The sequence below is a fragment of the Chiloscyllium plagiosum genome, unplaced genomic scaffold (assembly GCF_037043375.1).
Source record: "Chiloscyllium plagiosum isolate Xiang-an unplaced genomic scaffold, Cpla_swu_hap1 HiC_scaffold_51, whole genome shotgun sequence".
Classification (NCBI taxonomy): domain Eukaryota; kingdom Metazoa; phylum Chordata; class Chondrichthyes; order Orectolobiformes; family Hemiscylliidae; genus Chiloscyllium; species Chiloscyllium plagiosum.
In genome coordinates, this window is record NW_028270189.1 from 19727116 (window position 1) to 20015473 (window position 288358).

At 44.3% G+C, this 288358-nt stretch overlaps 2 long non-coding RNA genes across 6 annotated transcripts; one reads left to right on the forward strand and one right to left on the reverse strand.

The window, feature by feature from the left end:
- Positions 1 to 104598: 104598 nt before the first annotated feature.
- On the reverse strand, positions 104599 to 176403 carry LOC148135045 (uncharacterized). 2 transcript variants are annotated; one of them, XR_015755482.1, is made up of 8 exons: positions 176315 to 176403; positions 175209 to 175324; positions 167639 to 169030; positions 150449 to 150583; positions 131171 to 131304; positions 113696 to 113807; positions 106285 to 106942; positions 104599 to 104631 (listed from the first exon to the last, which is right to left on the reverse strand). It is a non-coding gene; the product is annotated as an uncharacterized LOC148135045 (long non-coding RNA). The 2 variants fall into 2 exon arrangements; XR_015755484.1 differs by lacking the exons at positions 104599 to 104631; positions 106285 to 106942; positions 113696 to 113807; positions 131171 to 131304 and adding an exon at positions 144752 to 144802.
- A 16431-nt stretch (positions 176404 to 192834) lies between these two features.
- LOC148135046 (uncharacterized) lies at positions 192835 to 220018 on the forward strand. Of its 4 annotated transcripts, XR_015755498.1 has the most exons (8): positions 192835 to 192942; positions 196020 to 196102; positions 197814 to 197913; positions 199632 to 199688; positions 201276 to 201399; positions 209894 to 210022; positions 214121 to 214239; positions 219224 to 220018. It is a non-coding gene; the product is annotated as an uncharacterized LOC148135046 (long non-coding RNA). The 4 variants fall into 4 exon arrangements; XR_015755499.1 differs by lacking the exon at positions 199632 to 199688; XR_015755500.1 differs by lacking the exon at positions 196020 to 196102.
- Positions 220019 to 288358: the final 68340 nt, after the last annotated feature.

Sequence of the window (288358 nt, forward strand, 5' to 3'; positions counted from 1 at the left end):
TTGTGCCCAATTCTTTGTAGCCCTCGACTCTCTGACGGGTCAAAGTCCACTGACACCCACTCGCACCCCCCAAACATTTCAGTGATTTGGCCTCCCCAACTGTCTGGTCCCAATCATCACTACCCTCTGAGAGAAGGAAACACTCCCCACACATATACCTTGGGCTGTTGACATGGATAGAAGATATGAAAACAGCGTAAAGTGATTGGCCCTGATATCATGACAGTACTTGATTGAGCGAGATGTCAAGGAGACTGAACAAAGTTTAACTTAATGGGAATCAGTTGTAAACTCCCCAATGGTTGAATCATTCAGAACACAATTGGGCTGGTTGACATCAATCCTCCCAGTCCCTGGATATCCCTGTGAGCAATCCTCAGGATGGCTTCTTTGGCACAAACATCTTCAGCTGCTTCATCAATGTCTTTCCCTCTGTCATACGATCAGGGGTGGGGATGTTCTGTGAAGATTATACAATGTTCAGAATAATGAGTCACCTCCTAAAGTACTAAAGTATCAAATCTGGACAACATTCAAGCTTGTGCTGTTGAAATAAAGGTAACATGAATCAAAAGCACTGCTGGACACTAAACATTTCCACGACTAAAAGAAAGAGGAACTCCTTTAGCAACTTTAGCTGGTTTCACAGTAATATAAGAAAGCCATTCAGCCCATCTGATCTGTTGGATAACAAGAGGCACAATGCGTTCACTCACTCCTACCTATTACACAAGGAGACAATTAAAAAAAAAGGTATTGGAATCCAAAATACACACGCAGGAAGCTGGAAGAAGAAAATAAGCAAGGCAGCATCAAGACTTTGAGAAGTGAACGCCTTGGATATAACCCTTCGTCAGGACTGTGGATGGGAGTAAGGAGGTAGAAAGAAAAAGGGGCGGGTGAGGGAGGAGGAGCCAGAGTGGCAAGGTGGGGGATAAGTGAACACAGATGAAGGGTATCAGCGAGTTGTTGATGGGAGGGCTGAATCCAGTTGGTAGCTGGACAAAAGCTTGCTCAGAGGAATGGAAGGGAGGGGAGAGCCTGGGAAGGGAGTCGGGGCATTTGAAGGGAGGTTATTTGAAATTGGAGAATTCAATGTTGAGTTCCCGGGTGTCGGCTGCACAGGTGACAGATGAGATCTTGTTCCTCCAAATTATGGTTTGGTTCATTGTGGCAATGGCGGAGGCCAAGGATGGCTATGTTTGAAAGGGAGTGGGAAAGAGAATTGAAATAGGAAGTGACTGGGAGGTCTTCCATTCCACCTAACCACCCTACCTTTCAGCTGCCAACGGGATTCATCCCTCCAATCGCCCAATCAGGTTGCACACACCACTTGTATCCACATATCCATAACTCACCATCCCCCGATCTCCCCGCCCCAACCACCCCCTTCAGTCTTTATCTGCAGCTCCCCCTATCCACCAATCCAGTTCTGAAGGACATTTATACCTGAAATGTTGACTTTCCCAGCTCATGATGCTGCCTGTCTTGCAGTGTTTTTTCAGCCTTCCGTTTGTCTCCTATGACTCAGGAAGATCGAGTCTTGTCAGCACAACGTGTTAGTAGGCAGGAACCACGGGCTTCCCACTGAAGTCCTTGAATGCCTTCCCTCTGGCCAGGAGGAAGACATTCAGTCCCTCGAGACACTGACACATGAACTGAAGAGGCCATACAGCCCCTCCAAACTGTTACACTGAAATAGTTGCTGCAACACGACAAATCAATAAGGCATAGACTGCACAGACATACTGCTCCATGTTGTTCCTCCTGGCCCCATTGCTAATGGTACACACGTGCTATGCTGACCATGAGGAGGGAAAGTGATTGGTTTGTACCAAGTCCCAAGGAGGCACCTTCCATCTCCGAGATATTATGGACTAGGCGAGACCACTCAAAACACTTTTAAGCAGCAGCCCAGAGCATACCTTTTCAATTTGTTTCGGTAAGTGTACAATGAAAATTACCCAGAGTAATTTAGCTAGATTGACTGGTAGATTTTAAAACAGACAAAAACTTTATTCATAAAATTAAACAATAATACTCAAAGAACAGAATAAAGAATCACAACAGAATTCAACCGATTCAGCTAGACTTAATTATGCTATTCTGAATATATACAATAGTCCCAATGCGCAAACTCCCAATAAAAACCAGTATAAATGGAACACATACTTCCAGGTTGAAGTTGAATATCAGAAAAGAGAGAGAGTTTCCACACAGCTCCCAGTCGAACTTCCCAGGTCAAAACTAAACTGAAAACTGCTCAGCTCAGCTAGTTCAGCAAAAATAGCTCACCACTCTCCGTTCATTATACTGGTCACTTATAAAGCATGACCACTTTGGCCTGAAGTCTCATTTATTTCCATAAAAACAAAAGGCCTCTGAAAATACTTTTCATTTCTGTACCAAACTAGACTGATCTGAGCTTTGCCCCATTTTATTGTACCTCTGAAAAAAATCAAGGACAGAGTCTCCTTGAGCCAATGAACAGCTTTTAGACAAAAAAGGAACTTGCTTTGTGATATGTCTCCTCCCCCTAAAAAAAAGAACCATCGATGCTAAAAGCTGGCTGCATTTTAACCCTTCGAACCCAGTTAGTAGTCTCAACACAAACAGATACACTATACTAACTGTAAACATTCAAACACAAACCTATGCAAATTCAGGCCGCGGTTCACCCACCATCGAACACCTCCGTATCTCATTTGAGTCTCAATAACTCATGAGCTTTCACGTTTTCGCGACCTGCCATATGCATAGTTGTCAGATTGAATGGCTGCAGCAACAAGTTCCATCTAAGCAATCTGATATTTTTGTCCTTAATTATGACATCTTGGAGTGTGCGCTCTATCTACTTCTGAACATGTGCCTATAAGGATGTTGCTTAATCAGAACAGAATCCCCTGTGTCTACATCATGTACAATTATGTTCGTACTTTCCAGTTTATTGCCGCATATCTCTCCACGATATCGTAATAACTCTTTCAGGTCACTTTGCTTTTCTTGTGTAAGGTAACTCAGTAGTTTATCCCAATTTTTGACAACTTTCTCATTGTTCAATTTGATTTGAGGAATGTCCAATTCAGAATCCTGTGAACTTGATTCTTCCTTCTGTGCTGTAATCATTAACACCTTCTCCTCTTGCTTCTCTTCCATTTCAAAATACCTTTTGAGCAAATTCACATGACACACTCTGTGAGATCTCATCCTGTCTGGAGTCCGTACCAAGTAGTTCACCTCATTCAATTTCTTCCCCAATTTGATAAGGTACACTAAAACTTGCTTCTAAAGGCTCAGCTGTTACTGGAAAAAACACCAATACCTTATTCTCAATTGCAAAATTGCGAATTTGTGATTTCTGATCCACTTCCTGTTTCATTGTATGCTGCGATACTTTTAAATGCTGTCTAGCCACCCTCCAGCTCTATTTAAGCGTTCCCTAAAATTTGACACATCGTTCAAATGGCTGGTCTCTGAATTCTGATTTATTAATTTCTCGTTAACCAATGTTAATGGTCCTTTTACTTCATGCCCACAAATTAATTCAAATAATCTGAATTTGGTCAATTCATTCCGTGCGTGTCTGATCACAAAGAGTTCAAAAGGAATTTCCTTATCACATTCATCTGGATAATCCTGACCAAAAGCCCTCAATATGGTCTTCACTGTTTGATACCATCTCGCTCATGCTCACTGTGACTCCGAATACTACGTAGTATATTTGAATTGCTTGATTCTCAAGTTATCAATCACCTACTTGAATAGTTCGGATGTGAGGTTTGATCTGTCTGGATCACTATTAGTAGTCCGTACCTAATTAAAAAAGGAGAATTTTTTTCTACAACTCTTTTAGCTGGAATGCTGCATAATGGGTCTGCCTCGGGAAATCTAATCGACACATCCATTATTGTTAATAAATACTTATTCCCACTCTTGTTTGAGGTAGGGGACCTACACAATCTATCAAGATTCTTGTGAAAGTTTCCTCAAATGCTGGAATCGGTATTAAAGTTGCAGGTTTAATTACTGCCTGTGTGACATGTTTGAGACACTTGGCAATATTCAACTACATCTTTGTGTAGTCCAGGCCAGTGAAAACAGCTTTGCATTTCAGCCTGTAATGTCCTCACCCCGAAATGATATCCAAGTGGTAGCTCTTGTGCCACTCGCAGCACCTCCTTTCTATACCCGAACATGTAAAATAATTTGAAGAATTTCTGTCCACGTCTGATCTGCTTCAATGTACGCTGATCTTCATATCCGCATTACGACATCATTTGTTAAGTAATAACACACAGGAATGCATTCATTTTCTTTCTTGTTAAATATCTTTTGATATAAAATTTTTTAACTCCTCATCTTTCTGCTGTAATTCAATCAGCTTACCAGAGCTACAAAAATGTTCATGTTTTCCTACTTGTTCCTTCTCTGTTCCACCTATCCGATCAAAAAAAAAACTTTCGGATAACTCTACGTCAGCTTCCTTATCTGTGCCTTTATCCTGCTAATACCTGTGCATCTGTGATCTTCTGGTCACGCAATCAGGGGAAATTCATGGTTAAACATTTTCCAGGTTTTCAGTTGCCTGCATCTCCACTGGCTTTTCAACTAGAGTAGGCAGCACGCCTACCAGTGAATCAGCTATATTATTTGCAAGGACAAATTTTATTCGGGAGCTGAGAGTTAGGGGTCCAGTACTCCGACCACACATTCTCCACACTTCTCTGGACTCTCCAGCCACACTTTACATAACTGAGCACTTTTTGCCTCACTATGAATTCCTGTTACCAGCATATTTTCTGGTAATAGTCTCTCAAGAGTGCATAAAGCCTCACCCCTCGGCATTGCAGACTGAAAACATGCTGTGTCAATTAATATTGGAACCTCCTTACCAATTCCTCCTGGCCTATGTGAATAAACTTGACCCTTTCATGTATGTTTTTTATGCAGAATTGGCACATCCACTGATCATCTTGTACACTCTGAGGCAGTTGCCTACCTTCCCTTATGCTTTTTGTTACGAGTCTAACAAAACTTCCAGGCTTGTCTGTTATCCTACATCTGGTTTTCTCCCAGCCCACCAACACTGTGATTTTGTGTGGCCCAGTTTATTACAATTCAAACACCATAGTATTTTAACTTCTTTGTCCCCCTCAAGGTTTTCTTTATTACCGTGGTAAATTATCCTTACGTTCTAAACTGTTATCTACCTTTCCCTTTGCACGCGAGGATATCTCTTTGCTCCAACTTCTGTCCCTCAGAGACCAGAACTGGTTCTGGAAGCCAAACCAAGTTTATAGACCAGTTCATAATCATCAGCCATTTCAGCAACTAACCTTGCTGTTTACACTCTGCTATTCCACCTGAGTTTGCACTACTTCAGGCGGTGAATTTTTGAATTCCTCCAAGTACTAACCTCTCTAAGGGCATTATAGCTTTGCTCGAATTTTAAAGCTCATATCCAACTATCGAAATTAGTCTGTTTGTTCCTTACAAACTCAGTGTAGGTTTGACCAGGATTCCTCATTAGATTCCTGGAAGGTTGCCAATGCAGATAAAATGTTTTTTTAACCTCCTCGTATTCCCCAGATACCTCCTCTGTAGGGATGTGAGTACCTCATCAGTCCTACCTACAAGTTTCATTTGGATCAACAAAACCCGCAATGCCTCTGGCCACTGCATTTGTTTAGACAACGTTTCAAATGAGATGCAAAGGGCATCACATTCTTCTCATCAAATTGAGGCAATGCTTGAACACACACAAACAAATTCTCACTAGGCTTCTGACTACCAGGGGCTTGCTCATCCTCACTCTCGTCCTTACTAAGCGCACCCTCAGACGTTATCTCCAGCCTGTTACACTGACTATCCTTTTTAAGTGTCAGTTTTTGCTATTCAAAAGCTCTCTCTTTCTCTCTCCCCTGTTGCTCTCTCTTTTGCCAATTTTTGTACTCTCTGTTCTCCTGCTCTCTTCCACACACCCCCCCCCCCCCCCCCCCCCGCCCCCGACACTTTCTGCATTTTATCGAAAGTCAAATGTTTCATTTTGGCTGCCCTTTCCTTACCTCTCCATGTTAACTCAAGATGTTTCATTTGCAACTGAATTATTGCCATCTCTATAGGTTCTGATGGTTTTTCCAGCAAGTTTAATTGACGAGCTACTGCTGTAATTATCTCTCCTTTCCTCAGAGATGCAGTCAGTTTCAATTCCAGCTTCTCTGCTAATTCTTGCGACTTGGTCTTATTCACTTTTCGTAAAGTTTCCAAAGTCACTGCATGCACACCCAGGAAACGTTTGGCGACTGAAATAGCCATTACTATTCGAAGCTCTGTCAACCCAATCAAACTAATACCAGAATTAAAGACACGAGCACCTCCCACTCGCTGTTAAAAATCCAGCAATGAGCCCCCAGTCTGTTATGGACGAGGCTAGACTACTCAAAACATTCTTAAGCAAGCAGACCAGTGCATAACTTTGCAGTTTGTTTTAGTCATTATCCAATGAAAGTTACCCGGAGTAATTTTTATTAGATTAGATTAGATTACTTACAGTGTGGAAACAGGCCCTTCGGCCCAACAAGTCCACACCGACCCGCCGAAGCGCAACCCACCCATACCCCTACATCTACCCCTTTTTAACCTAACACTACGGGCAATTTAGCATGGCCAATTCACATAACCTGCACATCTTTGGACTGTGGGAGGAAACCGGAGCACCCGGAGGAAACCCACGCAGACACGGGGAGAATGTGCAAACTCCACACAGTCAGTCGCCTGAGTCGGGAATTGAACCCGGGTCTACGGGCGCTGTGAGGCAGCAGTGCTAACCACTGGGCCACCGTGCCGCCCAATTTAGCCCGGGTGACTACCAGATTTTAACTCAGAGAAAAAACGTTATTCACAAAGTTACACAATGAAACACAAAGAACAGAATAAAGAACCCGAACAGAATTCAACCTAGCCAGCTAGATTTAATTATGCTATTCCAAATACACACAATAGTCCCAATAATCAAACTTCCTTGGAAAACCTTTATAATGGAATGCATGCTTCCAGGTTGAAGCTGAAGGGCAGAAAAGAGAGAGAGTTTCCACACAGCTCCCAGTTGAACTTCCCAGTTCAAAACTCAACTGAAAACTGCTCAACTCAGCTCAACTCAGCTAGCTCAGCTAAAAGAGCTGACCACTCCCCGTTCATTATACAGGTCACTTCTGAAGCATGACGATTTTGGTCTGTAGTTTCATCTGTTTACATTTAAATAAAAGGTCTCTTAAAATCTCTTTCGTGTCTGTACCAAACCAGACTGATCGTTGCCTGGTCCCGTTTTATTGACCCTCTGAAAAACATCAAGGACAGCGTCTACTTCAGCCAATGAACAGCTTTTAGCAAAAAATAAGTCAGAGAAGACAGGCTAGTGTTCTGTATGGAGGTCAGAAGCTGGTGGGAATGGCTAATACTATCAGAGTGTGGCTGATGACAGATTTGTGAACAAAATGACGTTCAATACAGGGTCACATACCAACTGTACATCCAGACGGTGAGACTTCTTTCAGAACCTGGAGCTCTCTCTCAACCAACATGGGGGCTACATAGAGCTCTGTAAACGATCATCGAGTCATAGAATCCCACAACACAGAGACAGGCCCATTATCACAAACTGGTTCATGCTGATCAAAATATCCATCCATGCAAACCCCATTTCCCTGCGCTTGGTCCATATCCTTCTAAACCTTTCCTATCTATACATTTGTCCAAATGTGAAGACACGTATCATGGAAAACATGTTATATCTAATGCTATCCGTATTTTGTTTTGGAAATAATGAGTGTTGATTCATAACACTCCAATGTTAATGCAATCACGTTTCATTCTTTTTGTAGCGTTACAGATTAAACACTCATTTCTTTCACACTCTCCTCATGGTATCATAACCGCAGGGATTAGTCTGGTGAAACTCCATCACACCGTCTCTATGTAGCTAGGAGATCATTGATTATAAATGAATACTGTCTCAAGTACACTCCACAACTGCAGGACGATGTCTTCACACTTATACTTTAATCATTTTGTAATGAACGATGCTACTCATTTATTGTTCTGATTATTTGCTGAGTCATAGAGTCATAGAGATGCACAGCATGGAAACAGATCCTTCGGTCCGACCCATCCATGCCGACCAGATATCCCAACTCAATCTAGTCCCACCTGCCAGTACCCGACTGCTCTGTATGGATTCTGTTAGTGCCCCATGATCAAGGACATCCAGCTCCTTTTCACCAAGAGCACTTCCCATCATCTCACCTTCTCATAAATACAAAATGCGAAGGATGGCATTTTTTGCCAATCATTTATTTGCCTTATGAAGCAAAGTCACACCAACCACAACATCACTGTTGCCATTGGAGTTGATGGGAGATACTGAGGAGGCGATGATCCAGCTGTATTATCTCCGAATATTAATCCAGGGAATCAGGTAATGACCCAGACATTGGATCCGAATCCCACAATGGCAAATGTTGGAAATTGAATTCAATAAAATATTAGTAATTAAGAATCAAATGAAACAATGAAACCATTGTTGATTGTCCTACCTGGCACCCTCATGCCCTTTCGGACAGGAAATCTACAATCTTCAGCTGGGCGGGCTTACATGTAACTGCAGACCAACAGCAATGTGGTTAACTCTCAGTTGCAATTTAAAATAGCCAAGCCAGCTACTCATTTACATCAGTCACTTCAAAGCCAAAAGAAATGAAACCGCATGGACCCCAGCACTGACTACTTACAGCCCACGGACTGCAGTGGATCAGGAAGGCAGCTCACCAAAAGCTTTTCAAGGACAATGAGGAAAGGGAATTAAATGTTGGCCCAGCATCCCATTAATGAATCAAGGAAGATGATCCCACTCAGGGAAGAGAGAAAAACAGACATAAATAACTTTAAACAGGAACTTTGCCATATACCTTACATGGTCATAATTATCAATAATATGGGAAGAGGAGAAACATAAGTAAGGTTTAATTTCATTTTTTATTTCCATCCCAGCTGATCATCAACAATCCCTTTGTTTGCTTCTTTCTCTCTATCTCTCTCTTTCTCCATCTATTCAACTCAGTCCTTCTCCCCTTCATAACAGTTTTCGGTGTCACCAACATCAATCACACTATTTCCCAACTGTGTTCAGTTCTGATGTATGGTCATTAGAATCGAATTGCCAATTCTATTTTTCTCTCGACCGAATGTGGCAGATAGGCTGCCACATCTGCTCAGTTTGTCTGGTACTTTCTCGTTCGTTATTGTTTCAGATTTGTTGCATCATTCTTTGATTTATTTAACCTTTAATTTTGTTATTATTTGGAATGTCTGCATCGCTGACAGGGGCAGCAATCGCTGCTTTCCAGTCTGGAGGATCCTTTCCAGAATCTAACCAGCTTTGAAGAATAATCAGCAATTTTTTCACTCGCTCTACTGCCACCTCCACAATAATCTGGGATGTAGCTCATCAGATGCAGCAATATAGCAACCTTAAATTCAATGAGGTTTTGAAAGACGTACTTTTAGTAATTCTAATTTCCTGCTGTTCCTCATTTTCACCAGTCACTCTGTTCCCCTGTATTTCTCGAAGTTTCTTTCTGTATCTTCCACAGGGAGATGGACACAATATATTGCTCTCAGTGGACAGAGGGGTTCTGTCAGCCAGTGAATATATCGGAGGACTGCACTCCGGTGACGATGGATATGTTAATCACGCCTGCCTGGAAAGTTCCAGAATTAATGCAGTTTAATTAATGGTGAGCATCAGCACAGTCCTGTCACAGTATACTAAAGGAGGGGACACAGCTCAGTGACCACCTCAATTTTGAAACAAACTGGTTTCATACCTGACACCTGGTCCAGCTTAGACAAATGTCCCGGGAAATCCCAGGAGAGATAATGCACTGTCCTGCACCTCCCTATTTATAGAGCTTCCTTTCTGTGGAGCCTCACCTACATTTGTTTATCATGTCCCAGACACTCTGTAAATGCAGGGTATAGAGTGGGGTCACCAGACTCAGCAGCTGACAATACAAACCCGAGATAAGCATCCCCAGAAAATCCACTGATTTTCCAATGACAGGAACAAGTAAATTCCCCACACGGAATGTGCACGCGCTCAGTGTTGAAATTTATTTCTACTCCTGAGTTTCTCTTCCTGGCTGAGAAAGCCGTTGCATCTCTACAGAGTCCCACAGTAACAGTTTCTCTCGCCAAAGAAGCAGTTGACAATGTAACATTACCTTTCTCTATGTATCAGCAACTAGAAGGGCAGCACCAATATTGCTAATGGATTTGATCATCACACTCAGAGAAGAGAGATACAGGGACCCAATTCACTTTAAACAGGAACAAATCTAAATGGACGCTATATTCAGGAATATGGGAAAACGGCGAAATGTGAGAATAACTTGCCATTTTGTTTTCCTTTCAGTTCATCATCAGCAATCCCTTTCCTCACTTTTCATTTATTTTCCTCTCTTTTTCTGGCCATTTCTCCATCCATTCAATTTAAAACTGGCCCCCACCTCTCTCTCCAACCCAACCATCCAGGATACCAGGATAAATAATATTATTTCCCAGCTTGCTTTCAGTTGTGAAACAGGGTCGCTGGACTCAAACCGTTATCTGCATTTCCCCTGACAGAAGCTGCCATACCTGCGAGATTCTCCAACACTTTCAGACGCTGGAGAATTTTATTCTCGAGCTCTAGCACCCACCATTCCTTGGTTTATTTCACCTTTAATGTTGTTGTTTTCCGGGATGTCAGCATCACGGCCAAGGGCAGCATTTGTTGTCCATCACTAATTATACTTGACCACACGGCCATTTGTCAAGACAAAATGGAGCCAACAATTTTGTTGTGGGTCTGGAGTCACACTGAGATCAGACTAGGCAATGATGTTAAGATTCTTTACCAAAGACTATCAGTGAAATAATAAAAATAAATCCTGACGGTTTCTGGTTTCCAAGAGTGAAATTAGGTTTCATTCCAATTTTTGTCATTCGAATTTAAGCTCTGACATCGGCTGTGGTAGGATTTTAAACACTGCTTGGGAAGCACAGCCCTTTCCTCTAAATTCACCGTCTGGGTACATTATCACCCTGATACAGAGTCCTTGTTGCCTATTCCGTAATCCCTAGCCCCTGTCAGAGAGAGATGGCGGGGAAATCAGTTTAGCAACCAACAATCAAAAGGATTTTGGGGGAAAAAAAAGAAAGGGAGTTTGAGAGACAATTTCATGTAAGGTCATAGATTTCAGAATGCTGAAATGAAGACATTTCGACAGCATTCTGCAACACGAGCCAGTATTCCCAGGAATGATAGCTGAAGGGGATATTGGTGTCAGTAAAGATGATGGAGAGTTTTGGATGAGCATTTGTTCTGCAACATTGTAACTGGGTGTGCGGTCAGCAGAGTCTTCGATTCATTGGGCTGCATCTAACAATAATTTGTTTCAGTGACAATTTTATTAATTGTGACTGCGGGATTGTCTGTACGAGGCTGAGCTAGAATCTTGGTGCTATCTTATCGAACTCACCTCATTAACTACCCACTCAATCTCATAATATTCCTCTCATTCAATGCCAGCCCGTTTCTTCAAGTTAAAAAAAATGACTGCAGATGCTGGAAACCAGATTCTGGATCAGTGGTGCTGGAAGAGCACAGCAGTTCAGGCAGCATCCAACGAGCAGCGAAATCGATGTTTCGGGCAAAAGCCCTTCATCAGGAATAAAGGCAGTGAGCCTGAAGCGTGGAGAGATAAGCTAGGGGAGAGTGGGGGTGGGGAGAGAGTAGCACAGAGTACAATGGGCGAGTGGGGGAGGAGATGAAGGTGATAGGTCAGGGAGGAGAGGGTGGAGTGGATAGGTGGAAAAGGAGCTAGGCAGGTCGGACAAGTCCGGACAAGTCATGGGGAGAGTGCTGAGCTGGAAGTTTGAAACTAGGATGAGGTGGGGGAAGGGGAAATGAGGAAGCTGTTGAAGTCCACATTGATGCCCTGGGATTGAAGTGTTCCGAGGCGGAAGATGAGGCGTTCTTCCTCCAGGCGTCTGGTGGGGAGGGATGGGCAGTGAAGGAGGCCCAGGACCTCCATGTCCTCGGCAGAGTTGGAGGGGTAGTTGAAATGTTGGGCCACGGGGCAGTGTGGTTGATTGGTGTGGGTGTCTCGGAGATCTTCCCTAAAGCACTCTGCTAGGAGGCGGCCAGTCTCCCCAATGTAGAGGAGACCGCATCGGGAGCAATGGATACAATAAATGATATTAGTGGATGTGCAGGTAAAAGTTTGATGGATGTGGAAGGCTCCTTTAGGGCCTTGGATAGAGGCGAGGGAGGAGGTGTCAGCGCAGGTTTTACAGTTCCTGCGGTGGCAGGGGAAAGTGCCAGGATGGGAGGGTGGGTTGTAGGGGTGTGTGGACCTGATCAGGTAGTCACGGAGGGAACGGTCTTTGCGGAAGACGGAAACGAGTGGGGAGGGAAATATATCCCTGGTGGTGGGGTCTTTTTGGAGTTGGCGGAAATGTCGGCGGATGATTTGGTTTATGCGATGGTTTGTAGGGTGGAAGGTGAGCACCAGGGGCGTTCTGTCCTTGTTATGGTTGGAGGGGTGGGGTCTGAGGGCGGAGGTGCGGGATGTGGACGAGATGCGATGGAGGACATCTTTAACCGCGTGGGAAGGGAAACTGCCGTCTCTAAATAAGGAGGCCATCTGGTGTGTTCTATGGTGGAACTGGTCCTCCTGGGAGCAGATACGGCGGAGGCGAAGGAATTGGGAATACGGGATGGCATTTTTGCAAGAGATAGGGTGGAAGAGGTGTAATCCAGGTAGCTGTGGGAGTCGGTGGGTTTGTAAAAAATGTCAGTGTCAAGTCGGTCGTCACTAATTGAGATGGAGAGGTTCAGGAAGGGGAGGGAGGTGTCAAAGATGGTCCAGGTAAATTTAAGGTCAGGGTGGAATGTGCTGGTGAATTTGAATTGCTCAATCTCCTCGCTGGAGCACGAGTTGGCTCCAATGCAGTCATCAATGTAGCGGAGGAAGAGGTGGGGAGTGGTGCCGGTGTAATTACAGAAGATCACTGTTCTATGTAGCCAACAAAGAGACAGGCATAGCTGGGGCCCATAGCCCATGGTTACCCCTTTGGTCTGGAGGATGTTGGAGGATTCAAAGTAGAAATTGTTAAGGGTGAGGACCAGTTCGGCCAAACGAATGAGAGTGTCGGTGGAAGGGTACTGTTGGGGACATCTGGAGAGGACAGAACGGACGGCTTGGAGGCCTTGGTCATGGCGGATGGAGGTGTAGAGGGATTGGATATCCATGGTGAAGATGAGGCGTTGGGGTCGGTGAAAAAGAAGCCTTGGAGGAGATGGAGGGCGTGGGTGGTGTCTCGAACGTATGTGGGGAGTTTCTGGACTAGGAGGGATAGGACAGTGTCGAGGTAGATATAGATGAGTTCCTGGTGTGTTGTTATCCTGGTGCCAGGATCAAGGATGTCTCAGAGAGGGTACAGAATGTTCTCACAGGGGAGAGGGGCCCCCAAGAGGTCGTTGTCCACATTAGAACTAACGATATATGAAGGGAAAAGGTTGAGATACTGAAGGGAGATTACAGAGAGTGTGGTATAAATTTAAAAAGGAGGTCCTCAAGGGTAGTAATATCTGGATTACTCCAGGGCTACGAGCTAGTGAGGGCAGGAATAGGAGGATAGAGCAGATGAATGCATGGCTGAGGAGCTCGTGTATGTGAGAAGGATTCATATTTTTGGATCATTGGAATCTCTTTTGGGGTAGAAGTTACCTGTACAAGAAGGACGGATTGCCCCTAAATTGGAAGGGGACTAATAAACGAGCAGGGAAATTTGCGAGAACTGCTTGGGAGGATTTAAAGTAGTAAGCTGGCGGCGTAGGATGGGGAGGGGGGTTTGGGACCCTGCAAGATAGTGAGGAAAGAGAGCAATCAGAGACTGGTACAGTTGAGAACAGAAGCGAGTCAGACTGTCAGGGCAGGCAGGGACAAGGTAGCACTAACAAAGTAAACTGCATTTACTTCAATGCAAGGGGCCGAACAGGAAAGGCAGATGAACTGAGGGCATGGTTAGGAACATGGGACTGGGATCTCATAGCAATTACAAACATATGGCTCAGGGATGGGCAGGACTGGCAGCTTAATGTTCCAGGATACAAATGCTACAGGAAGGATAGAATGGGAGGCAAGAGAGGAGGGAGAGTGGCATTTTAATAAGGGATACCATTACAGCTGTGCTGGGGGAGGATATTCCTGCAAATACATCCAGCGAAGTTATTTGGGTGGAATTGAAAAAAAGGGATGATCACCTTATTGGGATTGTATTATAGATCCCCTAATATTCAGAGGAAAATTGAGAAACAAACTTGTAAGGAGATCTCAGCTATCTGTAAGAATAATAGGGTTGTTATGGTTGGGGATTTTAACTTTCCAAACATCGACTGGGACTGCCATAGTGTTAAAGGTTTAGATGGAGAGGAATTACTTAAGTGTGTACAAGTCAATTTTCTGATTCTGTATGTGGATGCAACTATGAGAGAAGGTGTAAACCATGACCTACTCTTGGGAAATAAGGCAGGGCAGGTGACAGAGGTGTCAGTGGGGGAGCACTTTGGGGCCAGCAACCATAATTCTATTCGTTTTAAAATAGTGATGGAAAAGGATAGACCAGATCAAAGAGTTGAAGTTCTAATTTGAAGAAAGGTCAATTTCGAAAGCTGATTGGAGGCAGATGTTCGCAGGTAAAGGGACGGCTGGAAAATGGGATCCTTTCAGAAATGAGATAACAAGAATCCAGAGAAAGTATATTCCTGTCAGAGTGAAAGGGAAGGCTGGTAGGTATAGAGAATGCTGAATGACTAAAGAAATTGAGGGTTTGGTTAAGAAAAAGAAGAAAGCATATGTCAGGTATAGACAGGATAGATAGAGTGAATCCTCAGAAGAGTATAAAGGAAGTAGGAGTATACTTACTAGGGAAATCAGGAGGGCAAACATGGGACATGAGATAGCTTTGGCAAATAGAGTTAACCAGAATTCAAAGGGTTTTTACAAATATATTAAGGACCAAAGGGTAACTGGGAGAGAATCGGACCCCTCAACGATCAGCAAGACAGCCTTTGTGTGGAGCTACAGAAAATGGGGGAGATACTAAATGAATATTTTCAGCAGCATTTACTGTGGAAAAGGATATGGAAGATATAGAGGGTAGGGAAATAGATGGTTATATCTTGCAAAATGTCCTGATTACCGAGGAGGAAGTGCTGGATATCTTGAAATGGTTATAGGTGGATAAATCCCCAGGGTCTGATCAGATGTACCCGAGAACTCTGTGGGAAGCTAGAGAAGTGATTGCTGGGCCTCTTGCTGAGATATTTGTATTATCGATAGTCACAGGTGAGGTGCCAGAGGACTGGAGGTTGGCAAATGTTGTGCCACTGTTTAAGAAGGGCGGTAAAGACAAACCAGGGAACGACAGACCGGTGAGCTGGACCTCAGTGGTGGGCAAGTTGTTGGAGGGAATCCTGAGGGACAGGATGTATATGTATTTGGAAAGGCAAGGACTGACTGCATCTTGCAAAATGTCTCGATTACAGAGGATGAAGTGCTGGATGTCTTTAAACGGTTAAAGGTGGATAACTCCCCAGGACCTGTTCAGGTGTACACGAGAACTCTATGGGAAGCGAGAGAAATTATTGATGGGCATCTTGCTGAATTATTTATAAAATTGATAGTCACAGGTGAGGTGCCAGAAGACTGGAGTTTGGCAAACGTGGTTCCACTATTTAAGAAGGGCAGTAAAGACAAGCCAGGGAACAACAGACGGGTGAGCCCGACCTCAGTGGTGGGCAATTTGTTCGAGGGAAACCTGAGGGTCAGGATGCACATGTATTTGGAAAGGCAGGACTGATTAAAGATAGTCAACATGGCTTTGTGCGTGGGAAATCATGTCTTACAAACATGATTGAGTTTTTTGAAGAAGTAACAAAGAAGATTGATGAGGGCAGAGCAGTAGATGTGATCTATATGGACATCGGTAAGGTGATTGGCAAGATTCAAACAAGGGCTGCAGATGCTGGAAACCAGATTTTAGATTAGAATGGTATTGGAAAAGCACATCAGTCCAGGCAGCATCTGTCGTGCACGAAAATTGACGTTTCGGGCAAACGCCCTTCACCAAAAGTAGAGAGAGAGTGCCTGTAGGGTGGAGAGATAAATGAGAGGAGGATGGGGGTGGGAAGAAATTTAGCATAGAGTACAATAGGTGAATCGGCGTGGGGATGGAGGTGATCGGTCAGGGAGGAGGGTGGGGGAAGGTAGCAAAGAGTACAATGGGTGAATTGGGGTGGGGATAAAGGTGATAGGTCAGAGACCAGGGTGGAGTGGATAGGTGGAAGGAAAGATAGGCATGTAGGACAGGTCATGGGGACAGTGCTGAGCAGGAAGGCTGGAGGTGGGGTGAGGGGGAAAGGAGAAATGAGGAAACTGATGAAGTCCACATTGATGCCCTGGGATTGAAGTGTTCTGAGGCAGAGGACTAAGCGTTCTTCCTCCAGGCATCGGATGGTGAGACAGTGGCGGTGAAGGAGGCCAGGACCTCTATGTCCTCGGCTGAGTTGGAGGGAGAGTTGAAATGTTGGACCACAGGGTGGTGTGGTTGATTGCTGCGGGTGTCCCGGAGATGATCCCTAAAGCGCTCTGCTAGGAGGCGTCCAGTCTCCCCAGTGTAGAGGAGACCGCATTGGGATCAAGGGATACAATAAATGATATTGGTGGATGTTCAGGTAAAATTTTGATGGACATGGAAGGCTCCTTTGGGACCTTGGCTGGAGATGAGGGAGGAGGTGTTGGCTCAGGTTTTGCAATTCCTGCAGTGGCAGGGGAAGGTGCCAGGATGGCAGGGTGGGTTGTAGAGGGACGTGGACCTCACCAGGTAGTCGTGGAGGTAATGGTGTTTAGGGAAGGCGGAAACGAGTGGGGAGGGAAATATATCCCTGGTGGTGGGGTCCGTTTGGAGGTGGTGGAAATGTCGGCAGATGGTTTGGTTTATGCGAAAGTTGGTAGGCTGGAAGGGGAGCACCGGGGTGGGGGGGTTCTGTTCTTGTTACAGTTGGAGGGTGGGGTTTGAGGGCGGAGGGGCAGGATGACGATGAGATGCGTTCGAAGGCATCTTTAACCATGTTGGAAGGGAAATTGCTGTCTCTGAAGAAGGAGGCCATCTGGTGTGTTCTGTGATGAAACTGGTCCTCATGGAAGCAGATACGGTGGAGGCGGAGGAATTGGGAATATGGGGTTGAAGTTTTGCAGGAGGTAGGGTTGGCAGAGGTGTGATCCAGGAAGCTGTGGGAGTTGGTGGGTTTATAAACAATGTCAGTGTCAAGTCGGTCGTCATTAATGGAGATATCGAGGTCCAGGAAGGGGAGGGAGGTGTCAAACATAAGGGCAGGATGGAATGTGTTGGTGAAGTTGATGAATTGCTCAACCTCCTTGTGGGAGCACGAGGTGGCGCCAATGCATTCATCAATATAGTGGAGGAAGAGATGGGGAGTGATGCCGGTGTAACTACGGAAGATGGACTTTTCTACGTAGCCAACAGAGACAGGCATAGCTGTGGTCCATACGTGTGCCCATGTCTACCCCTTTGGTCTGGAGGAAGAGGGAGGATTCGAAGGAGAAATTGTTGAGGGTGACGACCAGTTCACCCAAACGAATGAGAGTGTCGGTGGAACGGTGTTGTTGGGGACGTCGGGAGACTAAGAAGTGGAGGGCTTGGAGGCCATGTTCATGGTGGATGGAGGTGTAGAGGGATTTGATATCCATGGTGAAGATGAGGCGTTGGGGGCCGGGGAAAGGGAAGTCTTGGAGGAGGTGGAGGGCGTGGGTTGTGTCCCGAACGTATGTGGGGAGTTCCTGGACTGGGGGCTGGGGGTAGGACAGTGTCGATGTAGGTAGAGATGTGTCCAGTGGGGCAGAAGTATGCTGAGACAATGGGTCGGCCAGGGTGGTCAGGCTTGTGGATTTTGGGAAGGAGGTAGAATCGGGCAGAGCGGGGTTCCTGGACTATGACGTTCGAAGCTGTGGGTGAGAGATCTCCTGAGGTGATGACGTTCTGTATGGTCTGGGAGATGACGGTTTGGTGATTGGGTGGGGTCATGGTCAATGGGGTGGTGGGAAGAGGTGACTTCTTTATGGCGTCTGGCTTCAGCAGTGTAGAGGTCAGTGCGCCAGACTACCACTGCACCCCCGTTGAATGCTGTCTTAATAGTGAGGTCGGGATTGGAACAGTGAGAGTGGAGGGCTGCACGTTGTGAGGGTGAGAGGTTGGAATGGGGGAGGGGGGGTAGACAGGTTGAGGCGGTTAACATCCCAGCGGCAAATGGAAATGAAGAGGTCGAGGGCGGGTAATAGGCTGGCACGGGGTGTACAGGTAGATCGAGCGTGTTGGAGGTGGGTGAAGTGGTCCTTGGAAGGTGGGCAGGAGTCCTGATTGTAAATGTGAGCACGGAGGTGGCGGAAGAAGTGTTTGACATCAGGGCGTGTATTAAATTCATTGATGCGTGGGAAGAGGGTGATACAGGTGAATCCTTTGCCGTGGACTGATCTTTCATCCACCGTGAGGGGCAGGTCTGGAGGGGTAGTGAAAACTCAGCAGGGCTGGGAGCTGGGAATCGGTGTCGGGTGTGGAGATGGGAGTGGGGGCGGAGGCTGTAATGGAGTGGGCGTGGTGGTAGGGGGAATGGGGGTGGAGTCATGAGCAGGGGTGGAGTTCGTCTCAGGGTTCTGGGGCGGGGATGGTGACAAGGTTCCCCATGTGAGACTGATTATCAAGGTTAGATCTCACGGAATACAGGGAGAACTCGTCATTTGGATTCAGAACTGGCTCAAAGGTAGAAGACAGAGGGTGGTGGTGGAGGGTTGTTTTTCAGATTTGAGACCTGTGACCAGTGGAGTGCCACAAGGATCGGTGCTGGGTCCTTTACTTTTCGTCATTTACATAAATGATTTGTATGTGAGCACAAGAGTTACAGTTAGTAAGTTTGCAAATGACACCAAAATTGCAGGTGTAGTGGACAGTGAAAAGGGTTTTCTCAGATTATAACAGGATCTCGAATAGATGGGCCAATGGACTGAGAAGTGGCAGATGGAGTTTAATTCAGATAAATGCGAGGTGCTGCATTTTTGGAAAGCAAATCTTAGCAGGACTTATACACTTCATGGTAATATCCTAGGGAGTGTTGCTGAACAAAGTGACCTTGTTCATAGCTCCTTGAAAGTGGAGTCGCAGGTAGATAGGATAGTGAAGGAGGCGTTTGAGATGCTTTCCTTTATTGGTCAGAGTATTGTGTACAGGAGTTGGGCGGTCATGTTGCGGCTGTACAGGACATTCCAATATTGCGTGCAATTCTGGTCTCCTTCCTATCGGAAAGATATTGTGAAACTTGAAAGGGTTCAGAAAAGATCTGCAAGGATTTTGCCAGGGTTGGAGGATTTGAACTATAGGGCGAGGCTGAACAGGCTGGGGCTTTTTTCCCTAGGGCGTCGGATGCTGAGGGGTGACCTTATATGGGTTTACAAAATTATGAGGGGCATGGATAGGAGAAATAGACAAAGTCTTTTCCCTGGGGTCGTGGAGTCCAGAACTAGAGGGTTTAGGGTGAAACTGGAACGATATAAAAGCGACCTAATGGGCAACTTTTTCATGCAGACGTGTATTAAGTGAGTTGCCAGAGGAAGTGGTGGAGGCTGGCACAATTGCATATTTAAGAGGGATTTGGATGGGTGTATGAATAAGAAAAGTTTGGAGGGATATGGGCCGGGTACTGGCAAGTGGAACTAGATTGGATATCTGGTTGGCATGGACAGGGTGGACTGAAAGTTCTGTTTCCATGCTGTACATCTCGATGATTCTATGACTCTATGTGTACCAGTCCCCATTTATCAAGGCCGCTTGTTACATTCTCATGGATCTCCAGAAAACATTTGCATTATTTTACAGACAAAATAGAGTTCGGCTTTAACATGACTATGCTGACTCTCTGTGAAGCTTTTCTATATGGCCTGCAGTCCCTTCCTTAAAAACAGACTCTCACAGATTCCCAGCAATAATGGTTAGGCTAGGTAGTTCCCGCTTTCAGTCTCGCTCGTTTCTTGAAGGCAGGCGCCACATTGGAGGGTCTCCAGTTTCACTGGAACACTCCTTTAATCCAGAGAGTTATGGAATATTTCACACAGTGCCACCAGCCACTCTGTGTCCACTTTTCTTAAAACCAGCTATGAATTGCTGATGACCTGTTACCCTTGGTCTCATCTGTTTGAGAAATGTCTTGTTCCTTTTGTTAGTTCTGGATCTTCCCTCCTATTACCATTTTGTTTTTACCATTGAAATACTTACAGTATCTTCACCTGTGAGGAACGAAGTAAAATATTGGTGTAAATTACCTTTCTGTTCCCTGTATCCAGTGACACATTCCAAATGTCTTGAATATACGTCCTGACTTCCTTTCCACCAAAGATCACACACACCTCTTGAACCCTTCTTACATACATGGAAAAGCTCGTGCTGCTTGTTTTATATTTCTTGCCAATTTGCTTACATCACATCTTTTCTTCCCTTTTCTTTGATTTCAATATTCATACAGTCTTACCACATACAAACAGAATCTTTGGTCCAACTTCTCCATGCCGGCCAGGTTTTCCAAACTAAACTATTCCCATCTTCTTGCATTTGGCACATAGGCCTATAAACGGTTTCCATTCATATGTTTGTCCGAATGTCTTTCAAATGTTGGAGCTGTACTTGCATCTGCCAGTGTTCCTCTGGCAGCACATTCCATAAACACGTCACCCTCTGTGTAAAATCAATTGCCTCTTCCTCCCTTTTAAATCTTCCCTATTCCACCATAAACCTATGGTTCTCTGATTTAATTTTCCTATCCTGTGGAAAAGACCTTGGCTTTTCGCCCTATCCATGCCTCTCCTGATTTTGTAAATTTCTATAATGTCACCCCTCAATCTCCTACACTCCATCTGATACTAACTTCAAGAACAAGCATTTAAAGATCAGCACTGCAAGTTTGAAGCAATGTTAAAAGTGACAGGTAAACAGCACTCAGCCCAAACTGCAGACTGATATTTGTTTTTTTTTTATTATTTATGTTACAATACTGAGGCAGCATGAAAATCTTACTATTGCTAATAGGCCATCAAGCACATGAATTCCTTTGTCTGTCGGCGGTGATGATTTCTTCAGTGAAAATGTATCTCTGGCCAGATCGATATAATACCATATGTTCAACATGTTCCCTCCTGGCCTCCCTATGAACATGTGTGGTTGTGTCTTCTTTATCTTGCACTCAATAGAGAGAACTCCTTTCCCCCATTCACATCTTAATTTAAACTCATTTTATACCATCTTCTCGTTCACCACCGCTAAAAGCCTGTTTATCTGTTGTCGCACCCTCTTTTCCCTGTCATCTATCCCCCACCTCTGGCAAGGGACTAAAATGCCCAGTTTCCAATCATTTTTCTGAGCAAGTGTCAGACTGGACTTGAAACGCTAACTCTGTTTCTCTGTCTCTGTAAATGCTTCCAGACCTGCTGAGTTTCTCCAGAAATGAATAAGCACAGCACAAATGTTCAATTAAACAAATATCTATGAATACTGGAAATTAAAATGCACAAATTGCTGTAGAAAGTGGGAGCTTTGTCGAAGGGTCACTGGATCCGAAAGATGAACTCAGCTTTCACTTCACAAGATGCAGCCAGACTTGCTTAGTTTCTTCAGCAATTTTTGTTTTTGAACATTTTCGAAAGACATGTGTCGAATTTGCTCAAAAGCTCTGTCCAGCACAGAGTGCTGTACATTGGGAAGGGAACAAAAACGCAAAGTGCACAAGTTTATTGGCTCTAAAACGACATAAGGCTGGCATCACTGACATGACAGAGGTCTTAATCATGACCAGGGAGAAAAACAGAGGGAAAAAAAAGCATTCACTTGAAACACAGGAGATGGTATTACGGGAAAGGAAACGTTTCAGATTAATATTTTGAAGTATCTGTGTAATGTAACAAATTGGAGGCATGACGTCAGTGTGAGACCCTCATCAGAATGCGATTATGAAACTGGATGTGTTCGCACATCAGAAACCAGGTTAGGTCACTGAGTACAGGGCTGATAGGTGAACGGGTCTCAGTGTGAACTGGGGGAAAGTCAGAAGAATTGATTTGCAGACATTGCAGCTCACACCGCAGAATTGCGTTCAATCACAATCCATAACTTTTCCTCCAGGATAATCCATGATACTACCATTATCATCAAGCCGAGTAATGGTTCAGTGCCGAGTTTGGGTGAACATGCCAATGTCAGAACCATGTGTATCTAAACCTGATAACAACCGATTAAAGCTACCGCACTTGGCTGGTTACATTATAAACAGCAGACCTACCATCTGGTGGAGAGGGGGAAATGATCCCAAGACAAACAGATAAGATCGAAACTCTGCAGTCAAGCCACATCCTGTCATCAATGTCGATGGATTAATAAACAACTTACAGGAGGAGAGGACTCCACAAATATTCCCAGCCCTGTCCATCAGTGTAAAAGACTAGGATGCAGTATCTGCACCATCCTCAGCCAGAAGTATTGAGTCGATAATCCAACTTACCCACCTCGTGATGCCCACAGAATCCCAGATGCCAGTTTTCAACTAATTCGATTCGCTGCACGTGACATGAAGAAACAGCTGAACACAGTAGATATTACAAAGGCAATGGACCCGGACACCATTCCTGCAATAGGCATCAAGATTGTACTGTACGACAAGCCGTGTCGCTGGGGAATCTGATTCAATCCAGCTCAACTCTGACATCTGCCTGGCCACGTGAAAAGTTCCTCAACTATACCCAGTCCCATAACAAGGGAATGACTACAGTCTGACCACTTACCACGCCCTCGGTCCCGTCGCGATCATCACATTGGTGGGAGTTCTTTTTGACAGAGCTGTCAAGCAACACAGAAATAATGTGCGCAGTGTGGTTTCCGATAGATCCCCATGTGGAGATGGTGCTGTTGTGCAAATGTCACTGGATTACTGATCCATACCAGGATAATGCTCTGGCAGCTGGTGGACGTTGAAAACAATTAATAAAATATCGAGACATAAAACCTGGTGCCAGTAATAGTGACCTTAATCTAATGTCCATTGTAAACATCTGTCCCTTCCCCAATGTACTTTCAGGAAGTGAATCTCCCGTACTTCCTCATCTGGCCTACAAGTGTCTCCAGACACACAGACATGTGATAAACTCTACAATGGTCTCTGAAACAGCCAAGCAAGACACTCAATTGAATCAAATTACTGTGAGTTTTTAAAGGATAAAACCAGACAGAACACCGGCAACGAGTTTTGGAAAAGGGAACGGGAAACACAGTCCTTTCAACCAGACAGATGCTGCCTTCCTAATGTTTAAGAGCTTGTGACAACAATGATAGAGCTTTCGCGCACACTGTACAGGAACATCAGGAAGGGAGCAGGGCATTAGACACTTTTGGCTTTTCCTGTTCTAGCTCATGGAGACATGTTCACTTTTATAATCCTAGTTAATGCATTCTTCAGAAACTCATCAATTCCTGTCTTATACTGCTCAATGATTGACCGTCCAACCCATGCAATCACATAAGCACTGATTCTGCACTGTCATAAATACAGCACGACCTACATTAGTCCCACTTTCCAATACGCGGCACATATCCATGTATGCCATGACACTTCAAGGGCATGACCATGTGTTTATTAACAGTTGTGAGGTTACTTCTGCCAACTGCCCTCTCAGGAAGTGCATTCCGGACCCCAACAGCCTCTGGATGAAAACCAATCCTCAACTCCTCACTAACCATCAAACCCTTCGCTTTAAAATGGCACTCCCTTGTTCTTCGCCCTTTGACTGAAAGGAACAGCTGCTGTCCATCCATCCTGTCCATGCCCCTGGTAATCTTCTCCTTCTGAAGCACGTCCCTCTCAGCCTTCTGAGAGGGCTGAGAGAAAGTAAACAACCCGAACTGATCTACTCCATCCAAGGGAACATCCTGGTGAATCTCCACTGCACCCTCTCCAAAGCAATCACATACTTCTTGTAATGTGGCTCCCAGAACTGTACATAGTATTCCATTTGGCCTAACCAAAGTTCCACATAGCTCTTATAATTTGTGTCTCCATGAATAAAGGCTATGTTTATGGTCGCTATGCTTTGTCAACTTGTGCATTAACCTGTTTAATCACATTCAGGGATATGTGGAGAAGCACCCTCTGAGCTTCCTAGTGTGCTGCTATTCATTGAGTCCTCCCCTGTCTGGTTCCTTCTTCCAAAGTACATCACCTCATATTTATCAGGGTTACATTCCATCGGCCATGATCCACCCATTTGATCATTCCATCTGTATCTTCCTATCATATTAGGCCTTCCTCCTCACTGCCAACCAACCAGCCAAACTTTGTGTCAAACGCAAAATGATTTATCACTCACCCCAACACCTCCATATTCACAGCTGCATCATTTATGAATACTACAAATAATAAGGTTAAAAATAACACAACACCATGTTATAATCCAACAGGTTTTTTTCCGACGCACTAGCTTTCGCAGCGCTGCTTCTTCATCATGTGATTATGACTTTGAAAGTTCGTGCCTCCAAATAAACTGTTGGACTTTCATCTAGTGTTCTGCAATTTGCCAAAGCCAGTCCAACACTGACATCTCCGAATCACAAATAATATGGGACACAGCACTGATCCCTGTGGTACACGATTGGATACCAGTCTCTAGTCAAACAAACAGACTTCTACCAGCAGACCTTCTCTCTCCTACCACTAAGTTGATTTGGATGCAACTTGGCAAGTCACTAATGAGTCCTACCTGTTCCCTGGTTATTCTGTTACATTTGACGTACCTGTAGAATATCTGGGGATTCTCCCTAATCTTGTCCTGCCAGCACGTTTCCATGTTGCTGTGTTCGTCAGTCTCCTTCAAATGAAGAATTGCCTTCTCATTGCAGTCTGAAATGTTCTATCATTTACCTGCCATTATTTGCCGTAAATGTAGAGTAGACAACCAGAGAAAAATCCTGTTTATTTCCACCTTGTCATTTGTTTAGTGACTTTTCTAAATTTCACTATGATCACCTCTCATTTTTCGAAACTCTAAAGAACACAGGCCGAGTTTCCACATCAAGCAATCTCGCCATCTGAGGAATTAATCTGGAAAATGTCCATTGCACATCCTCCGTGGTCAGTATATTCTTTCTCAGATTGGGTCAATACTCTATGTACAGTCTCATTAGCAAGCTGTGAAACTGCTTCAACATGACCTTCCAACTATGTTCTAATTCTCTTAAATGAAGGCGAACCTGACTTTAACTTTCCATTTCTATATATTCCTCCAATTACCATTCAGATTACTTTATTTAGGAATTCACTGCATGAGTTCTTATAAAAAGCCTTCTGAAAATCGAAATATGCCATTTCTATGTTGCAATAAACAAGTTCAAATCATTCTGAAGTTTTTCAAGTATGAAGACTCTGTCAGACTCTATCAGTGTATACTGATTCTCTCCAATGTTGCTGTTAATTTCTAAATATCCAATATCTGATCATATATAATAAATTTCATTAGTTTCCCTACAGATGTCAAGTTAATTGGTCTGCAGTTCTCCACACTATCTTTTCTTCCCTTTGCAGATGCTTGAATCCCTCCCATTCATCTAAAATGCTTGGAACACATTGACTAACTTCCAGCCTCTGCAGAATGTACAGGAAAATAAAAGTCATCGACGCACAATTAATGCGTCTATTGCTGATTTATTTCTAATATTTTGATACGAAGTACAACTGGCTCATCTGACTTAGCAATGCCCAATCCAGCTACAACACTACTATGCCAGCCTTCAACTACTACCTTGTTACTGATATGAATTGACTTTATGTCTTTAGTTCCACAGGTTCCATGTGATCACTTGGTATTTCTCAGCGATTTTCTGGATCTTCCTCCGTGATGACAGATGCAAAGTAACTGGTTACTTTCTTGGCCACTTCCCTGTTCTCCACAATAACCTCTCCTCTCCCGATTATAAAATTCCACATTTGACCTCGCTTTTATTTTGTTTTCTTTGCAATAGAGATTGTAGATTTATGCAGTCTTCGTGTTCTTCTTTCACAGAATCATTAAAAGTCCACAGTGTGGAAAAGGCCCTTGGGCCCAACAGATCCACCCCGCCTCTCCGAAGAGGAACCACTCAGACCCACTCCCCTCTGATTCTACAATTTGCGACGTATGCACCTAATCTACACATCCCTGAACACTTTTGGAAAATAAGCATTTCCAATTCAGCTAACCTGTAAATCTTTGGACAGGGGGAGGAAACCGGAGCACCCGGAGGAAACTCACGCAGACACGGGGAGAATATGGAAACTCCACACAAACAAATTTCTGAGAATTCTCCGGTTTCCACAATGTCTAGAATTCTTCTGAACTCACTTCCTATGATTAATATAATCTTTAATTTATTATGTTAACCTTCATTCAGTCACTTGCCCTTTCTTTGGTGATTCTACCTTAAAGAAACAGACATATTTTTCAGACATTGCAGTATTTCTGTAGATCTCCTGGTCCTGATCAAATGTATCCAAGAACACAGCAAGAGACGAGAGAAGATATTGCGGGGCCCTGGCTGATCTTTTTGCATTATCGCTGTCCACCAGGGAGGTCCCGGAAGACTAGAGGGTAGTGAATATTGTGCCCTTGTTCAAGTTGTGTTTGTGAAGAAGAACCTGTGAACTATAGGCCAGTTAGCTTAACAATTGTGACATGTATGTTCCTTGAGAAGGTTCTGAGAGATAACATATACATGCATTTGAAAAGACACAGTTTCATAAGGAGCAGTCAGCACTGCTTTGTGCATAGGATATCATAGCTCACAATTCTTTAGCGTTCGTTTGAGGAAGTGACCTGGAATGTTGATGAGAGTATGGTGGTAGACGTAGTCTATTTCGGTTTCAGAAAGGCCTTTGATAAGGTTCCACATGATAGGCTGCTCTGAAAGGTTCGATAGCATGGAATCCAGGGGGATCTGGCAAATTGGATACTCAATTTCCTTGATGGTAGAAAGCAGAGTCTAATACTGGAAGGATGCTTGTTGGACTTGAGGCCTGTGACTAGTGGAGTGTCTCAGGGGTCGGTGCTGGGCCTATTACTGTTTGTTATCTATATCAATGATTTGGATGAGAATGTAGAAGGCATGATTGGTAATTAGGCTGATGACAATAAAATAGGCAGTACTGTGAACAGTGAGAAAGGTTATCAGAAATTGCAGCAGGACATTTTTTCAGCTGGGAAGTGGGCCGAGAAATGGCAAATGGAGATTAATATTGTTATGGGTTATTGCATTTTGGAAAGTCAAATCCAGGTCGGAGTTTCGTGGTGAATGTTAGACCCTGAAGGAGTGTAGTGGAACAGTGGGACCTTGGAGTTCAGGTCCGAGGTTCTCTGAAAGTAGTTGCACATAGACAGGGCAGTGAAAAAGGCTTTTGGCACACTGGCCTTCATCAGTCAGGGCACTGAGTATAGAAGTTGGCGAGTTATATTGCAGTTGGACAGGACGCTGTGAGGCATGCACTTGGAGTATTGTGTTCGGTTGTGTTCACTTCGTCATAGGAAGGATGTGATTAAACTGGAAAAAGGACAGAAGAAATGTACACGGATGTTGCCAGTACTCAATGCACGCTGAGCTGTAGGGAGAGTTTGGACCGACCAGAACATTTGCCTTTGACTGTAAGAAACTGATGGGGAAATCGTATAGAATTGCACAAGATCATGAGATAGTGGATAAGGTGAATGCACTCATTCTTTTTCCCAGTTTTGGGAATCAATGACTAGAGGACATCAGGTTAGAGGTGAAAGAATAAAAAGGATCCGAACGGTAACTTTTTAATGCAGATGTTGGTGCACATATGGAATGAGCAGACAGCAGTTTGGTTGAGGCACGTACATTAACAACGCTCAAAAGGCTTTTAGACAAATACGCAGGTAGGGAAGGTTTAGAACAATAAGGGGCAAGGGCAGGGAAATGGAATTAGCAGGATGGACATTTTGGTCGGCACGGACCACTTTGGTCCAAAGGGCCTGTATCCATGCTGCAGGCCTCCATGATTCTATGACTCTAACAGCCATTGCGTGTCTACCACTTCATGCCCAAACATTCTATATTGTATGCTGGTGCCGTGTAAAATATAACATATTAACGCCTCTAGTCCTCAGAGCAAGGTTAATAATGAGTCCTTCTGACCACACAACACCAAATACAAAATAACCTGCTCTCTTGTTTGAGTCACAACATACTCTTCAACCAACCTGTTATACGTTTATGGAATTTATTTTTCACAACATTAGTAGTCACTTAGTTAACACAGTTTAGATGCAATTTGAGATCATGCAGTAATACTGTCGCACCCACAATATTTGCATCTCTAATTTTCAGAGCATATAATGCACAGAATTTGCACGAGGCCATTGGTTTAGATATATAATACACCAATGCTTGCTTCTCCTTCCTATTTTTAAGATCGATCCAAACGGATTCTGTTGAATCTGAGGGACAGACTGTGGCGTTATTAGTGACAGACTTGGAAAAGACATTCGGGAAGGGTCACCTCGATTCTGACATGATCTGAAAAAAAATTACCAGCATCACAGGACAAGCATCGATATCCTCCCCACTCTGTCAGGTTAACTGTCCTCTCTCTGCTCCCTCACACACATTACCTGTTATAGCAACTACCCCCAACAAGGCTCACACTCTATCTCCAAATAAGGCTCACACACTACCACTCTCACTACTGAATTCAGCACCTTCCGCACACCCCTCCCACCCCGCGCACTCTCTCTCCCTTCACTATACTCCCAACACTAATAACACTGCATGGATACAACACTGTGGACTGACTCCCTCCGGGCACCTCACCATTCCCCCTCCCCCTCCTCGTACACCAGCACTAACAGCAGGGCCACTCACTCCCACCATCACTCCCTCCCCCCCCTTTCTCCCATTCCAAGCAAAACGGACTGTAATAGGAGAGAAATGGCCAGGCCAGATGGTGGAGCGCCCGATATCTGATCCCTCGTCCATCACCCCACCCCAAAACAACAATTATCTAATTGCAGAGAGATACAGACACAAAAATATTCCGAGACATATGTAGACACGCTCATATACTGACACTCACAGTGCATACACGGAGATAGAACCGCACACAAGTAGTGGCATACGGAGACATAGACCGTCGCACACAAATAGACACAAGCACAAGTAAAACGCTCAGGCTAATACACAGATGAACCGATGTCAGCACATAAATACACAAACACACAGACACATGAACAAACACACACCAGTGTACACACGGACCCACAGAGACACAGACACTAGTGCTTATAAGACAGAGATAGATAGGTTTTTGATGAATAAGCATGTCAAGAGTAACAGAGAGTAATCAGGAGAATGATGTTGAGAAATCTCTAAGCCACTATTTAATGACATTCAGAGTCGATGAGTCGAATGTCCTAATTCTGCGTTTTTAATGCTCGTGTGGTTTCATGCTATCAGTTATTCTCTTCCTGGGACAGGAGCAGAGAATGAGTTTCATACATATTTGATTGAAAAGAATCAGTGGTACTATTGGACAGGGTTAGAGGACTGAATGGTTTATGTCTATTCCTAATTATTCTGTCCTTGTGTTTCAAAAGAGGTGGCGATTTCATGTTAGGTTAACACAGATTAAAATAACAGGGTCCACGCTGAAATAAGGTCGCCCCTTTCACTTTCGTGTTGTACTATCCCTCATCCTCAGGGAGCAGTGAAGACTCGGGTTTTGAACATATTCAAGGCTGAGCTCGACTGATCTTTGCTGGACGGGAAAGTCAATATTTATTGAGAACAGACAGGAGACGGATGGTCAAACACAATCAGATCAGTCATGATCATTCTGACTAGTGGCGCCGAATGACCAACTGCTGCCCCTACACCATGTGTTGCTCCCTCAATCCACCTTCGAGGCTGTTACAGAGACATGCTGCTGTCCCTACGTCATGTGTTGCTCTCGTAATTCACGGCCAATGCTGTTACAAGGATATACTGCTGTCCCTACCCCATGTGTCGTTCCCTCAAGCCACCCTTCGATGCGGTTACAGAAATATACTGCTGGCCCTACCCGATGTATTGTTCCCTCAATCCACCCTCGATGCTGTTACAGGGATGTACAGCTGCTACTACCCCATATATTGTGCCCTCCATCCACCCCTCGACGCTGTGACAGAGATAGGGGACCTTCTCATTCAGCCAGTCATAATAGTTACCATGAGACTGGAGGAGACCATTCTGCCTATTTAACGAGTTACAGAGGAAAATAGAACTAATCATTTTAGCTCGTTGAGTACATTTTACTGCTCAGGAGCCCATTTAAACTGCGTGAGCTGCTACACAGGAAGCTGTTACTAACAGGAAATAGAGTAGAGATAAATGCTTATTGTCATATTACAAAGCTGTAACTGGTGGAGTGCCTCAGAAATCACTATGGGATCATCAACGATCAATATCTGTGTCAAACATCTGGAGGAAGGGACTGAATATATCAAACAGCATCCATGGAACAGGAGAATCGACGTTTCGGGCATAAGCCCTTCTTCAGGAATGAGGAAAGTTTGTCCAGCAGGCGAAGATAAAAGGTAGGGAGGAGGGACTTGGGGAGAGGCGTCAGAAATGCGATAGGTGGAAAGAGGTCAAGGTGAGGGTGATAGGTCAGACTGGGGTCGGGGCGGAGAGGTCAGGAAGAAGATTGCAGGTTAGTAAGGCGGTGATGAGTTCGATGGATTTGACTGAGACAAGGTCGGGGAGGGGAAAAGAGGAAACTGGTGAAATCCTTTGTGGTTGGAGGGTTCCTAAGCGGAAGATGAGGCGCTCTTCCTCCAACCGTCGTGTTGTTGTGGTCTGGCGATGGAGGAGTCCAAAGACCTGCATATCCTTGGTGGAGTGGGAGGGGGAGTTAAAGTGTTGGGCCACAGGGTGGTTGGATTGATTGGTCCGGGTGTCCCAGAGGTGTTCTCTGAAACGCTCCGAAAGTAGGCGGCCTGTCTCCCCAAAATAGAGGAGGCCACATCGGGTGTAGAGGATGCAATAGATGATGTATTGCATCCTCTGCACCCGATGTGGCCTCCTCTATTTTGGGGAGACAGGCCGCCTACTTGCGGAGCGTTTCAGAGAACACCTCTGGGACACCCGGGCCAATCAATCCAACCACCCTGTGGCCCAACACTTTAACTCCCCCTCCCACTCCACCAAGGATATGCAGGTCTTTGGACTCCTCCATCGCCAGACCACAACAACACGACGGTTGGAGGAAGAGCGCCTCATCTTCCGCCTAGGAACCCTCCAACCACAAGGGATCAACACGGATTTCACCAGTTTCCTCATTTCCCCTCCCCCACCTTGTCTCAGTCAAATCCATCGAACTCAGCACCGCCTTACTAACCTGCAATCTTCTTCCTGACCTCTCCGCCCCGACCCCAGTCTGACCTATCACCCTCACCTTGACCTCTTTCCACCTATCGCATTTCTGACGCTCCTCCCCCAAGTCCCTCCTCCCTACCTTTTATCTTCGCCTGCTGGACAGACTTTCCTCATTCCTGAAGAAGGGCTTATGCCCGAAACGTCGATTCTCCTGTTCCCTGGATGCTGCCTGACCTGCTGCGCTTTTCCAGCAACATATTTTCAGCTCTGATCTCCAGCATCTGCAGACCTCACTTTCTCCTGAATATATCAAAGCCCAATTAGCTTAAACACCAAGCTGGTCATCCAGTATGTCATCAAATGGAGGTCGTGTGTCATCAATGTGATATAGGCAAAGGGAGGTTAGTGAGCATACCTTCTCCAGATATAGCAAAATGTAAGTTGTCTATTTTGGATGGAAGTATAAAACAATGGTAAACAATTTAAGTGGAGAGAGATTGCAGAACTCTGTGATACAGGCGATATTTATGATCCTGGTACACGAATCATATGTAGTTCGTCTGCACTTGCTGTAAGTGATTTGAAAGCTAAGTGGAATGATTGTGTTTCTGGCAAAGGGTACCAGGTTTAATCAGGAATGTTTTACTGCATCTGTACCGGTAAAAGTGAGGAGTGCAGATGCTGGAGATCAGAGTCGAACAGTGTGAGGCTTGAAAAGCACAGACAACCAGGCAGCATCCGAGGAGCAGGAAAATTGACGTCACGGGTATAATCCTTCATCAGGAATATGCCTGAAACATCGAGTCTCCTGTTCGTTGGGTGTGGCTGACATGTTGTGGTTTTCCAGCTTCACATTTTACGAGTCTACATCTGTAGAGGGCATTGCTAAGACCTCATCTGGCACATTATGTGCAGTTTTGATCCCTTAACCTAAAAAAAATGCTATAGAAGCTTATCAACAATGTTTTGTTCACACCTTCCTGGAATGAAGGCCTTTTGTTCTGAAACATTATCAGTTTTGGACTGAGACGAGAAATCCTTTTGAAGCATACACAATTTTGAGAAAAGTCAGCTGGATGCATATTTTCTCTTCTCAGGGAGACAAAAACTATGGAATACATTTTAAGAATAAAGTGTATTATTTTAGCACAGATATTATAAAGATATCAAACGATTTTTCAAAATTAAGCATATGCAAACCAATGATCGCTGGGATCAAGTCCAGCGAGGGAAGGGATCCTGTTGGACCGGTAAAGTGATCAAGTGGATTTAGTGCAGGGATCCAGTACAATGACTGGAGGTATCGAGTTCAATGATCATTGGGATCAAATCCAGCGAGGGAAGGGATCCAGTTGGACCGGTGCAGTGATCAAGTCGATCTAGCACCGGGATCCAGTATGATGACTGGAGGAATCTAGTTCAATGATCGCTGGGATCAAGTCAAGCTTCCTCATTTCCCCTCCCCCCAATTTATCTCACCCCACCCAATCTTTATAATCTGGCATTTCCATGACTGATGCGCCTAGCCTGCACATCCCTGGACATTATGGGTAATTTAGCATGGCGAATCCACCTAACCTGTGCATCTTGGGACTGTGGGAGGAAATTGGAAACTGTAATTGAACACGAATGTCTTGTACCGTGAGGCAGCAGTGCTAACCACTGAGCTACCCAGTGTGGGCAACACAACTTGCCTGCATATTTCAGCGCTTGAAAAGTGACATTTAAGCAGGGAGATTCCATAAGACCCAGACCTGTCATTGAGCGACAAGAGGACGGCATTGAGAACTTGAAGGGCTTGGTCAGGAACAGGATCAGGACATGCATGCCATCGCGACTATAATGTAGGAACACCAAGAGGACATTCAGCCCAGCGAGTGTATAAAGCAGGAACAGAATGTGCCCGATCAGCTACTCATGTCTCTTACACAGCAATTAGCACTGATCTTTTACAGCCTTGTGCCTGTTACACAGGAATTGTGAAAGGAAATGTAGAGGTTATAGAAAGCAAAGAAATTATAATAACCAAATTCATTAGGGAATGAAACGTTGTGAGAAATCCATTGGTATTGAAGACAAATTGTTAGAGTCCATTACGAAAGAATTAATAACAAGAAATTTTCAAAGTCAAGCCAGAATTCAGCACAATCAACATAGTTTTATGAAGAATAAATCATGTTTGAATGATTTGACTCGCTTTCTTAAAAATGTGACGAACAAAGAACAAAGAAAATTTCCAACCCAGGAACAGGCCCTTCGGCCTTCCAAGCATGAGCCGATCCAAACGTACTGTCTAAATCTATCGGTCAATTCCTGAGCTTCTGTATACCTCTGCTCCCCACCTACTCATGAATCTGACCAGACGCATCTTAAATGAATCTACCGTGCCTTCCTCTACCACCTCTGCTGGCAACGCCCACCACCCGCTGTATTAAGTACCTGCTGCATGCATCCCCTTTAAACTTTCCACCTCTCACCATGAAAGCTTGACCTGTCGTTATTGAATCCTTCGCCCTGGGAAAAAGAGCTTGTCTCTATCCACCCAGTCGAGACCCTTCATGATTTTGTAAACCTCAATCAGGTCCCCTCAATCTCCTTTTTTTCTAATGAAAATAAACCTAACCTACTCAACTTTTCTTCATAGCTAGCACCTTCCATACCAGGCATCATCCTCGAAAACCTTCTCTACACCCTCTCCAAAGCGTCCACATCCTTTTGGTAATGTGTCGACCAGAACTGTACACAGTATTCTGAATGTGGCCGAACCAAAGTCTTGTACAATGTTAACATGACTTGTCAGCTCTTATACTCAATACCCCGTCCAATGAAGGCCAGTGTACTATATGCCTTCTTGACCACTCTATCCACCTGTGCAGCAACCTTCAATGTACAATGACCTGCACTCCCATTGTGCAGACCAGATCTCTCTGCCCATCACCTTTTCTCAAGGCTCTTCTGTTCATTGTATAATTCGCTCTCGAATTAGTCTTGCCGACATGCATCACCTCACATTTGTCTGCATTGAACGTCATCTGCCAATTTTCGGCCCAACTCTCCAGTCTATCTATATCCTACGATATTCTCTGACAGTCCCTTATGCTTTCTGCTACTCCACCAATCTTCGTATCATCTGTAAACTTGCTGATCATACCAACAGTGCTCTCTTCCCGATCATTTATATAGATTACAAACAACAGTGTCCCCAATACTGAACCCTGTGGTACACCACTGGTCACCTTTCTCCATTTCGAGAAACTCACTTCAACTACTACTCTGTCTCCTGTTTCTCAACCAGTTCTTTATCCACCTGGCTAGAACACCGTGCACACCATATGACTACAATTTCTCCATTAGTCTCCATTATCAAACGCCTTACTAAAGTCCGTGTGCATGAAATCAACAACCCTTCCTTTCTCTATCAACTTGGTCACTTCCTCGAAGAACTCTATTAAGTTGGTAAGGCACGATCTCTCCTGCTCAAAATCATGTTGCTTATCACTGATAAGCCCATTCTTTTCTTAATATGAATGGATCCTATTCCTCAGTACCTTCTCCAGCAACTTTCCCACCACTGATATCAAGTTCAATTATCTGTAGTTGCTCGGAATATCCCTAGTACCCTCCTTGTACAGGGGGACAAAATGAGCAACCCTCCAGTCCTCCGGCACCTCACATGTATTTAAGGATGCCACAAAGATATCTGTTAGGTCCTCAGCTATTTCATCTCTCACCTCCCTCAGCAACCTGGGATAGATCCCATCCGGTCCTGGGGATTTGTCCACCTTAATAACCTCTAGCGTACCCAACAAATCTTTCTTACTTATGTCAACATGATGCAGACTAATCAAAGTTCTATCTCTAATCTCAACATTCGTCATGTTCCTCTCCTCAGTGAGCACTGATGAAAAGTAATCATTCAGAATCTCACCAATTCTTTCAGGTTCGACACACAGCTTTCCTTCATTATCTTTTAGTGGACCAATCCTTTCTCTAGTTACCCGCTTGCTTCGTATATAAGAATAAGATGCTTTGGGATTCTCCTTAATTCTGCTCGTTAAAGCTATGTCATGACAACTTTTAGCCCGCTTGATTCCTGGTTTAAGAGATGGGCAATGGGGCTCATCAAGATGTATTATATCTCGAATTCCAGACAGCAATGCGTCATGTGCCTCACAATAGATTAATATGCAAGACAAGACCACATGGGGAAAGGAAAGATTTATTTACTAAGAGAGATAATGGGATAAGCAATAAATAAGTACGATATGGAGCCGCTAGTTTTGGACTGCGTCGGACAATGTCAAAATTCACACGACAGTCGCTTAGAGTCCAACGGGTTTATTTGAACACACAAGCTTCCATAGCGCTGCTTCTTTCTTAAGTGTTAGAGAGAGAGAAAGACCTTAGACCCACACGTTATAAGGAAAAGATCAAAGGATTGTGCAACTCATGCACATGAATGGTACACACCTAAGATGGCTCTTAAATCCTTAATCACTTAGAATCGAGGTGTAGGTTTTGATTGATGGATATGCAAATCGCAGACATTATCGATGTAAAGGAGGTGACGCCTCCGATCAGGCAATGTATTTCAGTGGTGAGGTCTTGTTTGGAGTTTGTCTGTGTCTTCATCTGGAGTCAGACTGGGTTTGTTCCGAGTTCAGGAGTTTATAAAATGCCACATTGATTGACTGTCTCCAAATTGTATGTTTTTGGAACAAAATAAAGCGTATCTGCAAATACAAATGCAAATTCACGCCGCGGATTTGTACGTGCATACGTGTGTGCGCGTGTACGTGTGTGTGAGGGGGTGTGCCTGTGTAAGGGGGAGAGAGAGAATGTGTGTAAGTGAGAGAGACTGAGGGGGAGAGTGTGTGTGAGTGTGGGATGAATATATAGTGGGTATGGGTGTGCATGCGTGTGACAGAGCAGAGTGTGCATGTGCGCATGTGAGACGGGGGAGTGTGAGTGTGTGTGTGTGTGTGTGTGTGGAGCGGAGAGCGAGTGTGTGCATGAGTTTATGTAACGGGGAGAGTGAGAGTGTGTGTTTGTCCAGGCGAAAACACAAACAGATACCGCAGATCCCTTTCCCCACAGGCAGTCACTCCATGGTTTCAGAGCTTCCCCTCTCTGCAGCCTCTGCTCCATTTGTTGTTCGTGTTGCAGATCCTGATCCTGTAACTACAGTCCCCGTGCTCCATCCCGAGTGGGGTCACCAAATCCTCAGGTCTCCCAGAATGTCTGAGGCAGCTCACAGCGCAACCTCCAGCAAACCATCCCCAGCACCTCCAATAACTTTTCAATAACAGGAGTCTGTCAGAAGCCCCTCAGCTACAAGCCTAATGGACAGACCAGACCCCTCAAAATATTTTAAAAAGGCAGCCGAGACCCTAACTTTTCCTTATTTTAACTGTCGATGTGAACTGTGCGTTCCACAAATGTTGCAACTGGTCAACCCACTCAACGTTAAGTAATATGTAATCCATTCAAACCCGCCAGTTAAAACACAATCAAACAGATGAACAATTTGAGATAGCTTATCAAGAGGAACACTTACGCAAACAATAGATACAGTGCCTTCTACTAATTAACTGCGCTAATACAGGAACATCCCATAAACATGTTCCTTGACACAAAGGTACATTCAAACCCAGAATATTAGCTGCAGTTCTCCAATCCAGGAAGAAGCATCTTCAAGAGAGGTTTCAGAGAGAGGGGCAGCTCGGGATCATGTATTGAAGCTTCCAACCCGCCTGGGACACCGAGCAGCTTCTGAATGCTGCAGCTGAAATCAAAATGAGAAGATCTGGTCTGGGAGAGCTGGACACTGCCCTACATTTGTTACCACTGTTTTAATAAAACCTAAAGACCTTGTAAGTTAGTTACTTCAGCCGTTTTCAGTCGGCAGTTCGGCATCTCTGCCTTTAAGACTTCTCTTCAAAAAAAATTTTTCAAAATGACAGCATTGTCACATCTCCTCCTTTGACAAAATGAACCATTAATACACAACAGCAGCTTCTTTTTAAACCCATTATTCTTACTCTATTAGTGGACTACAATGCATATGTACGACATTGACAATAAGTATGCAAACATTCACAACTCCATTCTATTTCTGTCTGTATACTCCTGCCACAGAACGCCTCTGTCTTTCTTCATTCAAGTCTCGACAACTTGTCAGCAAGTACAGTTTCTTGTCGTGTCACCTGTATAACTTCCAAATCGAATGGAAGCAATAAAAACCTATATCTGAACAGACCAGATGTTTTCTCCCTAAATTTCTCCAAAGATGTTTAGGCATTATGATCGTACATAGATTTGTCTTGGGCACGTTATTTGCAAGTTAAATGCTGAAATGTTGTGACACAAACACTAAGCTCAAAGTCTCCTTCCCAGATGTGAAATACTTCTGTTGATGGTTTCACCGGACACACCAACCACACGTTACATAATGGAGAAATTTGCATCTCTCCAATAGTTCATCTGAATGGCATGTCTCCTCATTTCTCAGCATCAAGAAATTACATGCCTCTGTACCTCTTAATGTTGTAACGTCTTTTCCTACTAATCCTGGCCTATGCCAGTCAACCTTACTCTCACAGGTGTATATTTTAAGAAGTTCTCATACATTCTTCTCAATCCATCATGGTATCCAAACTTTGATTTATGGACGAACTCATAATCATCAGCCATTTCTGCTTCTAATCTTACCATTGTAACTCTCTGCTCTTCTGCGCGAGTTCTCACTATTGCAGGAAGTGAATTTTTGAACTCCATCGAAAAAAGAACCTTTCTAAGAGTGTCATAGGTTTGCTCAGCTTTTTATACCCTTACCCACCTTTCAAAATTACTTTGATTCTTTCAAACTCAATTTGCGTTTAAATCAGGGACCCTTTTTTAAATTCCTGAAACATTGTCTGTCGGCTTCTGGCACAAGCTAATATGCTTTCTTCACCTTATACTCCCCAGATACCTCCTCCGAAAGGGATACAAACAGCCTGACATACACCCCATTGTCCATGGAGCACCATATGGGACACGCCAGGAAGTGAACAACAGCCTGACACACATCATTTCATTGTCTCTGAGCTTCACCATGCTAGCAGTCGATACACTAGGGAGCCAGAAACCAAGGTCACGGAAAGGTACAGAGGGACAGAGAGATCCACATTAAAGACAGAAACAGATAGTTAATTACCTGAGAACCTGTTGTGGCAATAGGGGGAAAAAGACTGAGCAGTGGAACTAACTGGAGGAGTGAATCCTTCGTGAGCAAAATTATAAGAATGAGAACATTGAATAAAGGTATTTTCAGGTGAATTGAAATGGTTTGTTCAATCAAATTCTGAAACTGCTTCACAGAGCACTTCAAACAATGTACGCTGGTACAAGATGACAGCTCAGCATGGAGAGCTGTGCACGCTATGCTCGTGTTTTGCTCAGTAAACTGCAATATCTGCCCAGCATGGGGAGTATTGAAAAACTTTATTATCATATGGGAATGATGCACACAACAGATTACTGTCTAAAAGGGGAGGATTTCCATCTCCATTGGACCAGCATAAGTGAAGGTGTGTGTTTGCATGTGCATGTGCGCGAGCATGCATGTGTTTGTGTCTGTGTGTGTGTGTGTGATGCACGTGTGTGTGTGTGTGTGTGTGTGTGATGCATTGGGGTGTTGAATGCAAAAATCATTGCATGAGAGAAAATCCACATGAAGTAAAACAGATTAAATATGAACCACTGACAGGGATTTGGATAAATGACACAGAGAGACTGAGGGAAGTTTCATGGACAGATGAGTTAAAGTGCTTCAGAATAGTAAAATAAAGACATTGCCAGTCACAATAGCGATATAGGTCAGCCTGCACAGCAATGTCAGATGGATGGAATTTTGGTGTGAGTTCGAATCGGATTTGTTTCTGCAGGTTTCAACTTGAGAGTGTCAGCAGCAGATTGTGTCATCATTAAGTCTGTATTTCACAGTTCGAGATTCAAACAGCAGATGAGTTAAAACAGTGAAGTACTTTCTGGAGCAGTGTGTAGATAAAGTTAATAATGGTCAGGGCATGGTGTCAGGAATCAGCTCATGACCAAAGGGATCACCAAAGTTCAAACACAACCTGCATGTTTCACCTACACGCACCAACCACCCCCCCCCCCCCCCCCCCCCCCCCCCCCCCCCCCACCACCACCACCACCACCATGATTTGGAAATATACTGCTGTTGCTTCAGAATCGTTGGGTCAAATTTCTGGAATTCCCTCCATATTGGCATTGTGGGTAAACCCACAGCAAGTGGACTGCAACAATTCAAGAGGCAGCTCACCACCTTTTCAAGGGCAAATAGGAATGGGCTATTAATGCTGGACAGCCAGCGATGCCCAAGACCCAGAAATGAATGAAAAAAGATATCGGCCAGGGATGGGATGGAGCCCCAGGAAGAAAATGGAGTTTGTAAACATAATAGACGACAATGACCTCCACACTCCCAATATTTAAATAACAAGCGCAGAGAGACAGTGGTTCATATCTGCAACTGAGTAGGTCAACATGGAGACCCATGAGTAATACTGCCAGATGCAAAGAGGGAGACAAGAATTGTACTGGATTCAAAGTCTCAAAAGGAACACTATTGGGGGCAAGAAGCGTAGACTACACGAAAGAACACAAATGCAGTCGTAACTGGTTTATACAAAAAATATCTGGACAGTGAGACTTACCAGGTATACCAACGATAGACAGGAGAGGATAATAAATATATTGAATAATGCGAAGTGCAACATAAATCCGCCATGATAATGACAACCTACCATAATACATAGAAAGATACCAAATAAAATAGGATAAACTCCTGTCCATTGTTGGAACATTCCAGTCTATTGTTCTCAGATTCTGATCCATTGTTGGAACATTCCAGTCAAATATTCTCCTATTCTGATCCATTGTTGGAACATTCCAATCTAGTATTCTCAGATTCTCATTTCTCCTCGCTTCTGTCTGGAGCTGCTGATCCCTGTTAGTGCTGTTGGTGATTCTCCCGCTCATACTATGGCATAACACATTGAACGGCACCCATTTATGATTAAAAGATGGGAACTCTCCACTGGGGTATTTAGAACCCATGGAGACTGACATTAATTACAATCACTGAACAAACAGGCTCAGTTAACCCCTTCCTTACATCACAGCTCATATCACAATAAAAGGGAATATTTACTCATTCTGGATGGAAAGAATGAGGGTTACTGGATGGACTATGAATTGTACATTTTAAAAATATTTTTCCTTGAATGTACGGGTACTGTAAGAGCACTGCAGGTTTATTCATGTCCCACTCTGTCTATAAAATAAGACAGGGTTTAAATGTCAGACCAGCTGCATAAGATGTCTGATGAGGAAATTTCTGGATACACTAACTCAAGGGAGAAAGTGAGGATTGCAGATGCTGAAGATCAGAGTCGGAATGTGGTGCTAGAAAAGCACAGCCAGTCAGGCAGCATCCGAGGAGCAGGATAATCAACATTTTGTGTGTAAACCTTTCATTGGGAAAGTGGCTTGAGGCCCAAGGTGTAAAGAGATAAATGGGATGGGGTGGGGTTGGTGGGAAGGAAGCTGAGAATGTGAGAGGTAGATGAATGTTCGTCTGTCGGAGAGGAGGGTGGAAGGGATAGTTGGGAAGGGTAATGGGCGGGTAGGACACATCAACAGGGCCGTGCTGAGTTTGAAAGTTAGATTTTGGATAAGGTGGGGGTCGGGAAATGAGAAAACTGGTGAAATCATCATTGATCCCATGTGGTTTCAGGGTCCCAGGGAGGAAGATGAAGCTTTCTTCCTCTAGGCGTCGGGTGGTTAAGGAGTGGAGGTGGAGGAAGCCCAGGACGTGCATGTCAATGGCGGAGTGGGAGGGGGACTTAAATTGTTCAGCTACGGTGCAGTGTGATTGGTTGGTGCGGGTGTCCCACAGATGTTCTCTGGAGTGTTCCGTAAGTTGGTGTCCTGTCTCCACAGTGTAGACGAGTTAACATCGGGAGCAACGGATACAGTGGATGCCACGTGTGGAAGTGCAAAAATCCAATTGACGTGGAAGGTTCCTTTGGGGTATTGGACGGGGGTGAGGGGGCGGTGAAGGTGCAGGTTTTACAACTCCTGCGGTGGCGGTATAAGGTGCCAAAATGGGAGGGTGGGTTGGTGGGTGGCGTGGACCTGACAAGGGAGTCGCGCCGGGAATGTTCTTTATGGAGCACAGGTAGGGTGGGGAGGGAAATATACCCTTGGTGGTGGGGTCTGTTTGTAGGTGGCCCAGATGGGGGACGATGATGCATTGCATCTGGTGGTTTAGTAGGGAGGAAGATGGGACCAGGGTGTTCTTTCCCTGTTGCGTTTGGAAGGGTGGGATTCAAGGGCGGAAGTGCAGGAAGTGGATAAGATGCGCTGGAGGGCATCGTCGACCACGTGGGAGGGAAAATTGCGATCTTTGAAGAAGGAGACCATTTGGGATATACACTGGGTTCAGAGTGTGGTACTGGAAAAGGCCAGCAAGGCTGGCAGCATCCGAGATCGCTTTGCCTGAAACATCGATTTTCCTGCTCCTCGGATACTGCCTGACTTGCTGTGCTTTTCCAGCACCACATTATCGACACTAACCTTCAGTACCTGCAATACTCACTTTCTCCAACACACTAGGTACAGCGACTTCCATAATACTGCCTTGAATTCAGTTCTCCCTGCTTTAGAAAATATGTTGTTAAATTTGAAAGTGTGCAGAAAACTTTTACAAGTATGCTGCTGGTGTTAGGAGTGGGTGATGTTGAGCTACACAGAGAGAACGAATAGGCTGGGGCTATATTCCCTGGAGTGTTGAATCTGAGGAGTGACCTTACTGAGGTTTATCGCAGTGAATCCCAATTCTCCAGGGTGAGCAACGTCAAAGGCCAGGGAAATAGAACAGTTTTACTCACATTTAAGATGGACAATAACACATGGGTCAACACGTTACTGAACGATGGAGATAGATTGAAGAATGGGACTGGCCGGTGGAGTCAGAATTTGGAGGGTCCAACCACAAGAATGAGAACAAAAGTAAAAGCATTGCCATATTAGTTGAAGTCATCAGTTCTATCACATTCTCAATCCACCTCAGAGAACCAGCCCAGACCCCATAAACCCAGAGGAAATATCTGTTCAGAATGGAGCACTGTGCAGACCATGCTCGTGTATTGCTGAACACAACCCGGCAATCGGTCCAGAGTAGAACACTGTGCAGACCTCTGAAGTGATTGATCTATAAACCCAGATGAGACATGCGACCAGGGTGTGGAACTGTGTCCACCACCCCAGTACGTTTCTCAGTAACACTGCATGAGATCACTCACCAGCGTACAGTGTCCTGTAACATTAACCAGCGCTTCCAGGAATGATTGGTGAATGGGATATTGGTGTGAGTTAAGGAGAATTTTGGATTAAAATTTGTTCTGCAGCATTGTAACTGGGAGTAGTGTCAGCACAGACTTCAACCCATTGGGCTGAATCTAACAATAATTTGTCTCAGTGCCATGTTCGTTGAATGTAATAGAGGGATCGTCAACACGAGGCTGAGCTAGTTTTCTGGTGCTATCGTATCAGACTCACCTCATTAACTACCCACCCCTCCCCATGGTGTCCCTCTCATTCAATGCCAGACTGATTCTAACACCCATCATGGCTGGAGGTACTCACCATCGCTCGGATACCCTTTCATATTCCGTGATCCCTGGCTCTGTGGCCAGCTTTAAAAGGCCAACGGGCACTTGTTTGAGCTTTCTCTATTAGGAACTGCCCTGCAAAGTTTACCCCGAGCATGGCAGATAAGGGGCAATTACACCACAGTTTGTCGGCAGAGGCACGGAGGTCCTGGCAGATGGGCTAGTACAGAGGGGGAGCATTCTCTTCCCAGACGGGGGCCACATCACCAGACCCAACGACCATGATCTGAGCTCAGCACCCAGTTGAGTGCAGTATCTGCGGATTGAAGAAATGTCCAGCAATACAGGACAAGCATCAATAACCTTTACCGTTCTGTCAGGATAAGGGTCACCGTATTCTCTCTGCTCCCTCACTCTCACTGTATATCTGTTAGAGCACCTACCCCTGAATAAGGCTCATGCTCCAACATTCTCACTGCTGCATGTAGCATCTTCCCCCTCTCTCTCTGCTTCTCTCACCTCCACTATACCCCCCACACTAACAACACTGCATGGATACAACACTGTGGACAGACGCCCTTCCAAAAACCTCTTCATTCCCCCCTCACACCTACACCAGCACTAACAGCAGGACCTCCCACCCCCAACCTCTTTCCCTCCCTCCCTCCCTCCCACCCATTCCAGGAGAAACAGCCTGGAATAGGACAGAAAGGGCCAAGCCTGGTGGTGGAGTGCCCGATATCCGTTCCCTCACTGGCCATGTGGGGAGGACTCTGGTACGAGCCGGAGAAGACCGGGACGCCTCGTGTGGAGATTCTGAAACATCCACGTCCCACCGACCGAGTAAGGAGCAATGTTCAGTGAAGGGAAATTCTCACGTTAAATCCATTGGCAGTTCCGTTTCCCCGAGCACAACTTAGAAGCCGTGACCCTGATGGCATCTCCCTTTTTTATCGAGCTGCTACAAATGGAATCCAGACGGTGGGCAAGAGGGTGGGCTCACAACACATCGTCACCACCACCTCCCAGGAAGGGAGCACGGAGACTCCGTCCTACACCTCCCCCTTTAAACAGCTCAGATACTGAAACTAATCTGTGATAGTTACTGCTCTCCCCACTTGTCCTGACATCTTCAGTAATCTGTGTTCATACACCCTCTGCTCCTGCACCCACTTTATAACAGCACAGCCTGTTTTCCTTCCAAACTGCATCACCTCACACTGTCTTGCATTGATCGTCGTATGAAATATACCTGAACTCTACACCAAGTTGGCGTTGTCCTGTTGCTGTTGCATTCCATCCTCCACACACTTCACAATTCTTTCATGTTTGCTGACATCCACAAGCATCGAAGTTGTCATAGTGTCACACGCCAGTCAAAATAACTGAAAGAGAATGTGGTGCTGCAAAAGCACATCAAGTCAGAAAGTAAGGACAACAGATGCTGGAGATCAAAGCGGAGAGTTGGTGCTGGAAAAGCACAGTAAGTCAGGCCAGAATCCGGATTTTTGACAGGGCTGATGAAGGGCCTATGCCTACAATGCTAATTCACCTTGTCTTCGGATGCTGCCTGACCTGCTGTGCTTTTCCAGCACCACAATCTCGGTTTTGATCTTCAGCATCTGCAGTCCTTACTTTCCCCTACAGAACAATTCAAATACTGACAGACTCACTGATGTGATCAAGGTGTACACTGATACTAAAGGAGCGTCAGAAATAACAACACACATCCCAAAGAGCCAGAGAAGAAAACTGACATGCTGCAAACAGAGAAATAGAAATAATATTGTACACTATACAGAGTGGGTGAAATAGTGAGAATTTGCCACAGAGAAAGAGAAATACCGATTGACTCCCATGTTTGTCTCATGTCAGTGTTTCTCTGTGTGTGTATTTATTCGTATGTCTACAGCTTCGTTTATGTAATAGTGCATGTAACTGTGTGTATTAGTGTGTGTGCGTGTACCTCTGTGTGGGAATGGTCTGGTGGTCCCTGTGTTGGTTAAAGTGATGGAATTCCACACTCTGCTGGCCTTTCCACTCCATTGCACAGACAGTGGCGGAGGGTGAAAACCATCTGGAAGGAGGGAGGGCAGCAGGTCACAGCATCATACAGACTGACACCAACATCAACAGTACACAGACAGACAGACAGACTCAGTCACACACACACAGACACACAGACTCTCTCTCTCTCTCTCTCTCTCTTTAGACTGGTGTGGAGAGGATTGCATTTGTACTGAGGGTCGTATGGAGAAATGTCGTGCTCCACAGCATTTGTCTTCAGACGTCTATAAATGAACCATTGTGGAAGAAGATGAGATCATTTCATAGCATGCTCTGCACGTTCTGCTACTTGCATTTTATTTGCTCTCCACTCTGACAAATGATAAGTGCGAAAGCATTTTTAATGACCAGCAGGTCAATGTCCACCCCCTGCTCTAATATCTCAGGGACAGCATTGCAAGAGATCAGACAAACTCCTCTCTGTTGCCAAGGCTATTCTTTGAAGCATGAATGTGGGTGGTTCACAGTTATTGATGCATTCTCAGGCAAACGATGAGTTCTCTACTTCCCCGCTGTAGTTCAAAGATGTGCAGATTAGATAGATTGGCCGCGCTAAGTGGTCCATAATGCTTAGGGATGTGCAGCTTAGATGGATTAGCCATGTGAAACGCAGGGTTAAAGGGATGGGAATGATTGTGGGACACTCTATGGCTGTACAGTGTGAACTGGATGGAATGAATTCCAAACTGAATGGATTCTATGAAGCCGACTGCTTGCACAGTGGAGTTGGTGAACCAGCAGAGGATTATATTACATCATTTTAAACATACGAGGAAACAAGATGTTATTCCCCATTTCAATTAATCGCCTGTCCCCAAAACAAGAGAGAACCCATTACACAGCCTTTGAAATAGAGTTTGGTAAACTTTTGATTAATAAGTGAATCAAGGGTAATTGGGAGGAGTGAGGAGTATGTGGTTGAGAAACAAACCATCCATGATCAAGCAGCAGAGCAGATTCGATTAAGCTAATTCTGTTCTTGTTTCTTATGATCCTTTGATATCTGGAAATGGCTTTGTGAGGGTGCTGTGCAGGCTGGCTTTGATCGATATTTAACCAAAATATAGTCAATGGTAATGTGGGGCATGTTTGGCACATTTTGCACATTCTCCCCGTGTCTGTGTGGGTTTTCTCGGGGTGCTCCGGTTTCTCCCACAGTCCAAAGATGTGCAGGTCAGGTGATTTGGCCATGTTAAATTGCCCATAGTTTTAGGTGCATTAGTCAGAGGGAAATGGGTCTGGGTGGGTTACTCTTCAGAAGGTCGGTATGGACTGGTTGGGCCAAAGGGCCTGTTTCCACACTGTAGGGAGTCTAATTTACACTAATTTAATCTAATCGGATCAAATATATTATAAAATAAGCGCCTTCTAATTTAGACTGAGTTAAGGATACTTTTTTCTCCTTGCCGATTTTCACATTCCCAGGGAACAGTGAAGACTGGGTTATTGAAGGTATTCAAAGCTGAGCTGACCTGACCATTGATAGACAACAGAGTCAGTGTTTATTGGGAACAGACAGGAAAAGGATGCTCAGACACAATCATATCAGCCAAGGGCATTCTGCATGTTGCAGTAGGCCTGAGGGGGCGATTGGCCAACTGATTATCCTACCTCCTGTGTTGTTCTCTTGATCTACTCCTCAATGCTGTTACAGAGGGAGAGAAAGACCACATTCAGCCAGTAAGGCAATAAGACAGCGGGGGACCATTCTGACCCTCTAAGGAGTTAGACAGAAACGAGGTGATGGTATTCAGCCCTCCAGTACACACTACACAGCACAGGACGAGGCCATTCAAACTGCCTTCGGTGCTGAGCATTCACAGCAGCCTCCTGAATATAACAGGAAATAGTGCTTCGAGATTAATATTGGTTTGCTGGTTGTAAAACTGATATATATTAATCTCTGAGGTACTCCACTAGTTACAGTTATTTGGATGACCCGATGGATTGAAGCTATATGAGCTAATTTATCAAGATAGTCATTCAATGCTTTGTCAAGTGGACGCAGGGAGTCAGCATTGGGATACAGACAGGGGTGGTTTAGTGCGGAAATCTTCAGCAGTAACTGTTTAATGTGGATTATGAGAGTGAGTGTTTTGGAAGAAGGATATAAAATCAGTAACTGTTTAAATTGTGAGAGATTTCAGAACTCAGTGACACACAAGGATTTGTGAGTACTGTTGTATGACTCATGTAAAGTTAGTCACCATGTGTAGCAAATGATTAGGAAAGTAAATGGAAGGATGCTGCTAAGGGTATCGGGTTTAATCGTAGGAATGTTTTACTGCATTAGTACAGGGCATCGCTGAGATCACGTCTGATGCAATGTAAAATGCTTTGAATCCTAATCTGACAAGAAGAAAGATTCAAACTGAGGAAGGGCACCATTCAGACCCAAAATGTTAACTTTGATTTCTCTTCACAGAAGTTGCCATATCTGCTGAGATTTTCCAGGAAATTCTGTTTTTATTCCTGATTTACAACAGGAAGTTGTGTGCAGAATTTTATATTGATTTTCAGGTTGAAAAACTGAAACCAGTGGAATGCTCCAGGGGTTGGTTTATATCTGTTATCCAACGTGCTTTTGGTTTCTGGAAAAAAAAGATTCATTACATTTAGAAACTTCCAAAGATACTTCACTTTATTGTTTCTGAGTTGAAGGCTTTGTATTGTGAAAGATGTGCATTTTAGGTCTCAGTGTAAGTGTTCTTGCTATTGTACTAAACAAGATCTTGAAAACCGTGCATCAGGTGAATACTTGATGGACTTTTTCTCTTGTTTAGGAGACTAAAACTAGGCAAGTCATTTTAAGAATAAGTATTCACTTTGACTCAGATATTGGAAAGTCATTAACCTTTTTTTATAAAAGGTAAAAGAATCATAGTCACAGAATCGAACATCATGGAACCACACCTTTTATTCAACTAATACTACCAGTCTGAGTTTGGCCCATATCACTCCAAACCTTTCCTATTTTTGTACGTACCCAAACATCTTTTAAATGTTGTAACTGTACCTGCACCCGCCATTTCCTTTGAAAGTGTATTACACACACTAATATCGCTATTTAAGAACAAATTGCCCCGCATGTACTTTTGAAATCTTTCTCTTCTCACTTTAAAATATTCTCGCTGGTTTTGAATTCCTCCGTCTGAAGGAACAGAAACATGTCATTCACCTTATCAATATCCCTCATGATTTTATAATGTAACCCTTGGATTTTCTGCCCTCCAAAGAAATAAGATCCAATCCAATCTCTCCTTATACCCAAATCCCTCCGTTCTTAGTAACATTCCGGTAAATATATTTTAACTCTAACAAGCTTAATAATGCCCTTCCCCTGACTGAGTGATCAGAGCTGGACCCAGTACTCCAAAAGAGGCCTTATCAATGTTTTGTACAACCTCAATATGAAATAACGACACCTATAGCGAAACGTCTGAGTGACGAAGGCAAACGTGCTAAATGCCTTCTAAAATACTTTTTCCACATGTGATACAAAGTTCAAAGAATTATGTACCAAAATCCCTCGATCTCTATGGCCTGAAGTACTACCTTGGACCGTATAATTATTTGTTTTACGTCATGCACTTGTTTATTTTACCAAAATGCATTATCTCACATTTAGTTTATCTAATCTCCATCTGTCACTCCTCAATCCATTGACCTAATTGCACATTATATTTTAGCAATCGCAGACAACTGTCTCACTGCCCAATATAACAGCAATTTTAGTGTCATCTGTAAATGTACCAACCATGCTTTCGATCTTATCATCCTAACGTTTTACATCAATGACAAACAAAAGTCCATCCAGTACTGATCCCGGTGGAACACTGCTTGTTATAAGCTTCCAGAAGAAAGTAAAATCCTCTATTCTGTCTCCTTCTGTAAAACCGAATTTACATCCAGTTGTCAAGCTTACCCGCAATCCCATGTGCTCTAACTTTATTAATTGGTCTACCATGCAATACCTTATCAAAGGCTTTGCTAATGTTCATTTAAACAACATCTACCATTCTGCTACAATCAATCTTTCTGTTTACTTCATTTAAAACAAATTAAAATCATGTTTATAAGACATGATTGGTCTCATGCAAAATCTTTCTGACCAACACAAATCAGCCATTCTCTCTCCATGCATGTAAATCTTATCTTTCAGAATCTCTTCCAACAACTTACTCATCACCAATGTCAGGCACACAGTCTATCGTTTCCATTGTTTTCCTCTGGCCTTTCTAAAGGCGCAGCATTAGCCACCCTCCAGTCCTCCAGTACTTCACATGTGTATAAATGATTCAACTATATCTGCTGGGTTCCCATAGTTTGAAAGAAAAAAGAGCAAAGAAAAATAACGAAGAATATTTCAGCACAGGAACAGGCCCTTCATCCCTCCAAGTCTGTGCTGATCCAGTTCTTCTATCAAAGCATATTTTCTAAGGATCTGTATTCCTTTGCTCCCTGCCCGTTCATATATTTGTCTAGATAGATCTTAAATGATGTTAGTGTGTCCACCACTAACAACACTACTGGCAACGCGTTCCAGGCACCCCTACCCTCTGCATAATGAATTTACCACATATACCTCCCATCAACATATCCAATCTCACTTTGAATTCGTGGCCCCTAGAAATTCAGTACGCCACTCTGGGGAAAAAAAAAACTTCTTGCTATCCACCCTATCTATACTTCTCATGATTTTGTAGACCTCATTCAGATTAACCCTCCCCGGCCTCTGTCTTTCTAATGAAAATAATCCTAATCTACTCAACTTCTCTTCATAGCTTGCACCCTCCATATCAGGTAATATCCTAGTGAACCTCTTCTGTACTCTCTCCAACTCAACCACATCGTTTTGGTAATGTGGGCGATCAGAAATGTACCAGATATAATACTGAACCATAGTCTTATTGAACTGTAACATGACCTGCCAAATCCTGTACTCAATACCTAGTTCGATGAAGGAAATCATTTCATATGTTTTCTTGACAAATCTATTAACCTGCATTGCCACTTTCAGGAATCAAAGGACCTGCACACCCAGAGATCTCTCTGTACATTAATTTTCCTCCGGACATTTCATCTTACTGTATAATTCACTCTTGAATTGGATCTTCCAAAAAGCATGACCTCGCATTTGACAGGATTGAACTCCATTTGCAACTTCTCAGCCCAACTCTCGAACCTACATATCTTTCCTTCCACAACGCCCTGGCACACACATGATCCGGTCCTGGAAATTGATCAATCCTTATGGTTTCTCAGACCTTGCACGCACAACAACACCCAAATCTCTCTGCGCTGGTCTTTTGTTTTCACAATCTTTTTCCATATAAATAATCATTAGCTTTTTTATTGTTCCATCTGAAGTGCTTGACCACACACTTTATTAAAATGAACTCTATCTTCCAATTACACAGTGCAGACTTTTTACATCCTTATCACACCATACACTCCAACCTATCTTTACCATCATCAAAAATGCATTGATTGCATTCTACACGCATCCCCCTCCCCCCCCCCCCCAACAAAAACAACTTTAATACAGAGAGTAAGCAACTGGGAGTCCAAGGGCTGACAGTTGTGGCACTCCACTTATTATGTCTCTCTGAACTCACACAGACATGTTCATCAAGACTCACTCCTTTGTGTCTTCACAAATGTTCAATCTCTGAACAATAACCCACAAGTTCCTACCTTGTGCAATGTACACTTTATATGCGACTTTACAAAATGCTTACCAAATCTAATTACACAACCTAAGGGTTCACTTTTATTATCACTGCTTCTCCTTTTCAGATAACTCTATTGAGTCTCTTTGATTCCATTAAATTATTGTAAATCACACTATAATGGACACGGGCAGTTTCCTAATAGACATAAGGCTACCTGGCCTTTATTTTCCTGCTTTCTGCATTCCTCCCTCCTTGAAGACAGGCATCACAGTAAGACCTTTGAATCCCCTGAAATCCCCTTGGACTGTAGTGATATTTCAACAAATGCCAGGAATAGGTCTAGAGCACATTGCTTCGAAATCCAGGAAACAGACCACTAGGTTTTGGTGGATCGTTTATCCGTAATCATATCCTTTATCAAAGGGGTTGTCCTGAAGTAAGGCCTGCGATCCTTTGGGATATTCTCTGTCGAAACAGTGTTACAACTAATATAAAATAGTTGTTTGAATTATTTGAGAGTTTCCGTTTTTCCTGTGTGGAATTTCCCGATGTCATCTTCCAATTGTTCCAAAACAGGTTTTACCTATTTTATTATTCTTATTTTTATTTCCACATGCAGCCTCGTGCTGTTTTTGTTTATAATTTGCAACAATTGACCTTCCTAAATCAATTGTCCCCAACTTTATTCGATTTACGTCTTTCAGCTTGTGGGCTCTAAAAATATAGTCCCAAACCTCTGGTCTACCAGCAGTTTTCATCATTTGTGCGCTTTTGTTTTCATCGGGTACTCACCCTGACTATATTTGCTAATCATATAAAGTTTACCATCTCATCAATTCCTTTTTGATGTTTTTAAATTTGTTCACGGAATTAGGGAATCATTGGCTAGGTCAGCATTAGTTGCCGATCCCTAATTGCACAGAGGGCAGTTATGAGTCAACCGCATTGCTATGGGACTGGAGTCACATGTAGCCCAGACCAGGTCAGGATGGCAGATTCCTTCCCTAAAGGACTTTCGTGATCCAGAGAGGTTTGTCCAACAATTGACAATGGATTAATGGTCATCATGAGATTCTTAATTCGAGATTGCTTTTATTGAAATAAACTTTCACCATCTGCCTTGGCAGGATTTGAACTCGGGTCCCAGAACGTTATCGGAGTCTATTGATTAACAATCTAGCGATAACACTACAAGGCCATCGTCTCGCCATCATGTTTGATCATTGTGAAATGTTAATTTAAATATCTGCCAACGTTATCAACTGAAATTCCTTTCAGTCTATTTTCCAGCTCATTGTTAGCAACAAGTGCTTAAGCTGTTGATTATAACATAAGAACTAGGAGCAGGAGTAGGCCGTCCAGCCCTTCGACCCTGCTCCATCATTCAATAAGATTATGGCTGACCTTTTTGTGGACTCAGCTCCACTTACTCAACCTCTCACTGTATCCGTTATTTTCTTCCATTTTTAGAAAAAAATATATACCTTACTTTAAAACAGTTTCCTGAATAGCGTCAATTACTTCACTGGGCAAAGAATTCCACAGATTAACAACCCTCTGGATGAAGACATTCTTTCTCAATTTAGGCCTAAATCTGCTTCCTCTAGTCTTGCAGCTGTGCCCTCTTATCCTAGCTTCATACGTCTGTGAAAGCATACAGTCTATTCCTTTCTGATCAATTCCCTTCATTATTTTATATGCTTCTATAAGGTTCCCCCTCATTGTTCTGAATTCCAACTAATATAATCCAAATCTACTCAGTCTCTCTTCATAAATCAACCCTCCTCAACGCCGGACACACCCTCCTCTGCACCTCCTCCAGTGCCTGTACATCCTTTCTCAAGTACGGAGACAAAAGCTGCACACAGTACTGCAGATGTGATCTCAGCAGCACCTTGTACAGCTACAACATTACCTCTCTGCTTTTAAACTGAAGCTCTTTAGCAATGAAGGAGAAAATTACATTTGCCTTCCTAACCACTTCTTGTACCTGCAGACCAAAAGTCTGTAATTCATGCCTGATTCTTCTCAAACCTCCAAGGGGTTTTCCCATTTGGTTCAAGTATGATCAGCTGACGATGACTAACATGGAGTTTCAATGGATTGACAGAGAATAATTGTGAAAGTAATGAGTCAAAGTTGCTGATATCCCTGTCTAACAGGAAGCTTCACGTGTGACGCATTCAGAAGTGAATGAAAATACAAGCAATGACACAGTACCATCAACTGTACAGGGGCTCCAATCATAGTCAAGGAGGGAAACAGAGAGAAAAACATTCATTTTAAGCACAATTCTGGAAGGGAAAACAAATTTGAGGGATCTTTGAGAAAGGACTTGAGGAATGGTACTAATTGGAGATGTGATGCCAGAGAGAGACACTGATCAGAAAGAGAACTTTAAAATGAGATATTACCATAACAGAAGCCAATGTCGGTCAACGATTATAGGGGTGATAAGTGAATTAGACTTCGTGTGAGTTGATGGACAAGCAGCAGAGTTGAGGATAAACTGAGGTTCATGGAGAGTATGAAGTGAGACGCCAATGAGACGATTATTAGAATAGTTGAGATTGGAGCAGACAGAGATATGGATGAAGTTTTCAGAAGCCAAGTGTCGAAGGCAGGGATGCATATGAGGCTGCAATAGAGCTGGGAAATGGGGAAAGTTTTGTTGACAGATGGGAAAATTAGGAAAAAACTCAATTCAGTTTAAAATAGAATGCTGAGATTGTACACAAACTTGTTCAGGCTCAGGTAAAATCTGGGAGATGAATAAAGTTAGTACATGTGGGTGATCACAGCAGAGTTTGATGATATGGGCTCCTGTGTTATAACAGAACAGTCAGTATTGATTAATGCAGGAATGATCTATGGAGCAGAAGGCAGATATAGAAATGAATTTATACAAAAAAGAGCATGTCACTAATTTTATCATTGATATGATACTTAGAATGAGTACTTGACAAATTAAACAATGTTACAGCCTCCAAAAGATTGATCACCAAAACAAAAGCATGGCCTGTGTAAGATACAGAGCACAGCTCCCTCATTTTCTGTGTGCAGAGATGGGGGTGGGGGTGAGTGGTATTGAACATTTCAGTAAGGATGCTGGATTACAGTTAGGCAGGAATTCGTGAGTTTACCTCTTGAATCCTATCTGCAGATTTGGTCAGTCGTTTTTGAAAGTATGCAAATACCTTGTATGCTGCCACAGGAAGTTTACTCAATTGAAACTTCAGATATTCAGGCTATCTTTTGTGAAAAGGTGATAAGCTGGCCTTGTTGACATGAGTGTGCTCAGGAGAGAGGAATGAATTTATAAAGTACTGTATAATATTCACAATGTGCATATGAAAATGAGGATGTAAATTCAAAGTTTGTGAGAAGATTTGTAGCTCGGGTGCTCGTTGCTGTGGTTCTGTTCCCCGAGCTGGAAGTTTTTGTTGCAAACGTTTCGTCCCCTGTCTAGGTGACATCCTCAGTGCTTGGGAGCCTCCTGTGAAGCGCTTCTGTGGTGTTTCCTCCGGCATTTATTGTGGCCTGGCCCTGCCGTTCCGGTTGTCAGTTTCAGCTGTCCGCTGTAGTGGCCTGTATATTGGGTCCAGGTCTATGTGTTGTTGATGGAGTTTGTGGATGTCCACAACTCCGGCAGGGACAAGCCACTATAAATGCCAGAGGAAACACCACAGAAGCGCTTCACAGGAGGCTCCCAAGCACTGAGGATGTCACCTAGACAGGGGACGAAACGTTTGCAACAAAAACTTCCAGCTCGGCGAACAGGACCACACCGAGGATGTAAATTATTGGTGGCTCCACCTACAGTTTTAACATTGCTATTTATCTTTTGATATCATAGATGAGTTGTGTACGATTAAACACTATGCCAAAGAATATACAAACGGAGGCAGCCGAACTGGGAGCATGCCATTCAGCTCCTTGTGCTTACCCTGATTGAATAAGGTCACGCTGAGCTGATTATAGCATTCAACCTGCATTCCCAACTAATCTGCAAATCTGTTCAACCCTTTCCTGACCTAGAACCTATCTACTTCTGCCTTAAAAGGTGTCTAGGGTCTCTGCTTCCACTAAATGTTCAGCTAGAGAAATCGAAAATAAAACCACCTGCAGAAAGGAAAGTTAGTTGCTGTTTGGAATGGGTGATCCCTCATGTTTAACAAATGAACTGTAAGTTTGCATGTTATACGTAAGTTGAAGCATTCTATCCACAGCTAATCTGTCAGGATCCAATAGAATGTTTATCAGACCTTAGGCTAACATAGTCTATTCAACAAATCAAGTCTGCTCCACAATTCATTACCATCATGGCTGATTGATGATACTCAAATCCGCCTTCTTGCCTTATCCCCATAGCTCTTGATTCCCTCACTGCTTAGAAATCTGTCCACCACCTGCTTTGATTAGACTTAGCGACAGGGTTTCAACAGGCCTATCATTCAGTAGCCCTCTGAGAGTGAAGGCACTCCTCATCTCCCTCATTAAGATATGCTCTCTTTGATTGAGGCTATACCCTCTGGTCCTGGACTCTCCCACAAATTGAGACAACCTTGTTAGCAATGAGCCTGTCAAGCCTACTGACAATCTGTTTTTGTTTTCATTGAAATCTCCTCTCATTCTTCCAAACTCCAATGAGTTTTTCACTAAGCTACTCAAGCTCACTCCATAAGAAAATACCTCAATTCTCAGATTAATTCCCTGGAGCTTCTCCCACCTGCTACCAATATGTGTGTTATCTCCTCTACATATTTCTTAGAAAATTAGACCAGAACCGTTCACATTTTTGCACGTTCGTGTAATAGAAACGTGTACATGTTTAGAATGATATTTATTCACCACCACATTTGAAATAATTGCTAATAGTGCATTCGAATTTCCTATAATTGCTGAATTGCATGCCAACTTTCTAACTGTCAAGCCGAGGGCATGAAATTCCTGAGTCTTTTCTCTTGTAAATTAGATTCACTCTTCTATTTTACCTGACAAAGTTAATCAGTACAAGCTTTCCAACGCTATATGTCAGATGCCAACTTTTTGTGCACTCACTTATTTTTTTCTATCTCATGATAAATTCCTTGCATCATCCTCACCATTTGCCTTCCCACTTCTGTTTGTGTTACTCACACATATGGAGGTAGTACTTTCATTTCTATCACCCAACTCATCCTGCGGTTAATAATTCCGGCTCCAGCACTGATCCCTGTGGCACTGCCCTGGTTAAAGCTCATTATCCCAAAAATAGTTCCTAGATGCTTCTCTTTCAGTGGATCCGCTCTGCAGACATGTTATACTCAATTAAACTATCAAGTGAGAGCAAGAATTAAATCCATGCTATTAGTATCGTTCTGTTTGATAGACTAGCTGTCTCAGCAACTGAACTTGCCAACACCCAGTGGCTGATACAACAGAAACATTAACATCGACATTTATATTCAATGTTGTTCACAATAACTGATACAATTCTGTGACGTTGCCTCGTTACTTCTTGTACCTGAATAAAACGTTTTGCAAATAAAGCAGAAGTGCACGCACCAGATTGCATTGCTTTATATAACTCTGTCATCGCTCATCTTATTTTCTTTCTTCTATTGGATGATTTCGCAATTCCTCATCTCAGACATTCGTTTCATCTTGTTCATCTGACCTCCTCATTACGTTTGTCAAACCATAAAAAATGTAATGGAGATGGATTATTTGCATAAATTTATGGGTGGGGGTGCATGTATTCATGTTCCCGTTAAGAAGGGGATTAAGCATTTTTGAGGATAGAGGAGAATGTTGGATACAAATCGGAAAGGAGTCAGTCATGATCTTGTTGAATGTCAGAAAGCGAGGGGGCAAATAGCCCACATCAGCTTCTAGTTTCTATGCATATTCCTGTACAATTACTTTCCAGATGACCTCCTATTCATCAATATTACCTAGAACATGACAGTACAGTATAGGCCCTTCGGCCTTCGATGATGTGCCGACCCACAGAGCCAACTTCAAAAATCCATCTAACCTATACAGATTAGAAATGACAGGTAAACAACACTCAGCCCAAACCTCATACTATGATTTGTTTTTCTCCATGTTACCATACCAAGGCAGCAGGAAACTCTTCCCAGTGCAAAAAAGACATCAAACACCTGAATTCCTTTGTCTGAAGGGGATGATGATCTCTACAGTGAAAACGTATCTCTGGCCAGATCTCTGTAATGAAGGGAATTCTTATACCACACGGTAAGAATGCAGTTACCTTTAGCAGAGTGAAATGTAGACTGAGTATACTTTTTGAAATTTGGATCACTATGTGAATTCAGGGCAAAGGGGGAGAGGTGTTTTCAATAAGGTTTACTCCAAGAAGGAAACTTTCCAGAATGAGATGTGAGTGGAAGTTGTAAAACAGCGTGAATGGAGAGGCCGAGCCACACTGAGACCAGAGGAAAAGTGGCAGCACAAAATGCAGCTTGATGCTAGTGCAGGGAAGGTAGACTGGATCAAAGAGCTTAAGGTGATGTGGGTAGGGACAATATTGTGAGAGAATATGCTTTGTAATTGGAGAGGGAGAACTTGGAATCAGGAAGGGGAGACGAGCAGGGAGGAGGATGGAACAGCAATGGCAGGGGTTTCTGTGATAATTCAGGAATCACAGCTGAAATTCATGCCTAGCATCTGCCAGTAATCCCTGAAATAAACATCCTAAATCTGGCCCGATATCAATGCTCATCAATTTGTGATTGAATAGTATCCTTGAGAGCTTTAGTCAAGCATTGGTGGTTCATCTCCTTATCAAGTCCTTTTTTTTGAGCAGAAACAAATAATTGCTGAGCATTATGGGATATCTACTTGAACGTCTGCCCATGTATACCCAATGACCTTCCTCTGGGTTTCTATCCACATTACGCTTCTGACCAGATGTGAGTCAGAACTCCTCCATTTAATGTCTGGTTCTTTGCAATCATTCAGATGTAACTTCTGCATGTGGCTGAACACATGATCAGCGGAGGGTGACTCCTTTCTCCCACATTGCCGCCCCGACTGCACACTCATTCACTTGTACTGTTTCAAATCAGTCTCCACACAGTTGGAGGCCGGCATGGTGGCTCAGTGGTTCGCACTGCTGCCTCAGAGCACCAGGTACCCGGGTTCATTTAGAGCCTCGGGCGAATGTGTGGAGTTTGCACGTTCTCCCTGTGTCTGCGTGGGTTTCCTCCGGGTGCTCCGTTTTCCTCACACAGTCCAACGATGTGCACGGCAGGTGAATTGGCCACGCTAAATTGCCCATAGTGTTAGATCCATTAGAGCAAAATGGGTCTGCTTGGGTTACTCTTAAGAGGATCGGTATGGACTTGTTGGGCTGAATCTAATCTAATCGGAAAAAATCCTGTCATTGCTGCTCACAATGCAGTATCCTTCACACCAGGGAGACTAAACAGAAACTGCTTTGAGGAACACTCCCACTCTGTTTGTAGGAATAACCCTGACCCTCTCATTGCTTCCCATTTCAATAACCTACCTTGCTCTCATGCTAACATTTCGGTCCTGAGCTGCTTCAATGTTCCAGTGAAGCACAACCCAAGCTCCAATAACACCTCACTTTACACTTTGGTACGTTACAGCCTGGAGGAGTAAATATTCAATTCGATAACTTCACAGCCTGACCCCATTATGACTGTTCTCCATTTTCATACATTCTCTCTCCTAGTCTGGCTATGACGTTATGTGGTTGTATCTTCTTTATCTTGCACTCAATAGAGAGAACCCCTTCCCCTCAATTCGGATCTTTCACATCACCCTCTCGTTCACCACTGTTAAAAGCCTATTTATCTTTTGCCACACTCTCTTTTACGCATCACCCACTCCCTCACCTATGTCAAGGGATTAAAAATCCCATTTTCCAATAAATTTCAGTTCTGAAGAAGTGTCACACTGGACTTGAAATGCTAACTCGGTTTCTCTGTCTCTGCAGATTCTGCCAGACGTGCTGAGTTTCTCCAGGGTTGAATAGGCACAGCACAAATTTTCAAATAAACAAATAATTATGGATACTGGAAATAAAAACACAAATATTTCTGGAGAAACTGGACCTGAAAGATGAACTCTGCTTTCATTCCACAAGATACTGCCAGACCTGCTTAGTTTCTTCAGCTATGTCTGTTTTTGAACTCGGTCCACAGATGTCTGTCAAAGTTGCTCAAAAGCTCTGTCCAATACTGAGCATTGGGTACCAGGGAAGTGAACAGTAACACCAGGTGCACAGATTCCTTGGCTCTGAACGTGCATAAGGCTGCATCACGGGCACTGCAGAGCTCTTAATCATGGTCAGGGAGAGAAACAGAGGGAAACACATTCACTTTAAATATAGAAGATGTCATTACGGGAATGGAAAAGATTCACATGAATATGTTAAAGAATTTAAGTAATGTGACAAATTGGAAGCGTGACACCATGGAGAGATCCTAACAGAATGAGAATACGAAAATGGAAATGCCACCACAACAGAAACCAGGTTAGATCACTGAGTACAGTGCTGATGGGTGAATGGGTCTCGGTGTGAATTGGGGGACAGTCAGTAGAATTGAATGACAGATATTGCAGGTCAAACTGGCAATTCATGTGATGATGTAGATCACAGCAGCAGCAGCAGAATTGTGTTCAATCACAATCTGTAACTTTTTTCCCTGGGATAATCTCTCAATCTACCATTAACATCAAACTGATCCATGGTTCAGTAAGGAGCGTGGGTGAACATACCAGAGTCAGAACCATGTGTACCTAACCCTGATGACAAACCATTAAAGCTATGGTACTTGACCAGTTACATTGCAAATAGCAGGATTAACATCTGATAGAGAGGACAAAATTATCTAAAGATCAACAGATCAGATCTAAGCTTTGCAGTCCTGCCACATCCAATTATAAATGTCAATGGACTACTAAACAACTCACTGGAGGAGAGTACTCCATAAGTATCTCCATCCTAAATAATGGACTGCTCTATACATCAGTGTAAAAGATAAGGATATAGTGTCTGCACCGTCCTCAGCCAGGAGTGTTGAGTGATGATCCAATGGCAATGGGCCCTGACACCATTTCTGCAATAGGACTGAAGACTTGGGCTGCACAACAGTCCGTGTCCCGAGGGAAGCTGTTTCATTCCAGCTCCAACTCTGACATCTCCCAGGCAATGTGAAAAATTACTCAACTATATCCAATCCGCTAAGAGGGAATAACTACAATCTGTCCAATTACCACCCCTTCAGTCCGATCACGATAGTCAAATTAGTGGGAGTACTTTTTGACAGAGCTGTCAAGCAGCACAGGAATAAGCAGCACAGGAACAACCAGCCCAGTGTGGTTTCTGATAGGTCCCCATGTGGCGATTGTGCTGTTGTGGAAATGTCACTGGATTACTAATCCAGAACAGGCTAATGCTCTGGCATCTGATGGAAGTTAAAAACAATTAATAAAATATCGAGATCTATAGTCTGATGTCAGGAATAGTGACTTTGAAGCCAATGTCAATTGTGATTACCATTTTCCTTCCCAAATGTAGTTTCAGGAAGTGAGTCTCCAACGCTTTCCTGGTCTGCCTAAAAGTGACTCCAGATACAAAGACACCATCTATGAAACTTCCAAGCAAGGCACTCAATTGTATCAAACTGCTCATCATTCTTAAAGGATAAACCGGGTCAGAACACCCGGTCTCAGCCTTGTTGTTGGAAATGGGAATGGGAAACACAATCTTGACGTCCCCGCAGAGTCCACCTTTCGAACGTCTGAGAGCTTGTGACACGACTTGCAGAGCTATCCCACAGACTGCACAGAAACATCGGGAAGGGCGGAGGTCATTCAACCCATTCAGCATCCCCCATTCTAGACAGTGGAGAAAATCTCCTCAGTGCGATTTGCCCCATACAGTGTTCATATCATTTAACATGTTTAAACGTCGGGATATATAAAATGTGAACTGCAGTAGTTGCTTTGGTCCATCAATTTTGATCCTCCCTTCAATATACAGGCAGTTCTCCAATAGCGCATGTTTATTAAACACAACTTGTCTGCATCACAATTCGTGAATTGTGCATCCTCTTTATAAAGCGAGCTCCCATTCACTGTAACGCAATTCCATCCCCGGCACCAGCTGATCAGCAAAACCCAGCCTCAGGATCCTCTGTCTGCAAAATGCACCCTCAGTGTGTTCACTAAAGCAGGAATGTAATCTGCTCTGCAAGCCTTGAAACTGAGACTGAAACTAGGAATTGTAAGTTTACATTTAGACGGACCTTTATTTCAAACCGGAATTCCACGTCAGCATCATGTGGTCAGTCGGCTCACGTGCTTTCTGGCGAAGAGCTTGGTGAAAGGTACAGTGCTGTAGTCAGTGACATTAGGGTGAAAGTGCAACATTTACAGCATTGTTTCATTACAATATATGATTTAAAGATTTTCTTAAACTATGCTCGTGTGTGTTAGATTAACTTAAATTTTTGGTTTTTACTGATTTATATTTTGGGGGAGGGGTGGTTTGCCCGTTCCCCACTTTTTCCCATAGACCGCATTATTAATATTGCATGATTTTCTACAACACGGTGTTCCACATGAATACAACTACCGTGTTATTGGAGAAAAACATGGAATGATATCTGATCCTCTATCTTCACACGATACTCCTGCTCTCTGTCTATCCCTTTAATTTCCAGAAATCCTCATTTATTTTCAGTGTCTTGGCTTCCACAGCCTTATGTGTCAGAAAAGTGACCAAGTTCAGCAGTCTCTGAGTGAAGATATTTATTCTCATCTGAATGCAGAGTGCCCTGTCTGTACCTAATGTTGTGGCCCCTTGTTCTTTGACGTCCCAGTCAGGGGAATTATCATCCCTGCTTCCGATCTGTCTCACCCTGTCAGAATTTTGGATATTTCACTGAGATCACCACTCATTTTCCTAAACCCCACGGAATACAGGCCAAGTCGCCTCAAACTCTGTTCGCACAACAAGCCTGTCTTCCCAGAGATCAGTCTGGTCATCCTTCACTGCTCTCCCTCAATGTCAGATTTGTCCTTTATTGATAAGGAGAGCAAAACCGCACAAAATACTGCACAATGTTCGAGATGGGGTCTCACCAAGGGCCTGTACAGCTGCAGTAAGACATCCTTACTCCTATACTCAAATACTCCTGAAATGAAGGTCAACGGGCTATTTAACTTCCAAACTGCTTTCTGTTCCTGCAATATTGCTTTCAGTGACTGGTGTACAAAGACATCCAAATCCTTTTCAATGTTACAGCTATCCACTTGGTGGATCTATGCACACTGGTCAGGGTGTCAGTGCCATTCCCAGTATTGACTTCTGCTTTCAGAACTCACAGCCCTGCATGGCCTTCACAGGTCGGCGCAGAAGGAAGCAAAAATGCAGCTTTAGTTCCTTTATAGATCAACATTTTTCAATCAATCCATTTTCAATTGATCGGCTGGCATTCTACTGTTCCCAACAAAGTGCACAACGTCACATCTCCCCCATTGCTCTCCATCTGCCACGTAGTTGCACAGTCACTCCAGTTGTCTCAATCACCTTGGAGCTTTTTGACATTCTGCTCACCCACTCACAATCCAACATCGTCGTTTAATGCCATCAGCAGACTTGGGAATATTGCATTTGAGACCCTCAACCAAAGATATGATGTGTATTGGGAATAGCTGGTCCCAAACCCCGATCCTTACTATATCCTCCAAGCCTTCCATTCTAAAAAAAAGTTTTATTCCTACTCACTATTCCCTGCCAGCTCTCCCATTCTAAAACCATGACCATATATTAGCCACAGTCCCATAGGATTCAAATTTGCACAACAGGTTTGGGGCTTTATCAAAAATCTTTCTGAAAATCCAATCGTATTGCATTGATAGCTTCTCCATAATTTTGCTAAAATTCACTTTCTCAGATATGATTCCCATTTCATAAATCTGTGTTGACTTTGTCTATGCCCATTATGTTCTGTAACAATACTTTCTCTCGAACTCTTTACTTGGTAATTTCATTCTATTCTCTTTTTCTCACCAGACTAAAATTTCATGGTATTGCTGGGAAGCTTTGTTTTTGCTTTGGTATCTTCTATGAAGACAGAATGAAGTAGTTGCTTCATAGTTCTGCCATTTCCCTGTTCTCCATTCTCCATTCTCTGGTTTCAGGCTGTACTGAGCTGCAATTGCTTTATCTTACCTTTCACACTGGCATATCTTTAGAAGCTATTACAGTTCACCGTATAACTCTCATTGATATACTCTTCGGAAAAGCATCAATTTCTGTCTTAAACATTTAATGATGAGCATTCCACAATCATACAATCACAGAAACACAGACTCCATATCGTTCGCAATACAGCACGATCGACATTAGTCCCACTTTCTGACATGAGGCCCAGAACCAGGCATGTTATGACACTGCAAAAACTCGTCCAAGGACTTTGCATTGTTGTGACAACCATTCTCTCCCTTCCGGACCCCAACATCTTCTGGGTGACAAAATATCTTTAAATTCTCTCTGAACCTCAAGCACTTCACTTGTTCACTTGTTCTTGACTAAAAGGAACAGTTGCTGTCTATCCACTCTGTCCATGCCCCTCGTAATCTTATCCTTCTGAATCACGTCCCCTCAGCCTCCTCTGCTCCAAAGTAAACAACCGAGCTTCTCCAGCCTCTTTCCATTGCTGATTCGCTCCATCCCAGGGAACATCCTGGTGAATCCCCACCAAACCCCACCCCCCTCAGTGTACTGACATCATTTCAGAATGTGGTATCCAGAACTGCACACTGCATACCATCTTGCCCTAACCAAACTCCTGTATAACTCTTATAATCTATGTCTACGACTCCTAAGCCTTTTTAGCTCGACTATTAACCTGTTCATCCACATTCAGGTATGTGTGTGAAAGCACCCTCTGAGATTCCTAGTATGCTGCCATTCATTGAGTCCTCCCCTGCCTGGTTCCTTCTCCCAAAGTGCATCAACTCATATTTATCAGCGTTACATTTCATCTGCCGTCGATCTGCATTTCTGACCATTCCGTCTGTATCTTCCTGCAACATAAGGCCTTCCTCCTCGCTACCAACCACCCGGCCAATCTTTGTGTCCAACTCAAACTGATTTATCACACTATCCCCCACTTTCCCCTCCACATTCTCATCTCCATCATTTATGATAACCATAAATGATAAGGTTAAAAATCACACAAAACCAGGTTACAGTCCAAAAGGTTTATTCGCTAGTACTAGCCTTCGAAGCGCTGCTTCTTCATCAGGTGGTTGTGCACTTTGAAAGTTTCTGCCTCCAATTAAACCTGTTGTACTATAACCTAGTATTGTGTGATTTTTAATGTTGTCGAACCCAATCCAACACCAACTCCTCCGAATCACAAATATTTGCTTGGATCCCTTCCGTTCATCTAAAAAGCTTGGAACACACTTACTACCTTCCATTAGTCTACAATGGCTTCCAGTCTCTGCAGGATGTACAGGAAAATAAAACACAGTCATCGACTACGTAATTAATACTTCCATTGGTGCCTTATTTCTGACATTTTGATACGAAGTAAATCTGTTTTGTCAGACTTAGTAATGCTCAATCTCGTTACATTTTCAAGTACTGCCCGTTTACTGATATAAATTGGCTTTATGTCTTTACTTCCATAAGCTCTATTTGATCACTTGCTTTTCTGGGTGAGTTTCTGGATCCTCCTCCATGAAGACAGATGCAAAGTAACTGGTTATTTTCTTGGCCATTTCCTTGTTCTCCTCAATAAACTCTCCTCTCCCGATTACAAATTTCCACATTTGACATTGCTTTTATTTTGTTTCCTTTGAATTATAGATAGTAGTTTGATGCAGTCTTTGTGTTCCTGTTTGTTAGCATGCATGTTCGCATTTTGATTTCCTTCACAGCTTCATGGCCCTCCTTTTCTGAATCATCAATTTCTGAAAATTCTCAGGTTTCCACAATTTCTGGAATTCTTCTGAAGTCACTTCCTATGATTAATATTATCTTTAATTTGTTACGTTAACCATCATTAAGTCACTTGCTCACTCTGTGGTGTTTTTAAGTTCAAGAAAGACTTTGCAGTACTTCTATAAATCTCCTGATCCTGACCAGATCTATTCAGGAATTCTGCAGGTGGATAAGAGAAGAAATTACGGGAGCTCTGGTTGGTACTTTTCCAACTTTGCTGGGCAATGGGTGAGGTCCCGGAGGACTGGATGATAGTGAATGCTGTGCCCTTATTCAAGGAGGGCTACAAAGATAAACCTGGGAGCTATAGACCAGTAGAACTAACATCAGTAGTGGATAGTTATTTGAGAAGATTCTGAGATAAGATATACCGAGGAAACTCGATTATCCGATTGAGATGGACGGAGCACTACTTCATTCAGATAATTGATTATTCAGTTAATTGATCTACTCTTGGGCTTGGGGTTTTATGTGAAGTCTGCTCTCCATTCAGGAGACAAGGCAAAAGCACACTACGTGCGAGACCCCACCCCGCCTTGTCCACTCCCACCCTGCCCCATTTATTCTCCGCCCACCCCGAACCCAGTCCACTCCCAGCCCGCCCACAACCCCATCCACTCCCACCCTACATCCCTGTCTGCCCCCACGCAACCTCAAACCGCCTGCTCCCACGCCCCTAGCCGCCCGCCCAAATCCTCATCCGCTCTCACCCCATTCCACTGCCCGCCCCCGCCCGCCCCAACCCTTTTCGCTCCAACCCCAACACCGCCCCCACCAGCCCACAACCCTGTTCAACACCACACCCATCTGCCTCTGCCCGTTCTTAACCCTGCAACACCAACATCGGTCCCCTAACACTACACGCCCAACCATCCACACCCATCGTCCAAATCCCATCCACACACCCGCACGCCTCTTACCCTGCGCCCCCAACCCCGCACCCCCAACCATCCCCACCCATCTTCGGACTCCCGTCCTTGCCCCCATCCGCCCCTAGCCCTGTGCCCCCAAACCGGTATCCCCAACCAGCTTCCCCAGGGCAGCCAGACTGTACACCAACACGACAGCTGCTGCTGTCTTTGTGGGGTAAGTCTTCAAATAGCACACACATACACACACACACACACACACACATACACACACACACACACACGTTTTGACAAGATCCACCTTTGCTGTGTACAGGACAATGTTGACCCAGTTATCTGGTGAGGGGGGGTTTAGGGTAAACCCCTGTGTAGAACTCCAGGGAAAGTGTGGGGTGAGAGAGAGAGAGAGAGAGAGAAGGCGGGAGCTCAGTCTTTTGGAGACGGTGCCTGGACTGTTCTTGGCAGTATTTTAGTAAGACAAGTTTTTTTTAATCATTGTACCTACAAACAAAAGACGCAATCAGGGTTGAAAGGCATAATGTTTCTATCGGGACCTTGAGGTCCCCTTCGGATAATCCAAATTTCGGATAATTGATATTTGGACAATCGTGGTTTCTCTGTACATGCACTTGAAAGACAGGGTTTGATTAGCAGCAGTCAGCATGATTTTGTGCAAGAGAGATCATGGCTCTCAACCTTGTTACAGTACTTTGATGAAGTGACGAGGAACAGTGATGAGGGAGAATGGTAAACATAGCCTATATGGATTTCAGTAAAGCCTTTGATAAGGTTACAGAAGATCAGCTACTCTGGAATGTTTGATCGCCTGGAATCCAGGGGGAGGTGGTAAATTAGATACACAATTGGCTTGGTGGTAGGAAGCAGAGGGTAATGTAGGAAGGATGCTTGTCGGACTGGAGACCTGTGAATAGTGAAATAACTCAGGGGTTGGTGCTGGGAACATTGTTTTTTTCCATTTATATGTGTGTGTGTATAATACATAATACTATATATATATATATATATATATATATATATATATATATATATATGTACACGCTCTCATCCACATCATTGATGCATGTAATATGTTTTTTATATATATATAATACATATATATATATATATATATATATAAATATATAATTTACCTACTACATACATCTATGATCTAGATGAGAATGCACAGGCATGATTTGTAAGTTTGATGACGACACTAAAATAGGCAGCATCATGGAGAGTGAGGAAGGTTATTAGGAATTTCAGAAATTTCAGCAGTACCTTGATCAGCTGGAGAAGTGGACTGAGAAATGGAAAATTCAGTTTAATACATATCGGTGTAAGTTCTTGCATTTTAGAAAGTTGAGTCAAGGTTCGAGTTTCATGGTGAATGATTGGGCCTTAAGGAGTTTAGTGGAGCAGAGGGACCTTGGAGATCAGGTGCACGGTGCTCTGAAAGCTGATTCACAGTCGGCAGGGCAGTGAAGAAGGCTTTTGGCACACTGGCTTTCATCAGTCAGAGCACTGAGTATCGAAGTTGAGGAGTTACATCGCAGTTATACAGGACGCTGGTGAGGCATTATTTGAAGCGTCATTGTCAGTTTTGTTCAGTTTGCTATAGGAAGGATGTTATTAAACTGGAAAGAGTGCAGAAGAAATTTACAAGGACGTTGCTAAGGTCTTAATGGTCTGAGCTTTAGGAAGAGGTTGGACAAGCTAGGACTTTTTACTTTAGAGTATATGAGACTGATAGAGATCTTATAGACGCTTAAAAGATCACAGTAGGCATGGATAGAGTGAATGCACCCAGTCTTTTCTTCCCAGGGCTGGACAGCAATGACGGAATAGAGGGCATCATTTTATGGTCAGGGGGTAAGAATAAAAGGGAAACTGACGAGCAATGATTTTTACACACATCTTGGCATGCATATGGAATGAGCTGCTCGGGGAAGTGGTTGAGGTGGATACATTAACAACATTTAAAAGGCATTTGGACAAATAGACGGATAGGAAAGGATTAGAAGGATACAGGGCAAGGCGGGAAATGAGTTTGTGTGAATGGACATTTTGTTCAGAATGGATCAGTTTGAGCTGAAGGACCTGTGTCCGTGCTCTAGGACTCTATGAGTCGAATAACCATTGCTTGTCTCCCACTGAATGTTATATTGTACTTTCCCAATTTACTGGAGTGAACTTGACCCTCTACCCTCCAGGCTTCCATGATGTTTGACCAGAATGTTCACACATTTGATATTGCATGCGGACGCCATGTAAAATGTACCTTATTAACGTCACTATTCCTCAAAAGCTGCTTCAGAGTAAGGTTAGTAATTAGTCTTTCTTACCACACAACACCAACTCCGAAATAACCTGTTCTCAAGTTTGGTTCACAACATACACTTCAACCCACATCATATACACTTACGGAATTTATTATTCACAGCATGTGCAGTCACTTAGTTAACGCAGTTTAGAAACAACTTGAGACCATCCAATAAGACTGCAGTATTCACAATACTTGCATGTGTAATTTCCAGAGCACATGATGCTCAGATTTTCTGCTACTGTTTTGGTTTAGATATATAAAACACCAATGTTTGTTTCTCCTTGCTATTTGTAAGCTCTACCTAAAAATGATTCTGTGAAAGCTGAGTGACACGGTCTGGGTCGTGATTAATGATAGACATGGATAAGACATTCGGGAGGCTCACCTCGACGCTGGGATGGCTGAGATCGGTTCCAGTTGGGAGCAACGAGGCAGTGATGGAAGAGTATTGGCCCAGCGGCAAAGATGGCACCTGAGGATCAGCAACTTCGATGTTGGTGGTCTCTGGTGTAGATGGTAATGAAGCTGGTGTCCAGTAATGGGGGATGCAGGTGTCACCGATAGTAAGGAGCTGACTCAGGACCCATGGATTTTCTTCTAGCTATACCTTTCTTTTTTTTCAGTATTAAAATTATTTAAAACGGTGCCAGTTTGATGCAGAAATGTCTTGTATTTACCCTGTAAAATACATCTGAGAGAAAACTCAAAATCGATATCAAAATATTCCACTCATTGTTTCCTGCCAACTATGCCGTGCTAAGGCCATGTCCATACATTAGCACCAGTTCCATAAGATGTGATGTGCACACTAGTTTTGGGACTTTACTGAAAAACTATCCAAAACTTCAAATGCATTACATCCATTGCTTCACCATAATTAACTAACCAGCCAGTATCTCAAATATGATTCCCATTTCATACATTTATGCTGACGTTGTCTATGTTCATTACTTTCAATCCCAATATTTTCTACAAAACCATATATTTACTAATTTCATTCTTTTTTTTTCCACATGACTTGGGTTTCCTAGCCGTGCTGGGAGTTTTTTTTGTTTTGTTCATTTTTTTTCTGTGAAGACAGAATTGAAGTACTTGCTTCACAGTACCACCATTTCACCGTTTTCCATTCTCCATTCTCTGGTTTCAAATTGCAATAGCCTGCTATTTTTCAATTACTTTCACAATAACATACTTTTGGAAGCTATTGCAATTGAAACATACAACCTTTATGAATACGTGTTTTCAGAACTCAGCAATTTCTGCCTTCGGCTGCTCAATGACTACCCTTCCACAATCATACAATCAGAGAAGAAGATATTCTGCACCATCAGAAATACAGCACGATATACATTATTCCCACATTCCTACATGCAGCCTGTAGGGGGAATATTATTAGACTCTGATGCTGGTCCATGTACTTCTTAACGGTTGTGAGGTGACCCAGGACAACACCCCTCTCAGGGAGTGCATTCCAGACCATAACACTCTCTGGGTGAAAAACAATTGTCAAATTCTCTCTAAACCTCAACGCCTTCACTTTAAACATCTTATCCCTTGTTCTTGGCCTTTTGACTAAAAGGAACAGCTGCTGTCTGTCCACCTTGTCCATGTCTCTTGTAATCTTATCCTTCTGACTCACGTCCCCTTCAGCCCTATATATTCCAAAGTAAACAACCCGAGCTTATCCAATCTCTCTTCATCCCTGATAAGCTCCATCCCATGAAACATCTTGGTGAATCTCCTCTTTACCCCCTCCAATGCAATCACATTCTTACTGTAATGTATCTCCCAGAACTGCACGCAGCATTCTATCTATGGCCTAACCAATGGCGTGTTTAGATCATATTATGTACGCCACGATGAATAAACAAAATGCCTACAGTCCCATGTGCTTTTTTAACTAGCTTATTACCCTGTCCAATCACAGTCAGAGATGTGTGGAGATGTACCCTCTGAGCTTCCTAGTGTGCTGCCATTCATTGAATATTCCCCTGTATGGCTCCTTCTTCCAAAGTGCATCATCTCATATTTATCAGGGCTATATTCCATCTGCCATTGATCTGCCCATCTGACCATTCCATCTGTATCTTCCTGTAAAATAAGGCCTTCCTCTGAACTGTCACCACCTGGCTAATAGTTGTGTCAAACACAAACTTACCTATCACACGCCTCAATTCTCCCCTCACACGACCCCTCCACAGTCACATCTACAACATTTATGAATACCACAAATAATAAAATACACTGCACTGCTCCCTGTGGTACACCAAAAGACACTGGTCTATCTCCATCACATTTTCTGTAATGTGGGACCACATTAGCTGCTCTCCAGTCCTCTGAAACCTCCCTTGTGGTCAGATTTGACTTAAACATTTGGTCAGATCATGTCCTCTCTTGTCTGAAACATTATCCAGTGATACAACTTATTTGGATTTACATCATCCCAACTTGCATCTTAGTTGAGAGCTCTCAATGCATCTTCTCGAATTCTATACCTGCATCCTCTGTCTCCCAGGTAAAACAGATAGGAAGCACTCATGTAATAATCCATCAATGTTCCCCAGCTTCACATACTGATTGCACCCTTGGTTTCTAATTGGCTCTAACTGTTCCCTGCTTATTCTGTTCTACTTGCTGTTTTTTGGTAGAGGGTATTGGAATTCTCTTTAACGTTGCCTGCTGCACTTCTTCAAGCACCTGTATTATTAAGTCTCCTGTGTGTGAATTTTCTAAGTTTCCCTGACATCACCTCTCATTCTTTGAAACAGTACAGAACACGGGTATCATCTCATCCTCACTCCATGCAGCCTGTGCAGAACGCCTTTACTTCTATGTTCCCATTCCCTTTAAATGAAGGCCAACTTCATGTTTAGCTTTCCATTTCCAAATGTCCATCCAGAACGGCTTTGGTTTAATATTATTTACTACTCACTGACTGAGCTCTTAAACCTGAATATCTAACTATATCACACCTACTGGTTTTCCATTGTCTCTGTCTACAAAAACAGCTTCAAACCATTTCAAATAAAGTCATTAAAGATGATTTTTTTTCGGGGGAGATCCAAGATATTAGCGACCCAGTAGATTTGCCCTACTCATCTTTACGGCAGAACCCAGACAAAGTGGTGCATTCACCTTCTCTTTCTTACCCATTGTGGTAAAAATACTGATGCCCTGTATTGCTGTATGTCAGTTGAAGTGAGTAAGGAAAATGACTAAAGGTAAAGGACCACGTGGATCGCAACTAGCAGGCACTGCCATGCAGCAACGGATACGCCTGCGGCCGTGGCGTCGGCCTCTGCGAGCCCACCAGGGGACTTACTATGAGAGCAGAGCTTGGTCATGGAGTAAGTAAACCTCCGAGATAAGGTTGATTCAGAGATGGAGGAGACCCAGACCATGCTGGAACCGATCTCGGCCATGCTGCAGAAGCATGACTAGGAGATCCAGCGTCTCAGACACATGTCATGGAGGTGGAGTAGTGGACTGTGTCCTCTGAAACTACAGTGGAATCTTCAGCAGATCGGGTCCAGGCCTTGGGATGGCGGGTACCGGGCGTGGAGGAGCAGATCAACTTTGAAAATCGAGGCCATCATAAGAATATCTGCCTTGTCGGGCTGGCGGGACGGGAAGAAGAAGGCAGCCCGTCAGTTTCTGGAGTAATGGCTTCGGTAGTTTTTGAAGCTGGAATTCGAGGGGGGCCAGGTGCAGGTCGAGCAGGCCCACCAGATCGCAGTGCACAAGCCCGGGTGAGACCAGCACCCCCGCCCAGCCCTTGTGCAACTCCAGCACTATGGAGAGAAACAAATGGTTCTCCAGCACTGGGGAAGGATCCACAGGTTTTAATATCCAAATGATCATGCATAATGTTTTTCCAGGACCTTTCTACGGCCATGATCCACAAGAGGCAGGCCTTTAATAAGGTAAAAAGGAGGCTGAGGGAATTGAATATTCAGTATACTGTAAGATACCCGACAGTATTACGTTTCAACTACGGAGGGTCCATGTTTAATTTTGACTCACGAGAAAATGCAAAGGATTTCCTGTACACCTTAAGATAGATTGGCTGGCTCAAATAATATGAACAATCATGTTCTCTTTGTTTCCTCTGTGGTTTCCCTCGTTTACATGGTTTTGTTTTTTTTTAATTTGTGGGGGTCCCATTCATTTCTTTTTCTCTCTTTTCTCCTTTCTTCCTTCCCTCCCATTAACCTTTTTTTCTACAATTTCCTTTTTGTTTCTCTCTCTTAGTACGGAATAGGGGTAGTGTTCAGGGGGTGGGGAGGTTGGGGAGGGTTACATTTTTTTCATCAGGACTGCCTTGGATATGGATGGGACGGGTTGAGTGCCCACTTTTAATTTTCTTGTTGTAAGACACATGTAACTTTTTAAAGTTTGTTTTGTCTGGGTTGGCGAGCAGCTTCAGCTAGTAGGAGCCAAGGGGGATTAGTGGGTAGTATGAGCACTCCCTGTGGGGAAGGAGGGAGTATCACCTCTTATTTGTGTTATATGTTGGTTCATTGTACAAGGAGTTGTTAGGAGTTTTGAGTTGGTAGTTTTTGCAGTTGTATTTTCAAGTTTATACGAACTGTTTACCACTTTCTCAGAGTGCGCAATAAAAGGGGTCCTTCCTCACAGGGGGATCACGGGCTGTTTCGGATGGCTATGGCTAACCGCTCGTTTAAATAGTGTACCTGGAACATTAAACGGGAGTCATTCACCAATTGATGCTTTCAGGCCTTAGAAAGGGAAGGGTCGATGTAGCCTTGGTGCCAGAAAAAAAAAGGCATCTAACCGATAAGGAACATTTAAAGTTACAGAAGAGAGTGTTTGACTGGGTGTTATTTTCATCCTTTAATTCAAAATGTAGAGGAGTAACTTTTCTCATTCAGAAGTACCTTCTAGATCAGTTTTTTGGCCAAATTAATGACGAATGTCACCTGTTTCTGATCCATAAAGCTTTAATACAGAGAGGAATATGGGAGAGAGTCATAGAGTCATAGAGATGTTCAGCATGGAAACAGACTCTTCAGTCCAACCCATCCATGCCGACCAAATATCCCAACCCAATCTAGTCCCAACTGCCAGCACCCAGCCCTTATCCCTGCAAACTCTTCCTTTTCATATTCCCATCCAAATGTCTCTTAAATTTTGCAATTGTACCAGCCTCCATCACTTCGTTTGGTAGCTCATTCCATACACGTATCACCCTTGAAAGGTTGCCTCACAGGTCTCTTTTATATCTTTCCCCTCTCACACTAAACCTATGCACTCTAGTTCTGGACTCCCCGACCCCAGGGAAAAGACTTTGCCTGTTTACCCTATCCATGACCCTCATAATTTTGTGTAACTCTCTAAGGTCTCCCCTCAGCCTCCGATGCTCCAGAGAAAACAGCCCCGGCCTGTTCAGACTCTCCCTATAGCTGAAACCCTCCAACCCTGGCAACACCCTTGTAAATATTTTCTGAACCCTTTCAGGTTCCACAACATCTTTCCGATAGGAAGGAGACCAGAATTACACGCAATATTCCAAGAGTGACGCAACCATTGGCCTGTACAGCCGCAACATGACCTCCCAACTCCTGTACTCGGTACTCTGACCAATAAAGAAAAGCATACCAAACGCCTTATTCACTATCTTATCTACCTGCGACTCCACTTTCAAGGAGCTATGAACCTGCACTCCAAGGTATCTTTGTTCAGCAACACTTCCTAGGACCTTACCATTAAGTGTACAAGTGCTGCTAAGATTTGCTTTCCCAAAATGCAGCACCTCGCATATATCAGAATTAAACCCCATCTGCCACTTCTCAGCCCATTGGCCCAACTTGTCCAGATCCTGTTGGAAACTGAGGAAACCCTCTTTGCTGTCCACTACACCTCCAATTTTGGTGTCATCTGCAAACTTACTAACTGTTAATTTTATGCTCGCATCCAAATCATTTATGAAAATGCCAAAAAGTAGAAAGCCCAGCATTGATCTTTGTGGCACTCCACTGGTCAGAGGCCTCCATTCTGAAAAACAACCCTCCACCACCACACTCTCTCTTCTACCTTTGAGCCAGTTCTGTATCCAAATGGCTAGTTCCCCCTGTATTCCATGACATCTAACCTTGCTAATCAGTCTCGCATGGGAAACCTTGTCGAGCGCCTTAATGAAGTCCATATCGATCACATCTACTGCTCTCCCCTCATCTATCTTCTTTGTTACTTCTTCTAAAAACTCAATCAAGTTTGTGAGGCATGTTTTCCCACGCACAAAGCCATGTTGACTGTCCCGAATCAGTCCTTGCCTTTCCAAATACATGTACATCCTGTCCCTCAGGATTCCCACCGCCGAGGTCAGGCTCACCAGTCCATAGTTCCCTGGTTTGTGTTTACCGCCCTTTTTACACAGTGGCACCACGCTTGCCAACCTCCAGTCTTTCGGCACCTCACGTGCGACTATTGATGATACATATATCTCAGCAAGAGGCCCAGCAATCACTTCTCGAGCTTCCCACAGATTTCTCGGGTACACCTAATCAGGTCCTGGGGATTTCTCCAACTTTACCCGTTTCAAGACATCCAGCACTTCCTCCTCTGTAATCTGGACATTTTGCAAGATATCACCATCTATTTCCCTACAGTCTATATCTTCCATATCCTTTTCCACAGTCAATACTGATGCATTTAGTATCTCCCCCAATTTCTTCAGCTCCACACAAAGGCCGCTTGCTGATCTTTGAGGGGCCCTATTCTCTCCCTAGTTATCCTTTTGTCCTTAATATATTTGTAAAACCCCTTTGCATTCTCCTTAATTATATTTGCAAAAGCTATCTCATGTCCTCTTTTTGCCCTCCTGATTTCCCTCTTAATTATGCTCCTACTCCCTTTATACTGTTCTCAGGATTCACTCGATCTATCCTGTCTACACCTGACATATGCTTCCTTCTTTTTAACCAAACCATCAATTTCTTTAGTTATCCAGCATTCCCTATATCTACCAGCCATTCCTTTCACCTTGACAGGAATATACTTTCTCTGGATCCTTGTTGTCTCATTTCTGAAGGCTTCCCATTTTCCAGCCATCCCTTTACCTGCGAAAATCTGCCTGTAATCAGCTTTCGAAAGTTCTTGCTTGATACCGTCAAAATTGGCCATTCTCCAATTTAGAACTTCAATTTGTAGATCTGGTCTATCCTTTTCCATCACTATTTTAAAATGAATAGAATTATGGTCGCTGGCCCCAAAGTTCTCTCCCACTGACACCTCAGTCACCTGCTCTGCCTTATTTCCAAAGAGTAGGTCAAGTTTTGCACCTTATCTAGTAGGTACATCCACATATTGAATCTGAAAATTGTCTCGTACGCACTTAAGAAATTCCTCTCCATCTAAACCTTTAACACATTGGAAGTCCCAGTCTATGTCTGGTAAGTTAAAATTCCCCTACCATACCCCCCTATTATTCTTACAGATAGCTAAGATCTCCTTACAAATTTGTTTCTCAATTTCCCTCCGACTATTGGTGGTGGTGGTGGGGGGGGGGGTCTATAATACAATCCCAATAAGCTGATAATCTCTTTCTTATTTCTCAGTTCCAGCCAAATAATGTCCCTGGATGTATTTCCGGGAATACCGTCCCTTGGCACAGCTATAATGCTATCCCTTGTCAAAAATGCCACTCCCCCTTCTCTCTTGCCTCTCTTTCTGTCCTTCCTGGAACATCAATCTGCCAGTCCTGCCCATCCCTGAGCCATGTTTCTGGAATTGCTATGATATCCCAGTCCCATGTTCCTAACCATGCCCTGAGTTCATCTGCCTTCCCTGTTAGGCTCCTTGCATTGAATACATGCAGTTTAATTTATCAGTCCTACCTTGTCCCTGCCTGCCTTGACTGTTTGACTGACTTCTGATCTCAACTGTAACAGTATCAGATTTATCTCTTTCCTCACTAGCTCCGTGGGTACCCCATCCCCAACTTACTAGTTTAAATCCTCCCGAGCAGTTCGAGCAAATTTCCCTGTCTGAAAATTATACCCCTTCCAATTTAAGTGCTATCCATCCTTCTTGTACAGGTCACGTCTACCCCAAAGGACAGTCTAATGATCCAAAAATGTGAGTCCTTCTCCCATGCACCAGCTCCTCAGCCATGCATTCATCTTCTCTACCCTTCTGTTCCTAGCCTCAATAGCTTGAAGCACTGGGAGTAATCCAGATATTACTACCCTTGAGGACTTCTTTTTAAATTTATGCCCAACTCTCTGTAATCCCCCCTCAGAATCTCAACCTTTTCCCTTCCTATATCGTTGGTTCCAATGCGGACAATGACCTCTTGCTGAACCCTCTCCCCGGTGAGAACATTCTGCACCCTCTCTGAGACATCCTTGATTCTGGCACCAGGGAAACAACACTCCATTCTGTTTTTCCTCTGCTGGCCACAGAAATGTCTGTCTGTACCTCGGACTACAGCATCCCCTAACACAATTGATCTCTTGGAAGCCGATGTACCCCTCATTGCATTAGAGCCAGTCTCAATACCATAAACTTGGCTGTTCGTTCTACGTTCCCCTGAGAATCCATGACCCCCTACATTTTCCAAAATAGCATACCTGTTTGAAATGAGTACATCCACAAAAGACTCCTGCTCTAGGTGCCTACCTCTCTTACCCTTCTTGGAGCTAACCCATCTATGTGACTGTATCTGAGACTTTCCCCCTTCCTGTAATTGCCATCCATCACATACTGTTGCTGTTGCAAATTCTTCATCGCTTCTAATTGTCTATCCAACCGATCCATTTAATCTGATAATGTTCGCATCCAACAGCATTTATGGCAGATATAATCCGCAATAACCCTTAAACTCTCTTTAAACTCCCACATCTGACAAGAAGTACATATCACTGCAAAGGCCATTTTTGCTCCTTCACAATTTACGGACCCAGAAAATAACATCGTCTTATTCCTCTACAAAACACTGCACCAGGTTAAATTAATAGCTATGGCTTTTATTTTAAGTTTAATCAAGAGACGTATCTCCAAAAACATATAATCCAGAAAGAATCCACTATACTCACTACTGCAGCCTTTCTATTGGACAGAATAAAAACAACGATTAACTGATCTGATTCTGTGTTGTGAACTTTGCACAAACATGTTTCTCCAAGATTAGTTGTGAAATTCACTGTTTATTAGTTTTTGCAGACGCACTCCGATGTCCAGCGATACACTAATTCGAAAACAGCAAAGGCAGTAATTGTGCAGGTTCTCTCTCTCTCTCCCGTCCCCCCCCCCCCCCCCCCCCCCCACCCCCAGCACTGTCCTCAACATGTGCTTCTTCTGTCTGTTCTTCCCGCTTTTGAAACTGCTGTTGTTTTGACATTGTTTTTTTTTCCCCAAAGTTCCAAAACAATACAACAGCATATAAAACAGTAATTGCTGCTCCTGGAATTCGAGGAAATCACCTCCAGCATCTAAAATACCTCAAAGAAGGAGCAGCTCTTACAGCCAGAAAGTTGTCCCGTCCTCCATCTTGCCCTTGGTACACCCTTCAAGCTAACGGATGCACTCTCCAGGTTGATGGCCCTTGGGGGGTGTCATACAATTTTAGGGGGAGACTTTAACTGATATATGGACCCCAAGGTGGATAGTGTCTTACGGGTTCTCGACGGTATTTCCCTGCAATCCAGGCAGCTGGTGGATCTAAACAGGGATCTGGGCTTGGTGGATGTGTGGAGATTGTTCACCCTTCGGTTAGGGACTTCACCTTTTTACCTAACCCACATAAGTGCCAAACTAGGATTGACATGTTTTTGCCCCAATGGCCTTTTTGAATTCTGTGCTGTCCTGTAGAATTGGAAAGATAGCCATTTCTGATCATGCAACAGTGTACATGGAGGTTTAGGATGGTGGCAATGGGACAGGCTCGCAGTAGTGGTGCATAGATACTTTCCTCCTGAAGGATAGCTAGTCATAGAGTTGTAGAGATGGAAACAGATCCTTCAGTCAAACCCATAAATGCCGAGCAGATATCCCAACCCAATCTAGTCCCACCTCCCAGCACCCAGCACATATCTCTCCAAACGCTTCCTATTCATATATCCATCCAAATGCCTCTTAAATGTTGTAATTGTACCAGCCTCCACCACATCCTCTGGCAGATCATTCCATATACGTACCACCCTCTGTGTGAAACAGTTGATCCTTGGGTCTCGTTTATATCTTTCCACTCTCACCATAAACCTATGCTCTCTAGTGCTGGACTCCCCGACCCCAGGGAAAAGACTTAATCTATTTCTCCTATCCATGCCCCTCATAATTTTGTAAACCTCTATAAGGTCACCCTCAGGCTACAGGGAAAACAGCCCCAGCCTGTTCAGTCTCTCCCTGTAGCTGAAATCCTCCAACCTTGGCAAGATCCTTGTAAATCTTTTCTGAACCCTTTCAAGTTTCACAACATCTTTCCGATAGGAAGGAGACCAGAATTGCACGTAATATGCCAACAGTGGCCTAACCAATGTCCTGTACAGCCGCAACATGACCTCCCAACTACTGTACTCAATACTCTGACCAATAAAGGAAAGCATACCAAGCACCTTTCTCACTATCGTATCTACCTGCGACTCCACTTTCAAGGAGCTATGAACCTGCACTCCAAGGTCTCTTTGTCCAGCAACACTCCCTTGCACCTTACCATTAAGTGTATAAGTCCTGCGAAGATTTGCTTTCTTATTGAATATTTTTCATGGGATTTTAAAAATTTTGTACATCAGTTTGGATGGCCAGTAATCCAACGGTGCTTTGGGAGACTGCCAAGGCCTATGCAAGGGGTTTGATTATTTCTTACTCGGCGACTCGGAAGCGGTAGAAGGGAGAGCAGCAGTTGACAGAGCGCATTTTGACAGACCGTCTGTAACTAAGTTGCAGCAGATGACAATGCTCCGGGCTGCGCTGAACGCTTCAGTCACCCAGACAGCAAAAAGAGCGAACTCATTTCCAAAACAGAGGGTATTCGAGTAATGTGATAACCCGGGTAGATATCTGGCATACTTGGCCAGAAAGAAGAGTGCCCCCAGTCTATCACATCCATTAGCGTGTGTGCTGTTAAAATCATCTGCGATCCCAGAAAGATTAATCCAGCATTCATGAAGTTCTTTTCTGGGCTCTTCCAGTCAGAGGGCTGTAAGGACAGAATGGCGACAATGAAGCCCTTTTTTAGTACCCTGGACCTCCCAGGTGTAAATTCAGAGCAGGCGTCTCTTTTGAATTCCCCTCTGACAAGCCAAAAGATACAGGAGGCGGTGAGGCAGCTCGAGAGTGGTAAAGCACCGGGCCTAGATGGATTTTAGAGTGAGATTTAAAAGGAGTTCGTAGACATGCTGACTGGGCCAATGTTGGATATGTACAATTCTTCATACAGTCAGGCCTGCCTCCCATCCTCTCCGAGAGAAGGAAATATTTGACTTATTCTCCCGAAGATTGCACTTCATAAAGGCCTTTATCCTTATTAAATGTGGACTTTCATATTTTGGTGAAAATGCTGGCGTTGAAGCTGGAGAAGTTATTGCCCTTCATTGTGAAATAGGACCAGACAGGTTTTATTAGGAGTCACAGGTCATCTAATAATAATAGGAGAGTGCTAATATGGTTCACGTGTGCCAGCAAGGGTCAGTTCCAGGCTTGGTAGTGGATGCAGAGAAAATATTTGACCGGGTGGAGTGGCCGTACCTCTATTATGTCCTGGAATAGTTTGACCTTGGAGAGGCTTTTGCCAGGTGGGTGACAGTATTATCTAGTCACTCATGGTATAAGGTCTGAAAATTTTAGCAATGGCAGAGTCAGCCGTCAAGGGTGTCCTCTTTCACCGTTACTATTTACATTGGTGATTGAGCCGTTGGCAGAACCCATCCGGAGGGACCACAATATTACTGCCCTGGAAATAGGATCAGGAAGGCAAAAGTTCACACTTTATGCAGATGGCGTTCTTCTCTTTCTAACTAACTCGATGATATCTGTGCCCCAAGTGATTAATGTATTTGGATCTTTCTCGGGGTATAAAACCAACTTTATGAAGTCGGAGACCATGCCTGTCTGGGTATTATTAGAGTACCTGATCTTGGAGGTGGAATCCGATTCCCTTTCAGATGGTCAGAGGGAGGTTTCTTGTATTTAGGCATTTATATCACCCCAGCCTTCAATCAGTTAGATAAAGCTATCTTCCGGCAGTTGCTCGAGAACATAAGGCAGGACCTTCAGCACCTTCTATATCCTGGTTGGGTAGAATATCTCCGGTCAAAATGAATGTGTTCCTCCGTTTATTATATCCCAGGCAAATGCACCCTTTGATACTGCCCAGTCAGCCTATACGGAGCTTTACAGTCGGCTTGGATTTTTAATTTAACATCACAGGCGGCCTCTTATGGAGCTCACCCAATTGCAGTTGAGTGATGTGGATTTTACACACTTTAACAAATACCAATTGAGTTCCCTCCTAGCCAATTTGGTTGATTTGATTTGCTAAGACCTGCGGTCAATGTGGTTGGACATCGATGTCTCCCAGACAAAATGTACCCTCATTAATCTGTTGTTCATGGACAAGATACTGACTGTTATGGACCATTGCAGAAATCCAATTGTCCTTAACACTGTTAAAGCATGGAGAATGATGCATTAATGTGAGGGCAATTTACAAAAAAAAACACTTCCCCTTTTACTCCCATTGTAGGATTGATGGATTCTGGCTTTTGGCTCTGGGAGGCCAGAGGAGTTTCCTGTTTGGGAGACTTAATTGGCAGGTGGGCGTGACGTCTTTCGAGCAGCTGAGACAGACATATGAGCTATCTCGGAGATTAGGGATTTTATACAGAGAAAGACTATATTAATGGTTAGTCGCCATAAGTCGAATATGGAGGTGAGAGTGCTTCAGTCCACGTGCACTCTCTCGGTCAGCACTCTCTAGCATTTAATAGGAGGTAGTGTCTCAAAGGACATCGAGCAGCTGTTTGGAGTTTGGGTTCAGCAATTGGGGGTGGAGATGTTCAACAGAGGAGTGGGCAGATATTTGGAAGAATGTCTGGAAGATTCCGATTTGCAATCGCACGCAAGCTATACAACTGAAGGTACTCCACAGGGTTTATTTGGCGTCGGAGTGGCGTGCCAAATTTAAGAACGGAGCGTTCCCAATGTGCCCAGATGTAAAACAGATGTTGGTACGCATTCTCATTGCTTATGGTCATGCCACAAACTTCGTAGTCATTGGGGCCCTGTAGCGAGTGTTTTGGAAGGGGTCTTGGGAACTGAGGTCAAGGTAGATCTGATGTCTGGCCTCTTGGGTTTGCCAAATCACCCATCTTTGGGAAGAAATTATTTATATACTTACATTTTGTGAGAGAAAGAACATTCTGATGAAGTGGCTGTCGGTAAATCCCCCAGGATTCTCGGGGTTGTGTAGGTTAGTTATGGAGCACATCCCCCTGGACTTCCTTACAATTATCGTGCACCAGAAAATAGAACTTTTTGATAGGACGTGGCGGCCCTTTTTGAAACATGTAGGCGCGGACATTTTGGCTATTTTGGTCAGGGCCTTTGTGTAACCATAAGCATTGTGTCTGATGTCCCAGATGCCCCATAGGAGGAAGAATTCTGATCAAACACGGCTTCACAGTGCCAGCTGTCGATACACTAAGGAGCCAATTGGTACCCACAACTGGAACATACAGGAGGGCTCAAGCCATACATCTTGCACATTGTTTCTGAGCTTGATAATGATGTCCATGGGAATCCAGGGATATGAGCACCAACTGCTAGGTTAATGTACAGAAGGACGGATATTCATGCTATAATTGGATGATTACTTGACTGACAAATTGAATAAATGTGGCTCTTCTCAGACAAATAGGACTAGCTGGAGATATCAGACTTTGGGGGCGGCGTCCAATAACAAGAATAAGAACATAAAATAAATATGCTGAGACATGAGCTCAAATGGTCAATTACATCAGATGCCCAATCCGCCACACAGAATCAGACATCATAATCCAGAGGAGATATCCGTTTAGCATGGAGCACAGTGCAGATCAGGTTAGTGTACTGCTCAATACAACCCAGTACACTGTACCGACAGTGCGGACCTCACCAGTCCGTGGGGAGCTGTGCAGTGTATAACAGTGAATTGCTCTGTAAAGTTGGAGCTGTTACCTTCCCAGCATGTAGAGCTGTGTACAACATTCCAGTGCATTGATCCATAAACCAGGAGCAGTAACCCTCCCAGCATGTAGTGCTGTGTACACCAACCCAGTGCATTGATCTGTAAACCAGGAGCAGTAACCCTCCCAGCATGTAGTGCTGTGTACACCAACCCAGTGCATTGATCTGTAAACCTGGAGCAGTTACCCTCCCAGCATGCAGAACTGTGTATTCCATCCCAGTGCATTGAACTGTAAATCAGGAGCAGTTACCCTCCCCGCATGCAGGACTGTGTGCACCACCCCAGTGCAATGATCTGTAAACCAGGAGCAGTTACCCTCCCAGCATGTAGAGCTGTGTGCATCACCCTAGTACATTGTTCAGTAACATTGTGTTAGATCACTGCCCAATGTGGGTAAACTTGCTGGAAGTGACATGATATGCAGCTCCCCTCCATTTACAGCTTCATACTTCCATTGTGCCAAGGGATGTAGCACATCTAGTCAAAAGGAAGGATGAAGTTTACTTAAGGTTGAGGAGGCAAGGATCAGACAGTGCTCTAGAGGGTTACAAGTTAGCCCGGAAGGGACTGAAGAATGAACTCAGGAGAGCAACAAGTGAGCATGAAAAAGTCTTGGTGGGTAAAAGCGAAGATGTTCTGCACGTATGTCAGGAACAAGAGGACGGCCAGAGTGAGGGTAGGGCTCATCACAGATTGTGGAGGGAATTTGCGTCATGAGTTGGAAGAGGTAGGGGAGGTCCTTAATGAATGCTTTGCTTCAGTATTCACTACTGAGAGGGGCATTGACGATTATGTGGAGAGCGTGGAACAGGCTGATATGCTAGAGGGTGTGACGAAAAATTTGAGAAACTCCAGGATAGATAATTTTCCTTGGCCAAACAGAATATAAGCAAGTATTCTACAGTAAATGAAAGAAGAGATTGCTGCGCGTTTGGCAATGATCTTTGCACCCTAACTGCCCACTGCAGACAGGCCAGATGAAAAGAGGTTGGCAAATGTTATTCCCTTGTTCAAGCAATGGAGTAGGGATAATCTTGGGAATTATAGACTAATCAGTCTTACGACAGTGGTGGGCAAAGTATTGGAGAGGATTCTGAGAGACATGATTTATGATTACATGAAAAACCATCGTTTGATAGAGATAGTCAGTATGCCTTTGTGAGGGGCAGGTCATGCCTCAAGAATCTTTTTAAATCATTTGAGGATGTGACAGCACACATTTATGAAGGTAAATCAATGGATGTGATGTATATTTTAGCAAGACGTTTGATAAAGTTACCCATTCAGAATGTAAGGAGGCAGGGGATGCAGGGAAATCTGGTTGTCTGGGTACACAATTCCTGGCCCATAGAAGATAGAGGTTGGTTGTCAATGGAAAGCATTCAGTCCCGCAGAATCAGTTTTAGGACTTCTGCTCTTTGCGATTTTTATTCATGGCTTGGATGAGGAAGTGGAAGTGTGGATTAGTACGTTTGCCAAAAACACAAATGTTGGTGGAGTTCTGGATAACGTTGAGGTATGTTGTAGGTTGCAATGGAACATTGACAAGATTTAGAACTGAGATGATGAAAAGCAGATCAAGTTAAACCTGGAAAAGTGTGAAGTCAGTCACTTTGGAAGGTCGAATTTGAATGTAGAATATTGGGCTAAAGGCAGTATTCTTGGCAGTGCGGAGGAACAGAGGGATCTTTGGGTCCATGTTCAGAGATCCCTCACAGTTGCCACCCCAGGTTGATGTCAAATCGGCAAAAGCGAGGACTGCAGATGCTGGAGATCAGAGTCAAGATTAGAATGGTGCTGGAAAGCATAGCAGGTCACGCAGCATCCGAGGAGCAGAAAAATCAACGTTTCAAGCAGGAGCTCTTCATCATCTGATGAAGGGATTCTGCCCGAAACATCAATTTCCCCTCTCTTCGGATGCTGCCTGACCTGCTGTGCTTTTCCAACATCACCCTAATCATGACCCAAGTTGAGTGGCTGTTAAGAAAATGTATGTTGTGCTGGCTTTCACAAGCTATGGAAGTGAGTTTCAGAGTTGTGAGATTATGCTACAGCTCTATAAAGCTCGGAATAAACCACTGTTATAAAGTTGAAGGTGTGTATAGTATCTTTTAAGAGAGAGTGAATGTTGTTCTGCACTGAGAGCTTGCAAGCACCTGTCATATGACTAGCCAGCAGACCCCAAAGTATACTGGAAAATATAAAGCATGCAACGTTTAGCAGTGAAACAGATACCTTGAGTTTTGGTTGCTGTTTGACAACAATTCGAATTTAACCATTCAGTTTAAATTAGGCCCCGGGATACAAAAGTCAATCGATTTTTAATTTATTGTTTTGCCAACATCCAACCAATGATATGATCAAATATTGAGTGGCATAAAAGAAGCAGGCAGTTCGCGAGTTAGGCTGAGAGTAACTGCCATCTAGTGAGAAACTGCCATGCAAAACTCCCTCTGACAAAGATACCGTTTTTGTATGAAACATGCTTGCACAGAAATTCAGAAGACAACCCAGGAAGATCGTCATCTGAAAGAAAGATGACACTGGAGATGACAGATGCTGTGTGGTTTTGAAATTAAGTTGATGCAATTTTAATATGGGCTTTTCTTATTGGAACATTATGTTGTTATAAATTTGGAGGGCAATTACCAACCATTTCAGACAAAAAGGGGCTTCGAGTTGTGAATAGTTGTTGTTCAATGTTCACTTGAAGAGTTAAGGAATAAATTGATATTATTTATACTTAAAGAGTGAATTTTGAGATTTGTCACTCGTACTTTAACAGCTTACATTGCGAGTTGAGCTTTTCTGGCTGTTTGGTTTAATTAGTGGAAGGGTTCATCGTCATGATGTAACACTACACATTGTGTTCTGTTTTTGTCGCCTTGTCGTAGAAAAATGTGGAAGCTATAGAGAGGGTGCAGAGGATTTCCTGCAGTGCAACGGAAAATTTGACACACACCACACAGAGCAAGTGAAATATTGGGAATGTCACCACGCGAAAACGTAAATACTGGCAGATTCTCGATGTCTGTATAAACATCAGTGTGTCAGTGTGTGTATAATATGTCTGTAGTGATGACAGTGTATCTATGTGTGCATGTGCATCAGTGTATCGGTATGTGTCTCTGTATGTCTGTATTAGTATCTGTGTTACTGCATCAGTTTCTGTGTGTGTATCTATAATCAATAATGTGTGTCTTTGCGTGTCTATATTCGTCTCTGTGTGTACCTGCGTGTCTCCGTGTGTATCCATGTGCATAGCGGATATGTCAGCCTCTGCGGTGTTTAAAGTGAAGCAATGTCCCCTCGGTTGCCCTTCACACTCTACTACATCGACGGCATTCCTGGTGAAGTGCTCCGGCCCAAAACGTTAATTTTCTTATTCCTCGGAAGCTGCCTGACCTGCTGTGTTTTTCCAGCACCACACTCTGGACTCTGATCTCCAGCATCTGCAGACCTCACTTTCTCACATCAGAGTTTCAGTCTGGGAGCGAGCCAGTTCACAGCACCATCCAAACTGACAGCACCGTCACCACACATACACGCACACACACATATCGTCAGATATAGGGAGTATCGTAATTGTACTGAGGACCCGAAGAGTGGAGAATGCTCGTGTAGAGAAATGTCTGCGCTCCTTCTGCAACTTGGAAGTGATTTGTCTTTGAAGATTATTCGTGGCACAGAGTGTACACAATAAAGAGTATTTCCATTGCAACTGCATCCAATGAAGGTCGACTGAAACATTTGTAAAATGATGTAATGCATTTATTGCGCGTTCTTTAACTTGAAATCTTTTGTAATGCATTTTTACAAATTATAAGTGAGAAAGGATTGAAAAGTCCTGAAACTGACCCAGTGATGTTGGTAATATCTCAAGAACAATATCATTAAGTATCAGACGAAACTGCTCTGTGCTTAAAAAGGCTTTATTTGAAAACCCAAGCAGCCATGCAATCTGAGAGATTCACAGAATTTGATGTCCTCTAAGAGAGAAAAACATCTGACATTTGTGCAGTGGAGGCCAGCAGAGAGTGGCATTGTATGGCTCTACACTTAACATTGACAGACAGTAGAGATGGAGGAAGGGGGAGGGTGTTGGTGTCAATTTCTGTGGATTTACCCCAAAAACTACAAAGACCACGTTTAACAGAGATGCAGACAGGGATACACACAAATATACATAGACACATTAAACACACAACACATATAGATACAGGTATAAACACTTACACACTAACACATGCACACTCCTGCCCACAGAAAAAAGTAGTTTATTTAAGATAGAGATAAATACGTTTTTCATTAATAAGGGAACCATTTGATCAGTTGACGAAGGCAAAAGAATGCGGCTGAGAAACATTTCACATGTGATCAAACGGCACAGCAGATCCAATTGGCGAAAGGGCTTAATTCTGCTTCAATTTCCTATTTTCTGAAGTGATTCATTTTGGAAGATCGAATTCAAATGCAGATTACAGGGTCAAAGGTAGCATTCTTGGCCGTGTGGAGGAACAGACTGATCTTAGGGTCCACGTCCTTAGGTACCTCCAAGTTGCCATTCAAGTTGATAGGGGTGTTAAGAAGAATATGGTGAGTTGGTTTTCATTAACAGGGAGATTGAGTTTAAGTGCTGCGAGATTATGCTGTAAAGCCCTGGTTAGACCACACATAGAGTATTGTGTTGTGTTCTGGTCACCCCATTATGGGAAGAAATTGGAAGCTTTCCAGAGGGTGCAGACAGGATTTACCAGGATGTTGCCTGTGCAGGAGGGCATGTCTTATGGAGAATTTCTAAGGGAGCTAGGCCTTTCTCATTGGAGTGAAGAAGGATACGGGATACATAACATAGGTGCAAGATGATGAGGCATTGATAGAGTAGACAACTGGAGACTTTTTACCGGGGTGCAAATGGCTATCACGCAGGGAGCATAATTTTAAAGTGATTGGAGGAAGGCTGAGGGGAGATGTCAGAGACAGTATTTTTTTTCTACAGATAGAGGTAGGTGCATGGCATGCACAGCCAGCGGTGGTAGTAGAATCAGATACATTCGGGACATTCAAGCAACTCTTGGATAGACACATGGATGATAATAAAATGAAGGGTATGAAGTTTAGTTTAGTCTTAGACGAGGATAAAAGGTTGGCACAACATCGAAGGCTGAAGGGCTGTGCTGTGCTGCACTGTTCTATGTTCCAATTTCCTACACTCTTGTGAGCTTATGGTATCTGGAGTTCATCTAACCTCAGTTGAGGCTAAATTTGGTAAGTATTTGATTGTCGGTTGTTAAAGGAAATGTGGATAGGTTTGAGTTTTGAATGGCCTATATCTGTTTCTAATTGATGTGTCCCTTTGTCAAAAGAATGGTGATTGGCTTGAGGGGAACACATTTTAAGAATAAGGGCATTCCCATTTCTGACTGAGACAGGGATGTTCCTTTCTCTTTAGTGTTGTGTGATCTGTAGTGTTCCCACGCCCAAGCAGCATTGAAGACTGGGTTACTAAAAACATTCAAAATTGAGTTCCATAGATCAATGATGAACAAAAGAACCCATGTCTATTGGTAACAGACTGGAAATGGAAGTTTATTTACAATCACATCAACAATGCACATTCTGAATGGAGCTGCAGGCTGTTCCTAACCCATGTCTTGTTCTCTCACTCAAACCCTCGATTCTGTCACAGAGGGAGAGGAAGGTCCAATTCAGCCCGTCAGCAATGAGACACAAGGAGACCTTTTTGCACTCTGAGGATTTACAAAGGAAGATGATAAAGTCAGTCAGCCATTTGAGTACATTACACAGCACACGAGGAGGCCATCCAACCTTTCTAAGCTGCTACACAGGAACTGGGAAGCATTGGTAACTATCAGGATATCGACAGTAGGGATTGATGTTTGTTTTCAGTTTGGAAATCTTGAACGTGGTGGAGTTCCTTAGAGATCAGTGCAAGATCAACAACTATTTCGAACCTGGTAATGATTTGGATGCGGGGACTGATTGGATTGGAGCTCAATTAGCTCAGCCACCAAGATATTCATTCAATAAGATGTCAAGTGGAGGTAGAGAGTCTGTAATGGGGTAGAGACAGGGGAGGTTATTGTGTAAACCTTTAGCAGAAACAGTATAACCTGGGCTAATGAAGTTTATGCTGTGACAAAAGGGTAAAACAACAGTAAACAACTTCAAAGGAGAGAGATCACACAACTCAGTGGTACAACGGGATTTGTGCATCCTAGTACATACATCACACAAAGTTATTATACAAATTGGTAAGTGGTTAGGAAAGTATATAGAATTATTCTATTCCATGCAAAGGCTATCAGAATAGCCTTTTTTTTTACTGCATCTGTACAGGGGCTGCCTGAGGCCACATCTGATGTATTGCATGTAGTGATGATTCCCTAAACTGAAAAATAAATATACTAAATTGATTTTGAAGCTTTGTAAAGATGTACATGTTCCTGGAAAGAAGGCCTTATTCTGTCATACAGCACAGAAACAGACCTTTCGGTTTCACATTGTCCATGACGACTTGATGTCCTCAATTAATCTCGTTCCATTTGCCAGCACTTGGCCCATAACCATTCCTATTCAAGTAGCCATTCAACTGGCTTTTACATGTTGTAATTTTCCCAGCCTTCAACACTTCCTTTGCCAGTTCATTCCATACACTCCGTGAAAAGATTACTTTTATTTCTTTTAAATCTTTCCCCCTCACCTTCAATCTATGTGCCCTAGTTTTGGACTCCCTCAACCTCAGACAATGTCCTTGGATATTCATGATTTCCATGCCCCTCATAATTTTATAAACCTCTACAAGGCCAGAGCACTTCAGGTTTGAGAATGAGAGATTTTCATACTGAACCATATAAGATGTTGAGGAGAGTGCATCAGGTGCTTGGCTGATTGACATTTCCTCTGGTGTGGGAAACTAGAACTAAGGATTCAAATTTAAGAGAACAATGTATTCATTTTGACACATAGTCCAAAGACATGGATTTATTGGACAAAATTATGAGGACACATTCAAACGCATCTTCAAATTATAGCTTATAAATTGCTCCTACATGGATCAGGGAACACGGACGGAGTCATACAATCCTGAGCATATTCAAGGAGGCTTCACTTGGTCCAATTAGGTGGTCAGATAACATTATTGTATATTTCATTTAAAAGTTGGAGAAGATGCAACTAGAGAAGTCACGGCTTATTGTTTCCTTTGTTTCCTTGTTCCTTCTCACAGACACGTATGAGTGGTGAAAACTCATCAGGCATCTTTAGCACTCATGAAGGATTCTTGTTGAGAATTCATTGGAATCTCCACACTGCCAGAAGCAAAGGGAATTCATCCAAATCCAAATGTTCCAGTAAGGAATCCGATTGACAGCAGCTTGCGTGAACAGAATGACCTCAGATGCAGAATAAATTTAATATTTCCTTTTGTCTTGAATTTAACTTTTGCTACAAAACTCTCTTTCAAGCTGATATTCTGCAGAGATTTTTTCTGTTTGTCTTTATGCATGTGTATGTGTGTGTCTGCGTGCACTTGTGTGTGTGACACTGTGAGTGTCTCAGTGTATGTGCCTGTGTATGTGTGTGTTTCTGTATACACAAACTGCGTCTCAGTATACATTGAAAGATAAATATTAATGTACATATTTGTCCACACTGCTTGTCATGTATCTTTCCATTAGGTTGAGTAAGTTTACTCTGGTAAATTACTTTTCCAAATTTAAGCTATTTACCTGACTTGTCCCTAACAAAGAACCTGACCTAGTCTGAGACCTACATCATTGATTATATCACTTACCTAGCTCTATTTAAAATGTCATGACCAATGGAGGAGGGGGACTATAAAATGAAACAGAGACCTTTCCATCCCCAGTCTGAACAGGAATGAGGAAAAATTAACAAAGGGCTGTTTGAGTGGGAATGATCTTCCCCAGAAGTTTGTGGTGCTTGTGGGTTTGCATTTATTGAAAGCCATGCTACTTCGACATTGGATGCTAAAGGACAATGAACTACAGAAAGGAAACTGAGGCAGAAGCCACAATCTGATCAGCCACAATCTTAGTGCCTGGTGGAGAAGGCTCCAAGTGTCTAATGATCAACCCTTCTCCTCTGTCCCATGTTCCTATGTTCGAATGAACCTCTCAAACCTGCTGGACAGGAACAGTTGGAGGTCATTTACCCCAATAACCTGGTGCACAGTAACAGCGGAAATCATTCAGCAGATGAAGACTGTCACACACATTTTGACATGGCGTTGGAAAATATTCTTGGGAAAAGAAAGGGTTGGCAACGGTGGGAAACATCTCACTCCTCTGTCATTTGTTGGTCATGTTGCCGATCCAGATTCACTGTAAATACAGCGCCCATACCTCACCCAGAGATGGGCCACAAAATCATCTGGTCTCTCTGACTGCAACATCCAATAACAGAACTTCCAGGAAAATAACTTACCAATAACAGAATGAGAGAACGTCAGATACACGAATAGGTCATTCAGCTCTTCTGGCCTGTCTTTCCCTTCAATATGATCAGAGCTAATCTGCAAAAGCCTGAACTCTTCTTTTAAGCTCCATCCCTGCAGCCCTCAACATCCTGATGCCTCATATATCCATTGTGCCCCCTTCTAAACATCTTAGTGATCTACCTCCCCTACATCTCTGGAATACAGAAGTCCCGACAGTCACTACCCTCTGTGAGAAGGAAACGCTGCTCACAAAGACACCATGAGCTATTCACATGAATAAAAGATATGAACACACGGTAAGTGTAACTGGCCTGATATCAAGGCAGGATTTCAAGGAACCCGAACAGAATTGAATGCAGTAGGAATGAGTCGTAAACCCCCCAGTGGTTAGATGCATTCAGAGGACAAGGGAAGATATTTGTGGTTGGTGAGGATCAATCATCTCTGTCACAGGATATCTCACGGTGCATCCTCAAGGTAGCTTTCTTCAGCTGCTTCAACGTCTTTCCCACATCATACGGTCAGAGGCGGGAGATGTTCACTGAAGACTGTTAAGAATAATTTGTCACCTGTCCACTGCTGAAGCAGTCCACATCCATGTGCAGCAAGACCTGGATCACATCTAAACTGTGTTGCTAAAGTGAAGGTAACATTCATGTAACAGTACTACTAGAAATTTCTCTTTCCCACAGTTAAGTAAGAGGAGCTCATTCAGCACCTCAAGCTGGTTGCAACAGAATGTATTCAACCCACTGAAACTATTGGTCAAGAATAGGGATAGCCCATTCAGTCCCTCCTACCTATTACACAAGGAGGGAAGGAGTGTAGGCAGCACATCGAGGTGTTAAACAGGAGCCAGGAGTTGCCAAGTCAGGTCTTTGAGTCTCTTCCATGTGACCAGGAAGAGGTCATCAGCCTGTCAAGTCAATTATGTAGAAATAGCAAGATGTCATTGATGCCCCAACATGACAAACAGTGAAGCAGAGACTACACAGATAAACTGTTCTATGTTGTTTCTCCTGGATCCATTGTGAGTGGTACAGGTGTTACTTTAACTTGGTTTACAGAAGGTGAGAAGGGAAAGTGGATGGTTCGTGCCAAGTCTCAACGAAATAGCTTCTGTCTCCGAGAAGACAGACTGGTGTTTCGATGAAGATTAGAAACTGGTGGGAATGGCTTACTCTTTCAGGAGTAAGGTATTGTGGCTGCTGACAGATTTGTGAACAGTGCAGGTTCATACACCAACTGCATATTGAGACAGTGAGAGTTCATTCAGAGCCTGGAGCTACCTCTCAACCAACATGGGGGCTCCGAGCAGGTATGTGAACTATTGGGAATCAAATATCATGGAAAAATGTAATATTTCACCTGACCAGTGTCTTTGTCTTGACAATATGAGTGTTAGTGCATAATCTTCAAGTTTAAATGTAAAAGCGTGTTATTTGCTCTCAGTGCCACGGATTAAACACTCATTTTCCTCACATTTTTCTCACGGTACCATCATCCAGGAATAAGTCTGGTAAAACTATTTTGCACTGTCTCAGTTGCAATGAAATCATTCCTTATAAAGGAGAGAGAATCTGTACTCAGTGGCCTAAATACTGTCCAAGCAACACGCTACAACTGCAGGAAGATGAATTTACTTGAACACTTGAATCATTTTTTAATGAAGGACAACATACCATTTACTGTCCTGATTACTTGCTGGGTCATGTGAATTGTGTAAGTGATAACTGCAGTTCCCAATCTCTCATTTTCTAATAAATTCAAAATGAAACTGACTGTATTTGTTGCTCACGTTCAATTCATTTCTTTGCCTTGTGAGCAGCTGTGGCTACCCGATGAGCAATGACCTTTAGTCCAGAGCAGAATCTTACTCTCTGTATTCTCCCCATTACCCAATTCTCAATCCCTGTAGCATATTCACCCTTTACACAAGGACTTTAATGTTCTTCAATTACCTGTCAAAAGCCTCCTGAAAATACAAATACACTGTTCCCATTGGTTCTCATTTGTCGATGTCACAATCATCATCCTCCACAAACTCCAAGTGGCTTATCAAAAACGATTTCCGGGGATCCAAGATGGCGGCGACCCAGCAAGTCTGAGTCTACAGTGCTCCTCCCAAGACTTGGGCAAAGTGGGTCACCCACCCCCACCACACTCACCAAATTATTCAAAATTGCTTTTGCTTAATGTATTTTGTTGTTTAATATTGAATTTAAACAATTTAATCGTCAGTAAAAATAACTAGACGGAAGGGAGCCCGCAGCTCTCACCAAGCAGGACCCCCTCCCCCTCCCTCTCCAGCTGCGGCAGAGGCATCCGAAGCCGCCCGGGGGGATTTACCTATGGTGGCGAGCCTTGTGGAAATCATCTTCAAACTGGATGCGAAGATCGACGCTTTTATTGAAGAATCCCGAAGTCAATGGGACTCATTCTCGGCCGCGCTGCAAAAGCACGACCCAGACATTAAGGAAATCGAGCGACGAGTCTGAGGGGTGGAGCTAAAGGCCACGACCTCCGAAACTACAGCGCAATCGGCCATGGATCAGGTCCGGAATGGAGGTCGTCGAAAAAATATTCGTTTGCTGGGCCTTCCCGAACGGGAAGAGGAAGGACAGCCTACAGTGTTTCTCGAACAGTGGCTGCCACAGCTTTTAAATCTGGACGCTGGATAAGGATAGAATGGTCCTACCGGGTCGCAATATGCGGGCCTGGCTCGAACCAGCACCCCCGCCCGGTCCTGTTCCGGCTGCAGAGCTATAAGGAGAGACAAATACTCCTAGAAGCCTCTAGAAATCATGGAAAAGATCCCCAAACCATGATCTATAAAGGATCCAAGATCATGTTATTCCAGGAGTTTTCCCCAGCTCTGGTACGAAAGAGGAAGGCATTCAATGAGGCGAAGAAGTGTTTAAGGAACTTAAATATTCAGTAATCCTTATGCTACCCAGCGATGCTACGCTTTAACCATGAAGGATCGGTGTATAACTTCAGATCGCCGGAAAAGGCCAAGAATTTTTGGACTCTCTTAGATAAATTGTAACAGATAATTGATGTTGATTTGCCTTCCACCCATTCCGGTTTATATCCCCCCTTTTAAATATATTCATACCCTTTGTTTACCTTACTGTTTAATATTATCTTGGGGGGTGGGGAGAGGGATTTATTTATTTGTTCTCTACTTAACGATTTTCTCCCCCCCTTATATATATATATATATTAACATTACTAAATAAATCCAGGTGTTGGTGTGGGTGGGGGCATGGGGGTAGGGTGCTCACTGTTAACTCTAGCTTTGTAGTATATTTCCATTGTTCTTCATCCTGTTGAGGAGCATCTGGATCAATAGTGGGGCACTGGTTGGGAGAGGATACTATGGACTTTTGGAAAGGAAGTGATAACCCCTGGGAACCAAGGGGAGAATCTCCGTTTAAATACGTTTTATATTTTTTTAATCTCGAAATAGTTTTTTATTATACTGTTGTGAGTGTATTAGAAAACCTTTATTTTTGTGAATTTTATATGCTCTATGCTCGGGATGTTCTGGATAGGGTTTCCCCTCCCGAGGGGTCTCGGATTTACCCGAACGATTATGGTTGAGAAGTCGGTTAAGTGGTGCACCTGGAATGTCAAGGGGTGTAATTCGCCAGTCAAAAGGAAGAAAATATTATCAAATCTCAAGAAAGAAAGGGTTGACATAGCTCTCCTACAGGAGACACACTTACTGAGTAAAGAACACCTGAAATTACAACAGTTTTGGATTTGATCAGGCCTTTTTCTCTTCTTTAACTCAAAAAGTAGGGGAGTTGTTATTGTTATTCGGAAGAATTTGCCTTTCAAACTCCTAAATCAGACAAAAGACGAATCTGGACGATATATTCTGATTAAAGCCCTTATAAATGGTGAGGAATATGGATTTTAAATTTGTATTGCCCCCCAGCACATCCTTTTAAATTTATAACGGAAGCCTTCTCAAAATTGATGGCTCTTGATGGCGAGGAACAATGAGACATTCCCTCCGTATTGGCGCGTGGACCACTTCTGGATGAAAGATAGTAAATTTGTAAGGTACTTCTCTGAAGAATTTAAAACTTTTTTAGAAATTAATTTAGGTACGGCTAGCAACCCATCAATGATGTGGGAGACCATCAAAGCTTACGTGCGAGGTTTGATCATCTCATACTCAGCGACCCAGAAGAAATTAATCGAGAACAACAGCGTCTGCTCGAAGTTCGCTTAAAAGTGGCTGAAACAGCATACCTTGATAAACCATCTATTATATAATTGCAAAGCATTACGGCCCTTAGGACAGCTCTAAACACCACGCTTATCCAAACGGCTAAGAGGGAAAAAGTATTTGCAAAATAAATGTTATATGAATTTGGCGATAAACCGGGTAGATATTTAACATTTCTTGCAAAGAGAAAGAAGGGCCCTCAAACTATCACGTCTATCAAGGAAAGTACGGGTAATTTCACTCATGATCCTAAAAGGATGAACGCAATCTTTAGAAAACTTTATTCTGATTTGTATAAATCGCAGGATTGTGAGGATAGGACTAGGAGGATACAATCATTTTTTTAAAAATTTGACCATTCCGGAACTAACTCCGGAACAGGTATCGGTCTTGAACGGTCCCCTAACAATCCAAGAAATACTTGACGCAATCAGGCAACTTCAGAGCGGTAAGGCACCTGGCCCAGATGGCTTTCAAGCTGAATTCTATAAAGAATTTACAGGAATATTGGCTGGTCCACTTATGGACATGTATAACTACGCATACAGTCAGGGCTTTCTCCCGCCTTCATTGAAAGACTCAAATATCCCTCCTAACATTAAAGAAGGAAAAGACCCAGAAGATTGGCGTCATACAGACCAATATCCTTGCTAAATGTAGATTTTGAAATCCTTTCTAAAACGTTAGCATTGAGGCTAGAAAGGGTATTACCACATATCATAAAGGAGGATCAGACGGGATTTATTAAGAGCTGTAGACCATCTAATAATATTTGAAGGGCTTTGATTCAAGCCTGCCATCAGGGAAAGATACCAGGAGTAGTAGTCTCATTAGACGCGGAAAAGGCATTCAATAGGGTTGAATGGTCATATTTGTTTGACACATTGGAGAGGTTTGGCGTTGGAAGGGTGATAACCAAATGGGTCACAACATTGTATAGTGATCCCAAACCAGTTGTGTTTACCAATGCACTAGGTTCGGATAACTTCAGTGTGGGTAGGGGCTGCCGTCAGTGATGTCCTCTCTCGCCATTGTTATTTACGCTAATAATTGAGCCACTAGCAGAAGCTATACGGGCTGACCCTAATATAATAGCCTTGAGGATTGGTACAGGTAAACATAAAATTACCTTTTATGCAGATGATGTTCTTCTGTTCCTCAGTAATCCTCTGATGTCCGTACCTTGCCTAATCCAAGTTATTAATACATTTATGCATTCTCAGGCTATAAAATTAATTTCTCAAAATCGGAGGCTATGCCAATGGGTGGCCTTGCTATGATACCCCACTTAGTGGACGGATCCCATTTTCCCTTTCGGTGGTCCCTAGAGGGTTTCTTATATTTAGGCATTTTTATTACCCCAGTCTTTGTTCAGTTATACAAGACTAACTTTGTGCATTTACTGGAAAGGATAAGGCATTTTGGGAAGATTTTCTCTTCCTTCCTCTGTGGAGACAGAACCAACATATTCACCTCACCGGACGGAGATGGCCTCTGTCACCTTGTGAGTACATGAGAGAATCGCACTCTGGCCAAACGGATGCTTCACCCACTCCTGCATGGAAAGTTTCAGAATCAAAACAGTTGATGGGCATTTTGAGTAGTCCTCTCCCTGGTGTGAGACTACAGGTATGCTGGAGCAGGTTTCACAGCTCTGTGACCTCCTCATTGTTGAAATTAACTGGATTCACACTTTGCACATGGAAACCATTCAACATTGGGAAATATTTGTGGAAATCTCAGAAAGGATAGTGTAGTCTCCTGCTCCTTCCTATGCAGTCGCTGTAGACCCAGACTCTCTCCAAACTGCAGTGCCAAAACCTTGTCCAGAGTGGGGACACCAGACCCTCAGATTTCCCTAAGTCATTGTAGTAGTTGATGACACAAACCCAAGAAAACAATCCAGAGAACCTCCTCTCACTTTCCAGTGACGGGTACAAGTCAAATCTCTGTATACACGTCACACCCACTCAGAGTTAAGAAATGATTTTTTCTCCTCAGTTTCTATTCCTGGCTGAAAAACCATTGCAGCTCTGCACAGTCCCCGTGAGCTAAAATACTACTGGTTCTGTTCTCCATGGAAGTAGTTGACAATGTAACTGAAAAACTTTCTGTACCTCAGTCACAATAACAGCAACACTACCATTACCAGTGTAGATACTGGGATTGCGATGGTCTAGGGCTATTATCTCCAGACTATTAATCCATGGGCCCAGCTAACGACTCAAACCTGGACTTGGACCCGCCTCATGAGATTATGGAATTTGAATTCATTGGAGTATTTGGGTTAACAATCTAACGAAAGATTGTCAATTGTTAAATAAAAACAAACATCTGGCCCACTTGTGTCCTTCGTGGAAGGAAATCTGTTATCCTCACGTGGTCAGGCCTACATGTGACACCAGACCCAAAGCAATATGATTGACTCTCAACTGCCCTTTGAAACGGCCATTCCATCCATTCAGTTATATCACGACAAGGTCTCAAAGAAATGAAACTAGACAGATCTAAGCACTGGCAGACTACAACATATGGACTGCTATGGTTCAAGAAGGCAGCTCACCAACAACTTCTCATGGGCAATCCGGAAAGGGAAATATGTACTGGCCCAGCCAGTTACACCCATGCCGCATTAATGAATTAAAGAAGATGACCACACTCAGGAAAGAGAGATAGAGGGGACAAAAAGTATGGAATGTACAAAGACCTTGTTCATTAAAACCCCTGGATTAATGAGCCAGGGACAGAATGAAAATAACATTAATTAGGAGACAGAAAGGAATGGGAGCAGTAGTTGTGGAGATTTGAGGGGAATACAACAATATTTCCATAGTCACCATCACGCCTTCTGGCAGACAGAATGAAATGCAACGCAAAGCAACAAAACTTATTGCATTTGGGCAAGAGAATGCTGATTGCTGATATGGTTCTGTGGGTCAGGGATTAGCATTACATTTTCACATGGCGATTCCAACTTCAGGCAAAGTTCTGTGTGGAGTTTGCATATTGTCGCCACGTCTGCATTTGTTTCATCCCACAGTTCAAAGATATGCAGAATAGGTGAAATAGCCAAGCTAATCTTCTCATTGTGTTCACCGATGTGTAGGTTAGGCACAATAGTGAGGGGTCAATATCGGGGGGTAGAAGAATGGGCCTGGTCAAGTTACTCTTCCAAGGAGCTGTTTCCACACTACATGCATTTGATGAATGCGAACAGGGCAATTTAAAATGGAAAGAATAGTATGCTACATACGTTTTTTAATCACTGGATATGCAGTTCGACAGGGTTGTGCACAGAAAGAACATAAAACATTCCACTGCAGTGCAGACCCTTCAGCCCTCGATGTTTGGCCAACCTATGAAACCAATCTGAAGTCCATCTAAACGACACTACTCCATTTTACATCCATATGCGGTGCTGGATCCTGTGGCTGCTAGACTGCGCTGCAGCAGGTTTTGCGGGAACCAATAAAAGGGAAACCTATAATTGTAATCTTTCTGCCTGCTGCAGATACACCCCTCCATTTCATACATCGGTAAAGATGGTCACTACACAGTCCTTATGGGGAGCAAGGGCTATCTTCACATTTTGCAGACCCTCCATACAATGATATGTACTGAATGGTACAGACTTTAAAAAGGTTGAACAACTAATGATGAGGCATCCATGAGGCACAATGGCCCATCGGCGGCGGCAGCAGCATCGTATTCAGTACAACTCATACAGTCTGCAACTTCCTGGACCGACATACCTCCCACTGTACAGTAACCATCACGGCCCGACATACCTCCCACTGTACAGTAACCATCACGGCCCGACATACCTCCCACTGTACAGTAACCATCACGGCTCGACATACCTCCCACTGTACAGTAACCATCACGGCCTGACATACCTCCCACTGTACAGTAACCATCACCGCCCGACATACCTCCCACTGTACAATAACCATCACGGCCCGACATACCTCCCACTGTACAATAACCATCACGGCCCGACATACCTCCCACTGTACAGTAACCATCACGGCCCGACATACCTCCCACTGTACAGTAACCATCACCGCCCAACATACCTCCCACTGTACAATAACCATCACGGCCCGACATACCTCCCACTGTACAGTAACCATCACGGCCCGACATACCTCCCACTGTACAGTAACCATCACGGCCCGACATACCTCCCTCTGTACAGTAACCATCACGGCCTGACATACCTCCCACTGTACAGTAACCATCACGGCCTGACATACATCCCACTGTACAGTAACCATCACGGCCCGACATACCTCCCACTGTACAGTAACCATCACACCCTGACATACCTCCCACTGTACAGTAATCATCACGGCCTGACATACCTCCCACTGTACAGTAACCATCACGGCCCGACATACCTCCCACTGTACAGTAACCATCACGGCCCGACATACCTCCCACTGTACAGTAACCATCACGGCCCGACATACCTCCCACTGTACAATAACCAGCACGGCCAGACATACCTCCCACTGTACAGTAACCGTCACGGCCTGACATACCTCCCAATGTACAGTAACCGTCACGGCCTGACATACCCCCCCACTGTACAGTGACCGTTACTGCCTGACATACCTCCCACTGTACATTAACCATCGCGGCCTGACATACCTCCCTCTGTATAGTAACCGTCATGACCCAACATACCTCTCAGTCTACGGGAGCCATCAAATGTTTAGCACTGCTCCCTCACAGCGCCAAGGTCCTCAGTTCAATTCTGGCCTTGGGTACCTGACTGTGTGGAATGTGCACATTCCCGCTGTGTCTACATGGGTATCCTAAGACAGTCCAAAGATGTGCAGTTCAGGTGAATTGGCCACATTAAATTGCGAATTGTTTTAGTCATAAGGAAATGGGTGTGTGTGGGTTACTCTCCGGAGTGTTGACGTGGACTGGTTAGGCCGAAGGGCCTGTTTCCACACTGTAAGGAATCTAATCTACTCTCCAAGGTTCAAGTCAGGAATATGATGGAATAATCACTTGACTGAATGAGTGCAGCTCCAACAGTATTCTAGTATGCACTTATTAGCAACAGGCAACACAGTTGCATGGGGAAAATCATGTTTCACAAACTTGATTGAATGTTTTGAGGAAGTGACAAAATTGATTGATGAGAGTGTGGGGCTGGATGTTGGCCGTTTGGACCTTAGTAAGGCCTTTGATATAGTTTCTTATGGCAGGCTCATACAGAAGGTGAAGGGAATTGGGATCAGCGGTAAGATGGAGGGAGAACTGCTTGGCCACTGAAGACAGAGTAGTGGTGGAACAGTGTTTTTGTGACTGGAGATCTGTAAATTGATTGGCGGAGTTGGAGATTGTGAGGATGATTGCCAGAGAATACAGTAGGATATAGGTCAGCTGCAGATTTGGACAAAGAAAACACAAATGTAACTTTGTATGGACAATTGTGACGTGGTGCATTTTGCAAGGTCTAAGGCAGGAGCGAAGTATAAAATGGATGAAAAATACTGATTGCATCAGCATCCGAAGGGATCAAGGTGTACACCATGCAGTTCCCTGAAAGTGGCAACACAGGTTGATAGGGTGATCCAGAAGACTGACGGCTAACTTGCAGACATGTATCGGAGCATGCAGTATGAAAATTAGCAGGCCATATTGCAGCTGTAGGGAAACTTAGTTCGAGGTACATTTAGAATATTGTGTACAGTACCGGTTGCCACACGGTGTTGAAGTGTTGGAGAGGGTATGAAAAAGTTTTACCAAGGATGTTGTCTGGTTTGGAGGGTATTAGCCAGAAGGAGAAATTGAACACACATGGTTTGTGTGCACCTGGGCATCATTGACTATGGGGCTACCTGATAGATATTTACAAAATTATCAGAGGCATAGATAGAAGGACAGTTAGAGGCTTTTTCCCCCCCAGAGTAGAAATATCAAGTTCTCAGGACCGTAGGTTTTAGGTAAAAGAGAGCAAGTTCAGGAGATGTGTTAGGTAAGCTTTTTTTTGGTTTTGGACAGAATGTGAAGGTGCCTGAAACGCACTGATAGAGGGGAAGAAGCCAAGATAGCAAGGAGGGAACAGAATGACATAGAGGGTTTCGGAGCAAAAACTTTTGTTTTAACTTTAGAAAGGCATCATGTGTCAGTGCGGGTTTGCTGGGCTGAAGGGCCTGTTCCTGTACTGGACTGTTCTTTAAGACAATATTTGAGCGCGGGAGTGGCGAGATGCTCACTGAATGATTACTGATGATCAACAGCTACACATTATTGTGGATTCCGCCCCCCCCCCCACCAACCACCATCAACTTGCAGCTTCATTTCCTCCCCCACTGTGGGGAAACTCAATATAGAGAATTTGACATGAAAGTCAGACCTGGTACCTGGTGACTCCATCTCGCCGCTCGCTCCTGCAGGTTTCTATCCAGAACACCAACGTCTTGGGGGAAAATGCATTAACAGAAGCTGCATGTACTCCACACCCACCAATGCTGACATCTGACACATGCCAGCTTCACCATGCATTCCCAGCACATCTCCGACCCCCTAACAATACGCTTCTGTACTTTAATGCTGCAGCTCAGGGTGCACTGACAACTCTCATTGCAATGCTACTGCAAGGACACTGTGCTCAGGGACACACACCCAGCTCATGGATTGTCCCTCTGGGCTGCTCACTCCGTGTTTGTACACACTCACTTTGAGCTGACTTGAATGCTCACAGAATGCCTTATCCTGCCCTCAGCAGTGTTTCCCCTCAGCCAGAGCTACCAGGCTCACCCGCCTGCTGTATTGTCTTGGTGTTTAGCACAGACACAAACCCAGGAAGCTTGATATCATTGTCCACAGTCAGTCACGGTCACGGTGCCCAGCACAGTCAGTCAGGGGGAGTCTCAGATCCCCATCTGGGAGTTTGGACACAATCAGTCAGCCTCTTGTGGTTGTTATGGTCAGGATCCATCCCGTGAGGGGGCGAGAAGCAGAATGTTTGGAGCCCCCTCTCCCTCTCGGCTCTTTCTGCTCTCGTGTAGAGTGTGGAATTGTTTGTAACAGCTGGTACAGACCGAGAGAAGGTGCTGCATTCAGTGAGAGTGGGATAACATGAGCCTTTGTGGGAGGTGGATGCAGTAACAGAGAGACAGTGAGGGCGAGCTCACAAAGTGCAGATGGTGGTACTTGCCATGGTGGAGTGGAGAAGGTCACTGACCTCCTTCCAACACTGCTGGGCATTCATCCAGCAGGCTGGCACCTCACTGACACAGGGGTCAACCACCAACCAAGCTGGCAGGGTATCGTATCATGGCTACCCCTGCCAGTCCTGGAGGAAGATAATGTCCCTCTCGTTCACCATGCCATCCAGCAGAACCTCAGCGGCTTGGTCTCAAAGTTAAGTCCCAGTTTTACCCCCTATGCCATGTCTTGGGCAGTTTCAGATTGACAATCTAAGAGTGTAATGACTTTTTACTAATGGCCCCTGGAACAGGGAGGCTGGTGCATTCTGGGATATCAAGGCAGTGGCAGTTGTTATGATGAAGGGGAAAATCATCGTGTTCGTGTCAGTTGAGAAGATAATCACGTGTGCAGGGAGTGTAGTTAATGAGGCAGATTGGGGATGGTATCATGAGAAAATGCACTTCACCTTTTGGAGAGAAACCCTCCATAAATCCTGACTAAAATGAGACTTGACCAAATCATAAGATGGGTTAGGCTTCTGTCTGTCTGAATCAAAGTAGGGATGCAGTGTGAAATATTGGGAGCAACAAACTTGGAGCGGAGAATTACAAAGGAGATTCAAATCCTTAAAAAGGGGTAACACAATGTTCCAGACTGTTAAAAGGAGCAGGGGGAAAATCCCTGCCTTATAGTTACCTACATTATCCAATCCTCACTGGATGCAGGGATGGTGCTGGAGGCCTGGAGAACGGCTAACACCGCAGCTTTGTTTAATGTGGAACAAGATTTAATAGGTCGCGGCTGGAATTCTGAGACAGTGGATAAACGGTCACTGAGGAAGTCCAGGGATTCCAGGACAGTCGGTCTGGATTTGTGCAAGGAAGATCGTGTGTAATTAATCTGACTGTATCGGTCTGAGGCAGTAACTTGGAACTGCATGTGACTTCTTTGGATTTGACGAGAGATCCCATGGCAGACTGTTTAAAAACAGAAACTATGGGGTCCAGGTGAACGGAGCAAACAACCCAGAGGAGTGCAAGGCAAGGCATTTGGGGACATCAGCAATAGAGAGGAATGTACAATAAATGAGAGTCTGGTCAGTGTGGGCAGATAAATGAAGGTAGCTGGAAACATCAATCTCGTTAATGTAGCAAATGGCACAATTTCCTCTATCAGCCGAAATGCAGAATTTCAGAGCAGGAAACCTATGCTGGAACTGCATAAATAATGAGTTCAGTGACAGCTTGAGGATGGTGTGCAGTTCTGGTCACCCCATCACATGGAAGGATTGAATTGGACTGGAGAGGGTAATTAAAAGATCCGTTACCCTGTGACAGTGGAAGTGCAGTTCTGAGGAAAGATAGGAATGGAGGATGCTGAGAGGAGATTTGATTGGGATGCACATGCTGTCAGGGGCCTGGGTAGAGAGGGAAATAACATCTTGTTCCTGTTGGTAAACTGCTTTACCAGTGGTGAATATTTAATGTAATTGGCTGAAATATCAGAAAAGTGGTGAGGAAAGTTGTTATTTTACCCAGAATATGGTTGGGATCTGGGAGGAACACATGGAAGCCGAGTAGAGGCAGAAACTCTCAAACCATTTTAAAAAGATGCTGGGATCTGCAGCCGAAGGCCTATAGGATCCGGGGAGACAGAACTAGGACTTTAAAAAAAAAACATTACCTCTTGTCCAATGCAGACAGTGGACAGATTGATCTTGTCGAAACTGCTATTTTCTGAAGTTTTCAAAGATTACCAATATCTGATAGAATCAATACGCAGAGATGAGGGTGAGGGCAAGGAGGAGCAGTATGTGAATTGATTAGCATCACAATATTACTGATCGCATCCTTTATACACAATGCTCCTTCACTGCGTTGGCCTATTTATCCTTCCTGTAGAAATGGGGAAAACCTTTAATTATCCAGTTCCCAGTCATGGTCACACTGCAGCCCCATCTCCATAATCCCAGCTACACCTGAGCTGGTTCACCCTGTTTCAAGTTAACATTTCACTGGCCTCGTTGAAAAGTTCCCAGCTTCATTCTTGCCCCATTGAAGGCTGCTCTCAGTCAACTAATGCTTCTCACTCTCAATTATTGCATAGCATTCTCTATCATCATCCTGAACGTTACAATAAAATGATCGCTGCCCCCCAAAACGTTCCCCAATGGATCCACTTACCCCACCTCTTCCCCAAGGACCAGGTCCAACAGTATATGCTCTCTTCGGCTGGACACATACTCCTGCAGTGAGCTCTCCTCCATGTAACCCAGGAACACTCGCCCCTCAGGACGCTGCACCACCAGTAACCCAGTCAATACCTGAATAAATTAAGTTTCTCATTATAACTAATCTGTAATACTGTCTTCGCTCTCAAATGACTCTGCATATTTATTCTCTCCATCGTTTCTTTGGTTGTTGGCTCACAGACTGTACCTCACAGCTTAATTGTACACTTTTTGTTCTGTAGCTCCAGCCAAATTCATTCTGTCCTAGGACGGATCCTCTTTCTCTTGGACTCCTTAACTAACGCTAATCTAAACCAATACTTCTACCTTCATCCTTTCCCTTCCTTTCTATCATTTCAGAATCCCTTATACCGAGCAATATTTAATATCCTGTCCTGCCATTCCTTGAGCCAGCTCTCGGTAATCAGTACATCAGATTTCCACACACCAAACTGCTTCTGTAACTCCGCACACTCCCAGTATTCAGGTCCATGCAGAGGACCTCAGATTAAGGCTTTCTTTCTCACTCCATCTTCCACTGTTAATCGTGTTGTTGTAAGTTAGTACCAACTGTATCTCCCATTATTTTGAGAATCCTGGTACTCTCCTCTACTATTTCTTTTTGGAACCTAAGCACACACCAAGTTATTTACAATCCCTCCAAAAAAAACCGTAAGAAATTCAGTCCCAGCTCTGTCACGTTAGCCCATCCAGTTTGTGCAGTTGCTGTCTTCCCCAGAACCAGTTCCAATGTCCCAGGAATCTGAAGCCCTTCCTGCTGCACCATCGTTCCAGTCACACTCTCATCTACCTAAAACTCTGAGTCCTGTTCTCACTTGGACACGGCACTGGGAGTATTCCAGGGATTGCTACATTTGCAGACCGGCTTGCTAACAATCCAACTTGCTCCCTAAATTCTGACTCCCAGACCACGTCACCCTTCCTACCCAGGTCATTCCTACCAACATGGGCATGATCTTTGACTGCTCACTGTCCCCCAGACGAATGCTCTGCAGACACAGTGACATTCGTAACCCCACTATCCCGGAATGACAGACACGCTGACACCTTCTTTACTTCCCTGACTCCCCTGTGACTATTGCCCCTCCGTCCTTCTCCCTCCCCTCCTGTACAGTCAGGCTGCTTGTGGGGCCACAGACATGGCTCTGACTGCCCTCCCTTGAGCAGCCTACATCTTCATCAGCTTCCAAACTGGGAGATTGAATTGGGAGGGAGACACCAGGATATGCTTGTATTCCCTGACTGTTTCTCTCCGATTGCCTAGACCCCAGACCCTTCCTTCTTCCAGGCCGTCATGACTGTAGGGTGATCTGCTCTGTGTGTGTGCTTTCCACTTAATCTCAGCATCACAGATGTCCCATAGTGTCTCTAGCCACTGTCTGAGCTCCATGACTCGGTGTCCATCTAGGACACGAGCAGGGACTATGACTTCACAATTAACAGAACACATTTTACATCTGACAAACATGGCCTAAAATGCATTTTGTCTCGAGTTACTTAATTAATTACTTAGAATTAAGTTAACATCCAGGAAATAACAATATGCTTAAATCCCTTATTCAACTGTGGCTTACTGAGGGTAATTTATTATATTGGCTCACAATTTTACTTCTCCCTCTTATTTCTGTGTTCAACCCTTATTTCAGAAGTTGAAAAAAATTGCTAACTTATAGCAATTAACTGACAGTCGCTAATAACAGCGAATTTATCAGCCAATGAACTTACAGCATTTTCTGTGATGGCTCTTGTACTTATTTCAAACTCAGTGCAGGCAGGTCCCAGCAGCAGAAAGTTATCTCTGTGACTCCCAGGTACATGTAACCCTCCAGCTCCCACTGCACTCTGCTCCCTCACAGGGTCACCGTCTCTGTGACTCCCAGGTACGTGTACTCCTCCAGCTCTCACTCCACTCTGCTCCTTCACAGGGTCACTGTCTCTGTGATTCCCAGTGATGTGTAATCCTCCAGCTCACACTCCACTCTGCTCCCTCACAGGGTCACCGTCTCAGTGACTCCCAGGTATGTGTAATCCTCCAGCTCTCACTCCACTCTGCTCCTTCACAGGTTCACTGTCTCTGTGATATCCAGGTATGACTAGGCCTCGATCCTCAGTGCTGATTTATATCCTCTCACTTTGGTGCTTCTGTAACTCCCAGGCGTGAGTGAACCTCATGTTCCTGCTTCAAGTAACTCCCTCACATGGTCACACCCTCTGTGACTCGGTGCTGATTTCGCCCCTTCAGCTCTGCTGTTTCTCCAGCTCTGTGGTGCTCTCTCTCAGGTTCTCTCCCTTTGTGACTTCCAGGTAATGGTAGGCCTCAAGCCTCAGTTGAGATGTATAACATCCCATTGCACACTGGTCCCTCACAGGATCGCCGTTGTGCCTGGAAGATAGTGGAAAAGAGGATTAGACAGATCAGAGGGTGTTACAGTGATTGAGGGAGCTGTTGGGGATGGAACAGGTTATCTGGAGAGGTAGGCAGACCTGCAGTGTCTAAAGCAGGTTACTGGAAGATACATGGAGGGTTGTAGGCACTGAGGGAAGCAAAAGAAGTAGAGAGATGGCGGCTTGTTGTTGATGGAGCCTTGTAGAGTCTAAAGGGATTTTTGTGAGCTGCTTACTGAGATGTGAAGACTTCAACAAATTCAAATTGACAGCCAGGGAGTGTTGATTGGCACTGGAGACTGTTGGATGTTACAGAGTTAGAAGACTCGCAGTAACTGGGGGGTGGGGGGGGGGGGCGGTTTACAGATGTTTGAAGCACTCGTGGTGTTCAAGGACCCTCAGAACATAAGGAGGTACAGAGAATGGGAGCATTCTAAATAGTGGGATTGCAGGGGCTGGGAGAACTAGGATGGATGAGGAGGATGAAAAGTACCAATGCAGCACAACCAGCCGCTGTAATTCACAGAGATTTAAGGAAGTGAACCTGTGCTGTCATTGAATACAGTTATATGGCGAGTTACAGGTACTGAGGAGTTACAAATTTAGAAAGGAAGAGGTTATGGGTGATCAGAAGTTTAAACAAGAATACAGAAATTTGAGAGATCACTAGCACAGATGGCAATGGAAGTGGTGAGACATTCTGATGAACAATAAGAGTTGTCGGCAGAGGAGGATGTCACATATACAGGAAGAGCTGCATTGTCTGTATGCAGTTACAGATGTGTGGAGTGATGTAGCGCCTGCTGGAGGGGACACAGATAACAACAGTTCCAATGGCTGGTGCAGTGGTTCAGGAAGGCAGCTCACCACCACCTTCTCAGGGACAACTCCAAATCAACAATACATCCAGCAATGCTCATGACCACGAGTGAATAAATAAATAAATAAATAAAGTATCTACAAGCAGCACTGAGGTCACTCAGGCAGGCCCCTTCAGCAGCACTTCACAAACCCGGAGCAACTATACCCTGGAAGGACAGGAGCTCCAGGTGCATGGTAACATCAGCATTTCCAAGGTGCCCTCCAAGCCACGCTCCATCCTCCTAGCACTGTGTCTGTCCCTACACCTAAAGGACCGCAATGGGTGAGGAAGGCAGCTCCCCACCACCTTCTCCAGGGAATTACAAATGGGAAGGTAATGATGGCCAAGCAAGTGATGGCCACATCACATCAGTGAATTTGTACGAGGGAAACTCATGGACTGTTCATGACCCCTTTGCTTCCTCCACACATCCCACATTCCCATCTCGTTCTGTGTCAGCAACAAACATGGAAGCAGTAGATTTTGTTCATCCATCAAATGCATCGAATCCCTTTGTGAATAGTTGGGGGTCAAGCACTAATCCATTTATTCCCACTTAGTTTTCTGTTAAAGAATTCCCAATCCATGCCAGTACATTCCCTCCAATCCCACATTTGACAATTTTGCTTATCCACATCTTCAGTGGGACCTTGTTGAAAGGTTTCTGAAAACCCCGACAAACCATTCCTCCCTTTTATCTACACTGCTTTTTCCACAGCCAGACAGGAAAACAAACCCAGCAGGGTTTGTGAAATAAAATTTCAGTTTCAGAACAACATGCTTGGCATGGGTAGAGGATTGGCTGATTAGCAGAACACAGAGTAGGTATAAAGGGGTCGTTTTCACGATGGGTACTGGTGATGAGGGGAACTCCGCAGGGGTCAGTGTTGGGACCACACTGTACATGTTATACATTAACAGTCTGGACAAAGGATGTGAGTGGGTACAAGAACTAATTTTACACGAAAGAGCCCAGGATGAAATGTTTGTCATATGAGAAGCTGGTGAAGTCTCTGAGTCTGTACTTGATGAATTTTCAGAGTTGGCGGTGGCAGGATCTCATTCAAACTTACAGAATACTGAGGGGCCTAGATGGAGTGGAGGGGGTGGGGAGATGTTTTCACTGCTGGAGAGACCAGGGCTCAAGAGCACAGCTTCAGAGGGAAGGAACAACCCTTTAGAATGGAGATCTGGGGGAATTTATTCAGCCAGAGGGTGATGAATCTGTGGAACGGTTCCTACCGTAGGGAGGGTTATAGATGAGGGTGACATTTACTGGATAGGGTACAAGAGCTGGAGAAGGTTATGGAGATGATTAGATGGATGGAGATACTAGAGGAGCTTACATTGACAGGGTGAGTGATAGTGAGGGGAGACTGTTACACAGACAGTGAGTCTTGCAGGAACTGGATTGGGAGAGTCACAGGCATTGGATTGGGTTCTACAGATCGGGAGTAATGCAGGGACCTGTTGGATTACACAGATAGGGTGGATTGTGGGGTCTCCACATGTTGAGAGGTTTTCAGGAAGAGGTTACACCGATTACACAGGGATGTTGGAGCTGTCGTAGTTTACAGAGTTTGGGATGTTTGGAGCTGTTTAATTGTTAGAGGGACATTTTTAGGGTCATTAATATGGAACGCAGAGGGAGAGTTTAGATTTTATTAGATTCCCTACAATATGGAAATGGCACTTCGGCCCAACACGTCCACACCAACTCTCCAAAGAGTAATCCACCCAGACACACTTCCCTCTGAATGATGCACCTAACGCTCGGTCAGTTTAGAATGGCCAATTTATCTGACCTGCACATCTTTGGACTGTGGGAGGAAACCCATGAAATGCTGGCCAGCCAGAAACAGCAACATCCCATTGAGTGAATTGAAAACAACATCGTTGGGACCAGTGTCCTGGCAAATTATGTCGGTGGGTTTATGGACAGTGCTTTAATTGACAGAGAAGATGCAGCGACAGGGTTCAGGTGAAAGGAGCTTCCCAATTCCAAAGAGAAAAGGGGACACATTGGAACAGCATGGGAATGTGGCTGAAGACAAGCAGAAAGGAACAGGAAGGGACAGAGGTTAACTAAAACTGTACATCAGTGAATTAGGCTGTGACAGGACATTCTGGGAAAAAGTCAATTACAGTGTTCGTTTTTTTAGAATGAACAATGTATCTGTAATAAGGTAATAGACTTGTGACACCGAGATAAATAAGATTTAGTCACCAGGGAGATGTGGTTCGAGGAGAGGCAAAAGGCAGCACATAAATATTCAATCGTACCCATCCTTGAGGGGTCTCAGGGAGTGTAGGATGGGTAACCCTGAGAGTAATGGGTAACAAAGGCATAACAGAGAAAGCATGTGGCCTCAGATGATGCAGCTGAATCAGTCTGAATGCAGATTATGAGTAACTCGTGTCAAAAACACAAGCAAGAGAACAGTGGTTAGGCTGCCGAACAATATTTCATTGCTCAGCCCTGCTGCACATTCCAGTGAATTCCTGTGTAATGCAAAGGCAATGTGATAATTTTGGGAGACTTCAATCTTTGTCAAAAATGATATTCTCCGAACTCCTCTTCAAGTGTTTGTGTCAGTGTTTCTTTGAATAACACATTGTGTAAATGACCAGGGACGTGACTATCTCAGATCGACCGTTGGGTGATGAAGCTGAGTGAAGGAGTAATGTCACACTGAGATATCTTCTGGGAAATTGTAGTGTAGTGGAATTCAGAGAGATGATGGATTTTTAAACTGACCATAAAGCACACCCTACAATCACAACCAAGCATGTGTTTGATGGGAGAATTGACCAAGGTAAACAGGGGAAACAGTGAAGTTTGTGGCTGGAAATGGACAGTGCTTTAATTGACAGAGAAGAGGCAGCGACAGGGTTCAGGTGAAAGGAGCTTCCCAAATCCAAAGAGAAAAGGGGACACATTGGAACAGCATGGGAATGTGGCTGAAGACAAGTAGAAAGGAACAGTGCAAAACATTTAGTCGTAGAGGTGTACAGCACAGAAATAGACTCTTCAGTTCATCTCGTTCACGCTGCCCACATACGCTAGCATAATTTTGTCTCACTTGCCTGCACTTGGCCCAAATCCCCCTCACCCCTTCCTGTTCGGATACCCATCCAGATGCCTTTTAGATGCAGTAATAGTACCAGCCTCCACCACTTCCTCTAGCAGTTCATTGCATTCTGCCTGAAAAAGTTGCCCCGTAGGTTCCTTTTATTTACTTCCCTTCTCACCCTGAACCGAGGCCGTCCGGTGCTGGACTCCACTACCTCAGGGAAAAGACCTTGTCTGGTAAACCTATCCATGCCTCTCATGATTGTATAAATCTCTATATGGTCACCCCGCAGCCTCAAGTAGCCTCAGCCCATTCAACCTCTCCCTTTAGCTCAAATCTTCCAATCCTGGCAACATCCTTGTAAATCTTTTCTGAAACCTTGCAATTTATACAACATCCTTCCGGTGGGAGGAGACAAGAACTGCATGCAATATTCCAAAAATGGCTTATCCAATGTCCTGTACAGCCACAACATGACCTCCCAACTCCTCTACTCAGTGCTCTGATCAGTAAACGCAAGGAGAATAAACACCTTCTTCACTATCCTATTTACCTGGGATTATACTTTCAAGGAACTATGAACCTGGACTCCAAGGTCTCTTTGTTCAGTAACACTCCCTAGGACCTTACCACTCAGTGCACCAAGATCCTTCTGTATATCAATGTCCCTCAGTATCCTAACTTTCTTCTTGAATTTGACATGACCTCACACTTGTACAGATTACACTTAATTTGCAATTTCTTTGCACATCTTTCCAACTGATCAGTAACCTCCTGCAACCTTGGATCTCCTTGCTCATTCACCCCAACTCCACCAATTTTCAGATCATCTGCAATAATTACCTTTGTGACTTCCTTTCGTTTCAATTGTGTGAGAATGTGTAACCAGACGGCAGAAAATCCCAGCAAGAGCTCACCCATTTAAGATGGAGATGAGGAGGAATGTCTTCACTCAGAGGGTAGGGAATCTGTGGGAATTCCTGACTGCAGGGGGCTGTCGAGGCTGGCTCATTAAGAATATTGACAGCAGAGATGGTCAGATGTTAATGGATCAGGGAAACAAGGGTTTTGTGGAAAAGGCAGGAATGTAGAGTTGGAGAGTATCAGGTCAGTCATGATCTGATTGAAGGGCAGAGCATCCTCAATGGGCCAAATGGCCTCATTCTACTCCGACATCTTATGGTCTTAACTCAAACTCAATATCTGCATTATCACACTATGGGTCTTTCCTCACAAAACTCCTCTAAAATGGGACGATTGGATATTTATTATTACACAGCATTTGAAATCCAATGGACAATTTTGTTGCTGGCTCCTTGATATGATGTTATAGAAAACCATCTCGTATACAATCCAGGATTCCATCCATTACAGCCCTGATCCTCATTAGTTATCCAGTCGGGATGGAGACCACTGTCACACACAGTTACTGCACTGCCCTTGCTACAAGTACATTCAGTGTCCTGACTGTAACCATATTGACATTCCCATCACTGGTTGATTCCTTTAAAGGAATTCCAGCCAATGATTGCTGCAGCTGCTTGTTCATTCCCAGCTCCATCCAAATAGACTCCAAATTTTGATCTTCAGTTCCACGTGGCTATCTCATTAATGCATTAACCCTATCCTTTCTTCACAACTTGTTGGATTTTTGCCTATCCTGCCTAGATCCCAACAACCCTTCAATATTCCCTTCCCAGCGATGGTCATTCTTCAGCTGCATCTCCAGAATGACGGTTCCAGCATATCTATTCACTGTCATTCCATCTGCCTTATGGCGAATGCAGGGTGTCATTCCTCAGTAGTAGGGGGTTAAACAGATGGATAGAGGTTACAGAGATAGGGAGGCTTACAGGGACTCGAGGATTTTCGAGCGAAATCTGGGCAGTAATGTTCATGGGAGAAAGGGGTTTGCGGATTGGAGGAATTTACAGAGGTAGAGGGAGCTGGATTAGATTCTGGAGATAGGGATAGGGATGGATATAGGGAGAGGCAGGCAGACTGAGAGGCACAGACAGGGAGTCTTCAGTAGGAGATTATTGTGTATATTGACAGAGATATGGAAGGTTGTAGTGACTGCAGATGTTTACAGATATAAGAAGGCTTCTAGGTTCAGGAGGCTGCATAGATAGGAAGGCAATGGAGAATGCCAGGTTACTGGGCTGGAGACAGTTACACAAATGGGGAGGGTTGCACAAAATGAAAGAGGTTCCTGTGGTTGGGAGGGTTGGTGGGGAGAGGGCGAGGTTTAAATAGATTAAGATCGAAGATTAGTAGAACAATAAGGAGGTTACGATTTTTTTCACAGGTAAGGAAGGGTTGTAAGAGCTGGAGAAGTTTACCCAGATAGGGATGGATGGAGAGGTTAGAGATAAAACACATTTATATGGAGGGTGGCATTGGTCGGAGGAGCTTACAGGGATAGACAGGGCTCGGCAATTACAGGGATGAAGGAATTTAGTATCTACTGGACAAGTTTAGGAATTAGGGTGTCAGGGATTGGAGAACCTGACAGAGACAGACAGCATTGTGTGTACTAGAGGAGATTCCAAATAGAGGAAGGATTATCGTGACTGTAGTATATTACAGAGATCACTAATAGAGTATGTGCCAAGACTGATGCCTGGGACCTCCAGTGCAGTCTCAGGGAGTTCCAGTACAGCAGACGTGACAGCAGGGCCCTCACAATATGGTGGGAATGAAGCCTAGAATGTTGCTGTTCCTCGCCCAACATTATAACTCTGTCCTGTGTTCCAGGTCTGAATAACGAAGGCCACTACCTCCACCCTGTGCTGTTTACTATGATTGATCTTACCAGCTGTAGGATTTACTGAAGGCTCCAGATCTCCCTCTCCATCTCTCTCTGACTGACCAAGTGTCTTCAATGAGGTGATGGATGAGACAGGAGTTAGAAACGTCCTGATTACCTGCATGAGACATAAATAGACAGAATGGGAAATTAGACTGATGCAGTGAGGATAACTCATGTCGAGTCGCACTGAGTCCAGCAGAGATCACAAAAATCCAAGTCTCCATCCCTGGTCCGTACTGTTGCGGATTGGAGGATTCTTTTGGCTCTGGATCCGGAGGAGCTATAAGAGTGAGAGACGCTGATAGGAGCAGCAATTAGACCCACACAGTGAGGGATACCAAATGGAGACAGACTGAGTGATATCACCAGAGATTTCAGGATCAAACCATAGTGTCAGAAGAAGTGGGTCTGATGCAGTGGGCACTGCTACCAGTACTCAGGGAGGAGTCAGCTATTTTATTGAGATGGTTCAGTGCTGGGATCAGTGTGTGTCCTGGGCAATCATATGACCAGGACAATGTAGTCTGCTTTAAACTGACACAGACAAGGAGGGACAGGGCTCATCTGAAAGGAAATTCCCAATTCCATGGAGAAATGATCAAATATTGAAACATGGGGCTGAGGCTGAGGAAAAACAGGAAGAAACAGGAAGAGACTAAGTTTAACTAAAACTATACATCAGCAGATAGGTTTGTGACAGGAATTTGTGATTTAAAAGTAAATTACTATTTCGTAATTTGAATGCACGAAGCATTTGTAATAAGGGATATGCTGGTGCGACTGTGATTTCTATCTAATCACCATCAGGGAGACGTGGTCACAGGGGTGAACAAAAGGTGGGGCATTAATATTCATGGCTACACAACATTGTGGAAAGTCAGGCAGAGTGGGAAGGAGAATGGGGAACTCTCATCGTTAGGGATAACAATGGGATTATATGTGACCTCAGATTATCAATCATTAGGAAACCAAATTCTGGGTAATAAGAGTCAGAACACAGAAGGTGAAGGGCAGTGTTAAGGCCCCATTACAGCATTACATTGTGAGGCATGGCATTGGACAGGGAATTATTGGAATTTGAAACAAAGACAGTAGGACAACTGAAAGGGGATTCAACTTCCCTATCTCACCATCTCATTGGCGGTGGGTCACAAACCAGGCTGACTCTCTCCCTCTCTCAGGGGAGTCTGTGTGTTGCTGTACAGGCCAACGTGACCTTCCACACTTGGGGCAGAAGGTGGCCGTGGGATGGGAATGGGGATGGGTGAGACGTTGGTGTGACAGCGCGCTCCTTGTGCTGTTTTGTCCTGGATTCCCCTTTTTCTCTGGGTCTCTGACTGTACAAGTCCAGCTCTGGTGCAACACTGTGTATTTCTCCACTTGCTATTCCTAAACTCACTGGCCCACTCTCAGATAATCCTCTTCACTGTCCACTTTACCACCACTTCCAGTCTCACTCACAAACTTGCCAACCATGACTCCTGTATTATCATCCAAACCGTTCATATAAATGATGCACAACAGTGACCCAGCACTGGACCCCATGACACACCGTTGGTCACAGGCCTTCAGTTTGAGCAGCAACTCTCTATGAGCATGCTCTGTCTCTTACCGTCAATCCAATTTTGTTTCCAGTTGGTGAGTGCTCCCTGGTTAGGTGTGATCTAAACTTATTAACCAGTCTTCCATGCAGAACCTTGTCAAAGGCCTTGTTAAAGTTAATGTGGACATCGTCCACTGCTCTGCCTTGATCTATCACTTTTCTACCTCCACAAGCACTCAATCCAGTTTGTGAGACATGGTTTCCCGTGCACAAGGCCATGCTGACCATCGCTGATCCATCCTTGCCTTTCCAAATGCATGATGATCCTTTCTCTCAGAATCTCCTCCAACAACTTACCCCCCTCTTCCATCAGTCTCACTGGTCTGTAGTGGCTGTTGATGATACAAATATTCCTGTGAGGTGCCCTGTAAATTCCTCCCGAGCTTCTCACGGAGCGCTGGGATACATCTGATCATGTCCCAAGGTTTTATCAACCTCCTTTCATTTTAAACCATCCTGTTATCCAATGTGAACATCAATATTTATTGAACTAAATGAACTTTAAACCTGAAGTCTTTTCCCTCCCTCGTATGTGCCTCTGGACATCCTGAATAGGAAACTTGCTCTCGATGGCTAATGTATTTTCCCTGACTTTTTGATGTTCCCTTTCTTAGTCAGAGTCCCAACCTCCTGCTAAACTAGTTTAAACCTTCCAGGCTAACATGAGCAAATCTTCCCGCAGAGATACTGGTGCCCCTCTGGTTCAAGTCTAACCCATCCACCCCAACTCCCCCCCCGGCCCCCCCATACAGGTCACCTCTACCCCAGAAGAGATCCCAATGATCCAAAAACTGAAAACCCTGCCCCCTCCAACACCTCCTCAGGCATACATCCACCCCCCGGCCTATCTTTCTATGTCTATCCTCACTGGGGCATGTGGCACTAGGAGTAATCCAGAGATCACTGCCCTTGAGGTCCTGCTTTTTAACTTCTTAGCTAATGCCTGATACTCATTTCATAGGACCCCCATCCCATTGTGTTCATGAAGAGGGAGTAGTGAAGACAGCAAGTCCAGCGAATACAGATCAGGCGATATTGTGAGTTTGATGAAGAAAACACAGTGCAATAAAACCAGGTGAAGCCATTCACAAGGATAGGGAGTGCAACGGGGTCCTTAGAAATGGCTGTGAAATATCCTTGTCAGATACTATGAAGGAAAAGCCACAAGGCACTTTGTCAGTATAGTTAGAATAAAAGGGTAACTGAGGAAAGGGTGAGGCCTATTAAAAACCAAAGAAACAACCTGTGCATGGAGCTAGAGGAAGTAGGTGAGGTCTTCAATGAATACTTCCCATCTGTATTCATGCAGGAGAAAGACATTGTAGCCGGGGATTTCAGACGGGATGGTAAGGTTCTATAACATTTTAAGATCAATAAGGAGGAGGAACTAAATATTTTCACTGGCATAAAAAGGTGGAGAAATCCCCAGTGCCCAATGAAATGTATCCAGGCTGCTATGGGAGGTAAGAGAGGAGATTGCTGGGCCCTGGTGGATATCTTTAATGCTTTGCTGGCAACAGGTGAAGTGCCGAATGACTGGAGGATCGCTAATGTGGTTCATTTGTTCAGGAAGAGCAGCAGGGATAGGCCAGGTAATTACAGAGCAGATAGTCTGACAGCAGGAGGGAGGGAAATTATTGGAAACCCCTGAGGATGACTTGCAAATGCAAGGATCAACTCTGATTAGTCATCACGGATTTGGTAGAGGAAGATACTGTAGGAGGAATTCAGCTTAGTTTTTTGAAATGGTGTCTACAAACCCCGAAGGGGGCCGTGCAGATGATGTGGGTTACATGGAGTCATTAAGGCCTTTGACAAGTTCCCACATGGAAGGCTGGTCCAAAAGGGAAGAGCCCATGGGATCCAAGACAAGTTGGTAATTTGGATACAAAATTGGTGGATAATCTTTTTCGTGTTTGAAATTGTTTCACCAGTGGGAGTACCACAGGGATCTGTGCAGAAACGATCGCTGGTTATTCTGGGGAATAATAACTTCGATGTGAAAGCAGAAGGTATCATTAGTCGGTTTGCAGATGACATGGAAGGTGAGGGATGTTGTTCACAGTGAGGGGGATGGTCTTAGGCTACAGTCTGATGACGATCAGATGATAATCTGAGCAGAGTTTAGTTCTGATCAATGTGAGGTCATACCCTGTGGGAGGTACGAAAAGCGAAGGACAGACATAATGAATGCTTGGACCTTGTGGAATGGTGAGGAACACAGGGACCTGAGTGGACAACCCAAAGATCCCTGAAGGTGTCAGCACAGGTGGACCGGGTGGGGAAGGCACCTGAATTAGGAGCGGGAGGGGGACCCACATCCTGATGGGGCGAATTACTGGAGCTGCTTGAGAGGATATAATCTAATCTGGTAGGGTATTGTATCTTAAACAGTCGTAAAGCCAGAAAGAAGATTGAGGCTGGTTCACAAGTTAAAGAGAGCCATTTCAAGTGATAAGGCAGGCAAAAACATAGCAGGGAATGGGGAAAAACTGATGATTAAACTGCATTTATTTCAATGCAAGGGGCCTGACAGCTAAGGAAGATGAACTCAGGACATGGATTAGAACATGGGACTGGGATATTATAGTTATTACAGAAACACAGCTGAGGGAGGGGCAGGACTGGCAGTTCATTGTTTCAATGTAGAGGGACGGCAGGAAGCATCGAAGGGGAGGCAAGAGAGGACGCGTGGTGATGGGTTTTGATTGCATGAATCATCCCAGCAGTACTTAGAGAGGATATTCCTGTGGGATCACCCAGTGAAGCTATGTTAGTGGAACAGAGAAATAAGAATGGGTCATCACTTCGATTTGATTGTCCTACTAATCCCTAATAACAAGTGGCAAACTGAGGAACAAATATGTCGGGAGATATCAAATGTCAATCATAATAATAGGGCTGTTATGGTAGGGTTTTTTTTTAACTTTCCATCTTAGACCAGGACTGCCAGTGTTCAGCGTTTGCAGGGGAGGAATTTGGTAATTGATTTCCAGTAAACTTGCAATCAATATATAAATGGCCTGAAAACAGAATTGGGCAAAACCTGACCTCCCTTTGGGAAACAAGGTCGGGAAAGGGACGGAGGTGTTAGTGGGAAAGCATTTTGCCAAAGTGACCACAGTTCTATTAGTTTGGAGGCAGCGATGGAAAAGGACAGGCCTGGTCCACAAGTTCAAGTTATAAAATGGGGCCAGACTAATCTTGATAATATTAGCCAGGAACTCTCAAAAGGTGATTGGGGAGTCTATTTGCAGGGAAAGGGAAGTTTGGCAAGTGAGAATATTTTAAACATGAGATAAATTGAGCGATCACCACCAGCATGTGCCTGTTTATGTGCAGGTCAATACTGACAGCATTCAGAAACACTGGCTGTCTACTGAGGGTCTAGTCAAGGAAAAGGGGGCACATGTCAGGTATAGCCAGCTGGATCAACGGGATCCCTGAGGATCACAGGGGCTGTAGGATGGAAATCAGGAATGCAAAAAGAGGACATGAAATCGCCTCGGCAAAGAATGATGAGTAAAATCCAAAACTGATTTTAGATAATATAGATACAATAAGAGTAAACGATTAACTTGGGACAATGTAGGGGCCCTTAAAGATCAATGAAGCCGTCGATGTGCATGACTTCTGGATATGGCTAAGATCCTAAACAATTTGTTCATTCTAGGACTTACTGTGCACCAAGATTGGGGAACTCAGATTACTACATTACAACACAATTGGAGTACTCTGTGCAATTCTAGTCTCCCTGCTGTCAGAAGGATGTTGTGAACTTGAAAGGGTTTGGAAAAGATTAATAAGAGGTTTCCAGGGTTGTTGCTGAATAGGTTGGGGCAATTTTCCCTGGAGCATCGGAGACTGAGGGGTGAACCTACAGACATTTATATAAACATGTTTATATACATTTACCCCTTCACCTAACACTATGGGCAATTTAGCATAGCCAATTCACCTAACCTGCACATTTTGGACTGTGGGAGGAAACTGGAACACCCGTAGGAAACCCACACAGACAGTTGGCTGAGGCAGGAATTGAACCCGGGTTTCTGGTGCTGTGAGGAAGCAGTGCTAACCACTGTGCCATCATGCCACCCCAAGCAGGGGAGTGGAGAAATCCTGGTAGTTATAGACCCGTGAGCTTTACTTTGATTCTGGGTAAACTGTTGGAAAGGCTTGTAGGGGATAGGATTTATAATCATCTGGAGATGAGTTAGTTGATTAGGGATAGTCAAAACGGTTTTATGAGGGGCAGGTCGTGCCCTCACAAACCTTATTGAGTTCTTTAAGAAGGTAAACAAAGAGATGGATGAGGGTAAAGCACTTGATGTGGTGTATATGTATTTCAGTCAGGCTTTTGTTTAAGATTCCCCGTGGTAGGCGATTGTCGATAATACGGAGGCATGGGATTGTGGGTGATTTTGCAGTTTGGATCAGAAATTGGCGCACTGAAAGAAGGCAGAGGGTAGTGGTTGATGGGAAATATCGATCCTGGAGTTCTGTTACTGGTGGGTACTTCCAGGATGTGTTTTGGATCCACTGTTGCTGTCAAATAAATAAATGGCCTAAATGAGGGCATTGAAGGATGGGTTAATAAATTTGCAGAAGACACTAAGGTCGGTAGAGTTGTGGATAGTGACGAAGGGTGTTGTAGGTTACAGAAAAGTTCAGATAAGCTGCACAGCTGGACTGAAAGCTCGCAAATGGAATTTAATATGGAAAGGTGTGAGGCGATTCACTCTGGAAGGAGTAACAGGAAAAAAGGGTACTAGGATAATGGTAAGATTGTTGGTAGTGTAGATGAACAGAGAGATCTCTATGTCCATGTACAGAGATCATTAAAAGTTTCCACCTAGGTTTATGGATTTTTTAAGAAGGCATTCAGTGTGTGAGCTTGTCTTGGTAGAGGGATTGAGTTTCTGAACCATTAGATCATGCTGCAGCTATACAAACTTCTGAGTGTGGCCACATTTGTTCACACTGCATTACCGGATGGATGTGTAAGTTTAGAAATGATTCAGAGGAGATTTACTAGGAAGTTACCCGGTATGGAAGGAAGGTCTTATGAGGAAAGGCTGAGGGACTTTAAGCTGTTTTTGTTCAAAAGAATGTGTTTGAGGTCAATTAATTGAGACATATAAGATAATCAGCAGGTGAGATGGGTTGGACAGTGAGAGCCTTTTCTCTTGGATGGCGATGCCTACCACAAGGGGAGATAGCTTTACATTGAGGTAGATATTAACATGAATAAATAGATATGGGACAGATGCCAGAGGTAGGTTTTTTACTCAGATTAGCCGGGGCATGGAATGCATAGCCTGCAACAGTGGTAGACTCGCCAATTTGAAGGGGATTTAAACGGTCATTGGATAAACATATGGACAAGAATTGGAATAGTGTTGGTTACTTGGGCTTCAGATTGGTTCCACACGTTGGTGCAAAATCGAAGGCCGAAGGCCTGTAATGCGCTGTCATGTTCTGTGTTCCAGTGGGCATAAATATGAGATGGGAGACGAAAGACATAAAAGCAATTTTAGGAGAAAAGTTTCCACACAGAGGATGGTGCAGTTATGGAATAAATGTTCAGGGGAAGTGGTAGAGAAATGTTCAATTTGGGGGGGGGAGGAGAAGTTTGAAGGGATACGGGTCAAATGCAGGGAAACGCGACTCGTTCATGGACACTGGTCAGCATGGACTAGTTTGGTTAAAGGAAAAGTTTCCGTGCTGCATGGCTCGGTCTCCAGTTACTGGAGGAGGAGACTACCGAGATAAGGCATGTTGTGGACACTGAAGCAATTTACAGCGATAGTGATGGTAGTCCGGAATTCAGTACATTTCAAATATGTGGAGGGAAAATCGGGCTAGGAGGAGATTACAGAGATAGGAACTGTTATAGGAGTTACAAATTATTGAAGACACTGCTGAATAAGCCATGCCATAGATACAGTATTACAGAGTAGTGAGTCTTAGTACAACAGAACTTACAGCAGGAGTGGTGATTGAGCGTGTGGTATGTGTGAACTGTGCTCCCCATCGAGCACTGTATCTGTGTCATGTCCTGTTAGCCGATATTTGGAGCCCTCTCATTGCTCTCTGCTCTGTGCACTGTGAGTGATCTTACCTCACTGCAGGATAAATTGAAGGTTCCAGATCTCCCTGCCCTTTGTCTCTCTGGCTGACCAACCATTTTCAATGTGGTGATGGACGAGACACCCAGCAGTTGGGCAGTCTACTGAGTCAGGACCTTCCTGAGTACCTCCAGGAGACAGAGAAATAGAGAGAGACAGAGAAATAGAGAGAGACAGAGAGAGAGAGACAGACAGAGAGAGACAGAGACAGACAGAGAGAGACAGAGACAGACAGAGAGAGACAGAGAGAGACAGAGAGAGAGAGAGAGAGAGAGATAGTAAGTGATATCACCAGAGTACTGGAAGATATCAGGATCACATAATTATGTTGGAAGAACAGGTTTCGCTTCATCATGCACTGGTATAACCGGTCAGGAATGAGCAACGTGTGAGCAGGCGAAGTGATGGCCGAGGGGTATTATTGCTAGAGCATGTATCCCAAACCTCAGCTAATGTTCAAGGAGGCAGGTTGGAATCCCACCATCTGAAATGGTGGAATTTGAAATCAATAATTTTAAAAATAGTAATTAACAAACCACAAATAAGTATGAGACCATTGCTGATGTACAAATAAACCCAAAAACTTGTCCTTTCGAGAAAGACATCTGCCCATCCTGACGTGGTCTGCACGACATCCCCACAACAAAGTGTGTGCCTCTCAAAGACCCTCTGAAATGGCCGAGCAAGCAACTCAGATCAAGGGCAACTAGGGCTGGGCAAGAAAGGCTGGTCAGCCAGAGACACCCACATCCCATGCCTGATTTAATAAATAATCCATTAGGATGGTCCCACTGGAAATGTTCTGGGATCAGTGTCCTGGCCGATCATGTCAGTAGGTTTATGGACAGGGCTGAAAATGTGTTGCTGGAGAAGCGCAGCAGGTCAGGCAGCATCCAGGGAACAGGAGAATCGACGTTTCAGGCATAAGCCCTTCTTCAGAAATCTTATGCCCTAAACGTCGATTCTCCTGTTCCCTGATGCTGCCTGACCTGCTGCGCTTCTCCAGCAACACATTTTCAGCTCTGATCTCCAGCATCTGCAGACCTCACTTTCTCCTTATGGACAGGGCTTTCAACTGACAGAGAGGATGCAGGGACAGGCTTCAGGTGAAAGGAGCTTTCTAAATCCAGAGAGAAAACGTGGAGCACCGGAACAGTATGGGAATGTGGCTGAAGACAAACAGAACGGAACAGGATAGGACAGAGTTAAACTAAAATTGTACATCAGCGAATAGATTTGTGACAGAAAATTGTGGCAAAGAGTAAGTTGTGTTTTATTTTGAAGGGACAAGGTCGCTGTAATAAGGAAGATGGATTTGAGACACAGAGATAAAAGAGATTTAGACAGCTGGGAGACATGAATACAGGATGAACAAAAATACTCAGTGATTCACAATCTTGTGCAAACTCAGGCAAAACGGACAACGCAAACAATAATGGATAACAAAGGCATTACAGAGAAAGCATTTGGCCTCAGATGATGAAGTAGATTCAGTCTGAATATAAATTCTGGCTACTACTTGCCAAGGACAAAAGTAACAGAACAGTTTTAGCAACCGAACAGCATTCCATTGCTCATCACTGCATTACACAGGAACTCATTGACATTTTTTAACAAGGGCATTGTGATAATTTTGCAAAACTTCAATACTTGTATAATCTGAGACAATCACACGGGCAGCATTGATATTAGAAGAGGATTTCGGACAATTTTTTTCAGTGTTTCTTTGAAAACCACATTGTGCAACTGTTAAGGGACATAACTATCGCAGAGCGGCCGTGTAATGAAACTTAGTGAATGAGTAATGTCACCTGCAGAGATCCTTCGGGAAATTGTGATAAAGTGCAGTTTAAAGAAATATAAAGTTTTAAAGTGAATCACAGAAAGGACAAGCTACAACTAGAAACAAAAAATAGCCAATTATATGAGTTTGAGAGGAGAACTGACCAAGGTAAACAGGCTAAACAGACTGAAATATGTGCCTGTCAATGAACAGTGGAAGACATTTGAAGGAACATGGTAAATCACAACAGAAGGTCATTCGATTGAAACAGTAAAAACCTCAGCAAGAAATTCCCACTGATCCCTTACTCAGGACAAAAGGGATCATACTAGGTCATGAGGCTGAGAAGATCACCAAAAAGTACTTAAAATCCTGAAATGAGAGTGTGTTTTAGGAGTAAATGTTAATGGATTGTAATGGGTCTGCTCGCAGGAGGAGGGCTGTGGGAAGGGGAGCCACGGTCAGGGTTCATTGACATGATAGGAACAGGGAGAGGTGAAGGTGCTGGAGGTGGTCAGAGTGTTACAGAGAGTGGTCAGGGTGTTACAAAGCCAGGACGGATTGCTGCAGCTGGAGGAGTTTGCAGAGGTACGGAGGGACATAGGTATTTTTATATATTCATTCATGGGATGTGGGTGTCACTGCCTGGACTAACATTCTTTGACGCCGTGCTAATTACCCAGAGGGTAGCTCAGAGTCAGCCATATTGCTGTGGGTCTGGAGTCACATGTCGGCCAGACCAGTTTAGAATATTTGATGTCCTTCCCTAAAGGAGGTTAGTGAACTAGATGAGTTCTTCCTACTGATCAACAACGTTTTAATGGTGGCCCCACCAATGTCTTTTACAGCCACAACATGACATCCCAACTCTTACTCTCAATGCTCTACCCAATGAAGGTAACCATCCCAAACACCTGCTTCACCAGCCTGTCTACCTGTGACACCACATTCAAAGAACTGTGTACATGGGTCACTGGGTCACTGACTGACAACAATACCCAGGGGCCGAGCATTAACTGTACAATTCCCACCCTGGTTTGTTTCACCAAAACGGAACACTTCACATTTATTTAATTAAACTCCATCTGCTATTCTTCAGCCCACTATCCCAGCAGTACTGTTCATCCTGTTGAATCACAGATACCTTCTTCACTGTCCACTTTACCACCAAAAACCTTACTTACCAGGAAACCAATATTCCCATCCAAACCATTTATCCAAATAACAAACAACAGGGGACCCACTACACCGCTGGTCACATGCATCCAGTCAGAAAAAACAACATGTATCCCATCACCCTCTGTCTCATACCATCAGGCCAATTTTGTATCCAGTTCCCTCGTTCCTCCTGAATGCCATATCCTTTTTGCAATGATCTGAGCTTATTACCCAGTTTATCAGACAGAACATAGAACACATAACAGTTCAGCCCAAGACCCTTCGGCCATGACTTCAAGCCTATGTTTTATCCAACTGTAAGATCAAACTAACCGACATACCCTTCATTTTACTATTATCCATGTGTCTATCCAAGAGTCTATTAAATGTTTCGAAAGTATCTAATTTTACTACCACCTTTGACAGTGCATTCCAACCACCTACCATTCTCTATGCTCTTATCCATCCTCCAATCACCTTAAAATTATGCCGCCTTGTAATAGCCATTTATTCCATAGGAGGAAAAGTCTCTCACTATTCACTCACTCTGTGCTTCGCATCACCTTGTTCACGGAACAGGAGAATCGACATTTCGGGCATAAGACTTTCTTCAGGATTCCAGAAGAAGGGCTTATGCCCGAAACGTCGATTCTCCTGTTCCCTGGATGCTGCCCGATCTGCTGCGCTGTTCCAGCAACACATTTTCAGCTCTGATCTCCAGCATCTGCGGACCTCACTTTCTCCATCACCTTGTTCACCTCTACCAGTTCACCTTACCCCCTTCTTCACTCCCATGAGAAAAGCCTTAGCTCCCTCAAACTTTTTTAGTAAGAACTGCCTTCCATTCCAGGCAGCATTCTGGTACATCTCCTGTGTACACTCTCTAAAACTTGCACATCCTTCCTGTAAACAGGGGACCAGAACTGAACACAATATTCCAAGTGTGGTCTCACCAGGACGCTATAAACATGCAGTAAAACCTTCCGGCTCTTAAAATCAATCCCCTTCTAAGGGGAGCCAACACAACATATGCCTTTTTAACAACCCTACCAACGTGCGTGGCGATTTTGAGGGATCTATGGACACGGACCCCATGATCTCTCTGTTCCTCCGCACTGCCAAGTATTCTGCCTTTCACCCCGTATTCTGTATTCAAATTCGACCTTCCAGGATGAATCACTACACACTTTTCCAGATTGGACTCCATCTGCCACTTCCAGCCCAGCTCTGCGTCCTGTCAATCTCCCATTGCAACCTACAACAGCCCTCCACATTACCCACTACTCCACCAACCTTCATGTGATTGGCAAACTTACTAACCCACTCTCTAACATTCACATCCAAGTCATTTACAAAAATCACAAAGAGCAAAGTCCCAGAGCCGATTGTTACAGAACTGAGCTCTAGGCTCAATACTGTCCATCTGCTGCCACCCTGTGTCTTCTCTGGGCCATCCAATCCTGTATCCAGACAGACAGATTTCCCTGTATCCCAATCATCCTTTTCTGAATGATCCATCAACATATTCTGTCATATCCTCAAAGAATTCAATAAGATTTTTGAGGCATGACCTGCCCCACACAAACCCATGCTGACTGTCACTAATTTAACTATGGTTTTCCAAGTAGTCATAAATCCTGCCTTTAGGGTCCTCGTCAATAATCTGCACACCACAGACATTAGACCAAATCTGTAATCCCCAGAATTCTACCTCCGTAACATGGCCTGGACTCTACAAATCTTCTCTCCTCTGCCATGTTCCCCAGAAGGGCACTGAAGGGTGGTAAGTGTTACAGAGATAGGGACGGATATCAGGACAGGAGGATTTTGCAGACATTAGGAGGGTTGCAGTACCAAAAGGAGGCTTCAGTAGTTGTGAGGTTTCATGTTGATGAAGGCATTTGAGGAGGGAGGGAGGGAGGATTGTAGGGAAATGAGAGGTTTCACAGTTTAATTGCTTTGTTAGGACTGTAAGAGGTTCCTGAGTTGGGGAGGGTGTAAGCACTGGTGGATATTACATAAACATGTGGTTTTAGTTGCAATGCAGGAAGAGGATTCAGGAGGCTGGAGAGTATGGGGTCTGAACGAGGTTATACAAATGGGAAGGGTTGTCAGGAGTACAGCTGTTTACAGAGACAGCAATGGTCTGATCTGGAGCAGAGGACCCAGATTGGGAGGGATATGGGAACTGGAGGTGGTTTGACAGGGAGGGAGGACCATAGGCCCACAGGAGGTTACAGAAATATGGAGAGCTGTAGGGCTGACGGATTCATGGAGTTGGGAATGTTGGGAGGGATAGAGAAATTTACAGGGATAAGGATGCTTGTAGGACAGGGCTGGATTACACAGACAGTGACTGTTTTAGGGAACTGACCAGATTACAGAGATAAAGAGGTTTGTATCATCTGGCGAAACAAACAGAGATATGGAGGGTCATCGTGACTAAAGATATTTACAGATATAGGAAGGCTTAGGTTCTGGGGGTTATTTAGACATGGAGGCTGTGGAATCTGGATTGGTTTTTGAGAGATTGGGGTAGCAAGCACAGATAAGAGAGCATTGCACAAACAGGAGGAAGTTCCTGCGGTAGGGAGGGTTCGAGTGGAGAGTGATGTTTCAACATATAGGGTTAAGAGCTGGAGAAGGTTATAGAGATGGGTAAATGGATGGAGATACAGGAGGAGCTCACATTGATAGGGTGGGTGATAGTGTTTCAAGGTGGAGATGCTACAGGAAGGATCGAAGGGGAGGCAAGAGAGGACGTGTGGTGGTGGGGTTTTCATTGCATGAATCATTACATCAGTACCTAGAGAGGATATTCCTGTAGGATCACCCAGTGACGCTATGTTAGTGGAACTGAGAAATAAGAATGGGTCATCACTCTGACACGATTGTCCTAATGACCCCGAATAATCAGTGGCAGACTGAGGAACAAACATATCAGGAGATCTCAAATATCGATCATAATAATAGGCCTGTTATGGTTGGGGTTTTTAAACTTTCCAAACCTAGACATGGACTGCCAGTGTTCAGTGTTTGCAAGGGAGGAATTTGGTAATTGTGTTCCAGAAAACTCCCAATCCATATGTAAATGGCCTGAAAAGAGAAAGCGGGAAAACCTGACATCCCCTTGGGAAACAAGGTAGGGAAAGGGACTGAGGTGTGAGTGGGAAAGCATTTTGCCAAAGTGACCCAAGCCTATTAGTTTGAAAATAGCGATGGAAAAGGACAGGGCAGGTCCACAGGTTCAAGTTATAAAATGGGGCCAGACTAATCTTGATAATATTAGCCTGGAACTCTCAAAAGGTGATTGGGGAGTATATGTGCAGGGAAAGGGAAGTCTGGCAAGTGAGAATATTTTAAAACTGAGATAAATTGAGCGAACACCACCAGCATTTTCCTGTTTATGTGCAGGCCAATGCTGACAGCATTAGAAAACATTGGCTGTCTATTGAGGATCTGGTCAAGGAAAAGGGGGCACATGTCAGGTATAGCCAGCTGGATCAAGGGAATCCCTAAGGATCACAGGGACTTCAGGAATACACTTTGGGTAGAAATCAGGAATGCAGGAAGGGTACATGAAATAGCCTCAGCAGAGAATGATAAGGAGAATCCAAAAGTGATTGTATAAAACATATCAAGAGTAAAAGAGTAACTCGAGACAAAATAGTGTCCCTTAAAGATCAATGAGACCATTGGTGTCTGGAACCGCATGATATGGCTAAGACCGTAAACACATTTTTTACTCCAGAACTTATTGTGGACAAAGACTGGGGAACTCAGGGAACAAGAGTCATACGTTAGACCACATTTGGAGTTCTCTGCAATTCCAGTATCCCCGCTATAGGAAGGATGTTGTGAAAGTTGAAAATGTTCAGAAAAGATTAACAAGATGTTGCCAGGATTGTTGCTGAATAAGCTGGGGTTATTTTCCCTGGAGCATCGGAGACTGAGTGGTGATCTGACAGAGGTTTATATAAACATGAGGGGTATGGATTGGGTAAACAGTCAAGGTCTTTTCCCAAGAGTTGGAGAGTCTAAATCTAGAGGGCATAGGTTTAAGGTTGAAGGGACAGCTTTTTTATGCACACGGTGATGTGTATATGGAATGAGTTGAGAGAGAAAGTAGCAGATACTGATACTATGACAACATTTAAAAGGTATCTGGATGGGTATATGAATAAAAAGGGTTTAGAGGTACATGGGCCAAATGCTGGTAAATGGGATGGATTTATTTAGATCTTCTGGTCAGCATGGATGAGTTGGACCAAAGGGTCTGTTTCCATGCTGCTCATCTCTAAAAAGACTGCATGTTTTAGAAGAGGTGGTGCTGGAGATTTTACAACACAAAGGAATGGAAAGCTCCAGGACCTGATTAAGTGCATCACAGGACATTGTGCGACGCGAGGGAAGAAATTGTGGAGCCGCGAGCAAAGATATTTGTACCATTGACAGCCATGTGTGATGTGCTGGACAGGCTGGAGGGTGGCATAGTGGGCAGTGAAGGAGGGTTTTTGAGATTACAAAGCGACCTTGATGAAATGGGTGAATGGGCTGAAAAACTGTAGATGGTACTCAATCTGAAAAAATGCGAGGTAGTGCACTTGGTAAAACAAACAAGGGTAGAGCTTATACAATTAATGTTCGGGCCTCGGTTAGTGTTTTAGAGCGGAGGGACCTCCGGGTTCAGGTACATAAATCTTGAAGCTTGCATCACAGGATGGATAAGACAGTGCTTGGCATGCCTGACTATTGCTCAGTCCATTGAGTGGAGGATTTGGGACGTCATGTTGAGATTGTGCAGACATTTTTGAGGCCTCTTCTGCACTACTCTGTCGAGTTCTGGTCGCACAGTTATAGGGAGGATATTATTAAGCTGCAGGGTGTTCAGCAGAGATTTACCAGGACATTGTTGGATATGGAAGGCTTGAGTTCTGAAAAATGGCTGGATAGGCTGAGTCTTTTTTCACTGGAGCCTGGAGTTTTAGATGTGATATGATAAGAGTTTATTATAAAAAAATGTGATATAGATCTATTGAATGGTAGTTGTCTTTACCGTAGGATGGGGGAGTCTCAAGAGGAGGGACCAGATTTTTAAGGTTAGAAGAGAGAGATGTTCAAAAAAAAAGACATGGGGGCAAATTGTTACCCAGAGGGTGTTTTGATTGTGGCATGAACTTCCTGAGGAAGGGTGGATGTGGTTACAATTACAACGTTTAAAAGACAGAGATAGTAAACGAATATTTTGCATCAGTTTTTGCTGGGGAAAATGATATGGAAGATATAGAATGTAGGGAAATAGATGGTGAAACCTTGCAAAATGTCCATATTACAGAGGAGCAAGTGCTGGATGTCTTGAAATGCATAAAGGTGGATAAATTCCCAGGACCTGATCAGGTGTACACTCGAACTGTGTGGGAAGCTAGAGAAGTGATCACTGGGCCTTTTGTTGAGATATGTGTATTGTCAATAGTCACAGATGAGGTGCCGGAAGACTGGAGGTCGGCTAACGTGGTGCCACTGTTTAAGAGTGGTAAGGACAAGCCAGGGAATTATAGAGCAGTGAGCCTGACGTCAGTGGTGGGCAAGTTATTGGAGGGAATCCTGAGGGACAGGGTGGACATGTATTTGGAAAAGCAAGGACTGATTAGAGATAGAGATTTGTGATTGGTAAATCATGTCTCACAAACTTGATTGAGTTTTTTGAAGAAGTATCAAAGAGGATTGAAGAGGGCTGAGGATTGTAGATGTGATCTATATGGACTTCAGTAAGGCATTCGACAAGGTTCCCCATGGGAGACTGATTAGCAAGATTCTATCTCATGGAATACAGGGAGAACTAGCTATTTGGATACAGAACTGGCTCAAAGGTAGAAGGTGGTGGTGGAGGTTTGCTTATCAGACTGGAGGTCTGTGACCAGTGGATTGCCACAAGGATTGGGCCTAAGAATGGTGAACAGCCAAGGGTAAGGGAGTCCAACACTCGAGAGTACAAACGGGAAGTGAGAGAGCAAAGATTTAAAGAGGGAGCTGAGGGGCAACATTATCCACAGAGGATGGTGCACAGACAGAACAGACTGCCAGGGGCACATGGAGAAACAAGAACAATTACAACATGGAAAAGACATTTGGGCAGGTACATGGAGGGGAGAAGGTTTGAAGAGCTAAGGGCCGAACTCAGGCAAATGAGACTCATTCATTATAGGAAACATGGAGAGCATTGAGGAGTTGTACCACAGGTTCTTTTTCCGTGCTGTATCACTCTGTATCCAGCTAAAGAGGATTACAGTACCGAAATAAAGCATGTTGTAGACACTGAAGCAAGTTACAGCGATAGGGATGGTAGTCTGGAATGCAGTATGTTTCAAATATGTGGAGGACAGTCAGGAAGGGAAGTAATTACAGGGACAGGAACTGTTGTAGGAGTTAAAAATTACTGAAGACGCTGATGCACAAGCCATGCCATAAGCACAGAGATGCAGAGTAGTGAGTCTTAGCACAGTAATGGAGGGAGAACACAGAACAGAAAGATCCCAGGCAGCATTCCCAAACTCTCGTTGGAGGCCTGCTTTCCCCTCTGTTGTCCTGATGCTCACTAAGACAGCACAGGCCTGGATTGATAACTATGAACTCCCCAGTCTGTTTCTGTGCAACGTAAATTAAAGTAGAGGTGGTGATTGAGTCTGGGATGTGTCTGTATTGTACTGTGCTCCCCCTCCAGTACTGTATCTATATCATGTCCTGTTAGCGATGTTTGGAGCCCTCTCATTGCTCTCTGCTCTGTGCACTCTGAGTGATCTTACCTCACTGCAGGATTTATTGAAGACTCCACATCTCCCTGCCCTTTGTCTCTCTGGCTGACCAACCATCTTCAATGAGGTGTTGGACGAGACCCCAGAAATTGGGATGTCTATTGAGTCAGGAACTTTCTAAATACCTACAGGAGACAGAGAAATAGACATAATAGAAAATTAGACTGATGCAGTGAGGGTTACACATGGAGAATGGAAATGAGCCCCACAGATATCTGGAAAATCCCAAACTCCATCCCTGGCCTGTGCTGTTGCGTCTCTCTGGAGTGGAGAATTCTGTTGGCTCAGGATCTGGAGTAACTTGAAGAGCGGGAGGCACTGACAGAGGTAGCAATTAGTCCCACACAGTGAGGGATACCATATGGAGAGAGACTGAGTGATATCACCAGAGTGCTGCAAGACTTCAGGATCACACAGTCATGTTGGAAGAATGGGTTTAGCCTCATATTGCTCTCGTATCAGTACTCAGAGATGAGCAACCAGTGAGCAAAACGAAGTGATGGGGAGGTCTTGCTATAACGATGCAAGGTACAAGTCAGACCACACCTAGATGATAATGAACAGTATGCGTGCCCTAAGGAAAGACATTCTTGTATTGGAGGCAGGCCAGGGAAGCTTCACTCGGCTGATCCTGGAGATGGCGGGATATTCCAATGAGAGGAGGTGGAGTAGATTGCCCTTGAACCTATTGGGTTTTGAAGAATGGGAGAGAAATTGAATGAAACATCCAGGATTCGGAGGGGCTTTGACAGGTTCGATGTCGTTAAGTTAGAAAATCGAACAGAACAGCAGAGTAATAGGCCCTTCGGCCCACCATGGCTGTGCTGACCATGATGCTATTCTAAACTAATCCCATCTGCCTGCACATGGGCGATATCCCTCTATTCTCTGCCTGTTGATGTTTCTGTCTAAATGCCCTTCAAATGTTTGCTCTCGTTGCTACCTCTCCCACCTCCTGAGCAGCTTCTACCCTCTCGATAAAGACAACTGGCCTCATTCATCTCATTTAAAACTTCTCACTCTCACCTTAAACAGATGCGCCCTAGTATTTGACATTTCGACATAGGAAGGAGGATTCCAACTATCCACACTATTCACGCCTCTCCTAATGCTGTATACCAGTATCTGGTCACCCCTCAGTCTCCGATACTCACGCAAAACAATCCAACTGCATCCAACCTCATTACAGTAAACACATTCACATCCAGGCCATATTCTTCCAACCCTCTGTTGCAACCTCCCCAAAACCTCCACATCCTTCCTGTAGCGTAGCGATGAGAACGACACGCAACCTTCCAAACATGGCCAAATGAAGTCTCATTCAGTCACAACATGACATGCAAACGTCTGTACTCAATACTGTGCCCAATAAAGGTAAGCATACCATCCATCCCCTCTCCCACCACATCCTGTTGGGTTGTTATTTTTAGGGAGCTATGGATTTGCTTCCAATGTCTCTCTGTTTATCAATGTTTCCAACTAGTCAATTAGTGCACTTCTCTCTTCCATTTGACTTCATAAATGCATCACTTCACACTTGTCCCGATGAAATTCAATTTGCCACATCTCTGCCCAACGTTCCAGCTGATCGACATAGTGCTGCAACCTTGAACACTCTTCCTCACTGTCCACAATTCCCCTAACTATCCCTAATCATTACATGCCTTTCCAAATGTCGTCTGCAAAATTACCACTCAAACTGCTGACCTTTCCATCTGAATCACAGATATAAATTACACACAGACATCGCAGCACTGATCCTTGTGAAACACCATTGCCCACAGACGTCCAGTCAGAAAGTGACCACTCCACATGCCTCTGTCTACTCTCACCAAGAAAATATTGTATCCAACTTACCAACAAGCATGGATTGTGATTTGATCTTCCAGATCCCCCTTGCTATTTGGAAGCTGTCCATGCAAAATGATTCTATATTTTGATTCCCAGATTAAATTGGCTGTCTGACGAAAGCACTGACTGTGTCCTTTCTTCACAACAAAACGGGACCTTGTTTGGTTTTTTGCTGATCCTGCCTAATTCCCTACAACCCCTCAATAATCACATTGCTGTCATGATCATTCTGCAGCCACACCTCCACAATAACAGTTCGATCATATCGGTTCCCTTCAGTTAATGCTGTCATTCCATCTGCCTTGTTGCAAATGCATGGAGCGTGTCACCGAGAGAGGGCCTTTGAGGGATGGATAGAGGTCACAGAGTGGGAGAGATGTTTGGGGACGCGACAATGTTGCAGGGTTAAACATAGTTACAGTTGCTACAGAATGTTGACAGGAGAAAACCTTTAGAGAGATAAAGCGTCTTTGATTAGACTTCAGAGAGAGGGACGTGTGTAGGGTTGTGGATCGTTACATGGACTATGTTGATCAGGGTGTAGAAACATTCGCATGATTCCAGAACGTCGTACATTTAACAACAGTTGTGGGATCTGGAGAATATCACAGCAATAGGGAGGATGGTATGGACTGGAGAATATTACAGGGAAAGGGAGGCTGGTATGGACTGGAGAATGTTGCAACCACATGGACGATGATATACACTGGGGAATGTTGCAGGGAGAGGGAGGAAGTTGTCGAATGGATAAAGGTAGAAGGAGAGATGATTTTATGTTCTGGAAGGAGTGTCAGACAGAGTGAGAGGTGTGCATGCTGCAAGATGCGACAGGGATAGGGAAGCTTGTAGAGACTGGAGGAGAGAGTCATGGAGAGGCTTGTGAGAGACCAGGTTCACTTATGAACATAGGATGTGTTACAGTGAGCAGAGCCTTTTGCAGATATAAACAAGGATACAATGGCCACAAAGCAGTCACACCTATACATAGATATATAGGAACTGAAGGAATTGAAGAGATTACACAGACTGGGAGTGTTGTATGCAGTGGAGGAGATTAACCTGATAGGGATGGCTTTAGAGACAACATCGTTAGGAAATAATAGTGAGAGCAGGTTTCAACAATTCGGAGGATATGGACCAGAAGTAGCTTTGACAGATAGTGATGGCTGTCAGGTCTGGTGGGGGCTGCACAGTAAAGTGAATTGTAATGGCTGGAAACATTTACACAGATGGGGAGAGTATTAGTGATCGGCAGAATTCACAAAAAACGGGTCTGCAGGACACGACAGAAATGTGAAGAGTTGTATCAACTTGATCGTGTACACAGGCAGGAAAGCTTGTGGGGGTTGGAGCAGCTCAACATGATAGGGAGGGGCATGGAGACTGGAGATGTTGCAGAAAGATTACTATGTTTAATGCTTTAGAACTCTACATAAGTCTGTCCTGGTTCCTTCTTTATGTTTTGAACCGCTGTCGATACACTAAGACCATAAGACCCAGGCGTGGAAGTAAGGCCATTCGGCCCATCGAGTCCACTCCGAATTCAATCATGGCTGATGGGCATTTCAACTCCACTTGCCCGCATTCTCCCCGTAGCCCTTAATTCCTTGTGACATCAAGAATTCATCAATTTCTGCCTTGAAGACATTTCGCGTCCCAGCCTCCACTGCACTCTGCGGCAATGAATTCCCCAGGCCCACCACTCTCTGGCTGAAGAAATATCTCCGCGTTTCTGTTCTGAATTTACCTCCTCTAATTCTAAGGCTGTGTCCACGGGTCCTAGTCTCCTCGACTAACGGAAACAATTTCCTAGCATCCACCCTTTCCAAGCCATGTATTATCTTGTAAGTTTCTATTCGATCTCCCCTTAATCTTCTAAACTCCAATGAATACAATCCCAGGATCCTCAGCCGTTCCTCATATGTTAGACCTAGCATTCCAGGGATCATCCGTGTGAATCTCCTCTGGACATGCTCCAGTGCCAGTATGTCCTTCCTGAGGTGTGGGGACCAAAACTGGACACAGTACTCCAAATGGGACCCAAGCAGAGCTTTATAAGTAGCACATCGGTGCTTTTATATTCCAACCCTCTTGAGATAAATGACAACATTGCATTCGCTTTCTTAATCACGGACTCAACCTACATGTTTACCTTTAGAGAATCCTCGACTAGCACTCCTAGATCCCTTTGTACTTTGGCTTTATGAATTTTCTTACCGTTTAGAAAGTAGTCCATGCTTGTATTCTTTTTTCCAAAGTGCAAGACCTCGTATTTGCTCACATTGAATTCCATCAGCCATTTCCTGGACCACTCTCCCAAACTGTATAGATCCTTCTGCAGCCTCCCCACTTCCTCAGTACTACCTGCCTGTCCACCTAACTTTGTATCATCGGCAAACTTTGCTAGAATGTCCATAGTCTCTTTATCCAGATCATTAATATATAGTGTGAACAGCTGTGGCCCCAACACTGGCTGCCATTCCGAAAAAGAACTTTTTATCCCAACTCTCTGCCTTCTGTCAGACAGCCAATCCTCAATCCATACCAGTGGCTCACCTCGAACACCATAGACCCTCACCTTACTCAGCAGCCTCCTGTTTGGCACCTTATCAAAGGCCTTTTGGAAGTCTAGATAGACCACATCCACTGGGTTTCCGTGGTCTAACCTACTTGTCACCTCTTCAAAGAACTCCAACAGGTTTGTCAGGCACGACCTCCCCTTACTAAATCCATGTTGACTTGTTCTAATCAGACCTTGCTCTTCCGAGAATTTAAAAACCTCATTCTTAATGATGGATTCTAGAATTTTACCAACAACCGAGGTTAGGCTAATTGGCCTATAATTTTCCATCTTTTGTCTTGATCCTTTCTTGAACAACGGGGTTACAACAGCGATCTTCCAATCATCTGGGACTTTCCCTGACTCCAGTGACTTTTGAAAGATCTCAACCAACGCCTCCGCTATTTCCTCAGCCACTTCCCTCAGAACTCTAGGATGTAGCCCATCGGGGCCAGGAGATTTATCAATTTTAAGACCTTTTAGCTTTTCTAGCACTTTCTCTTTTGTAATGGCACTAATATTCAGAGTATTGAGCACAGAAGTTGGGAGGTCATGTTGCGGCTGTACAGGACATTGGTTAGGCCAACTTTGGAATACCGTGTGTAATTCTGGTCTCCTTCCTATCGGAAGGATGTTATGAAACTTGAAAGGGTTCAGAAAAGATTTACAAGGATGTTGCCAGGGTTGGAGGATTTGAGCTATAGGGAGAGGCTGAACAGGCTGGGGCTGTTTTCCCTGGATTTTCAGAGGCTGAAGGGTGACCTTATAGAGGTTTACAAAATTATGAGGGGCATGGATAGGATAAATAAGCAAAGTCTTTTCACTGAATTTGGGGAGTCCAGAACTAGAAGGCATAGGTTTAGGGTGAGAGGGGAAAGATATAAAAGAGACCTAAGGGGCAACGTTTTCACACAGAGGGTGGTACATGTTTGGATGAGCTGCCAGAGGAAGTGGTGGAGACTAGCACAATTCAACATTTAAAAGGTATCTGGAAGGGTACATGAATAGGAAGTGTTTGGAGGGATATGGGTCGCGTGCTGGTTGGTGCGACTGGACTGGCATGGACGTGTTGAACCGAAGGGTTTGTTTCCATGCTGTACACCTCTATGATTCTCTGACGCTAATTGGGGAAGTTTCAAATCACTGCAGGCAGTCAGACACCGAGATAGAATTGTAAGGTCTTTTGGAGGTCCCACAGTTCGGGAGGATTGCATGGACTTGATGATGTTGTACATGGAAGTAGGGTTGTCAGGACTGAAGCTGGGAACAGAGATAGAGAGAAGTGCAGGGGATGAGAGAGATCTGGAGGCTAGTGGTCTCTGGTGGAAGTTCCAGGTAGAGGGATGCTTTTTGGAACTGTTGGACCTTGAAGAGATAGGTAGATTTGGAGGGGCTGGAGGGGTTTACAGAGGCATGGAGAAATGTAGTGACTGGAGCATACGGAGATGGTGAGGGCTGGAGGAGATGGAATAAGTTGGATGGACTGTAGAAACTTGGAGGGGTTCACGCAGACAAGGAGGATTGTCGCAGAGTGAGGAGTTTAAAGAGGTTGGGAGGGTGGAGCATTCTCAGTAATGATTGGTTTGGAACACTGTCCAGACTGGGGGAGGTTTCAGAATGATGAAGGGGTCGAGCAAAAGGAAGTGGTCGTAAACATTATAGGAACATATACCTGTCACTTCGGTGCTGTGCCACTGCGGGTCATCAGGAGGACAGTTGTCCTCATTAAAATGTACAGATCCTCAGGGGAATGGACAGGGTGGATGCTGAAAGGATGCCCACTTCCCCTTATGGGAGAGAGACAAACAAGCAGACTCTGTTTGACAAAGGTGGAGAAGGGGGAGTTGTCTTTTTCTTCCAATGGCCCAAATCTCCTTCAGGTTTGTTCCCACACAGCTCAAAGGAATGCAGTGCGATAACAAAGAGCAAGGTCTTTTTGGAACTGCAGGAGATACAAGACCAAGGCCAGGTTGGAGGGACTGGAGGCAGTGAGAGAGAAGGGAGATGTTCAACAGCTGGAAGGGTTTCCAGGGAGTGGACACTGTCAGGACTGGGAAACATGACACGCTCACTCATGAGAGGGAGATGACGATATGGCACAAGGTCAAACACAGCAGGAGGATCCCAAGCTCCATACCTGTCATTTATTTCTGGAGTTGCTCTCACCCAGTCTGTGCCAAGCCCCACAGAGTCAAGATTAGAGTGGTGCTGGAAAAGCACAGCAGGTCAGGCAGCATCTGAGGAGCGGAAAAATTGACATTGGGCAAAACGTCGATTTTCACGCTCCTCAGATGCTGCCTGACCTGCTGTGCTTTTCCAGCACCACTTAATCGAGACCATGATCTCCAGCATCTGCAATTCTCAATTTTGCAACATACAAACAGCATGAGGTTTCCCAGCTGTTGGTGCTCAGGGCCCAGTGCACTCACCCCTGAACCTGTCAGTGAGGTATTTACACAGTTATACATTCTCCAGAAACACTGTGTCCTAGCCGACATAAATGGTAAATTGACACTCAACTAAGCAAAGATTATCTGCACTCAGATTCCCTGGTGATACAACCCTCTGAGTGATTGTCTGCAGGGAACTACAGAATCCACGAATCCCCATTGCATGGGTCAGGGTCAATGACAAAAGTTTCATTCTTTTAAAAATCACAACTCCTCAATTCCTGCATTTCACATAACTGCCATTTAAAAATATTAAAATAAAGAACATTCTAAATGAAGGCTTTGATTAAGTGAGCTGTGGTCAGTCATGTAGATCTGGAGGTTACCACAATGTACAGACAGTGCTTTCTATCAGGTCAGTGTCAGGCACACAGACAGAATGAGCAAATAGATTCACATCTGAATTCACATCTCCCATCCTGGCAATCTGAAGCTGTGCTCACCCGTTCCGGTAAAGATCTCTAGAAAAAGGACATCAGAGCCAGAAGACTGGAGGTTGGCTATCGTGTTGCTACTATTGAAGGAAGGCAGTAAAGAAAAGCCAGGAAACTATAGGCTGTTAAGCCTGACATCGGTGGGCAAGTTTAGATTAGATTAGATTACAGTGTGGAAACAGTCCCTTCGCCCCAACAAGTCCACACTGACCCGCCGAAGCGCAACCCACCCATACCCCTACATTTACCCCTTACCTAACACTATGGGGCAATTTAGCACGGCCAATTCACCTAACCTGCACATCTTTGGACTGTGGGAGGAAACCGGAGCACCCGGAGAAAACCCACGCAGACACGGGGAGAACGTGCAAACTCCACACAGTCAGTCGCCTGAGGTGGGAATTGAACCCGGGTCTCTGGCGCTGTGAGGCAGCAGTGCTAACCACTGTGCCACCGTGCCGCCCCCACCACTGTGCCACCGTGATGCCCCCACCACTGTGCCACCGTGCCGCCCCCAAGTTGCTGGAGGGAATCGTAAGGGACAGAATGTACATGTATTTGGAAAGGCAAGGACTGATTAGGGACAGTCAACATTGCTTTGTGAGTGGGAAATCATGTCTCACAAACTTGATTGAGATTTTTGAAGAAGTAACATAGAGGATTGATGAGGGCAGAGCGGTGGATGTGATCTCTATGGACTTCAGTCAGGCGTTCAACAAGGTTCCCCATGGGAGACTGGTTAGCAAGGTTAGATCTCATGGAATATAGGGAGAACGAGCCAATTAGTACAAAACTGGCTCAAAGGTAGAAGACAGAGGGTGGTGGTGGAGGGTTGGTTTTCAAACTGGAGGCCTGTGAACAGTGGATGCCACAAGGATCAGTGCTGGGTCCAATACTTTGTATTGTTAACATGAATGATTTGGATGTGAGCATGAGAGGTATAGTTTGTAAGTGTCCATTTGGCAACAAAATTGGAGGTGTAGTCATCAGTAAAAAAGGTTACTTCCGATTACAACAGGATCTGGACCAGATGAGCCAATGGCCTGAGAAGTAGCAGATGGAGATTAATTCAGATAAATGCGAGGTGCTGTATTTTGCAAAAGCAAATCTTTGCAGGACTTATACACGTAATGGTAAGGTCTGACAAAGTGTTGCTGAATACAGTAAAAATTGGAGTGCAGGTTCATAGCTCCTTGAAAGCAGAGTCACAGGTAGGTAGGATAGTGAAGAATGCATTTGGTATGCTTTCTTTTATTGGTCAGAGTATTGAGTACAGGAGTTGGGAGGTCATGTTGTGGCTGTACAGGACATTGGTTAGGTCACTTTTGGAATTTGTGTGCAATTTTGGTGACCTTCCTATCGGAAGGATGTTGTGAAACTTGAAAAGGTTCAGAATATATTTACAAGGATGTTGCCAGGATTGGAGGGGTTGAGCTAGAGGGAGAGGCTGAATACGCTGGGGCTGTTTTTCCCTGGAGTGTCAGAGGCTGAGGGGTGACCTTATTGTGGTTTATAAAATCATGAGGGGCATGGAGAGGGTAAAGAGACAAAGTCTTTATCCTTTGCTGTGGTAGTCCAGAACTGGAGGGCATAGGTTTACGTTTAGAGGGGAAAGATATAAAAAAGACGTAAGGAGCATTTTTCCCCCGCGGAGGGTGCTACGTGTATGGAATGAGCTGTCAGAGGAGTGGTGGAGGCTGAAACAAAGGCATCTGATGGGTATATGAATAGGAAGGGTTTGCAAGAATATGGGCCAGGTGCTGGTAGGTGGGACCAGATTGGGTTGGAATATCTGGTCGGCATGGACGGGTTGGACCGAAGGGTCTGTTTCCATGCTGTACATCTCTATGATTCGAAGAGGGGCTGAATGGTCCAATCGAAAATTATCTGTGGTTCAAATCATAACATCCTCCAGTTTCTGTAATCCATTCTTGGTTCCATCTTGCAGGCTCTATGAATCCCGCTCCCTCTACACTCCTACAGGACCCACGTCCCTTCCCATGTTTGCACCATCCTCCAGGTTCTGCAGCCCTTCCTACCTCTGTAAGATGGCCCGGACTCGACAACTCTTCCTTCCTCTGCAGTGTTCCCCAGAAGGGCATTTACAGAGTTAGGGAGGGATATTGGGACTGGAGGATTTTGCAGGTATTAGGAATATAGGGACTTGAGGAGGTTTCACAGTTTATGAGTGTTGCAGGGACTGGAGGAAGTTACAAAGATAGGGATGGTTTCACATTGGAGGATTCTGAAGGAAAAAAAAAGTTTACATGGTTAAAGGCAGGATACTTAGCAGTGTGCACGAACAGAGGGTTCTTGTGTCCCTGAAGTTACCACCCCAAGTTGAGAGGGTATTAAGAAGGCATATGGTGCGTTGGCTTTCGTTAGCGGGGGATTGAGTTTAAGAGATCCAGGTCTATAGAGCTGGATCTATAGAGCTCTAATTACACCACACTTGGAATACTGTGAACAGTTCTGTTCACCTCATTATAGGAAGGATGTAGAAGCTTTAAAGACAGTGCAGAGGATACTTAGCAAGATGCTGTCTGCACTGGAGGGCATGCCAATTGAAGTTAGGTTGTGGAAGCTAGGCTTTTTCTGATCGTAGTGAAGAAGGAAGAATGGCGACATGATAGAGGTGTACAAGGCAATGAGAGGCATCGATCGCGTGGATAACCAGAGACAACTTCCCATGGCAAAATGGCTAGCACAAGGGGATTATTTTTAAGGCAATTGGCAGAAGATTTAGCTTAGATATCAGAGGTACGTTATTTACACAGAGTGTGGTGGGTGCGTGGAATGGATTGCCAGCCGTGGTAGTAGATTCAGACACATTATGGACATCTAAGCAACTCTTCCATAGGCACAGCGATTATAGCAAAATATAGGGTATGTAGGTTAGTTTAGTCTTAAGAGTAGGATAAAAGGTCAGCACAATATCGAGGGCTGAAGGGCTTGTACTGGGCTGTCCTATTCTATGTTCTAAATAGCGAGGGTTATGAAGGCAGGAAGAGGTTTCGGAAAGCTGAAGAGGATGGGGTCTGAATGAAGAGACACAAAGAGGAGGCGTTGCTAAGGTTGTAAGAGGTAACAGAGACAGAGGGTTGTGGGGACTGGTGGTGGTTTCACAGGGAGGGAGGAGCATCGAGTCACAAGAGGTTACAGAAATGTGGAAAGCTGTAGGGCCTACAGGGGTTTCATGGAGCTAGGGACGTTGGGAGGGATGGATCAGTTTGGTAAGGATGTTGGTAGATTGGGGTGTTTTACACAGACAGGAATGTTTCAGGTGAATGGAGCTGAGTACAGAGATAAAGTGGGTTGTACTGATTGGAAAACCAAACAGACATATGGAGGGTAGTCGTGACTGAAGATGTTTATAGATACAGGAAGGCTGAGGTTCTGCAGGTTATTTAGATATGGAGGGTGTGGAATCATACAGATTTTCCATGTGATAAAGACAGCAATTTTGGTTGGAGACAGTTTCACAGATTAGGGAGCATTAGTAACCTCCTCCAGTTTGGTCAAAGTGGGAAGGGTTGTGGGGAAGGGTGATGTTTACACATGTAAGAGCTGGAGAAGATTATGGGAATGAGTAGATGGATGGAGACACTGGAGGAGCTTACATTGACAGGGTGGGTGCTGGCAATGAAAATATATCACAGACAGAGGGTCTTGTAGGAACTGGATTGGAAGAGTCACAGGCATTGGAATGACTTCTGCAGATTGGGAGTATTACAGGGACTGAGAAGATTGTAGGGTCTCCACAGATTGAGCATGTCTTTAAGAATAGAAGAGTTTATGTAGATACGGAAATCTTAAACCCAATGCATGCAGTCTTCATTTCAAGACCAGAGCCTTATTATCCCACATCAGCCAACGATCCCTAACCCTGCCAGCGTTTCCCTTTATCCCAATGGAGCATACTGGCCCTGGATTCTTGAGATCACACTTTGAAAAGTCTCCCATTTGCCAGTTGTTCCTTTTCCTTCAAACAGACTCACCCAATCGATTAGAATCATAATATGGAGGTGCCGGTGTCAGATTGGGGGTGGACAAAGTTAAAAATCACCCGACACTCAGTTCCAGTCCAACCGGTTTATTTGAAAGCACTAGCTGTCAGAGCACTGCTTCTTCATCAGGTGGTTGTGGAGCACAATCCTAAGGTACAGGATGGCATGTCATGGAATATAATATCAAACAAATTTAGTTTAAGCCTTTCATCTTTACAGTGATGACCAGCGCTTCCAAAGCGAGTTGGATTATAACTGGGCGTTGTGCAATTTTAAATTCACGGCATTGACGCTAGCCAGGTCCTGCAGAATGGCCCCAAACCTGGCCCTGTTTCAGTTTTCCTCTTCAATTTGTGGACCTGCTGATCTTTTTCCATAAGTATATTAAAACGAAGACAGTTATGGGCACTGGACCCAAAGTGCTCTCTGAATGACACTTCACTCACTTGCCCGACCACGTTTTCTGAGGGGAGGTCCAGTGTTGCACCTGCCTGAGTAGAGTAGGGCCCTCTGCACATTGATTTAGGAACATTCCTTGGACACATTTGAAAAATTGCCCTCCATCCAGGTCTTCTTATACTCTAGGTGGCCCAGTCAGTACAGGGAATATTAAAATCTCCAGCCTGCACTCCTCTATTATTCCTATAGTTATCTGCAATCTCTCTACACATCTGCTCCTCTGGTATCTGTTGGGTCTACAACAGTCTACAATACAGTCCCAACAAAGTGACCACCCCCTTCTTCTTTCTAACTTCTAACCATGTGGAATTTTAAATGAATATATGTTTTAAAAATTGGAATTAACAATCCATAAATAAGTATTGATAAAAATCCAAACACTTGACCTTCAGAGAAAGACAACAGTTCACTCTCATGTGGTCTGCACGACATACCCACAGCAAAGTGTTTGCCTCTCAATTACCCTGTGAAATGGGCGAGCCAGCTGCTTAGCTCAAGGGCAGCAAGGGATGGGCAATAAAGGCTGGTCAGCCAGAGACACCCACATCCCATACCTGATTTTTTTAAAAAATCCATTCAGATTGGTCCCAGCACAGTTCCAGTGGAACAATGTCCTGGCCAATCACGTTGGTAGATTTATGGACAGAGCTTTAACCTGACAGAGAGGATGCAGGGACAGGCTTCAGGTGGAAGGAGCTTTCCAAGTCCAAAGAGAAAACGTGAACCATCAGAGCAGCACGGGGAATGTGACCGAAGTCAACAGAAAGGAACAGGATGGGACAAAGTTTAACTAAAACTGTAGATCAGCAAATCCATTTGTGACAGGAAATTGTGGGAACGAGTAAATTATCTTTTTTTATTAATGGACAAAGTCTCTGCAACAAGGTAGATGGATTTGTGACACAGAGATAAAAGGGATTTAGACACCAGGGAGATGTGGTTACAGGGCGAACAAAAGGTGGAACATAAATATTCAATGGTTCACAACCTTGTGCAAACTCAGGCAAAATGGGCAACGCTAACAATGATGGGTAAGAAAGGCATTACAGAGAAACCATTTGGCATCAGATCATGGAGTAGAGTCAGTCTGAATGTAAATTCTGGCTACTACTTGCCAAAGACACAAGCAGCAGAACAGTTTTATGCACCGAACAGCATTTCATGGCTCGTCACTGCAATAAATAGGAATTCATTGGAATTTTTAATAAAGGCATGGTGAACATTTAGTGAAACGTCAATATTCACAAAGTCTGGGACAATCACACTGACAACAGTGATATTGGAAGAGGAGTTCAGAAAATTTTTTTCAGTGTTTCTTAGAATAACACATTGTGCAACTGGCGAGGGACGTAACTGTCTCAGAGCGACTGTTGTGTGATAAAACTTAGTGAATGAGTAATGTCACCTGGAGAGATCCTCTGGGAAATTGTGATAAAGTTCAGTTTAAAGAACTATAAAGTTTTAAAGTGAAACACAGAAAGGACAAGCTACAACTAGAAACAAAAATAGCCAATTACATGAGCTTGATGGAGAACTGACCAAGATAAACAGGCTGAACAGACTGAAATATGTGCCTGTAAATGAACAGTGGAAAACATTTGAAGGAGCTGTGTAAAATACTCAACAAAAGGACATTCCACTGAAACAGACAAAAACTCAGCAAGAAATCCCCACCGGTCCCTCACTCAGGACAAAATGGATCATATTAGATTATTAGGCTGAGAAGATCACCGGGCTTCCTGAAGAAGGGCTAATGCCCGAAATGTCGATTCTCCTGTTTCCTAGATGCTGCCTGACCTGCTGCGCTTTTCCAGCAACACATTTCCATCATCTGAGAAGATCACCACAAAGTACTTAAAATCCTGAAGTAAGAGAGAGTTTTAGAGTAAGTTTTAAAGGGATTGCAATGGGGCTGCTAGCAGGAGGAGGGCAATGGGAAGGGAAATCGTTGTCAAGGTTTATTGACACAATACGAACATGGAGACGTGAAGGTGCTGGAGGTGGTGAGAGTGTTACAGAGAGGGGCCAGGGCCTGAATGGTGTTACAAAGCCAGTATGAATTGCTGCAGTTGGAGGGGTTTGCAGAGGTAGGGAGGGACATATGTATTTTTATTGATTCATTCATGGGATGTGGGTGTCACTGCCTAGACCAGCATTCTTTGACCCCATGCTAATTACCCAGAGACTGCTGGGGCCCTGGTGGATATATTTAATACTTTGCTGGCCACAGGTGAAATGCTGAATGACTGGAGGATCGCTAATGTGTTTCCTTTGTTCAAGAAGGGCAGCAGGGGTAGGCCAGGTAATTACAGAGCAGATAGTCTGACAGCAGGGGGAGGGAAATTATTGGAAACAATTGTGAGGATAAACCGACACTTAAAGGTAAGGATCAACTCGGTTTAGTCATCACGGATTTGGCAGAGGGAGATACTGTCTGAGGAATTCAGTTCAGTTTTTTTTGAAATGGTGCTTAAGTATATTGATGAGGGCAGTGCAGATGATGTGGTTTACATGGGCTTGACTAAGTCCTTAAACAAGATCCAACATGGAAGGCTGGTCCAAAAGGACTGGATGACAAGGCAAGTTGGCAAATTGGATGCAAAATTGGTGGATAGCATACTTTCACCACTGGGTGTACCACAGGGATCTGTGCAGGAACCAGAGAACATTAATAACTCGGATGTGAAAGCAGAAGGTATCGTTAGTCGGTTTGCGGATGACATGAAAGGTGAGGGTGTAGTCCACAGTGAGGGGGATGGTCTCAGGCTACAGTCTGATGTCGATTGGATGATAATCTAAGCAAAGTTTAGGTCTGATCGAAGTGAGGTAACACTCTGTGGGAGGTACGATAAGCGAAAGACAGACATAATGAATGGTAGGACCTTGCGGAGTACTGAGGAATACAGGAACCTTGGTGGACAAGTCCATAGATCCCTGAAGGTGTCAGCACAGGGAGACAGGGTGGGAAAGGCACCTCAACTGAGAGCGGGAGAGGGACCCATATCCTGGTGGGGTGAATTGCGAGAGATGCTTGAGAGGATATAACCTAGTCTGGCAGGGTGTTGGACCTTAAATAAACATAGGCCAGAAAGAAGATTGAGGCTGGTACATGAGTTAAAGACAGCAATTTCAGCAGACAAGGCAGGCAAGAACATAGCAAGGAATGGAGGAAAACTGATGATTAAACTGCATTTATTTCAATCCAAGGGCCAGACAGCTAAGGAAGATTAACTCAAGGCATGGATTGGAACATGGGACTGGGATATTATAGCTATTACAGAAACACAGCTGAGGGAGGGGCAGGACTGGCAGCTCATTGTTTCAAGGTAGAGATGCTACAGGAAGGGGAGGCAAGAGAGGACACGTGGTGGTGGGTAATGATTGCATGTATCATCACAGCAGTACTTAGAGAGGATATTCCTGTGGGATCGCCCAGTGAAGCTATGTTAGTGGAACTGAGAAATAAGAATGGGTCATCATCTTGATACGATCAACTGCTGACCCCGAATAATCTGTGGCAGACTGAGGAACAAATATGTCAGGACATCTTAAATATCAACCATAATAATAAGGCTGTTATGGTACGGATTTTGAACTTTCCAAACCTCGACTGGGACAGCCAGTGTTCAGGGTTTGTAAGGGAGAAAATTGGTAATTTTATTCCAGAAAACTCCCAATCAATATGTAAATGGCCTGAAAAGAGAAAGGGGCAAAACCTGACCTCCACTTGGGAATTAAGGTAGGGAAAGGGACTGAGGTGTTAGTGGGAAAGCATTTTGCCAAAGTGACCACAGTTGTAGTAGTTTGAAAATAGCTTTGGAAAAGGACAGGCCTGGTCCACAGGTTCAAGTTATAAAATGGGGCCTGACCAATCTTGATCGTATTAGCCAGGAACTTTCAAAATGTGATTGGGGAAGGGAATTATTTACAGGAAAAGGGTAGTTTGGCAAGTGAGAATATTTTAAAAGTGAGATAAACTGATCGATCACCACCAGCATGTTCCTGTTTGTGTGCAGGTCAGCGCTGACAACATTCGGAAACACTGGCTGTCTATTGAGGGTCTGGTCAAGGAAAAGGGGGCACATGTCAGGTATAGTCAGCTGCATCAAGGGAATCCCTGAGGGTATACAGGGGCTGTAGGAATACACTTTGAGTAGAAAACAGGAATGGAGAAAGGCTAAATGAAATAGCCTCAGCAGAGAAGGAAAGGGGAATCCAAAAGTGATTGTATCAGTATATTAAGAGTGCACAAGTAACTCAGGACACATAGTGTCCATTAAAGATCAATGAGGCCATCGATCTGTGGAACTGCAGGATATTTGCTAAGATCCAAAACAATTTTTTCACTCCAGAACTTACTGTGGAGAAAGACTGGGGAACTCAGGGAACAAGAGTAATACATTAGACCACAATTGGAGTTCTCTGCAATTCCAGTCTCTCTGCTACAGGAAGGATGTTGTGAAACTTGAAAGGGCTCAGAAAAGATTAACAAGATATTGCCCGGGTTGTTGCTGAATAAGCTGGGGTTACTGTTACTGGAGAATCGGAGACTGAGGGATGACCTGACAGAGGTTTATATGAACATGAGCGGTATGGATTGGGTAAGCATTCAAGGCCTTTTCCCAGAAGTTGGGGAGTCCAAAACTAGAGGGCATAGGTTTAAGGTTAGAGGTGAATGGTTTACAGAGGGACTGAAGGGACAGCTTCTTTACACACATGGTGATGTGTGTATGGAATGAGCTGAGAGAGAAAGTAATGGAGACTGATACAATTACAACATTAAAAAGGTGTCTGGATGGGCATCTGAATAGTTATGGTGTAGACGTATATGGGCCAAATGCTGGAAAAGGGAATGGGATTTATTTAGATCTTCTGGTAAGCCTGGACGAGTTGAGGACCGAAGGGTCTGTTTCTGTGCTGTATATCTCTATGACTTGAAAAGAGTGCATGTTATAGAAGAGGTGGTGATGGAGGTTTTAAAACTCGAAGCTATGGCAAGTCCCAGAACCTGATTAAGTGTATCACAGGACACTGTGGGATGTTAGGGAAGAAATTGTGGAGCCCCTAGCAAAGGTATGTGTACTACTGACAGCCATGTGTGATGGGCTGGCAGGCTGGAGGGTGGCATCATGGACAGTGAAGGAGGTTTTCTGAGATTACAAAGGGATCTTGATGAAGTGAGTGAATGGGCTGAAAAAGTAGAGATGGAATTCAATCTGAATAAATACGAGATAATGCATTTTGTACAACAAACAAGGGTAGAGCTTATACAATTAATGTTAAGGCTTCGGTTAGTGTTTTAGAGCAGAGGGACCTCTGGGTTCAGCTACATAAATCTTGAAGCTTGCAATCACAGGATGGATAAGACAGTGCTTGGCATGCCTGACTATTGCTCAGTCCATTGAGTGGAGGATTTGGGACGTCATGTTGAGATTGCGCAGACATTTGTGAGGAGAAAGTGAGGTCTGCAGATGCTGGAGATCAGAGCTGAAAATGTGTTGCTGGAACAGCGCAGCAGGTCAGGCAGCATCCAGGGAACAGGAGAATCGACGTTTCGGGCATAAGCCCTTCTTCAGGAATGAGGAAAGAGACATTTGTGAGGCCTGTTCTGCAATACTCCATCCAGTTCTGGTCACCCAGTTAACAGGGAGGATATTATTAAGCTGCAGGGCATTCAGAAGAGATTTACCAGGATATTGCTGGGTATGGAAAGCTTGAGTTCTGAAAAATGGCTGGGTCGGCTGAGTCTTTTTTCACTGGAGCCTGGAGGTTGAGACATGATGCTATAAAGATTTATGAAAAAAAATGAGATATATAGGTCGATTTCATGGTAGTTGCCTTTTCCCCAGAATGGGGGAGTCTCAAGAGGCGGGGTCACATTTTTAAGGTTAGAGGAGAGAGATGTTCAAAAAAAGATATGGGGCAATTTATTACACAGAGGGTGGTTTGAGTGTGGAATGAACTTCCTGAGAAAGGGGTTGATGTGGGTACAATTACAACATTTAAAAGATATTTGGATAAACAGGTGAAGAGGGAAGGGTTGGAGTGATATGGACCATCTTCAGACAGCTGGGAAGAGTTTAGTTTTAGATTATGGTGAATATCAACTGAAGGGTCAGTTTCCATGCTGCATGGCTCTATGACAAGAATATGGTTTTATTCCATTATTGAAGAAAGGATCAGGGCTGGGTCCACGGATGTGCATCATCTACAGAAACGATTTGGTTCAAAATATAGGAGTGATTGTGCGAACGTTTGTTGATGATCAAATGAATGGTGTAGTGGGCAGTAAATACGGTTATCAAAGGGGATCGTGACCAACTGGGCCAGTGGACCAAGGAATGAAAGATGGAGTTTAATTCAGCCGTTGGATTTTGTTAAGACAAACCATGGACGACTAATACAGTTAATGGAAGGGCTCTGGGCAGTATTGTCCAACAGAGAGAGAGCAAGAGGTGCAGTTACATTGTTCCTTGGAAGTGGCATACCAGGTGGACAGGGTGGGGAAAGCGACATTTGGCACATTTGCCAACATTGGCCAGCACTTTGTTACATACATTAGGTATATTTGTAACATTGTCCTAAATATTTCCCTTGGGCAGAGGAGGCCACGGGGTGACCTTATAAAGTTTTACAAAACCATGCGGGGCCTAAGAATGGTGAATATCCAAGGGTAGGTGATTCCAAAACTAGAGGGTATAAACGGGAGGTGAGAGACCAAGGATTTAAAGAGGGAGCTGAGGGGGAACATTATCTGCACAGGATGGTGCATAGATGGAACAGACTGCCTCAGGCACATGGGAGAAACAAGAACAATTACAACACGGAAAAGACATTTGGGCAAGTATATTGAGACGAGAAGGTTTGAAGAGCTAAGGGCCAAACGCAGGCAAATGAGACTCGTTCAGTTTAGGTAACATGGGCAGCATTGAGGAGTTGGACCACAGGTTCTGTTTCCATGCTGTATCACTCTGTATCCAGTTAAAGAGGATTACAGTACCGAAATAAGGCATGGTGTAGACACTGAAGCAATTTACAGCGATAGGGATGGTAATCTGGAGTGCAGTACATCTCAAATATGTGGAGGGACTAATCGGGAATGGAGTAGGTTACAGGGACAACTACTGTTATAGGAGTTAAAGATGACTGAAGACACTGGTGCACAAGCCATGCCATAGGTACAGTGTTGCAGAGTAGTGAGTCTTAGTACAGTGTTGGAGAGAGAACACAGAACAGAAAGATCCCAGGCAGCATTCCCAAGCTCTCGTAGGAGGCCTGCTTTAACCTCTGTTGTCCTGATGGTCACGAAGACAGCGCAGGCCTGGATTGATAACTCTGAACTCTCGATGCTGTCGCAGTGCAACATAGGTTAAAGTAGATGTGGTGATTGAGTCTGGGGTGTGCCTATACTGTGCTCCCCTCCAGCACTGTATCTATATCATGTCTTGTTAGCCGATTCTTGGAGCCCACTCATTGCTCCCTGCTCTGTGCACTGTGAGTGATCTTACCACACTGCAGGATTTATTGAAGGCTCAAGAACCCCCTTCCCTTTGTCTCTCTGGCTGACCAACCATCTTCAATGGGGTGTTGGATGAGACGTCCGGCAGTTGGGAAATCTATTCGGTCAAAAACTTCCTGAGTACCTAGAGGAGACAGAGAGATAGACAGAATTGGAAATTAGACTGATGCAGCGAGAGTTACACATGGAGAATGGAAATAAGCCCCACAGAGATCTGGAAAATTCCAAACTCCATCCCTGGCCTAGCTGTTGTGTATCTTGAGAGTGGAGAATTCTGTTGGCTCAGGAACTGGAGTAACTGCAAGAGCGGGAGGCAGCAATTAGACCCACACAGTGAGGGATACCACACAGAAGGAGACTGAGTGATATCACCAGAGTTCTGGAAGACTTCAGGATCACACAGTCATGTTAGAAGAATGGGTTTAGCTTCACGTATCAGTGGTCAGGGATGAGCAACCAGTGAGCAGGTGAAGTGATGGCCTTGTAACATTATTGTTAGGGCATTTATCCAAAACCTCAGCTAATGTTCAGGGGAGGCAGGTTTGAATCCCATCATAAGATATGGTGGAATTTAAAACCAATAATTTTAAAAATAGCAATTAACAATCCATAAACAAATATGAAACCATTGCTGATGTACAAAAATCCCAATCCCTTAGATTAGATTCCATACAGTGTGGAAACAGGCCTTTCGGCCCAATCAGTCCATGCCAACACTCCGAAGAGTAACCCACTCAGACCCATCTCCCTCAGCCTAATACACCTAACATGATGAGCAAATTAGCATGGCCAATTCGCCTGACCTGCGCGTCTTTGGACTGTGGGAGGAAACCGGAGCATCCGGAAGCAATTCACGCAAACACGGGGAGAATATGCAAACTCCACACAGTCACCCGCGGCTGGAATCGAACCTGGAACCCTGGTGCTGTGAGGCAGGAGTGCTAATCACTGAGCCCACTTGCCGTTTCGACAACGAGATCTGATCATGCTCACGTGGTCTTCACGACATACCCACAGCAAAGTGTTTGCATTTCAATTGCCCTCTGAAATGGCCGAGCAAGCTACTCAGCTCGTGGGCAGCTAGGGATGGGCAAGAAAGGCTGGTCAGCCAGAGACACCCACATCCCCTACCTGATTTATAAAAAAATAATCCATTAGGATGGTCCCACTGGAACTGTGCTGGGACCAGTGTCCTGGCCAATCATATCAGTTGGTTTAAGGACAGGGCTTTAAACTGACAGAGAGGATGCAGGGACAGGGTCCAGGTGAAAGGAGCTTTCCAAATCCAAAGAGAAAAGGTGGAGCATCGGAACAGCATGGGAATGTGACTGAAGACAAGCAAGAAGGAACAGAATGGGACAGCGATTAACTAAAACTGTACATCAGGGAATAGGTTTGTGACAGGAAATTGTGGGAACGAGTAAATTATGGGTTTTTTTGAATGGACGAAGTCTCATCAATAAGACAGATGGATTTCTGACACAGAGATAGAAGAAATTTAGACACCAGAGAGATGTGGTTACAGGGTGAACAAAAGTTGGACATAAATATTCAATGGTTCACAACCTTGCAGAAACTCAGGCAAAATGGGCAACGCTAACAATGATGGGTAACAAAGGCATTACAGAGAAAGCATTTGGCATCAGATCATGAAGTAGAGTCAGTCTGAATGTAAATTCTGGCTACTACTTGCCAAGGACACAAGCAACAGAACAGTTTTAACCACTGAACAGCATTCCATTGCTCATCACTGCATTAAACAGGAACTCATTGGAATGTTTTGACAAACACATGGTGACAATTTTGGAAAACTTCAATATTTGTATAATCTGGGACAATCACACGGTCAACAGTGATATTGGAAGAGGAGTTCGGAGAATGTTTTTTTCAGTGTTTCTTTGAAAAACACATTGTGCAACTGGCGAGGGACATAACTATCGCAGAGCGACCGTTGTGTGATGAAACTTAGTGAATGAGTAATGTCACCTGGAGAGATCCTCTGGGAAATTGTGATAAAGTGCAGTTTTTGAAGAAATATAAAGTTTTAAAGTGAATCACAGAAAGGACAAGCTACAACTAGAAACAAAAATGCAAATTACATGGGTTTGAGAGGAGAACTGACCAAGGTAAACAGGCTAAACAGACTGAAACATATGTCTGTAAATGAAAAGTGGGAACCATTTGAAGGAACAGTGTAAAACACTCAACAAAAGAACACTCCATTGAAACAGTAAACACCTCAGCAAGAAATTCCCACTTATCCCTCACTCAGGACAAAAGGCTAGATTATAAGGCTGAGAAGATCACCAAAAAGTACTTAAAATCCTGAAAAGTGTGCTTTAGGAGTAAATGTTAATGTATTGGAATGGGTCTGCTCCCAGGAGGAGGGCAGAGGGAAGGGGAATCATTGTCAGGGTTTATAGACACGTTAGGAACAGGGAGAGGTGAAGGTGCTGGAGGTGGTGAGAGTGTTACAGAGAGTGGTCAGGGTCTGAATGGTGTTACAAAGCCAGTACGGATTGCTGCAGCTGGAGGGGTTGCAGAGGTAGGGAAGAACATATTTAGTTTTATTTATTTATTCATGGGATGTGGGTGTTACTGCCTGAACTAACATTTTTTGACCACACTGGTAATTACCCAGAGGGTAGCTCGGAGTCAGCCATATTGCTGTGGGTCTGGAGTCACATGTCAGCCAGACCAGGTTAGAATATTTGGTGTCCTTCCCGAAAGGAGGTTAGTGAACTAGATGAGTTCTTCCTACTGATCAACAATGTTTTAATGGTGGCCCCACCAATGTCTTTTACAGCCACAACATGACATCCCAACTCTTACTCTCAATGCTCTCCCCAATGAAGGTAACCATCCCAAACACCTGCTTCACCAGCCTGTCTACCTGTGACACCACATTCAAAGAACTGTGTACGTGGGTCACTGACTGACAACACTACCCAGGGCCCGAACATTAACTGTACAAGTAACACCCTGGTTTGTTTCACCAAAATGGCACACTTCACATTTATCTAATTAAACTCCATCTGCTATTCTTCAGCCCACTATCCCAGCAGTACTGTTCATCCTGTTGTATCATATGTAATTTTCTCCACTAACCACTTTACCACCAATGTCAGTGTCACCCAAAAACCTTACTTACCAGGAAACCAATATTCCCATCCAAACCATTTATCCAAATGGCAAACAACAGTGGGCCCACTACACCGCTGGTCACATGCCTGCAGTCAGAAAAACATGTCTTGCACCACCCTCTAGCTCCTACCATCAAGCAACTTTTGTATCCAGTTCACGAGCTCCTCCTGAATGCCATATTCTTTTTGCACTGATCTGAGCTTATTACCCAGTTTACCACACAGAACAGTTCCGCCCAAAACCCTTCGGACATTTCATGCAAACCTTTATTCCAACTGTAAGATCAAACTAACCTACATTCCCTTCATTTTACTATTATCCATGTGTCTGTCCAAGAGTCTAGTAAATGTCCCGGATGTGTCTAATTTTACTACCACCATTGGCAGTGCATTCCAACCACCTACCATTCTCTACCCTCTGATCCATCCTCCATTCACCTTAAAATTACACCCCCTTGTAATAGCCATTTATGCCATAGGAGGAAAAGTCTCTGACTATTCACTCACTCTGTGCCTCTTATCATCTTGTTCACCTCTACCAAGTTGCCCCGCCCCCTTCGTCACTCCAATGAGAAAAGCCTTTGCTCCCTCAACCTTTCTTCATAAGAAATGCTCTCCATTCCAGGCAGCATCTTGGTAAATCTCCTGTGTACACTCTCTAAAACGTGCACATCCTTCCTGTAAAGATGGGACGAGAACTGAACACGATATTCCAAGTGTGGTCTCACCAGGACACTATAAAGATGCAGTAAAACCTCGCGGCTCTTAAAATCGATCCCCTTGCTAAGGAAAGCCAACACAACATATGCCTTTTTAACAACCCTATCAACGTGTGTGGTGATTTTGAGGGATCTATGGACACGGACCCCATGATCTCTGTTTCTCTACACTGCCAAGTATTCTGCCTTTCACCCTGTATTCTGTATTCAAATTCGACCTTCCAGAATGAATCACTTCACTCTTTTCCAGATTGAACTCCATCTGTCACGTCCTGCCAGCTCTGCGTCCTGTCAATGTTCCATTGCAACCTACAACAGCCCTCCACATTCCCCACCACGCCACCAACCTTCATGTGATTGGCAAACTTACAAACCCACTCTCCAACATCCACATGCACATTATTTTTAAAATAAATCACAAAGAGCAGAGTCCCAGAGCCGACTGTTACAGAAAACCACTGGTCACTGAGCTCCAGGCTCAATACTCTCCATCTGCTGCCACCCTCTGTCTACTCTGGGGTATCCAATCCTGTATCCAGACAGACAGATTCCCCTGTAACCAAAATCATCCTTCATTTCTGAATGAGCCATCAACGTATTCTGTCATATCCTCAAAGAATGCAATAAGGTTTGTGAGGCATGACCTGACCCCTCACAAACCCGTGCTGACTGTCTCTAATGTAACTATGGTTTCCCAAATAGTCATACACCCTGTCTTTAGAACCCTCGCCAATACTCTGCACACCACAGACATTCGACCAAATCTGTAATTCACAGAATTCTACCTCCGTAACATGGCCCGGACTCTGCAAATCTTCCCTCCTCTGCCATGTTCCCCAGAAGGGCACTGGAGGGTGGTGGGGATTACAGAGATAGAGAGGGATATCAGGACAGGAGGATTTTGTAGACATTAGGAGGGTTGCAGAGCCAAAAGGTGGCTTCAGTAATTGTGAGGTTTCATGGTGACGAAGGCATTTGAGGAGGGAGGGAGGGAGGATTGTAGTGAAATGAAAGGTTTCACAGTTTAGTTGTTTTGTTAGGACTGCGAGTTGTTACTGAGTTGCGGAGGGTTTAAGCACTGGTGGATATTACATAAACATGTTGTTTTGGTTGCAATGCAGGAAGAGGATTCAGGAAACTGGAGAGTATGGGGTCTGAACAAGGTTACACAGAGAAGAAGGACCATAGACCCACAGGAGGTTACAGAAATGTGGACAGCTATAGGGCCTGCAGAAGTTCATGGAGTTGGGAATGTTGGGAGGGATGGAGAAGCTTACAGGGATAAGGATGATTGTAGGACAGGGCTGGATCACCGCAGGGAGTGTTTTAGGGAGCTGAGCAGATTACAGAGATAAAGATGTTTGTATCGACTGGAAGAACAAACAGAGATATGCTGGGTAGTCGTGACTGGAGATGTTAATAGATGTAGGGAAGGCTTAGGTTCTAGGGGTTATGCAGGTTGTAGAATCTGGATTTTGTTTCAGAGATTGGGATAGCAATTTTGGTCAGAGACAGTTTCACAGGTAAGGGAGCATAGCACAAACAGGAGGAAGTTGTAGGGGAGGGTAACGTTTAAACAGATAGTTGGGTAAGAGCTGGACAAGGTTATGGAGATGGGTAGATGGTGGAGACACAGGAGGAACTTACATTGACATGGGGGTGATAGCGACAGGTGGCTGTTAAATAGATAGTGGGTTTTGTAGGGACTGGATTGGGAGAGGCACAGGCATGGAGTGAGTTCGACAGATCAGGAATACTGCAGGGACCTGAGAGGATTACACTGATAGGGATGGTAGTCGGGTCTCCACAGGCTGTTGGTGTTTAGGGACTGGAAGAGGTTTGGTAGATAGGGAGGGCTGTAAGAGCTGCAGGAGCTTATGGAGAGTTAAAGAGTAGGAGCAGTTCACAGAGGGAGGGTTCTCCGACAGGAGTAGCTTACAGATAGTGAGGGGTATGTGGCCTGAGGAAGTTAAAGAGAGGGGGGTTTTCGGGTCTGGAAGAGGTTACACTGACAGGGACCGTTGAAGAGACTGTAGCAAAAATGCATGGAGAAGGTTACACAGATAGGGAGGTGAGTTGGGACTGAAGGTGAATACACAGACATGGAGGGTTGTATTGTTAGACCGAGCTGAGAGGGACAGGGACTGGTGCAGGGATTTACACAGATAGAGAAGGTTGTATTTTTGGAGAAGGTTACACTGATACAGACAGTGTTAGGGAGTGTTTAGTGGACTACAGAGGAGCTCAGAGACAATGTATTATGGGGAGTGGAGGAGATTACAGACACAGAGATGGCTGTCGGGTTGAAAAGAGCTTCTACAGATCCTCAGTGCTGTAAGGCTGGAGGGAGGTTATAACAGTGCGTGTTGCCAAGAGTTAATTACTTCACTGATATAGAGCAGGTCTCAGCACGTAACTGTCAAAGGGAAGTTGAGACAGTCCAGTTGGGTTTTCAGAGATACAAATATTTATGGGAGTTTCAAGAGGGAACAGTGATTGGGAGTGCTGTACCAAATGGTAATAGTTATAGGGAGGGTTCTAAAAGCAGGAAGAGGTGACGGACATATCGATCTTTGCAAGGACTGGAGAAGGTTATATCGGCAAGGAGTGTTTTAGAGTCTGGAGGAGATGACAGTGTTAAGGAGAATATTGGGGATAAGGCAAGGTGTAGGAGACGGGGATGGTTGACAGGGCTGGACAATAACCTGAATAGAATCGCCATCGTGTGGAACCAGGCCATTCGGCCCAACCAGTACATTGCAAAACTCTGAAGAGCATCCTACCCAGACCCACCCCTCTACCTATACATTAAACCCTGCATTTCTCGTGGTGAACTTACTTCAACCACACATTCCTGAATACTACAGTCAATTTATGATCGCCAATCCTCTGATGGTGCAAATATTGGACACACACACACACACACACACACAGCAAGGCAGCGACACACAAACACACACGGTGAGGGAGATACACGCAGACACACAGCGAGGGAGATACACGCACACACACACACAGTGAGGGGGATACACGCAGACACACAGCAAGGGAAGGACATGCGCACACACACACAGTAAGGGAGATACACGCAGACACACAGCAAGGGAAGGACATGCGCACACACACACACAGTGAGGGGGATACACGCAGATACACAGTGAGGGAAGGACATGCACACACACACAGTGAGGGGGATACACACAGACACACAGCGAGGGAAGGACATGCACACACACAGTAAGTGGGATACACGCAGACACACAGCGAGGGAGGGACATGCACACGCACACACACACACACACACACACACAGAGTGAGGGGGATACATGCAGATACACAGCGAGGGTAGGACATGCGCACACACACACAGTGAGGGGGATACACGCAGATACACAGTGAGCGAAGGACATGAACTCACACACAGTGAGGGGGATACACACAGACACACAGCGAGGGAAGGACATGAACACACACACACAGTAAGGGGGATACACGCAGACACACAGCGAGGGAGGGACATGCACATGCACACACACACACACAGTGAGGGGGATACACGCAGACACACAGTGAGGGAAGGACATGAACACACACACAGTAAGGGGGATACACGCAGACACACAGCGAGGGAAGGACATGCACACACACACACACACACACAGCAAGGCAGCGACACGCAAACACACACAGTGAGGGAGATACACGCAGACACACAGCGAGGAAAGGACATGCACCAACACATACAGTGAGGGGGATACACGCAGACACACAGCGAGGAAAGGACATGCACCAACACACACAGTGAGGGGGATACACGCAGACACACAGCGAGGAAAGGACATGCACCAACACACACACACACAGTGCGGGAGATACCCGCAGACACACAGCGAGGGAAGGACATGCACACACACACACAGTGAGGGGGATACACGCAGACACACAGCGAGGGAAGGACACGCACACACACAGTAAGGGGGATACACGCAGACACACAGCAAGGGAAGGACATGAACACACACACAGTGAGGGGGATACCCGCAGACACACAGCGAGGGAGGGACATGCACACACACAGTAAGGGGGATACACGCAGACACACAGCGAGGGAGGGACATGCACACACACACACAGTGAGGGGGATACACGCAGACACACAGCGAGGGAGGGACACACACACAAATCAAGGGAGGGACTTACACAGCGAGGAAGGGACACACGCACACACAGCGAGGAGAACACGCACTCACACAGCGAGGGAGGGACACGCACACACTGTGGGAGTGACACGCATACAGACACACACACAGCGATGGAAGGTCACTAACATGCACTGTAAAAGGGTCAAACATACTCACAGCAAGAGGGGACATGCACACACAGCGAGAGATGGACACGCGCATGCTCAAGCACAGACACATAGCCAGGGAGGGACATGGACACACGCGGACACACGCAAACACACTCACACACACACACAGCAAGGGAAGGACACTCACATACACTGCAAGAGGGACACGTACACACAGCGAGGGAAGAACACGTACATGCGCAAGCACAAAATTACAGACACACAGTGAGAAAAGGGCACGCACACACACAGCCAGTGAGGGACATGGACACACACAAACACAGACACACACACAGCAAGAGAGGGACACGCGCACACACAGTGAGGAGGAGACACATGCACACACAGCGAGGGAGGGCCACACACACACACATGCACAGTAAGACACACACACACACACACACACACACACAGCAAGGGGGTAATTCACACATACACAGCGAGGGAAGAACACGCACGCACACACAGACAGCGAGGGAGGGAACACACACACATACACAGCAAGGGAGGGACACACATGCACACACAGAGCGAGGGAGGGATACACACACACCGACAGCGAGGGAGGGACACGCACACAGTGAGGGAGTGACACGTGCATGAGGAAGCACACAAACACAGACACACACAGCGAGAGAGGGACACACACACACACAGCCAGGGAGGGACATGCATGCACAGCGAGGGAGGGAAACACACAAACACACACACAGAGCAAGAAAAGGACACGCGCACACACAGCGACGGGGGAGGCACATGCTCACACAACGAGGGAGGGCCATACACACGCACACCAGGGGGGAACTCACACACACACAGCGAGGGAGGGACACACACATACACAGCGAGGGAGGGACACACACACACACAGCGAGGGAGGGACACACACACACACACAGCGAGGGAGGGACACACACACACACAGCGAGGGAGGGACACACACACACACAGCGAGGGAGGGACACACACACACAGCGAGGGAGGGACACACACACACACACACACAGCGAGGGAGGGACACACACACACACAGCGAGGGAGGGACACACACACACAGCGAGGGAGGGACACACACACACACACACACAGCGAGGGAGGGACACACACACACACACAGCGAGGGAGGGACACACACACACACACAGCGAGGGAGGGACACACACACACACACAGCGAGGGAGGGACACACACACACACACAGCGAGGGAGGGACACACACACACAGCGAGGGAGGGACACACACACACACAGCGAGCGAGGGAGGGACACACACGCAACGAGGGAGGGACACACACGCAACGAGGGAGGGACACACACGCAACGAGGGAGGGACACACACGCAACGAGGGAGGGACACACACGCAACGAGGGAGGGACACACACGCAACGAGGGAGGGACACACACGCAACGAGGGAGGGACACACACGCAACGAGGGAGGGACACACACGCAACGAGGGAGGGACACACACGCAACGAGGGAGGGACACACACGCAACGAGGGAGGGACACACACGCAACGAGGGAGGGACACACACGCAACGAGGGAGGGACACACACGCAACGAGGGAGGGACACACACGCAACGAGGGAGGGACACACACGCAACGAGGGAGGGACACACACGCAACGAGGGAGGGACACACACGCAACGAGGGAGGGACACACACGCAACGAGGGTGGGACACACACAGACACAGCGAGGGAAGGACATGCACGCGCACATACACAGAGAGCGAGGACCACACACACAGCGAGGGAGGGACACGCTGAGACACGCAGCAAGGGAGGGAGCATGGACACACACAGCGAGGGAGGGACACGGACACACACAGCGAGGGAGGGACACGGACACACACAGCGAGGGAGGGACACGGACACACACAGCGAGGGAGGGACACACACACACAGCGAGGGAGGGACACACACACACAGCGAGGGAGGGACACACACACACACACACAGCGAGGGAGGGACACACACACACACAGCGAGGGAGGGACACACACACACAGCGAGGGAGGGACACACACACACAGCGAGGGAGGGACACACACACACAGCGAGGGAGGGACACACACACACAGCGAGGGAGGGACACACACACACACAGCGAAGGAGGGACACACACACACACACAGCGAGGGAGGTACACACACACACAGCGAGGGAGGTACACACACACACACAGCGAGGGAGGGACACACACACACACAGCAAGGGGCGACCCACACACACACAGCGAGGGAGGGACACACACACACAGAGCGAGGGAGGGACACACACACACAGAGCGAAGGAGGGACACACACACACAGAGCGAAGGAGGGACACACACACACACACAGAGTGAGGGAGGGACACACACACACAGAGCGAAGGAGGGACACACACACACAGAGCGAAGGAGGGACACACACACACAGAGCGAAGGAGGGACACACACAGAGCGAAGGAGGGACACACACACACAGCGAGGGAGGAACACACACACAGCGAGGGAGGAACATACACAGCAAGGGAGGGACACACATACACACACAGCGAGGGAGGGACATGCTCATACACAGCAAGGGAGGGACACACACACACACACAGCGAGGGAGGGACATGCTCATACACAGCAAGGGAGGGACACACACACACAGCGAGGGAGGAACACACACACAGCGAGGGAGGAACATACACACAGCGAGGGAGGAACATACACACACACACACAGCGAGGGAGGGACATGCTCATACACAGCAAGGGAGGGACACACACACACAGCGAGGGAGGAACACACACACAGCGAGGGAGGAACACACACACAGCGAGGGAGGGACACGCTCATACACAGCAAGGGAGGGACACACATACACACACAGCGAGGGAGGGACATGCTCATACACAGCAAGGGAGGGACACACACACACAGCGAGGGAGGAACACACACACAGCGAGGGAGGAACACACACACACACACACAGCGAGGGAGGGACACGCTCATACACAGCAAGGGAGGGACACACATACACACACAGCGAGGGAGGGACATGCTCATACACAGCAAGGGAGGGACACACACACACACACAGCGAGGGAGGGACATGCTCATACACAGCAAGGGAGGGACACACACACACAGCGAGGGAGGAACACACACACAGCGAGGGAGGAACATACACACAGCGAGGGAGGAACATACACACAGCGAGGGAGGAACATACACACACACACACAGCGAGGGAGGGACATGCTCATACACAGCAAGGGAGGGACACACACACACAGCGAGGGAGGAACACACACACAGCGAGGGAGGAACATACACACAGCGAGGGAGGAACATACACACACACACACAGCGAGGGAGGGACACGCTCATACACAGCAAGGGAGGGACACACATACACACACAGCGAGGGAGGGACATACACAAACACACACAGCGAGGGAGGGACATGCTCATACACAGCAAGGGAGGGACACACACACACAGGGAAGGAGGGACAAGCACACACACGGCAAGGGGGAGGGCATCTGTACAGGAGTTGAGAGGGGACACGCACACACAGTGAGAGGGGACACGCACAGACACGGCGAGGGAGGGACACACACACAGCGAGGGAGGGACACACACACACAGCGAGGGGAGAAGCGCACACACAGTGAGGAGGATATACACAAAGTGCAATGGAGGGACACGCACACACATACACACACAGAGCAAGTGAGGGAGGAACACACACATACACTGCAAGGGAGGGACACACATGCACACACAGAGCGAGGGAGGGATACACACACACCTACAGCGAGGGAGGGACACGCACACATAGTGAGGGAGTGACACGTGCATGAGGAAGCACACAAACACAGACACACACAGCGAGAGGGGGACACACACATACACACAGCCAGGGAGGTACATGCATGCACAGCGAGGGAGGGAAACACACAAACACACACACAGAGCAAGAAAAGGACACGCGCACACACAGCGACGGGGGAGGCACATGCTCACACAACGAGGGAGGGCCATACACACGCACACCAAGAGGGAAACACACACACACAGCAAGGGGGGAAACTCACACACACACAGCGAGGGAGGGACACACACACACACACAGCGAGGGAGGGACACACACACACACACAGCGAGGGAGGGACACACACACACACAAACACAGCGAGGGAGGGTCACACACACACACACAGCGAGGGAGGGACACACGCACACACAGAGCGAGGGAGGGACACACACACACACAGCGAGGGAGGGACACACACACACACACACAGCGAGGGAGGGACACACACACACACACAGCGAGGGAGGGACACACACACACACACAGCGAGGGAGGGACACACACACACACACACACAGCGAGGGAGGGACACACACACACACACACAGCGAGGGAGGGACACACACACACAGCGAGGGAGGGACACACACAGCGAGGGAGGGACACACACACACACACACAGCGAGGGAGGGACACACACACACACAGCGAGGGAGGGACACACACACACAGCGAGGGAGGGACACACACACACACACAGCGAGGGAGGGACACACACACACAGCGAGGGAGGGACACACACACGCACACACAGCGAGGGAGGGACACACACACGCACACACAGCGAGGGAGGGACACGCACACACAGCGAGGGAGGGACACGCACACGCACACACAGCGAGGGTGGGACACGCACACACAGCGAGGGTGGGACACGCACACACAGCGAGGGTGGGACACGCACACACAGCGAGGGTGGGACACGCACACACAGCGAGGGTGGGACACGCACACACAGCGAGGGAGGGACACGCACACACAGCGAGGGAGGGACACGCACACACAGCGAGGGAGGGACACGCACACACAGCGAGGGAGGGACACGCACACACAGCGAGGGAGGGACACGCACTCACAGCGAGGGAGGGACACGCACTCACAGCGAGGGAGGGACACGCACTCACAGCGAGGGAGGGACACGCACTCACAGCGAGGGAGGGACACGCACTCACAGCGAGGGAGGGACACGCACTCACAGCGAGGGAGGGACACGCACTCACAGCGAGGGAGGGACACGCACTCACAGCGAGGGAGGGACACGCACTCACAGCGAGGGAGGGACACGCACTCACAGCGAGGGAGGGACACGCACTCACAGCGAGGGAGGGACACGCACTCACAGCGAGGGAGGGACACGCACTCACAGCGAGGGAGGGACACGCACTCACAGCGAGGGAGGGACACGCACTCACAGCGAGGGAGGGACACGCACTCACAGCGAGGGAGGGACACGCACACACACACACACACACACACACACACACAGCGAGGGAGGGACACGCACACACAGCGAGGGAGGGACACACACACACAGCGAGGGAGGGACACACACACAGCGAGGGAGGGACACACACACACACACACAGTGAGGGAGGGACATGTACACGCAGCGGGGGGGACACACACACACACACACAGTGAGGGAGGGACATGTACATGCAGCGGGGGAGTGACACGCGCATGAGGAAGCACACAAACACAGACACACACAGCGAGAGGGGGACACACACACACATACAGCCAGGGAGGGACATGCATGCACAGCGAGGGAGGGAAACACACAAACACACACACAGAGCAAGAAAAGGACACGCGCACACACAGCGACGGGGGAGGCACATGCTCACACAACGAGGGAGGGCCATACACACGCACACCAAGAGGGAAACACACACACACAGCAAGGGGGGAAACTCACACACACAGCGAGGGAGGGACACACACACACACAGCGAGGGAGGGACACACACACACACAGCGAGGGAGGGACACACACACACACACAGCGAGGGAGGGACACACACACACACACAGTGAGGGAGGGACACACACACACACAGTGAGGGAGGGACACACACACACACAGTGAGGGAGGGACACACACACACACACACACACAGCAAGGGAGGGACACACACACACACACAGACAGCGAGGGTGGGACCGCACACAGCGAGGGAGAGACACACACATACACACAGAGCGAGGGAGAGACACACACATACACACAGAGCGAGGGAGGGACACACACAGACACAGTGAGGGAAGGACACACACACAGACACAGCGAGGAGGGACACGCACACACACAGCGAGGAGGGAAACGCACAGAGTGAGGGAGGGACACGCGCACACAACGCGAGGGAGTGACACACACACAGCGAGTGAGGGACATGCTGCGAAGGGGCAACACACAAACATATACTGTGACGGTGTGACACGTATACACACACACACACACACTCAGCGAGCGAGGGACACAGACAGTGAGCGAGAGGCTTGCTGAGACACACAGCGAGGTAGGGACACGCACACGCACAGCGAGGGAAGGACATGCACACACACACCGTGGGAGGGACATGCACACACACAGCGAGGGAGCGACATACATAAACACACACAGCGAGAGGTGACACGCACAGACACGGCGAGGGAGGGACACATGCACACACAGCAAGGGGGTCATGCAGTCACACAGCAAGGGGAGATTAGCACACACACTGAGGGGGATATACACAAAGAGCAAGGGAGGGACACACACACACACACACACACAACGCGAGGGAGGGACACGCACACATACACACAGTTAAGGGGATACACGCAGGCACACAGCGAGGGAGGGACACACATACTCACACACACAGCAAGGGAAGGACACTCACATACACTGCAACAGGGACACACATACTCAGCTAGAGGGGGACACGCACACACAGCGAGGGAGGGACACACGCATGCGCAAAATTACAGACACACACAGCGAGAGAGGGACACGAACACAGAGCTAGGAAGGGACATGCACACACAGTGAGGGAGGGACACACACAAACACAAAAACACACAAAGAGCAAGAGAGGGACATTCGCACACCCAGCGAGGGAGGGGGACACACACACACAGCGAGGGAGGGGGACACACACACACAGCGAGGGAGGGGGACACACACACACAGCGAGGGAGGGGGACACACACACACAGCGAGGGAGGGGGACACACACACACAGCGAGGGAGGGGGACACACACACACAGCGAGGGAGGGGGACACACACACAGCGAGGGAGGGGGACACACACAGCGAGGGAGGGGGACACACACAGCGAGGGAGGGGGACACACACACACACACAGCGAGGGAGGGACACACACACACACAGCGAGGGAGGGACACACACACACACAGCGAGGGAGGGACACACACACACACAGCGAGGGAGGGACACACACACACACAGCGAGGGAGGGACACACACACACACAGCGAGGGAGGGGGACACACACACAGCGAGGGAGGGGGACACACACACACACACAGCGAGGGAGGGGGACACACACACACACACAGCGAGGGAGGGGGACACACACACACACAGCGAGGGAGGGACACACACACACACACAGCGAGGGAGGGACACACACACACACACAGCGAGGGAGGGACACACACACACACAGCGAGGGAGGGACACACACACACACAGCGAGGGAGGGACACACACACACACAGCGAGGGAGGGACACACACACACACAGCGAGGGAGGGACACACACACACGCAGCGAGGGAAGGACACACACACACACACACAGCGAGGGAAGGACACACACACACACACACAGCGAGGGAAGGACACACACACACACAGCGAGGGAGGGACACACACACACACACACACAGGGAGGGAGGGACACACACACACACGCAGCGAGGGAAGGACACACACACACGCAGCGAGGGAAGGACACACACACACACACAGCGAGGGAAGGACACACACACACACACACACACACACACACACACAGCGAGGGAAGGACACACACACACACACACACACACAGCGAGGGAAGGACACACACACACACACACACAGCGAGGGAAGGACACACACACACAGCGAGGGAAGGACACACACACACACACACACAGCGAGGGAAGGACACACACACACACACAGCGAGGGAAAGACACACACACACACACAGCGAGGGAAAGACACACACACACACACACACAGAGAGGGAAGGACACACACACACACACTCTCACAGCGAGGGAGGGACAAACAGACCCACAGTGAGTGAGTGATACGCATACACACACATAAAGAGCGAGGGGAAGGCACCCTCACACTGCAAGAGGGGCACACACACTCACAGCGAGACAGACACACGCACACACACACACACAGAGAGGGAGGGACACACACACACACACACACACACACACACAGAGGGAGGGACACACACACACACACACAGCATGAGGGACACACACAGCAAGAGCGACGCGCACACAGTGAGAGAGGGACACGCACACACACACACTCTCACAGCGAGGGAGGGACAAACAGACACACAGTGAGTGAGTGATACGCATACAGAGAGAGGGGAGGACACTCTCACACACTGCAAGAGGGGCACACACACTCACAGCAAGAGGGACACACACATACACACACACTCTCACAGCGAGGGAGGGACAAACAGACCCACAGTGAGTGAGTGATACGCATACACACACATAAAGAGCGAGGGGAAGGCACCCTCACACTGCAAGAGGGGCACACACACTCACAGCAAGACAGACACACACAGAGAAGGAGGGACACGCACACACACAGCGAGGTTGAGACACGCAGACACAGCAAGGGTGGGACATGTGCTCAGAAAGCTAGAGGACACACACACACACTTACACACACACACACACACACACACACACCCCGAGGGGACAGACACACACAGTAAGGGAGGGAGACACGCAGACATACGCACACACACACACACACACACACAGTGAGGGAGGGACATGCTCACACACAGCGAGGGAAGGGGACACACACACACACACACAAACACAGAACAATGGAGGGACACGTGCTCACACAGTGATGTGTCTCTTCGGACGTGTAATCGTCCAGCTCTCACTCCAGTCTGCTCCCTCACAGGGTCACCGTCTGTGACTCCCAGGTACAACTAGGCCTCGATCCTCAGTGCTGATTTATATTCTCCCAGGTGTGAGTCAGCCTCAAGCTCCTGCTCCAAGTTGCTCCCTCACACGGTCACTCCCTCTGTGACTCGGTGCGGATTTCGAGCCTCCTGCTCTGCTTTTTATCCAAATCCAGGTCCCAGTCGGCCTTGACCCTCGCTGCTGATGTATATTCTCCCGCTCTGTGCTGCACTCGCTCGGGTCTCTCCCCTTGTGACTCCCAAGTAATGGTGGGCATCAAGCCTCAGCTGAGATTTATAACATCCCATTCCGCACTGCTCTCTTACAGGATCGCCGTTGTGCCCGGAAGACAATGGGAAAGAAGAGGATTAGACAGAGCAGAGGGTGTTACAGTGATTGAGGGAGTTGTAGGGGATGGAACAGGTTGTCTGGGGAGCTAGGCAGACCTGCAGTGACTAAAGAACGTTAATGGAGCGAGAGTTGCAGACACTGAAGAAGGCAAAGGAAATAGAGAGATGGTGGCTTGTTCATGACGGAGCTTTGTAGAGTCTAAAGGGTTCAAAGTTTGGGAGAAGATTTGTAGCTCGGGTGCTCCTTGTTGTGGTTCTGTTCGCCGAGTTGGGAATTTGTGTTGCAGACGTTTCGTCCCCTGTCTAGGTGACATCCTCAGGGAGCCTCCTGTGAAGCGCTTCTGTGATGTTTCCTCCGGCATTTATAGTGGTCTGTCCCTGCCGCTTCCAGTTGTCAGTTCCAGCTGTCCGCTGTAGTGGCCGGTATATTGGGTCCAGGTCGATGTGCTTATTGATTGAAACTGTGGATGAGTGCCATGCCTCTAGGAATTCCCTGGCTGTTCTCTGTTTGGCTTGTCCTAATATAGTAGTGTTGTCCCAGTCGAACTCACGTTGCTGGTCATCTGCGTGTGTGGCTACTAAGGATAGCTGGTCGTGTCGTTTCGTGGCTAGTTGGTGTTCATGGATGCAGATTGTTAGCTGTCTTCCTGTTTGTCCTATGTAGTGTTTTGTGCAGTCCTTGCATGGGATTTTGTACACTACATTGGTTTTGCTCATGCTGGGTATCGGGTCCTTCGTCCTGGTGAGTTGTTGTCTGAGGGTGGCTGTTGGTTTGTGTGCTGTTATGAGTCCTAGTGGTCGCAGTAGTCTGGCTGTCAGTTCAGAAATGTTCTTGATATATGGTAGTGTGGCTCGTCCTTTGGGTTGCGGCATGTCCTCGTTCCGTTGTCTTTCCCTGAGGCATCTGTGGATGAAATTGCGTGGAGTTTGACCCCACCCCGCAGCTCACCAATAGGATAAACAACACACTGAGAAACCTGCAAAAAAAAACGGACAGATAATCAGGTTTGACCTACAGAGAATGAAACCTGAAAGCAACAACACCCTCAGATTCTATGGACTACCTAAAGTGCACAAACCAGACATCCCACTCAGACCCATAGTATCACGACCAGGGACACCATCACACAAACAGGCTAAAGAACTACAGCAGAAACTGAAACACCTGATCAGCGGATCCAGACACTTTGTACAGTCAACACAGGAATTCTTGGACACATAGACAAGGAAGAATCTATGGTCTCATTTGATGTCACGGCACTGTTCACCTCTATCGACAAAACCCTAGCCAGAGAAACAATAGCCAACCTGTTGGACATGCAGAACAGACAACAGGACGGTGAACCTATCAAAAAAGACTGCATACTCAAACTACTGGATCTGTGCCTCACAACACACTTCACATTCGACAACCAAATATATGAACAAATCAACAGCACACCCATGGGCTCACCCATCTCTGGACTCATAGCAGAAGCGGTAATGCAAAGATTAGAACAAACAGTCTTAACGCAAATTCAACCCAAACTCTGGGTCAGATATGTAGATGATACCTTTGTAATCATTAAAAGCAGAGAAGTAGAGAACACACACAGGATCATCAACGCCACACTCACAGGAATCCGATTCACTAGAGAGGAAGAAAAGGACACCCAACTCCCATTCCGAGACGTGATGGTACAGAGAACACCGAACGGAGAATTCACCACAAAGGTAAACAGGAAAGCCACACACACAGACCAAGTCCTAAACTACGAAAGCAACCACCCCAACACACACAAAAGAGGTTGCATCACGACACTGTTCAAAAGGGCCACAACACACTGCAGTACACCAGAACTGCAAAAAGAGGAAGAAGAACACCTCTACAATGTATTTGCCAAAAACGGATACCCGCGCAATTTCATTTGGGATTGTCTGTATGGAGTTGGTAGACGGCTGTCCTCTGATATTGATGAGGGCAGTGCAGATGATGTGGTTTATATGGAGTTCATTAAGGTCTTTGACGAGGTCCCAGATGGAAGGCTGGTCCAAAAGGGAAGAGCCCATGGGATCCAAGGCAAGTTGGTAAATTGGGTCCTCAATAGGTGGAGGGTTGTTTTTGTGATAGAAAGCCATTATCCAGCGGGTGTACCACAGGGATCTGTGCAGGAACCATGGCTGGATGTTACGTACATTAATCGCTCGGATGGAAAAGCAGAAGGAATCACTAGTAGGTTTGCAGATGACATAAAAGATGGAGGGTGTTGTCTACAGTGAGCGGGATGGACTCAGGCTGCAGTCTGATATCGATCAGATGATAAACTGAGTAGAGTAATGGCAGACAGAGTTTACTTCTGATCACTGTGAGGTAATGCACTGTGGGAAGTCTAATAAACAAATGATATACATCATGAATGGTAGGTCCTCTTGGAGTACCGAGGAACACAGGGATCTTGGTGGGCAAGTCCTGAGATCTCTGGAGGTGTCAGCACAGATAGACAGGGTGGGGAATACACCTGAACTGGGAGCAGGAGGGGGACCCACATCCTGGTGGGGAGCGTTGCTGGAGCTGCTCGAGAGGATTGAAACTTGTCTGGCAGGGCTGTGTGACCCCAAAGAGTCGTAAGGCCAGAAAGAAAGTTGAGGCTGGTACAAATGTTCAAGACAGGAATATAAGTAGACAAGGCAGGCAAGAACATAGCAGACAATGAGGGAAAACTGGTGGATTAAACTGCAGTTATTTCAATGCAAAGCGCCAGACAGATAAGGCAGATGAACCCAGAGCATGGATGGGAACATGGGATTGGGATACCATAGATATTACAGAAACACAGCTGAGGGAGCAACAGGACCAGCAGCTCAATGTTCCGGAGACAGATGCTACAGGAAGGATAGAACAGGAGGCAAAACAGGAGGAGAGCTGGTGGTTTTGATTGGGGGAAACATCCCAGCAGTACCTAGAGGGAGTATTCATACAGGATCGCCCAGTTAAGCGATATTAGTGGAACTGAGAAATAAAAATTGGCCATTAGTTTTCTACGGTCGGACTACAGCGATAGGCAATGGGAGATGAAGGAGCAAATATGTCAGGAGATTTCAGATATCTCTTAGAATAATAGGGTTTTAATGATAGGGGATCTTAACCGTGCCAAACCTGGACTGGGATTGCTACTAAGTTAAGCATTTGGATGGAAGGAATTTGTTAAGTGTGTTCTGAAAACTCCCAGTCATTATGTAAGTGGCCCAACTGGAGAATGGGGCTAAACCTGACCTCCCCTTGGGAAACAAGGTAGGGAACGGGTCTGAGGTATTAGTAGGGGAGCACTTTGGAAAGTTACCACAATTGTATTAGTTTGAAAATAGCGATGGAAAAGGACAGGCCTGGTCCACAAGTTAAAGTTATTCAATGGAGCAAGATAGTATTAGACATGAATTTTTAAAGTAGATCTGGGGAGGCTATTTGCAGGTAAAGGGAAGTCTGGCAAGTAGGCATATTTTAAAACCGAGATAAAAGGAGCGTTCAGCGCCAGCGTGTTCCTGTTAGTGTGCAGCTCAATGCTGACTGAATTAGGAAACACTGGCTGAGTTTCAAGGCTGTGGTCAAGAAGAAAAGAGGTCACATGTCGATATAACTGGCTGACTCAAGGGAATCCCTTCAGGAGCATCGGGGCTGTAGAAATACACTTAGGATGGAAATCAGGAATGTAAAAAGGGGACATGAGATAGCTTTGGCAGAGAAAGTTAAGGAGAATCCAAAGAGACTCTACAAGTGTATTAAGAGCAAAAGAAGAGCTAGGGGCAAACCCGGTATCCTTAATGATCAATGAAGCCAATGATGTGTGAAAGTACAAGATCCGAAACAAATATTTCACTTTGGAACTGACTGTGGATAGAGACTGGGCGCTCAGGGAACTAAACAGTGTTTGGCCTGACTACTATTGGAATACTGTGTGCAATTCTGGTCTCAATGCCATCGGAAGGGTGTGTGGAACATGAAAGGGTTCAGAGGAAATGACCAAAGATGATGCCAGGGTTGGAGGGCTTGCGCTTCAGGGAGAAGCCTGAATAGGCTGGGGCTGTTTTCAGTTGAACATGGGAAGCTGAGGAGTTAACCGATAAAAGGTGTTTAAAATCATGATGGTCATCGACAGTGTCAAGAGACAAGGTCATTTCCCCAGGCGAGGGAAACTTTTCAAAGGGATCGAAAGGACAACTGGCTCCCGCAGAGTGGATGGAATAAGCTGCCAGAGCAAATAGTGGAGGCTGATAGAAATACATTTAAAAGGCATGTGGATGGGTGTATGAATAGCAAAGGTTTAGAGGGATATTGGCAAAATTGTGGCAAATGTGACTAGAAATGTCATGCAGGAGTTGGTCCGAAGGGCCTGTTTCCGTGCTGTACATCTCTATGACTCAAAGTCTTGAAATGAATCCACATTATAGAAAAGGAGGTGCTGGAGGTTTTAAAACACAAAGGTAGATAAATCCCCAGGACCTGATCAAATGGATCTCAGGACATTGTGGGAAGCTGGTGAAGAAATTGTAGGGCCTCCAACAGAGATATTTGTACCATAGAGTGCTATGTGTGATAGGCTGTTAGACTGGAGGGTGCCATTTGGACAGTGAAGAAGGTTTTCTGAGATTACAAAGGGATCCTGATGAAATGTGTGAATGGCTGAAAAACTGTAGATGGAGTTCAATCTGAATAAATGCGAGGTAATGCATTTGGTACAACAAACATGTGCAGGACTTATCCAATTAATGCAAGACCTTCGCTGGTGTTGTAGAACAGAGGAACCTCAGCTACATAATTCTTTGAAGTTTGCAACATGGAGAGACAGGATAGTTTAAAAAAGGTTGCTTGCCTCACTTGCTTTCATCGCTCAGTCCTTTGGATATAGGAGTTGGGAAGTCGCATTGAGACTATACAGGCCATTGGTGAGTCCTCTTCTGGAATACTGTGTCCAGTTCTGGTCGCCCAGTTATAGGAAGGATATTATTAAGCTGGAAAGGGTTGGGAGATTTACTGGGATGTGGCTGGGTATGAAAGGCTTCAGTATAAAGAAAGGCTGAATAGGTTGGTATTTTTCACTGAAACCTGAATATTGACAGATGACCTCATAGAAGTTTATAAAATCATGAGGGGGCTAGATAGAGTTAATGGGAGTTGTCTTTTCCCATGGACAGGGGAGGTTCAAGACAAGGCACTACATTTTTAAGTTGAGAGGAGAGACATTTAAAAAAAAGACATGAGAGGCACATTGTTACACAGAGGGTGGGTTGTGTGTGATATGAACTTCCCAAGGAAGGGGTGAACATGGGGACAGTTACAATGTTTAAAAGACATTTGGATTAGTACAGTAGTAGGAAAGGTTTGAAGGGATATGATCCAGGAACAGGCAGGTGGGATGAGATCCATTTTAGAGTATGGTTAGCGTTAACCGAACAGTACGGTCTGACTCTGACTATGATTATAATTTTGTGTCATCAATTAAGAAAGGCTGCAAGAGAAAGCCAGGGAATTACAGACTGATAAGCGAGACATCATGGTGGGTCAGTTGTTGGAGGTCATTCTGAGAGATAGGCCGTCCATGCATTTGGAAAGATAAGGCCTGATTACGGACAGCCAGCATGGCTTTGTGCATGGGCAAACATGTCCCACAAACTTGACTGGAGTTTGCTCAAGATGTGACCAAAAAGATAGACGAAGGCAGAGCAACAGACGTTGTTTCTGGCTTCCGCAAACCCTTGTTCAGGATGTAGCATGATACATTGGTTAGTAAGGGTAGATCACAATGGATCAGGGAGAGCTAGCCAACTGGATACAAAATGGGATGACAGTGGGAGACAGAGGGTGGTGGGAGAGGGTTGTTGTTCAGACTGGAGGCCTCTGACCAGCAGTGTGCTGTAAGGATTGGTGCTGGGAGCACTGTTGTGCACCACTTACATAAACAATTTGAGTGAAAATATAGGAGTCCCTGTTAATATGTTTATAGATACCAAGATTAGTGGAAGAGTGGGCAGGGAATATAGTTATCGAAGGGGATGTTAATCAACTGGGCCAAGGAATGAAAGATGGAGTTTAATTCAGGTGTTGGATTTAGTTAAGACAAACCAGGGAGGACTAACACGGGTAATGGTTGGGCCCTGGACAGTGTTGTAGAAAAGAGAGAGACCAAGGGGTGCAGTTACATTGTTCCTTGGACTGGCATCACAGGGCGACAGGGTGTTGAAAGCAGCAATTGGCACACTTGTCTTCATTGGTCAGAGCATTGAGTACATGAATTGGAGATATTGGTAACACTGTCGTCAATATTTCTCCTGGGCAGAGGAGGCCACGGGGTGACCTTATAAAGGTTTATGAAACCATGTAGGGTCTACGTAAGGTGAATTGCCAAGGGTAGGTGATTCCAAAGCTAGAAGCATAAACGTGAGGTGAGAGAGCAAGGATTTGAAGAGGGAGCTGACGGACAACATTATCCGCATAGATGGAACGGGCTGCCAGAGGAAATGGTAAAAACAAGAACAATTACAACATGGAAAAGACCCTCGGGCAGGTACGTGGAGAGGAGAAGGTTTGAAGGGATATGAGCCAAACACAGGCAAACGCGACTGATTCCATTTAGGAAACCTCAGCCGAAGAGTCATGCTTCACAGAAACAGACCCGATGTCTCCAGTTATTGGAGGAGGAGACTATCGAGACAAGGCATGTTGTAGAGACTGAAGCAAGTTACAGCGATACGGATGGTCATCTGGACTGGAGGTTTCAAATCTGTGAAATAATTGGTGAGAGGGGAGGAGATGACAGAGATAGGAACTGTTACAGGAGTTAGAATGATTGAAGACACTGGTCCTCAATACAAGTCATAGATACAATGTTGGAGAGGGAATAGGGAACAGAAAGATCCCAGGCAGCATTACCACCCTCTCGTGGGAGGCCTGCTTTCCCCTCAGTTGTTCTGATGCTCCCTCAGAAAGCACAGGTCTGGACTGATAACTGGGAACTCCTGATTCTGTCTCATTACAACAAAACTTGCAGCAGGCGTGGTGATTGAGCCTGGGGTGTGTCTGTACTGTGCTCCCCCTCCAGCACTTTCTCTATGTCATGTCTTGTTAGCTGATGTTTGGATCCCCCTTATTACTTTCTGCTCTGTGCACTGGAATGATCTTACCTGGCAGCAGGATTTATTGAAGACTCCCGACCTCCCTGACTTTGTCTTTCTGGCTGACCAACCATCGTCCCAACCAGCAGTTGGCAAGTCTATTGAGTGAGGAACTCCATGAGTACCTGTAGAAATAAGACACAGAAATAGGCAGAATGGGAAATTAGACGAATGCTTTGAGGGTTACATATATAGAATGGCACTGAGCCCACAGAGATCTGGAAAATCCCAGTCTCCATTCCTGACCTGTGCTGCCTCATCTCTCTGGAGTGGAGAATTCTGTTGGCTCATGACCTGGAGTAGCTTCAAAGGTGAGAGACGCTGACAGCGGCAGCAATTAGACCCACACCGTGAGGGATACCACATGGAGAGGTACTGAGTCACACCACCAAAGTGCCGGGTCAAACAATTGTGCAGGAAGAAAGGGTCTTGATTCATGTTGCACTGGGATATATAAACTGTGAGCAGACGAAGTGATGGCCTCGTGGCATTATTGTGTGACAATTTATCCACAAACTCAGCAAGTGTTCTCTGGACACAGGTTCAAATCCCAACATTGCAAATGATTGAATGTGAAGTAAATGCTTCAAAAACGATGTAATTAAAAACCTGTAAATGAGTATTAAACAATTGCTGATGTTAAGAAAAATCCATCGGGTACATTCCTGTCTTTAGTGAAGTAATCTAAGATGGGACTGGGATATCACAGGTATTACAGAAACACAACTGAGGAAGGGACAGGACAGGCAGCTCAATGTTCCAGGGGACAGATGCTGCAGGAAGGACAGAAGGGGAGCTGAGAGAGGAGGAGAGCTGCTGGTTCTGACTGGGTGAACCATCCCAGCAGGACTGAGAGAGGATATTCCTGTAGGACCGCCCAGTGACGCTGTGTCCGTGGGATTAATCAGTAACAATGGGTCTTCCCTTTCCTCTGATTGTTCTACAGACCCCGAGAGCCCCGCCCTCCTGCACCTTGACCTTCTCAAGATGGCGGCCCTGAGGCCCGCGCTCCCTCTTCCCTCAAACAAATGGCGGCCGTGACACTGGGCCCCTTCCCTGATCAGAGATCGCCGCCCCTTTACACGGGCCTGGAGTATTATTTTCGCTCTTTTTACCTGTTTTCGGGATTTGTGAAATCTCTCCGCTCCTTTCTCCCAGCGAGGCTCCCACACACCGGCTCTGAGCGCCGCTCTCTGAAACCGATGGCAGCCGCTGTCGGAGAAAGCAGCTCCATGTGTCTCTCTCTGTGGCCTGATCGATGTGACACTGCGCATGCTCTGCATAGAAACCAAACTGCGCGTGCGTCTGAGGTTATCGGTGAGTTGATATATAATATTCCTATCTGCACAGAATCATGGGTGAAATATTAGTCATTAACAATTGCTCTGTCGACTTACAGTCATAGACATGTCTAGCTTGCCAATAAATTGTTTGTCCCAATTCAACCATACCGGCCAGGTATATAAATTACCAATCGTTCTGGGAATTTGAAAATAAGTTTCTTACTCGAGTTGTGTAAATCGATTGGAAATATGTATGTTATCAGATTTACATCTCAACTATTTCTTAAAATGTCACATAGATTTATGAGAGAGGTTTAACGCTGTACCATGTAGTGAGAACGATCAATCGTGCAAAACACTTTGCTTTCTGACCAATCCTGAAGCGTTCACTCCCGAGAATGCTTTGGCCCCGCTCCTCACTCACTCTGGTTGGAAGACCGGCCGCTGCTCGGTCCTCTAGTTCCGCCCCTTCCTCCCAATTGCAGAGTTGATTCAACTGGCCAAGCAAAAGAAACATTAAGGGACAAGGGAAGTTAGAGTCGATGCCTTCTGATGCGGTGAAAATATCCTAATCTTGGACCGAGAGGCCAGAGATTAATTAACAACTTGTGCAGGTTTGTAATAACATCTTTGAACAGGTTCATTAGGAAAAACAAGGGAAGTCCGGAACAGCACTAAAACAATAACAAAACCCATGCAATATGGTGGGACTCTCAATGCTCAGATGATTTTAGTCTTTACCAAGTGTTTCAGGGCCCCAGTGGGTCCCAGTTCAGACTGTTGCACTCCCTCTAGTGCACAGCCAAATACCACAATTGTGTGGCAAAGTGTTGTGGTGGGAGATAGAGGTGCTTTTCTGAAAGGCGTTCGGTTTTGGAGGTGATAAGAATTGAGAAGGAGTAGGGTTGTGTATGGAGTTACCTGTTCCCCTCCTGTTGCAGCATCTTATTATTGCCCTGATTCTACCTCGTACATGTTTGGTAGATATCAGTGACATTTCGTAAGCCCACAATACAAGATTTGTCACTCTGTTTAAGACACCAGAAATCTCTTGTAGCACTATAGTCATAGAACAATACAGCGCAGAATAGGCCCTTTGCTCCTTGATGTTGCGCCAACCTGTGAACTATTTTCAGGCCAACCCCCTACACTATCCCAAAATCACACATGTGCTTATCTAAAGGATTGTTTAAATCTCCATAATGTGGCTGAGTTAACTACATTAGCAGGTAGTGCATTCCACGCCCTAACCACTCTGAATAAATAACCTGCCTCTGATATTAGTCTTAAATCTATCACTCCTCAATTTGTAGTTCTGCACCCTAATACGCAATGATGTCATCATCCTTGAAAAAGACCTGCACTGTCTATCATATCTCAGCCTCTGATCATCTTGTATGTCTCTATCAAATCCCTCTTGGCCTTCTTGCCAATGAGAACAGGTTCAAGTCTCAACTTTTCCTCATAAGACCTTCCCTCCAGACAAGGGAACAACCTCGTAAATCTCCTCTGTACCTTTTCCAATGCTTCCACATTCTTCCCGAAATATGGGCACCAGAACTGCACACAATATTCCAAGTATGGTCGCATCAGAGTTTGGATAAGTGCAGCATGATATTGTAGCTCAGGAATTCAATCCCTCTACGAACGAAACCTCACACACCATATGCCGTCTTAACAGCACTATCCAACTGGATGGCAACTTTCAGGCATCTATGTACATGGACCCCAACATCCCTCTGCACATCCACACAACCAAGAATCTTTCCATTGACCCAGTACCCTGCCTTCCTATTATTATTCCCAAAGTGCATCACCTCACATTTAGCTGCAATGAACTCCATTTGCCACCTCTCTGCCCAATTTTGCAGTTTATCCATGTCACCCTGCAACCTGTAACATTCTTCCACACTGACCACTATTCCACCGATTTTAGTGTCGTCTGCAAATGTACTAATCCATCCACCTATGCCTGCATCTAAGTCATTTATAAAAATGACAAACAACAGTAGTCCCAAAACAGATCCTTGTGGCACACCACTAATAACCGGACTCTGGGCTGAATATTTTCCATTAACCACCATTCGGTGCCTTCTCTCAGAAAGCCAGTTTCTAATCCAAACTGCTAAATCACCCTCAATTCCATGTCTCTGCATTTTCTCCAACAGCCTACCATGTGGAATCTTATCAAAGACTTTACTGAAGTCCATGTATACCATGTCAACTGCCTGACCATCATCTACATGCTTGTTCACCTTCTCAAAAAACTCAGAGGATTGTGAGACACGACCTGCCCTTGATGAAACCATGTTGACTATCTGAAATCAAATTGTTGTTTGCTAGATGATTATAAATCTTATCCATTATAATCATTTCCAATATCTTTCTGACAACAGAAGTAATGCTCATTGGTCTATAATTACCTGGGTCATCTCTACTACCCTTCTTGAACAAGAGCACAACATTTGCAATCCTCCAGTCCTCTGGTACCAAACCTGTAGACAATGACGACTTAAATATCAAAGCCAAAGGCTCACCTGTCTCCTCCCTAACTTCCCAGAGAATCCTTGGATAAATCCCATCCAGCCCAGGGGCCTTGTCTACTTTCACTCCTTCTAGAATTGATAACATCTGTTCATAACTAACCTCGATCCTTTCTAGTCTAACATCTCTTACCTCGTTCTTCTCCTCTACAATATTCTCCTTTTTCCTGAGTGAAAACCGATGAGAAATGTTCGTTTAGCACCTCTCCGATCTCCACAGGGTCCACACTCAACTTCCCACTTCTGTGTTTGATTGGTCCTATTCCTACCCTATCCCTTTAATCCTCACATACCTATAGAATGCGTTAGGGTTCTCCTTTATTCTATTTGCTGAAGACTGCTCGTGTCCTCTCTTTGCTCTTCTTAACTCTCTCTTTAAATCCTTCCTAGCTGATATGTACTTCTCCATCACCTCATCTGTACCATTTGCCTCATCAACACATAAGCTCCTACATCTTCTTAACAAGAGATGCAATTTCTGCAGTAAGCCACAGTTTCCTTACCTGATCACTTCCTCCCTGCCTTATAGAGACATACCTATCAAGGACATGCAATATCTGTTCCTTAAACCAGCTCCACATTTCAATAGTCTGCATCCCCTGCATTTTGCATCCTAATTCTTGTTGAATCGCATTATAATTGCCCCAGCCCCAGTCCCATTGATAAATCTTTACCTGTGGCATGTACCTATCCCTTTCCAATGCTAAACTAAATGTAATTGAATTATGATCACTCTCTCCAAAATGCTTACCTACAACTAAATCAAACTCCTAGTCTGGTTCATTACCAAGGACCAGATCCAATGTGGCCTCATCTCTTGTCGGCCCTTCGACATACTGTGTCAGGAAACCCTCCTGTACACATTGGACAAAAACTGATCCATCAGACATACTAAAGTTATAGCATTTCTAGTTAATGTTGGGAAAGTTATAGCCCCCATAATGACCACCCTGTTACTTTCACTCCTACCCAGAATAATTTTGCTAATCCTCTCTGGAACTCTGCGGAGGCCTATAAAAAACTCCAAGCAGTGTGACCTCTCCTCTCCTGTTTTTAACCTCAGCCCACACTACCTCAGTAGATGAGTCCTCATCAAAAGTTCTCTCAGCCGCTGTTATACTATCTTTGACTAACATGACATGCATGGACCCATTGCAGAGCTTCAAACTCCATGAGGCAGCCATACTCTCTGACAGACAGACTCAGTCTGGCACCTCCTCTGTCCTTAAGACCATCTGCACTGCCTGCGCTCCTCCATTTTCCTTTTGCACATTCCCTTTCCAATCCACCCCACCTGCATCACTCCACAATTGGAGCTGTCAAGGCCAGAAGTCTGTGGAAAACCCTCCCTAACCTTCTCTATCCTCCTTTTAAGATGTATTTTAAAATCATTCTCTTTAATCAATGTTTTGATCATCTATGAAGCACCTTAGGAGATTTGCCATTGTGAAAGATTCCATGCAAAGCAAGTAGTTTTTGTTATTGCTGTACATTAGGAGAAACAGGAATGATGCATTCAAAATTATAACAAGAAAGTCACTGATAGGTGCAGTGTGTAGGCCACCAAATAATAACATCACATTGTGATGGGCAATAAACAAAGAAATAACTAATGCCTGTAAAAATGGTACGGCTATTATCATGGGTGATTTTAATCAACATGTCGATTGGTTGAACCAGCTCAGTCAGGGTAGCCTTGAGTTTGTTAACTGTATCCGTGATAGTTTCGTTGAACAGTATGAAATGGAACTGACAAGGGAGCAGGCGATCCAAGATCTGGCCCCTGTGCAATGAGACAGGAATGATTAATGACTTCAGAGTTAGGGAACCTCTTGGAAGACGTGATCTCTGTATGGTTGAATTTAGAATAGATATGGCAAGTGTGAAGGTAAAATCTAATAGGCCTGGGTCCTGTGCTTGAACACTGGAACTGCAATAGAATGAGGGAGAACCTGGATAAAGTCGACTGAAAACAATGATTTTATGGTGGGACTATTGATGACCAGCAGCAGATTTTCAAAGACATGTTACAAAGTGCTCAGTAAAGGTATATTCCAGTGAAAAGGAAGGACTGTGAGAAAAGGCATACTCTGCGATGAGTATCTAAGGGAAGCGATCAAATTGAAAGAGAAGGCATACAAAGTGGCCGAAAACAGACTGAAACTTGAACTGGGAAAACTTTAAAGGTCAACAGAAAGCCACAGCAGAGCTATAAAAAATAGTAAGATAGAACAGGAGAAAAATAAACTAGCACCGACTATAAAGACAGAGAGCAAAATTTCATATAAATAATAAATAAATAAATAATTTTGAGAAAAGAATGGCTAAAGTAAATGTTGGTCCCTTGGAAAATGAGAAGAAGCATTTAGTTATGGAATATCACAATGGAGGACACTAATATCTTGCCAGTAATTAACAAAGAGACAACGGTAGGTGTGGATTTGGAAATTATCATTATTATGAAACAGTTAGTGTTGACTGTTGGAGGTAATTGTTCTAATGATAGAAAAGTCTCCTGACCCTGATGGAATGCATCCCAGGGTACGAAAGGAGATGGCAGGAGAAATAGCAAATGCACTGGCAATAATTTTCCAAAATTCACTGGACTCTGTGGCAGTCCCAGCAGATTGGAAAGCAGCAAAAAGTGATGACACTATTTTAAAAAGGAAGTGGACAGAAGATGGGGAAATTATACACCAGTTAGCTTATTCTCTGTAGTGGGAAAGATGCTTGGGTCTATTATCAAGGAAGAAATAGCAGGGAATCTCTATAGAAATTGTCCCATTGGACGGACACAGCATGGGTTCATGAAGGGCAGGTCATGTTTGACAAATATTTCAGAATTCTGTGAAGACATTACGAGCAAGGTGGACAACGGGGACCCAATGGATGTGGAGTACCTGGATTTCCAAAAGATCTTCAACAAGGTGCTGTGCAAGAGGCTGTTGCATGATATAAGGGTGCATGGTGTTAGGTGTAGAGTATTAGCATGGATAGAAGATTGGTTGAATAAAAGAAAGCAAAGTGTGGGGATAAATGAGTATTATTCCGGCTGGCAATCAGTGACTAGTTGTGTGCTTCTGGGATCAGTGTTGGGACTGCAAATATTTACAATTGATACAGATAATTTGGAGTTGAGGACCACATGTAGGGTGTCAAATTTTGCATATGAGACTAAGATGAGTAGCAGAACAAAGTGTGCGGAGGACTGTGAAACTTTGTAGAGGAACATAAATACATTGAGTGAGTGGGCAATGGTCTGGCAAATGGAATACAATGTTCATAAATGTAAAGTCATACTGTTTGTTTGGAGTAACATTACAAAGGAGATTATTACTTGACTTTTAAATAGTTGCACCATTTGCTATGCAGAGGCACTAGGGTATCCTTCTGCATGAGGGTTGGTCACCACGTACAACGATCCATTCAGAAGGCAAATGGAATTTTGTCCTTCATTGCTGTAGGGATTGTGTTTAAATGTAAAGATTATGTTCCAGCTGTGTTGGATGAGGTCACACCTGGAGTACTGCATGCGGTTTTTATCTCCTTACGTGAGGGAGGACGTACTGGCTCTAGAGGGCATGCAGAGGAGGTAAACTAGGTTGATTCTGGAGTTGAGAGGGTTGGCTTAACAGAGATTGAGTAGATTGGGATTGTGAGAAATAAAACTCACAGTATAACAAATTTCAGTCCTAGTCAAAATCTGAACCAGCGAATTTTATTGGAACCTTCTTGCAAGAAGGGGTGACCAGTGGGCACACACATTCAGGGATTGCTTTACAATGTATACAGTTTTGATTTTCGGTATTCCCCATTTACCTCATAGGTCTTCATACCTATCAATCTCCCTTATTGCGTTGTGCCACTACCCAGGTGCGCTCTGCCATTATTACTTCCCCCTTATCCAAGCTGGCGACCCTCCCCTCTGTAAGTGCTGACATAAGGGAGATTTTGCTAAACCTCGATCTTGATGTTCTTTTCACTTTATCTGTTTGCTTGTAACATCTTCTATTGTTCATAGGTACATTCCATTCCTGAAAATACATTTTAACAATGTGTCTTTTCTTGCCTAGTTTATGCGCTTCAGCTATCTCGGCTCTTTTGCTGAAATTGTAAATTATTTAAACTATCATGATGGAAGAAATTATTTGCAAGAATAATTATGCACTAAAGTTACTCAATTATCCACAATTATATACTAAAGTTAGTAATTATTTACCTATATCCCACAATTATACACTGAAGTTAGTACTCAATTTCGCTGTTCAATGTTCGCAGGAGGACAGTAAAACACTGTTTCACCTATATCCCACAGGATTATATTCATTGTAATTCAGAAGAATGGAAACACATAAAATAATGTATGGAATGGATAAAACAAAAGTAGTGAGGATGTTTCCACTGGCAGGTGAAGCGAGGACAACATGGCATCATCTCAAGATTAGAGACAGCAAATTTAGCACTGAATTGAGAAGGAACTTCTTAACCATTCTGGAATTAACTGCACAGGAAAGTAGTTGATGCTAGTTCAACAAACGTTTTTAAAGCTAAGGTAGATTTTTATTAAAAAAAGAAATAATCAATTAAGGGATGTGGTGAGAACGCGGGTAAATGGTTCTGCGTCCACGAAATGATCTTGTTGAATAGCAGAGCAGGCTCGAAGGGCAGGACGGCCTTCTCCTGTTCCTCGTTCTTTTGTTCTTACATTATGCATTCCTCCCTCACTCGTGACTTGCAGGTGCTGGTTTTGGATTAGGATGGACAAAATTGTAATTTAGTGAACACCACTTTAGAGTCCAACAGGTTTATTTGGAAGCACTAACTTTGCTGCTTTTTCATCAGGTGGTTGTGTGATTTTTAACATTGTCCCTCTCGTAAGTTATGAACAGCAGCAGAAAGCAGTGCGCATGCTCCAAACAACAATGGGCCCCGGGTGATTGATGTCAGCAGCGGACCAATGGAAAGACAGGGCAGAGCTGGAAGACCTGGTCCTCCAACCAATCAGAGTAAATGAGGGGGTGGGACTAGACTATACCACGTGATTATCCTCGCCATCGGCGCGCGTGTTCAGGACGTGTGGCTGGAGGGCTGTCGGTAAGGAAAGAAATGAAACAGCAGGAAGTGGGAGGGTAATGGTGTTGGTATGGGCTGAGAGGTTTTACATACATTTGGTGCACATCGGAAAACACAAATTTGAAACTTACAGTCCCATTTTTGCAGCAAAGGCGAAAATGCCTCATCGAGCGATCCCGCCCGACTGAGCACCGCCATCTTTATTCGGGGCAACGACTCACTGGACACGCGCGCGGCCGCCAGCTTTGTAGGGGGCAAAGTTCAGAGGGGTGTATGTGCAGCTCTCCCTGATGGAGAGTCATGGGGCAGGATTTACACAGAGCACATTCAAACCCAGGGAAATGGATGCTTTTTATTTTGGATATGTCTCGTCATTCATTTAAAAAATTTTGATGTGAAGAGAGGCGGTACAGATAGTAAGTTTGCAGATGACACCAAAATTGGAGGTATTGTGGACAGTGAAGAAGGATATCTCAGAGTACAATGGGATATTGATCAGATTGGTCAATGGGCTGAGGAGTGGCAGATAGGGTTTAATTTAGATAAATGTGAGGTTTGCATCTTAGAAAAGCAAGACACATACTGAATTGTAAGGTCTTGGAGATTCCTGCTGAACAAATAGACCTTGGAGTGCAGGTTCATAGATCCTTGAAAGTAGATAGAATAGTGAAGAAGTTGTTTAGTATGCTTTCCTTTATTGGTCACAGCATTGAGTAACGGAGCTGAACAGGACATTGGTTAGGCCACTTTTGAAATATTGTTTACAATTCTAGTCTCCCTCCTATCAGAAGGAGGAACTGAAACATGGAAGGTTTGAGAATAGATTTTCAAGGATGTTGCGAGTTGGAGGATTTGAGTCACAGGGAGAGGCATAATAGGCTGGGTCCATTTTCCCTGGAGTGTCATAGTGTGATGTTATAGAGCTTTATAAAATCATGAGGGGCATGGATAGCATAAATAGACGAGGTGTTTACCTTGGGTTCGTGGAGTCCAGAACTAGAGGATATAGGTTTAGGTTAAGAGAGGAAAATTCAAAAGGAACCTAAAGTGCAACTAAAATTGGAACACTTAAAAAGCATTTGAATAGGAAGGGTTCAGAGGGATGTTGGCCAAATGCTGGCAAATGGGAATAGATTAGGTTAGAATATCTGGTTGGCAGAGACGGTTGGACCAAAGAGTCTGTTTCAGTGCTAGTCATCTCTGACTGTGATATCATAAAAGTGAACACTGTTCTGATTCTCCTCTGGTCTCCTTGATGTCCACTTGTTCATTATCTTGCTTCCTCAGTCTCTCGTGTGTATTTTCGCTCTGTTTAGTATTTTACTATTATGTTCACAGACCCTTTTGTAAATGAATTGTCTACTGCTGCCCAACTCATGACCATATGCTTCTCATTATCAGGTTTTATTTCCCACAATATCTTTGATAGTGAAGAATTCTTTTTTCCAATAAGTGAGTAAATTTTCCTTCTATTTCTAACAGCCAAATTCTGCACCATTTTCGTTCTCTATAATTCATATTGCACTCCCTGAAAAAGCGTGTGTATTTCTCCTTCCACAGGTACCAGTGATCAATGCCAAAGCCCTGGTGCCTGGGGAGAGGGTAATATTTGACTTCTTGTACAGCTGCAGTTTGTGTGGTGAAGGTGCTCCCACAACGTGGTTGGGTAAGAGACAGAACAGATTATTCACTCAGCGATAGTGAAGAGTAGAAGATACCGGTAAAAATCAATATGTTTTTAATTTCACAAAAACATTGTTGAGAACTTTTGACAAAAGGCCAAAGATGGAGAATATTATGCCAGTGCTAGAGCAGGACTTGTCTTGGTGGGCAGCAAGTTCTGGAGCACAGCCATCAGTCTTATTGTAACAATGTTGGCAGGGCCCAGAGCCTTTACACTATTTGTCCATTTCTTGATCTGATTTGAAATGAGTTTTCAACTAATCCAATTCACATCTGTGTCAGGGACCAATGGGGAAGCTCATTCACTTGGCACTGCTGGCTGAAGATTGCTGCAAATGCTGTTGTCGTATCTGTTACATGGATGATTGAGACCCTTCTGTCTGTAGGGATGGGGATATCTGTGATGCTTCCTGCAGTGAGTTGTTTAATTGTCCATCACCAAGCATGACGAGGTGTGGCAGAAATGCAGAGCTCAGATCTGATCCAGTGGTTGTGGGATCACATAGTTTTATTTGGTGTTGCTTGCACTGTTTGGCGTGCAGGTTTGGTAGCTGCACCAGTTGGCACCTCAATTTTATGTACTGGTACTGCTGCTGGCATGTCGTCCTGTATTCTCCATTGAACCTGGGCTGATCCCCTGGCTTGATGTTATTGGTTGAGTGGGGGATATAACAGGCCATGAGATTTCAGATTGGGCTGGAGTACAGTTCTGCTGCTGTTTTTGGCCCACAGTGAGGCGGAAGTTGCAGTGTCAAGAGGACTGACTTTGTGGTTGTACTTTCCAGTGCATTGGGAGATGTAATGTGGTCCATCTAGTTTCCTTCCTTTGTTGAGACTGTGCAGTGATTAATACAGTGAGTGATTGGGTGGGCCACTGTCAGGAATGCAACTTTTAAAAACAGGTTTTGTGATTTTTTTATGCATAATTTCAGTTGCATCACAATATAAATTTTTGCTATGAATTCTGTGCCTTAGAATTGTGCCTTCCACAATCACCTGACGAACGAGCGGCGCTCCGAAAGTTAGTGTGCTTCCAATTAAACCTGATGGACTATAACCTGGTGTTGTGTGATTCTTAACTTAGAATATGACAGCACTACTAACAGGGCTGCATGTAAACAGGCTCAATCCAGTTAATCAATACATTCGGAAGGATTTCCTCCAAGTTTGATGACTCAATACTAGTCAAAACCGTCAACTTCAACCTGCAATGTTGCTCTTAACAAAAACTTCAGGCTGACACAAAGCTCCCCACCCCACTGCAATGTGGTAACCGGGCCCGGCCCAGGAACTGGGACATTTGTGGACTGTGATCTCAAAGGAAGTGAGCAAACACCATTCTGACAGATTAGTCCTCAAAGGTGAGTAGCAAGTTTGAGACAAGGCAGGTGGTATGCCACCTTGCACTTAGCTTAATTGCATTTCTTATTTACAGTCGTGTTTTGCAAAGTATAAAGAACTGTGTTTTCCATGGTTGGGGAGTTTTATCCTAGTTGATCACAGTTGCTGCCTCTCGTTCCCCAAGTCAAATCATAGGATCTATATAAAACAATAAACTGCAGGTGCTGGAGATCTGCACCACAGAAACAAAGTGCTGGAGAAACCCAGCAGTTCTGAGGGCATCGGTGAAGAGAAAAAAAATGTTACATTTCAAGTTCACTGACTCTTCATCTGAACGGACAAAGGTCACTGGACTTGGAACTTACAATGTTTAATTCCCCTCAGAGATGCTGCTGAACCTCCGGTTCTCCAGCACTGTGCATTCTAAATTGAACTTTTGTATTTTTCCGATCTGTTTGTAAATAATCTCCAAAAGTGAAAGGTTCATTGCAAACATGAGCATAGTTTCCACATGAGTTACACAAGCACATCTCAGTTTAAAAACAAGATTTAACTCAAAGTAACATTCCATCACAAAATTAGCCGAGTTACACCAGTAATAAAGCTCATCCACCCAATGAGGCACTTCAGCACAACATCCTGCAGTGTTGCACACAGCCACCTTTACCAAAGAATGATCACATGTCACAAAATTGAAGGCCAAGAGCATGTCTCTTTAAAGGAGCTGAAGTCAAACTCAATTTTTGGAAGAATTTTTATTAAACCTGATTGAACATTTAAATCTCAGAGCATAATCTTTGCTTTTTTAAACAAAATGTGTGGGAAGCATCCCACATCTTGCTAAAGGTTCAGTTCGGCCTGATTCATAGAGCCAAACGTCAAGCAAACATCACACTTTCCATTTACTTCTACAAAGGGCTGACATCACATTTCTTCAGGATTTAAAGTATTTTATAAATTGTTTGTAAAATCCTTTGACACATTAAAGAACTGGGCAATAAATGTCATTTTATACAATAAGAGTGAAGCCTGTGACATCAGATTTAGCTTTGGAGGGCAGTGTGTGCGCTTTCTAAATTCTGTGAGCACTTTGGGAGACTGCTCCCAAATGGTGATAGTGAGCATATCTGGAATGCACTGTTTAGATTTGGGAATCATTGGGAGACAATCCGTGGTTTAAATAGTACTTGACTTATGTTGTTGTTGTACAGTAAGTAATTCATAAAGTTACTTATGTATTTTTGTTGACTACCTGAATGGTATTCAAATCTGCCAGGTTGCCTTCAATAGTGTAAATGCATCTATTGTAAATATTTGGAATATTCCAGAACTGCCCAGTGTTTGGCAAATTCAGGGGGGACAAAAAATCACATTGAGTAATTTGAAATTAAGTATCCAAGAGGAATTAACTGCTGAAGTATTCAATTCAAATAGTTAAATGGACTGCTCACATTTAAAATACCTCTTATCCATAGGAATGGATGGACTGACAGAATTGGGACCAAATTCCTGGCTGGGGCATGTGAAATGTGCTTTGATAAAGTCACCTGCATTTACCCACAATAATTTGGCAAGGTCGGAAATTAGAAACAATGCAAGCTTCATTGCTGCTCCAGTCGTGTCCCAAGCTCTGTGAAAAAATAACAATGTTCAGGTTTATTGCATACACTCTGAAACACGTGTTCCTTCTACAGATCCTGCAAGTTTCCCCAATGAGCATAGTCCATCCAAATGATGTTGCTAACTTTGGCCAACTGTTTCTTTCCGAGCCTCTATAGCCTGAAGAGTGACCAGAAGCAATTACTCCACATATGTGGGAACATTACTGAGGAGGATTTTTTCCTTCAGCATTGACTTCCATATATTCAGTGCCCAGAACAGATAAAAAGCTTGTTACCTTTTATAGAGCAATGATTCAGAGGAAGTAAAACGCTAACCTTTTCTTGCTTAATAATCACGCTGCCTAAATTGTAAAATGAGCAGTTCTTAATAATTCACTAGATCCAAACGAAATATTTTGTGCAAAACAAATCACATGATACATCGTTATTCAGATAATAAAACAAGTTTGTTCATTGAAGAACCCAGAGGAAAAGGTCATGAAATAATGTGAGTTTGATATACCTCGATCATCATTTCAAGTGCATTCTCTGCATAAATTCTCCTTTTCCTCCTCGAAGTATTCAACTTCTTGAATAATTGAGAGAATGAAGTCACAGTTATACAACACAAAATCAGACCCTTCAGTCCAACTTGCCCATGCTGACCAGATATCCAAAATTAATCTAATCCCATTTGCCAGCATTTGTTCCATATCCATCTTAAACCCTTTCTACTGATTATCAGTTTATTTTACTTGATCAGCACTTGAAATACTGACATTTTTTTTTCTCCCAACATTGGTTAAAGAAATCATAAGTTCAGTCAACTAAGTTAATTTTGTAATCTTTCACAAAGACACAAGTGAGAACAACATATAGCTGAGTGCAAAACAAAATACTGCAGCTGCGTGATATCTGGGAACATTTTTTAAAGGTGAGGCACTGATACTGCGCAAGTTTGTCAGCACGGTTTCAATTACTGACAATAATTTAGTAATGTCTTAGCCTTCACATAGTTAAGGTACATGTGAGATATCTGAATTTCATGAATTGGTTCCTATTGCACTTTAAACCAAGAATAATTTTTGTTGATTAATCTACTCAAAGGAGAAAGTGATGACCAAAGAAGCTGGACATTGGAGTCGAAAAGTGTCATGCTGGAAAAGCACAGCAAGTCAGGCAGTATCCGAGAAGCAGGAGAGTTGATGGTTCAGGCATAAGCACTTCATCAGGAATCACGGGCTTCAGAAAAATAACTGGCATAGACTTATGCCAATACATATGTAGAAGGGTCAAAGCACGTTACTATCAGGTTAGAGACTAATTTCAGATTTGGTACCATACAGTGCAACATTTCAGTATGATCTTTCCATATATACCTAAAAGAGAAGCTGTCTAAAATTACAAGCTCTAGAATGATTATATGATTAAACCTGGAAATAAAGCTGGTGAACAAGAATGGCAAAGTGACGTCCCACCAGTGTCGCCTTGGGCAGTGTCAAGTAAGAATTTGAGAGCAGAGTTGCCACTTTGGTGTAACCTGCAGTCTGGCCAAATTGCAGCAAAAGTCTGTTTAATTTTATCTGCAAACTATTGAATGCAAAATTCTCCTTGCACAATAATGAGGCAGCATTTTGGGATGTCATTTTTAAAATATATCATTTTCAAAGTTACTCACAATTAAGAGTGATCACTTGGTGCTGTCTGCGTAACACAGTACGAAAAGGAATTAACAGAAAAAACATTATAACCCAAATTCAGAGTCACTAATTTATTGATATTGCATGGGTCCAGCATTTATAACTAATCGATTTTAGAAAATAAATACAGATACATTTACTAACTACATTGGAGTACAGCCAAGTTTCTTCCTGAACAGTGACAGGATTGGACAGAGTCTGCATGGATTTAAGAGAGGGGAATCATACTTAGCAAATCTACAGAATCGAATATTAAAGTAAGAAATTGCAGGACATTTAGAAAAACATATCATTAAACATGGTAGACTGGGTTTTGTGAAAGAGAAACTATATTTGACAAATTTTCGACAGTTCATTGAGGAGATAACAAGCAGGGCTGATAAAGGGCAATCCAATGATGTTCTGTATTTGGATTTAAAAAATGCAAATGATAAGGTGCTACATAAAAGTTATTTGCACAATTTAGGAGCTCATGGTATCGGCTTAATGTATTAGCATGGATTGGGGATTGGTTAACCACACTAGCTGTTGCAGTGCTGTATACAATGTTAGCTCCCATATTTAATAAAGGATAAACCAACATCGGAGACCATTCAAAAAAGATTCACTTAGGTGCTTCGAGGGCGAAAGGGTTGACCTATCAAGAATAGATAAGCAGGGGTGATATAATGGAAACAAGATTCTGAGGAGGTTGACAGAGTAGATGTTGACTAGATCTTCTAGCACCAGTGAAGTCTCAAACCTGGGGACATTACATAAGGGAACATTCATTTTAGAAAAAGTAAAGATTTTTTTCTCTGTGAATGGCTAAAATTTTCTCACCCAAACAATTGTGAAAGTTAAATGTGGGATTACTCTTCGGAGGGTTATTCTGGCTTGTTGGGCTGAAGGGCCTGTTTCTACACAGTAGGGAATCTAAGATTCTATCTCAAATTATTTTAAAAGAGTGCAGATAGATTTTTGAAATATTGAGCAGTTGAGGGCTATGCGGATCAAGCATAAAAGAGGTGTTGAGGTCTGGGTTGGCCCAGCCATGATCTGTTGAATGGGGGAACAAGCTAAAGGGATGAATGTCCTACTCCTGCTCCGATTCCTTGAGGTTCCATTTCATGTTTTTTTTGTTTCCAAAGAAGAGCGTGATACAATGTGCTAAAGATCTCAGATGTGAAAATGGGGTGTTTATGTACTGATTCAGATGGCATTGATTCATCAATCACAGCTATACAGTCATGAGTAGGAAGGCAATTCCCTCCATGAATAAAGGAAATCTACTGCAGAGCTCACACAAAGTGAATTCTTACCTACAGTAAACTCTCCCATCACATTACCCAACATATCAGCTAAAGCAAGACGCACTGCGCATGCTCTAGTCAACAAGCGACCCTGGGTGATTGATGTCAGACCGGGCCAATGAAAGGACGGCAGGCGGAACTGGATGACTAGCGGGAGGTTGGTCCTCCAACCAATCAAAGTGAATGTCGGGCGGAGCTAAACTAAACCATGTGATCCCCCTCGCGCGCGGCGCACAGTCGCTGTAATGAATGCTCGGGAAGTTGTGGAGAGAAAGGATACGGTAAGGAAAGAAATAAACAGGGAAATGGGAGAAAAACTGTGTTGCCATGAGCGCAGAGGTTTTACAAACAAATTGTGCACGTCGGAAAACACAAATTTGAACGTCCCAGTCCCGTGTTTGGAGTAAACGGGGAATTGCCTCAGCGCGGTAAAAACAATGACTGCAGATGCTGGAAACCAGATTCTGGATCATTGGTGCTGGAAGAGCACAGCAGTTCAGGCAGCATCCGAGGAGCAGCAAAATCGACGTTTCGGGCAAAAGCCCTTCATCAGGAATAAAAGATTATTATTCCTGATGAAGGGCTTTTTGCCCGAAACGTCGATTTTGCCTGTCCTCGGATGCTGCCTGAACTGCTGTGCTCTTCCAGCACCAATGATCCAGAAATTGCCTCAGCGCGGCTGCCGGCCTGAGTGAGTTCCGCCATCTTTATTCGGGACACGTGCGGAGCCGCCATCTTTGTAGGGGGCAAGGTGCAGCCAGGCGCATGTGCAGCCTTTCTCGAGTAAAGAGTCATTCCTGGGCTCCCTCATCACCACTTTGTCAATATCGAGCTTCCTCAGTCTCGAACCATGGGTGTATTTCTGGTCTGTTTAGTCCTGTATTATTACTTTTTTAGACCCTTTGTAAATGAGTTTTTCACTGTGGCCCAGCCCCTGACCATGAGCTGCTCTATTATCAGATTACTTTTTTCTTGAATATTTTTGACAGTCAATAATTCTTTTTTCCAATAAGCAAGTGTGTTTTCCTTCCATTTCTGACTATTAAATTCTGCACCATTTTCATTCCCTGTAATCAATTTTGCACTCCCTGAAACATCAACTGTGTTTCTCCTTCCACAGATACCAGTGATTAATGCCAAAGCCCTGTTGCCTGGGGAGAGGGTGATGTTTGACTTTCTTGTACAGCTGCAGTTTGTGTGGTGATGGTGCTCCCACAATGTGGTTGGGTAAGAGACATTACAGATTATTCATAACAGCAACAGTGATTATTTGCAGATAATGTCCAAATCAAGAACAGATTGTAGTTTTATTATCATGCTTATAATTTCACAAAAATACTATTGAGAACTTTAGATATAAGGCCAGAGATGGAGATATTAGGTCAGGTGACCAAAAGCATTGCCAAAAAGCAGGTTTTGAGGGATGTCTTAAAGGTGGAAAGCAAACCTGTCAGGTTTTGTCTGCAAATTCTCGACCATGTTGCTTTAGCAACTGTAGAATCAGTCACACAGTTGAAGTAACAAATTAACAAATCGTTGGGAGTCTCGAAGAAAATGGGTTGTCGAGGTCTCAAAGGATGTGTGGTGCAGGGAGCTAGGGATGATCACAGCCAGGAATCAAATCAAGAATGAGAATTTTAAATTGTTGTTGTTTATGTGGGAAAGAAGAAATGTAGTTTTCTGCAGGCGATTATAGAAATGTAATTGTTGTAAGTGCTAGTGGAGTGTAATTTCTGTAGATTGGGGAAGGGTGAGAGATTATACAAACAGTCATGGAATTCTTGTAGCGTGTAGTATACTTAAGACTAAGACTTTGATAATATAGGGGGTCTTTTAAAGAAGTAGTTTTAAAGAAAATAGTTATAAGCTAGGAAATAACTATGGAGTGTTGCAGCTGACCACAAAAGAAGAAGTAAGGGTATTTTCACAATAAAGCTTATAATAACAAGACAAAGAATGCAGTCATCCAAGGACACGGACAGCTCATGCCCGAAACATCGATTCTCCTGCTCCTTGGATGCTGCCTGACCTGATGCGCTTTTCCAGCAACACATTTTTCAGCTCTGATCTCCAGCATCTGCAGTCCTCACTTTCTCCTCCCTTTTGACGGATGAACATGTTTGGAGAGAAGTGAGCACATGGGCGATAGAGCTTTCAATTTTTCTTGAGATTACAGGGAGGTTGAATTTGGGAGGCTGGCCAGGAGTGTGTCTGGATAATTAAGTCTGGAGATAACACACGATGGATGAGAGTTTCAGTCTATGAGCTGAGATGAGGGTGGAATCAACTAGAAATAGTGGTGTTGGAGTGGGACTGGGTTGTCACTCTCACCTCACCTCTGGGATTCAGCTGAATGTCAGGTTGTGAATCAGACGGTAACACAATCGGGAGCTGAGTGGCCCTGGTGGAGCCTAAAATGTGTCGCTGAGCTGGCTGTTGCTGAGCAGCTGCTGCTTGGTAGCTCTGTTGATGACTACTTCCATCACTTTACTGCTGATCGAGTGTGGACTGACAGAGGGAAATTGCCTGGGTTGGATTTGCCCTGTTTTTGTGTTGAATATCCCTGGGCAATGTTCCACATTGTCAGTAGATGCCAGTGCTGGAGCGGTACGTGGCTCGGTGGGTGGCAAGTTCTGGAGCACAAGCCATCAGTATTATTGCCAGAATATTGGCAGGGCCCGTAGCCTTTACACTACTTAATCATTACTCGATATTGTTTGAACTAAATTGAACTGGCTTAAAGCTCACATCTGTGACGTTAGGAACCACTGGAGAAGGCTAAGATGGATCATCTCACTTTGTATCTGGCTGAAAATTACTGCAAATGCTGTCATCTTATATTTTGCATGGATGTGTGAAACCCCTCCATCCGTAAGGGTGGGGATATCTGTGGTGCTTCCTGCAAAGAGTTGTTTAATTATCCATTACCATTCACAACTGGGTGTGGCAGAACTGCAGAGCTCTGATCTGTTCCATTGGGTGTGGTATCGTTTAGCAGATGCTGATGCTGTTTGATGTGCAGATGGTCCTGTTTGGTAGCTTCACCAGGTTGGCACTTCATTTTTAGGTCTGCCTGGTGCTGCTCATGGCATGCTGTCCTTTCCTGTCCATTGTAATGGGTGAGAGCAGGATGTACAAACCCATGAGATTACAGATTGTGCTGGAGAACAGTTCTGCTGCTGCTGTTATCCCACAGTGCCTCAGAGATACCCAGTTTGAGTTCCTACATCTGTCCCATTTAGCACGGTGATAGTACCACTCAGCACAATGGAGGTTTTTCTCAACTTTAAGGTATGGCTTTGTCTCCAAAAAGACTGTGGGATGGTCGCTCTTACCGATACTGTCATGGACAGATGCGTTTGCAGCTGGCAGATTCATACTGATAAGATCTAGTATGTTTTTCCCTCTTGCTGGTTCCGTTACCGCCTGCTGCAAACCCAGTTGAGCAGCTATGTCCTTGAGGACCCGACCAGCTCAGTCAGTAATCCTGCTGCTGAGCTACTTTTGGTAGAGGACATTGAAATCCTGTACCCAGAGTAGGCTTCTCACCATTTTATTGCCTCAGTGCTTCCACCAAGTGTTATTCAACATGGAGGAGCACTGATTCATCAGCCATGGGAGCATGGTACGTGGTAATCAGCAGGAGCCATGAGACTTCCTGGAGTCCAAAGTCAATGCTGTATACTCCCAGGGCAAATCCTCCCTGTCTGTACACCACTGTGCCACCACCTCTGCCTGGTCTGTCCTGCTGGTGGGACAGGACCTATCCAGAGATTTCAGGAGAAAGTGAAGACTGCAGATGGTGGAGATCAGAGTCAAGAGTCTGGTGCTGGAAAAGCACAGCAGGTCAGGCTGATGAAGGGCTTAGGCTCGAAACGTTGATTCTCCTCCTCGGATGCTGCCTGACTGTTGTGCTTTCCATCACCACACTCTCGATATCTAGATATGGTGATGGTGGTGTCTGGCCATTATCTGTAAGGGATGACTCCGTGAGTATGACTATGTCAGGATGTTCCTTGACTAGTCTGTGAGACAGCCCGCCACGTTTTGGCACCAAAAATCATATGTTAGTGAGGAGGATGTTGCAGAGTCGAGAAGGCTGATTCTGTGATTGTATCTCCTAATGCCTTGTTAGATGCCAAGTGGTCCATCCAGTTTCATTCCTATGTTGAGACTTTGCAGTGATTAATACAGTGAGTAGCTTGTTGGGCGACTGTCAGGTTGGCAGGATTTTTTCTGCCATTGACAATGATTCCATGGAGATCAGGAGATTCCTAATTCCAGTTATTTTTTCTTGAAATCAGATTCCACCATCTGCCGATCTGGGATTCGAACAAGGACTTCAGTTGAACATTTTAATATTCTGAATAAAAGTTAAATACATTAGGTTTGTTTTAAATATCACTAACCCTGGTTTTGTTTCTTTGTAAAACACTGTCCATCATCCTGTCTCCTTCATCCTTGCCTCCAACAACAAGAGCAAGAAGCAAATTGAGTTTCTCTGTCACTAAGACTGAGACAATCTGATCAGCTGCCTCTGCTGCTTCCCTCCCTCCCACTAACCCACCGAGACAAACTGCCTCACATGGTGTTCCTGATTTTTGTCCCAAACTTACATCTTTCTCCAGTCTCTTGTCAAGCCTTATCAGAACTCACCTTGATCTTTTACTAGTCTCGCTAAACTACAGACATTCCAACTCTGTTTCCTCCTCATCACTCCCCCTCGCCAATTCACAGGTATTGTTCCTTGTTCTGTCTGTCTGTCTTTTCTGGTTATGTCCTTCTCATCCATTCTGCAAAAAAACCCACTAACATTTGACCTCACCATCATTTGTAAATCCTGCTCCATCTCCACTCTCCCTTTCCTTTCTGAATTCCTTGTATTTGGTATCCCTCAACGATCTATCCTTGCTCTCTCCTGTATCTCACCTACATACTGCCAGGAGGTGACATTGTACAAAAGCGCTGTGTTAGGATTCACATGTACACTGACAATGCCCAGCTCTCCATCCCCATCATCCCTCTCCATTGCTGCACTGGTGCTAAGTTATCAAACTGCTTATCACGCTTCCATTACTCGATTAGCTGCAATTTCCTCCAATGAAACATTGTAATGGGTAAACCCTTTACCTTCAGTTGCTATTACAAATTACTTTCCCTTACTGCTGAACCCTTCCCCCTCACTGGGAACTGCCTTAGGCAGAACTGCGCTCTTCACAATATTGCTCTCATATCTGACCCCAAGGTGACCTTCTGATCAGACATCTACACAGTCACAAACACCAGGAATTCTAATCTCTAAAATGTTGCTTGTCTCTACCTCACCCCAGCTCCATTGCTACTGAAACCCCTTACCCGTGTCTGTGTTGCCTTAAACTTGATGAATCTGAAACAGAACCCTTGATTTCGTGACTGACCCAGAATCTGCTTGCTTTCTATGTTTCCTGCACAATTACCCCCTGGTCCCTTTGTGGCGTAGCTTTCTACAGTTTCCACCATTTAAATAGACCTCCTCCAAATTGTCCAACTTCACATTTTCCCAAACTATACTCCATCTGACAACTTGTTGCCCCCTTCTCCTGTGCATCTCTCTCTCTTCACAATCGTCTTAGAACTTTACAGTTATGCCTTTTCTTGGAGTCCCCCCACCCTCATTCTTCTGAACATTTACTGGGAGTCCTGGGCAGTGTGAAGCATGCAGAGTGGCTCTGTTTTTAGAGATACTCTATGGGAGGAGCTTGCTGCCCATTGGTCAGAATGGAGGCAACTTGCCCATCAAGTTGCATGAGCCTTTCCCACCCCATGTCTTATTGATGAGGCACAGCGGCAGCACGGAAGGAAAGAAAAAGAAGCAAATCCTGCTCTCCACATCTCACTGACTCTTGGAATATTCTGTCCCATTTGTCAAAGATCTGTCCTGTTCAGTCACATGAAATTCCAAGGTGGAAACTCCTAGAAACCCACATTGATTTCCCCCTGAATTGACTGCTGACCTCCACAAGGGGTAATGTGTCCAGTCATCCTGGGCCAGGAGGAGGGGATGGTGCGAGTTTCTAACTTGAACTGACAATGATGGATTTTATAAACTTGTATTACAGGATACTACAGGTGGACATTCAGATGGTAATCTCAGTCATTGTAACACCTAACTCTGATTGAATTACTCAATTCATCAGGACTTGGATATTCTCATTGTGTGTGAGTATTGTATTCCATCTGAATCCCATTTGCTGCATAAAAGTTCTCCTTTGAATCTCCTCAAACCTTTACTGTGTGTCCTCTAATCCTTGTATAATGAGCTGATGGGTGTGTAAGGTTTATTGTTATAACATGTAACTTTTCAAACCCCTCTGTCACAGCTCCTCTCAATTTCCTCTGCTACAAGGAGAACAACACAGTTTCCCCAAACCCCTGATTCCCCAATGTCTGTTTGCTGTCTATAAGGTACACATCAGATTGTGTTGGAACATTCTCCACTTGCCTGCATCAGTGCAGTCCCCAACAATATTAAAGAAAGTGAACATCCTCCAGGACAAAGCACTGTGCCTGAGTGGTGTCCCATCCACTACCTTCAGCATTCCCTCTCCCCATCCCAGAGACACAGTAGCATCACTGTGTAAAAGGTAAAGGCAGCATTGTCCTACCAGACCATAAGGCTGCTCTCTGATTAGGGAGGAAACTGGAGCCCCTGGAAGAAACCCATGCAGACACTGGGAGAATGTGCAAGTCCCACAGAGACAGTTGTCCAAAGCTGGAATTGAACCTGGGGTCCTGGCAGCAGTACTAATCACTGTGCCACCCTAAAATTGTAATTTGATTCACAACTACCACTTCCTCTGATAGTTCATTCCACACACAAACCATTATCTGAACAAAACTAAAAAAAAAATTCCCGAACGCCTTTTTAAAGCCGTTCTGCTGTCACCTTAAAAGGTATGTACCCAGTCTTGAGTCGCGTCCCTTCCTGGAAAGGACACCTGCTGTTCACATTACTGATACCACCCCTCTATGATTTGAGAAACGTCTAATAAGGTCACTCCTCAGCTTCCTGCGCGCCAGTGAAAGAAGTCGCAGCCTATCCAGCCTCTGCTTATAATTCAAACTATCCATTCCCATCAACATCCTGGTAAATCTCTTCTGAATCCGCTCCAACTACATAATGTCCTCCCGATATCAGCATGACCAGAACTGGACACAGAATTCCAGAAAAGGCCTCCCCAACATCCAAAATTATGTCCCAACTCTTGTACTCAAAGGTCTGAGCAATGAAGGCAAGTGTGCTAGGCACCTTCTTAACCACCCTGTCCACATGTGACACAGACGTGAAAGACCCGAACCCCTCGGCCTCTTTGTTCCATATCACTACTCGAGGCCCTGTCTTTAATTAGTATAAGTCTGCCCTCGTTTGTTTTTTGAAGATGTAATATTTTGCATTTATTCCAATCCAACGATCCCAAAAAACCCTGAGCATTAAAGACAATAGGAGTATACTTAAGAGGGAAATCAGGAGGGCAAAAAGGGAACATGAGATAGCTTTGGCAAATAGGGTTATGAATAATCCCAAGGGTGTTTATAAATACATTAAGAACAAAAGAGTAACTTGAGAGAGAATAGGGCTCCACAAAAATCAGCAAGGTAGCCTACGCGTGGAGCCGCAGGAGATGGGAGAGATACTAACTGAATGTTTTGCATCAGTTGTACTGTGGAGAAGGACATGGGTAGTATAGAATGTGGGGAAATAGATGTTGACATGTTGAATATGTCCATCTTACAGAGGAGGACATGCTGGGTGTCTTGTAACCCGTAAAGCTTGGTTAATCCCCAGCACCTGATCAGGTGAACCCTAGAACTCTGGGAAACTGGGAATGTGGTTGATGGGTGTCTTGCTGATATATTTGTATCATCGATTATCACAGGTGAGATGTCGAAAGACTAGAGGTTGGTTAACGTGGTGCAGCTATTTAAGAAAGGTGGTAAGTACAAGCTAGGGAACTATTGACCGGTGAGCCTGACATTGATGCTGGGCAAGTTGTTGGAGGGAATCCTGAGGAACAAGATGCCCGTGTATCCTGAAAAGCAAAGACTGATTAGTGATAGTCAGCATGACGATGTGCGTGGGAAATCATGTCTCTCAAACTTGATTGAGTTATTTGAAAATGTATCAAAGAGGATTGAGAGCAGAGAGGTGGACATGATCTATGGAATTCAGTAAGGCGCTCTACAGGGTTCCCCAAGGAAGACTGGTTAGCAAGGTTAGATCTCATGGAATACAAGGAAAACTAGCCATTTGGAGACAGAACTGGCTCAAATGTAGAAGGCAGGGTGGTGGTGGAGGGTTGTTTTTCAGATTGGAGGCATGTGACCAGTGGAATGCCGCAAGGATCAGTGCTGGGTCCACTACTTTTTGTCATTTAAATAATATGATTTCGATATGAGCATAGGAGGTATAGTTAGTAAGTTTGCAGATGACACCAAAATTGGAGGTATAGTGGACAGCGAAGAGGGTTACCTCAGATTACAACAGGATGTTGTTCAGATGGGTGAGAAGTGGCAGATGGAGTGTAATTCAGATAAATGTGACGTGCTGCATTTTGGAAAAGTAAATCTTAACAGGACTGATACACTTAGTAGCAAATTCCGAGATAGTGTTGATGAACAAAGATATCTTGCAGTGCAGGTTCATATTTCCTTGAACGTAGAGTTGCAGGTAGATAGGATATTGAAGAAAGTGTTTGGAATACATTCCTTTATTGATCAGAGCATTGAGTATAGAAGTTGGAAGGTCATGTACAGGACATTGGTTAGGCCTCTTTTGGAATATTGTGTGCGGTTCTGTTCTCCGCCAATCGGAAATATGTTGTGAAACTTGAAAGGGTTCAAAAAGGATTTACAAGGATATTGCCAGGGTTGGAGGGTTTGAGCTGCAGGAAGAGAGCAAAAAGGCTGGGGCTTTCTTTCCCTGGAGCATCAGAGACTGAGGAGTGACCTCCGTAGAGGTTTATAAAATCATTAGTAGCATGGATAGGGTAAACAGACAAGGTCTTTTCCCTGAGTAGGAGAGTCCAGAAATAGAGAGCATAGGTTGAGTGTGAGAGGGGAAAGATATAAAAGGGAACTAAGGAGCAACTTTTTCCAGCAGAGAGTGGTGCGTGTATGGAATAAGTTGCCAGAAGAAGTGGTGGAGGCTGACAATTATAGCATTTTAAAGGCATTTGGATACTTGACATGAATAGGAAAGATTTAGAGGGATATGGCCCAGGTGCTGGCAAGAGGGATAAGATTAGGTTCGGATATCTGGTCGGCATGGACAAATTTGATTGAAGGTTCTGTTTAGTGCTGTTCATCTATGACTCACAGCTCAGTCGGTTTCGGTCTCTTCAAAGATAAATCTTAGTCTGTTTTATTTTAGTAAAGCTACAGCATTCAGTAGGGCGACGGTTTATTTCTTTAAATACACATCTTATGACACTTTGATTAAGTTTTTTTAATATAAAATATTGGTACTAATTTATTCTAGAGTAGTGTTTTGTAAAGCTGTAAGACTGTGTGCCTTTTTCTAGGTCTGTGGACTGTTAAGGTGCAGATGAGTGCGTGACCAAGGATCTGATACAGGGGAGAAGGATTCACATTTTTGGATCATTGGAATCTCTGCATAAGAAGGATGGATTACACCTGAATTGGAAGGTATCTAATATCCAAGCAGGGAGATTTGCTAGTGCTACACGGGAGGCATTAAACCAGTGAGGGGAAACCTAAAGAGATAGTGAGAAAGAAGGTAAGTCTGAGGCTGGTACAGTTGAGAAGTTAGACAGGCAAGGGCAAGGCACAGAATGAGGTCGGACTGACAAGGTACAATAGACAATAGGTGCAGGAATAGGCCATTCTGCCCTTTGAGTCAGCACCACCATTCATTATGATCATGGCTGATCATCCACAATCAGTATCCTGTTCCTGCCTTATCTCCGTAACACTTGATTCCATTATCTTTAACAGCTCTAATCATCTCTTTCTTGAAAGTATCCAGAGACTTGACCTCCACTGCCTTCTGGGGCAGTGCACTCCATGTGCCCACTACACTCTGGGTGAAGACGTTTCTCCTCAACTCTGTTCTAAATGGCCTCTCCCTTATTTTTAAACTGTGTCCTCTGGTTCTGGACTCACCCATCTGTGGAAACATACTTCCTGCCTCCAGAATGTCCAACCCTTTAATAATCTTGTAGGTGTCAATCAGATCCCCTCTCATTCTTCTAAACTGAAGTGTATACAAGCTCAGTCGCTCCAATCTTTCAACATATGATCATTCCGCCATTCCGGGAATTGACCTCGTGAACCTACCCAACACTCCCTCAATAGCCACAATGCTCTTTCTCAAATGTGGAGACCAAAACTGCACACAATACTCCAGGTGCGGTCTTACCAGGGCCCTGTACAGCTGCAGAAGGACCTCTTTGCTCCTATACTCAATTCCTCTTGTTATCAGGGCCAGCATGCAGTGAGCTTTCTTCACTACCTGTTGTACCTGCATGCTTGCTTTCATTGACTGATGTACAAGAACACCTAGATCTCGTTGTACTTCCCCTTTACCAAACTTGACTCCATTTAGATAGTAATCTGCCTTCCTGTTCTTGCTTCCAAAGTGGATAACCATACATTTATCCACATTAAACTGCATCTGCTATGCATCCGTCCACTCACCTAGCCTGTCCAAGTTAACCTGTATTCTCATAACATCCTTCTCACATTTCACCCTGCCACCCAGCTTTGTCATCAGCAAATTTGCTAATATTACTTTTAATACGTTCATCTATATTATTAATGTATATTGTAAATAGCTGCGGTCCCAGCACCGAACCTTGTGGTACCCCACTAGTCACTGCCTGCCATTCCGACATGAAATCCATGCTGACTCTGACGAATCCTATTACCGCTATCCAAATGAGCTATAATTTCATCTTTTATAATTGACTCCAGCATCTTTCTCACCACTGACATCAAGCTAACCGGTCTATAATTCCTTGTTTTCTCTCTCCCATCTTTCTTGAAAATTGGGACAACATTAGCCACCCTCCAATCTAATGGTACATCTCCTGATTCTGTGTCTCCCCCTTCGCAAGGGGCTGAACGTCATCCCTCACCAACAGGGCCATCTTACCCCCTCTGCCCATTAGTCTGTCCTTTTGATAGCACTGCACACTGCATTTATTTCAGTGCAAGAGGTTTGACGGGGAAAGCAGATGAGCTTAAGATATGGTTTTGAACATGGGACTGGGATATAGTGGGTATTACAGAAATGTATCTTAGGTTGAAAAGGACAGGTAGCTTAATGTTCCAGGGAATAGATGTAAGAGGAAGGATAGAAAGGGGGATAAGAGAGAAGGTGGAATGGTGTTTTTGATTAGGGATAACATTATTGTTGTGCTTAGGGAGGATATTCATGGGGGTTCGCCCGGTGAACTTACTTGGGTGGAACTGGGAAATAGGAACAGGATGATCACCTTATTGAGGTTGTCTGTGTAGGTTTCATCCGGGTGCTCTGGTTTCCTCCCACAGTCCAAAGATGTACAGGTTGGGTGGATAATCCAGGCTGAATTGCCCACAGTGTTCAGGGATGTGCAGGTTGGGTGGACTGGCCATGGGAAATGCAGCGTTACAGGGGTAAGGTAGGAGGATCTAAGGGTCAGTGTGGATGTGATGGGCCGAATGGCCTGCTTCCACACTTGGGATTCTCTGACGATAATTCTACTAGTTTTAAAATAGTTGCAGAAAATAATAGACCAGATCTAAAAGTTGGTGTTCGAAGTTGGACAAAGGTCAATTCTGACGGTACAAGGCGAGAACTTTCAATATTTCTTTGCAACCCCCAGGTAAAGGGATGGCTGGAAAGTGGGAACATGGGAACAGAAGGAATAGGAGCAGGAATAGGCTATCTGGCCCCTCAAGCCTGCATTGCCATTCAATAAGGTCAGGGTTGAGTTTTTCATGGCCTCCGCTCCACTTTCCTGCTCTCTCACTATAACCCTTAATTCATTTCCTGTTTGCAAATCTACCTTTTGTCTTTCAAGTTGATAACGTCAACTGCTGCACTCAGCAGGGAATTCCACAGATTCATAACCCTTTAGCTGAAGAAGTTCCTCCTCAACTCTGTCCTAAATCAGATATCCCCTTATTTTGACGCTATGCTCTCTCGGCTGACCCGCCCCTCCCCCAATGGAAATAACCTCCCTGCTTCTATCTTATCTATTCCCTTAATTTTATTTTTTCCAATACAACCACCCATTCTTCTAAATTCCAACAAGTACAGTCCCAGTCTATTCGGTCTCTCCACATATACCAACCCTCTCAACTCCCGACTCAAACTAGTGACCCTCCTCTGCACCCCATCCAGTGTCAGTACATCCTTGCTGAAGTAAGGAGATCAAACCTGTACACAGTACTCCAGGTGTGACCTCACCAGCACCCTATACAGCTGCAGCATAACTATCCCTCTAGCAATGAAGGACAATATTCCCTTCACCATCTCTTTTAGTCCCCTGGGATGCATTCCATCATGGCCAGGAGACCCATGTACTTTTGGGCTGTTATCTTTCCCAACATTACCTCTTTACTGAGAATGACTGTTTCCATGTCCTCATCTGCCATTGCCTCCATAGGCCTGTGAAAATGAGACAACAAGAGTACATAGACAGTATGTTCCTGTTAAGGCCAAGGCTGGTAGGTATAGAGAATGCTGTGTGTCTGGAAAAATTGAGGGTCTGGTCAAAATGATGAAGCAGGGATATGGCAGGTACAAACAGCTGGGTTTGAGTGAATCCCTCGGAGAATAGGGGCAGTAGGAGTACACTCGAGGGCAAACAGGAGGGCAAAAAGGATACATGAGATAGCTTTGGGGGGAAAGAAGTTTAAGGACAATCCAAAGAGATTCTGCAAAACACTAAGGACAAAAGAGTAACCAGTCAGAGAATACGGACCCTGAAAAATCAACAAGGCTGTCTGTGGAACCACAGAAGGTGGGAGAGATACTATCTGAGGATTTCATGTCAGCTTTTAGTGAAAGAGGATATGGAAGCTAGAGACTTTGGAGAAATAAATAGTGATAACTTGACAACTGTCCATATTACAGAGGAGGTTGTACTGGATGTCTTATACATAAAGCTGAGTAAATCTGTGGGACCTGATCAGGTGTATCCCAAAACTTTGTGGGAAGTTAGGGAAGTGATTGCCATACCCCTCGCTGAGATATTTATATCACTGATAGACACAGGTGAGGTGCTGCAAGACAGGCACCATTATTTGAGAAAGGTGATGAGGAAAGGCCAGGGAACAATACACTGGTGAGTCTGAAGTTAGTGGCAGACAAGGTGTTGGAAGGAATTCTAAAGGACAGGTTTATATGTCATTGGAAAGACAAGAAGTGAGTAGGGATAGTCAGCATGGCTTTGTACATAAATTACTAATTTGGACTTGAGAAAGACATTCAAAAAGGTTCCACATAACCATTCCACTGGTTAGCGAGTTAGACACCATGGGATACGGAGAGAACCAGCCATTTGGATACAAATTGGCTGGAAGGTTGGAGACGGAGGGTAGTGCTTTTCGGACTGGAGGCCTGTGATGAGCAATATGGTGTAAGGATCGGTGCTGGGTCCACTGCTTGTCATCATTTATATCAGTGATTTCTGTGTAAATATGAGGTATAGTTAGTGGGTTTATAGTAGACATCAAAATTGGAGGCGCACTGGACAGCGACGAAGGTTACCTCAGAGTACAATGGGACTTCAATCAAATGGGCTGAGGATTGTCAGATCGAGTTTATTTCAGATAAATGTGAGGTGCTCCATTTTGGAAAAGCAAATGAGAGCAGGAATTATACACTTAATGGGAAGGTCCTGGGGAGTGTTGCTGAACAAAGAGACCTTGGAGTGCCGGTTCATAGTTCCTTGAAAGTGGAATCATAGGCAGGGTAGTGAAGAAGATGTTTGGTGTACTTGCCTTTAATGGTCAGTGCATTGAGTAGTGGAGTTGGCACGTCATTTTGCGGCTGCACAGCACATTGATTCAGCCACTTCTGGAATTCTGTTTTCAGTCCTGGTCTCCCCGCTATTGGAATGATATTGTGAAACTTGAAGGGGCTTGGAAAAGATCTGCAAAGATATTGCCAGGGTTGAGGGTTTGAGCTATATAGGTAGAGGCTGAATAGGCTGGGGCTGTTTCCCCTGGAGCATTGGATACAATTATGAGGGGCATGGATAGGGTGAAATCCCAGAGTCTTATTCCCAGGATATGTGAGTCCAAAGTTTGGGGGCACAGGCTTCAGGTGTGAGGGAAAAGATTTAAAAGGGATCTAAGGGGCAATGTTTTCCAGCTGAACATGGTACGTTTATGGAGTGAGCTGCCAGAGGAAGTGTGGAGGCTGGTACAATTACCCAACTATGCCTTTGAGATGTTGTATGTGATTAGCAAAGGTTTAGAAGGATATAGGCCAAGTGCTGGCATATGGGATGAGATTAATTTAGGATATCTGGTCAGCATGGACAAGTTGGATCGAAGGGTCTGTTTCTCTGCTGTACATCTTTATGGCACGACTAAAATTAAGATGGGTTTCTCTTTTATGGAGAGTTAGCAGAAGGTCAGATAATTCTCCTTGGAGCTGAGAAGGTTAGGCAGTGATTTCGACCAGGAGCAGATTTGTTTCCAGGATATTTAATTTACAGAGAGACAGAGGGAGAAATTATTAACGTCACAATTTTTAGTAACTACCTTCAGTTAACTGGCAAATAATGCAGGTTAAAAATGTGAAGATTATTTTACTCACTAAGTTCTGATCATCTGGAACAGTTTGACCGACAGCTGGATGCAGATTCAGTAGTTATTGTCAAAACAAATTTGAAATTTTAACTTTTTTAAGGAAGGATTTGGAGGGCTACAGACAAATGGGAGGTGAGTTGGGATAGACTGGCACCATCTCCAGCGGGGGAGAGTACAGCCCCAATGGGCTGAATAGCCCCAAACCCCTGTGCTGTGTTACTGCCCCATTCACTGTGAATGATGAAGCTCATCCCAGGACAGAGTCATAGAGACCTATAGCATGGAATTAGACCCTTTGGTCGAACTTGTCCATACCGACCAGATATCCCAAACTAATCTAGTCCCATTTGCCAACACTTGGCATGTATCCCTCTACACCCTTCCTATTCACATACCCATCCAGATGCCAAATGGTGTAATTGTACCAGCCTCCACCATTTCCCTGAACAGAAGATTCCATACTTGCACCGATCTCGGTGTGAAAAAAGGTGCCTTTAGGGTCCCTTTTAATTTTTTTCCCTCTCACCTTAAACCTACACCCTCTCGTTCTAGACTCCCCCCACCCCAGGGAAAAGACCTTGTCTATTTTTCCCATCCACACTCCTCAGGATTTTATAAAGCTCTATGAGGTCACCCCTCAGCATCCGATGCTCTTGGGAGGAGCCCACTCATGTCACAATGGGGCCTGGGTGATTGACAGCAGCTTCAGACCAATAGGAGAATTGGCGTGATCCTCCAGCCAATGGGAGTGAATTGGGGTGGGTCCAGCAGGCCAACATGTGGCCATGAGCTGTGCAGGCGCAGTGTCACGGTGAGGGGGGACCTAGTGAGTGTGAAGTGAGTGGGAGAGACTGCAAAGTCTGGGGAAGAAATGGAGCTATTGTGGACTGGGAGGGTTTATAAACGCACGGTTTTAGGCTGCTAGACCTGAATTAGAAATTCCTTGTAAATTAGAACCAAAAGAACTGCGGATGCTTTAAATCTCACACAACAACCAAAAGGTACTGGAAAAGCTCAGCAGGTCTGGCAGCATCTGTGAAGAGAAATCAGAGTTAATATTTTGGATCCGCTGACCCTTCCTCAGAACTGATGTCACTGAAAAGAAATGTCAGTTTATATGCAGAAGGTAGGGGTTAAGGAGTAAATGATCGGTGGTGATCGAGTCCAAAGAGATGGGAGCAGTTGGACAAAGGAGTGGATAATGTTCTGGCTGGTGGACGGTGAATAGCTGTTTATGGGGACTGTTAGTGGCTAACCATCGGTAATGTATAATGGTAGGCTATGTGATAACAAGGCCTGGTATGTGGGGTAAAAGTCTAGGGTGCAAGGACATTGGAGAGTTCAGGACCTAAAATTATTGAATTTGATACTGGGGCTAGAGGGGTGCAGGGTCCCCAAGTAGAAGATGAGTTGTTCTTCCAGCTTGCGTTAACGTGTGGCGCTGGAAAAGCACAGCAGGTCAGGCAGCATCTCAGGAGCAAGAGAATTGACATTTTGGGCATATTCTTTTCATCAGGAATGCCGGGATTGGTGGGGGAGGGGGAGTAGTAAGAGGGCTGAGAGATAAATAAGAGGGATGTGTGTGGTTGGTGGGAAGGGAGCTAGGAAGGCAATTGGTAGATGTAGGTGGACGGTAATGGAGAGAGGGTGGAGTGGATAATTGGAAAGGAAGATGGACAGGTGGGACAGTTCAAGAGGGCGGTGTCGAGTTGGAGGGTTGGATCTGGGATAAGGCAGGGGCGGGGAGATGAGGAAACCTTGATTCTGTGGTGAAAGGGTCCCAATGTGGATGATGAGGTTTTCTTTCTCCAGGCGTCGGGGGGCTGGGATTTGTTGGTGGAGGTGGCCCAGGACTTGCATGTCCTTGGTGGAGTGGGTGGGGAAGTTGAAGTGGTCGGCCACAGGATGGTGGGGTTGGTTGGTGCATGTGTCCCAGAAATGTTCCCTGAAACATTCCGCAAGTTGGTGTCCTGACTCCCCAGTGGAGAGGAGACCACGTCGAAAGCAAAGGCCGTAATAGGTGAGGTGTTTGGATGTGCAGGAAAATCTCTGCTGGATGTGGAAGGGTCCTTTGGGTGTGAGGGGGGAGGCGTAGGCACAGGTTTTACACCTCTTGCATTGACAAGTGAAGGGGCTGGGAGTGGGGTTGTTGGGGAGCATGGATCTGACTAGGAATTCACAGGGAATGGTCTCTGTGGAATGCTGAAAGGAATGGAGAGGGAAATATATCTCTGGTGGGATCTGAATGTCGGTGGTGGAAATGGCGGAGGATGATGCATTGTATCTGGGTGGAAGGTGAGAACTGGGGGTTTCTATCCTTGTTGCAGTTGGGGAGGTGTGGTTCAATGGCAGAGGTGTGGGAAGTGGTGGAGATACACTAGAGAGTGTTGTTGACCACATGGGAGGGGAAATTGCAGTCCTTGAAATACGGGACGTTTTGGTATGTTCTGGAATGTTCTGCCAGCTTGCATTAAGCTTCACTGGAACACTGCAGTAAGCATGAGACAGAGATGTTGGCCAGGGAACAGGCTCGTGTGTTACAGTGACAGGCAACTGGAAGCTCAGGGTCTGTTTTGCAGCAGAACGTAGATCATCAGCTGCCATTTCCAGCACCTCCACTGAGATGCTGCCAGACACAGCTTCCTGTCCCGTCCATTAACAGCTATGCACCCTCCCAGCCAGATTGTTATCCACTGCTTTGTCTTTCCAAATGTTACTGACACTTTTGGGCTCCATCCCCACCTATTATTTACTCTTTATATCCCTATCTCCAAAGATATGCTGGTTAGGTGCATTGGCCCAGCTAAATTTCCTGTAGTGTTCAGGGATGTATAGGTTAGGTGCATTAGTCAGGAGAAATGTAGAATAAGAGGGTCAGGGAATGGTTTTGGTTGAGAAACTCTTCAGAGGGTGGGTGTGGACTTGTTGGGCCGAATGGCCTGTTACCACACTGTAGGGATTCTAATTTTCCCAGCTGCCGTCAGTTCTGAGGAAGGGTCACTGGACCTAGAATGACCCTGGGTGTGTGCAGGAGGAGGAAATGGGAAAGGGGAGTTGGATCCAGTTTAGACTGGGAGGGTTTAATTACACTCTGAACAGGTAGTTAGGCCTGAATTAGAAACTCTTGGTCCCACGTTTACAGCAAATGGGAAAATGGCAGTGGCCCTCAGGCAGTGATAGGTCCTGGGTTATGGCCGCCATCTTTATTGGGGGCAAGGTACAGCGAGGCACATGGACATGTCCTCTTCCTGGGTGGGGGCGGGGTGATTGAAAGAGGAGCATTTACACATCAAACACACACCAAGAGAAATATTTGTCTTTACTGTTCAGCCTGCACTGACTGTGAGTTTTGTTTTGTCAATTCATTTTATAGGATATTAATTGAGAATAATTGAGACAGGGATCTCAAAAGCAATTTTCTATCGTCAGCAGGGTCATCATGATCTGAATACCATTGACATTTAACTGTGGAAGGAGAAAGGTGTTTCTGTTCTGTCTGTGGGCAAGTATCTGGTTTTTATTTCAAGCAAAAAGCAGAAAGATGTTCAAATTTGTGGTTGGATCATCCTTGGGGTTTGTGTTCAATTCTGGGCCCTGCAGATGTGGAAGGAGGTATTGGCCTGAGAGGGAGCACAGATTTATCCAAATTACACCTCGTCTCTTTATAGGAACTGTCAGATTTAGACCCAATCACCCACTTCATGATGTTAATCTGTAAACTCTTTATTTTCAATTCCTGCAAACTTCTCATTATAATTCCTTATGGACTCAAATTCCAGCACCATTTCAGGTGGAATGTTCCAGGTTCTGACAACTGTCTGTTCATTCAGAAACTGCTGAAGTCCTTGTTGACTCTGGGATTACAAAGGGCAGAATTGAGAGATGAGATGCTGTTCCTGAGCTCCCATTGAGATGCATTGGAGGTTGGGGCAGTGTAGGTGGGAGTAGACAATGAAAATGACTGGGCTGCACTGTGGGTGCTGATTGGCTCAATGAGAGTGTTTTGGAGTTGGTTGTAAACAGAGCGAGGGGAGACAGGGAGAATGTGAACTACAGCTTCAGTTTTAGTGCAGGCCATTCAGAAATTCACATGGTCCCAATGGGAACAGCCAAGTTGTAAGCGATAACTGCTGAGTTTTTTTAAAAAACAGTTTTTAAAGTATAAAATATCAGCTTAAGTAAAGATCGGGACTTTTGATTATAATGGAAATGTTTGAAGAGAAGGAAGGTTACTAGCTCATTTAAATTCTCCTAATGGGAGTAACTAACTGAAACGAGAGAGACATTGTGATCGGAGACCTCAGACCAGTGGTGTGCTCCTCTTGCACAATATGGGAAATAAGGGATGCTTCCTGTGTCCGTGACGGCAATGTGTGCAGGAAGAGTGTCCATCTGCAACTACTGGGAAACTGCTTTTCAGAGCTGCAGCTGAGAGTGGACTCACTGTGGAGCAATACTGAGAATGTTATGGAGAGTACGTTTAGTGAGTTAGTCACACTGCAGGTGAGGGTTACATAGGCAGAAAGGGAATGGGTGACCATCAGATCAAGTAAGAGGCTCAGGAAGAAAGTGCAGGACTTTCCACTGATCGCTCCGCTTCTCAAACAGATATTGTGCACCGCTTGGGATTCTATAAGGGGGGGGTGGACTCTCAGGGGAAATCAGCAACAGATGATGACATGACACCACAGATAGCTCTGCTGCACAGAACTGCAGGAAGGAGAATGGCAGAGCTGTAGTGACAGGGGATCCACTAGTCAGGGTCAGTGACAGGCGCATCTGTGGCCACAGACATGAACCCAGGACAGTGGAACTGAACCCAGGTCCATTTATTGATAAGTGCACAGACCAATAAAGGTCAGCATCCCAAATGCAACCTTCAGCACTTGATCACCCTGAAACTCTACTTTCCAGGGACTGTACACTTGTTCTGAGCCCTTCAGAGGGATTGAAGTGGATGCGGAGAAAACAGGAACAGTGTTGTGTTGTAGATCTACAAAATAACGGTCACCCTCCCCTCTCGGTCTCCCCCCTCTGTCTCCCACTCCCATCGTGCCTCCTCCCCACAGCAGGGAAAAGACCTTGTATATTTACCCTATTCATGGCCCTACTGATTTTATAAACCTCTATAAGGTCACCCATCAGCATCTGACTCCACCAGGGAAAACAATGTATTTATCCTCTCCCTGTAGCTCAAATCCTCCAACCCTGACAACGTGCTTGTAATACTATTCTGGCCACTTTCACAATATTGTTTTGATAGGAAGGAGATCAGAATTGCACGCAATATTCCAAGCGTGACCTAACCAATGTCCCTGTACAGCTGCAAAATGACCTCCCAACTCCTATACTCAGTGCTCTGACCAATAAAGGAAAGCATACTAAACACTTTCTTCACTATCCTATCTACCTGCGATTCTGCTTTCAAGGAGCTATGAAACTGCATTCCAAGGTCTTTTTGTTCAGCAGCACTCCCGAGGACCTTACCATTAAGTGAATACATCCTGCTAATATTTGCTTTCCCAAAATGCAGCACCTCACATTTATCTAAATTAAACTCCATCTGCCAGTCCTCAGCACATTCAACCATCTGATCAAGATCCTGTTGTAATCTGAGGTAATCCTCTTCACTGTCCACTACACCTCCAATTTTGGTGTCATCTTACTAACAATGCTTCCTATATTCACATCCAAATTATTTAAATAAATTATGAAAATGAGTGGATCCAGCACCGATCCTTTGTGACACCCCACTGGTCACAGGTCTCCAATCTGAAAAGCAACCTTCCACCTCCACCCTCTGTCTTCTACCTTTGAGCCAGTTTTGTATCTAAATGGCTAGTTCTCTCTGTATTCCATGAGATCAACCTTGCTAACCAGTCTCCCATGGGGGACCTTGTTGAACGTCTTCCTGAAGTCCACGAAGATCATTTCCACCGCTTTGCCCTCATGAATCCTCTTTGTTACTTCAAAAAAATTGACTCAAGTTCATGAGACGTGATTTCTCATACACAAAGCCGTTATTAATATCCAGGACTTAACTCTGTACATTGGGATCTGTATCACCCAGTTATGAGTGTTAATATTCTGGATAAACTTCAAGTACATCAGGTTTCTGTTAGTGACTGTGTATTGAGTCTTGTTAATATCACCCACACAGGTAAGTTCCATTTGAAAGGCAGTCCCTATATCCCTCACCCCCTCCCACCTGCTCTGTCTCCATCCCCCCCATAGACAGTAAGTGGGAGGAGCTCATGGAGTTTCCATGTGAGAGAGATTGAGAAAATCTTCCCTTCTTTCCACTAGCCCACCAGGAATTGGTGGTAGTGTCCTTACTTCTGAACCAGGAGGATCGGGCTCAGAGTTGAGTAACAGCATCTTTGAAAAGGCTGATTGGAAAACGTGCCCAAGCCGCCAGGCCATATTGTCTCCCAGCTGTCCCTGCCTGGGCCTCCAAACAGAACCTTCCTGTAGTTTCTCTCCTGTCAGACTCTCCCATTGCTCAGTTTATTCAGGGTCCCCTCCTGCTGCTGCACTGATCCTGTCCCTCACTGACCTGTCCATCCCCCAGTGTCATCCACATTCATTCATTGTTTACACTCTCCAGCCCCGCCCCCTCCACCCTATTGGGCGGCAGCTGCTGTAAGTCACCCAGCTTCGTGTGTGATCTGGAGCATGTGCTGTAGGAGGGGAGACCAGTGCATGGGCGCAATGCTGGTCAATTGTTGGTGTATGTGCAGGGCTGGTCAGGGCCAGGAGGGAGGCTGTGCGTATGTAGGATTAATCTGTCATTCGCAGTTTCCTCCCACTGGGAACAGGACCCAGGGAAATGGCCCCTGCCCCTGATATCGTGACAAGTGGTCGGCTATCAGTGGGGGGAGCATTTTGCAGAAAGTTATCAGAACTCGTGTGAAGATTCAGGAATGTTATGGAAAGGAACACAGATGGGCCTGCAATTAAAGTTCTAATTTGGTTCATCTTAGTTCAATCAGATATGGTTTGGTCAGTGTGTGCAGGACGGTTCTCATCAGAGGGTCCGTGTGGGGGAAATAAATAAAATGTTCCAGATTGGGGCAAAAAAATCAGTTTGGTTCTGACCAGGAAGGAAACCTGGGAGGTGGGGGAAGGATTCACCAACATCCAGGAGGCTCCGAGTCAGACTCATTGATTTGATTAGATTAGATTTCCTACAGTGTGGAAACAGGCCCTTCGGCCCAACCAGTCCACACCAACCTTCAGAAAAGTAACCCACCCAGACCCATTTCCCTCTGACTAATGCACCTAACGCTATGTGCAATTTAGCATGGCCAATTGACCTGACCTGCGCATATTTGGATTGTGGGAGGAGACCTTTTTTTGGTTCTTAGTCTGCAGGCAGGAGCGAGGAAGCTGATTTCAAAGAGAAGAGTGTGTGTGTGAGAACTGGGTGTGGAGGAAAAGGGGTGAGGAGATTGGTTTGGATTTCAGTTCACAGAAGAGAGCAATTGTGAGACTGAGATTTAAAGCTTTGGGGGAACAAAGAAACTACAATTTAATACTCTCACTGTCTTATGAATTTCCATCCTGTGTTAACGGTGGTGACCTGTTTTCTCTGTTGTAGGGTTCTGAAAGGGTGGATTTGTGGATGAGAAATTCAAATTGAACTTCACGTTCCGTTTTGATAGTTACTTGATCCGTGCCGATCTGAATATCATTGGCCTTTTTCATGTGGAAGGAAAGGTGTGTATTCTGTCCGTGGGCGAATATTTCAAATGTCAGTGTGACTGGAAACATTACTGAGACACAGCCAAATCCATGTTAGCATGGTGACTGTGGAGAGAGAGTTCATTTGTTGTTAAAAGTCTGAAGAAACATGGCACATTTCCCAGGAACAATTAAGCTACAGATTTGTTTTGTATGAGGACAAATTTTTAATTAACCATGCAACCAGAAAGACACAAGGATACCTGCAGCATGGAAAATGCTATGAAAACAGGATTGTTGTAAAGGAGTTAATTATCGATCATGGCTTGTAATCCATTGGCGTTGTCACGTCGGTTCCAGTGCCGTGGGGAAACACTGGAAATGTGATGAGTGCAGTGTAGGTTTCAGTTATTAAACTGGAAAAAGTGCATAAGAAATTTACAAGAATTTTTGCCAGGGCTCAGGGGTCTGAATTATAGGGAGAGGTTGGACAAGCGAGGATTTTTTTTTTTTTTGTTTAGAGCAGTGGAAACAGAGGGTGATCTTTTCTGGAATATATAAGACCATGAGAGGCTTGGGTAAGGTGAATGCACTCCGTCTCTTTCCCAGGGAATCGAGGAGTGGAGGGCATCAGTTTAAGGTCGGAGGAGAAATTATGAAAGGGAACCTGAGGGTCAACAGTTCTACACAGAGGGTGGTATGTATATGGAATGAGGTGCCAGTGGAAGTGGTTGAGGTGGGTACATTAACAACATGTAAAAGACATTTGGACAAATACATGGATAGCAAAGGGTCAGAAGCATGTGGGCCAAGTGCAGGGAAACGGGGTTAGCGTGGATGGACATTCTGATCGGCATGGGCCAGTTTGGGCCAAAGTGCTTGTCTCTGCTGTAGGACTCTGACTCCAAGTATATTTACTATTTCTCCCGCTATCTCTGGTAGCACCCTGGGATGTATTCCATCAGGGCAAAGAGACTTGTCTACCTTTTGCTCCATTAGCTTGCCCAGCTCTAACGCTTTTGTGATGATGGTTGTTTCTTGGTCCTCACTTTCCTCGGTTTCCTTATCAATTACTGGCATGTTCTTCGTAATCTCCACTCGGAAGACTGACTGCTGTGTCCTCATATTCCTGAACCCTGCTGGATAGAAATAACTGGGCACAGAAGTCTGAGAGGTCTTCTTTGAGTCTTTATTGATGAGACATGGCAGTTACCTGGATAGTGTACATGCAGAACACCTCCAGGCAGCATCAGGTAACTCCCCACCTGTCCGATGTGCCGCTCCCATTCTTATACCTTTGTGCTTTGGGACTTTGAATAGAGACTGTCTCTCAGTATTATCTCCATGGCAACGGTCAGTTAGAAAGTAGAGTTAAGCTCAACACTTTGTGGTTAAAGCACATACCCCTCCCCCCACGGCCCTGTGGCTCAGTCAGGTATCCAACAGGCACTTCAGTTTCAGTGGGGCTGTCTATCAGGATTCTGAAGTGGAGGAGCCGGTGTTGGAGGGGGGTGGGCAAAGTTTAAAAACCACATAACACCAGGTTATAGTCCAACAGGTTTATTTGGAAGTACAGGCTTTAGTAGTGTGCTGTGATTTTTAACTTGATCAGGATTATCTCTATGGTAACGGTTAAGTGCTTCAACAATTACAGAGGCCATATGTTCCCCACACAATAGGTTCCCCTCTAGCAGGGTAAACTGTTATTCCGGCCTTGGGGATAGCTACTCATCACTTTTCCCTCCCAATCCCATCTTGCTTTCGGTTGATCTTTAAAGATTTTCGAATCTCCTAGTTTCTCCATGGTCTTTGCCAATTTGTATGCTTTCTATTTCAATTTGATAGACTCCCTTATTTCCTTAGACACCCATGGCAGATTACTCTTTTTTTCCTACAGTCCTTCCTTTTCACTGATATATACTTTTGCTGAACAGTTTGAAAATTTCTTTTATATTCCTCCACTGTCTTTCAACTGTCCCACCATAAAGTCTTTGCTTCCAGTCTACATTAGCCAACTCCTGCCTCATCCTATTGTAGTCTCCTTTGTTGAAGTACAGGATCTTGGGATTGGATTTAATCTTCCCGCTTTCCAACTGTATTCTAAATTTAACCAGACTTATCACAAGTCTTTTTATCAGATTACGAGGTGAGACAATGTTTCCTGGGTGTTTTGGTTTTCATTGTCAGAGACCTTGGCTTTGTAATAAAGTACAGGACAGATATTCACAACAGAGTATTCTGGACGGTGTGAATGTACTACACAGTCTAAAACCATACATCACTGTCTCCCCTCAGTTTACATGACTTGGAGATGCCGATGTTGGACAGGGGTGTATAAATTTAAAAATCACACAACACCAGGTTATAGTCCGTCAGGTTTAATTGGAAACACATTAGATTTCGGAGAGTTGCTCCGTCATCCTGATCCAATTAAACCTGTTGGACTATAATCTGTTGTTGTGTGATTTTTAACTCACCTCAGTTTAAAAATGTAAAATCATTATCTCCTACACGCTTCCTCACTATCTAAGTTTGGAACGCTAATCCACCTGACTATCCTGCATTTTCCGAAAATCTCCTTTGGTGAAGGTGGTGAGTGTTGGGTTCAGCTTTCCAGTTATTACCGTAAGAAGATGAGCACTGGGCACAGGAGAGGCAATGCAGCCCTTCGAACCAGCTCCACCATTTAATACCATGATGATTGAGCTCACCTCGGTCTCAGCTGGATTTTCCTGCCTGCTCTCTCTCACCCTTCAACTCATTGCAAATTCGACATCTCTATCTCTTCAGTAAATTTGCTCATTGTCCTGGCATCCACTGCATTTTGAATAGGGAATTCCACAGATTCACAGCACTTTGAGATAAGTACATTCTTCTTCATGAGAATAGAATAGAGTCCCTACAGTGCAGAAAGAGGGTAATCATCCATGGAGTCCACAGCAACCCTATAATGAGCATCCCATTCAGACTCTCCCATTCCCTGTATTTCCCATGGTTATTGGCTTAACCTGCACACGCATGGATACTGTGGGCAATTTAGCACAGCCAATCCACTTAACCTATTCATATTTGGACTGTGGGATGAAATTGGAGCACCCAGAGGAAACCCGCACAGACACGGGGAGAACATGTAAACTCCACACAGTCGCCTCAGGCTGGCACCAAATCCAGGTCCCTGACGCTGTGAGTCAGCAATGCTAACCATTGAGCCACCTCTGCTTAAAATCTCCTCCTCCTATTAACCTCCCCACGCCCCAGTTGGCTGAATCTATATTCCTTACATCAGAAAATCAGGTTGTGGAAGCAGATATCTCAGTAAAACCCAGTGACAGTCTATATGTTCTGTGTATCTGAATGGGGATTCAAAGTTTGTGCGAAGATTTGTAGCTCGGGTGCTCGTTGTTGTGGTTCTGTTCGCCGAGCTGGAAGTTTTTGTTGCAAACGTTTCGTCCCCTGGCTAGGCGACATCATCAGTGCTTGGGAGCCTCCTGCGAAGCGCTTCTTTGATGTTTCCTCCGGTGTTTATAGTGGTCTGTCCCTGCCGCTTCCGGTTGTCAGTTTCAGATGTCCGCTGTAGTGGTTGGTATATTGGGTCCAGGTCGATGTGTTTGTTGATGGAGTTTGTGGATGAATGCCATGCCTCAAGGAATTCCCTGGCTGTTCTGTCTGGCTTGCCCTATGATAGTAGTGTTGTCCCAGTCGAATTCATGTTGCTTGTTGTCTGCGTGTGTGGCTACTAAGGATAGTAGTCGTTTCGTGGCTAGTTGATGTTCATGTATGCGGATTGTTAGCTGTCTTCCTGTTTGTCCTATATAGTGTTTTGTGCAGTCCTTGCATGGTATTTTGTACATTACATTAGTTTTGCTCATGTTGGGTATCGGGTCCTTCGTTCTGGTGAGTTGTTGTCTGAGCGTGGCTGTTGGTTTGTGTGCCGTTATGAGTCCTAGGGGTTGCAGTAGTCTGGCTGTCAGTTCTGAGATGCTCCTGATGTATGGTAGTGTGGCTAGTCCTTTTGGTTGTGGTATGTCCTCGTTCCCTGGTCTTTCTCTTAGGCATCTGTTGATGAAGTTGCGCGGGTATCCGTTTTTGGCGAATACCTTGTATAGGTGTTCCTCTTCTTCTTTTTGCAGTTCTGGTGTACTGCAGTGTGTTGTGGCCCTTTTGAATAGTGTCCTGATGCAGCTTCGTTTGTGTGTGTTGGGGTGGTTACTTTCATAGTTTAGGACTTGGTCTGTGTGTGTGGCTTTCCTGTATACCCTTGTAGTGAATTCTCTGTTCGGTGTTCTCTGTTCTATAGAATGGGGATCCTATATACAACACCCTCCAGTCCACACTTTTCTTTCACTTTCCTGAGACAGGGCTCCAGTGGCTTCAGGGGGACTACAACTCCCACAATACCTGAGGCAGGGGCCACACGTGTGTGGGGAAACCCGGCACTGTACATGTACAGAATGTGGGTGGGTTTTGGAGATGTGCTTTGGGTTTGTATACTTTGCGTAAAGAATTTCACACTGTGATTGGCTGGAGGAGGAATGTATCTGATAGTATTGATCTGTTGGGGGAGAGGGTCAAAGTGTCACTATACCCATGTAGGACCACTCTCCATCCCCAATTCATTGTAATGGTGGGAATCAACTAATGGGGAACTAAGAAGGATGTGACCCATTCTCCCAGCCTGAAGGTTCCTCTTCTGTCCAGGATCTGCCACCTCCCTGTCTGTTTCCTTTTGTCTCATTCTGCTGTTACATTATTGACTTGCAGCAACTGAAGGGAAAGGAAGTGAACCCAGAAAGGGTGCAGCGTCTAACCAGGGACGGGAAGTGTTGGCATGCATCTGTTTATCAGCAACTCCATGAGAATGGGGAGGGTGTACATTAGGGGGTAGTGGAGTCAGAATGGTGGGAGAGAGTAAGTGGGCTGGAGGGTTACAGTATTGGGGGAAGAAAGTGGAAAAAGATATTCCAGAGAAACTAGAATTGTCTGTTCTGAATTTCTAACCTGTACATATTCCTTTATACAGGTTGCTAGATGGTGAAGATTTGCAGACTGAAATCTCAAAATCATTGCAGATTGTGATTAAGTTACCCAGTGTTTGAAGAACCAAAGATGGAGACTCGCTGGGCCAACATCCTGCAACACTATCCCTCCCAGCATTGTCGGTCTTTCTGCACCAAATGGACTGTGAATGGTACGAGACATCAGCTCACTACCATCTTCTCAAGGGTAACTAGAGATGGGGAATAAATGCTGGCTGAGCCAGTGATGCCCATATCCTAGAAATGGTTTCTATCTCTAGTTGCTGAAACCCAGTTGCTGTTCCTGCAGAATGATGAGGGACGCTGAGTGCATCCTCCAGGGGGCAGAACTATCACATTACCCCTGCCTACACCCACACAGTAACACAGCAACGTCACTGGAACAAAAGGCAGTGAAGCCAAAGGAGGACTTAGATATAGTTCTTCGAGGTAAAGTCATGAAAGGGGATTGGAACACAGCAGGGACAGGAGACTGAGCTGGATGGTCAGCTGTTTCCCACTGAATGGTGGAGCAGGATTGAAAGGCTGAATCGTCTCCTCCTGCTGCTATCTCCCAGGTCTCCCATGGAGCCCGGGTAGGAAGGAGTAGGCAGGGATTCTCCAGGAGATTGCACTTCCACAATAGTTTTCAGTGAGGGATGGTTTGATGGATTTTATTTAACATTTATCCTTAACACAAGGTTTGTAAATTTTGGTTTTAAAATGTTGTAAAAGTTTTTTGCAGAGCAAATAAAATTAAAGAAAATAACGTAAACTGTCTGAATATAACAGTTTTAAAACTTTCAACCTGTATAAAACAAAACCCTGTCTATTCCCGGACACCATCACTTTCCAGCTACTCAAACTCCAGGGAAATATTTCCTCCCTGTCTGAACCTTCGGTTTGATTTAACTGCTTTTCAGTTCTCGTTCTGTGAGCTGTGAAGCGTTCTTTTTCCCATTTCTCCGACCCAGAAATGTGATTACAGCAGCCTTTCCACCATCAAAATCATCATTCCGCCATTTTGCTTTTGGTTAACATTTTATCACCAGCAGTGTAAAAGTGAGGACTGCAGATGCTGGAAACCAGAGCCTAGATTAGAGTGGTGCTGGAAAAGGGCTTATGCCAAAACGTGGATTTTCTGGCTCCTCGGATCCTGCCTGACCTGCTGTGCTTTTCCAGCACCACTCTGATCTAGACATATAATCAGCAGCAGTAAACCATTTGTGTAACCAATTGAATATTTCCAAACAAAGCCCATTACGCGCCAAGCAAACCATTACAAATGACCGAGTGAGAAGGGACTAAATCAAAATAGAGTTGTGGGGAGGGGGCAGCAGTGGAGATAAAGCACTATATCCGCTGCGGTGCCCACCTCTATCTAAAGGCATTGAGAGAATTGATGCACACCACATGCTCCTTCTCCAAGGACACCCAGCTGTGTAGCCTTTATCCTCAATCATGGAATAGAATCCCTACAGTGTGGAAGGAGAGCATCCGAAGAACATCACACCCAGAGCACTCTATCAGTGTAACCCTGCATTTCCCATGGCTGATCCACCTCGTCTGCACAATCCTGTATACTGTGGACACGTTAGCACGACTGATCCACATGACCTGCACATCTTTGGACTATGGGAGGAAACTAGAGCACCTGGAGGGGCCCCACACTGTCGTGGGGAGAATGTGGGAACTCCACACAGGCCGTTGGACAAGGCTGGACTCCGGCCGTTGGACAAGGCTGGACTCCGGCCGTTGGACAAGGCTGGACTCCGGCCGTTGGACAAGGCTGGACTCCGGCCGTTGGACAAGGCTGGACTCCAACCTTGTACCTGATGCTGTGAAGCAGCAGTGCTACAGTCACAAATTAAATCAAAGCAGATGATCCCTGTTTATTGTCACATTGCTGTTTGTGGAGACTTACTGCCCTGAGAAATATCCTGAGGTTTAGAAAGTGGCAATGTTAGTTCAGTCACCTCCAGCCCAGTTAATGTGGTTAACAACAACATCAATACTCCAACAGTCATCCCGTACAAGGTCCACTCATATCTCTGATGGACAGTAACATCAGAATCAGAGTCCTGCAGTCCACACGGAGCAGGGGGATGACCACGTCCCTGTGAGCACTCACTGGGCTCTGTCGTGTTGAAGATGCAGCAAATCCCTTGTCACACAGAGGGGTGAACAGCTCCTACCCAGTGTGAACCCGCTGGGGTCTCGGAGACAGGATGAATCCCTGAATCCCTTCTCCCACACTGAATTCCTAATTCTAACTGAGTACATCCTCCTGTTTCCTCAGTTGTTTTTGACAATCTCATTCCCCTCGCACCAGAACCCGTTCCAGTGTTACAGAAACAGCAGAATGGTCAGCTGCAGCTGGTCACCTGACTGATCACTGGACATGAACGGTTCACTCTCCACAGATGCTGCCAGACCTACTGAATGTTTCCAGCAATTTCTGTTTTTATTTCTGATTTCCCAGCATTTCCAGATGTTTGCTTTTCCAATACTCATCTTGTCTGTTGCAGAGGAGTTTATTGATGAGATTAGAGGGGTTTGAAAGTTGTACGTTAGGTCACACATCAGCTATGATCATCCTGAATGGCAGAGTAGGGTTGAGGGGCTGATGGCCTTCTCCTGTTCCAATGAAAGTTATCCATCGGCAACTTGTGGTAACATTTCACCTCATTACTCACTTCGCCTCCACGTCGAACACACTGTTACTGACTGAACAAACCTCCTCTGTTTGAACTAAACCTACTCATGTTCTGTGGCTCCCTCTCCTGCTACCCGGATTTAACTCTCATCATGGAATGCTGTCTCGTATTACTGCAGGAATGCCCACAAAGGGCTCAGCCTGCAGTCTGTATCCACTCGGGTCCACAATCACCGTTTATTTCATTCTTCCTCTCTCATTCTGGCTATTGAACTCTCGGTTTCAATCCATTCTCCTGTCATGCTCTTCAACATGTCCATGTGGGTGGACTAGAGGCAGCTGGGATTTAATGAAGAGAAGTGGGGATTAGGCGGAAGCACGAGGAGAGGCGACAGCAAAGACAGTTCTCATTGTAACGGCAGAGTTTCTCCATGACCCAGTGAGTGGTGAGGCACCTGAGTTTGTGGGGGAGGCAGATTCAATCAGGGATTTGGTAAGACACTCAGGCACTGACCTTTCCATCTGATTGTTAACTCAGACAGAAAGAAAGATGCACATTTAGATAGCACCTTTGATGATTTGGGGCAATGAAGCATGCTTCCAACCCAATAATTTCAACCACAAATCTCTGAAAACACAGACACAAAGCTTTGTACTTGTACCAGGCTGTCTCTGAGCCTCCTCTTTTCTTGAGAAAAGCGTTTTGAGCTGTTCAGCCTTTTCTGGTGATTATTACCGCTGTGTTCCTGTGAGATTTGTGATTGAACCTTTATTTTCCTGTTCCTTGTGAGTGGTGAAAGTAGCAGAAACAGTTCCTGACCTGTGAGGGGTTTCGGTTGATGTATTTATATTTACAAATCCATTCCCACCCTCACATACAGTGTGAAATTGATGTAAAACTGAAGGGAAGGAGTGAGTGAGCACCCACACAATCATATGTATCTGAGTTGAATGAACCTGGCATTAGGAAAATGTGACAACAATCACAACTACTTAGAATCACAGAATCCAGTGGGTGCAGAAGGAGACTATTTGGCCCATCGAGTCTGCAATGACCTGCTCACCCACCGAACCCCCATAACCACACATTAACCATGGCTAGCCCAACTCACCTAAATTGCACACTGCGGCCATGTTAGCATAGCCAATCCAGTAACGTTACACATTAGGGGGAGGGTCACAAATTACACCCAAATGCTGGGAATTGTGGATGAAGCCTCACAAAAACTTGACTCTGACTCAAATGCTCTGCTTTTCAAAATAAAATCTGGGGGAAACTGCAACCGGAAAAAATTCTGATTATCTCAGGAGGAAGAGAATTCAAAACTTGTGCCGTTGACCCGGGGGGGGCAGTGAAAGTTCCAGAGGTCTGGGAACCATCAGAAATGTAACAGGTTGTGAGCAAGGTGGGGGTGAGACAAGGAAAAAAAGACTGTCTGTCACAGGAGAGATTAAACAGCAGAAATGGTAGTCCCTCAAGGCCACGGGAAATGGAATTGGGGCTGAGAAGGAAACAAGGTGTGCAGCTGTCAAAGTAATATATTTAAAAAACAGATTATAAAAGCATATTTGGCAGAGTTCACAGTCTGAAATTGTTGCTTTCAATGGTGAATACAAAAAGCTGTAAAGCCTGGGGAGTTCTATTACAGCCAACACATACAGGATGGGCCAAGTGGCCTCGATCTGTGCTGTAACTTGCTGATTTTTTTTCCTGACATTTGTAGTTCAAGTCTGATGACGCTATTAACTTTTCAAATTGGACTGGAGTTTAATATTCTGGAGAAATGTCAAATAAATCACACTGATCACATTGTGCAGACCTTAGTCCATAACCCTGCATGTTCCAGCATTTCAGTGACATCCATGTCCTGCCGGTGGGACAGGACATACAGGGATGGTGACGGTGGTGTCTAGGACACTGTAAGCTATGATTCTGTGCGTATGATTGTGTCAGGGAGTTGTTTGACTATTCTGCATTCCAGCTCACCCAATAAGATGTTAGCAGGGTGAGACACTACAGTTGGAGCTCATCTGCTCGCTAGTTCCTTTCCTTTCTGCTTTTAAAAAATTTCTTTCTCTCTCACTCTCCCCTTTGCAGACTCTGACACAAGTGTCTCAACATTGGATCATAACAAAAGTTTTGAAAAAAATCATGTCTCTACAAGAAATTCAATGGCGGAAAATATATTATTCTTGCATCAACCACATTTTTAAACAAAAACAATCCTGTTCAATAAACATTGTCTCATTTCTTCCTTCAATGCTATCAAGCGAGCTATTATATTTTGTCCCTCAGTTTACCGATCTTAATAAATATCCAATCAATTTCAGAGCAACATGCTGACAAAGTATTGAACCAATTTATCTGTTTAGGTTTTAGCATTAGTTCTCAAGTCATTACCATTACAATAATTATATAATAATTGGTCTGGGTAAAAAGTATACTGAGGTTCACAATTTAATTTATTGACTGTTTGAAAAATGGTACAATATATCCTTTTTTCAGGATTCTAACAGTAATTATTAAGGCATTTGCATTATAATAATTATCGCATACTTTAGTTTAGTCTTGCTAACAACTACAGTGAAGTTTATATTTGAATTTAATCCAATCTTCCCCAGTACCTATACAGCAATATAAAAATCCATTTTATTTCCAATCAACACACCTACAAAATAATCCATTATTTCTGATGCATCACTCACTGTTAAAAATATGACTTTTGCTCATTTGAATGATCTGTGTAACCCCAGCCTTATAAATTTAAAAAAACCTAATTACTTTTCCCTGCAACAATTCCTGTTCATTTTTGTATATAGCACAGTCAAATAGCAAGATAAAATTTATCAATATTCATAAGTATGCTAATAGAATTTTGAAAATTAATATATTTCTAATATATAATAATTGTTCATTTCAGTTCATAGAATATAGAACAGTACAGCACAGTACAGGCCCTTTAGCCACGATGTTGTTCCGACCTTTTATCCTACTCTAAGATCAAACTAACCAACATGCCCTTCATTTACTATCATCCATGTGCCTATCCAAGAGTCGCTTAGTTGTCCCTGATGGATCTGAATCTACTACCACCACTGGCAGTGTATTCCACGCACCCACCACTATCTATAAAGAAACTATCTCTGACATCTCCCCACAACTTCCCCCATTCACCTTAAAATTATGCCACTTTGTGGGGAAAGGTCTTTCATTATCCACTCTATCTATGCCTCTCATCATCTTATACAAATTTATCAAGTGAACTCTCATCCTTTTTCACTGCAATGACCAAAGCCCCAGCTCCCTCAAGCTTTCTTCATAAGACACGCCTTCCAGTCCAGACAGCATCTTGGTAAATCTCATCTGCCCCTTCTCTAAAGCTTCCACATCCTCTGTATAATGAGGTGATCAGAACCGAACACAATGTTCCAAGTGTATTGTCACGAGGGATCCATTGAGCTGCAGCATAACCTCGTGGTTCTTAAACTCAATCTCCTTGCTCATGAAAGCCAACACACAATACATCGTCTTAAAAACCCTATCACCTTGGATGTCAGCTAAGAGGGATGAATGGGCGTGCACCCCACGATCCCTCTGTTCCTCCACATTGTCAGGAATCCTGCATTTAATCCGAAAATATGCATTCAAATTTGAAATTCCAAAATTAGTAACTTCACACTTTCCCAGGTTGAACTCGATCTGCCACTTCTCAGCCCAGCTCTGCCAATGTCCTCTCGCAACCTACAAAAGCCCTCCACACTATCGACAACTCCACCAATCCTCGTGTCATTGGAAAACTTCCTAACACACCTTTCCACTTCCTCAACCAGGTCATTTATAAAAATCACAAAGAGCAGAGGTCGCAGAGCTAATCCCTTCAGAATACTACTGGTCACCGTGCTCCAAGCTGAAAACTATCTATTTAATCTCACCCTGTCTTCTATGGGCCATCCAATTTATTATCTAACCAGGCAGGTTTCCCTGTATCCCATGCCTCATTACTTTCTAAATGAGCCTACCATGGAGAACCCAATCAAACACCTTGCTAAAATCCATATACACCACATCCACTGCTCTGTCCTCACCATGTGCTTGTCAAATCCTCAAATAATTCAATAAGCCTTGTGAGGCATAAACTGCCACCCACAAAACCATGCTGACCATCTCTAATCAAGCTATGCTTTTCCAAATAATCATAAATCATGTCTCTCAGAATCCTCTCCAATAATTTGCCCACAACTGATGTAAGACTGACTCATCGATGATTCCCAGGATTATCTCAATTGCCTTTCTTGAATAAGGGAATAACGTTTGCCACCCTCCAATCATCTGGTATGACTCCAGTGAGCAATGAGGATGCAAAGATCATTGCCAAAACACAGTAATCCCTTGCCTCATTTCCCATAACAACCTAAGTTATATCCTTTCTGGACCAGGGGACTTATCTCTCCCCATGAATTTTCAATATTTTCAGCACATTCTCCGTCTTAACATTGACCTGTTCGACCATATCAGCCTGCTTCACGCTGTCCTCACAAAGAACAAGGTCCCACTCACTCGGGAATACTAAAGCAAAGTACTCATTAAGGACCTCCCCTACCCCCTCTGACTCCTGGCACAAGTTTGCTTCACTATTAGGGGTATAAATATGGAATTATGTCTCAGCACTGAATTAATGTAAAGATATTGCACAGTACAATCACTCGATTACTTTGAATATTGAACTGTATTTTAACTGAGATAACACGGTTGAATTGATTTGATTATATTTCGCTACATGCTAACATTTATTGTATTTTAAGAGTTTCCATTTTGCATATATGAAACTTACTTAAAATTAATCGCACGTTTATATGAAGAAAATAGAATCACCATCTGCTTGTTCCTTCCTTTTTCAATGACTGTTCGGTTTGAATTTGTGGAAGTTGTATATTGTTGAAAGGAAGAGAAATTGTTTTCAGCTGAATATTCACATTGAATGAATCATTCATTTTTAAAATCAAAGTGCAATGATCACTCAGTTTTGTCAATTTGCTTTTCAAAGAATTGTCATGAGATTCCTCTTCATTTAAGACTATCATTCATTTATCCTATTGTTATGTAAAATATTGTTTAATTTCCAGTCCATAACACACCGAAACTACCTAATTAATTCCCATTCAAATTACTACAATAAACAGCTGACTAATTTTCATTTGTGTAACCACATTAAACATAATATTGCAGTCCTGCCCGTCCTGAGTGGGAACATTATGAAAGCATCTTGTGGAGCTGTGGCAGTGTCTGTATTACTAGACCCGAGGGAAGGTTTCAAATCACACCTTCAACAGAAATATATCAAGAGCTGCTTTGAATGTTGATGAGAGAGTACCTAAGCACAGACTGAATTGCTTTTCAATCCAACATTAAATCTGCTTTTGTCTATTATATCAAAAATCACAAAATCTGATACTTATTTGTGTCAGGTTACCAAGAAATATGTATTGGAAAATTCGCTTTAGCCACTTTGCTTTTACAAAAGACTTACATCTGTCCCTGTTTTCTCTAACTGAAAGAAATCTGAAGAGGATTTTCACTTTTACGAAAAAAGGGGAGATGTTTTCCATATAAATTAATGCTTCTTCGATTTACGCCTTTTCAGCTTATGTAAGGTTTTATAATAACGCTCTACTTTCGGATAGTGGGGATACCTGTATCTAATTCTGTTGCTTATAAGTTCCTGGAGACTATTTGAAAATGTTGCAGAATTGAAGATTACGATGTCTAAGTAATGAGATTGATCTTTTATTGTTGCAAAGGGGCAAGTCCAAACAATTGAAACACATTAAACATTATTCTCTCGTGCTATAAATTTGAAATAAAGTTGATATCTTCTTCAATAAAATAACAAATGCTACCTCCTATTACTTGTCAGTCAGCTGATTACCTACATTGTAACTAAATGTTGTGATTCATCTAAATATTGCTCTGTCCTTTGATCAAAGTGAATTTGCAATTGTGGTTCAGTTTATGAATTGTCAGAAAATTGTTCTTATTTTTCCATTCACCTGTTCATTTTGACCGTAAGATTGAAATTCTTTGAAAATATTGGAGTTTGCTCATGTAAAAATAAAGTTTGCATATCTCTCACATATCTCATTACTTGCATTATGATTCAAGAATGTTTTCTGGTGGAGTTCGAGTAAATTCCAAACATTTGTTGAGTTCAAATAAATTCTTTAACACCCAATTATCAATCTGTTGTTAATTGACATTGGTTAGGTACTCATTCGGAGAGATCAACTGACAATTATGAACTACTTGCAGGATAATAGAATTGAAAGAAAGTTACAGACGTGCAAACATTTTTTTGGAAGGGATTGCTATTCCATTCAAATGTGTGGAGTGTTCAAGAATTCTATATCGCCTTCCACTGGTTTTCTTTCCGAGAAATCAAATTTATACTTCATGTGAATTTTAATGTGTTCTATATTTTGAAATTTGTATCAGATTTAAGAAGAAAAACAGGAGCAATTAACATGAAAACTTCAGTGAATAGAAAGCACAATAAATTAAATTTAGAGGCAATTCTTCGTATTATCCCTGAATATTCAGTCAAATATTTTTAATGTCAAGAGCGTGGTGGCGGAAAAGCACAGCAGGTCAGGCAGCATTCGAGGAGAAGCAGAATTGACGTAAGCCCTTCATCAGAAATCTTTTCGATACTCCTGCTCTTTGAATGTGCCTGCACTTATCCAACACCGCAGCTTTCCTTACTTTCTCCAAATATGCTTAATGAACATGAACTGAAAATGTTAGCATCAGCAGTTGAACAAGACCAAATAAACACACTTTTTGCAATATTTATAGTGAAAACTTGTTTGAGAACATGCAACAAATCAGGTCGAACAACATCTCTTGCCGTTAGAACCCTTGGCCATTCATAATAAAGAATAACCATGCTTTGAACAACCAGTATGGTGTATAACGACTGAACTGAAACACCAGAGGATAACGATTGCATTTATTGAAGGGAATGATAACCAGATCCTTACTGTGATAGTGGTGATTGATCTCAGAAACAATAAAATTTTACTGTGATTATTCCACTGCACAGTAATGAGATGGTCATGAAGATCTTTGTGTGGCTTTATGTACAGTGTTTTGTTTGAACATTGATTTCAGTGTCATTGAGATATTTTACAAGGTTGACAATTGACAGTTAAAGATAAGTTTTAAATGCAACATTTAAAAAAATTGTCAGTTTTATTTTGCGAAACACAATTCTAAGTTTATGGAATCCCTACTGTGTGGAAACAGGCCATTTGGCCCAACAAGTCTACACTGACGTTCCAAAGAATAATCCAGTCAGCACTATTCTGCTCTCAGATTACTGGACATTTACCCCTGACTAATGCACATAACCTACACATCCCTGAACAGAACGTGCAGCTTAGCATGGCCAATGTACCTAACCTGCATATCTTTGGATTGTGGGAGAAAACCAGAACATGCAAACCTCACACAAACATTTGGCCGAGGGTGGAATCATACCCAAGTGCATTACACTGTAAGACACGAGTGCTAACCACTGATCCTCTGTTCTCAATGCCCAGCTCCCATGTTCAAGAGGTCTATGTAGCTGTTCATTGTTCTCTTGTCCAGATACTAATTTATAATTGATATCGCTTTAATTGTGCCCGGAATTTTGAGATTTGTCTCAAAGTTAAGAAGAAAACGAGGAGCAATTAATATGAGAACTTGGGAGAATAGAAAGCACAGTACATTTAAATTACAGACTGTGAGAAACAAAGCTCACTCACTTCAATAATTTCAGCCCAAGACAAGATTTGAAGCAATCAGTTTGTTTATTAGACGCTTGCAAGCGTGGTTCCTGGAATAAGGCACACAGAGTTTAGCAAATACATATCTTATATAGGACTCACTACTCCAAAACCGGAGCCCATTACTATTGTTTCTCGCTTGCCTTATCCGGCCTCGTGCTTAACAAATTACAAGTTTGACTTGGCCGTTTCACCACACCCTGCTGTGATCTATTGTTCGATATATCCTCCATCACTACTATCTAAATCCCCCACTTGTGACATTTCCTCCCTTTCCCCAACCATACTGATCCTTATGACCTTTTAATTGGGGTTTGTTTTTTCGTTTTTACAAAAATGGGAAACAGATGCTTATAACTACTGCTTTTACAAGCATATCTGGCTTAACCGACATCCTCACAGCACCTTATCTAGTTGTCTGTAACATCTACCATTGTTTGCAGGCACGTTTCATTCTTGTATGCACATTTTAGCTAATACAAAAACAATTATATATTTACTTCACGTAGTTTTCATTCTTGGTGACTCAGCTCTTGATTGTAACAATTATACACTGGTGTGAGTGCATTTACCTTGCATAAATAATTATAATTGCAGAAGTAACACTACTTTACCTATATCCCACAATTTCCCCCTTTTTCTTTAATTACCATTTGTTATCTTCTGCATTTTTCATTTAAGCATTGCCCCCAAAATTCACAAGCATCATTCCAGAGATTTCATCCATCTTGGTCTCACACATCCCCTCATTATTTCATCGACAAAGTTCCTCTGCCTGATTGCCTTTTCGGAGCATTTGTTTTATTAAGGCTGTCTCAATCAGTCTTTGGGTGAGTCCTAGTATACAGGGCATGATACAACAGTCAATGGCTACCAATACCCCGGCTACTACTATCAGGGAAGTAAGGATGGAAACCACCACTCCCTACCATTTTCCAAACCATCTTTCAAGCCACCCCGTGAGAGATGTGTCTATTCTTGAACTCTCAGCCAGTTCCTCTGCTAAGGTAGTCAATCCCCTTAATGCCCGAGTAATTGAACCATCAGGTGCAGTGTTATTAGGAATAAAGGTGCAACAGCTTCCTCCTAACATCACACACACACAGACTTTTTTCCGCTAAAATCATATCAAGGGCCATTCTGTTTTCCGATGCCATCCTACTTGTCGCATCAAGCTGTTCTGATATTCCTTTAAACGCATCTCTTGTATAATTTATAAATCGCTGTTGATTATAGAAAATGTAATTTATCCAATGTACATTTTTATTAATTGTTGCCTATCAAAGGAGAGCTGACTCATAGCCTTCTGCAATCTGTTGACGAGCCTTGAACTCATCAGGTACCTCCTAGGGACTCCTACAGAATCGAGATAAATCCTGTCTGCGAAAGAAGTGTCCAACAGTGATCTCTAACTCCTTCCCTTTTCCCCAACTATATTTTCCTTCTCAAATGCCACTGTAAATGGAATTGCCAATTGTATAATTGCACATATCCTTCTCCAATCCGGTGGTAGGGTGGGTCTCAATATTTTGCCTCCATTGTACCACTACAGATCCGCTCGGGGAGCTTTTGGTGCTGAGTAGTTCCCTCCCTTCTCCGTTTCGGTGACATTCTTAATCTCTTTACACAATTTCACCTCCCCCAAATCTCTATACCGATTTGTACCTTGTCTCTGAACACACGTTGTGTGATTTCCGACTGCGGCTGAAAACGTAGGTGGGGGGGGGGGGTGCTTTTCAATCTTTCTTCTCCAAGGGAGTTAACATCAGAGATAGGGAGGTACAATTCCTATCATTCCATGCAGTCTTATCCTGTTACAGGGCTATCATACATTTCATGCCCTTCCTGTCTCGCTTCCACCCGAGCGGAAAGGGAATCACCTGGGCCACTGGCCTACTGGAGGCACATGCAAACAATTGCTCTTGTTCAGACTTTTTACAGTACACTTTACCCATTCAACCCAGGCATTTGCACCCCCATACCCAGTTTCTACTTCAATGGTCTGTTTCAAGTCCTTTATCTCTATAATTTTTACTACTTTAGGATCATCGGGAGGGGTGAGAGATTGTACCTTATTATCAATTGTTCTGCCCGTTTTCCCTGTCCTGCGCTAATTTGAAAACAATAGCTCGAGAAATCCTTCCCGTTTGCTCACATTTCTATCCCAAATGTTTCATCTAACTGTATCTCATAGGTGCCCCCCCACCCCAAGAATTGCTTTGTGCCATGTGGTTTTCTTTATCATGAGGTATATTGGGCTACGCTCTTTATCGGGACAATTGAGAGGTGATCGGATTGTGGCCCGGTGTATTGTGACAAAGCCATTACACCAAGTACCATCTCCAAAGGACATAAGATGTATCTCTGAGCTGCGGTACTGTCTCTGATTATCTACATCCCCACAAATTACTAAGCTACATGCATCAGGTCTATTACTTGCGGATTGTCAGACTCAGGGACCGTTAATAACACATATGAAAATTATATTTGACAAAATCCCAATACTAAGAGAGCTAGCATCATAACTCTAAGCATCCCCAGCATTCTAACAATTGTGCTGAAGCACAAAAAACTTAATGCACAATCCTACAGTAATAATCCCGCGCTCGCGTCGCCACTGTATAATCAGTTACTCTGAGTCTCTTCAGCCTGAGTTTCAGCGGGTCTTGCATTGATTCGGCTGTCCAGACTTCTTCCTCAACTGGAGATTATCTTGGCCCTTTGATCCGAGTGTAGTGAGTCCAGCCTTTCTCCACTGTCCTTATTGTTGTTTCGGTAATAAAAGGATCCTGATACAGCCCATTCCAGTCTGGCTGCAATTTTGTCTCTGTCCATGATTTTACTAAGAACCAATCTCCTGGCCGGATGGGATGAACGGTGAATTCAAGGGGCGGAGTCTGTGCCAATAAACTCTGTTTCCTGAGGAGAGACAAAGAGGCGGACAAGCCCAGTATATACTTCTTTAGAACAAGTCTTTAGTTTCGGGAATTGTCAATTCACCGTTCATTCCCATGTAAGGTAATCCAAATAAGATTTCATAGGGGGATAGTCCCAAATCTTTCCTTGGGGCTGTTTGTACTCGCAAGAGAGCTATAAGTAAACATTTGGTCCAAGGGAGTCTGGTTTCTATTATCAATTTAGAGAGTTGCCGTTTGAGTGTTTGGTTCATTCTCTCAAACCTTCCTGATGATGGTGGGTGCCATGGAGCATGGAACTCCTCGGAAATTCCCAATCCTTTCATTCTCTCCTGTAACACGTTAGAGGTAAAATGAGTTCCTTGGTCGGAATCTATACGGTTCATTAGCCCATATCGGGGAATTATGTGCTCTAATATTGTTTTAGACACTACACTCGCAGTGGCTGTAGCTAGGGGGCACACCTCAACCCAACCAGATAGATGATCTACTATGGCCAGCATATATTTTAGTTTTCCTACTCTGGGTAGTTCAGTATAATCTACTTGTATACTCTGGAAGGGTCTCAATCCCGGGTCTCTTCCTCCCGGGGTCGGTTTTCTCAACAGTTTCTTATTTACCTTTCTGCATATTATACATCCCTCACATATTTGTTTCGCAATTGTATATATTCCTTTACATGCATATTACCTAATAACTAAAACATACTTTGCTTGTACTCCCCAATGGCTGATTTGATGTCGGACAGCCATAATTTCTCGCATCATCATTTTGTTTAACATTTCCCTTCCATCAGGTAACATCCAATGCCCATTTGCTGTTTTTTGCAGCCCCAAAATCTTTCAATTCTTTTTCTTCTCTTTCAGTAAATGTAGGAGCTTCCCGGGGATCAGGGACAAGTAGGTATTAGGGAATGAATCAGCACTCATTGTGGGTCCAGGCTTGCTTCCTTAGCCACTTCATCGGCTAATCTATTCCCCCTAACTTCTGGTTCATTTCATTTCTGATAACCATTTATATGCACTACCGCTATTTCTCGGGGGAGTAATAGGGACTCCAAGACCTATTTGATCAACTCCTCATGTGCTAATTCCTTCTTCCGGTTATTGATCAGTCCTCTTTCCTGCCATATCTTTCAGAAAGTGTGCACAACACCAAATGCATATTTAGAGTTACTGTATGCTGCTCGCTCTTTATTTTCTAACGCCCTAAGGGAACTTTCCAACGCATAGAGTTCGCAGGTCTGAGCTGACCACCCATTCGGCAACCTTCCTGCCTCCACCACACTATCTTTCGTCCTGTCTACAACTGCATACTCATTATTTCTTTTCCTTTCAGTCTCCCGGGATGATCCGTCTATAAAAAGTCAGGCTCTGCATGAAGTGGAACATCTCTCAAGTCCATGCAGACCTTAGTTTGGTATTCTATAATGTCAATGCAGTCGTGCCCTGGATTCTGAGGAGATTCTCATTCCCCTTTCCAAAGAAAGGCAGCTGGATTTAAACAATTATCCGTGACCAACACTAGATCATCCTTTTCTATTAATATTGCCTCATATTTCAGAACCCGCGAGTCTGTCAACCATCGCCCAGATTTTTGGTTTAGGATCGTTCTCACTTGGTGTGAAGTGCTTACTATTAGGGCTCCCCCAAATGTACGTTTCCTGCTTTCCTCCACCAACAGTGCAGTGGCAGCCACGGCCTGCACACACTCAGGCCACCCCCGGGATACTGGATCCAATAGCTTCGAAAGATATGCTACTGGCTGTTTCATTCTTCCCCACCTCTGGGTTAATACTCCCAAAACCGCTCCCTTATCTACGGTAGCAAAGAGCTGGTAAGGTTTATCTAGGGAAGGTAAGGCTAACATGGGGGCATGGATCAGATCTCTTTTGAATTACTTAAATTGTTATTTTTCCTCTTCTTCCCAACTCAGACACTTTGGTTCCTCCTCTAATAGTTTGAGATATAATTTATTCGCCTTTTGAGCATAAGAATCAATCCACAATTTGCAATATCCCGTTAAACCCAAAAAATTACGTAATTCCCATTTAGTCCTGGGCAGCGGAATCCCCACTATTCCCTTTCACCGTTCCGGGCTGATCTTTCGCTTTCCCTCACTAACTAAATGTCCCGAGTATTTCACTTCTCGCTCCACATATTGTATTTTGCTTTTAGATACTCGCAGTCCCTGCTGACCCAGGAAATTCAACATTTATTTTAGTGGCTTCTACTACTCTTTCTGTTCTCTTTCCTGTTACTAAGAGGTCGTCTACATACTGCAACAGGGTAGTTCCCTTGGGGCTGCTAAATTTCTCCAATATTTGTTCTAACATCTGTCCAAATAAATTCAGGGATTGCGTAAACACCTGGGGGAGCGCGGTCCAACGGTATTGCTGTTTCCGTCCTGTCTTGGGATCTTCCCATTCAAAGGCAAAAAAAATCCTACTTTCCTCCGCCAAGGGACAAGCCTAAAAGACATCCTTTAAATCTATCACACTAAACCATTTGTGGTCATGAGGGATCTTACTTAATAACGTATAGGGGTTTGGCATTACTGGGTGCCTGACCTGTTCTATTCGATTCAATATTCACAAATCCTGCACCAATCGATAAATTCTATCGGATTTTCGCACTGGTAGAATTAGGATATTATAAGTAGACATACATGGCTCCAACAGTCCATATATAGCCCCTCAATTACTGGCTGCAGTCTTCGTTTACCTTCTATGGAAACAGGATATTGTCGCTCATAAACAACGACCCCTTTCCTTTTTAAACTTATTTCTAGGGGTGGGATCTGTACTTTTCCACGATTCCCTTCTCTAGGCTATATAATAGGGTCTATCTCTCTCTAGACATCTTCTGTCAACATTGCCATTTGTACAACTAATTCTTTTTCCTGAATTCAAATCTCCAGTCCTAAGACGATAATTAAATCTCTCCCTAGTAAGTTACTTCCTATATCAGGAATATACAACAGTTCCCCTGTGACTGTATAATTAGGACCTTCTATCATCATAGGTTCAAATACTGGAACAGTAAATCCTTTCCCTTTTACCCTGGAAACAGTAATTGACCGTATTGACATTCCTACTTTCTTTGGTTTAAAATTCAGCGACGACCTCTCTATCCCCGTATCTACGAGGAAGACTACCTCTTCGCCACAGCGTCCCACCTTCAAGTTGACCAAGAGTTCCTGGTGGCTCCCCGGGGGCAGGGATCCCTAACACCCCTAATCTTCATCAAAATTCATAAGCGGAATTGCCCTGTCTTCCCTGTGTAGATCAGGAAGCTTAAAATGTCCGAGTTTCTGCAATAATAGCATCCTGCCTGTGGAGCCTTTCATCTCTGCCCCTGTCGCCCGAACCCTCTATCAAATGCTCCCCCTTTTCCTCTCCCTCTTCCTCTTCCTCTCTGCCCTATATGCTGCCACCCGCCGCTCCGGGTGCTCACTATTGGTTCCATTCTTTTCTTAACTACCTCATCAATCGTAGCTACCACCATTTTTACCTTCTGTTTTTGTCTCTCATCCTCTCTCTTTACAAACACTTTCTGTGCCTCTCTTCACAATTCATCTAATGGTTTTTACCTCCATCTTGCTGTCTTCTGTATCTTTCTCTGTATGTCTGGCCATGCCTTTGTCACAAAATGTACTTTCAAAAGACACTGTGCCACTGGGTCCTCAGAGTTCATTCTCGAGTATTTCCGCATTGAGTCTCTTAATCTTTGCAAGAAAGCTGAGGGAGTCTCAGCTTTCTCCTGTCTAACTTCAAAGGCTTAGTCAAATTCTGCGACTTCGAAACTGCCTCTCTTATTCCTTTTAGAATCAGGTCGTTCAATTCCCTCATTTCTTCTCTATGCTCCGGGTATTTATATTCCCACTGGGAGTCTCTGAGGGGAATCTTCATCTCTCCTGTCCAGCATCCCCATCTCCAATGGGGTGTCCCCTGTCCCGTATTTTAATGGCTGCCTCTCGTATAAGTCCTCTTTCTTCCCCAGTAAATGGTACATTCAAAATAGACATTAACTCAGCCCAAGTATACAGACTGGGCCCCAAAAAATGATCAATTTGTTCAGACAACCCTACCGGATCCTCAACCAGGACCTTCATCTCCCCACTGGTGAGGGGGGCACTTACAAACCCAATCTCTTTGTCCCCTATTGGTACCTCCCGAAGGGGATAAGTCGTTATGTTCTTCCCTTTTTTTCTGTTTTTGTTTTTCCCGCTTAGGCTTTTGTTTAGATCCTCCGGAGGCCTCCTCGACGTCTTTGGTTCTTTGGTCCATAATAAACAACAATATGTAATCATTTCCCTTTTATCTTTTGCCCTTGTACAAGTATTGCTTGTCCATTCATGCAACATCCTCCCCAACAGACTTTGAGGAGGAATGTTGCCAGGAACTTTTTCTTCCTTTCCTCCGTGACAGTTACTCTGCCTACTCCCCATTTCCCGTGCCCTCGCCAGTCCCTCAGCGATTAAATACCCCTTTTCCTGGCCACCAAGGCAAACTTAAAAGCTGGTTTTCTTACCTTGGTCTGTGCACAGAGTTGCCTGGCCCCTTTTTACCGTATTTTCTATCGAGCTCCTGTCACTGTCTGATTCAGATGTCTCTCTTGTGGGATTCATACCAGTCGCCCAAGGGAGGGACCAAACCGGGACACGACACTGCTCCTTAATTGGGAACTGGACGCGCCTTTCCAGTGTCCAGGGCCAGCTACTCCCCCCGGTGATGGAAGAACATCCCGGACAGCCCCCATTTGTGAGAAACAAAGCTCACTCACTTCAATAATTTCAGTCCGAGACAAAATCTGCATCAGTAGTGTCCTTTATTTTACTCTTGCAAGAGGGTGTGATGTCCACTGTCTACAAGGCAAGGGACACACACACACTGAATTCAACTAATACACGATATGTATGTAATTTGGTTCCTTTTTTATCCCATTGTTCCTCCCTGTTTACATCTTCCACTTCTCAAAGACCGGCACCCATTACTCCTGATTATCTCTTGCCTTATCCGGCCTTTTCTGTACCAAAATGCTTTTTTTTCTGGCCTCACAAGGCCGTTTGACCACATCGCACTGTGATCCATTGTTAGGTATGTCCTTTTTAACTATTATCTACTCCCTCCATCTGTGCTTTCCCCAACCATACTGATCCTTATGACCTTTTAATTGGGGTTTGTTCCTGTGTTTCTGTAAAAGTGGGCAACAGATGCTGATACCTACTCCTTGTGCAAGCATTTCTGCCTTAACTCCCTCCCCTCACAGCACCTTATCTATTTGTCTGTAACATCTATCATTCTTTACAGGCACATTTCAGCTAATACAAAAACAATTACGTATTTCCTTCACATAGTTTCCATTCTTGTTGACTCAGGTCTTGGCTGAAACAATTACACACTGGTATGAGTTCACTTACCTTGCATAAGTAATTATAATTGCAGAAGTAACACTACTTTACCTATATCCCACATTAGAGGTTGCCTAATAGATGCCACTACTTAAATGATTTAAGATTTAAGGGTGATAGGGAAATGCCAGTGAGCCTGATGTCAGTAGTGGGTAATTTGATGGTGTGGATTATGAGGCACTCGATCTGCACGTATTTTGAAAGGTAATAACTGATTAGGGATCTTCAAAATGGCTTTGTGCAAGCGATATTGTGTCGCACTAACTTGTCTGAGTTTTTTTGAAGAAGCGACTAAGGTGATTAATTGCGGCAGAAAGGTGTACATTGTCAATATAGACTTTGGTAAGGTGTTTAATAATGTTGTGCATGGGCATCGGGTTAACACTGTTGGTTCATATAAATATATGGAGAACTAGACATACGGATATAAATTTTGTTCAAAGGTAGGAGACAGACGATAGTGGCGGAGGGTTGTAATATACTGGCAAAGGTTTGCAATGCTGGGCAGATAGTCCAGTTTAGGGAGTAATCCCTGAGCACGGTCTGCACAGCTCTCCATCCTGGCTGTTACCTTGTCCCAGTTTATGGTGTCAGGGCTGGTTCTGTGCGGCAGATTCAGACTTTGAGGCAATGGAAATTCCAGCTGATCTGGCAATGTCTTTATTCAATGTTTGCATTCTTGTTATATGTCCCATCATTTTACCCCTTCTCCAGTTACATCCATTCCCATGCCTCCTTAATCATATTTTCTCGAAGTTATCAGTTTATTAATTATTTGTTTTTTCTTTCTGTATCTTTCCCTGGCTTTGGTTTTTGGCTACCTCGAGTGCTGGCATTATGAAGCTCAAAAACATTGAAATGGTATGTGTCGGGCTGTTGTTCACTTCCCGCTGTGTCCCATGTGGTATTCCATGTACGGCAGGGGGATTCCAGTATCTTTGACTCACGCCTTTGAAACTTGGTCTGTGCCTGTCCACTGAACACCTGCGTTTGTCCCTCTCAACTGATAGTGCAGTCAGTTACACGAGGAAGACCCTCGAATATTATTGTAAAGGAGCAGGCATCGAACTTGTAGGTCGGGGCTTCTGACTGTCTCCTGTTATTGAAAAGTCGGTGGAGCTGCTGGGGATGGTTTGCTGGAGATTGTGCTGTGAGCGACCTCAGACATTCAGGGAGTTAAGACAGATATGCTTGCACAACTCTCGATGGAGCATGAGGACTGTAGTTACAGCATCTGGATCTGCAACATGAATAACAATGGAGCAGAGGCTGCAGAGAGGGGAAGCTCTGAAACCACGGAGTGAGTGTGTGGGGAAATGGATCTGCCAAATTTGTCTGTGTCTTAGTCTCACCTTTAAATACACTGATGCACACTCTCCCTATTCGCTCCACACACACGCACATTCATAATCCTCCTGTCTCACATGTGCACACGCACACTCTGCTCTGTCACACCCATGCCCACATCCATTCTGTTTCCCTCCTGTACTCACACACACATAACTCCTTAGTCTCTCTCACTTACACACATTGTCTCTCTGCCCTTCACACAGACACCCTCCTTCACACACATATGTATGCACAAATTTGTGGGGTGAAATTGCATGTGCACGTTTGCATTTGCAGATACACTTTACTTTGTTCCAAAAAGATACAATTTGGAGGCATTCATTCAATGCTGTATTTTATGAACTCGTACTTTGGGAACGAGCCCAATCTGACTCCAGGCGAAGTCACAGAGAGACTCCCAACAAGACCTCTCGACAGAAATATATTGTTTGACTGGAGGGGTCACCTCTTTTACATCAATAATGCCTGAAGGTATCTCCAGGCAGTGACTTGAAATACATTCTGCGATTTGCATTTAAACAATCAAGACATGAACCTCCATTCTAAGTGACTAATGATTTAAGAGCCATCCTAGGTGCGTACCTTTCATGCGCATGACTTGTACAATCCTTATAACTTCTGTATTTAAGGTCGTCCTCTCTCTCGAACACTTAATGAAGCAGCAGCAGCGCTATGGAAGCTTGTGTTTTCAAATAAACCCGTTGCACTAAAATCTACTGTCGTGTGAATTTTGACCTTATCTGACCCAGTCCCAGCGGCTCCATATTATAGCTTTTTTATTGCTTAGCCAATCATCTCTCTTTGCAAATAAATCTTTCCTTTCCCCATGCGTTCTTCTCGTGCATTTAATCTTTTATGAAGCACGTTACACACTGCTGTCTGGAAATCCAGGTATAATACATCTATATGATCCCCATTATCCACCCTGTTTGTCAATTGTTTAGAAAGTTAGTCAAATCATTCAAACATGATTTATCCTTTATAAAGCTATGTAGACTGTGCTGGATTGTGTCTTGACTTTGAAAATATCTTGCTATTAATTCCTTCCTAACGGATTCTAACATTTTGCCTTCATTACCAATAAATTTCTCATTACTTTTCATTCCCTAGAGAAGTTGGTGATTCTAAGTTCTTTGCTTTCTATAACCTCTATGTTTCCTTTCACAATTCCCATATAACAAGCACAAGACTGTAAAAGATCTGCTCCAATGGCTGTGTAAAAGGCATGAGTGGCTGATTGGACTCATTCTGTTCCTGCTTTACACACTTACTAGGCTGAATGTACTCCTGCTATCCCTATATTATAGTCGCGATGGCTGGCATGTCCTGCTCCTGTTCCTGACCAAGCCGTTCAAGATCTCAATGCCGTCCTCCTGTCGCTCAATGACAGATTTGGGGACTTATGGAATCTCCCTACTTAACTGTCACTTTTCACGAGTTGAAATATGCAGGCAAGTTGTGTTGCTCACGTTGGGTAGCTCAGTGGTTAACACTGCTGCCTCACTGCACCAGAGATTCATGTTCAAATACAGTCTCCAATTTCCTCCCACAGTCCCAAGATATGTAGGTAAGGTGGCTTAGCCACGCTAAATTACCCATAATGTCCGGGGATGTGGAGGCTAGGTGCATCAGTCATGGAAAATGCCAAGTTATAAAGATTGGGTGGGGTGGGTGCTGGGGTTTGGATGGGCTGGTCTTCGGAGGATCAGTGTGTTGTCGATGGGTCAAATGGACTGCTTTCACACTGCAGAGATTCTTGCAGAAATCAATTGAGGGAACAATCCTCGAGTTAATTCCAATATCCTTTCCTCAGTGAGGAAAATAACTCTGTTCACACTACTCGAGATGTGATCTCAATGAGACCCTATACAGCAGTAGCAGCATTTTGCCAGCCTACTGTAAGGTTCCCATCTAGGTTAGAGCAGTCTCAGCTCTCTGGGAATACACAGCATTGCTGAAAGATCTTTGTCCTTCTTCACTCCACCAGCATTACGGGAGATCTGGTGATAATGTCACAATGACACTTGAGAAGAACATGTCAGGTGTGTTGAGATGATATCAATGTTGAGATATGCCTTGCCAAACATCTCGCCTGAATCTACCGTTAATCTCCCCAAAGCGCACGTCACTCAGATTCCACGGAAGCTGGTAAGGTGGAGCTTTGAAACAGCAAATATTGATGAGAGTTATATATCAAAATCAAAATTGTGATACAAATGTTGGGTATGTTATCAAACAGGAAATTAGATATACAAGTCTGTGGGTACTGCAGTAATAATGGACAGCTTTAAGTTACTTCTGAACAAGTAAACCCAAGTGAATGTTAATGCTGGGAAAATGGATTTCATGACCGTGTATGAGATGTGTTGTTTTGACAATATGTCGACCACCGAGCTAGATATCAGGCTGTTTTGGAATTGCTGATGTGTGATCAGAAGAGGTAATTAAAGACTTTTCTGTAAAGGAGCTTTTGGGAATAGTAAGCTTAATATTTTGAATTTAAATGACATCTGAATACAAAGTAGTTCTTTTTCCTTATATTACTGGTGTATACTGAGTCATGCACGCCATTAAGATACGAAGAAAAAGTTGGCTTCAGTGAATTTGAAAAGTATATTAAAATGATTTAATGAAAGACAGACAATGGCTGTTATTTATACAAACATTGTGAGGTCTGTAAGGACGTTCTCGAGATTAATCCCTCAGGTAGCAAGATTGTCTGATGAGGAAACTCCGCCCGTATTCCAGAGAGTTTCAGAGAATGAGAGGTGATCGAAATGAAACATTTTTTAAAAACTCACGCAGAGGGAAGTGATGAATGCAGGGGCATTCACAAGTGAGAGCAAGAGTACCGAGAATCCCAAGGCATTCCAGAAGGACATCAAGCAGAACAGAATAACCAGAGAATGTTTGATCAGGGATAGACAGCATGAACTTGTCAGAGGGTGGTCACGCCGAACGAAATTTATTGATATTTTTCAAGGAGGTTGTTTATATATGTTTGTTTCAGGAACGCCTTTGACAAACCTCACATACAAAACTGATAAAGAAAGTACAATTTCATGGTATCAAGGGTAACTTGGTAAATGACATTCAAATTTTCTTCTGGGCAGGAGACAGAGGGTGATGGGAGAAGGTTCTTTGTGTGACTGGAGATCTGTGACCCCTGGTGTACCCCAGTGCTGTATCCCTTATTGTTTGTGGCATTCATAAATGATGTACATGTGAATGCGTAGGGGGGAGGTAAAGTGTGATAAATAAGTGTATGTTCGACGCAAACATTGACCAGGTGATTGGCAGTGAGGAGGAAGGCCTTCTCTTACAGGAAGATAGAGAAGGATTGGTCAGATGGGCAGATCAATAGCAGATAGAATGCAACTCTGATAAATATGAGGTGATGCATTTTGGAAGAAGGAACCAGTCAGGGGAAGACTCAATGAATGGCAGCACACCTAGAAATTGAGATGGTGCTTCTCTACACATCCCTGGATGTGACTGGCCAGAGTAATAGTGGAATTAAGAAGGCATTGTGAATAGTAAATAGCCTTCACTCATCGGGACACAGATTATAAGAGCTATACAGGAGTTTGGTTCGGCCAAGATGGAATATTTTGTGGCGTTCTGGGAGCCACGTTACAGGAAGGATGTGGTTCCACTGGAGGGAGTGCAGAGGAGATTCACCGGGCTGTTCCCGGGAATTGAGCATATCAGCCATGAAGAGAGGCTGGATAAGCTCAGATTGTTTACATTGGAGCAGAGAAGGCTGAGGGGAATGTGATTCAGAAAGATAAGATTACGAGGGGCTTGGACAGGATGGATAGACAGCAGCTGTTCCATTTAGTCAAAGAGGCAAGAACAGGGGAGCAAACTTTTAAAGTGAAGGGTTTGAGGATGAGAGGAAATTTGCAGAATGTTTTTCACCCAGAGGGTGTTGGGATCTGCAATGTACTTCCTGAGGTGGAGTTGCCCTGGTAACCTCATGATTTCTAAATAGGACTTGGACAAGGTCTGGAAGTGTCATAACATTCACAGCTGTGGACTTGATGTCGGAGAGTGGGACTACTGTACAGCATGTTGTATTTCTGACGGTACAAGGACTATGCTCCAGTAATTGTATGGTGTTGACACGAATTGATGGGTTTCTGAAGAGAATCTTATAAGAATTATAAGAGTGAAATGTCAATGGAAAAGTTAGAGAAAACACGTGCAGACTTCGTTACAGTCTGAACCCAGAGGAAGGAGAATAGAGAACAGGGCAATAGCAGAACTATGAAGCAATTACTTCAGTTCAGTCTTCACAGACGAAAACAAACCAAACAAATCAAATCTTCCCAGCAAGACTGGAAAGCCTAAGTCACAAGAGAAAAAGAATGAAATTAGTAAATAAGTTTTTTGGGAGATACGAGTGGGACTGAAAGTATGGTTGAATTTAGAGTACAGATGGAGGGAGAGAAGATAAAGTTCAATGCCAGGCTCCTGTGTTGAAACAAAGGAGACTACAATAGGATGAGGGAGGAGTTGGCTAAGGTGGCTGGAAGCAAAGACTTTAAGGTGGAAGCATTGATGAACAGTGGCAGGCTTTCAAAGCAGTTTTTCCACATGGTCAGCACCAGCATATAACAGTGAAATGGAAGGATTTTCGGAAAAGGGTAAGCTGCCATGGATGTCTCGTGAAATAAAGGAGGCTATCAAAATAAAATAAATGGCATAAATGATGGCAAAGACCAATGGGAAACTAGAAGATTGGAAAAACTATAAATGTTTAAAAGAAAGCAACAAAAAACTATCTTGAAACATCAGATAGATAGATTATGAGAGTAAACTACCTCAGATTATTAAAAAAAAAAGACAGCAAAAGATTCTAAAAATATATGAAATAAAAAGAATGAGTAAGTTAACCATTGGTCCTTTATAGGGTGAGAAGGGGGATTCAGTCAGGAAATGGCCGAGGAATTGAACACATATTTATTCGGTTTTTACAGTGAAGGACACCAATAACGTGCCAGAATTGTCAAAGAGAGGAAGGTATTTGAAGACCTGGAAACTGCCATTCCCACGAGAGAGGTAGTGTTGGGCAAGCTAATGGATCTAAAGGTAGATAAGTCTCCCAGCCCTGATGGAATGCATCCAAGGGTACTAGCAGAGGTGGTGGAAGAAATAGCAAATGCATTTATGGAATTTTTCTAAATTCACTGGACTCTAGTGCAGTTCCAGCAGATTAGAAAACAGGAAATCAGACGCCATTATATAAAAAGGGTAGAAAAATAAGCGGGGAATTATAGACTGGTTAGCTTAACATGTGTAGTGGGGAAAATACTTCAATCTGTAATCAAGGAAAAAATAGCAATGCATCGAGTTAGAAATTGTTCCATTGGACAGACACAATATCAGTTCATGAAAGGCAGGTCATGATTAACAAATTTAATGGAAATCTATGAAGACATTATGACCAGGGTGATCCCAGAACATGTGGTGTACCGACATTTACAAAAGGTGATCAAGGATAGTCAGCATGGTTTTGTGAAGGGCAGGTCGTGCCTCACAAACCTTATTGAATTCTTTGAAAAGGTGACGAAGGAGGTTGATGAGGGGAAAGCGGTAGATGTGGTATATATGGATTTTAGTAAGGCGTTTGATAAGGTTCCCCATAGTAGGCTACTGCAGAAAATACGGAGATATGGCATTGAGGGTGAGTTGGAGGTTTGGATTAGGAATTGGCTGGATGGAAGAAGACAGAGGGTAGTAGTTGATGGCAAAGTTTCTTCATGGAGTGCCGTCACTAGCGGTGTTCCGCAAGGATCTGTTTTGGGACCATTGCTGTTTGTCATTTTTATAAATGACCTGGAAGAGGGGTTAGAAGGTTGGGTGAGCAAGTTTGCGGATGATACGAAAGTCGGAGGAGTTGTTGACAGTGAGGAAGGATGTGGCAGGTTACAGCAGGATATAGAGAAGCTGCAGAGCTGGGCAGAAAGGTGGCAAATGGAATTCAATGTAGCTAAGTGTGAGGTGATTCACTTTGGGAAGAATAACAAAAAGATGGGGTACTGGGCTAATGGTCGGATACTTGGTAGTGTGGATGAGCAGAGGGATCTTGGTGTCCATGTACACAGATCTCTGAAAGTTGCCACCCAGGTAAATAGTACGGTGAGGAAGGCATATGGCGTACTGGCTTTTATTGGTAGAGGAATTGAGTTCCGGAGTCCTGAGGTCATGATGCAGTTGTATAAGACTCTGGTGCGGCCGCATCTGGAATATTGTGTGCAGTTTTGGTCGCCATACTATAGGAAGGATGTGGAGGCACTGGAACGGGTGCAGAGGAGGTTTACCAGGATGTTGCCTGGTATGGAAGGAAGATCGTATGAGGAAAGACTGAGACACTTGGGGCTGTTTTCATTAGAGAAACGAAGGTTTAGGGGTGACTTGATTGAGGTGTACAAGATGATTAGGGGGTTAGATAGGGTTGACAGTGTGAACCTTTTCCCGCGTATGGAGTCGGGTATTACAAGGGGGCATAGCTTTAAATTAAGGGGGGGTAGATATAGGACTGAAGTTAGGGGTAGGTTCTTCACTCAGCGAGTCGTAAGTTCATGGAATGCCCTGCCAGTAGCAGTGGTGGACTCTCCCTCTTTATGGGCATTTAAGCGGGCATTGGATAGGTATATGGAGGATAGTGGGTTAGTATAGGTTAGGTGGGCTTGGATCGGCGCAACATCGAGGGCCAAAGGGCCTGTACCGCGCTGTATTCTTCTATGTTCTATGTTCTATGTTCTATATTCGACACAGTGCCGCCAAAGAAAAAAAAAGCTGCTGCATAAGGGAAAGATGCGTGGCGTTATGGGTAATGCATTCACATTGGTAGAGGATTGGTTAACTAACAGGAAACATAGAGTGGGATTAAATAAATGTTTTTCTGGTTGCTGATCAGTGACTCGTGGTGTGCCTCTGGGATCAGTGCTGGGACCGCAATTATTCACAGCTTACATCGACGATTTAGAGTTGGGGACCACGTGTAATGTCTCAAAGATTGCAGATGATATGGAAATGAGTGGCAGAGCAAATGTGCAGAGGACTGATAAACTTTAAAAAAAACAACATAAATAGTTTAAGTGAGTGGGCAAAGGTCTGGCAGATGGAGTACAATTATAATAAATGTGAAGTCATCCATTTTGGTCAGAATAACAGTAAAAAAGACAGCGTCTGTGTAGAGGGACCTGAGTGTCTTTGTGCATGAATAACAGAAGTTGGTCTGCAGGTGCAGCAGGTTATTATCACGTCAAATGGAATGTTGTACTTCTTTGAGAAAGGGATTGAGTTTAAACACAGGGAGATTATGTTGCTGCTGTATAGGGTGCTGGGGAGGTCACATCTGCAACACTGTGTGCAGTTTTGGTGTCCCTACTTGAGAAAGTATATCCTGGCACTACAGTGGATGCAGAGGAGGTTCGCTAGGTTGGTTCCAGAGTTGAGGCGTTTGGTGTATGAGGAGAGACTGAGTAGACTGGAATTATATGTTGATTGCAATTTGAAAGAATCAGGGAGGATCGGATATAAACAGATATAATTGGGAAGGGAATAGATTAGATGGAAATAAAGAGGATGATTCCAGTAGCAGGTGAAACTAGGACAAGAGTACAAATCTCAAAATTAGGTGGAGCAGATTTAGCATTGAACTGAAAAGGAACTTCTTGGCCAAGAAGGTTGTAAATCCCTGCCCAGTAAAATAGTTGAGGCTTTATCGTTGAATGTTTTTAAAGGTCAGATAGATAATTTTTTGAACAGTAAAGGAACAAAAGGTTATGGTGAGTGGGCGGGTAAGTGGAGCTGAGGCCATGATCTTATTGATGCTCCTAGTTCTTAAGTAATGGGTCAATATGAAATGAGAATCATATTTGACAAACGGACTGGTCAATACATACGGAGAATCAATGGATGAAATGCATTTGAATTTTCAGAAAGATAATGGTACAGACTCTGGCTTATTGTGCAAAGTCAAATGTTACAGGATTGGGGCTAAATACGGACATGGTTTTAGAATAGGAGAGCTGACAGGAAACAGTGAACAGGAATAAAGCCATATGTTTTGAAGTAAACGATCATGGCGTGTCATAGGGATTGGTGCTTGGGCTCTTACTATTCCAATGCATGCCAAAAATTTAGTTGAGGGAATCAAATGCAATATTTCCCAGTCTGTAGACAGCACAAAATGAGGTCGGATTGTGAGTGGGTGAGGAGTATGCAAAAAAAGCTCCAAGGTGATTGAGACAAGTGGAGTGACTGGACAAATACATGGCAGATGACGAACAATGGGGTGGATGTGACGGTGTGTACTTTGGTGGGGGATCAAGAGAACGGCATCTTATCATTTGAAAAAGGATTAGTTGAAACATGTTGATCGTTAAAGGTATTTATGCTCTTTTTTGTGTCTTCTGTGCAGACCTCCGAGGTCAGTGCAGGGCAGCGAGTCCTTAACCTAGAAATCAATGCTGGAAATGGTATTGGCATGCTGACCAGTGTGCATAAACCCACCAAGTGGGGACCTGTAATATGGAAAAGTATCTTGATCTCCCTGTACGCCAGTCACTGATAGCAATATTACAGCAAAAAAAGCAGGTAGGAAGATAAATGGTGTAATGGACATCACTTCAGGGGGATTTGAGTCCAGGAGTATGGGTGTCGTACTGAAGCTGGACAGGACCTTAGTAAGACACCATCTCGAGCATTGTACAGTGTTGTATCCAATTTTCGTCTCCTCATTTCATAAAGGACAAACCTGACATTGAGGGAGTGCAGTGAAGGATGACCAGACTGATCTCTTAAGTGACAGGCTTGTTGTGGGAGCAGAGTTTGGGGCGACTGGACCTGTATTCCATGGGGTTTAGGAAAATGAGTGGAGATCTCAGTGAAATATATAAAACTCCGACGGATTGGAACTAGAGCTGATAATTTCCTTGGCTTGGACGTCAAAAACAAGGGGCCACAGTATTATGTACAGGCAGGTCACACTGCATTGAGATGTGAATAAATGTCTGTACTCAGAGACTGGTGAACCTGGGGAATTCTCTCCCACATAAGGTTGTGAAAGCCAGGACACCGAATATAAATAAGAATTTCTGGACACTAAAGGGATCAGGAGACAGTTGGAATACAACTGTTACAAGTTCTCAGATGTTAAAAAGGAGATCTCTGCAGTGTCAACAGGACTGTGTTTCCCATTCCCTTTTCTGACACCGAGTTTTCTGTCGGTTTTATCCTTCCAAACCTCGGGGTACTTTGATACATTGAAGTGTCTTGCTTGACTGTTTTAGAGACCATTGAAGAGTTTATCACACGTCTGTGTTTCTGGGGTCACTTTTAGGCCAGACCAAGGAAGTGCAGGAGATTCACTTCCTGAAAGTACATTCGGGAAGGAAACTGGTGTTTCCGATCAACATTGGCTTCAAGGTCACTATTAATGAAACCAGATTTTAAATCTCGATATGTTATTAAGTATTTTTAACTTCCACCAGCTGCCAGAGCATTAGCCTGGTTTGGATTAGTAATCCAGTGACATTTCCACAACGGCACCATCTCCACATGGTGACCGATCGGAAACCACGATGAGCACGTTATTTCTGTGCTGCTTGACAGCTCTGTCAGAAAAAAACAACCACTAATGTGACATTATGGCACTGAGGGTATGGAAATTGGTCAGATTGTAACTATTCTTCCCTTTGGGAATTGGACGTAGCTAAGTAATTATCGGCTTTGTGAGGGAGATGTCAGAGTTTTTATCTTGGTGGTAATGGATGACTGAGGGATTATCTCAGTCAAAAAGTTACAGATTGTGCTTGAATATAATACTGCTTCTGCTATGGTCTACAGCACCAGATCAATGTCAGGAATTATGTATTTAAGAACGTTCACAGAGTTAAATCATTGAAGGCATGTACAGAGACATTTTGACTTGAAAATGAATTGAGTGCAACGAGGAATTACTGCTGAAATAGGAGTTTGCAAGTCATAAACTCTTAGTCATACAGCGTGCAAGCAGACCCTTCGGCCCACCTCTTCCATGCTCACCAGGTTTCCTAAACCGAACGAGTTGTATTTTTCTGCTGTTGGAACATACCCCTCCAAACCTTTTCTATACATCAAATTGTCTTTCAATTGTTGTAATTGTACTTACCAATGCCAGTTCCCCTGACATCTCGCTACATGTCTCTGTAGCGCTCTCTGTGAGAAACAGCTGCCCTTAGATCTCTTTTAAATCTCTTCCCTTTCACCTTAACCCTATCCTGCCTGGATTTGAACACGCTCACCCTGGGAAAAAGACCTTTGCTATTCATCCTCTGCATGCCACTCACGATTTTATGAACATCTGTAAGGTCACCCTCAGTCTCCTATGAAAAAGGAACAAAATCCCATCCTCTCCATATATCTCAAAACCTCCCATCTCTGTCACATCATTTTAAATACTTTTGTCCCCTTTCCAGGTTATTACATCCTTCCTATAACATGGCGACAAGAATTGTACACAGTACTCCAAATGTGTCCTTAACATTCTCTTGAACAGCCACAAAATGATGTCCCAATTTCTGTACTCAATCCTCTGACTGATGAAGGTAATCGTGCCTAATGCCTTCTTCACTGCACTGTCTACCTGCGACTCCACTTTCAAGGAACTGTGTACCTGCACCCTGGGTCTCTCTGTTTGATTACACTCCCCAATGCCCTACCGTTAACGGTATTAATCCTGCCCTAGTTTGTCTAACAAAATGCAACATCTCACGTTTATTTGCATTAAGCTCTATCTGCCAATCCTCAGCCCATTTTCCCAGTTGCTCAAGATCTCATTGGATATCCCTCAAGTTAAATTGGACAATAAGGAAGTAGTCTAAAATTGAGATAAATTATTCTGTTACTTTCCTGAGAAAAATCGAAATGAAAGAATTATTACTATCACATGGGGAGATATGTGGAAATTAACTGGGAAGTATTTACCTAATTGTGTATAGATGTAGGAGATGCTGTTACGATTAAGAAACATCCTTATAGGCATAACCCTCTAAAGTTGGCATAGGGTCAGAAGGAGTTTGAACATATGCTCCAAGATGGCGGAATTGAAGTGAGTTACAGTGACTGGAACTCACCCTGAACCATGGTGCCAAAGCCAGAAAGCGTCCAACGGTTATGTGTGGGCTATCGCAAAGTCAATGCAGTTACAAAATTGGCTTGACAGTAGGAGGTAGATGGTGTTGGGATGAATCCTTTGAATTGGTTCTTCCTTCTTTGTTGTTTTCATTAACACCTTCTCCTCTTGCTTTCCTTCTCTGTCAAAATACCTTTTGAGCATATGCACATGACATACTCTGTGAGATTTCTTTCTGTCTGGAGTTCCTATCAAATTACCCTCACTCAATTTCCTTTGCATTTGATAAGGTCCACTAAACCTTGCATTTCAAGGTTCACCTATTACTGGAAGTAACACTAATACATTATCCCCAATAACAAATTTGCAAATGTTTGATTTCCTATCCGCTTCCTGTTTCATTGCATGCTGAATACTTTTAAATTCTGACGAGTCAACTCCCCAGCGCTATTATTCGTTCCCTAAAATTCGAGACCTATTCCAAATGTGTGGCCTTTGAATTCTGATTTACTAATTTCTCCTTAACCAATTTTAACGGTCCTCTCACTTGATTCCCAAAAACTCATTCCAATGGACTAAATTTGGTGCATTCGTTTGATGCATCTCTGATAGCAAAAAGTACAAAGAGAATTCCCTTACCCGAATCATCAGGATAATCCTGACCATAAGCCCGCAACATGGTCTTCAATGTTTGATGTCACCTTTCTAGTGCTCCCTGCGATTTTGCATGGGACACAGTAGATTTCAATTCCTTTATTCAAAAGCGGCCCTTATCTTCTTTGAATAGTTTGGATGTGAAGTTTGAACTTTGATCTCACTGTATCTCTATTGGTAGACCGCATCTCTTTTTAAAAGAGTAATTCCTCTACAATCCTTTTAGCTGTGATATTGCATCTGGGAATGGCCTCTGGAAATCTAGTCGATACATCCATTATTATTCAGAAGTACTGATTCCCACTTTATTGTTTGAGGTTGGCGACCTAACCAGTCAATTAAGACTCCTGTAAAAGGTTCCTCAAATGCAGGAATAATTATTAAAGATGCAGGTTTTATTATCACCTGTGATTTTCCAATTACATGGTATCTATGCCACACCTGGCACACTTCAACGACATTGCTGATGCAGTCCAGGTGTGCAAAAATGTCTTTGTATTTCAGCATGTGTTTTCATCACTCATAAATGACCTCTCGGTGGTCGCTCATGTGCCATTCACAACACCACCATTCTATACTGCATTAGCAATACAATTTGAGGCATAAATGCCCATTTCTCCTCTCCTTGATTATGTGATAGTCTCCATTTCCTCATTAGGACTTAATTTGTCTATGTCTCTGCTGGCTTTTCAATCAGAGTAGGTAGTATTTCTACAGGTAAATCAGCTATATACTTCGCAAAGACAATTTGTATTCCTGGAGCTGACAGTGTGTCCAACACTCCTACCACAATTTCTCCACACTCTTCTTGACATTCTGCACTTGCTTTACGTAATTTTGTGCTTTCAGTCTCACCATGAGTTCCCTTTAGCAGTACCTTTTCTGGAAATATTCTTTCCGGAGTACATATCTCTTCATCTTTCAGCATCACAGACTGAGAGGATCCTGTGTCCCTTAGTATCGCATTTTCTTTACCTGCTGCTCCTGGACTCTGTGAATAAACTTGGTCAGTACATTTTATAAGCAGGTCCGGCACATCCTCGTTAACCAACCTCCAATAAGCTTGACACTCTGATGCAGCTTTCTAGCTTCCACTGTGCTTTCCGTTGCCGCTCCAACAAAACTCCCAGGCTTATCCTGTTTTCCTACATTTGTTTTATTTTCCCTAGCCAACCAACAGAGTGATTTCATGTGACATAACTTATTGCAATAAAAACACCGGAGTTTTTCTAACTTCATTGTGCACTTCACTGGTTTCCTTTTTATCCTGTAGTAAGTCGTTCTTATGATCTTCACTGTGATCTTCCTTTCCCTTTCCACGTGAGGATTTATCATTGGCCCAATTTCTATCCCCCATGGGCTGAAATTGATTCTGGAAGCCAAACCGTGTTGTCTGGGTCAATTCATAATCATCAATCACGTCAGCTGCTAACCTTGTTGTTTTAACTCTCCGCTCTTCCAAATGAGTTTGAACTATATCAGGCAAGCATTTTTGGACTCCTTCAAACTAATTGTCTCTCGACGAGCATCGTAGATTTGCTTGATTTTGAAAGCTCTTATCAATCTATCAAAATTACTTTGTTTGATCCTCTCAAACTCAAAGTAGTTTTGACCAGGATACCTCTTTAGATTCCTGAAACATTGTCTAAAGGCTTCTGGCTTACAGGTTATGAAGTCAGAAGGGCAGAAGGAGGGGAGAGCATCCAATTTCAACAGTGACCCTCACTCAACTAATAGGAGAAAGTGAGGACTGCAGATATTGGAGATCAGAGCTGAAAATGTGTTGCTGGAAAAGAGTACCAGGGCAGGCAGAATCCAAGGAGCAGCAGAATCGACGTTTCGGGCATGAACCCTTCTTCAGGATTCCTGAAGAAGGGCTCATGCCCGAAACGTCGATTCTCCTACTCCTTGGATGCTGCCTGACCTGCTGCGCTTTTCCAGCAACACATTTTCAGCTCGCTCAACTAATCCCAGACTGAGTTGAAACTTTATTGCTGGAACAGCACAGCAGGTCAGGCAGCATCCAGGGAACAGGAGATTCGACGTTTCGGGCACAGGCCCTTCTTCAGGAATCCCAGACTGAACCAACATGTCCAACTAGAGAGCTGGCCACGTCTTCTTGATTATACAAACTTGGTTTTAAAGACGTAAAAGTTGTCTGCCTATGGCATTATTGTTATGTATAAACAAAGGACGCCAATAAACCTTTTAGACTTCAAACATATTGGCCATTTAGAACCTCTTTAAAAAGAATCCCGAACAACATAACCTTGTAAAGGGACCAGCTTTGTGCCAACATGCCACATTTCACGATGGGCTGAATTCAATAAATGTAAGTCTTACTGTTTTGAAGCCAATAAAGTGTTTTAAGGTGAAGAGCATTGTGCGTTGAAGATATGAATTTGCCTTATGAGAGCAATTAGAGGAATGCCCAGGCAAATCCACACTTTCTGCCTACTGCAAATCTATTGCTTGGAGCCTGTTCTAGTGGAGGGGAGCACGCTAACCCCAACATCGAGATTGTGTTTTTGGAGCTGATGGTAGGAAGTTCAGATGGTTACAGCATTGCAAATGAACAACACACCAGAATCATCTAGCCTGCGATAAGAAAGTATCCATCATTCGCCCTCACAACTACCTTCATTTGAGCAATTGGTGATGAGAGATGTGACCAATATCCTGCAATGCCAGCATTCAATCCAGTCCAGTTGTTATTGTGATCTGAATGTACCACACTGAAAGGAGCTAACTGATCTGTTTGTTCAGTGACTGTGATTGATGACAGTCTCCATGGATTCCAATTGTGTCGCTGGATGGTTTCCCTCTTCTATTAGTAAGGGGCTTCTTGCAATGCTTTGTCCCATTGCAGCAGCAGCTGCATCACCTCCAACACTAACGGGGATCAGCAGCTGCAGAGACGGGAAGAGGAGTGATAAACATCTGAGAATATTTTGGATTGTTACACTAATGGATCAGAATCTGAGAACATTAGACTGGAATGCTGCAACAATGGACAGAAGTTTATCCGATGGTCTTTTGTCTCTTTCGTTGTATTGGTCAACATTACCAGATCGGATAGAAGCCATACTGATGATTATCCAGGCGGGTTACTATCCCATGCTCGCTATTGTTGGTGTTCCTGGTAAGTCTCTCCATCTCGATCCATTTGTTAATCCCATAAACTATGCTGAACTTCATTGCTATTTCTGTTACCTATATTTGACAAAGACAGAAACTACAGTCTTCAGTTTTCAATACAAATGCCATTCATTACCATAAACGTCCGAACCACCCAACACCCCAGTCCTCACAAACATCTGAGAACTAGACTTGATTTGGAGATGCCGGTGTTGGACTGGGGTGTACAAAGTTAAAAATCACACAACACCAGGTTATAGTCCAACAGGTTTAATTGGAAGCACACTAGCTTTCGGAGCCACGCTCCTTCACCAAGTGATAGTGACTATCAACTGATGAAGGAGTGTCGCTCCGAAAGCTAGTGTGCTTCCAATTAACCCTGTTGGACTATAACCTGGTGTTGTGTGACTTTTAACTGAGAACTAGACTGTTCACCATCACAAATTATCTTTTTTCTTGAAATCAGTTATCTCCCGGTATTCTCTCCATCACCAAACATCCCCACTACCAGCTCCATAATATTCACAGTCCCTACCATGACGTCAGTGCGGGCCCTAAATAAACCATATCTATGCCTTGGTAAAATTCAGATTTTATGTTTCCAGTTCTCTTCTCAGCACTCCGATTGTTACAAATATGTCCATCAGAGTCTTGTTCTTGTCTCTAAAGTAAGTTCATGAAAGGGACAGTGTGTCAGAGATGCAATGTCGCTGGACATGTAACTCAGAGGCCCAGGTGACTACACGAAATACACTGTTTCAAATCCTACCTCAGAAGATGTCAGAAATTAAATTCAAATGACAAGAATTGGAAGTTAAAGCTAATTTCATTAATATCAACAATAATAGCACAGCTTTTTGTCAATAAGTTTGTCTATTTCACTGATGTTCTTTGGTAAATAAATCTAACATTATTACCTGGTCTGGCTTCAGACTGATGTCAGACCCACAGCAATGAGCTTGGCTCTTTACTGCCTGAAGGAATTACCTCACAGTAAAGAGCATTTAGTGAGGTCATCAAATGCTGCCCTTACCAGCGATGCAGACATCCCATCTCATAACAATATGGAAATTAAAATAAAATAAAGAATGATGCAAGAGATCAGAAACAAAACAAAGTCGAAAACTGCCACAGAAACTGAGCAGATATTGCACCCTTGGGTCGAGGGAAAAATAGAATTGACATTTCGAGTCCACTGCCCACACATTATAACTGAACACAGCCTGAAAATATTGTGATTGATGTTGGTGACAGTGATGTCTATTATGAAGGGGAGAAGAATAAATTTGAATAGACAGCGAAAGAGAAAGAGAAAAGAACATCTGTTGTATAGGGGAGAAGGAGTGAGTTGAATAGATAAAGAGAGGGAGAGAGAACAGAAGCAAACCTCCTTTGAGAAGGTGACCAAACAGGTAGATGAGAGTAAACCTGTTGATGTGGTGTATATGGATTTCAGCAAGGCGTTCGATAAGGTTGCCCACAGTAGGCTATTGTACAAAAAGCAGAGGAATGGGATTGTGGGAGATATAGCAGTTTGGATCAGTGATTGGCTTGCTGAAAGAAGACAGAGTGTGGTGGTTGATGGGAAATGTTCATCCTGGAGTCCAGTTCCTAGTGGTGTACCGGAAGGGTCGCTGTTGGGCCCACTGCTGTTCGTCATTTTTATAAACGACCTGGATGAGGGCGTAGAAGGGTGGATTAGTTAATTTGCAGACGACACGAAGGTCGGTGAAGTTGTGCATAGTGACGAAAAATGTTGTCCGTCACAGAGAGACATAGATAAGCTGCAGAGCTGGGCTGAGAGGTGGCAAATGGAATTTAATGCGGACAAGTGTGAGATGATACACTTTGGTCGGAATGCAAAGTACTGAGCTAATGGTAAGATTCTTGCTAGTGTAGATGAGCAGAGAGATCTCGGTGTCCAGGTACACAGATCCTCGAAAGCTACCACCCAGGTTGACTTTGTTGTTAAGAAGGCATACAGTGTTTTAGCTTTTATTAATACAGGGATCGAGTTCCGGAACCATGAGGTTATGCTACAGCTGGAAAAAACTCTGGTTCCGCCGCACTTGGAGTATTGTGTACATTTCTGGTCACTGCATTATAAAAAGGAAGTGGAAGCTTTGGAAAGGGTGCAGAGGAGATTTACTAGGATGCTGCTTGGTATTGAGGGAAGGACTTACGAGGAAGAGCTGAGGGAATTGAGGCTGTTTTCATTAGAGAGGAGAAGGTGGAGAGGTGATTTAATAGAAACATATAAGGTAATCAGAGGGTTTGATAGGATGGACAGGGGAGACCTTTTTTCCAAGAATGGTGACGGCAAGCATGAGGGGGCATAGCTTTAAATTGAGGGGTGATAAATAGTAGGGCAGATGTCAGAGGTAGCTTCTTTACTCAGAGAGTAGTAAGGGTATGTATGGAATGCTTTGCCTGCATTCCATACATTCCATTTTCTGATAATTGACAATGGTTTCATAGCTTCATGTGACTTTATTGAATACAAATTCCACCATTTGCCGTGGTGGGATTCGATTCCGGGGTGGGGATGAGCACTTGGGTCCCTCGAGTAATAAACTGGAAATAATACCACAAAGACATCACCTTCCCAGCATCTCCAACCATCGTCACTGGTAATAGTGATGTTGCTGTTGGTGTGGCTGTGATTGAAGCACAGCTGTTCTCGAGGCTAAGGGATGATTTTGCAAAACATGCCATCCTTCTTAATGTTGTATTTATTAGAAGATTAGAGGATCGGAAGAGCCCTTGGCGAAAATGAGCGGGGTGTCTTTGATCATGAGTCACGAACAGAATTCATACCAGGCAGCAAGTAATCATCACAGTAAATTGCATACTGTCCTTCATTGCAAAATGATTCAAGTATAGCAGTGAAGGCACATTCCTGCCGTCCTGGAGTGTTGTTCAGAAAGTACTTGGGGCATTGTGTGCAGATTATCTCTCCTTTATAATGAATGATCACCTTGCCACAGAGAGTCAGTGTAAAGGGGTTTCCCTGGACTAATCGTGTGGTGATGGTATCATGAGGAGACTGGGAAGGAAATAATCTACAAAAAAAGGTGTTTGTATTAAAACTTGAGGGTTATGGATCAGCACTCATTATTTTCAAAACAGAACACTGATAGCGTTATCTAAAAGATGTGTTTTTTTCCATAATACATGTTTTCACAATTGGGCAAATATGTGGACATTTTGGCCAACATAGACCAGTTTGGGTTGAATAGCTTGTCTCCATTCTGTCGGACTCTATGATACTACATTCACCTGAGTAGGACCTCATATTCGTTAAACGAGAGCTCCAGGTTCTGGATGAACTCTCACTGCCTCAATGTGCAGCTTGGGTGTGATCCTGTGCTGACGTCATGTTGTTCACAAATCTGTAAGCATCCACACTCTGATAGAGTTTGCCATTACCACGAGCTTCTGACCTCCGTGCAGAACACTAGCCTGTCTTCTCTGCGATGGGAGATGCCTCCTTGAGACTTGGCGCAAACCATCCGCTGTCCCTCCTCACTGTCAGCAAACCATGGTATTGTAAATGGAGCCAGGAAGAACACCATAGAGCAGTCTGTCTGCGCAATCTATGCTTCATTGATTTGTCATGTTGGAGCATCAATGACATCCTCCTTTGTGTTACAGTCTGGAGGGGTTGAATGGCCTCTTCTCTTCATGAATTAGTGTTTCAAGGGGCTGAATGTCCTCCTCCTGGTCCCAGGGAAAAGGTTCATGGACGTTACCGGGTGACCCTTGCTTCCCGCTTATCAGTCTGATGTACTGACAAGACTCCTTATCTTCCTCTCTAATAGCAGACAGGCAGGGGCCTGGAAGAACACAGCAAGCCACACAACACTGAGTTCTCCAATTTCAGGTAACCTTTCTTCTAATCCACTAATTCCCTTCCCAGCCCCTCCCCTCCCCTTCCATTCCTGTGATCAACCTTTTTGCCAGCTACCACCCAGATTCAGTCCTCCCATCGTCCAACCCAGTGGTATCCTTTTACATGTGTTCACCTATCCCCACCTCACCACACTGCCTCCTCCTCTCTCGATCCGCCCATTTATCTTCAGCCCCTTTACTGTACCCGCAGTCCTGAAGAAGGGTTATACCCAAGGCATTGTCTTCTCCACCTGCTGATGCTGCCTGGCTTGTTGCAATCTTCAGCCTCCTGCATGTCTACTTTGCATTCCAACGTTTGCGGATTATTTTTCAAAATCTCTTCCTGTGTAGTTGGCCAGAGAAAGTGAATTGGCTGTGTCTCTTCTTATCCAATAATTTTGATGGGTTGAGTGGCTTTCTCACATTCCTGTAAAACCAGCTTGAGATGCTGCATGAGCTTCTTTCTTTTAACCACGGAAATGTGCAGAGCCTGGTCGCACTGTTACATGAATGTTGCCGGCACTTTAACAACACAAGTTTGAATGCTTTCTGTTATTGATACTTTAGCAGCTGTGGAGGAGACGCATTGTTCTGAACATTGTGTGATCTTCACTGAACATCCCCACTTCTGATCGTATGATTGATGAATCAGCTGAAGTTGTTTGTGCCGAGAAAGTAGAATTCTTGATGTCACAAGGAATTAAGGGCTACGGGGAGAATGCGGGTAAGTGGAGTTGAAATGCCAATCAGCCATGCTTGAATGGCGGAGGGGACTCGTTGGGCCGAATGGCCTTACTTCCGCTCCTATGTCTTATAGCCTTATGGTCTTATGGTTCAGTGAGCAGCAGCTCACCACAAAGTATAGGTAAGCTCAGGTAAAGTCCTTTTAACCCTAGTCTGGCAACAGTTGAGCTGGCAGTTAGGGCAGTTGCACATTCCTCCTGCAGGATGTGGAAGCTCAGGGAGATTTCCACCGTCCCTGATGACGACACGTATGGGCAGTACAACCAGCTGCAGCTCCTGGGGGACCATGTTCGGGACCTGGACCTGGCTGCTTTCCGGATCACCCAGACACAGAGCCCTGAAGAATGGCTCATGCCCGAAACGTCGATTCCCCTGTTCCTTGGATGCTGACTGACCTGCTGTGCTTTACCAACAACACATTTTCAGTTCCTTGCTTCCTGTCGTGTTCCAGGCCGAGAGTAACTGGGCGAACACTAGTAATGGCGAAGGGAGTAGGCAGGGAGTGCAGGAATCCCCTGTGACCATTCCTCCCGAAATCAAGTATATCATTTTGGATACTGATTTTGTTTGTGTTGGGAGATGGGGGATGGGTTTCAGGAGTACAGGGGAAAGCAGCAGTAGCCAGATTGGCTGCACTATGATTGGTTCTGCGGAGAAGCGGGAATGGATGAAGGTAAGCATTGTCTGAGGTATAGGTGATTCGATTGTTAGGGGGACAGATCGGAGATTCTGTGGCCTCAAACGGGAAACCAGGATGGTGTGTTGCCTCTCAGGTGTCAGGGTCCAGGATGTCTCCGATCGGCTGCAGAATATTCTCGAAGGGGAAGGGTGATCAGCCAGAAGTCATTGTGCACGCTGGCACAAATGACACAGGTAGATATAGGAATGAGGTCCTACAGAGAACTACAGAGAACTTGGAGAAAAGTTAAAAACCAGGACCTTGACAGTGGTAATCTCCAGATTATTTCCAGAGTCTTGAACTAGTGAAGGTAAGAATAGGAGGACATGGCAGATAAATATGTGACTAACGAATCGATGCAGTGAGGAGACATTCAGATTTTTAGATCATTATGACCTTTTCTGTGACAGAGTTGACCTCTTCAAGAGGGACAGGTGGCACATGCATTGGATGGGGGACCAACAACTTGGCAGCCAGTTTTAATTGTGCTACACGGGAAAGTGTAAACTAGATTGGCGGGAGGGGGGGGGGGCGTGAGTTATCCTGTCTTTTTTGATAAGATCTGCCTCCTTCATCCAAATTATTCTTATTTTTCAAACATTTTTCTTTTGGTCTTTTCTTTAACAAGTTAAAGTACATGAGTCACGATCACTGATCCGTCAATGTTCTCCGATTCTGCATGCAACACCTGACTGGCTTTGTTCCCCACAGTGAGACCCGGCACAGCCCCGCCCATTGTTGTATCTGCTCCATGTTGATATTCGAGGCTCTCTGGAATAAGTATCAAGGCATCTGCCCCCTCTTTAAAAATTAGCACTGCCCGAATGATTGTTTGGAATTGAAATGCCTGAATACAATGCTCCTATTATTGTATTTACACACATCAGTGAATTGGTTATTTATCTGTTCCTGTATTTTCCATTATCTGGGAGTCTATAATATCTCCGCAGCAGTGTGTCTGCCATTGTGTTGATGCTAACCTCAACCCAAAAGTCGTCATTTGAATACCCTTCCAAGATATCATCCGTCCTTACTGCACTCATTGACTCTATAACTAACAGTGCAACACCACCTTCTCTTTTACCCCTCTCCCTGTGCTGCCTATTGTTCTTGTACCACAGAATATTGAGTTGTCAGCCCTGACCTCCCTCAATTGTGATGGCAAAACTGTCTACTTCTCTATGTCACCATTTTTGCATCAGTCGGTCCGACAATATTCCCTGCACTACGGTAACGGACATCCAGTCTGGAATATAGCACTGGAATACTCTGTACCCCAGAGTTGTTCTGTCATTTACTGTTTGTTCTGAAGCTGAATTTTCATGATCGAGAACTGCAACTCTGGGACTGAATGAATAATTGTTGAGTTGTAATTTCTTTTTAATTAATCAAAATCAACTTTCCAGAACTGAACAGTTAGCTCCACATACAATGAACTTCTGCTGATTAATTCCCTGATCAGTGTGCTGAGGAGTCAGCCCTCAGTAATGGAGAAAGTGAGGACTGCAGATGCTGGCGATCAGAGTCGAAAAGTGTGGTGCTGGTAGGTCACATTGGGTCAGGCAGCATCCGAGGAGTGGGAGAGTGAAAACTTTGAACATAAGCCCTTCATCAGGAAGACATTGGTGTGGTCACATTCTTTTTCCATTCCATGATTCACAGGGTCTTTGGAACTGTGTTTGCTCAAGAAGGCAGTCGTGTATATAGCCCTGAAATGGAAAGCAGTCAATCAGTTGTTTGGACAGGGAGTAGACAAAGTGAGGTGAAGTACAGACTGATTGAAGTACAGACATAAGGATAGGTAAGTCCCCTGGACCAGACTGGAAGCACCCGAGGTTACCAGAGGAAGTGAGGGAAGAGATTGCTGCGCCTTTGCCGATGATCTTTGCATCCCCACTGTCCAGTGAAGTATTGCTTGATGATTGCAGGTTTGTAAAAGTTATTCCCTTGTTCAGGAAAGGCAATAGGGATAATCCTGCGAAATACAGGCCAGTCAGTCTTACTTCTGTCTTGGGCAAAGATTTGGAAAGGATTCTGAGAGACAGAACTTATGATTACTTGGAAAATCATAGTTTGATTACAGATAGTCAGCATGGGTTCTTGAGGGGTAAGTCATGCCACACACATCTTATTGAATTCTTTCAGGATGGGATCAAACACATTGATGAAGGTAGAGCAGTGGATGTGATGTATATGGATTTTAGCTAGATGGTTGATGAGTTACCCTAAGATCGGCTCATTCAGAAAATAAGGAGGCGTGGGATGCAGGGAAACAGGAAAATCTGTCTGTGTGGATACAGAATTGTCTGGCCCGTAGAAGACTGATGGTTGTAGAACATGGAAAGTATTCAGCCTGGAGCTCGGTGACCAGTGGCGTTCTGCAGGAATCTGTTCTGGGACTGCTGTTCTTTGTGATTTTTTTAATGACTTGGATGATAAAGTGAAAGGATGCTTTAGTAAGTTTTACAATGTAACAAAGATTGTTGGAGTTATACGTGGTGTGGAGGCCTATTGTAAGTTGCAATTGGACATTGACAGGATGCAGAACTGGGCTGGTACATGACAGATGGAGTTCAACCTGGATACGTGTGAAGTGATTCATTTTGGAAGGTCGAATTTGAATGCAGAATGCAGGGTTAAAATGAGGATTATTGGCAGTATGGAGGACCATAGGGGTCGTGTGATCCATGTCATAGGACGCTCAAAGTTGTCACCCAAGTTGATAAGGTTATTAAGATGTATGGTGTTTTCATTAGCCTGAGATTGAGTTTAAGAGCCGCAAGGTTCTGCTGCAACGCCAAAAAGCTCTGATGGGACTACGCTTAGAATATTGTGTTCTGTTCTAGTCGCCTCATTACTGGAAAGACGTTGAGGTTTCGAAGAGGGTGCCGAAGAGATTTACCAAGATGCTGCCTAAACTGGAGGGGATGTCTTACAAAGTAAAGTTGAAAGATCTAGGGCTTTTCTCCTTGAAACAATGAAGAATGGGACGTGACTTGATAGAGGTTTACAAGATGATGAGAGGCATGGATAAAATGGGTAGCCAGAGACTTTCTCGCAGGGTTGAAATGGCTATCTCGAGCGAGCATAATTTTAAGGTGATTGGAAGAAGGTTTGGGGAGATGTCAGAGGTAGGTTCTTTACTCAGAGAATGGTGTGTGCTTGGAATGCACTGCCAGCGATAGTAGAGTTAGCTGCATTAGGGATATTTAAGTGACCATTGGATAGGCGCATGAATGATAGTACAATGAAGGGTATGCCAGTTAGTCTGATCTTCCAGTAGGATAAAAGTTCGGCATGAAGTCAAGGGTCGAAGGTCTGCAATGTGTTATACTGTTCTGTGTTTTATGTTTCACCCAGCCTGTGCATTCTTATCAGTTGTTGAATGTGAGGGAATGATGTGTGTGAGATCAGGAAGCTAGGGAGGGACGTTAGCCCAGATCTTCCAGTTATGTTGTTCATTGTTACATTCACCTGAATGCCATTACAGTATGTGTGGTGTCCTACACCAGGCAGGCTCCGCCAAGTTCAGTTATTAACGTGATTCTTCAGGTAAAATCTGTTGGGTGAACCCATATATTGATTAGATGGTTGCTAAGTTGCATGAATTGGGTAAAAAATAAGACATCAACTCTGATTATTCAACTGAACTATAATCTCTGAAAACAATTAGGTCGATTCTGTATTTATGGAACGATAATATAAACTCCTGTCAAGATTTTCTAACACAGAAAAAAAGAATGCACATTTTATTTTCTTTCGAACAAAGAACATGGATGTAACTCTTTTGGCGATCAGAATTACACACACAATGTCAGGATTCAAAACAATGCATTGTCACTCCAACATTTTGAAAATGATTGGCTTCTGAATGATTACATGTTCAGGGTGAGCAAACAATTGAACAATCAAATTGAATTAGCGTTCTTATACATTTATATATAACAAATCAGTTTAATTTCTCACTGAAGTGTACAAGCTTCAACTATTTGTCAGCGAATTAGAAATGGCTATAGTTCAACATGCTCTGTGAATATTAAACTAAGTAAATGATTTGTGCTATCAAATTTTAGTGAACAATAATTTGCAAACGTTTAACTTTTAGCAAGAATGTTATTTAATTTGAAATGCAGACAGTGAACAAAAACGTGTGAGTGAAAAATCAAACCTTTTCAAAGAAATTTGTGCCAAAGCAATGACAGATTTGTTTGAGTAATTGGAATACAACATTTAAAATATTCATATTCTGAGCAATAATTAGGCTATATGATGAAGCTGGCCTTGCAATACTTGCATTTTAAATGCATATGCTGCACTAAACAATCAGATATTCGCGAGCATTTACAATGAGAAATAATCGGATACTGACTTTTATTCACATCAGACACATGATCGAGTGCAAAACTTTAAAATACAGGAGGAGGCCATTGGCCACTGTGTGTGCATCGGCTCCAGAAATGTCTCCCAAGCCCCTCCCATTTGCTGGCCTTAGCTCTGCAGCCTGTTAAATTCATATTTCCAAATAAATATCCTGTTCTTTTTTTAATGTTCATCCGCAACTCTCCCAGGCAGTTCCATTCCAAATCCTAACAACTCTCTCAATAAAGAAGTTTTTCCTTATCTCATTCCTGGCTCTTTTGCTTGCAAGCTTGAAATTAGAACTCCTTGATGCTGAACTGCCAACTAATGGAAACAAAGTATTCCTGTTTACTCTACAACTTCTTTTCATACGTTTGAGAACTGCAATTAATTCACATATTTGTCTGTTCTGCACAAGGAAGAATAAGCCTTGCAAGAATTGTTACAAGCACTACATCGGATAAACAAGCAGAAAACTAGCCACCTGGATACATGAACAACAATTAGCCAGAAAAATAAGACATGACCCACTATCACTAGTATCCTTACTTGCAGATGAGGAAGTATACGATTTCGAATGATCAACGTTTGTGAGAAGATTTGTAGCTCGGGTGCTCGTTGTTGTGGTTCTGTTCGCCGACCTGGGAATTTGTGTTGCAGACGTTTCGTCCCCTGTCTAGGTGACATCCTCAGTGCTTGGGAGCCTCCTGTGAAGCACTTCTGTGATCTTTCCTCCGGAATTTATAGTGGTTCGAATCTGCCGCTTCCGGTTGTCAGTTCCAGCTGTCCGTTGCAGTGGTCACTATATTGGGTCCAGGTCGATGAGCTTATTGATTGAATCTGTGGATGAGTGCCATGCCTCTAGGAATTCTGTGGCTGTTCTCTATTTGGCTTGCCCTGTGATAGTAGTGTTGTCCCAGTCGAATGCATGTTGCTTGTCATCTGCGTATGTGGCTACTAATGATAGCTGGTCGTGTCGTTTCGTCGCTAGTTGCTGTTCATGGATGCGGATCTTTAGCTGTCTTCCTGTTTGTCCTATGTAGTGTTTTGTGCAGTCCTTGCATGGGATTTTGTACACTACATTGGTTTTGCTCATGCTGGGTATCGGGTCCTTCTTTCTGGTGAGTTGTTGTCTGAGAATGGCTGTTGGTTTGTGTGTTGTTATGAGTCCGAGTGTTGCAGTAGTCTGGCTGTCAGTTCGGAAATGTTTTTGATGTATGGTAGTGTGGCTAGTCCTTTGGGTTGCGGCATGTCCTCGTTCCGTTGTCTTTCCCTTCGGCATCAATTGATGAAATTGTGCGGGTGTCCGTTTTTGTATAGGTGTTCTTCTTCCTCTTTTTGCAGTTCTGGTGTACTGCAGTGTGTTGTGGCTCTTTTGAATAGTGTCTTGATGCAACTTCTTTTGTGTGTGTTGGGTTGGTTGCTTTCGTAGTTCAGGACTTGGTCTTTGTGTGTGGCTTTCCTGTGTACCTTTGTGGTGAATTCTCCGTTAGGTGTTCTCTGAACCATCACGTCTGGAATGGGAATTTAGACTTGGTCTGCACATCCATCTAGGACAAGCCAAACAAGGACACGCGCGGGAATTCCTAGAAGAATAACATTCCAGCCTGAACTCTATCAACAAACACATCGATTTTGATTCCACCTATCACTCTCTGACAAAAAGAACCGGACATAAAATCACCAATTCTGGAAATTACATCACTGACTCAAAGAAACCTAAACACATTAATACAACCATGACATAACACCAGCACTTCACCAGAGGCTCACTGATAATGTTCCCTGGTACTGTGATGAACCATCTGAAAATGAACACTGCAGCTCAGCGAGCAAACTGACATCCAGAAGAAGCGCAATTTATCTGATCCTCCCTTTAACTAAATATTTCATTCCACTTGTCATTCCGATTATTTTAAGGTTATTTGTATTCTTCTGCAAAGTAATATAGTGTCTTTCTGTGTGTGTTTGAATGTGTTTGTGTGTCTGAGAGACAGCGAGAGAGAGAGAGAGAGAGAGAGAGAGAGAAAGAATAATCCTCTGTAATCTCTGGATTACTCCCTGTGCCGTGTTGAAAAGAGGGAAGGATGAGGATGACAGTAAAGCTTAACATGTTGTTAAAAATCTATTTCAGGGGTGAGGATTCCAGATTGTTGGATCATTGAGATCTCTTCCAGGACGGGTGGGGACCTGTACAAAAAATACCGGTTGTATCTTAACTGGATGAGTAGCAACATCCTTGTGGGGAGGTGTGCTAGTGCAAGTCAGCTGGATTTGAATAAACCAGGAGAGTGAGAACCAAAGCAAAAGATCAGGAACTGAGCAGAAGTTGGGGTGAATAGGACATCAGGCACAGCCAGTCTAATGACCATGCTGAGAGAAGGAATCAAAACAGTCAGTTGGGAATTGTAATAAATTATCGAGATGAGGCGCAGGTTTTTCAGAGATTAACAAGTAAGGGTGGAGAGTGGGGGGGGGGGGGGGGATGTGAGGGAGTGAGGTGTGAGATCAGGGAGACACTGCACAAGAAAATGTTAAAGGGGAAAGAAGTTGGGCTGGGGAATTGTGTGATAAACAACTGGCAGCAAAACACGGGAAAAGTTGGTGTTTGTGAAAGTGAATACCTGGGAAAGAATTGTTTATGCTTCAGATAAGTGAAGCATATTTATTGCTTATTGCTAGAGTTCTGTGTTATAATTGAGGAAAAGCTGTGTTCATATTATGGCTGTAGCTTTAATAATGGTGGCAAACAGCTAGAATAGTGTCAGTGCTGTTGTTGGACAATGCTTGCACTGAGCACATTAATTTCACTGGATGTTCCCAGAGATGGTTGGGCTGCCGTTGGTTGAGTGATTGCTGAAGTTGCATGAGATGATGCTGGTTTGTAATATAGCCACTTACTGAGTACAGTCAAAGGAACAGAGCAGCAACTGCCATTGTTTATTGTTACTAACAGTCTCCATTAAGGGTTATCCAGTCTCTTCTGCATATAAACCAACATTTTCCGTGTTACTATCAGTTCTGAGGAAGGGGCACTGGACCTGAAACGTTAACTCTGATTTCTCTGCACAGATGCTGCCAGATCTGCTGAGCGATTACAGCAACTTCTGTTTTGTTTCAACATTTTCATGGCAAGGTCTCACAAAGCAATACGTCATCGATATTTAGAGCCCTGTCAAACAGAGGAACTTTGTAATTTCTCATTTAATGTCCATAACAAATTACTCGAGATTCAACTGAGATAACAGCTTTGCTGCTATCATTCAGATCAGACACTTTGTCACAGTTCAGAAAGAAGAAAGAAACCAAAAGAGCTGGAGCGAAACTCAGTCGATCTGGCAACATCTGAGCAGAGATGCAAAAAATTAACCTTTGATTCTAATAGGACTTTTCAGAACAGTGTCACATCATATTACATATGTTAATTCTGTTGCTCTCTGCAGACACTTCCTCACCTTTTTCGTTTCTCCAGCATTTTCTGTTTGCATTTCATGTTTCCATTATCTCTATATTTCATGTTTCTTGACAAGTCTACATGTTGACCTTGGTAATACTTGGACAATGTGGTACTTTCATGTTTCTATTATGTTGGTGTGTCTGTGACAACTGAATTACAGCCGAAATTTGTTTCTTCTTTAAGATAGAAAGTAAAAAGAAAATCTGGACATCTTGTAAATCTCAGGAAATCTATTTTGTTTGAAAATACATTTTAGAGGCAGCTGAACTTCATGAAATAATAGGGATAGATTTTTGATGATGGAACACTCTGTGTCCTTCACTGAACTTGCTTGTCTCCCCAATCTCCAAAAGCTTTCACTGCATAACATAGAATTATTACAGCAAAGGTGATGAAACCTCAGCCCATTGTCTCTTCCAGATTGGAATGAGCAATATTTCTACTATCATTCTCCTGTATTATCCCCATACCCCTGTACATTTTGTTTTTAGCATCTGATTTTAATTGTAAGCATCCTGCCAGATATGAACAACGTGATCAATCTCAAACAAAAACAGACGTTGGAGGGAAAGCTCAGCAGGTCTGGCTGTATCTGTGAAGAGACATCAAGGTTAATGCTTCAGATGCGGTGGCCCTCCTCAATCTGTATTCCCAATGATTAAATGGTGTGTATATAAAATATAATTCACTTTATCACATTTAAAATTATCCTGTTCAGTTCACATTGACAATAAGCATTACATCTCCCAAACGTTGGCTCGTTCCTTGTTGTGAACTATATTTAATTCCATCTGACGTTAAGAGTGATGATGACTGGGGAATATCATTGTACTCCCCATGCAGCCACTACCCCCATTCCGCCCTATCTCCTAGCTAAACCTGACTCATTAATTCATAAGTCTTAATGAATAAGTTCACCTTTGGTTTTGGACTGAGGGGAAATAGGGTGAAAAATTATTGCTTTACAGCAAATACAACAGCATTAAGATGTAAGTCAATTTGTATAAATTAATTACTGAAGCATATTCTATATGGAAGTTCCAACGTTTCCTTATTAGAGCAGTGAGAGGACCATTCAGAGAAGTCCACACTTCCTGTCTATGTTCAGGGCAATTGAGCCCAGTGACAGACTGTTGGCTGGGGTTTGTTGCCGTGGAGAGATCAGCACAGTAACAACATCCTGATTATGTTTCTTTTTTTTGTGGAGGGGCGGAGATTCGGGGTAAGATGGTGACAGCATTGCAAGCGTACAACAGGGAAGAGTCATCTAGCCTGCGATAAGAAAACGTCCATCATTTTCCCTCACAACTGACTTCACTAGAGGAATTGGTGATGGGAGATTTGACCAATAGCCAGCAATGTCAGCATCAAGTCCAGTCCGGTCCAGATATATTGTGAAGTGAATGTGCTGTATTGAAAGCTAGAGCTGTTTACTCAGTGACTGCGATTGATGTCAGTCTCCATGCATTGTAACTGTGTCCTATTGGTGAGGGACTTCACTCAGTGCCCTATCCCAGCCTAGGAGCAGATGCATCAGCTCAAACAGTAACAGAGATCAGCAGCTGCACAGACGTGGAGAGGACAGATCTGAATCTGCGAATAATGGACTGGATAATTACACCAATGGCTTTCCTTGGGCCTTTTCAACATTTCCCTCGGTTGGAAATTTCTACCTTATTGGATATTAGTGGTGCTGATTGGGCGGGGTGGAGAGTGTGTTACTAACCTATGGTGGAGGAGCGACGCTCCGAAAGCTAGTGTGCTTCCAATTAAACTTGTTGGACCATAACCTGGCGTTGTGTGATTTTTGACTTTGTACACCCCGGTCCAACACCGGCATCTCCAAATCATAACCTATTCTCGCTATTGTTGGTGTTCTCTACTTCTGTCCATTCATTAATCCCATAAACAATTTTGAACTTCATTGCAATTTCTGTTATCTATATTTGCCAATGAAAGAAACTTTTATCTTCAATTTCAATTGTAGTTTCCATTCATCTGACCACTCCCTTACAAACATCTGAGAACAGAACATTGCACAACCTCGAGATCCCTTTTTGCCACGAACTGATTTATGTCTCCTGTTCTCTCTGTCACCAACCCTATCCACTACCAGCTCACAATATCCCCAGTCTCCATCTGTGCGTCAGTGCTGTGGCTGAACAAACCATTGTCTGCACGTTGGTAAAATTCAGACTTTATGTTTCAAGCTCTCTTCTGGCCACTTTTCCAGTTACAAGTATTTCAATCACAAAATTGTTCTTGTCTTGGGCGTTACTTCATGATTAGGACAATGTATCAGAGTAGGAATGTCGCTGGATATAATTCAGGAGCAAAGCTGAAACAATGAAATACATTGTTTCAAACGACTTGTTTCAGGTCCTACCACAGCTGATGGCAGAAGTTCAATAAAAATGATAAGAAGTGGATTAAAAGTGAATTTCACGAAAAACAACTATAAAACCCACATTTTGTCTGAAAACTTTCCTGTTGCACTGATGACCTTCGGTAAAGAAATCTAATGTTACTACCTGGTCTGGGTTAAGTGTGACTTCAGACCCATATCAATGTGCTTGACTTTATATTGGTTTGTGGAATGGCGTCATAGTCAGTGCAATTAGTGATGATTAACAAATGCTGCCCTGGCAGAGATGCCGACTTCCCATGGAATAACAAATTTGAAGGTTACCAAATAAAGAAAGAGGCTGGAGATCTGAAATTGCATAAATAATGCAAAGGAAGTTCAGAAAGTGTTGGGAAGCTTTTCTGAATTTTAAGAAGCTGGAAAATAGTGTGAATAATGCTGGTGACAGGGAAGTCTGCTTTAAAGGGCAGGAGAAGTGAGTTGAATCGATAGAGAAAGAGAGAGATAGAAGAAAAAGAGCAAACAAAAGGAATGATGATCAGCTAGGATGGAAATAAAATGTGAGATCCTCCTCATTTATTTTTAACTTTTCCCATCTTCCTGAATATCATGCCCATGCCGATACATGTATACCCCGCTTTTCAAAAATTCGCTTTTTGCCACTTCTCTTTCCGAAAAACCTCCATTGCGTCCTGTTTTCACTAACCAAAAGAAATCCGAAGAGGATTTTCACTTTTAACAAGAAAAGGAATTTTTCCCACATAAATTAACGCTACTTCACTTTCTGCCGTATCAGCTTATGAAAGGCTTTGTAGGAATACTCTACTTTCAGATACCGAGGAAAATCTCTATCTATCTAAGATCATGTTTAAAGCGATTTGTGTTTCCTGAGTGTCGTCATGTTCTTATATTTATTAATGGGATATAGGTATCGCTGGCTGGGCCAGCATTAGTTCACTTTTTTGATTGCCGTTGAGAAGACGTTGAGCCTCTCAGGGCACTTAGACAGAGTCAGGCATACAAGGTGACAGCTGCACAGGAGCAGTGCAATTCAAGATCGACTTTAGCAAGATTAATATTATTTGAAAAGTTAGAGATGTCAATTCATCAGTGTAATTACGGTAGGGAAGAAGGTGTTCCTGAGCATGCTGGTCCATGTTTTCAAGTCTCTGTATCTCCTCCCTTATGGAAGAGGTTGTAGGAGATCACTACCAGTTTGGGAGAGATATTTGATGTTGCCAGCCTTTCACTGACAATGAGAAGCATAAATGGATGGAAGGTTGTCTTCCATGATAGTATGGGCTGTGCACAAATCGTCTGTAATTTCTTATGGTCCTGGGAAGAACAGTTACCGTCACACTATTATGCACGTGAATGGAATGCTTTCAGTTGCCAGTATGCAGAGCGCTGGGAGAAGGCAGTTCCAAAATATTGAGATGTAACAATTGGTTGTTAAATGGATATCTACATTCTGGTTGCTGTTTTGACAAGAATTGAAATTTAATCAATAAATTTAAATTGTGTTTAAGATACCAAAACATAATTGAGTTTATTGTATTGCCAATATCCAACCAAAGAGCCATCACATGCTTCAAAAGAATAGAGAAGCCATCACCATCACAACGAGAGAGAAAGAGACGGACACGTAGGAGACAGAGAACACAGCGAGGCAAACAGAATGACAGTCAGTAAAACAGAGAAAGGAAACAAAATAATAAACAAACAGTCACCTGGACATGGAGAAGGGGAGATAGTAAGATCTGGGAAGGAAACAGAAGACAGAAAAAAGGAAAACACGGAAACAGACAGTGTGAGAGAAATAGTGAGATACAAAGCACACAGGGAGCTGGGGATGGGGTCGCAGTGTGCTGGGGGTGGGGAATGGGAGGTTCTGGGGGCGAGGACCAGAGACAGCTGGGAGTGAGCACTGGGGGAACTGGGGGAAGGGAGGTGAGGACTTACTTTGACCTGTACGAGATAGACAGGCAAAGCATAGTAAACAATGATGTACAGAACAATGGCTATAAAATATGTTTGAGAGTCATGCAGGTTACGCTGCACAGGGCGTGGGCGAGGCGAAATCAACAGGAACAAGATCAGCATTATCTGAGATTAGAGAGTACACTCATCAGTCTAATAACAGTCAGGAAGAAGCTGTTCGTGAACCAGCTGCTCAGTGTTTTCAAGCTTCTGTACTTTTTAGCCTGATGGAAGAGGTTATAGGAAAACATTACTGGGGTCTGATGGGTCATTGATAATGTTATAACAAATAACATTCCAACACAGAAACAGGCCATTCGGTGGTACAAGCCTGTGCTGATCCAAATCCTCTATCTAAGCCTGTCACCAATTTTCGAAGGATCTGTATCCCTTTGTTCCCAGCCCATTCATGTATCTTTCCAGAAACATCTTAAAATAAACCACTGGTCACAGTTTTCCATTTTGACAAACTCCCTCCCCCTACTATTCTCTGCCTCCTGTTGCCCAGCCAGTTCTATATCCACCTTGCTTGCGCACCATGTAACTTCACTTTCGCCATACCCCGACCATGGGGAAACATACCAAATGCCTTCCTGAAGTCCACGTACATGACTTCTACAGTGCCTCCCTCATCAATCAACTTTGTCACTTCCTCAAAGAATTCCATTGATTTGGTAAGACATGACCTTCTCTGCACAAAACCATGTTGCCAATCACTGATAAGACTATTTTCATTCAAATAAGAATAATTCCAATCTCTGGACCCTGTCTTTGTGGAGTTTTTTACAATCTCCCCGTGTCTGCATTGGGAGAATTAACTCTTTTCTCTCTCCACAGTATGTTTCTATGTTGGTTTCAGGTTTCTGCCATCTACAGTATATTTATTTGTATTTGATGGAGAATTGTTGCAAATAAGACGGGTTTATTGTAAAAGTGGCACTGGTGCTCGGGCTCCCCGAGTACATGGGAATCTTGCCGAGCTACTTATGTGAGTGCATGTCTCTGATTACCTGCTCTGTCTCTCTCAATCCCTGACTCCATCCAACACTGCATGCAGCCTTTCATCAAGCCACCCCAGGATTCCCCACACCCATCGCCTGACACTGAATGCACCCGACGCAAGGAACGCACAAAGACACTGGGCACTTTCTGACCCGCTTGGGATGCGGGGCAAAGACTCTGCCATTAAAAGGAACAGAATAGCTAAAATCCAATTGAACAACAAAGCAGAGTAAATAGGCTGAATGGCAGCCATCTGTTCTGACATTTTCTGGTCTTTTGGACTAATTCTGTTTATCCTCGTCCATCTACAAATAGATGCTCCATATGTATACCTTGTCACACAGGTTTGATGGAAGTGATAGATATCAGATCATTGCGACTGATTCATTGGGCTCCACTTTCCTGGTTAATTAGATCACACTAAGTTTTTATTGTCAAGTCTATCCATTTCAAAGTAAAGATCTTGCCGGAGTTGTGCTGAAAGAATATTTGAATGTTGGAGAGACTAGATTATGCCACGTGCCAGTGAGGTTAGGAATGGGAAGGCAGTATAGTTAAAAAAAAACATGGCCAAAGAACTGGTAGAGTAGGCAGCACTTGCAATATGTGGATCTTTGGGATTCCTGGGTGGGTAGGATATACACAAGAAGGACGGGATGCATCGGAACTGGCAGCAATCTCCGATATGTGGATCATCGGGATTCCTGGGTCAGTATGAAATGCACAAGAAGGACGGTATGATTGTGAACCGGCAGCAATCTCCTGGCAGGCAGGTTTGCTATTGTCACTCAGGAGGGTTTAAGCTCGTGTGGAGGTGGGGGGAAAGGGGGAAGACCCAAAGCAGTACGTCCACAAGCACAGTGACTGAAGAGTAGTTGGAACTAATCCCATCTGAGACCAAAAACAAACTGACAGTGTCTTTATTGTGCTGATGTCTTTATTGTGCTGAAGTCTTTATTGTGGTTCAGAGAGCTTCAGAATTAATAGAGCACTGAACGAGGCTGTTTAGACCATTGTACAACGATGAGCTCTCCAAAATCACAACTTGAAAACAGAGAGAACAGTGTGTTTGTGTGTGTGTGTGTGTGTGTGTGAGAGAGAGAGAGAGAGAGAGAGAGAGAAATTAACAGAGAAAAGGAAAGTGAAGAGAGATAAAAGGAATGGAGAGAAAACGGAGCGACAGAGTGAGTGAGAGCAAGGGGTGTCAGATGAGTGTGAAGTTAGATCAGAAGACAGCACGAGGAGAAATACACAGAAATGTTAGTTAGAAACTCCCACAGACTCCAAGCCCTTTGTCTGGTGCCGTACCCTGTGAGCACTATGCCGTCATCCCAGATCATTTATCGCCAATAATTTCACAGAGCCGGGTTGCTGACTGCTGAACAAAGTCCAAAATAACTATAGATTGGTTCCAGGGAGAAGGTGAATTAATTTAAATATTCTGGGCCAACAGCAACTTGTAGTCCCTCTAGACAATGTGTGAGAGACAGGGCGAGAGAATCTCAGTGAGGGGGATCACTGACTGGGGGGAAATCAGCATCTCAGCTGTGGGTCAAATAATGACCAATAAAGCTTAAACAACTCGCCCATGGTTTTGTAATTCACATTTCAATTCATATAGCTCCACATCGTAAGTGTATTTTAACAGACTTGTCTCTTTGTAGTTTTCATGTTTTGGCATGAGGAAATGCTTGCTTCCTGTCCCAGTATGTTGTGTTGAATTAACACATTTTAATGTTGTGGTTCTGTTTGCCGAGCTGGGAATTTGTGTTGCAGACGTTTCGTCCCCGGATCATCAACGCCACACTCACAGGAATCCGATTCACGAGAGAGGAAGAAAAGGACAACCAACTCCCATTCCGAGACGTGATATTACAGAGTACACCTAACGGAGAATTCACCATAAAGGTATACAGGAAAGCCATACACACAGACCAAGTCCTGAACTACGAAAGCAACCACCCCAACACACACAAAAGAAGTTGCATCAAGACACTATTCAAAAGGGCCACAACACACTGCAGTACACCTGAACTGCAAAAAGAGGAAGAAGAATACCTATACAATGTATTCGCCAAAAACGGATACACGCGCATCAACAGATGCCTAAGGAAAAGACAACGGACCGAGAACATGCCGCAACCCAAAGGATTAGCCACACTACCATACATCAAGTGCATTTCCGAACTGACAGCCAGACTACTGCGACCACTCGGACTCATAACAACACACAAACCAACAGCCACTCTCAGACAACAACTCAACAGAACGAAAGACTCAATACCCAGCATGAGCAAAACCAATGTAGTGTACAAAATACCATGTAAGGACTGCACAAAACAATACATAGGACAAACAGGAAGACAGCTAACGATCCGCATCCATGAACTCCAACTAGCGACAAAACGACACGACCAGCTATCCTTAGTAGCCACACACGCAGATGACAAGCAACATGAGTTCGACTGGGACAACACTACTATTATAGGGCAAGCCAAACAGAAAACAGCCAGAGAATTCCTGGAGGCATGGCACTCATCCACAGATTCAATCAATGAGCTCATCGACCTGGACCCAATATACCGTCCACAGCAATGGACAGCTGGAACTGACAAATGGAAGCGGCAGATGCAAATCACTATAGTTGCCGGAGGAAAGATCACAGAAGCGCTTCACAGGAGGCTCCCAAGCACTGAGGATGTCACCTAGACAGGGGACGAAACGTCTGCAACACAAATTCCCAGGTCGGCGAACAGAACCACAACAATGAGCACCCGAGCTACAAATCTTCTCACAAACTTTAAACACGTTTTTATTACGGAGGAAGAAAGGACATGTTCCGATGGAACAGTCTTTGTCTGAACCGTGCTTGGACCAGAGTCCGCGTGAATCCTAACCAAGGATGTAGACAGAGCTTTAAACTGATGTGTATGCGGGGTGGGGGTTCGGTTATAGGATTTAATTAGAAAGGAGGAGATAAGAGTACAGAGCTCAGTTGAGGTTATTAAAATCTCCAGCATAGATGCAAATAGGACAGAGTTTATGGAAAGAGTAAGCAATCAAACTTCAAGCATACTGGACAAACAAATGGGAATAGAAGAGGGACCGTTAATACAAGATTGAAGGGTTATATCTGAATGCGTGCAGTATAAGGAATAGGGTAAATGAGCTTGTGGCATAGATTGAAATTGGTAGGTATGATGTGATGGGCATCACAGAGAAGTGGCTGCAAGGGGATCAGGATATTCAAGGACATATATCCTATGGAAAAGATAGAGGGCATGGGTTATTAAATCAACAATAAGAAAGGAAGTAAGGTCATAATGTGTAGAATCTGCATGGGTGGAACGGAGGAACCACAAAGGTAATACAATCACAGTTGGAGACTTCCACAGGCCTCCAAAGAGTAGTCAGGAGCTGGGGCACAAGATACACCAGGAGATAGAAAAGATCTGTAGAAAAGGCAACGTTACAGTGATCATGGGGGATTTCAATATGCAAGTGCAATGGGAAACCAGGTTGGTAGTGAATCGCAAGAAAAGGAATTTGAAGAATGTCTACGGGATGGCTTTTTGGAGAATCATGTGGTGGAGCCCACTCGGGAACAGGTGACACTGGATTTAATGACGCAGACTAGACAAGGGAGCGGAAGGTGAAGGAAAACTTCAGAAGCAGTGATCAGAACATGGTTGAATCTATTCTGCAATTTGAGAGAGAACATAGAATCAGAGTTAACAGTATTTCAGCTGAATAAAGGCAATTGGAGAGGCAGAAGGGAGAAGCTGGGTAGAATTGACCGGGGAGAACGCGAGGACTGCAGATGCTGGAGATCAGAGCTGAAAATGTGTTGCTGGAAAAGCGCAGCAGGTCAGGCAGCATCCAAGGAGCAGGCGAATCGACGTTTTGGGCATTAGCCCTTCTTCAGGAATGAGGAAAGTGTGTCCAGCAGTGTAAGATAAAAGGTAGGGAGGAGGGACTTGGGAGAGGGGCGTTGGAAATGCGATAGGTGGAAGGAGGACAAGGTGAGTGTGATGGGCCGGAGTGGGGTCAGGAAGAAGATTGCAGGTTAGGAAGGCGGTGCTGAGTTCGAGGGATTTGACTGAGACAAGGTGGGGGGAGGGGAAATGAGGAAACTGGCGAAATCTGAGTTCATCCCTTGTGGTTGGAGGGTTCTGAGGCGGAAGATGAGGCGCTCTTCCTCCAACCGTCGTGTTGCTATGGTCTGGCGATGGCCTTGGTGGAGTGGGAGGGGGCGTTGAAGTGTTGAGCCACGGGGTGGTTGGGTTGGTTGGTCCGGATATCCCAGAGGTGTTCTCTGAAAGGTTCTGCAAGTCGGCAGCCTGTCTCCCCAATATAGAGGAGGCCACATCGGGTGCAGCGGATGCAATAAATGATGTGTGTGGAGGTGCAGGTGAATTCGTGGCGGATATGGCAGGATCCCTTGGGGCCTTGGAGGGAAGTAATGGGGGAGGAGTGGGTGCAAGTTTTGCCTTTCTTGCGGTTGCAGGGGAAGGTGCCGGGAGTGGAGGTTGGGTTGGTGGGGGGTGTGGACCTGACGAGGAAGTCACGGAGGGAGTGGTCTTTTCGGAACGCTGATAGGGGAGGGGAGGGAAATATTTCCCTGGTGGTGGGGTCCGTTTGGAGGTGGCGGAAATGAGGACGGATGATACGATGTATATTGAGGTTGGTGGGGTGGTAGGTGAGGGCCAGTGTGGTTCTGTCCTGGTGGCGATTAGAGGGGCGGGGCTCAAGGGCGGAGGAGCTGGAAGTGGAGGAGATGCAGTGGAGGGCATCGTCAACCACGTCTGAGGGGAAATTGTGGTCTTTGAAGAAGGAGGCCATCTGGGTTGTTCCGTATTGGAACTGGTCCTCCTGGGAGCAGATGCGGCGGAGACGAAGGAATTGGGAATATGGGATGGCGTTTTTTACATGGGGCAGGATGGGAGAAGATTTAGTCTAGAAAGCTATGGGAGTCAGTCGGTTTATAGTAAATGTCCGTGTTGATTCGGTCGCCCGAGATAGAATGTGGAAAGTCTTGGAAGGGGAGGGAGGAGTCTGAGACGGTTCAGGTGAATTTGAGGTCGGGGTGGAAGGTGTTGGTAAAGCGGATGAACTGTTCAACCTCCTCGTGGGAGCACGAGGCAGCGCCGATACAATCATCGATGTAGCAGAAGAAAAGGTGGGGGATGGTGCAAGTGTAGCTGCGGAAGATGGACTGTTCCACATGTCGTACGAAGAGACAGGCATAGCTGGGGCCCATGCGGGTGTCCATGGCTACTGCTTTGCTTTGGAGGAAGTGGGAGGATTGGAAAGAGAAATTGTTCAGGATGAGGACCAGTTCAGTCAGTCGAAAGAGGGTGTCAGTGGAAAGGTACTGGTTGGTACGGCAGGAAAGGAAGAAGCGGAGGGCTTTGAGTCCTTCGTGGTGGTGAATTGACCGGGACAGGCGTTTAGCAGGAAAGACAGGGGAATAGCAATGGCTGGAGATTCCACGATCATTTAAACGACACTGCAGAGATTCATGCTGAGTAATAGAGGCATGGTACAGGGAGGATGAGGCAACCAGGGCTGACAAGGGAAGTCAGGGATTGCATATAAGCAAACGAGCAAGCAGAGTGAAGGGCAGTGGGAAACTGGAGAATTGGGGCCAACAGAAGGCAAGAAAAAATAAATAAGGAGGGAGAAGATTAAGTATGGGTGTAAGCTAACCAGTAATATAAAGGAAACTGTAAGAGATTCTTTAGATATATAAAGTGCAAAAGAAAGGTAAATGTGAATATGGACCAATGGGAAATGATGCTGGGAAGACAGTAGTGGGAAGCAAAGAAATGGCTGAGGTATTTTGCATCAGTCTTCACGGTGGAATACACGAGTAATTTCCCAAGAATTGAAGAGAGTGAGAGGGCAGTCCTAAATACAGTGGCCATCACCAAGAAGAACATGTTAAAAAACGGAATGGCCTGAATGTGGATAATACACCTGGACCAGATGGACTACACCCCAGCCTTTTAAAGGAGATCGCTGAAGAGTTCGTGCAAATGTAAGTGGTAATCTTTCAGGAATGACTAAAATCAGGAAAGGGCCAAGTGGATCTATAATAGCTTAACATGACACCCTGTTTAATATGGGAGTTAGGCAGAAGATGGAAAACTGCAGACTGATTAGCCTAACCTTGGTTGTGGGTAACATCATGGAATCCATCGTGATGAATGGGATTTCTGAATACTTGGAGGTCTTTGGTAAAATAGGACAGAGTCAGCATGGTTCCATCAAGGGAGGTCATGCCTGACAAACCGGCTAGAATACTTTGAGGGAGTAATGAGCACATTTGATCAAGGAGAACCGATAGATGTCATCCATCTGCACCTCAAGAATCCTTTGACAAGGTGCCATGCATGACGCTATTAAGAAAGATATGGGTCCATGGTGTTAGAGGCAAGGTGGAAGTTGAAGTTTGGCTGTCTGACAGAAAGCAGAGAGGGTGGATTAAAGTGTCCTTTTCAGGATGGCAGCCAGTGACAAGTGGTGTTCCACAAGACTCAGTTTTTGGGACCACAACTTTTCACTTTGTGCATTCATTATCGATATGAAGGAACTGAGGGCCTTCTGGCTAAACTTTCAAACAGTGCAAAGGTAGATAGAGGGACATTTAGCATTGAAGAGGTGGTTCGACTGCAGGAGGGTGCTCTAGCGCATCTCCCCAACTTCCCAAAACTCCGCTCTTGGACTTCATCCTTCCAACTACAACAAGTTAGAACCTCTCTGGTACTTGTTTCCATCCCACCAACTTCAGGATGCAACGCATAATCCTCCGGCATTTCTGCCACCAACAGTCAGACTCCACCACCAGAGATATACTTCCCTCCCTACCCCTATCATCATACTGCTGAGACCATTCCCTCACAGCTCCCTCGTCAGGTCCACGCAACCCCAACAAGCTACCTTCCACTCCCGACACTTTCCCTTTGCCACTACAACGGGTATGAAACCTGTGCTAACACCTCCCTCCTCACCTCCACCCAAGGCCCCAAAGGATCCTTATACATCAGGCAGATAACATCCTGTGCATCCAAACACGTCTTCTAGTCTGTCCATTGCTCCTGGTCTCCACTACATTGGCGAGACAGGACGTCAACTTGCAGAACGGTTCAGGGAACACTCTCAGACACACACACACACCCAACAACCCCACTGCCCTGTGGCTGAATACTTCAACTCCCCCTCCGACTCCGCCAAGGCTTTGCAGGTTTATGGCCTCATCTACTACCAAATTCTAGCCACCTGACGTCTGAAGGAAGAACGCATCATCTTCTGCCTTTGGACCCTTCAAACACACGGTATCAAGAACAATTTTACCAGTTTCCTCATCTCCTCTCCCTCCACCGTATCCCAGATCAAACCCTCCAACTCACAACCGCCGTCTTGAACTGTCCTACCTGTCCATCTTCCTTACCATCTATAGACTCCACCTTCCACTCAGATCTATCACTACCACAACCCACCTTCATCTAGCTGTCGCCTTCCAAGTTACCTTCCTCCCAGCACCAGCCCCTCTCATTTATCTCTCTGGCCCCTTCCGCCCACCCCACATTCCGGATGAAGGCTTTCTGCCTGAAACGTCAAATCTCCTGCTCCTCGGATGCTGCCTGACAGGCTGTACTTTTCTATGACCACACGTTTTGACTCTGATCTCCAACATCTGCGGTCCTCACTTTCACCTGCTGAAGGATTTTTACAGGTTAGGAGAGTGAGCAAAGAAGTGGCAGATGTAGTACAATGTGGAAAAGTGTGGAAAAGCATTTTGCCAGGATGAATAGAGGCATAGACCATTTTATAAATAGCAAGCAAATTCAGAAATCTGAGGTGCAAAAAGACTAGGGCGTTCTATTCCAGGAGTTTTGAAAGTTGTAGTTTGTCAGTAGTTAGGCAGGCAAATACAATGGTGGCATTTATTTCAAGAGGGCTTAAATATAAAAGCAGGGATGTACTTCTGAGGCTCTACAAGGCATTGGTCATGCCACATTTGGATTATTGTGCGCAGTTTTGGGTCCCATATCTCAGGAAAGATGTACTGGTCTTAGAGCGTTTTCAGACGAGATTCACAAGAATGGTGCCAGGAATGAAAAGCTTAACATATGAAGAATATTTGAGGGCTCTGGGTCTGTATTTGATAGAGTTCAGAAAGATGTTAGAAAGTCTAATTGAAACTTACAGAATACTATATGTCCTGGGACAGAGTGGACTTTGGGAAGATATATCCAATGGTCGGAGAGTACCCGAAGGGACAGAGTAAAGAGAAGACCTTTTCAAACAGAGCTAAAGAGAAACCTCTTCAGCCAGAGCGCGGTGAATCTATGGAATTCACTGCCACAGAGGGCTATCGAGTCCAGATCATTGAGTATATTAAAGAGTGAGACAGATAGGTTCTTGACTGTCAAGGGAATCAAGGGTTACAGGTAGAAAGCGGGAGAATGTGGTCGAGAAGCTTAACAGCCATCATTGAATGGCGGAGCAGGCTCAATGGGCTGAAGGCCAAATTTCTGCTCCAATGTCTTCTTGTTGTATGGTTAATATTGGCTCTCCTCATTCCTCATTGGAGTTGTATCCTTGAATTTGATCTTCAAATGATTTACAAAAAATAACGTTTCACTACTGATGACTGGGAAATATCATGTTCCCTCACTCCAGTCTCAGCAGCCATGTCGCCAACATCATAATCACACTGCAATTGAAATCCAATGGTACTTAATCACAGTTGATTGACATCGATAACATTAACAGCATGGCCCTCACCTGCCCTCTCTGATTCTCGAATAACCATCTGAATTGTGTGTCACGTCATATTCTCTGTTAACATATCCATGTCATTTGTCCGTTATCACTAATGTTGTCGTAGGCACATTTTCCTGTCAGATTCTGGACTAGGAAAGTTCTCTCCATATTTTACTGACATTATAATCACTGATCAGTAGTTACAGACTGTATGTTTCCATTTATAAACGGAGAAACTTGTTTATGTTCTGACAATCCTTTGTCATTCCTTCCATATCCAAGGCAGATTGAATGATTACACACATTCAACCTACGATCTAGAATATTCCGTCCCTCAGTCACTCCCACATATCCCATGCCAAATGTATAAATTTTAAACGTTCTTTTGAATTTTAATAAAATCAATATTAAATTGAAAGGGGTTAACTGGAGCTATTTGTTCAGTGACTGTGATTAATGTCAATCTCCGTGGACCCTAATTATCCCCGTGGAGAGTTTCCATCATTGAATGATAAGTGGGCTTTTTCAGTGTGTTATCCCATAGTATGAGTAGGAGCATCACTGAAAGTACTAACAGGGATCATCAGCTCGAGAGAGGGGTGGGGTAGAGATCAGAATCTGAGAACATTAGACTGGAACGTTACAATAATCGTTCAGAATGTGAGGACTTTGGATTGGAATGTTCGAATAGTGAATCAGAATCTAAGATCAGTAAACTGGAATGGTACAACAATGGATCAGAATCTGAGATCATTAGACTGGAATGGTTTAACAATCGATCAGAATCTGAGAATATTAGACTGGAATATTACAATAACAGTCAGGAGATTATCCTTGGGTCTTTACTACCTTTCTCAGCCTTGGATAACATTAGCATCACGGATCCAGGATATCCTTTGGATTATTCAAGGTGGTTACTATCCTATCCTCGCTATATTTGGTGCTCCTGGTAAGTTATTCTATTTGTCTACTCAACTGGGTTGAACTGAATTTCTGCTCATGATATATAAAATTTGGAAAGTGCAAGACAATGTCTTCAGTTACAAACGAAACCTCCTTTCCTTATATTAATCAGTATCAAACTACTATTTCTAAATTACTCACTCATGTGCAAGAAGGAACCAGACTGTTCTCAAACTCCATAATCCATTTTGTTCTTCACAGATTTACATCTCCATCTCGTCCCCACTCACCAATCCTGTCCAAAACTACCGTTGTGATATCCCAGTCTCGTCTCAGTCTCATTGCAACTTCTGAATAAACCATAATTTGTGCCTTTGTTTAATCCGGATGCAACAGTTTCAAGTTCCTTCTAACCACATGTCCGTCACTAAAAAAATTGCTCTTGAGGATGTTTAACTTGTTCTCTGTACAAACGGGACGACAGTTTATGGTGGTCAAGACTCATACTCTAGAGCCACAGAATAATAGTCTGTTGATAGCTCATGAGGGAAATTAAAAGCAACTATTTTCATTTGCCATAAAAGCCCATCTGCTTGCCCCAAGTCCTTAAGCAACGTCAATCTGTCATTCTTCCCTCGTCAGGTTTCAGTGTGACTTCTGTGATGAACATGTGGGTGTTCTGCACCTTTCACAGAATTAAAAGCCTGCAATAACTGCCTGACAGCACCAAGTCTTCTGAAAAATAGATTTCATGTAACATTTGGTTGAACGTCTCGATTAGCTTATTTTCTGAAGACAAAAACAAATTCAGCCAAACAGTTTAAATTATAACCCAAAATGCCCACCTCCAATCAAGTTTGAATTTAGTATATTGATAATCTTTAAAAGGCAATGATACAGTCCAATAGTTTGGGGGTACAAGACCGCGGGAAATTGACAGTTGAGAGGAGAACTGCCAAGTTACCAGCATGCAAAGACTACCTGAAAAATAGTTCTCCTCTCGGTACCTTTATTGATTAGTAACTGGTAAAGCAGAATCCCCAAGAAGAAAAGAAGACAGGAATATGGAGAAGAACCGAAAGCTTCTTGGTTTTGAGATAAGAAGTTTTGTTTTGTAAATCTTAATTAGGAGTCTAATCGGACTAGTATAGTGGAGGGGGGCGAACGGGGCGAGATAAAATATAGCTTAGAGGAAGAAGCTGTAAATATTCATTCGTCTATTATTCCCTGTTATACTTTAAGAAATACAGTTGTTAATTTTTACTTCAAATACTTTTGGACTCTAGAATTATCATGGATTACTGCAGTGGATAAATCTTTTCCCTGTTGCTGTTTTTACATTAAGCAGGAGAATGTATCCTGTGTTGTGACACTACAATCCCACAGGAATGTGCTTTTCTCTTTACTGTCCTGTGGAACAGCTGAACCAAACACTCAGTTCAAGATCGGCATAACATGCTGCCCTGACCAGGGCTGCATACATCCTGTGAGAAAAGAACAGAAGTAAAGATAGCTCCCTTCCACTGCCTGTTTCCCGTATTCCTATAGCTTATTTCTATTCAGGTAGGTGATCATCCCCTATTTTAGGTGTATTCAATCTCATTGAAATTCTCCCCAAGAGTGATGCACATCTCCATAAGCATCTCTGGTGTTGGCTTTATTGATGCTGACGTACAGATGTAAGGAACTTATACATTCCATGTCAGTCGTAGTGCATAGAGAAGGAATGGCTTTTTGAGACACAGGAAAGAAACGGCGATGTCTAAGTGAGAGAAAAGGATTATTGCAATCATCCCTGAGAGTGTTGTTGAGGCAGTATTTGGGGTACTGTGGATAGACTTTCTCTCAAGTTTCACCAGACTAATCCCTGGGATGATGGCACCATGAGCAGTGAGTGAAGGTCTGTGAGAGAATAAGAGATGATTGTATTGAACCTTAAGGGGGATGGACAGTCACTCATGATGTTCTAAACAGGCACTGATACGATGATAAATTCCATGGTTTTGATTAACTCGGGTTAAATGATTCTCAATAGGTTAAGAGCCTCCGAGGACGTTCCCCTCAGCCCACCCCCACTCCATATGTTGATTGAGAGAGACAGAGGGTCAGTCTTTGAATAAATTCTCCCCACATTAATACAGTCCATTTAGTGTGTGATCCTGCATTAAACGTCATGTTATCCACAATTCCGACAACAGCCACAATACCTTCATTATAAAACAGTTAACTATTCCCACCAGCTTCTGACGTCCATTGAGGACATGGGTCTGTCTTCTCAGAGATGGATGATGCCTCTCTGAGACTTGAGACAAAGCATCTGGCTACCTTCCTCACTGCCAGCAAACCACGTTAAAGTGTCATGTGTCCCACAGGTAATGGAGCCATGAAGAATATCGTGGATCTGTCTCTGAGTGCATTCTCTGCTCCATTGATTTGTCAGGTTGGAGCATCAATGACACCCTCCTGTTCCTGTATAAGTGTCTCGAGGTGCTGAATGGCCTCCCCCAGGTCTCATGGAACAGGTTCATGGGTCTGACTTGGCCCTGCCCGTTTCGGTTTAACAGCTTGATGTGATAATCAGACCCCTTCTCTTCCTATGGAACAGGCAGAAGGATTGAATCGGCTACTCCTCTCTTTGTTCAGTACAATCGATGGGCTGAATGGCTTCCACATATCCGTTTCTAATGTGCCTGAGATGCTGAATGAGCTCTTCATTTAACTGTGGAAATGTAGAGTGTCTGGCCTTGCTGTCACATGGATGTTACAGACACTTTAACAACACAAGCCTGAATGCTGTCCAGGACTTACTGCACATGGACACAGACTAGTCAAGGAGCTGAGGTGCGACACATTGTTCTGAACATTGGGTGATCTTCAGTGACCATCCCCGTTTCTGATCTTATGATGAGGAAAGACAGTGATGAGCCAGCTGAAGATGTTTGTTTTGAGGGAGCTACCCTGAGGTTCTCCTGCAGAGATGTCCCAGGACTGAGAGGATTGTCGGTAACCGACCACAAACATATTCCTTTGTGCTGTAAAAGACCCCAACCAGTGGGGTGGGTACACTTGATTCCCATTAAGCTCAAATAAGTAGGTGGTCCTGATGCCATCCACAGTCAAATGCTACCTTGTTATCAAGGCCATTCACCCTTTCCTGAGCCACTGTGTTCACCTCTTGTTCATATCAATAGATGATGGTGTATGTGTTGGGAGTGTTTTTCTCTCATAGAGGGTAATGAATGCCAGGAAGTATCTGGGCTAGATAGTGAGGGGAGTTACATCACTGCAAATATTCAAAGAGGTGGTACATGAATTTTTGGCCTGTCAGAGAGCTAAAGGGAAGAATTGGACATTAAAGAACACTTATTGCTAACAGTAGGTCAGCCATGATGGTATACAATGGGTTGATCGTCCGAGTCACCTAATCTTGCTTCTTATGTTCTCATATTCTGTAATTACAAAGTTAATAATTGTAATTTTCCTGAACGTTCTGTTATTGAATGTTGCGTCACAGAGAATAAAGTATTTTGTGAGTCATCTCAGGGTGAGGTATGGGGGCTCTATTCACAGTGAATCTGGGTCTCCAACATGACCAACAAATGAAGCACAAGTTGCAGAGAGGAGACACTCTGTAAAGAGACCAGATGTGTATTTCGAAACCAACCTGGTTTTCCAAATAACATTTTCCAACCCACACCAAACCGTGTGTAACAGTCTTGAGGGATTGAATGATATCTTGTGTTACGGTGGACCAGGTGTTTGGAGCAGCTGGCCTCCATCTGCTAATATCAGGAGCTGTGAGGAGCTGAATAGAACATAGGGACATAGGACTGAGCAGCAGGAGTGGGCTATTAGACACTTTGTCACCGCTCCACCACTCACAAATTCCATGGGTGATGTGATTGTGATCTCAGCAGCACTTTTCTGTCTGTATACGATTTTCCTAAATTTACTTGTCTGTCAAATGTCACCAAATATAACTTTGAATAAATGCAAGCATCCAGGCACCACAAACTTCTGGGAAAGGGAATTTCCTCTTGAACAGCCCTTTGAAAATTTCTCATTTGTGTTTCAACCAATGTTGGAAGGTCACTACGTACTTTTCCAGTCCCACTCATCCACAGGTTACACCAATCTTTAATGCAACCAGTTTTTTGATGTGACCAATAATCTAGGTTTCGGAGTATGCCATTTTCTAGAAAAGTGTGAGACACAGAAAGTTGAACTCATAACAAATGGTAAAATGATAGAGTGCCCCAAACGTTATTCTGCCTTTGAAGTTATTCTGCTCACACAAGCTACTGGTAGTGGGATTTCACTCTGGAACAGTTGAATTTGGTTGAATTCCCTTTGTTTCAGGCAGTGGAGAGATTCCAGTGAATTCTCACCAGAAATCCTTCACAAGTGGTAAAGATAACACAGGGATTTTCTGGTCTCACACTTTGCTATCGGATGGAAAAACATAAGAGAGAGAGATCAATAGGCTGCTGCTTCTCAGGCAGGGGACATTTTTCTCCCTCTCTGTGTTGAAACATACGATAATGTCAACTGAACACCAAACTGAACCATGTGTGCTCTTCTGGAACATTCTCTGGAAAACCTGTTTATAGATTATATGCAAGTGCATTCGTTTCAATCACAAAAAAAATGTTCCCACTTTATAATTTGATGACATGCTTACATGTGTCTGTGTAGGTTGTAAATATTGGTAGGTGTCTTCATAGTATGTGTGTTAATATCAATGGATCTTTTTCTTAAAATTTATTCTCAAGCTTTAGTCTCCCTGACAAGAGATAATATGCATCCAGTTGATACACTCTTCAGAAAGTCATGGATAGTTCAATACTATTTCTCAGCTAAGATCGAAACTGATAATCCCCCATAACAAAAGGCCGTCATTCCAGGAATGAGTAAAGGGAAACCTCTTTGAAAATCTTTTCGTTTTCGTTTCGAGGATCAAAACCGCACACAGTGCATCAGGTGTGGTCTCAGCAATGCCCTATACAGATGCAGTTAAACATTCCTGCAATTAAACCTGATACCTTTTGCCAAAAACAGCATCATTCCACTTACCTTCCAAATCACTTGCTGCATCTGCAGACTGACTTCATATGATTCATGTCCCAGGAACATGGAAACCGCCTGAATCACAGAGTTCTGCAATCTCTCTGCATTTACATTGTTTACCATTGTTTTATTCTTCCTGCTAAAATAGACAACTTACCTTATGTTATTTCTGCTGAAGGTTTGCTCACTAACCTTCCCTGCCTGTATCACATTGCAGACTCACTACCTTCATTTGATGACACATTAAATGACCATCTTGGTGTACGAGCTAATTGAGCTCCAAGCAATTCCCTCCCCTTCTTTCAGATCTTTGATACAAATTGTTGATCATTGATGACCCCACAGTGATCTCTGAGGCACTCCATCAGTTACAGCTTTGCAGCCTGAAAATAAACATTTGTCTCTACTCTCGATTTCCTATTAGCGACTGATCTTTGCTGGACAGGAGAGTCAATGTTCCCTGCTCCTAGGTAGCCGTTCAGGCGGGTTGAATGGCCTGCTACTGGACTGTGTAATATACTCAACGAGCTGAATTACTTCATTATATATTGCTGTGCCATTCCTTAGAATGACAGAATGGTCTCCCCCTGTCTCATTGTATCGATCCTGTCTGATTGAATGGGGTGGTCCTCTACCATGTAATAGCCTCGAGGATGGATTGAGGGAACACTACACGGGGTAGGGGCAACAGTTGGTCATTTGGCTGCACCATTTGGAATGCTCATGGCTGATCCGAGTGTGTCTGACCATCCGTCTCCTGTCTGTTCCCAATAAACGTTGACTCTCCACTCCAACAAAGATCAGTCAAGCTCAGACTTCTACACTTAATGGCAAGGTCCTAGAG